This window comes from Sorex araneus, chromosome 10 (assembly GCF_027595985.1).
Source record: "Sorex araneus isolate mSorAra2 chromosome 10, mSorAra2.pri, whole genome shotgun sequence".
Classification (NCBI taxonomy): domain Eukaryota; kingdom Metazoa; phylum Chordata; class Mammalia; order Eulipotyphla; family Soricidae; genus Sorex; species Sorex araneus.
The window spans coordinates 37898958-38142750 of record NC_073311.1 but is presented as its reverse complement, the minus strand read 5'-3'; the positions used below and the strand labels follow the sequence as shown (position 1 = coordinate 38142750).

The 243793-nt window shown below is 43.9% G+C and overlaps 2 protein-coding genes across 3 annotated transcripts; one reads left to right on the top strand and one right to left on the bottom strand.

Annotated features, from left to right (window-relative positions):
- Positions 1–9197: 9197 nt before the first annotated feature.
- Positions 9198–106309, top strand: CDK17 (cyclin dependent kinase 17). 2 transcript variants are annotated; one of them, XM_055118633.1, is made up of 17 exons: positions 9198–9601; positions 62063–62208; positions 66513–66677; positions 75119–75252; positions 75990–76115; positions 82618–82674; positions 84435–84549; positions 85245–85339; positions 85595–85657; positions 88487–88610; positions 92333–92453; positions 94762–94859; positions 95717–95822; positions 98802–98844; positions 101975–102065; positions 103963–104040; positions 104569–106309. In XM_055118633.1, the coding sequence occupies exons 2-17, from the start codon at positions 62091–62093 to the stop codon at positions 104604–104606; spliced, it is 1572 nt and encodes a 523-aa protein (XP_054974608.1). In that variant the 5' UTR covers positions 9198–9601; positions 62063–62090; the 3' UTR covers positions 104607–106309. The 2 variants fall into 2 exon arrangements, with proteins under 2 accessions (XP_054974608.1, XP_054974609.1); XM_055118634.1 differs by lacking the exon at positions 9198–9601 and adding an exon at positions 9732–9814.
- Positions 106310–109282: 2973 nt separating this feature from the next.
- On the bottom strand, positions 109283–185688 carry ELK3 (ETS transcription factor ELK3). Its single transcript, XM_055118635.1, has 5 exons — positions 185269–185688; positions 153058–153266; positions 127904–128686; positions 117593–117715; positions 109283–110796 (listed from the first exon to the last, which is right to left on the bottom strand). Exons 2-5 carry the CDS (start codon positions 153262–153264, stop codon positions 110698–110700), a joined length of 1212 nt encoding a protein of 403 aa, XP_054974610.1. The 5' UTR covers positions 153265–153266; positions 185269–185688; the 3' UTR covers positions 109283–110697.
- Between the last annotated feature and the right edge of the window lie 58105 nt (positions 185689–243793).

Genomic DNA, 243793 nt, shown 5'->3' with positions numbered 1-243793 from the left:
GTGCCTGCTTGAGCAAATCGATGAACAACGGGATGACAGTGATACAGTGATTGTTTCAGGACTTGAACCCTGGTCGTTCTATTGCATCAAGTTTAATTTTGTCAGCATTTGTGGCTTCCTTATTGCTGAAATAAAATTACATTTCTGAGAATCAAGTCCTCTCTGCCTCTGCTCCCTTCTTTCTCATAATATTTTAACTTTATATTATTTACAAATATTTCCCCGTTGTTCCAATATTAAATACCAAGTTTTAGTCTTTTTTACACAGGACTTCTCCACTCTAGAATGATTCCTGGGTCATGTTGACTTGGGCAAAGCTATACTGAAAAACTTTCCCTTCTGAACTGATAGCTCAAGATGTTGATTACATCTACTAATCTGTCTGATTAACTCCCCTAGAAGCAAATCACTGGAGCAAAATTCAAAAGCCTAGAGCACTTGCTGCTACTCCCTCCCTCCTCTCATTCTTTGAAAGGATGAAAAAGGCCAATGATCATTCCAACAAGCCCTTGGGAAAATGATTAATTTCCACATCCTCCTTCTCAATAAGCTCTAGTGGGAAAGACCTTTACTTCCCAGTCCCTGTTTTCCCATAATTTCCTTTAAGGAAGGAATTTGTTAAATCTTTTTCAAGTAGCAAAAATAAGTTTAAAAAAATTAAATATACCAATATCTGCGTCTTCCTTCCTTCCTTCCTTCCTTCCTTCCTTCCTTCCTTCCTTCCTTCCTTCCTTCCTTCCTTCCTTCCTTCCTTCCTTCCTTCCTTCTTTCCTTCCTTCCTTCCTTTCTTTCTTCCTTTCTTTCTTTCCTCCTTCCTTCCTTCCTTTATTTCTTTCTTTCTTTTTCTTTCTTTCTTTCTTTCTTTCTTTCTTTCTTTCTTTCTTTCTTTCTTTCTTTCTTTCTTTCTTTCTTTCTTTCTTTCTTTCTTTCTTTCTTTCTTTCTTTCTTTCTTTCTTTCTTTCTTTCTTTCTTCCCTATCAATTTACTTAAGAGTAGTTAATATCACAAGGTTTTAAAAAGAAAAGAAAAGAGAAAAAATTTCCCTGAGTCTTTTAATAAAGCCTTGTGGAATACTGGAACCAGGAGACTAATGTTCCTGAAACATTTTGTCAGCAACTGGAGGACAACTTCATTTTAAAACAAAAATTTAAACCAACATTTAAAACATTTTGTTTTAAAATCATCTTTTCCTTAACTGCCAAGACTGAATATATCTCTTGGATTCATTTCCCTTGTAAGTAACCATGACATCACTTTCCTGAAAGCTTTTTATAGTACTCCTTGGACTTGTGCAAACTTACAAGACATTTAACTCTAGCTGTATCGCTCCATTCAAAATTTTGAACTTCCTGGAGCAACATCTCAAACTCTATATCACTGATAAACCACGAGTTTTACTTAAACAAATGTCTTGGATGTTATCAACAATTTAGTGTTAAATTCATTACTGCAAAATAAATAGTGAAGAAATTTCTCTTCCCAGATATGTAGTTTGTATGTCTGTGGAGAGATTCTGATGATGAATTTAAATACACATGGCTCTGTGAAATCATTCTAGTAAGCATTTAAAGTGATGACCTACAACCATATTAGATGGACTTGTATAAAGCTATTTTTTTAAATCTTGGGAAAATACATAATATTAATAAAAATAAAAAATTAGGTTGAAAATAACTGCTTCATTTTCAAAACATATTTTTAAAAGAAGGCCTTTCAACAATGTTCTTTCCTCAGTTTCATTTTTACCAAATGTAAAATTATTTTGCTCAAGCAATATTAAAGGGAAGATAGTTGATTATTGCTCTTAGCTTGATTTGTTTCATTCTTGTTTTGCATGGTAGGGAAAATACATGTTTCAGCCTAGTAAAATAGGACACAGAGCCAGATAAAAAGAGTTTCCCAAAGTTAACTAAATTCTTTGAGAATTTTGAACAATTATTTATAATTAGAAGTGACCCAGATATTTAGACTTGTGGAAAATTGTTTTGTAAATGGATAAAGCTATGTACTGATGTTGTATAATAGAGCACTGGCTTCAAACATTATTACGTAACAGAAACAAAGAGGGTTTGATAAAACTGTTTGCTGGTTTCTATGCTAAAGTTTAAGATAGGACCTAAGAATTTTCATTTCTAAGAAATTTCTGGGTGACATATTGCTATTTCTTTTTCAGGAACTGTCATTTGACAACCACTGATGTAGAACAATTTAAAACCAGTTTAAGTGTCTATTTTCCATATCTTGCCTGGATTTGTTTAACATTTATTTCCCAGGCTGCCAAAGTGTGAATGACAGCAAAATTCTTCTGGTTCCATCCCCTTCTACTCTCTCTATTCAAAGTTCAATGACCTTCAAATTCTAGCCTCCAAGGACTCCTTTTTCCAAGATTGAAGAATAAATGTCTAATACTCTAAGAGAACAGGTTGGAAAATTGTTCTCATTAACACCAGTTTCCTTCAATAATTTTGTGTATGTCCTGTGATAAACTCCTAGTCAGAAACATTTTGGGATATATTAACTGAACAGGAAAGAGTATTACTTTTGATCCAAGAACTTCTCAGCTATTTTATTTTATTTATTTTGGGGGTGTTTTATTTATTCATTAGTATAACTGTTTTATTTATTTTTTCATGATTATCTATTAAACATTCAATATTCCAACACCAATTCCACAACTATTGCACCTTCCCACCACCATTATTTCCAATTTTCCCAACCATCCCTTAAGCCTATCCCTATAGAAGGCCCTCAATAATTTATATTACTTGTTATAAAGAAATTGCTAAAAATGATGAAAGAAGAAAATCTGTTTCCTTAGAAGAAAGTTAGTGAAGATTGTTGTATCTCGCCATGGAGCCATTAAGTCCTTGTACAAGAGATTACTAACATGTTGTTACAGATTAAGCCTTGTGTATTTATATTTTGTTAATCGAGAGTGGCTGCTTTCTACTTTGCATCCCATCCAATGTAGTTTGCTACTCCTGCTTTATCAGTGATGTAGAGTTTGAGATGTTGCTCCAGGAAGTCAGAATTTTGAATGGGATGGTACAGTTGGAGTTAAATTTTTAATGGAGATGGGGAGGAAGTAGTCCATCCCCAAATCTGTGAAAGTCTAGAGATTTCAGTCACAAAACCTGCATATCTGATTTTTCCAACAGATTAATTTCTGGATGAGGCTAATTATGGAGTTGAGGATGAGCTATCTCCCCACATCTCCCTGTACTACCGGAAGCTTTGGCAGTCTCACCAGTCACACCCATCTGGTGCCAAGTAAGCTCATTAACTGGCCATGATCCAAAGACTTATAAATAAATCTCAATGAGATTAACAAATTGCAGAGATGCTTCTGGACCCCTTGCCAAGTTATCATCTGGGGCACCCCAGAAGGGGGCAGGTAAGCGAAGCACCCACCCACACACAGCTCTGGCAGCTTGAAACCTCCATACTTCAGAACCACTGCCATGCTCGTGGCTGGACTTGACTGCTTGAAATGAGCCTTGCCCAGAAATTAATCAGCTCTTTTAATATGTATCTATGTGGTATGAATTTCTAAAAGAGAGATAAAGTGTAAGTCATCTTAGAATGAGTGGATTTGATCTGGGGGATACTTCTTCATCCCTTCTCCGGACCAAGTGCTCTTGAGTATCAGCTAAACTTGTATCACTTGTCACTTGTCATCCCGTTGATCTTCGATTTGCTTGAGCGGGCACCAGTAATGTCTCCATTTGTCCCTATTGCATACGAGTGTAGCCCAATGATATCTGCTTGCTCCAGGAACAGGAAGAGCTTCAAATCGTTCATTCAGGATTTTGACGAAGAAGTCTGACCATCTCATTGGTGGGCGGCCACATGGTCTTTTGACGTCCCATGAAATCCAGTTAAACAGTATCAGCTAAACAGTATCAGAAATGTCTTTGGAATTTTATAATTTCACTTGCTTCATTTATTATTTAAGTACCAGAAATAAAACTCAGGACTTCATAGATTGGAGGCATTATAAACATGAATGATACTACTGGGCTACATACTGGTATTCTTTAACATTGTTGAACAAACACTGTCATCCCATTGCTCACCGATTTGCTCCAGTGGGCACCAATAACATCTCCATTGTGAGACTTGTTCTTACTGTTTTTGGCATATCAAATATGCCACGGGTAGCTTGCCAGGCTCCACCGTGCAGGCAAGATACTCTCGGTAGCTTGCTGGGCTCTCTGAGAGGGACAGAGGAATCGAACCCGGGTCAGCTGTGCGCAAGGCAAACGCCCTACCAGTGCTATAGCTCCAGCCAAACACATAAGGTTAAATATGTAAGGATATGTAAGGTTAAAATACATATCTATAAAGTTGTTGATATGGCTCACATACCTCTCATGTGGGAGGCCCTGGGTTCTATACCCCCCGCCCAGAACTTAAAAAGTCTCAAGAAAAACCTAGAAACAACAAATGGGCCAAAAATATTCATGATTATAAATTTCGAAAAAATTTAGAATTAAAGTATCACTGTATCACTGTCATCCCTTTGTTCATCGATTTGCTCAAGCAGGCACCAGTAACGTCTCCATTTGTCCCTGTCGCATGCTAATGTAGTCCAATGGCGTATTTGGGGACTCTGTCAGGGTCAGGGGAATGAGAACAATTGTTACTGTTTTTGGCATATCGAATACGCCACAGGTAGCTTGCCAGGCTCTGCCATGCGGGTGGGACACTCTGGGTAGTTTGCCGGGCTCTCCAAGAGGGATGGAAACTTTTGGGGCGGCCTCTAATAGCCGTTACAGGTGTTCCCAGTCTACCAAATGTAAGATTTTGATAGACTGGCATGTTGTAACAATCTGCACACTGACAAACACGCACCTGCCTATGTCTCTGGGCAGCACCTGGGACATCTGCAGCCTCAGGTTGATCTCCTTGAGGTTGATGGAGTGCGCCAGAGGTTGTAGAGCAGTTGGCAGAGCAGGACCCTATCACGGAGGATCTGTGCCAGGTCGAACACCTGTGCTGAGTCCCAGGTCACCTGGTGGTTGGCTGACAGCACCCCACAGTGGATGAGTCACTGCCGCCATGGCTCTATGTCCGTCGGCGCTGCGACTCGGCCAGACTGAATTAGAATTAAAATAATAAAATAAATACTCAGCCACTGTTTTTGTTTTTTTTTTTTAATTTATTTATTTTTAATTAGAGAATCACCGTGAGAGTACAGTTACAGATTTATACACTTTTGTGCTTATACTTCCCTCATACAAAGTTTGGAACCCATCCCTTCACCAGTGCCCATTCTCCACCACCCGTAAACCCAGTGTCCCTCCCACCCTCCCCAATCCCATCTCCCCCCCACCCCACCCTGCCACTGTGGCAAGGCATTCCCTTCTGTTTTCTCTCTCTAATTAGCTGTTGTGGTTTGCAATAAAGGTGTTGAGTGGCCGCTGTGCTCAGTCTCTAGCCCTCATTCAGCCCGCAACTCCCTTCCCCCACATGGCCTTCGACTACAATGTAGTTGGTGATCGCTTCTCTGAGTTGACCTTTCCCCGGAACGTGAGGCCAGCCTCGAAGCCATGGAGTCAACCTCCTGGTACTTATTTCTACAGTTCTTGGGTGTTAGTCTCCCACTCTGTTATTCTATATACCATAGATGAGTGCAATCTTTCTATGTCTGTCTCTCTCTTTCTGACTCATTTCACTCAGCATGAAACTTTTCATGCCCATCCACTTGACTACAAAATTCTTGACCTCCTTTTTTCTAACAGCTGCATAGTATTCCATTGTATAGATGTACCAAAGTTTCCTCAACCAACAGCCACTGTTTTTGTTGTGACTTTTTCCTTTTTACTGTGACAAGAACAGATTACATGAGATTTTTTTTCTTTTTGGGTCACACCCAGCAATGCACAGAGGTCACGCCTGGCTCTGCACTCAAGAACCACCCCTGGCGGTGCTCAGGTGACCATATGGGATGCTGGGAATCGAACTCGGGTTGGCTGCGTGCAAGGCAAACGCCCTACCCGCTGTGCTATCACTCTAGCCCCAGAGATCTCAATAAATTCTCAATAAATTCTTAAATCTACTGTGTAGTATTAACTCTTACATTCTAGTAGGCATAACCCTACAAACTATTCATCTTATATATCTAATCCTCACTGAATAGCGACTATTTCTCCTGCTATCATCCTAAGCAATTACTTCCTTACTACCTGTTTCTGAGTTTGACTTATTAGGATATATTAATAGAAGTGGAATAAAGCAGTATTTGCCCTTCTGTGTTTGATTCACTTTAACGTGACATAATGTTCTCTAGATTTTAGAGAATGATGTGATGCATTAGTTATTCCTTTACTTTATGGCCAATTGATTTCTGTTTTGTTTTGATTTTTTGGCTACACCTGGTGGTATTCAGGTCTTATTCCTGGCAGTATGATCAGGGATCACTATTGGAAGGGATCAGGGAACCATATATGGTACAGGGGATCAAACTCTTGTTGGCCACATACAATGCAAACACCTTACCTATGTCACAATCACTTCAGCACCCATCTTCTTCTTTTATATGACCTTTTCTTGATCAACTAATTAATCCAGGAATAGAAAAAAAGAAGCATGCCTCTAGCCCCTGCTAGTCACCAGGCTTTTTCATGACTCCTCCTCCCAAAATGCTCCTGCTCTTGCTCCCTTTTTTTCATTACTATATCATTCTCATCATTATGCTTCTCACAATTGTACTACTCTATTAGCTACTTGAGTGATTTACATGTGATTTACATGTTTATTACTTGCCTCTGCCATTAGAATACAGTTCCACAAAGGCAATGCTTTGTCTGTCTTGTTCATATCTGAATCTTCAGTGCTTAGAACAGGACCTGGCATATCCTGTACTACCAATAAATATCAGTAAATATCTTCTGAGGGAAACAATAAATAGTTCAGTAAAATTCTCCTCTAAGATCTGTGATATTTTATTATGGTAATAAAAGACATAGGAAGAGAAAAAGGTGCTCTGCATTAGCTTTAAGTGAAGCAATTAAAACAATCTTTTGATTTGTAATGGAGTAAAAGAAGAGGTATTATTGATATGGCATTCATGATGCTTTTTCATAGGCTCCTCATGATTTTTAATGTTTACTAAGAGATCACACAGAAAACAATTTTGTTTTGGGGAAACCATTATTTTTTAAATAAGGCAACTATGTTCAAAATTCTGGGCATATAAGCAGACCTTATATGAACATTTTTCTCTTGGATTTTGAAGACCTCTGAACACCATGATACTTCTCGCTATGTTTTACATTTTTAGGTTTGAACAACTCTAAGGAGCATCATTTGTATTTGTAGCAGTAGGGTTCACACTCTTAGTTTTAGCTGGACCACTCTACTCTGATGCAGTGCTCCAGCATCAGAGTGGTCCAGCTGGGGCTGCTGGGGAGACCACTCCGGGTAGACACGGCCCTGGGGTCAAACTGGTGTTCTCATGCAAGAAAGGCAGATATACTTCTGCTGAGCCACATCATTAACCATGCATTTTTTAGGAAAGCATGCTTATAAGAAGGGAAAGCTTTGCTATTTGTATTGTATTTAAGTGTGTAATCATAAACACTACTAATTTATGGATCCTGGTAATTTTGGAGACTTGGAAGAAGTTTGATTAAAACATCTGATTACTAGGTATCACAAAAAGTACTTTTAGGTGTGCTCAACAAAATAAATTAGCAAGTTTTCAGGGGGAAAGGCTTCATCCAGGAATCTTAAAAAGATAATTGTCAGAAGTCTTTAGGAGATAATGTGATTTGAAATTGCATTAAAAATTAATTAAGTCTACTTCTGGGCATTAAAGTAAAACTAAAAATTGTATTTCACTTCACCAGGCCTTTCATGTGGTTTTAAAATTTTTTCTTGTTTAGGTTGCTTACATCCGGTCCCCATTCTTTTCTTTTTAATCCTCTCATCATCTCCCTCTAGGGGTTTATGTTTGTTTTTATTTTATGCTTTTATCCTCATTAATGTGGGAAAAAAGTGGGTCAGTATTACTTCAGTTTGTCTCCACTTTCACTCTGGGGTTCTTTCCTAAACTGGCTTTTGCCTCTGGGAAAACCAAAAGTAAAAACTTTGACAGAAACTGGGCCAAGCTCTCACCAGCCCCCTTCTTCCAAGAAAACAAAACCCAACCCATTTCAAGCAAGAACAGCTCTCTGTGCGCATAGCGCCTCGTGTTTAGTTCCTCACAAAGCTCAGGGATTAAAAAAAAAAATTATCATTATTACAATTGCTTATTGGATCTTTCATCTCCCAGGTAGACAGACTCCCGGTCCTTTGAGGAACCTAATATATTGCCAAGAATAAAATTCTAAATTCTTATAGTTTCAGTGAGTAGATGCAGCAGCCCTGGACCCCTCCTCTCCTCCAAACACACCATACATTTAGGTGAGACGTTGCAGTAATCAATATGCTTAAGAGTGTTGGGGCTGGAGCGATATAGCACAGCGGGTAGGGCGTTTGCCTTGCACGCGGCTGACCCGAGTTCGATTCCCAGCATCCCATATTGTTCCTTGAGCATCGCCAGGGGTAATTCCTGAGTGCAGAGCCAGGAATAACCCCTGTGCGTTGCAGGGTGTGACCCAAAAAGCCAAAAAAAAAAAAAAAAGAGTGCCTGAAAGCTCCAGAAAACCAGTACAGAACGTTTGACACTGATCGCTTAATGACAGAGTTCCTGGGGAAATTTAAGCAAGAGTTCTTGTTGGGTCGGTGGGGGCAGTGGGAAGAAGACGAACTCAGATAACTTCTTCCCCTACGCAGACATTGCTTCACCATCTCGTTCCAGAGTGGGGTCTCCCGGGCCGCTCGCACCGGGCTCCCGCAGCCCCTGGAAGCCCTGGTCCGCGGTGCCCCAGGCCCTCGGGCCCCGGGGCCGGGGGTTTCCCGGGGATACCCCGCCCCGCCCTCTAGAACCCGCCCCCGGCCCGCTGGCCCCGCCCCCCGCGCCGCCGCCGCCGGCAGGGGTCGCGCTGCCCCCGGCTGTCGCTCAGGCCGGGGTGGGGGAAGCTCCCGCGGCTGGTCGCCTTTCTTCGCCGCCGCTGGTTGGATCGTTTCAATAAAAGTCTTTTTTTTTTTTTCCGCTCGCTCGCTCGCTCGCTCGCTCGCTCGCTCGCTCTCCTCCGGGGAACTGGCGGAGGCGTCCATCCGCCGCCGCCGAGCGAAAAAAGAAGCGACGCACACGCAGAGCAGAGCGCCGGCGGCCGCTGCCCGCGGTCTCTCCCCTCCGCGGCTGCAGGCTCGGGCCCGGGGCGGGCCGCCTTCCTGGCCGGCGTGAGGGCGCCTCCCTGCCCGCCCGCCTCGCTCGCCGCTGCCCGGAGCTCCTCGTCGTGGGGGGGGGACATCCGCGGGCCGGCCGCGCGCCTCGGCGGCCCGGGAGCCATGTTGACCGGGGGGCTTGGCCACGCGTGAGGGAGACTCGCGGCCCCTCGCGAACCCCCCGTTTTGGACGCGCGCGGCGGCGGCCTGCGCCTCGGCTCGGACCCGGACCTGCATCCGCTCTCCGCGGGCGTCGGCGGAGCCGCTCTCCCCGGCCGTCGCCTCGCCGCCGCCTCGCCTCGGGACGCGGCCCCCGCACTTGCTGGTGAGTTGGCGGCGGGCGACGGCGCGCGCGCGGCGGCTCCCCTCACCCCCGCCGGCAGCTGTCCGGCCGGGCCGACCCCCGGGGGGCGGGAGAGCGTGGGTGCCCCCGGGAGCGCCCGGGAGACTGAGAGAGTCAGAGAGAGACAGAGAGAGACAGAGAGAGGGGCTCGGGCCCGGCCGGGAAGTTGGCGAGAGAGAAGCGCGGCTGGCCGGGGTGAGGGGGTGGGTGGTCGCGCGGGGGCGGGAGGCGGGTGTCGCGGGTGCCCCTCGGGTCCAGCGCGGGAGCCCGGGTGGCCGGCCCGGCTTTTCCCGGGGCTGTGGGGGTGCGGGGCCGCGTGGGAGGCGGAGGGAGGTGGAGCGTGGGTGTCTGTGGGTCGGGGCTGAGGCGCCTCCAGCCGCCGCGGGGGATTCTGCTGTCGCTCGGGTCTCTCGAGGGGGGGGGTGTCGGGAGTTGGGGGGGGGCAGGCCCGTCTCCCCAGGAGGCCGAGGAGAAGGGGTGGGGGAAGAGACCGAAAGTCCCCCGAGACACAAAGGTCCTCCCTCCCCACACGCCTCGGGCGGGGGTGGAGCTGCGGGCGCGGGCGGCGCGGCCCGGAGGGGGAAGGAAAGGGGCGCAGGTCGGCGGGAGGTGGGCGAGCAGGCGGCGGCGGCGGCCGCGGCGATCCCAGCTCCTTGGAAACGCCGGGGGTGTGCGCGGGTGGGGTGCGCCCGGGAGGAGGAGGAGCAGGAGCAGGAGCCCTTCGCGTGGGGGAACCGGCCGAGACAAAGATCTCGGCCGGCTCCCGCGGGCGGGTCACGCTCCCGAGTGTCGGTCGCGCGCCGAGGTGGAGGGAATGTGGGGAACCCCGGAGAACTAGGGGGCGGGGGGGGATCAGAGGAGGCTGCCCTGGATGGTCGCCGTCGCAGTTGCTTTTCTCAGCATTTGTCGTCGTCCGCCCCCCTCCCACCACCATCTCCCAGCCCTCCCCACTCTTCGAGCTTTTTTGCTCCCCTACTCGGCTGGGCGCTTCCCTCCCGCCCCATCAACCCGCTCCCTGCCACATTGACTCTGGTTTCCCCCTCCCGCTCCCCGCCTGCTTTTCGCCCCCTCCTTTTTTTTTTTTTTTTTTCGGGTAAGCAGTATATTTTTTTTTTTTTTGCCTTCAGCTTGGGGGAATGTTTGCTAATGACAGGATGCCTGAGCTGGTTCTGACCCTGAACTGCCTTGAACTCCCCTCTCTCTTCCTCCCACCCTTTCCTTTCTGGGATCTCATCATGTCACATGGCCAATAACAATTCGCTTTTCTTCTGCAAAAAAAAAAAAAAAAAAAAAGCAAAAAAAAAAAAAAAAAGCAAAGGCAGTTTAGCTGGAATCCCGCGCAGCTCCCGTCGCGATAGACTAGGAAACGTGCATCCTCAGATGGGTCGCTCGGTCAACCTCTAGCCTCCCTCCACTTAGCGAAATAGATTTCCTAAAGATACAAAAGTAGCACCCTTCGGTTTCGAGCCCAGGCTATGCTTAAGTGTCCGCAGAGTGTGTTGCTGGCAGCCTGTCCTCCGTCACTTATCAGGAAATGCCTGACTTGCAGACAAGACAATTCTTTCCTCAAACTTTGCTGATTCTTTCTTTAGAGTCTTTGTTGAAGGATTTTGTTTAAAAGGGCCCAGTTAGTTCCAAGTAACAAATCTGAGTTCCTCTGTTATAGATTTTGCGTTGTATTTCTTTGGGTAGAGGAAATGAATGAGATTTGAAATTTCTTCAGCAGAGGAAAGCATCCGTGAAGCTAGGAATAAAAGGTTCAACCAAATTTCAAGGAAAAAAATTCGACTGCTCTCTGTACCTCGTTTCTTTTTTTCTTTTTTAATTCCTTTTACCGGAGTATTTGTGTTTGGAACAAAATTTAAAAATGCGAGTATATGTAATGTTATTTTTTTATGGTATGGTATGAGAAAGAATATTGGAATACATCAAGTGTTATCCTTTTGTATTTAGTAAAAGTGTCTCATAGGCCAGGAACACTGGTAGTTTGAATGCGGGGTTTCGAAGGAAAAATTGAGTCTTTGAAATGAATGGGTTTAAATTAATATAGAAGTATAATTATTATTTTTACAGTGAAAGTTTAAAACATTGGAATGAATGGAAAGGTCATAGAAATAAAGTCCGTTGTGGGGCATTATTGTTGCTACCTCCGTAAGAATGGTCATATTGTGCTGTTTTCTGTCATTAAAATGCTGACTCTATAAAAATTATGTAAGGGATTTCAGTTTAGAGATGAGTCTCAGAATCGTGGAAGCCACTATCCTTTGCTCATAACACAAATTTAGATATCTTTATGAAATTAACAGATTATGTCTTTAAAAATGGATTTGCATCAAGTATTAAATTGCTCCTCCACCCTTTATATTTATTAATGTTGACATAAGCAATTAGATTCTCACCGGGTGAAAAAAATATGAGAAGTTAACAAAGGTTTCTGGGTGGTGCAATTTATGGGTGAATAAAAATAACATTTTCCAGATTTTCATGTTTTTTTGCAGTCAAAGAAGTGCATGCAGAATTGAAGTCTTGTTAACAAAAGAAGCATCTGTAAAATGTCTGATTAATCTCATCCTTCGATTTCGCCCCTAACTTTTAGTGTTAGATAAAGCAGTCTGCCAAATATACTTTGGCTACCTAAGGCAAAAGAAAAACGCTTAGTAAGGAAAGATAACATTGAAAGAATTGTTAAAATGTCTTATGTTATATCATAGACAGTCAGTGTTTGGGGAGGTAGCTTTGTGTACTACTAATCAGGTTCTAGAAAGTCACTGGTTTTACAAAAATAGGAACACTGTATTTTTTAATTGTTTTGTTGCCAGAATGCCATTGCTAGCTAGATTTGAATAATTTTGTAGATGTGTTTGTTTTAATCATATAGTGATCATATAAAAGGATTTTTAATAAAAAATGCTATTTATTAAGTGTTAATGCTTTTTTTTTCCCTTTAACAATATTTTCCTCCCTTTTCTTCTTTGGTGAAATGATACTAATCAAAAATGCCATTTTATTGTAAACAATGGAATCTATAGTGGCAACTGAGGGTATTTAAAAGTGAAGAGGATAATGGCCCTGTTTGTTTACAAAAATTATCTGTGAACACACAAAAATTTTGTCCTGGTATTTTCTCCTTAATTGTTCAATTATCTAGTAGCACTGAAGGAAACTGTATGCTGAAGATTGTATGCTGAATGTTTATTACAGTTCCTAGTCTTTATAAAAATTATAGCTTTATGGCATTCTTTTATATAGCATTACTTTCATGGTAGATAATTACACAATGAATGTAATGCATAAATTCAAATAAAATATGTAAAATCCATCTTATAAAGTTAATCTTTATGTATTTTAAAATTGACTCCTTTTATACATATGTTGAAAACATAATTAAAATTTAGTCAGTCACACCAAATCTTGTTAGTTTTATTTTGCTGGTTGTCAGTGTTTGAGTACACATGCCAGGAAAAGAGGGATAGGGCAGATTCATACTATGCATTTTTTCAGTATTGTTTAAAAATTTTGTCTTAAGGGAAATCTTGTATTTGTATGTATATACATATTTTTGTCAGTTGGTTTTTGGTTTGGGTGTTGCGTGCTTTAATTAAGTGGTTTTTGTCACATGTGGCTGTATACCACTGAAAAAATGGAGATAGCAGACTAGATTGTGCAATTTTTTGGTAATAAATTTTTAGATTGAAAACAGAACCTTATGGTATAAGAATAACAAGTTAGTACTACTAATAAGTATCTTACTCTATTTAGATTTAAAGACTAGGAAATAGTGATTTTCTTATTTTTATGTATTAATCTATTGAACTGGAAAAACATAAAGCTTTATTGTTACTCCTTTGGCTACCATAAAAAATGTTATGTTGGCTTTTTAATACACATATTTCCTTTTACACACTTGTAAGTGTATATACTTCAAAAAGTGTTCCACATTTTATAAGAATACTTATATGTAATCAGAGAAGGACCCATGAATACTATTTTTCCAGTGTATTCTAAGTTGGCATATCCAATATGCACGGGTAGCTTGCCAGGCTCTGCTGTGGGGGCTCAATACTCTCAGTAGCTTGTCGGGCTCTCTGAGAGGGGCGCAGGAATCGAACACAGGTCAGCCACGTGAAAGGTGAAAGCCCAACCGCTGTGCTATCGATCCAGCCAAAAACAGTAACAATAAGTCTCTCAATGAGAGACGTTACTGGTGCCCCCTTGAACAAATTGATTCTAAGTTAGAGAAGACTTACTCACCTGGGTCTTATCAATTCCTACGTTTTCTGCTATTCACAAATGTGTTAATACTTTTTTGTTTTAATGTTCAATAATGTAGCACTATAGCACTGTCATCCCATTGTTCATTGATTTGCTCAAGTGGGCACCAGTAATGTCTCTATTGTGAGACTTGTTACTGTTTTTGGCATATCCAATACGCCACGGGTAGCTTGCCAGGCTCTGCAGTGCGGGCAGGATACTCTCGGTAGCTTGCTGGGCTCTCCGAGAGGGACAGATGAATCAATTTGGGTCCATGGTGTGCAAGGCAAACTCCCTACCTGCTGTGCTATCACTCTAGTCACTTCTTGGCCTTTTGGCTACGATCAAGCGTAGTGTATTGTAGTTTAATTATAAAAGCTGATAAAATTGAGGTTAGTATTTGTGAAAAGTTATCAGGTAACAATGTCAAACTTATTAGTCTCCAAATTAGAGACACTGTCCTTTTAAATAGATAAGATGTTTTGTTTTTTTTTAAAAAAATTTTATTAATGAATCATCGTGAGGAACAGTTACAGACTTAGAAACTTTCGTGCTTGCATTCCAGGCATACGATGGTGAAGTACCCATCCCTCAACCAGTGCTGATTTCACACCACAAGTGGTACCAGTATCCCTCCCACCACCCCTACTCCATCCCCTCCAAGATCAGATGTTTTTTAAAGTACTCACTGTCACTGTCATCACTGTCATCCCATTGCTCATTGATTTGCTCAAGTGGGCACCAGTAACGTGTCCATTATGAGATTTGTTACTGTTTTTGGCATATCGAATACACATGGTGAGCTTGCCAGGTTCTGCTGTTCGGTCAAGATACTCGGTAGCTTGCTTGGCTCTCCGAGAGGGGCAAAGGAATCGAACCTGGGTTGGCCAGTGTGCAAGGCAAACACCCTACCTGCTGTTATTTTTTTAAAAAACTCGAAGTATAGCCAACTCCAGATTAAAATTTTTAGTTCCTGTTTTATAGCGCCATTTCCAAGGAAAGAAATTTTTCATTGATTTGACTTAAAAAAATTTAAATTAATATTATTGTTATAGTTAGGGTGACATGTTTATAACAGTATGTTAGCAATTGCGGTCTTGATGTATAATTACTACATGTAACCACCGCTAGAGTACCCAATACTCTCCATCAGTATCATATTGTGTATCTTCAATTCTGCCTCATTTTTTTCTCCCTGACCTTCAGTCAGTTGTACAGAGCCCATTTTATTGAATTCTTTTTAAAAAATGCTTTATTTTCTGTAACATCTTATTTTTCCAGTTGATTCAGTGGTATTCAGTAAGTTAATGTTAAAGCTTTTGTGTTAATCATTATATGTACCATAAAAATATAATTTAAGGTGGCAGTATTATAATGTGAAATAACAGTAATGTTTGTCTGGAATGCCCAGTCTGAGGCCCTCTTCTCAAGTTTAACATTCTTTTAACTTTCTCATCCATATTGCGTGTTTTGTTCTTAACACCTATCTGCTAATGATGTCTGCATCTTTATTTCTATTCTAGGCTCTTTCTCTGAGTTTCTTTTTGAGTTTACGTCCCTTCTAGATAGAGCCTTTCAGTGTTTCCTTAAGTGAACGCTCTTCTTTTTTCTTTACCTTTTTCTTTTTCTCTTCCATTTTCTTTCTTTACTCCCAGATGCAGTGGGTGCACCCCATCTGTCTAGTCACTTAAACCAACAACTCGAGTAGTTTTCTGTGTGCTCCCCTTCCTCTGGTTCAGTCACACCAAATCTGGTTAATTCGGTCACTAAATATCTTTTGTATTTATCATTTCCTGTTGCCACTTTCATATGTCAGAGTTTTGGAATGCCTCATCTCAATGACTCCAGTTTCCCCCCACACACACCCCTTTTGATCTAACAGTTAATCATCTTTGTTATTCATGTGACTGTCTTTTTTTATTCCATCCCTTTTCTTACTCCCTCCCATTCCTTTTCCCTTTTCTTCCTCCCACCCATCCATACTTGAAGTGCCTTCCTACTCTGTACTCAAGCACTCTGATAGGTGCTAGCATACAAGATGAGGAAACTGGTGTAATGATACAGTGGGGGCAGTCACTTCCTCTGAAGTCTGATCTGTTCAGGCAAGGTTATGGTGATTCTGCTATAGCACTCATATGTCTATGTAGTACAATTATTATAATGAATTTTTGTGGTGAATTATTATTGTAATATAATTATTGTAAATAATTATAAATACCAAATAAATTTTGTAAATAATTATTATAGTAAATTATTTACAAACCTCATTTTCCCCCTTTGATTAGCTTTCTGCTCCAGAGGGACCACATTTGATTAACTTTGATGTTCCCCCATTCCCTGAAATTCTGTATTGTTTCATTTAGAAGGAACTATACTGAATTAGTAAATTAGGGTTAGGTTATTCATGGTGCAAAAAAAGTCAAGAATTGTGATATAGTTGAAAGTAAAAAGTCATTGAAAGTTTTGAATACTGTAGTTACATATGAGAGGCATTTATATGAGAGTTTTCTGGAAGTAGTTTGCAGGCCAAGAAGCCAGTTGGAGAAGCAGTAAATTGGCATTATGGGCCTTTTGTGTACTGTGCTAAATTGTTGGTGAATATCCTTGAGAGAAAAGAGATGTAACCTTCGTATATTGTCAGGTGTTTTTTGATTATTGGAAATACAGGAGCGATAGTGCAGCGGGTAGGGCATTCGCCTTGAACCCTTGAATGAGGCCGACCTGGGTTCAATTCCTCCTCCCCTCTCGAGAGCCCGGCAAGCTACTGAGAGTATCTCACCCACACGACAGAGCTTGGCAAGCTACCTGTGGCGTATTGGATATGCCAAAAAGAGTAACAAGTCTCACAATGGAGATGTTACTGGTGCCCACTCGAGCAAATCGGTGAACAACGGGACAACGGTGCTACAGTACAGTGCTAGATTATTAAACTATACAGGCCTTCTGAATTTTCTAACTCCTATCTGATTTGAGAATTGACTGTGTTCCAAAGGACTGTCTATTGCATCCTTTAGGGATATTGAGGGAGATATCCACTATTTCACTATTTCATGCTATCTGATGACCATTAGAAAAAAGTTGTCATAATCTTCCCAATGGACATATTGATAAGCTTTTTCTCAGGGCCAGTCAAATCTTTCTTAAAACCGTTTTCTCTGTTATTCCTTCCCCTTCCTTAGGCTCATGTACCACTTGTCTGACATATTAATGGTAAACCAGAGCTTCTTAAACTTTTTCCCCCTGCAAATTCCTTCTTGCCTAATAAATTATTACTTGATCTTGGTTATGTACCTGTATAAAATAGGTGTACAGGTCTAGAGAGATAGTGCAGGGTATAAGGCGCTTGCATTGCACACACATCCTGTTTTGATCCCTAACATGGACTGATTCCTCAGCACAGAGCCTGGAGAAAGCTCTGAGCACAACGGGGTGTGCCCCAAACCTTCTACCCTCAAATAGGTATACAAATTAAACATTTGCTGATAATAAATCATGAAAAAGTTATTTTGTGACAAAGCTTTAGAAAGCTGCATGATCCTTTTATGGAGTCATAACCCTCAATTAAAAAATCTAAACTAAATAGTATCATACTTGTTACTTGTTAACAACTCAGTGTGTTCATACACTGTGCAGTATTCATAGGTGTTAACAACTCAGTGTGTGACTGAGGTTTTTTAGCATCAAAATAGAGTAACTGGTAGTGTAACTATCCAACAAAAGAAAAAAACTGGTTTTGATTGAATTTTATCCTTTGTCATGAAATGTGTTTGAATGATTACTTACTGACTGTTTTGTTAATCTTAGGTTCTAAGTCACTGGTCTTGATCTGAACTTCAGAAGGAAAATTAAAAGCTAGAGATGGGATTGTACCTAAAATCTCAAACTCTATCCCAGAACAACTATATTGGACTCTCTAGGGTTGAGCTTTCCCCCTAAGCCTCCAGTGGCAGGCATATAGCTTTTGGCCTCACCTAGTGCTCTGTATTTGGACTTCATTCTTTGCCCTTGGGTTTTGGTTTATTTTATGTTCCAGTCAATTCTTGATGGCTTCTGGAATTTTAGAAGCACTAGTGTTTAACACAGTGTAAAAGGAGGAGTCACTTACACAAAACTACATTTAGGGAGCTGGAGGTACTTGCATGCATGAGTACTTCCATGAGCCTGGCCAGGTTTGATTCCCCAGCTTTCCTGGTCCTCTGAGCACTAAGCATCGCCAGGAGTAATTCCTGGGTGCAGAGCTAGAAGTAACCCCTGAGCATTGACAAGTGTAGTGTGCCTCCACCCCCCACATACTTTTAAAAAAAATTATTATTATTATTATTATAAGACAAACTAAGGCACATTAAACATTTTCAGGTTGGAGCATATATCCATTTGAATTGAACTGTGCTAAGCCAAAGGTGGTTTTCTTTTTGTTTTGAATTTTTTTATTGAGTCACCTTGTGGAAAGTTACAAAGTCTCAGTTATACAATGCTCGAACACCCATCCCTTCACCAGTACACATATTCCACCACCAAGAATCACAGTATAGCTCCACCCCGCACCCCCACACCCCTAGCCCCCCCCCCACGCCCCTAGCCCCCAAAGGTGGTTTTCATAGAGAAAACATGGAAGTGAAGCAAGGTGATTACTTGATGGGCTGTTGCTTAAGCTTTTGTTTTCTTAGAGAAACTTAGAAGGTTGTGATAGGTCCTTCTTAAAGTTTCATTTTCTTATATTCAAGTGCATTACTCTGGGTTTAAGTTTTGTTTTGCCTTTTTAGACATTATAGCTTCCTCATTCTAATGACCTTCTTTAAATATTTTAACTTTTCATACTGTTCTACTGTTTCCTATGTGTTTGGTTTCAGTTATGTTTCTTTGTTCATGTTTTAAATTTTAGTCACTGTGGATTACAAAGTTACACATGATTGGGTTTCAGGCATAAGGTGTTCCCAACATTTTTTATGTGTTCAAAATTATTCTTTAGGTATTAGAATCTATAATGTTGAAAATAGACCATAATCTAAATCCCATAGGATTGTTTATCATCTTTAATTTTTTTTTATTTCAAGTACAGAATTTAATACTTATAAACTTTTGGGGTAAATAATAAGCACTTTTTTGAGTACCAAATAATTATTACAGCTGTCATTTCCAGTGGCAATACCAGTCTGTCACAGGAAGTTTAACCGTTTCAAAGTGGTGAAATACTGCTATTCATATTTTATTATTTTTAATTTTGTTATTTTAACGGTGCTGTGACAAACTCTAGCCTGTGACACACCTTCATCCCAACTCCCATTTTATGCTTCTTCAGGTTAAGCGGAATATTTAGAAGTAGAATTTCCAAATCAAAGCCTATGAACATTTTTTGGTAATGTGTTTAACTCTGTCAGTGCCACCATTAATGTAGCATACCTATTTTTAATGATATTAATACTTAGAATATTTGCTTTTCATAATTTTCTGAAAGATGTCATTGTATTCAAATGTATTTTGGGGCAAGGATTTTTTTCTCCCTTCAAAGTGCTAAGTATTATTTTTCCCTTTATCCTGACTACTTTGTTTTAATTATTTTGTGTCTTTTTTTGGGTTTTATATAAAATTGCTATATATGATGGTTTTTAAAAATAAAAATAAAAAATTTGTGGTGGTGATCCATCTAATACTAACTTAAGTGTATTTTAATGATCTCAGCTTATATCTTGATAAATGACAAGAGACTCATTTTATCTCCTAGAATTTTTTACATTACATATGTATTTTTATTTTCCTTATATAAATAGCGCCTGGAGGTCAGTAAAAACTGTAGAAATGCCTGTTTACATTTTCCTTTCAACCCTTGTTATGGTAGTTGAACCTTACATATGTCAGCATATATTGTACCATGTAAAGAGTACCTTACCAAAAAAAAAAAATTAGGTAAACTGTGAAACATTTTATCTATTCATCTATCATCAAAGGTGACTTAATGGCTGTCCTGGAGAGAAGAATGTAGTGACATAACCAAGGGTATTAGTTACATTTCTGAGAGAAGGTGTTCTAGAAGTAGATAAGAGGAAAGGGAAACACTTCTCTAGATTAAAAAAAAGAAAGTATAAACATACATGGAGAACGACTGAGTTATTTAAAAATAATTGTTGTATTTCACCAACCTATTAAGTATGATTACATAATGGAGATGAGATCAAAGAGGCAGATATACTGTTAAGGATTTTGGGTTTTATTTATATACAGAATTATCAATTGAATATTTTTAGGCATTGTACCATGCAGTAACTGCAAATGAGTTACTTCTGAATGTTGGACAGTCTGTCGTATGTTGATGTTTCAGAAGTGGCTGCAAAGAATTGCTTTCCTACTTTGGGAATGCTGAAAGTGCTACTTGTACCTTTTTTTCCCCTCATTTGGTTCACTTCAGATACATGAAACTAGTTTTGTCTCTTGGAAGCATTTAGAAATTTGCTTTAATATGTGTTTTTCCTTTGATATTTTAATCTCATAATGTTTACATATCTTAGAAATTGATATAATCATCTGTTGGGAGAAATAAGAGATAAAAGTAGTAATTTTAGGACATGTAGAAATAAAAGGGTGTTTTTTGGGGGGCACATGGTGGTGGGTTGGCCACACCCAGCAGTGCATAGGGGTTACTATCAACATTCCATGTGTTGCTGGGATCTAAGCAGCCTCAGTTGCATGCAAGGCAAGCACTTTAACTGTTATACTTTCTCTCCAGCGTGGTAATTGATGATTTAACTGTGAGAATCAATCAGTGTTCAGTCAGGAATACACATATTTGGGGGCTAGAGAGATAGTACAGTCGGGAAGGTGCTTAACTTGTATGTGGCCAATTTGGGTTTCACCTCTCAAAACCCATGTGGTCTTATAAGCCTTATAATGACCAAGCTCTGAGCCGCCCTGGGTGTGGACCTCCCCCTAAATTCCCTCTCACCCCCCCACCCCTGCCTAAAAAAACCCCCGCACACATATTAATTATACTTATAATTTTGCACATTGCTAAACTTTGCCTCTGTACTAATGTAAGTGATCATACAGCTTTCACTTACTAATGATTAATTTAGTTGTGTGTATTTTATAAGATTTGGCTAACTTCAGCACTTTTGATATGTATTTCAGCACTTTAAGTTTGACTTTAAAATACTTACATTTTATTAAAGCTTGAAAAGAATTTTTGGTAAATAATTGTCTCTATGATGGAGCTATCTTATTTCATAGTAGTTTCTCTTTGAGAATGTTTATCGCCCCCCCACAACTCCCCATTCTCAGTACTTAAATATTTCAAGGCCTTTCACTTCTGTAAGCATTTTAAATTCTTAAAAATTAAACTTAAGCTTTGGATAGATGATACTAAAAATTCAGAAGTATGTAGAAATTTAGTGAAGTTTTATTTCCTGCATTACTCTCCTTAATTTTTTCTTGCTTAATTCTTGAAGGTAATTTTTTTTTCAGTGTAGCATTTTTCCTATTCCACTATTTCTTTTTGCAAATATAAGTAAATGTATATTTTATTTGGGGTGGTGGTGACATTGGGGCCACACCTGGCAATGCTCAGGAATTACTCCTGGGTCTGCACTCAGGAATTACTCCTGGTGGTCCATGGTGGACAATATGGTATGCTAGACCTGGGTTGGCTACATTCAAGGGAAATTCCCTACTCATACTATTGCTCTGACCCCTGTAGAGGTATCTTTATATCTAGATAAAGATCCCTTATTATAGCTGAGTAGAACTTCACTTTATGGATATATCACACTAAAATTGTTTTCTATTTTCTATTACAATGCCAAATGAATAACATGTATATTATATTTTGTACTTGCACAAACAGATATGCGATTAGGTTATAAAAACAGGGATCTCTGGGCCAAATAATACGTGCCCTCTACAGATAGGTGATTCCTTGCTCTGTCCACTGAGTGGGCTTAGGAAAAATGATGCCCTTGTACCTATGAGTATTCCTAGTGCATCTTGGTTTCTGATATCATTGTCTCATAAATGGAACCAGTGCTTCTTGGAATTAGGACCAATGCCAGTATTGGGTCAGGAAATAAATACACAGATAAACCTGGAGTATCTCAGTGCTGAAAAGTAACTCAGATGAAAAACAATGAATGTGGTATGTTGAAGAAGAGCCTACAGAAAGTGTTCCCAGTGTCTAATAGAAAAACAATTTGAGCAACAAAAGATTTGAGATGAGTAGGGTGCTTGCCTCACATGTGCCAACCAGACTTCAATCCCTGGCACCCCGTGTGGTCCTCTATCTCCTCCCAGGAGTGTTCCCTGAGCACAGAGCACAGGAGTAAGCCCTGAGCACCCCGGATATCGCCCCAAAACAAGGAGAACATTTTATAATTGAATTATGAAAATAAAATATCCTTGAATCTCCTATATAAAAGAATTCCAGATACTTTATGTAGATACTCCCAATGCTCAAGTAGGTATAACAAATACAGGATTTGGAAATGGGGGGAAAGGATTACTTGACAAAAGTGTAACCTGGCAAATAGTACTTCAGATATGTAGTCAAGATTTAATACCATAATACATACTTATATTTAATACCATAACATGCATATGTTTCAATACATTTTAAAATATGTCTATCTTAAAGCTTTATTTACATATGAATAATATGTAATAATGAATATATGAATAATAATATATGGGATTAATACTATATACTGAATTTATCCCTCCAGAATTGATATTGAATTCTAATCCCTAATGTAATAACCTTTGAGTTATACTTAAATCATGAGGCTGGGGCTTCATAATGGGATCAGTGACCTATAAGGGGACCGTAGAGGGCCATCTTGCTCTTTTCACTTTGTGAAGACATACCAAGAGTACAGCAGTCTTTAAACCTAGAAATTGCCTTCTCTTAGACACCAAATCTGTAGGCATCTTGAACCCGATTTCTTTGTGTCCAGAGCTGGGAAAAATGTTTCTTTTGTTTATAAGCCACCTGGTCTAAGTTCTGTTTTTTTACCATCCTGAACTAGACAGTAAATATCAATAGTCCTAAATGAAAGTGATAATATAGTGTGGTAAGAGGTCACTTCATCTCTTAGTCTTCTTTCCCCAAAACCATAATGTCAGTGGAACACAAGACCAGTTAAGGCATCACGAATCACGAAAGTTAAGGCATATTCTACAAAATACCTGTGTGGTGTTCTCAAAACTATCTAGGTCATATAAAGTAGAAGCAATCTGAGAATCTTGTCAGAACCAAGAGGAGCCTAAGGAGACATGACAGTTATAAAGTGATATCACAGCTAGATCCAGAAATGTGTGTAAGTGCATTAGGTAAGAACCTACAGAATCTAAAGAATATACTTTTAGTTATTTTGTTATTTTTGGTAAATTATGACAAATTTAGTACCAAAATAATATATAATCTTAATAGTAGAAATTAGGTGTATGGTGTAGGGGAACCCTGTGTATACCCTTTCACAGGTTTTTGTATAAATCTAAAACTCACAAAACATTTAAAAGATTTTCTATAATTCTGTTAGGTATATGCAGTGGCCATGTTTGCAGTACTGACTGTATGAGGTTTGTTTTCCCATAGCCTCATTAGCTGAGTGTGTTGTCAAGTGTGTTATTTTGAAACTGTTAAGTAGTATGTTTTCATATTTTTGAGTAGAATTTCCCCTTCGTTTAAACTCATGCTCATTGTTTATATTTCTTTTAAAGTTTGTTGGTCTTTTTCTTGATTTCCTTCAGAAAATTTTAATTGAGAAAGTCACCCTTTATTTAGTACATATTTAATTATGTACATATTTAATTTTTTTAACTCAGATTTTACCTTTGTGTGGTAGTAGTTGGACTGGAGCCATAGCGCAGCGGGTAGGGCGTTTGCCTTGCATGCGGCCGATCTGGGTTTGATTCCTCCGCCCCTCTTGGAGAGCCTGGCAAGCTACCTGTGGCGTATTTGATATGCCAAAAACAGTAACAAGTCTCACAGTGGACACGTTACCGGTGCCCGCTCAAGCAAATTGATGAGCAACGGACGACAGTGCTGTAGTGCAGTGCTTGTGTGGTAGTATTTTTTTTCTATTATTTTTATTCCTTTCTGGATCTTAAAATATAGTTAGGCATGCTTTTACCACTTCCAAGATTTATAACAATTTATTTATAGTTCTTTCCTATACCTGTAGTTTCCTCTTTTACATTTAGATTTTAAAATCTGAATTTTTTTATTTCTCCCAATTATCAAGGCATTTTTATGCCAAACCTTTACTTTCATGTTACTCAAAATAAAAGATCTCTGTACCCTTATAAGTAAATATCTTCAGGGATGTGCAGTAAATGGCTATACAATTATTTTTGTATTTTAGTAGCCTTAACTTTACTTGACAATTTATTTTAATAAGTGTGACTTGAAAATATACTAATAAAATTATTTAAAGCTTCTTTTCACTGTTAAACCCTAGCATATTTGGCAGTACTTTTTCTTTTAGATGATCCATATTGTAGATTTTTCACTTATTAACTCCCTCCTCCCCCCCCCTTTCTATTTCTCCTCAGAATCCTACTTTAATTGTTGACCCACCTGTGATTAATCATTCCTCTTCTTTAGGACTTCTCTATAGTTTTATGTTCCTTCTAATATTAGTAATCTTTTTAAGTTGACATTATTTAGAATAATGGACTAATGAGCTCTTTTTAACTCATAAAGAAAACTGGCAGTCTATGATATGTTGGCTCTTTGAAGATACCTAACAAATGTGATAAGTTTATGGAGAGTACAACCTTTACAGATTTGCCAAAGAAGGAGTTGTTATGTGTGTGTTGTTGAAAGTAGCAGAATAGGAAGTGGGAACAAAATTGGATTATTTGTTGAGGATTTTGAGGCTTGATGGCAGATACTTTATGTAGGAGTCTGATTAGAATTAATAATGCTCTTGACAGAGTAGTTTAAGATTGATAAATAGTAAAACAAGGGTTTTGAAGGAGATTTTCAGAGTTTGGAATGTGAACAATCATTTGCTATTTATTGAAAAGTTTAATAGTCTGATGTTGGTTTATATGAAGTGGTTTTTTTGGGAAGTTCCTGAAATGAACAATGAAGTATTTGGAACTCTTATCTGCCTGGGCAACAGTTTCCTGGAATAGTAAGGACACTTTGTTGAAGAGTTGTATAGGGATGTTAATGTAGACTGCAAAGTGTGGCTGCAGATGGTTTTAGTTCTTAGTGTTCATTCACAATCACAATAAATTTAAAAATGCATTTATAAGAAGTCTTAATTGTTAGGTCTATTTACAAAGATAGTGCATTCTTTTGGTGAGTGGTTGGGTAGTGAAACTTTTTTCCCTTTGAGAAATGAGGCCTAACTAACAAGGTGCCTGGGGCTTAGAAAAAAAGAGTAAAAGGGGTGAGAGACTCAGAATTGGGAGTTACTCATTAATGTTATTGAACATATATTCGTAAATGAGTTTGCCTAAGTAGGAAGCATAGAATGGGGAGAAAAGTACTTGAGATTAGAGTTCTGCAGTGCTTAAGATTTAGTCATGATTGATTTACTCATTGGTTATTGAACTCAACCTATAGCTGCTCTTTCTCTTCCCTGGAGGTATGGAGAGAAAAAAAGGAAGTTCATCTTTTGCCTTTTGTTTTTTTTGACAACTAGCCTAGATGTTTCTCATAAGTTACACAGTGAAAGACAACTTTGTTATCCTCAACACTTAAGAAATTCCTAGGGGAGTTAGTTGTGAGACAGGAACTACAGAGGAACACCATAGATGCAATGAAAAATGTAGTTCCTGAAATCTTGATTTCTTCTAAACCAAGAGGAATTCCTGCATGCTTTAAACTTTTCATCAACTAGTGCCAAAGTTGTGTGCAGTTAATTAGATGTGGGAATATATCATTGTGCAGATTCTGAGAATCAAGACAGAACTATATAGTAAGCTGCAGTGAAACACAGAAAGGAGGATCGAGGTTGATACGTTTAATCTTTGATTACTAGACTGATTAATAACAATCCATTTAATTCTACTTAAGGGAGTTACTCAAATAATAGAACAGTAACTTGTATGGAAGAATTCTGATTAATTCAGGTATTACTGTTTTTAAGTTTTAATTTATTTTGAATTTTGGGCTACACCTGACCTTGCTGACCAGGAGGATGTGGGTGCCTCCAACAAGTGTCAGGGATTAAATTCTCGTCTCCACATGTACTACAGCCCTTTGAGTTCTCTCCAACCCATTAGACATTACTATTCTTAAATGTCCTCCTGTAATGTATCATAAGAAATGTTTGTATTTTTTTTTAAAGTTTGATTTGTAGTGCATATGGAAGCCTTCTTTTCATTTTGTGTTAAGTACTTTAAATGCCTTATTTGTGATGTGCTTAGGGTTTCTAAATAAATACTTTATCAGTCAAATCCTTGAAATGAAAATGAAAACCTTTGGGGGGGGGTGGAAATCAAGGTTGCACCATTTGGATTTAGTGTGATACTTTTTGTTTGTTTGGGGGCCACTCTCAGCAATGCTCAGGGCTCTGCTCCTGCCAGTGCTTACCACTTTAATAAGAGTGACTCTCCCCCCAACCCCAACCCCCCACCTTAAACAGACCTTTTCTGCCTCAAGAAAAACTACCAGAAGGTTGAAGAGTACTGTCATTTTAAAACTTTGTGTTTGGGGGCATATCTGATGGTGCTGTGGGGTTACTTCTAGCTTCATACTTATGAGTTACTCCTGGAGGTACTCTGAAGACTAAATGAGATACCTCAACTAGGTCATTGTTACTTAAGACTAGGCTAAGTTTTAGGAATTGGGAAAGAACTTGGATTAGAATTAGGTTTGAGTTCTTTTGATTTGGTTTGGTAGCCACATTCAGTGATGCTCAGGGGTACTCCTGCTCGTACAGTAAAACTTCCGTTCTTCACATGCAAGACAAAGTTTCTATCCGCTTTATTATTGCTCTTCACCAGTATTGTCATTTTAAATGTTAAGTTCATAACTGTTGCTAAGGAAAGTTGGCCACTAACTAGTCTTATGAAACTTTAATGAAGTGTGAATTTAAAAAAATTGTCAGGCCAGAGATAGCACTCAAGGAGTTTAGTGCCTGCTGTGCATTCAGTTAGGTCGGAATTCATTCTCTGGTGCTACGTGGTCCTCCATTACTGCCAGGAGTAACCCCAAGTACAGAGCTGGGCTTATTGAGCACCACTGGGAGTGGTCCAAAACCAAAATAAAATAAATTTGATAATTATTAATGTGTCATAAACATTAAATGACAAAATAGCACATTTAGTTTCTCTAGTTCAAATATTTGTGAGAGAAAGACTAGAAAGTTGATTATATACATTCTGATTTTATTAAACATGAAGAGTAAATTCATCTAAAGCTTCTTCCAGGTGTTCTAAGAACATTCTCAATATGACTGACACAGGTCTTTAGAAAGTTGGAGATTTAGTGAGATTCTGCTTCAAATATAGATTAAAGAATCTTAATCTTTTGCTTTGTAATTGAGAAAATATGAGAGAAATTATTTTCAAAGTAACAAAGATTCATTCTTTGTGACCATAAGGATAACATTTTTTAAAAAATTGTATTTATTGAATCACCCTGAGAGCAGTTACAAAGCTTTCGGGTGTAAGATTCGGTCATACAATGAGGAAACACCCATCCCTTCACCAGTGCACATTTTCCATCACCAAAAGTCCCAGTATATTCCTCATTCCACACCCTCCCCCTACCTGTGTGGCAGATGATGTCCACATTACTCTCTCTCTACTTTGATTACATTCATTATTTCAACACAGGCTCAAGCATTGTTATTTGAGATTTTTCCCCCAACACTTACATCTGCTGAAAAGGCCACATTTGGCACTTTGTTTTCTGTTGCTGATTAGGAATAGCATATATTGTCGCATGTGCAATTTTGGAATTCTGGAATTTTAATAATTAAATCTGGAGGGATTTCTACCAAAAGCCGCTGGGTTCTGAGGTTTGTTTCTAAGTCTCTGGGATCATGGTGGCCATTCAGCAACTCGGTCAGGAGTCAGAGAGGCTGTTCAGGGGCGGCGACTTGGGGTCTCGTTTGGGCGAGGGAATGAAGGGCCAGCCTCACCCCATCCCATGAGGTCCCGAGCCTCCTCACTGTGGGCTCAAACCTGTCTGTCCATTGGCTGCTGGAAGATGGCAGGCCCCGAGCCTCCAGGGGGTGGCCCTCCTGGGGTGGCCCGGGACCAAAAACCTAATTCGGAGTCTGGATGCATTTCTGCCAAAAGCCGCTGGGTTCCGAGATTTGTTTCTGAGTTTCTGGGATCATGGCAGTTAAGCAACTCGATCAGGAGTCAGACAGAAGAATAACATTTTAGATAAAATGTTTTTGTTTCATAAAATGCTTTTTATTTTTGCAATCATTGATGTTTAAGAGAAGACAGCTGGATCCTAACATCTACTTTTGCATTTAGTTTATGAAAAAACTTTCCACTGGTGAGAGAAAAGAAGAGCAAACGATTTATTACATTTTTTAAATAGCTTTTGTTGGATAACACTGAGTTATTCTTGCTCCTCCTGCAAGGAGCTTAAGGTTTATTGAGCCACTCCCACAATAGTGTAACTGAGGCACACCCAGTTCCATCAAGCACTTAATACTCCTATATTGCTTTTCTCTCTTTTTTTTTAATGTCATTTAGCAATGTCCTTTTTCTAAAGACACAAGAAGATGGTTCATGCTATGCTTTGTAACATGGGAGTTAATTAACTCCAAGATAATATTTACTCCTTGACATCTATATTTATTTTACTTAAGCCTCAGTTGCCCTTAGTTCCTAGCACTCCAAGAGCAGAGTCTCGACGAGGGGCTGTGAGCTACCCTGGCATCAAGATGGGCCAGACCAAGCACTATAATACTTAACTATACGTTAAGAACACAGTCATGGACAAACTGTCATGGCCCAAAAAGAAGTAACTAAATAAGGACCCTGTTGGGGTTAACCTGGCCTAAGGACTGTAGTCTGGAATATATAGCGAGATGTCCCCAGGAAGAGTCGACCTTTAAGCTTAATATATCTTTTACTGTGTTTATACAAAATGACATTGCTAGAAATATTATGAAAAGTAAATTTAATATGAATGTTTAAATGGATTACTAGTTGAGGAAAGGAGAAAGCAATACACCTTGGATGGGATCTCACCCTTGAGCAGATCTAGTAATCTGGAGTGCTGAATCCTTAGAAGAGATTTTGTCCTTGAGTTAATCCCCTGTAGGAGTGGCTTGACCTCTCTTTGCTATTATGATAATGTTCAATCCCCCCCCCTGCTTTGTATCCCCACCTTCATGATTTCTGTATAACTATGATGTAAGGGATAGGAACGAGATGAAGACTACACGTTGGGGGAGGAGATGTTGAAAATGAGATATTGAAGGAGATGAAGACTGTGTATTAGAGATGAGAAAGTCAAGACTAGACGCTAAAGACTAGATGTTGAGGACGAGAAGGTCGATGACTAGATGTTGAAGATGAGGAAGGAACTGACTTAGGAGACTTTGGGACTAGAAGGAGAATATGATGATACCGATGGCTGGAAGTAGAAGACTATGAGACTACATCGAGATGAGGAAGAGTATATAGTAAAAGAGGACTTTGAGGTCTATGAGGAGACTAAGATGATGAAACTATGATGACAACGGCCAAAACTACGACTACAACTGTGTCGTAAAGGGAGAGGTCAAACTAAGCTGGGGAAGAGAGAAATAGACCGACAACCGACCAGCCTGGGGCCTGGTTCCTGTTTCTCAGTTCCCCTGGTCTTTTGCCCATGTGTCCACTGCTGCCGTGGACCGGCCTGGGGAGGCGGCTCTTGGCCACTGAATGCTTGAGTCCCCCACACGTGCCCACCGCATCCCTTCTCTTTTGAAATTTATAAGCTTTGACTTCAGGATCCCCTGAAACAATTCAACAGACCACACTTGGAGAACTGATGGTTGCAAAGTGAAATTGAACCCTAATCTTGCCTTTGATCTAGTTATCTTAATCAGACATTCTTAGAGATTATTTCCATCAATTTGTAGTAAACTCATTGAAGTCCATTTGTTAAATCTGCTCTTCTGTGACTTCTGCTATGAATAGTTTTATGAGCTGTAGGTTTTGATTTTTCTGTTCCTGACTTTTTTTTTCTTGAGTTCACTTAGACACCACTAAGTGACAATGGCAAGATCTATATCACTTAAAGCAAATTCATTAAATATTTTCATTGTAAAATTTTTTTCATTGTAAAATCATGGAAAAATTAAGTTTTTTCATTGTAAAATCAACAGAAATATCTGTTTTATAAAGCTTAGTGGGAATTGAGGTGGAACCAGTTTATGGGACCTTCTCTGAAATGGGGCAGTAAGATTCCCTACCTTAGCTCTTGCCCACACCTGACATCTTCCTATATAGAAAAAACTCAGTTCCACAATTAATCCTGAAAAGAACATGATGCTGCTGCTGAATCTTCTCAAACCAGGTCAATGCCACTGAATCTTCCCTGGTAGACAGACCGTCTATGCTGAAAACTGTGGAGCCTTCTGGAAAAAGGGGCAGTCAGATCCCCCTTTCTGCCTGAAGACACAGCAGCCCCCAGCCATAGCTGACAACCTCCAGCATGGAAAGAGTATGATCTAGCCCCACAACTGAACCTCATCAAACCTCAGCCACCAAATTGTTCCAGCTCTAGCTCCTGGAATGTGTGGCCTTATGTGGCTATGTGACACCTCCAAATTTCATATTATTGTCAGTACAGTAGAACCACAGTAAACTTGATGGGAAAGTTGCATAGAAAACCACTGAGCTCAGTGAGTAAAAACAACACACATGGTTCAACCAGGACCAACCTGCCCAGTGACAATGCCTCAGACAATGACTTTAGTAATACCATTGTGATATACAATAGTTATCTCACAGTTGACAGTTATTACCAGTTTACTTTTATTGATCTAGTTTTTGATAATTCCATTTGCTTTTTTGTGTTGTAACAAGCAGTATGAAATAACATTAATTTGTGCCTGCTAAGAGGGCAGGCTTGGGTGATGGTGGTAGACCTGGGAAATTGGTGGAGGGAAGGTCACATGGGATTGGTGTTGGAACATTGAATGCCTGAAACAGCTATTATCAACAGCTTTGTAAATCACGGTGTTGTAAAATTCTTAAAAAATGTAAAAAATTTCCTGGGAGTCAAATAAGATAATTAAAATTACTAATAAAATCTGCTAATGTGGTTTACAAAATCCATTAGCTATTTTGTTGCACATACATTTTGTACTTTTTGATTGAGTTTGCAAAATATCCTAAATTCAGTAAGATTGGTCTCTTGTTAATTTTAATTTTTTAGTTCTTAGTTTGGGGTCCATTCCTGCCTGTGTTTTACTTCTGACTCTGTGCTTAGGTATCACTCCTGGCTGGTTCAGGGGACCATATAGGTGCCAGGACTGAATCCAGATGCCTTGGCTGTGTGTAAGGACAGTACCTTACCTGCTGTATAGGCTCTTTAGCCCCCATCTCTTGTTTATAAGTTAGTCTCAAGCAACCTTTTTTGACCCATATGGGATCAATGACTGAATGGGCTGGGAGTGGGGGAACGTATCTTTCATAATAAATTTTTTTTTATGATTTATTATCAGTAAGGACTGGAGCGATAGCACAGCGGGTAGGGCATTTGCTTTGGCACAAGGCCGACCGGGGTTTGATTCTTCCGTCCCTTTTGGAGAGCCCGGCAAGCTACTGAGAGTATCCCACCTGCACAGCAGAGCCTGGCAAGCTATTTGTGGCATATTCGATATGCCAAAAACAGTAACAATAAGTCTCACAATGGAGACGTTACTGGTGCCTGCTTGAGCAAATTGATGGACAATGGGACAACAGTGCAACATATCAGTAAATAATTTTTAGTCTATTTTATATACTATCTATCCAGAATCGTGTAAAAATTCTCTGGCAAAAAGGATTTTGTTTCACTTGGAAATGGGGCTTTAAAACACATAACAAAGCAATCTAATGATAAAGTAATAAAGTATAAACTCAAACAGGTAAAAAGATTGTATGTGTGAAAGATGATGTTGTCAGGCTCAGAGCATAACCCAGCATGTTTTTCTAGATAGAGAATAAAAGTATTAGCTTCAAACCAATTTATATTTATTGGTTTGTTATCCAATTCTGGATAATTAGCAGTTAGGAGGCTGGACTAGATGTATGTAGAGACTTACACTTCTTAAATTCAATTACTTTCACTTGCTGCTGTAAACTAAAGAGAATCTTAGACTCTAAAATTAAGTTTCTTTAGATATGTAAAATTGCAATAGTTTATAGGTTCATTGTGATGCTTAAAAGAGTTAATATAAAGTAATTGAACCAATTTTACCTACTGTAAGACTACTTTTTCTATTACATAAAGGGAAAAAACATTTCTTGATAATATTAACTTTTTGTAATTTCACAGAGATATCTCATATTTCAAAGTAATTTCTAAAAAGTATAATGTAAAGATTAGTTTTTAACATTTTTTATTCCTTTATTATTATTTGAAGCGTTTTATTCCTGACTTAAAGAAGAAAAAATTGATAGGATTCTAGATCTCTCCGTAATTAAAATATATTTTGCATAAAATCACATTGATGATTTTTGCAAAATACTTGCCCCTGTAAATGTATTATAGATATCTCCTTATATAATGTTACTAGAGTAATTAATGGATAGAGAAATACCTGAACTTCAGTCACACTTATTGAAAAATTGCTCATTGAAACTGCTAGTCATTTTCAGTGCATTTCAAACCATTTTTTAAAGGTATATGTATAGCTAGGGAAGTAAACTTTTGAATTTTAAATTTTACTTTTCAAACAAAAGATTATTTGTTCTTTAATGTTGAGACTGATATATTGGGAAAAGTATTTTCGTTGTCTTTGGTAAATTAAATTTTGGATTAGAAAGAAATGAATGTCAGGTTTTCTATTAAGTCAAATATTGCATTGTAAGGTAGTAATTGTTGAGACATGAAGTTTTAGAACACGAAATAAAATTTGTTATTCTGCTTACAGAAAAAAGAAACAGAAAACTTTCTCTGTCCTTTTGTCACTGAAGATATCACTGCCAAGTGAAATATGTACATAGGTTACTGTGTGTGTGTGTGTGTGTGTGTGTGTGTGTGTATACACACTTGTTTTTTTCTTTTTGGGTCACACCCAGCAATGCACAGGGGTTACTACTCCTGGCTCTGCACTCAGGAATTACTCCTGGCAGTGCTTGGGGGACCATATGGGATGCTGGGAATCGAACCCGGGTTGGCTGTGTGCAAGACAGACGCCCTATCTGCTGTGCTATCACTCCAGCCCATAAAGATATATTTTGGAGGGAGCAGTTGAAAATAGTAAAAAGTCTCATTTTTTGAGAAGCATTTTCATACTTCGTGCACTTTTTGTTTATTTCATTTTGGGGGGGGGGGCATACCTGACTTGATGTTAAGAGGTTGCTCTTCAGTCCTGTGTGGGGGACCATATACTGCGGAGGGACGAATCCTAGGCCTCCCTTGTTCGAAGCATGTACTCTGGCCCTTAGAGCATTTTTCCCTGGCCCTCCAGACACTATTGAAAATGTATTTTATTGAGCCTTTTTGTTGTTTTTAGGTCACTCTGGTGATTCTGGGCTATTCATGACTTGGTGATTGTGGGTCAATCCTGACAGTGCTTGGAGACTATATGGGATCAGGGATCAAACTTGTGGTTACCACATGCAACACATTTATTTGGTCTGTTTATTTGCACTGACTTCCCAGCCCTAACTTGAACCTTTTCTTTGCTACAATTAAATAAAAATTGTTTCTCTCCCCAATGTTTAAATAAAGTTATTAGAGATACATCCTGGAGCATGTGATAGATAATAAGTTCATAGAAATCTTATTGTCTCCTAATTTTTTTCCCCCACTAGATGTTGGATATTGAATCAGGGACTTAAACATGCAAGGCAAGGTCTCTTCACTGAGCAGCATCCCCAGGTCCCTATCTTTTAGTCATGAGTTGTCATTAGATTTTCTTTCTTATTACTTACATTCCTAGTGACTTAGATTTTAATAAAATCCTTAGCCTGCTGTTAAGAAATTAGGCAAATAAATAACTGAACATGTACTCAAGTGTCTTAAGAACTCACTCTAAGTCTTCAGAGTATGATTAAAATGAATTGTTTTTCTGGCATGAAGGCATCAGGGCAAATTATCTAATACACATTATGTTTTGGGGGGGAGTGGTAAATGCCTGGTATTAAACTTAAGGCCTTCCATACAAGAGATTTGCTTTACCACTGAAAGGGAAGTTTCTCACTATGAACTGTGACCCTTTTTGGGGGAGGTTGAGGGTAGGAGTGGCTTGGGCCATTCCTGTGGTGACTCTCTCCTTCTGAATTGGCATGATACTCTTCATCTCCATCCATTTATAAGCAAATTTCATGACTTCAGTTTTCCTGGTGACAGCATGATATTCCACTGTGTAAATGTATCATTGTTTTCTTTATCCAGTCGTCTGTTCTTGGATACTTGGATTGTTTCCAGATTCTGGCATCATGAATAGTGTTGCAGTGAACATAGGAGTGCAGATGGCTTTTTCTGCTGTGTGTTTTTTGGGCCCTCAGTATATTCCCAGAAGTGGTGTTGTTGGACTGTATGGAAGCTCAGTTTCTAATTTTTTAAGGAATGCCCATGTTGTTTTCCCAAAAGGCAGGACCAGTCCACGTTCTCAGCAGCAATGAGAGACCCTTTCTCCCCTCATCTGCACCAGCACTTGTTGTTGCTGTTCTTTTTGATGTGTGCTAGTCTCTGTGGTATGAGATGATATCTCATTGTTGCTTTGATTTGCAACTCCCTGATGTAGTGCATTCTTTCATGTGCCTTCTGGCCATTTGAATGTCTTCTTTAAGGAATTTTCTGTTCATTTCTTCTCCAGTTCTTTCCTTTAAAAAATAATTCTTTTCAAAAAGTTAAAGGATGTTATTTAAAACAAATTTTAATATTGCAGTTCATCAGTATTTCATTTAGAATAGAACATTTAATTCCTTCACTTATAATGCAGTTAAATAAGTTGTTACAGTTTAAAATATATTGGATGGCACTAATACTTGCTGGTTTACAGAGATCTCTATGTACAGCATTTAAGAAGGCAAGTGCTGCTATAGTAAAAGCTCTGATTAATGTGTGGTCTTGCTTCTCTCTGTAAGCCTAGTGTAAGACTGTGAGACTGATGGCCATGAAGTGTTCAGTAGTAACTGGTTATTAGTAGACTTTTCTTGAGTTTGACTTTATGTCCTTTGCCTATGAATCTTCACCAGCTTTGTTGAGTTTGGTTTAGGATTGTTGAGGGAGGCCTTGGATTACATTACATAACTTAGTCAAATTTTACCCTCAGCAATGAAGTGCATAGTAAGATTATTTCTGTGCAGTGCTAAAGGAGACTTAATCTAAGGTTAGTTCCTAAAAGTTTTTGTAGAATTAGATGTGTGAAAGACAACTAAAAGTCTGGAGAGGTTGTGCAAATCTCCACAAGTTTGGTATTTGTTGTTTTACAGGTGTTTTTCAACATTTCATTTTAAGGAAATTGGATAGAAATTATAGATTCTGTGTTGGTATTTGGTTTATTTAAGGTACTCCATCATGTTCTTTGTCTCACAGCCAGAGATTGGTAAACACAGTGGAAGGTATAAAGTTAAACTCCTGGACCCAAAGGAAGATCATAAGGCTGGAGTGCATATTTTGCATGCAGGAGCCTGGGCTTGATCTCTAGCACTGCATAATCCCCCAGGAGTGACCCTGAGCACAGAACTGGTATTAGTTCCTGAGAACCACTGGGTGTGGCCTCAAAAAAAAAAAAAACAAAAAAAAATCAACATCTTTATAGTGGAAAACTTTTAAGTTTTTTCATTTTTGTGATTTCCTAAATTAAAAATGTGATAGTGGACTGGTTCTCAGCTGATTCACCAGTTACTTTTAGTGAGTGGCGTTTTCTAATATGATGTTTTTTGAACTATGAAAGAAAATGAATTTTAGACTCACGGATTTTTTCAAACTTAAGGGTATATTTTGTAGTTGAACAATGCTATGATACTGTAGTACCACTTGTAATTGTAACATCAGCCACAAAATTTTGTATTCAGGCTATTTCACCTAAGACTGTGTAGTTATCTAACCTGTGAGAACCTCTTAAGCTACCTTCTAACCTTGTTTGTTATTCCCCCACCCTGCCTTAAACTACTTCCTTTTCAAATTTATGAGGAATCAGTTCTTCCTTCCACATCAAACTCATGAATCAGTACAATAATATCATGTAGAGGTTTCAAAATATCTCTTTTTCTTTTCCTTATCTTTTCCTTTTTTTGTTTTTGTTTTTGGGCCACACCTGGAAGTGCTCACAGGGAATATATAGGGTGCCAGGGATCAAACCCAGGTGAGCTGTGTGCAAGGCAAATACAGCACCCATTATACTACCACTGCTGCCTCAATACCTCACTTTCTAGTTAATATTAGACTAAAATATTGATGACATTCCAATTATAGCTTACTTGGGAAATTTAAAGGAGGATGCTTTCTATTACTTTGCTTTCTTGGGAAGCTGAAAATACCTTTTAAAGTTTAGTTAATAGCAACAAGGATGAGCCTGCACTAGACTTGTAGGAGATTCAGTGCCCAGAGAGGCCGAATGCTATTCTGCTGGCTGCCTCTACTGGAGCAGCTGACTAACCAGCTGCAGAGCACATTGATCTAGTCATAATTGCTTTCATCCTGGAGCTGAGCAAGTTAACACAATTTAAATAAAGAGCCACATTAGAAGATATAACCTCATGATGACCTCTCATTTCCTACCTTTGAAAGAGGGAACACTTGCTGTCACTTCCTAAATACTAACCACAAAATTACTTGGGAAAAGAGACTACATCTAGAGATTGTGACCTCATGACTTGAAGGATTCAGAATAGGATCTTTGTAGGCTTCCTTTAAAAAATAGCAGCAACAACAAAGCTCACGTTTTACTCTTTTTGTCCAATAGAGAAATAATCTCCCTTCTCTATTGCTCTTTTTTTCCTAATTGAAATCTTCCTAGACCATTCCTATAGAAAAAGTAGACCTGAGACTATAATATAAGCTCATCTTTTATGAAAAAGTACTATTAGAGGGTAATAGCTCTTGTGTCTGTTTACATCCACCAGTGTTTTTTAATATGTACATTTTAATTTTGTTTTTTTATTTTTTCATGGCTCTGGGATCAGAACCCAAGGTCTCAAAAATGCAAGGCATGTGCTTTGACTTTCAGCTAGACCCCTAGCTTTAATAATAAATTTTTAGACCATTACTTTTATTTGATATATCTAGATCTCTTATTATTCATAGAATACTACTACCAATCACTATAAATGTTTTTATCACACTCTTTTCACCAGAGATTTCAAGTTTGTTTCTGCTGTGACTTACATGACTTCAGAATTTCATATTTCGTGGATAAGATCGTCTGAGAAATGTAAACAGTTTCTAATTCATAAGGTTTAGCTATAAAGTCACTCTTCTCTCCCATTCATATACATTTCAAACTGTTGGTACGAAATTTCAGATGTTCACAATATGAACAACAATATATTAATTGAAAGACTTAGCCAGATAATTGAACTTCTGTTTTACTTGTTTTGGGGTATGAACAGAACTGTCACTATGATTGAAGACTTCTCTGCTTGATTCTTGGAGGGCTAATTGAGTTAGAGAAGTAGTAGAAAGTAGAAATCATCAAAAATGTCATGAAATGGGTGCTTGGGAGATAGTACAGTGGTTGGGACGCATGTCTCATACAGTCCCCGGAGCATTGCAGTGTGTAGCTGTGGAGCCTCCTCTGCCTCCCTGGCAATCAGCAGGACATTGTCAGTCAGCACTTGCATTGAGTCACTGCCCCTCTCACTGTGGGGAGGCCCATGAGCCCCCTGGGCAACTCTTGGAATAACACCCTCCCTTCCCATCACATACATATACACACATACACACAGAGTTATAAAATAAGGTAAAGCATGTTTAGAAATTTCATAGATATAAAATTTTTTGATGTTTTTACTGTAAAGAAAAGTTATATTTATATCTTTCTGTGCTGGAGCAATAGCACAGTGAGTAGGACATTTGCCATGCATGCAAGCTGACCCGGGTTCGATTCCTCCGCTCCTCTCAGAGAGCCCGGCAAGCTACCGAGAGTATCATGCCCGCATGGCAGAGCCTGGCAAGCTACCTGTGGCATATTCGATATGCCAAAAACAGTAACAACAAGTCTCACAATGGAGATGTTACTGGTGCCTGCTTGAGCAAATCAATGAACAACGGGATGACAGTGCTACAGTGCAACTGTGCTAGTGCTATCTCAATATACCAGATATAGCATATCAGATATACTATATAGTTACTAAATTGTATCAGATAGTGGCTGTGGTTTTATTTTACTTAATTTATGGTGGAATTTTGAGTCACAACTGGTGGTGCTTGGAAATCACTCTTAGCTTTGTGTTTGGTGCAAGGATTAAGTTCAGGATGCCTGCAATGAAAGCATGCCTTCTAAACTTTTGAGTTATCTTTCTGACTCTGTGACTATGGTTTATTATATGTAGAAAGAACTAAGGGGAGCTTTTTCAAAGGGATTTTACTTGGCTTATTAGCAAGGGCTGGTTTGTACTACTCATACAAGCTAAAAAAATAAAATAACTTGCTATATAAAAGGGATGACTTGGGTGCATATTTAATTCTGGTTGTGGCACGTTTCTCTGGTAGATAGCCCAGCACTACATAGTACTGTGCTCAAAATTGCATATTAATAACTTTAACTTGATTTAAAAATAATGTGTCAGAAAGATTATTCAGGTGGTAAAGTATGTGACTAGTATGCATGAGACTCTGAGTTTGACCTCTGGAGCTCCAATCCCACCACCCCTGAGCATTACTCTGGTGTTCCCATGAGCACTGCTGGATTCAAACAGCACTGCATTGTGACCAAACTACCAGCACTGCTGAGCCGAGCACCATTGGGTGGCCCCTATAAAAAAGTTAACATACATTGGGTAGTGTAGCACAGCTAGATTCAGCGGTGCAAGGGTTACTAGATGCTTATTCTTCTTTTGACTGAAATTTCTTTTCAGAAGTATTAAAATATAATCCAGAGAGTTTTAGTTTTTCTGTTTTTGGTATGGAATTTGAATTTATGTTTTATGATTCTGCCCCGGGAGGAACATTTATTGAAGGGGTTTTGTTTATAATATTTACTTTGTATAAGCAAAGTTTTCAAAACACAAATGTCAGATAATTAGAAAACAAGTTTTAACTGCATAATAAAATTTGTTGACTTTCAAATTGCAAAAATTAAGGTACTTTTGAAAAAAATTCTTTGACTTATGTTACTTAAGAAAATTAATTAGAAGGAAAAGTCGTTTGTTTCACTCTTGATCTGCACATGTAACAACTTATGGGTTTTTAGCAGAAAAAGTACATAAGGTTTGATTTTGCCATTATCGAGATTTACTTGCTAACTTAATGACTAATTGGTAAATTATTTAAGTTTTTAGCTTTTGTTTTCTCTTTTGTATAATTAGTGGTAAGTAATGATACATTTTACATTACAGAACTGGTGTAAGAACCAAGATAATGGACATGACAAGTAAACACCATAGTTCTGGTACATAGCAGTTTTATGTTAGTGATAAATTGACAACTGAGTTATCATTTTTGTGGCTACTAATACATATTTTTGAGGAAAAAATTACTTTCATTTAATGTTGAATGGTATACTTAAGAATAAGTTCAAGGTGTTTTAGTCCTTACGGATGTAAAGCATTAAAAGTCTATATTCAAAAAATTATTAAATTAGCAAAAGTATTTGTGCTAGAGAGACAAGGTTTGGTGTTTAAAAAAAAGTTTTACCATAATCAAGTGATCATTTTCGCAAATTTACACCTTATATGCCTTGTTCTCTCTCATACCTACAGTGATTTCATAAGTCCTGAACATTGTTAGTTTTTTTCCATGAATGAGATTGAAATTGTGCCATATACCCAACCCTCTCCTCAAAAGAGAAGAATATTTATTAACCTAATTATTCTTTTTCTCAAGTAGCTTTTGAAGCTATTTGTGAAGGAAGCAATATTTTAATTTCCCTATTTTAAGGACAGTGCAGAAGTAGAATACCAAACATTAAAGTGATTTTTCTATAACATTTGCTGTCTTTCTTGGTCATACCCTTTTGAGAGAATTATTATGAGACTACTAAAGCAGAGAGGGGAAAATGTACTTCAAAGCAACTATAAAAGAATAAGGGGAGGGGGCAACCATATACTTTAACATAAGTGTTATTTAAGTTTATTGATTAAGTTTGAATAGTGTTCCTCAAGTTAACATTCTTATGCCCAATATGATGTCGAAGTGTTTGTGAGATACTTAGGTGATGAAGGTAGAACCTCATCGTGGAATTATTGCTTGCTCCTATGAAAGAGAACCCTCTCTTGACCTCGCCATAGGAAATCTTTTGCCCATTCCACCATGTGATGATATAGAAATGTACTACCCAGAAGATACTCACACAGCCAAGTTGGCACATTGTTCTGTTAGATTAGAAGCTATCTAACATGTATTTTGTTTCAACAGACTGAACAGATTTAGACATTGATGAAATGGATAGGAGAAAGAGGAGGCAGAAATAGTATTTGAAGAAATAAAGACTGTGTTTAAAAATTATTAACATAATTACCACTGAGCAGTGACTCTCAGTGAATCCAAAATAGAATAAGTAACAAAGAAAGCCATACTTACCCTTATTGTCTCAGAACCAGTCACAGCACCACAGAGGAGCCAAAAGGAATTCCGAGCTATTTTATTAAGTAGTTAGGTCCAAACAACTTAATACTAGCAGTTAGTATAGTGTCAGACAGCACACAGTTTGGGAGGAGAGTGCTTACAATTTGCATATAAAGAGAAAAGTTATAGAAGCAGTCAGGATGGATGGGGTTTAGACATAGTCACTGTCACTTTCATCCTGTTGCTCATCATTGATTTGCTTGAGTGGGCACCAGTAACGTCTTCATCGTGAGACTTGTTACTGGTTTTTTTTTTGACATATCAAATATGCCATGGGTAGCTTGCCACGCGCCGACCCGGGTTCAGTTTCTCTGACCCTCTCGGAGAGCCCAGCAAGCTACCGAGTGTATCTTGCCTGCACAGCAGAGTAGACATAGTACTTAAAGGAAAATAATAAGAATTTTGAAATTTGACTTTTCAATAGACCATAGAAGTAAAAAGGTAGTGTAATGATATTTTAAATTTTATATTCAGTGAAAATATCCTTCAGAAAGCAAAATAAAATAGATATTTTTAGATAAATAAGAACTAAGAAATTCACTGGTATATTTGTACTGCAGGAAGTAGTAAGGAACTTCATCAGGTTAAAGAAGAAAATTGTCTTCTTTCCTTTTTGAAGCATGAGGGAATGAAGAGTACCGAAAAGGCTAAATATTAGGTGGGCAGGACTGTTGACTGCTTAAACCAACATTATTAATTAATAGTGTGCAATATATATTTTAAAACAACTGGATTTAACATCTGTAGAAGTAATTATATGACAAAAATCACAAAAAAGGAAAGTTAATGGAGTTACAAAAATTTCATTGTTTGGAACATGGTAAAAGTGTCCTAATTTGAGAAATAGATAGATGCAGTTTTATATCTTTTGTAGTAGCCACTGAAAGAAAGATGCTAAACAGGAATATTTCTGGAGTAAATGAAACTGGAAAAAAAATACTCAACTAAAAGGATGGGGAGAAAGAATGTACATAACAATGGGACAAATGAAAAAATAGATGGTAGACTGAAATTCAACTATAATTTAGAGCAGTTGGACTAAATGCTTTTATTAAAAGAGATTATATAGCCCAGTTTAATAGACATATGCTGCTTCCAAAGCAGAGATTCTTAGTAAATGTTATGCAAATGCTAACCAAGACAAGACTGGTGTGCCTACTAATACGAAAGATGGCGACTTTAAAAAAATATTTCTAGGGGCTGGAGCGATAGCACAGCGGGTAGGGCGTTTGCCTTGCACGCGGCCAACCCTGGTTCGAATCCCAGCATCCCATATGGTCCCCTGAGCACCGCCAGGGGAGATTCCTGAGTGCAGAGCCAGGAGTGACCCCTGTGCATCGCCGGGTGTGACCCAAAAAGCAAAAAAAAAAAAAAAAAATTTCTAGATATAAAAAGTGATAATATTTAAAAGTCGGTTCATTATGAATGTAAAAAATTTAGTTTGTATGTACCTAATCACACTTCAGAGTACTGTAGCACTGTTGTCCCATTGTTCACCAACACATATACATACATACATACACATTTCGTTGCTCATCGATTTGCTTGAGCAGGCAGGCACCGATAACATCTCCATTGTGAGACTTGTTACTGTTTTTGGCATATCGAATATACTACAGGTAGCTTGCCAGGCTCTGCTGTGGTACTCTCAGTACTTGCCAGGCTCTCCGAGAGGGACGAAGGAATTGAACCCGGGTCGGCTGTGTGCAAGGCAAATGCCCTACCTGCTGTGCTATCTATTGCTCCAGTCCACAAGGCAAAAACTGACAACAAAAAGCCAGTAAGTCTACAGTTCTAGTTGTGGGCTTAAAACTCCTTATTGATCTCACCGATACTACAAGCAGACCTGCCATGCAAAAAAAAAAAACATTTAATACCAAATACATAAAGTAGTTAAAAATAGTCAATAGGGCCTAGAGAGATAATATAGCAGATATGGTGCTTGTCTTGCTGCACCTGACCCAGGTTCAATCCCTGGATCCCTGGCACTACCTGTTTCTCTAAGCCCACCAATAAAGAGAAGTCATACATGAAACAGAATATATTCTTTATTTGATTCTGTTCAATGAAAATTTAAAGTATATATTATTTAAAGGACTGATGGGAAGCCGCTATTGGAGCTGCTTGATTACCTTACACAGTGCTCTCAGTTTGCAGTTTTAGCTCTCTTTGTGCAAAAACAGTGCTTATTTTATAAGTGACTGTATTTTTTTTAATAATTTATTTATTTTTAATTAGAGAATCACCGTGAGGGTACAATTACAGATTTATACACTTTTGTGCTTATACTTCCCTCATACAAAGTTCGGGAACCCATCCCTTCACCAGTGCCCATTCTCCACCACCCGTAAACCCAGTGTCCCTCCCACCCTCCCCAATCCCATCTCCCCCCCACCCCACCCTGCCACTGTGGCAGGGCATTCCCTTCTGTTCTCTCTCTCTAATTAGCTCTTGTGGTTTGCAATAAAGGTGTTGAGTGGCCGCTGTGCTCAGTCTCTAGCCCTCATTCAGCCCGCAACTCCCTTCCCCCACATGGCCTTCAACTACAATGTAGTTGGTGATCGCTTCTCTGAGTTGCCCTTTCCTCGGAACGTGAGGCCAGCAGCGAAGCCATGGGGTCAACCTCCTGGTACTTATTTCTACAGTTCTTGGGTATTAGTCTCCCACTCTGATATTCTATATACCATAGATGAGTGCAGTCTTTCTATGTCTGTCTCTCTCTTTCTGACTCATTTCACTCAGCATGAAACTTTTCATGCCCATCCACTTAACTACAAAATTCTTGACTTCCTTTCTTCTAACAGCTGCATAGTATTCCATTGTATAGATGTACCAAAGTTTCCTCAACCAGTCATCCGTTTTGGGGCATTCGGGTTTTTTCCAGATTCTGGCTATTGTAAACAGTGCTGCGATGAACATACATGTGCAGATGTTGTTTCGATTGTACTTTTTTGCCTCTCTGGGATATATTCCCAGCAGTGGTATTGCTGGGTCAAATGGGAGCTCAACCTCTAGTTTTCTGAGAATCGTCCATACTGTTTTCCAAAAGGGCTGAACTAGCCGGCATTCCCACCAGCAGTGTAGAAGGGTCCCTTTAAGTGACTGTATTTTGAATGAATATTTTTTGAGGCCCAAGTTTAATCCCTGGCAAGGCATGGTTCCCAGCCACTAGTGGCCCAGAAACAATACAAAAAAATTGTAGGGGCTACTTTTGACTAAATACTTTCTGAAACAGAAAATGAAGTATTTGATTAAACCAGTCTAGAATTTTTTTTTTTTGGGTCACACCTGGCAATGCACAAGGGTTACCTCCTGGCTTTGCACTCAGGAGTTACTCCTGGCAGTGCTCAGGGGACCATACGGGATGCTGGGAATGGAACCCGGGTCGGCCGCGTGCAAGGCAAAAACGCCCTACCCGCTGTGCTATTGCTCCAGCCCCAACCAGTCTAGAATTCTATTGAACCACAGTTGAAAAACTCTGTACTTATGTTCTAATTATAAAATGCTAATTAATAACATACTTTCAAAATCGTAGATGATGTGTATTTTGATTAGGTATATATGGTGTTAGTGAATCATTTCTCTACTTGTCTTTGTTCCCTTATATATTCTTTGGAGATGTATAGCACATGAGTTACTAATCATAAATGTCAGAGACTCACTTTTTTTTTTTTTTATTGAATCACCGTGAGATAGTTACAAGCAAGCTTTCATGTTTGGGTTACAATTACACAATGATCAAACACCCATCCCTTCACCAGTGCACATTCCCCACCACCAATATCCTCGGTAAAACCCCCCGTTTCCCACCCTCCCCCTGCCTCCATGGCAGACAATATTCCCTATACTCTCTCTTTACTTTTGGGCATTATGGTTTGCAACACAGACACTGAGAGGTCATCATGTTTGGTCCATTATCTACTTTCGGCATGCATCTCCCATCCCAACTGATTCCTCCAGCCATCATTTTCTTAGTGATCCCTTCTCTATTCCATCTGCCTTCTCTCCTTCGCTCATGAAGCAGGCTTCCAGCTATGGGGCAATCTTCCTGGCCCTTGTATCTACTGTCCTTGGGTGTCAGCCTCATGTGATGTTATTCTATACTCCACAAATGAGTATAGAAGAAGGACTCTTCTATGTCTGTCCCTCTCTTTCTGACTCATTTCACTTAGCATGATACTCTCCATGTCTATGTATTTATAAGCAAATTTAATGACTTCATCTCTCCTAAAAGCTGCATAGTATTCCATTGTGTAGATGTACCAAAGTTTCTTTAACAGTCATCTGTTCTAGGGCACTCGAGTTGTTTCCAGATTTGGACTATTGTGAACAGTGCTGCAATGAATATATAGGTACAGATGTCATTTCTACTATGCTTTTTTGCATCCTAGGGATATATTCCCAGAAGTGGTATTGCGGGGTCATTTGGAAGTTCAGTTTCTAGTATTTGAAGGACTGTCCATTTTGTTTTCCAGAAAGGCTGGACCAGTCGGCATTCTCACCAACAGTGAAAGAGCGTCCCTTTTTCCCCACATCCACGCCAGCACTGGTTGCTTTTGTTCTCGAGGGACTCAATTCTATTAATGTACCTTGATGCTGAGATATTATATCTAGACCAAATATTTACAAATTTATTTGCCTATGACCATCTCTTCAGAAACATCACCCAATGCTTTGCTGGAAATTTTCTTTAATAAACAGAAAAGTTTATTATTTATTTATTTATTTATTTATTTATTTATTTATTTATTTATTTATTTATTTATTATTTATCCTTAGTTGCACAGACGACCTTCCCATTTACAGCCCCTCACCGCATTGTGGTGTCACCTGTAGAACATCTGATTTGGGGCAGGTATACCAGCAATGCTCAGAGCTAACCCTGATGGTGCTTGAGGGACCATATGGTGCTGGAGATTGATACGTGGGTTCACTCATGCAAAGCATGTGCTCTGGTCCTATAAGCTATCTTCCTGACTCTAGGAAAAAAAAAACATGCTTTTTATGATGTGGAGATAATATTTTTCAAACACATGTATGGGTTTCAAACACATGGGTTAATACAGTGGTTTCTGTGTTTTGTTTATTTTGGGTGCTCAGGGCTTACTCCTGGCAGTGCTGGGGGGCCATATTGTGTATGAGCTTGCTCAGAGGGCTAGTGTGTGTTCCTTGAATTGCTGAAGGTGGAGGCCCAGGTTTTTTTGTTTATTTTTTTTTTGAGGTCCAAGTTTGATCCCTGGCAAGGCATGGTTCCCAACCACCAGGGGCCCAAAAACAATTCATAAAAAGTTTAAAAAAATTTGTAGGGCTATATTTGACTAAATACTTTCTGATATTAAAAAAAGTATTTGATTAAAACAGGTTAATAAGCTATAGCCTCTTAGCTAAGATTAATTTTATTTTTAAAGATCATTTTAATAATCTGTTTATAATAAGTTTCTATAATTCACAAAGCCTAAAATACTTGTTGAAAAAATTATAGATGAAGTTTGCTGACATTTGAACTTGTGAATTTTGGCATCAAGACTTTATCAAAACTGAATGTGAGATCAGTAAGGTATAAGGGGTTAATGTCCTTACCTTGCATGTGGCTTCTCCCAGTTTTATCCCCATCCTGGTTCCATTTCTGGTACTTCATATCATTCCTCCAAGTACTGCCAGGAGAGATTTTTGAGTCCAGAGCCAGGAGTGAGCCCTGAGCACCACTGATGTGGCCCTAGCTCCCCCATCCCCAATTAAATGTGTACTATAAATGGTTCAGGTCCAATTCTTTGATGTGAGAAAGTAGAAAGTATTGCAATCATTATTTAAAAATTTGTTAAAGTATATTAGTAATGCCAGACTAGCACTATAGCACTGTTGTCCCGTTGTTCATTGATTTGCTCACGTGGGCACCAGTAACATCTCCATTGTGAGACGTTTTGTTACTGTTTTTGATATATTGAATATGCCATGGGTAACTTGCCAGGCTCTGCCGTGGGAGCTGGATACTCTCGGTAGTTTGCCGGGCTCTCTGAGAGGGACAGAAGAATCGAACCCAGGTCGGCCGCATGCAAGGCAAACGCCCTACTGGCCGCATGCAAGGCAAACGCCTTACCCGCTGTGCTATCTATTTAAAATATACCTATCAGTGTTTTTATTTTTTTTCTTTTTGGGTCACACCTGGCGATACACGGAGGTTACTCCTGGCTCTGCACTCCGGAATTGTTCCTGGAGGTGCTCTGGTGACCATATGGGATGCTAGGAATTGAACCCGGGTTGGCTGCGTGCAAGCCAAACGCCTTAACTGTTGTGCTATCGCTCCAGCCCCAATGTCAGTGTTTTTTAATACAATTGTACAGTCAACAACAAAATTATTTTGATTGTTTTTCAGCCCTTTTAAGGATTGTTCCTATTCATTATTCTCTTTAAGTCTCTGCCTTAGTCCCATAAATGTTAAATGAAATTTAGTTCACCAGTTTGAAATAAACGAAAATGATCTTCAAAAGAGATTTGCTGAATAAAAAAAAAAAAGTAAGATTAAAGGTGCACGAGTACTGAAAGATAGAAGTTTTTTTTTTTTTTTTTGCTTTTTGGGTCACACCCAGAGACGCACAGGGGTTACTCCTGGCTCTGCACTCAGGAATTACCCCTGGCGGTGCTCAGGGGACCATATGGGATGCTGGGATTTGAACCCGGGTCGACCGCGTGCAAGGCAAACGCCCTACCCGCTGTGCTATCTCTCCAGCCCCTGAAAGATAGAAGTTTAAGAAACCAAAACACATCACATCTAGAAATTACAACAATAGTTGGCAGTAAAAAGGTTTTTAGTATAAGAATTTATAAGATTTCTTAACAGCACTTTACTTTTTTTTTTTTTCACTCTGATCACCATGAGATACAGTTACAAAGCTGTTCATGATTGGGTTTCAGTCATACAATGTTCCAATACCTATCCGTCCACCGGTGTACATTTCCCACCACTAATGCCCCCGGTTTCCCTCCCACAACTCCCCCTACCAACCTCCAGCCTGCTTTGATGGCAGGCACTTTTCTTCTGTCTGTTTTTTTGGGCATTTGGTTTGCAATACAAAGATGTCATCTTTGTTTCCTTGACCTACTTTCAGAAAAGTAGTTCTTATCCAGAGTGATCATTTTCAACTATCATTGTCATTGTGGTCCTTTTTTGTCCCAACTTTCTTCTCCCCCTAGCACTTAAGACAAGCTTCCAACTGTAGACCAGTCCTGGCCCTTGTTTCTACTGTCCTTAGGTGTTAGCCTCCTACTGTGTTCTTTTAAATATCCCAATCAGTCTAGCTCTTTCCCTCTCATGACTTGTTTCACTCAGCATGTCCTATTTTATATGTGGGTTTCATCACTTCAGTTTTTCTGGTGACTGCATAGTATTCCATTGTGTAGTTGTACCATAGTTTCTTTATCCAGTCTGTTCTCGGGTACTGGGTTGTTTCCAGATTCTGGCATCGTTAATAGTGTTGCAATGAACATAGGAGTGTACATGACTTTTCTGCTGGGTATTTTTTGAGCTCTCATTGTCTATTTCTAGAAGTGGTATTGCTGGATTGTATGGAAGCTCAATTTCTAGTTTTTTAAGGAATGCCCATGTTGTTTTTCAAAAAGGCAGGACAGTCTGTGTTCTCACCAGCAATGAAAGTCCCTTTCTCCCCTCATTGGTGTCAGCACTTGTTCCTGTTCTTTTTGATGTGTACTAGTCTCTGTGGTATGAGATGGTATCTTATTGTTGTTTTGATTTGCACCTCCCTGATGTAGTCATTTTTTCATGTGCCTTTGGCCATTTGAATTTCTTCTTTGAGAAATTTTTTGTTCACTTCTTCCATTTTTTGATGGTTTGGATTTTTTTTTCTTGTAAAAGTGCCCTGTATGTTTTGTACCTTATATATTTTGGTTATTAACCCCTTATCAGATGGGTATCAGGTAAATAATTTTTTTCATTCTGTAGGCTGTGTTTGTATCTTGGTCACAATTTCTTTTGAGGTGCAGAACATTCTTAGCTTAATGTAGTCCCATTTGTTTATCTTTATGTCCACTTGTTTGGTCAGTGGTTTCATTTTTGAAGATGCCTTTGGCTTCAATGTCATGGAGGGTTCTGCCTATGGTTTCCTCCATGTACCTTATGGATTCAGGTCTGATAATGAGGTCTTTAAATCCATTTTGATCTGACTTTTGTATCTGGTTTTAGAAAGACGTCTGAGTTCTTTTTTTTTTTTTTTTTTGGCATGTAACTGTCAAGTTTTCCCAGTACCGTTTGTTGAAGAGGCTTTCCTTTTCTCCACTTCATATTTCTTGCTCCTTTATCAAAGACTAAGTGACCATATATTTGAGGGTCTGTGCCAAGGTATTCAACTTTATTCCAGTGGTCTGTGAGTCTGTCTTTATTCCAATACCATGCTCTTTTAATTACTGCCACTTTGTAGTATGGTTTGAAGTTTGAGAAGATGATGCCTCCAATCTTATTTTTCCCTCGGATTGCTTTACTTTTTTTATTTTTTTGCTTTAGCTACTTTTGGGGGGTTATTGTTCCATATGAATTTCAGGAGTGTTTTACCAATTTCTTTGAAAAATATGGGTTTTTATGGTATGGGTCTCATAGGGAATGCATTGAACTTTATAATGCTTTGGGGAATATTGCCATTTTGACAGCACATTACATTTTTTAATGTAGATGTTAAAAGCATGAGCTCATAAAATTATAGGTTAGCTTATAACTTTTTTTTCTCATTAGCTTATTTAATAATATATTTTATAATTGATGACATTTTAGATTTGGTGAAGTATTGTAAATTTGGACGTAGTGTATTAGTAAGTCAGCTATTATAGACAGTCAGGCAATAACATGTTAGGCAATAAAAACAGTAAAAGTAATCACCAGAAAAACTTTTGATTTAAGGGAGAAGGCTTAATGAAAGTATAAGGAAATAGCATTCATCTAAGATTTTAGCAATTCAGGTCTTTCGTCATTCCTGAGATGATTTTCAAACAGATGAGTGTTGGAGTTTTTCTTATAGATGCTAGATTTTAGCCTTAAGATTTTATTTCTAATTCTGAGCTTCTGATTTTATTTTTTTAAGATACATACATTGCCTATTTTATAGGGTACAGAGAGGGTTAGTCTTTCAAAACTTGAGGTATTAAAATAGGTGTGTTTACTTTGGTATGTATACTAAAAAATCATGAGAAGAATCAAATGGCATTCGGCTTAATTACAGTTTTGTATATCTGCAGATTATTAAGTATCTAGAATTATAAAGGTGCATTAAGCTTAATGCAGGCCATTAAGCTCCTCAGATTTTGAGGGGATTTTGTCTGTTTTTTCATTTTTTGGGCCACATTGCAGGTGTTCAGGGGCTATTCCCAGATATTTGAGGGGTGCTCTCAGCCATGCTTGAGGAACCATATGATGCAGGATGAACCAGGTATCAAATCCGGATTTTCCACATGCAAAGCACGCCACCTATCCACTGACTTATCTCTTTAGCCCAGATATTGAAGTTTTTCAAACAAATGTGAATATGACATTAAGGATTACATGATGATCTCTCCAAAAGTCATTTACCCACTTATCTGAGGCTTGATAGGGCCTTCTGAGTTCAATTGTTTGTGAGATTAAATATGCATCATTCTGACCAGCCCATCTTCGTCAGCTCCTGTGTTGTAGGACAGATCTCTGTTCTGCATCCATCATATTATGTTCTGTAGTATCTATGAGGCCTTAGACACTTTTGTTGTCTAACTTTCTTTACCCTTCCACCTCTGTATTTGCTTATATAGACTCTTTTTTTTAAGTTCTTTAAAATATGTGCTTGATACCAAAGTATCCAGAAGGTTTCCAAGGCATCATAACATAATACAAAGCTCAGAATAATCTGCAATTTACTATAACCTTCTTATAGTTATACTTTGAGAAATACAGATTTAGGAGCTTTCATCACTTAACTGAGATAACAGAATGACAATTGATTGCCTTCTTTGTTTTTAAATTATAGATGTATTTTTTTAATATTTCACTAACCAGCAGAAATGATTGATTTTCAACATTAGGAGATCATCAAACAAATGTTTTTAAAACAGCTCTTTGGTTAGGGGCCAAAGCATAGTACAGCAGGTAGGGACTTGCTGTGCATGTGGCTGACCCAACTTTGATCCTGGCCACCCTGTCTGGTCCTCTATGAGTGCTGTCAATGATCCCTGACTATAGAGCCAGAAGTGAGCCCTGAGCACTGCTGGGTGTGGTCCTCAAATAAAAAACAAAACAAAAACCCAGCTCCTTATTCATATCTTTCAGTATACTTCTGATTTTACAATGTAATGCTTTCTTTTTCCAGAGTTTGGTAAAGTGCATTTATATAGGAAAAAAAGAGAATTTATCACAGAGGAATATAAATCAATAAAAGATTACAATTTTATATACTATTTTGTATTTATTTTTATTGCTCCTTTTTCAGAGTCCCTTTTCGTTTTGTATGTAGTCATTTGTGTGTCAAAATAAGACACTACTTCAAGTGATTACAATTGCTGTCTTGGTTCTGCTCTGAGTAAGACCATTATTATCAGAAGCATCAGATGACATTTTTAATAGATGACTCTGAATTTGCTGAAACTGAACAGCTGTTTCAAACAATGCCCTTTCTGTTGGGACTTACAGTCTGCAAATCAATTGATGATTATTCATGATTGTTCAAGTATCTGTTCTTTCATTTTGAATTTTAACTTGCTAAACACTGTATACAAAAATACAGGATTAAAGAAAATAATTAAAATAAGTTTTTGTGAAAAAGTAAAATCCAGGAGGGCTTGGGGTATTACTTATACCAGTGAATTTATTAACATGAATAAGTTGTTATAAACTTACCAGTGGCTAGTTTAGGTTTTGTCATACAGTTATTGAAATTAAACTCAGAAACTAATGATTGGGGATGCCATCTCATCTACCTGTGTGGGTTTTCACAATCTATTGAACTGTATATCTTGGTCTTTACAACTTACATCAGCTATGCAAAATGATTGAGTTGTCACTGTTTTCATGGAAAGTGCAATTTGAATATTTTGTTGAATGAGTTTCTTGACTTTTGTAACAGTTATAAACTCACTTGCAATACTATAGAGTCACTCTGGAAATGATAAACTTTCTTAAGACCATGTTTCTGGTGGGCAGAGTTCATTTTTATCTTTTTGCTGTCATTGTCATCTCCAGTATTGCCTGAGATGTGGTGTGGGTGTCTGAGTAGTTGTCAAATGAATATAACTTATTAACAAAGTTGAAAGCTAATCAAAGACAACAGAATGAGGTAGTGATCTGAAACTTTGTCAGTTAATATTTAGATAAGGAGGATGACCTTAGATTATAAAAGATGACTGATCTCTGGTATTTGCGCTCATTAATTTAATTTGACAGGTGCTTATGAGTTTTTAGTAAATGCCAACCTTTGTGCTTAAGCACTGGATAGTTCTAAATGCAGTAGTGAAGAAAACATTGTCCCTGCTCATGAAGATTGACTATTAGTAGAAGGAAACTTCAATATGCTAGTATTTAGAATGGCAAGCTGTAAGGAAATGGAGGAAATTGAAACAGGTCAGGAGGATGGAGTGTAACTTGGATTTGGAACTGACACCTTTTCATTCAGGATGAGTGACCAGAGAAGTGATGTTTGGTTAGGACCTCTCCCCTCCCAACCTCCCCATATGTGTGCCATAAATATCCGGGAGAATATTCCAAACAGGAAGAGCAAGTATTATGAGCAAAGAGACTGGTTGCTCTGGTTGCTATGCAACTGGAGTAGATTAGATGGAAACAGAATGATTTTAGATGAGGTCTGAAAGAATGGCAGCCAGAGGCCATGCCAGAGAGAAAGCTCTTGCAAGCTCAATGGACTGGGCATATGCTTTGCATGCAGAAAGCCTGGGTTTGATACTCTGCACCACATGATCCCCCACAGAGCTGGAAGTAGCCCTTGAGCGCACAAAAACCTAGATGTAGCTCAAAAACAAAAAGTCCAGGCAAAGAGGTGAAGATGCTTAACAGGATTTTAACAACTGAGGTAAGAAGGGGTCATATATTTTGTATTAGGACCCTACAGGGTTTAGTCATTCATGCATTGACGGTCAGGTATGGCTTCTAGTCAGTCTGGAGTGTGGCATTTTAAACATTTTCCACTTATGACCCCATTTACATGAGAAATTTTTACATGAGTGCAATCTACATGTTTGATCCTCAGCACTGCATTTGGTTCCCTGAGCTTCACCAGGAGTGACCCCTGAGCACAGGAGTCTGGAGTAAGCCCTAAGCATTGTTGAATATGATCCAAAAGCTGCTGAAAAAGATTAAAGTTGTACCATTCTCCCCTTTCAATAGCTGGTTTGCTCCTCTTTCCACCATGACCCAGCCATGTTTTCATTCCTTGAAAGTACTTGTTCCCTCTAAAATTTTTATGTTTCTAGGTAAAAAAATGCTATAAATTTCTTGTTCTTTTTGCAGAGATGGTGACCCAGATACTCGATTTCTCGAGGTTTTACATCCATACTATAAGCAGTAATCCTAACATTTACTCTGTTATTTCCAAGTAATTGGTATAGCTCGACTGTTCACAGTGAAGTTACTTAGCCAGTGCTGTTAATAAAATTATACTAAAATTAAATTGGTTTTATTTAGTCTTGATGAAAAGCTGATATTAATACTGTTGTCACCGTTAAAATTTACATTTTATTGTGATAAGAAATAAACAATTTACCATTAAAATGACAGAGGAACCCAGGTCGACAGAGGAACTCAGGTATGCAGGACCTGTGGCTGAGAACTCCAAGCCTGCTCCGATTGGGACTGGGCCGGGCCTCCTCCACCCACATCCCCTGTTTTCCAGTAGCTTGGCAGTCACACCCCCTTACCCCCCTCCTGCACCATGTAATCTCATCAACAGCTAAGATCCAGAGACTATATTAAACAAAGAAAATAAAGCTCCCGGAAGAGAGCAGTGCAGTTTTTCCTGGAGCGCTCAGGCCGCGTGACCTCTTTTTTTTCCTTTTTTTTTCTCTTTTTTTTTTCATTTTTTTCCCCCCATGGCAGAGCCTGGCAAGTTAACCATGACATATTTGATATGCCAAAATCAGTAACAACAATGTGCTCTTTGTGTTCCTGGAACAAGCAGACGCCATCAAGCTACACTAGCTCGCAATAGGGACAAATGATGACGTGACTCACACCCGCTTGAGCAAATAGATGAACAACAGGATGACAGTGATAGTGACAATTAAAAAATATTTTTAAGTTTACGATTTAGTGACATCAATTATACTCAGAATGTTGTTCAACTATCTCCACTATCTTCAAATTATATGCTTCATCTTCAGAGAAAAACTCTACTTTATGATTTCAATTTCTTCTTACTATACACAATGGAGATGTTCTAAGTGCCTGCTCGAGCAAATTGATGAATAACGGGACAACAGTGCTACAGTGCTATATTCCTCCATGTAACCTCTCTTCTAGCATGAATTTTCCTATTCTCAGTGTTTCTTTTTTTTTTTTTTTTTTGCTTTTTGGGTCACACCTGGCGATGCACAGGGGTTACTCCTGGCTCTGCACTCAGGAATTACCCCTGGCCGTGCTCAGGGGACCATATGGAATGCTGGGATTTGAACCCGGGTCGGCCGCGTGCAAGGCAAACGCCCTACCCGCTGTGCTATCTCTCTAGCCCCCTCTCAGTATTTCTTATAACTGGAATCATGCAGTATTGGAGCGATAGCACACCAGAGGGACGATTCCTCTGTCCCTCTTGGAGAGCCCGGCAAGCTATCGAGAGTATCCCACCCACACAGCAGAGTCTGGCAAGCTACCTGTGGCGTGTTTGATATGCTCGAGCGGGCACCAGTAAACGTCTCCATTGTGAGACTTGCAATTACTGTTTTTGGCATATCAAATACACCACTGGTAGCTTGCCAGGCTTTGCCATGTGGGCGAGATACTCTCAGTAGCTTGCTGGGCTCTCCGAGAGGGGCGGAGGAATCAAACCCTGGTCGGCAGCGTGCAGGGCAAACGCCCTACCTGCTGTGCATTTCTCTAGTGATTAATAATGTTGATCATTGTTTCATGCATTGCTTGGCCATTTTGTTTTGCTTTTATTTTTCAATTTAATTTAATTTTGGGGTCACAACCAGTAATGCTGAGGGCATACTTCTGACTTTGCACTCAAGTATCATTCTTGGCAGACTTCAGGGGACTATATGGAGTGCAGGGATTGAACTTGGGACAGCTACATTTAATGCAAGCTCCCTTCCTGCTGTCTCATTGTTCCAGCCCCACTTCTTGGCCACTTTGTACAAAGCAACTCAGTTCCTTTCCTCATTAAAAGACTTTTTTCTGTGTTCTTTGTGTATTGTAGATATTAAACTCATCAGATAAATGATTTGCAAATGGTTTCTTGTCTTCCATTCTGTGGATTGTATTTACTTTTGAATTGGTCTTAGGTGAAAAAGTTTTTTTTTTTTAATTCCTTTTGCTTTTGCTGTGAAATTAAGAAATCATCAAGTCTAGTATTATTATTTCCCTTATGCTTCCTTGTAAGAGAGTTGGGGTTTTAGCTTTTTGATTTAGTTTCTTGATATGTTTTGGGCTGGTTCTTGTATATGGCATTAGTATCCTAACTTCCAACTTCATTTTTTTTTATATATGATTATATGGGTTAGAGTGATAGCAGAGCGGTAGGATGTTGGCCTTTCACGTGGCCAATCTGTGTTCGATTCCTCTGCCCCTCTCAGAGAGCCGGCAAGCTACCGAGAGTATCGCGCCCGCACGGCAGAGCTTGGCAAGCTACCCGTGGTGTATTCGATATGCCAAAAACAGTAAGGTTAAGTCTCACAATGTGAGATGTCACTGGTACCCACTCGAACAAATCGATGAGCAACGGGGTGACAGTGACAGTGACAGTGATTATATTCCAGCACCATTTGTTGAAAAGTCTACTATTGTCTTGTTGAATGATCATAGCACTCTTGTCAGAAATCAGTTACCATAGATATAAAAGTTTATTTCTGACTTCTTATTTCTAGTCTACTGCTCTTTGTCTCTCATCATGCCAATACCCACTATATTTGTTTGCTGTAACATTGTAAGTTGTTTTCCCTCTGGCAGTGCTCAGGGGTAGTTAGGGAACCACATGGTACCAGGGATTGAACCTGTGCTCCATGCATGTGAAAGATACACTCAGCCATTGAGCTATCTTTCTGATCCCTTAATAAGTTCTGAAATCAAGAGCTTTCTCTTTCTTCTGCTCAAGATTGTTTATTAAACATACCTTGGAATTCCATATAAATTTCACAACATAATTTTTGTATTTGTTTCAAAAGTTGGGATATTGATAAGAATTGAATTTGTAGATAACTTGAGGTAATTTTGTCATGTAATTACTGTTTTCTGTTGCATGAATTTCCAAAGTTTTTTCATGATTAGGCCCTCAGTTTCAGCAATCTTGTAGTTTTCAGTGTATAAGCCTTGTGCTTCCTTTCCTTTCCTTGTAAGCATGGTTAAAGCTCCAAACATCTGGTCCCTCTAGCACCAACAGAGATAAACTCTAAACACCACCACTGGTGATCCCAAAACAAAACAAAAATGAATATGAAATAATAGGTAACAAATGGTGTCTAAGATTCTGAAGTGTAAAAGTCACCATAGTTGAACAGACAACGATGGGGATACTGGGGCTGTATTTGAGAAAATGGAGTGGAAAAGTTGGTAGTTGTGAGTTACCTCAGGACTTTTTATTTGGGCATGTTTCTTTTTTCTTTTCTCTCTCTCTCTTTTTTTTTTTTTTTTTTTGCTTTTTGGGTCACACCTGATAATCCTCAGGGGTTATTCCTGGCTCTCCACTCAGCAATCACTCTTGATGGTGCTCGGGGGACCATATGGGATGCCAGGGACTGAACCCAGATCTGCCGTGTGCAAGGCAAAATCTTCTACCCACTGTCTATCGCTCCAGCCCCCATGGATATTTCTTTAATGGAGTTTCAGTTGGGAGTTCTTCAGACCATCCTGTAACTTGATGATTTAGTCAAAGGACACAGAAATCATAAAAGACATTAAATTTAAGATTGTTATTTATTACAGTGAAAGGATACAGTAAGTGAAGGAAAAATGTATAAAAGTACAGTCCAAGAGAAAGTAGCCATGTTTTTTAAACTATCTTCTTCTACCAGGGTGGCAGAGTGTATCCTTTATTCTTTTTCCACCTTATATGATAATATGTACCTTTTGCCTAAAATTGAGTACCTGAGTGTTGGTGTCTGGATTTTCATTGAGGTTTAGTTCTGTAGTGCTCATAGAACTGTCTTTAACTACTCTGTCTTCAGTCTTCTCAACCTCTCCTCTCCCCAGAGATCAAACTGATACAATGTAGCCAAAAGTCCTAATTATGGAAAACAAGGCATCTATCTTCATTCACATGTTAACATTAATTATGTGATGTGCAGGATGTCTTATATTTACAAAGAAACTTATTAGGCAGGATATTCCCAGAATTAGAGCTTACATCCTAAGAACTTTTGGCAAGATTTTTTTTCAGAAGGTAAAATCCTGATCCAGGTTTGCAGTTAGCAATTTACTGTCCAGGGTGATTCCGGAGCTTTACAAATGATCTGTCTCTAGCATAGATTCTTAGTGAAACAAAAGGGTAGATGATATAGTAGCACATTTCATCTAATATACTAAATATCTTAAACAAATCACAGGTACTACAAATTAGAACTATATATAGAGCCTATGATAACTAAAAAGTCTTGTATTTAGCATCACACCATAGTTCATGAATTTCGTAGTTGGAATCAAATCTTAGGTTGTTTGCGTTTTATAAATTCATCTTGATGAAACATTTTTTAATATTTTAACTACAGTTTTAGCAATCAGGTTATGGTAGTGTTTTAGTTTATAGTATTGTACAAAGTTACTGTGCACTCCCACCACTGTCCATCATCTCTGGTTAGATCTTCCTTTCCCCATCTCCCCCCCACTGTTTGTTGAATGACAGGTATGGTTTTGGTGCATGCAGTTACCTCCCTCTAATAGTACTACGATGCCCTAGACCCTCTGCAGTGTCCTTGAGTTACTTCTGGTTTACACTATCTCGCCCCCTAACATCCCATCCCCCCAAAAAATGAAAACCACATACATCCTCCCAATCTGGAATTTTTTTTTTGCTTTTGGGTCACACCTGGCATTGTACAGGGGTTACTCCTGTCTCATGCACTCAAGAATTACTCCTGGCAGTGCTCGGGGAACCATATGGGATGCTGGGAATCTAGTCCAGGTCGGCTGCATGCAAGGCAAACATCCTACCCGCTGTGCTCTTGCTCTGGCTCCCAATCTGGAATTCTTGGGTCTGTAATTTGGTGCCCAGGATTTTTTATCAATTAATAATGTCCTGATTTGTTTTCTCTATATACCATAAATGAGATCATCTGATATTTGTTCTCCTTCTGGCTTATTTCACTCAACGTGCTACCCTCCCAGTTCCACCCATGTTGCCACAAACTACATAATTTTATTTTATTTTTCTTCTGGAAATGCATTTATTTCATTATGCATATATCCCACAACTGGTTTTTCAATCTCATCATCTTCTGACATTTGAGTTGTTTTTGTATCCTGGTTATTTAGAATTAAATGCTATGATGAGCATAAGTGTGCATATATCTTTCTGAGTGAGTTTTTTGGTTTTTATTTTTTGAGGGTGAATGCCCAAAATTGGTCCATTCTTGCTTTTTTGGCAAAAATTTCTGTATTTTCCAAAGAGACAGGACCAGACAACATTCCTACCATTAGTGAAGGAGAGGTCCTCTTTAGCCAAATTACCAGCTCTGGTTGTTTCTTATTTTCTTCTTCTTCATATGAAGCATTGCCATTGGTTATAAAAGTGAAGATTCTTGCTCTTTGTTCCATTTTGATATGTGTCTTCCTGGTACTAAGTAATGTGATATGCTCTTACTTGTGACTATTACTATCCATATATCCTCTTCGTGAAAGTGTCTGTTAAGTCTTCTCCCATTTCTGGATGGAGTTATTGGGGTTTTGTTGCTGAGCTTTGTTGGTGCACTTGTGTCTAATTTATTGTATGCACATATCTTCTTTGGATGGATAGCATGTCTTTATTTTAAATCATTTATTTTGTCATGCAGAACTTTTTGAACTTCATATAGTAAATGCATTTCTTTTTGGTATACATCCAAACCTACTTTTCTTCCTATAATAGATTAATTTTTATCAGCTTCTGTTTCTGCTATGATTACATGAACATTGAAGGAAAAATTAATTTGTAGGCATTGTATAACTTTTGAGTCAGTCAAGATTTGAGGAATTAAATTTGGGAGTGAAAAGGATGTAAGCATATTCTGTGCAGGGGTCCTTTAAAGGCATTTTCCAGCTCTTTATATTGTTTTCTATAGGAGAATAGAGAGGAAGGGGAGGTGTGGGGGGGACAGCTCAAGAAATTGAGTGGAACTTTTGGTGTTTTAGTGTTTTATTGTTCTGGTCTTGTGTTTGTAACTGGAATCCTTTGTAGGGCCACATTATAAAAGTGAGACTAGACAAGTCTTTACAGCTTCTAAAACTCAAAGTCTCAAGCCAGCTTGTTTCCTGATGTAATTGACATAACCTGTTACTCTGACTGCTTGCTAGAGGGAAAAAAAAATCCTCTCTGGAAGAAGGTAATATCCCCAGCCTTTACAATTTTGTATATACTTTTTCTTCAGTCTTTATTATAATTTAAGAAGTTAAAATCATGTTAAGATTATGCCATTGATATGCTAGCAAAATTACTACCCCTACCACCACCAGAGTGCCCATGAACCCTCACCATAAAAGACGCACTAAATGTTGCCTACCTTTCTTCTAGTCTGATCTTCTTTGGCCCCCATTCTTTCCCCAACTGTATTACAGTGTCATGGATTTGCCATTGTTCAGTACTGTCAATGCTCTTAATTTGATGCAGTCTATGTATTTTTTTCATAAAGCTACTTGCATACAGTGTTTAATATTTAATGAAAAACTACCAGGCATACTATCAGCACTAACAGAAAAATTAGCAATAGATAATGGTTATGTAGGCTATCTAGAGGTTATACAGATTCTAAAGTAATAGATAAGAGCGTAAATTTTTTTGGTTTTTTGTTTTTTTCTTTTTGGGTTACACCCGGCGATGCACAGGGGTTACTCCTGGCTCTGCACTCAGGAATTACTCCTGGCACTGCTCAGGGGACCATATGGGATGCTGGGAATTGAACCCGGGTTGGCCGAGTGCAAGGCAAACTCCCTACCCACCGCACCGTGCTATCACACCAGCCCCAAGAGCTTAAAATTTTATAATCTGTTCATGAAATAAGATTTCAAGGATGAGAATTTTTGTGGAAAACTGGTATCTGTAAAAAAAAAAAAGAAAAAGTAGAATTTTTTTAAAGAATATATAGTAATTTATATTTAGCTACAGATTGAATACAGTTGAAAAGAGTCATGTGGAAATTAAATATTCCAGAAAATATTCAGGTACATGGATTTGTCTTTTTGATATTATGACCAGACTGAACTAAAGAAATAGGAACTTGAAACATCTCTTCAAAGTACACCTTTTGTTTTAGAATTTATGGATGAATAGTTTATTAAATTATGCTTTATTTCAATTTTTGCTATTTTAATGTAATTAAAATTTGGGCGTTTGTTTTTGGTTTGCAGGGGGGCTTGTTTTGTAGGTAGAGGACTTAAGCCACACTGTTGCTGCCCAGGGCCTGTTCCTGGCCCTGCCAATACTTGGGGAATCATATAAATTCCGTGACCCCTATACTATCTCCCTGGCCCAGTTAAACTTTTATTTAAAAAATACAATACCTGCACTCTGTCTCTGAATTATAGTCCTAGCCCCCATCTCTTTCTTTCTCTCTCTCTCTCTATATATTATATATATGTGTATTTTAAGTATGTAGTATAAAGTTTGTAAAATGTTGTTACTTACAAATTTGTAAAATCCTCAGCCTTTGAGCAAGTAAAAATTATTCAAAAGCAATACTATAGGCTGAGCTGATTTATTCAGCACAAATAAGAGCCGAGCCTTAGAATGAGAAAGAAAATCAACATGCTCAGAGATTAACATCCTGAGCTGACTGATAAACTATGTATTTAGGCATAGGGAAGTACTATACCCTTATTTTGAGATGGGTTGCTGATTATAGTATACTTGGTAATCTGGTGAAATAATTTGCCACAGTTGGGAATAATAAAGTAGAAAAGTTTTCAGTGGATTATTGAGAAATTATTTGCGGAATCAAGCATGTTTGTATCTTTTTTTGATCATATCAAAGCCTCCACTGTGAATTGTACCATTGCTTTATATACCACTAAGAAAAAGGAAGCTGGCAGTTAAATTTTGACATCCCATTGTGAGATTAATGATATCTGTGGAAAAGTTTTACTCTACATTACTCTAATTTTAAGTCTCAGTTCTGTTATTTGTTATTTGTGTTATTTATTGCTTTGGGTTAGGGGGCTTCCAAACAATATGCAGACAGCTCAGTGATCTTGTGATACTTGGTCAAGTCATTGTTGGCTCTGCTCAGCCGTGCTGTGCAGTGCTGGGGCCACTAGAGCTACATCTGGCTGTACTTAGGGACTCCCAGGGCTACCGACCGTGGTGCTCAGTGAATCCTGTTGTGCTGGGATTCAAACTTAGGTCTCGACACATTGCCAGCCTCTAACTGAGCTATTTCTCTAGCCCATAATAAAGGTTTTAAAGAAAATACCCAGGGGCCGGAGCGATAGCACAGCGGGTAGGGCGTTTGCCTTGCACACGGCTGACCCGGGTTCGATCCCCGGCATCCCATATGGTCCCCCAAGCACCGCCAGGAGTAATTCCTGAGTGCAAAGCCAGGAGTAACCCCTGAGCATCGCTGGGTGTGACCCAAAAAGCAAAAAAATAAAAAATAAAAAAATAAAACCTTTAAAAAAAAATAAAGAAAATACCCAGTTCTAAAATTACGTATTTTGTCTGGGTTTTTTTTTTTTTACCCCGTGTAAAATTCTATTCTGTGATGATGCTATAATAAAAATAGAATTAATCAGTGCCCGTGATTGAACCCAAGTCCTTATACAGGCAAGGTATGTATTCTATGACAGAGCTACATCCCTATCCCCCACTGAGTGGATCTTTATTAGAGGAGTAGGATTTTGTGGTTGTTGATGGAAGGGAGAATTCATTATATTGTCATTTTTGAATCCCTCTAATACAGAATAACATTTTTCTCGAGTTGTGAAACTTTCAGAGCTTTAATTTTGTTTATTATGTTCTGTTTTTCCTCCCCAGGATTTTTTAGTCACGTTCAATTGGTAGGATGAAAAAATTTAAGAGAAGATTATCCCTCACACTTCGAGGAAGTCAGACTATTGATGAATCATTGTCTGAGTTGGCTGAACAAATGACTATTGAAGAAAACAGCAGCAAGGATAACGGTAAATATTTGGGGGATAAGGAAAAGATGGATAGATGCCTTGTCCTTTTTAGTAGAATGTGGATGTATTTTCCTGATTAGTTCCTAATAGCTTTCTTTTGTTTCTCTGTCATATTTTATGAGTTTCAGGATACCAAAGACTATAACTTTTGCGTGCTTACATATTAATGGTATATAACCCATTCCACAGAGTTACTGTATCTGTCTAATCCTCATGAATTATCCTATTGATTTCATCTTTCCATTGGTTCTTAAAAATGTCATATATATGTGTATCCTAGTTGCTAGGTGACTTTCTAAATTACTATTTAAATATATTTGTTATTCTTATAACTTGGATTATAGTATTTGTACTGTAACTTACAGTAGTTCTTTAAAATGCAGAGTAAATTTCTGAAATTCCTATTTGAGATTTCATCATTGTTTTGTAATATTTTATGTGCACATTGACTGGCCATTTAGATGACAAGGTTCATCACTTGAATAAATCTCACTTTTTCAAAAATTTATTTACTAGAGATTTTTTTTTCTTCTTGGGTCACACCTGGAGATGCACAGTGGTTACTCCTGGCTCTGCACTCAGGAATTACTCCTGGTGGTGCTCAGAGGACCATGTGGGATGCTGGGACTCGAACCCGGGTCGGCCATATGCAAGGCAAACACCCTACCCCTTGTGCGATCACTCCAGCCCCCCTAATTCTTTTGTTGTGTGTGTGTTTTTTGGGTCACACACAGCATTGCACAGGGGTTACTCCTGGCTCATGCACTCAGGAATTATTCCTGGTGTGCTTGGTGGACCATATGAAATGCTGGGAATCGAACCCGGGTCGACTGTGTGCAAGGCAAACACCCTACCCTTTGTGCTATTACTCCAACCCCTAGAGAAATATTATTAAGGGATAATAGAAAGGGTTTTAATGTTGTACTTGTTTTGACAGGGTTTTTTTGCATTGAAGTGAGAAGAGCTTGTTAGATTGTTAAATAATTTATATAATATATTGTGAAAAAAATAAATGAGCCTAGGAGTTGAACATGTCTTTTGGAGAACAATTTTAGAGTAACTACTTATTTTCTCGAATAATTTTATTATTTCAAATTAATATTGTCTTAATAATTATGTTACTGTCACAGTCATCCCATTGCTCATCAGTTTGCTCATCAATTTGCTCAAACAGGAACCAGTAACGTCTCAATTGTGAGACTTGTTACTGTTTTTGGCATATTGAATACACCACAGGTAGCTTGCCAGGCTCTGCCATGTAGGTGAGATACTCTCAGTAGCTTGCTGGGCTACTGAGGACGGAGGAATCGAACTCGGGCCGGCCACGTGCAAGGCAAAAGCCCTAACCACTGTGCTATCACTCCAGCAATAAATTAATACTGTTTTAATATTGTCTTAAAATGCTTAAATGTATTCAAAATAGATAATTAAAACATGGTTAAATGTTGAGAAAATTAAGTTCAATTAGTACATACTGTATGAGATTAAAATTTTCTTTGATTATATTAAATTTAATATATAGTAAAAAAGAAATTAGGAATTTGAGGTTTTTCTTAATTTGGATTACTTAAAATAATATTTGAAATTGCCATAACAAACATTGATTCCTCTTTATTTTTGAACAATGCTGGTAATATAGACTGTCTCTGATCTATATTACTTTCTACATGTAGCAACACGTGGGTTTTCCAACATCTTGATAAGGATTTTATGCCTTTTGAGCTGCCCATTGGTGCCTATTATCAGTTTCCAGCTTACTGGCGCCTTATGAAATTTATTTAGAGCAATAAAACTTCTGAGAGAGGTAATTTACTGTCTACATCTGGCTATAGTTTAATGAATGGGAATCAGACTTTACTATTGAAGTTATCTTTTCACATGATGTATCCAGTTTGAGAAACAAGTGATCTGTATTTAATAGCTATGTATTGAAAAATATTAGCTCAAGGAGGAGGAAGAATACAGTTTATAATTTCCCTAAGTAAATGCATCTAATTTCCTCATAAGTTAAACAGGATTACCATATTACACAGCAATTCCATTTTTTTTTTCTTTCACTTTTGGGCTACACCTACTGGCTTACTTTTGTCTCTGTACTCAGAGATCACTCCTGACAGTGCTTTAGGGGACCCATATGTGGACTGAGTATAGAACTGGAGTCAGCTGTGTGCAAAGCACCTTAACCCCTATACTGTCTTTCCAGTCCTAAGATTTTATCTTTACTTATCTGTTATCTTTACTTTTCTCTATTTTGGCTTCTTGAGTCATACCCGCGGATCCTCAGTGGTTACTCCTGGTTCTGTACTCAGGAATCACTCCTGGCAGTGCTTTGGGAACCATACAGGATCCTGGGACCGAAGCTGGGTTGACCGCGTGCCCTACCCACTATACAATTGCTCTGGCCCCAAGATTTTATCCTAAAAGTAGCCTTGAACTTTTCTTTTTTTTTCAATTTTTAAGGTAAATTTTTCTATTTTAATAAAAACATTGAAATTAGGGGCCAGAGTGTTAGTACAGTGGGTAGGGCATTTGCCTTGCTGTACTATTGAAGTTACTCACTTTCAGTTGAAGTTATTGGATTTCAGTGTTGAAATTATTGAATTTTATGAAAATAGATGACACTTTAAATTTGAAGAAGAGAATCGATCATAGTTTATAATGAAAAGGCAAAAAATATTTCATTATGCATATAATTTGAAGCTTCCAAATGCAGCCATATCAAATTACTTTCTTTGACACACTGCTGATTCGTGTCCATGTTCCCTGTCACCTGATAATTTTCTTATTCTTTTCTCATTTCATATTTTCTTATTCTCTTTGACAATTTGATTTTATAGTTTAAACAATCGTTTTGCTCACCTCATCATTCCTAGGACCTGAAATAGTGTTTGTCAAATGGTAGACACTTAATAACTATTCCTTCAATAATTGGATGATTTTATGAACTCCATTCACAGATGTGTGTGCACGTGTGCGCACAGACACACAGACACACACATGTAGTTATATGGATTATTTTTCAAATTAACACACAAATGCAAGTTATAAGCACTGAGTGGTCAAGATGCTGTAAGATTTTATCAAACATGTATAGGCAGGTGAGAGAATAAGGTGTGCATTATTGGGAGGTCCAGCATGCATCCGTAGTAATATATCTAGATTCGTGACAAAATGTATTAAAATACATGCAAATAGTTGTTGTACTGAAGCAATATAATTTTCTTTATATATGATTCATGATCAGTGATATGTGTATGTTTACAATATGATATATAAATAGGCAATATGTATGGAATCTAAGTTAGATTGTTTCTGATTCATATTTGATACCTTCTGCCTTTATGTCATGAATCATGTATAAAGCAAAGTGTACTGAGTACAACCACATGTGAGTATTTTAATACATTTTCTTATGTATCTGCCATATGTTTGATGGTGCTTCAGCAATGATAGCAGTGATAGGGCATTACAAGAGTTTTCATGTATATGTCATTCATTGTCAATATTTAGTTACCAAAACTCTGAATGAATGCTTATGTAAGTCATCACATGTTATTAAAGCAAGCAGCGATATCAAAAGCAGTTTATGGAATAATAGATAAATAAAAAGAATGCAAATTTGGTGCTGCATCTTTGTTTCCTCTTAAAAGGTTTCCAGGGGAGTATGAAATAATTTTTTGTTTCTCTCTTTCTTGAAAGGGACACTAGGCCAAATAAGCTTTGGAACTTTGGCTTGTTCTTCAAGCCTGTGAACATGTTCTCTTTCTTGAACATGTATCTTGCTTGCTTGTCTGTTTCTTTGCTTGCCTTGCCACTCCGGAGACGCCTTTCACTCTTGAACGTGTACTTCCCCCTTATTCTCTTATCTTTCTAAATAAAGTTTCAATAAAAACTTTCTTGCTTTATCAAAAAAAGAAGTTTGAGAACCTCTTTTCTAAAGCATACCTAATTAATACAGCATTTTATGAGGATGTAACTGTGGGGGAAGAAAGGAATAATTTTGAGTTACATCAAAATAAAGGAATAAGAAGATCTGCTGTATTGTAAGTTTTATAATTGCTAATTAATTTACTTATGTAAAAATGACCAGATAGCTGGCTCATTTTAAGTAAATATTTTCTGTTTTTAAATAGGAATTATTTAAGGTCTAGAGCTTTGTAGAAATAGCTAAGGAAATGAGGGTCAATATACATATCTCTGTATAACCTTTTGTTCTGTTTTCTTTTTTGCTTTCTCGATTCTTCCCATGTGAACCTCGATCTTGGGCTGTTAATGGAATGATTTTTGGATATTCTGAACCACAGAGCCCATTGTGAAGAATGGCAGGCCTCCGACCTCTCACAGTATGCATTCCTTCCTCCATCAGTACACAGGGTCCTTCAAGAAGCCACCTCTGCGGAGACCACATAGCGTTATTGGAGGAAGCCTTGGCTCCTTCATGGCAATGCCCAGAAATGGAAGCAGATTAGGTAATTATTTGCGGTCATCTTGTTTTTCAACTCTCTGTATATAGGTAGTACAGATAACTTCTTTTAGCTTTATGAAAGACAGTCACCTACCTTAATTTACTTTTTCTCATAAGATAAAATTCAAATTGAGAATTGGCAGAAAGATGGAACTTTTTAGAGAGATAGCAGTACAGAGGAATGACATTAGAATCCTTTCTACCAGGAAGAAAGCAAAATCATTTTTTAAAAAGAATACAAAGTTTCAAGATAAATGACAAATTGAAGTGGTGCTGAATTAAGGATCAAACTTTACTAATTTTAGATTATCTCCAATGCAATAATTAACATATATGATTGTCACCTGAGTTGTTACTCTTTTTTTTTTTTCTTTTTGGGTCACACCCGGCGATGCACTCAGGAATTACTCCTGGCAGTGCCCAGGGGACTATATGGGATACTGGGAATCGAACCCGGGTTGGCTGTGTGCAAAGCGCCTTACCCACTGTGCTATCACTCCAGCCCCAATGAGTTGTTACTCTTAACGTCATTATAAATATCCAGGAAAAAAGATATGAGTTTTCATTTCTATGGTCCTTTTTGGTGGTACTTATTTATTATGTTTTGAATTTCAAAATCAAGTATGGTTACAGTTACAGTCTCATGTCTTATTTTTATTTACTAAAGTTTCTGAGGGTTTTATTCCATTGTTGACTTTATCTGCTTCTCTTGCCATTGTAGATTGTTTCTTTGTTTTTTGTTAATTTCAGGAGTATGTGCTTATTTATAGTGTGAGCTTATAAACCATGAATTTATTCTCATATAAATAATAACCCTAAGGAATGATGTGTTGGAGTTGTCTTACACTGGTTTATGAGAAATGACACCTCAGAGTTTTAGGAATTTTGCCAGCTGGTTGTATGCCATTATTAAAATTCAAATCATGTAAACTTAAAATTAAAGCTAAGTTAAAAACAAAGGTAATGCAAAGATAATGAATACTCAAGTCATTATTTCATTTTACTATACTATTCTGTCACTTTTAGTCAAAATATTTCATGCACTTTTCTTCCTAAGGTTATATTCAGTGTTGTCCTGATGCTAGTTTGAAATTGGCCATGGAGGGACTAATCTATTGGAAGTGAAAAGCACTCAGTACTTGACTTTCCATTCTGTTGATTGTCTGTGTAGGCCAGCGTTCCACAAATTTCTCTGTAAAGGGCCAGAGGGTAAATGTTTCAGCTATTGTGTGTCATAGAATATGTTATTTTTCTAAAAAGAATATTTCAAAGGTGCAAGAACTTTCATTGATCAGGGGCTATACATAGAACAGTTTACATTTGCTAACCCTTTTTCTAATTTAAAACAGTGAAAATATTTGTACCTCAGATTAAGATTATTTCCTTTGGTTTGTTTGGGTTACACCTGAGGGTGCTTAGGGCTTACTCCTGACACTGTGCTCAGTGATCACTCCTGGAACGGCTTGTGGGACCATATAGGTTTCCTGGGATTGAACCTGAGTCAGCCCTGTGCAAGACAACTGCCCTACCAGCTGTACCCATGATATATCCAGCCCCAGATGAAAATTAAAATGTATGGCATAGGACTAGGGATGTACTTCAGCAGTAGATCACTTGTGTACATGTGTGAAGCCCTTGGTTTCAATATCTGTTCCCCTCCCCCAAGAAAAAAAGTGAGTGGCATAAAAATTGAGTACTCATAAACTTTTACCTGGTTCAGCAAAGTTGTTCATGCAGTGAAAGGTGATTGAAAGTTTGATAGGTGCCTTTTTTGTTTCATTTTTGTCTTATTAACAGAAATTACTCACCAATACCTGCGTAACTATATTTGTTCATGACTTGTACTCAAGAATTATACTTAAGTATTATTCTTGGTTATAGATTAATTCTCATTTGCTCATTTTTGGTTCTAATGCAATAGATTAATTTTTTACGTTTGCCATTGACTGAAGCTGTACTGTTTGTTCAGTCTTGTGTGTTCTCTGTATAGCTCATACTTGTAAGCTGAGCAAAGACCCAACCTGGCAGCTAAACCGAAGCACCTTTGCAAAATCATCAACTGCTCCCAGGAAAGTAACTGATAATTTATGTCTAACAGTTTTTTTGGTTTTTGCTTTTTCTTCAACTTTGGACAAAGGTGGTTTTTCTTTCTCTAAGTGTTACACATACATTCTTACAAATGCAGACACTTAATTTAATTTTTCCTTTACCATTTTTATTGAAGTACTTTGATTTACAATACTTTAAATTGTATACTTTTTATGTATACGCTGTTCCAGCTCCACACCTTCATTCAAGTGCCCACTCCCCTTCACCAGTAAAGGGTCCTTTCTTATAAGCTCAGTTCAATAAACAAAATTTTGCACTTCTGATAACTTCAGCTATTGCTATCCCCTTACTGTGTTTCTTTATATCCCACATATGCCAGTGATCTTTTCTGTATTGTGGAGATGGTGATACCTACGCATATATAGGAGAATAAACCTAAACTCCTAAAATCCCACAAAATTGTAAATAAGTGCTTAGTTGATAAAATAAAATTTTTAATACTACACAGAACTTTTTACAGCTATATAAACTTTAAAAATCAATAGTGTGACTAATTCTATGTAATACATTTTAAAGTTTATGTGAACTACATAAATCCTACAAGATACAATCTAGTAAGGAGAGGACAATTAAGAATATTTTAAAGGAAAATGTGAATAGGCCTATAAAGGTATAAAGGTGTGTTTTGTTCCGGAAAGGGGAATATTGGCTGTATGTTAGAAAATAGTTTATTATAGATAATGCTTCAGTGTTTCCATTAATAAAATTAAATATATATGTAAAAAAATCAGCTGTATAGATTTAGAACATTCAATGTAACTAAAACATTATTGTAGAAGTATGAAATCCCTTCCCAAGCTAAGAATAAACAGAACTTTCTTTATCTAGTAGAGAGCAACCATAAGTGTCATGAGTGAATGCCATACTTGTGGTAAAATGCTAGAAGTTTGTCTTCTCTTTTAAAGCAGCCTTTAACACTTCTTGCAAAACTGGTTTCAAAGCTGTGAACTTCCTAAGCTGTTGCCTGTCCATGAAGCTCTGTTTTTTTCTTTCAAATTTAAATGATAATTTAGCTGGATAGAGTATTCTTTGTTCATTTCATTGAGTTGTTGTATAATTGTTGTTTTATTAAACTATAGCCCACCATTCTCTTCTGGCTTATAGAGTCTCATTTGATAGATTTACCGTGGATCTTACGGACATTCCTTTGTATGTGAGCTCCTTTTTTAAACCTTGCTACTTACATTATTCTGTCTCTGTCTTTGGCTTTAATATTATAATTTAAATTAATTAAAGAGAGTCTCTTACCTGCACGCCTGGCTGTCTTCCCCGGGGCCCCTCAGAAGGGATGGGCTCCAGCTTCCCTCCCTGCCCTGAATAGAGCTCCCAGCGGCTGAAGACCACCGGAACCTAGCCACAGCCGTGCTCGAGTCCCCTCTCCACACGTTCAGACAGGCCTTAGGCATGAAGGTACCTGCAGAGGAACCCAGGTGTGTGTAATCCCATCAATGGCCAACATCCAGAGACTTAAAAGCAAGCTCCTAGGCGAGGCCGAGAGGCCGAGAATCGGCCACGCATACCTTGTAACCTACTTCTCCCTCTGGGAGAAACTAGCAAGCTTCTGAGAGTTTCCTGCCCACGTGGGACAGCCTTGCAAGCTTCCCATGGTGTATTCATATGCTAAAGCCAGTAACAAGCTAGATCTCATTTCTCTGACCCTGAAAGAGCCTGTAATGCAACATTGATATCTTTGGGAGAGAGGCTTCTAAAATCTCAGGGATAGGACGAATGGAGAGGTTACTGAGCCCGCTCAAGAAATCGATGATCAATGGGATATCGTGATTGTGATTGTGAATTTAATATAATTATGGGTCATGGAGTTTTCCTGTTTGGGTCAGTTTTTGCTGGGACCCTTTGCACCTCTTGAATGCTGGTGCCTGTAATAATATTCAACTCTGGGAAATTTTTATATGTGATTTCTTTAGTGGTTCTTCAGAGAATTTGCTTTCATGTATTTCAGAAACTCCAATGATTTTGTATTATTTCTTTTGAACTCATCCCATAGCTCTTTGGTGTGCTGTTTATTTTTTCCACTCCTTACTCTCCCTCTCCCCCCGCAACCCCACCCATTTTCCAGAGGTTATCTGCATCTCATCTTGGAGTTCATTGATCATTTCTCATTTCCTGCTGTTAATCCGGCTGCTCAGATCTCCTATTGAGCTTTTAATATCACCTACCATACTCCTCATTTTTCTTGCTTCTGATTGTAGCTTTCTCATTTCCTCTCCCATACTTCTCTTGTGCTTGACTGACTACATGGTGCCATCATTTCTTTTAGTTGATTAAACATTCTCAACATGGCATCACTGAAAGTTGACAAAGCTGATTGGTACTGGTAGAATCTCCGGTGTTAATATTTCCACTGATTGAGCTGGTGGACTTGCTGAGCTCATTTCTAGAAGGGTGGAGGAACAAGCAAAGGATCTGAGATATGGTTCAAGTATTATTACATTTTCAGTACAGTAAGATTTTCAGTTTGTTGTAAATGGGAGGCATGATTTATCTTTAACCGTTTAAAGTATTACAAGAATATAGTAGTAGGACTCAAATGTTAGATACTCTCATATCTGGAATCAGTCATTCATATACTAATATTCAAGGCCAAGTTATTTTTTATTTGGATATTAGTATAAAGTCTATAAATTTAAGTATATTCTTAAATTACATGTTAAACTATTAAGAGCCATTATAATTTGCAACTGCTTGTCAGTATTTTCTCGGTATATAAGAATTTTCTCGGTTTATATGTTAATAAAATATGAAATGTACAAATTTTAAAACTGAATTAGATTCTTAGGGAATTTTAAATAGTTCTCATATTAGAAGTAAATAATTATCATTAAAAGTCTAAGCTTTTAGTTTTAAAATGCCTTTTTAAAACGTATCTATTTTATACTATAACATTTAATGTAGAAATAATGATCTCACATTTTTAGTAAATTATTCATGGCAAGCAATAAAGAAATTATTTAGGACCTGCTTTAGGGCAGGTTTGGATGGTCACTGGGAAAATTGGAAATAATGGTGTGGGAAGGTGTAATGGTGGTGGGATTAGTGTGGGAATATTGAATAATAAGTTATCATGAACAACTTTATAAAAATAAAATTTTTTAAAAGACAGCTAAATAATGATTCCAGTAATCACACTTTTTGACAATTATCCCCCAAACAAAAACACTGATTTTGCAAAGAACAAAGAAAAAACCCCAAATATCCAAGGAGAGACCACTGGATAAAGTTGTGGCATAGAATGGAGTACGGTGCAGTTATATGGGTGAAATTTCGTGGTTCTGTGCAACTTGGGTATCTTATTAAGTAAGTCAGAAGGAGAAGGACAAATACCAATAACCTCATTTCTGTGTAGTACAATGAGAAACAAAACAGTGTAATAGACAATATTGAATGATGACAAACCCTTAAATTGAGATTACCAAGTCTCGGAGCAATGGGCAGTAAAGAGATAGACTAGAAATAACATAAGGACAGTGGTAAAGGCTCTTGGACACTTCGGTGGTAATGAGATGAAAAGGTGGACATCCAAACAACAAATGTTAACACTATGGTAGCCGTGTTATCTAAACTATAATAGCAAAAGCAGTGGGGACAGAGAGCATCAACAGCACTAGCCTTGTATGTCACTCAGTCTTTGGCAGCGCTGATGATCTCCTGAGCACTTCTAAGAATAGTCTTTGAGCACCACCAGTGTGATGACCCTCACTTCCCCCCATATAAAAGAAATAAAGGGCCAGATATCTGGTCAATTCTTTGGTTTTTTTTTTTTTAATTACTAGTCACCGAACTGGAACATTTGTTGAGAGTCTTCTTTTTAAAAAAAAAAAATTCTTTTATTGATTCACCATGTGGAAAGTTACAAAGCTTTCAGGTTTAAGTCTCAGTTATACAGTGCTCAAACACCCATCCCTTCACCAGTGCACATATTCCACCACCAAGAATCACGATATACCTCCCCTCTTCCCCCCACCTCCCCAGCCCCCGACCCCGCATGTGTAACTGGTAAATTTCACTTTACTTTCACTTTACTTTGATTACATTCAATATTTCAACAAAAAAAATTCACTATTATTGATTTGGAGTTTCTCCCCCCCTAAAGTCGATCTACTGAAAAGAAAGCATTTGGTAATTTGTTTTCCATTGCTGAGAATGAAGAGATATGAGGTCAGGAGGCCGCACTAGCAGCAGCATAGTTTTGGATTTCTGTATTTCAGTATTTTAGTAACTTAAGTCCAGAGAAATGTCTGCCAGGAATCGCAACATTGTAAGCTTGTACCTCTCAGCTACTTTATATTCCACATATGAGTGCGATCTTTCTATATCTGGCAAGTTGAGAGTCTTCTTAAGTTCTGGAATGGGAGAGTGAATCTGCTGAACTCTACTCAGGGATCCTGTTGTAAAATCACATAAATGAAAAAATGTTCTACCACGAGGATGTGCATACATAAGAATCATATATATCTGAAGTTAGAAAAAAACTTTGCTGAGTGACGACACATGAGGATAGTTTTGAATAATTGTATGAGCTTACCAGACTGATAAAATTGAGAAAGCAGCCCTCAGAAATGAAAAAAAAAAAGTGAGAGATTAGAAAAGAGAAGATGGTTAGTGGTAAGAGTTATATTTGAGACCTAGCACTTTTTTCTGACAGACTCCTTTCAACCCACTACCACAAACAGCCCTCTTTTTATTGACATATACAAATACTAAGCGCTATACAAGTATACAAGTTTGTTTTTAATATACCCAGGTGGAATTAAATCTCCCTCTTCTCTCATGTAACTGAAAAATAACATAGTCCACCTTGTAGTCTAATTTGATTGTGTTCCCAGTAGATTTTAGATGTTCATAGTTCTGGCACAAACTGGATATTGAGTAATTTTTGAACTGTTGCTTATTTTTTACACTCCAGGAAGAGAAGCTGTTATCAGTTTTAAACAAAAATTTAAAAATACTCAGAGAAGTCACTTATTATTTGAATGTAGAACCAATGAGAAATGATTCAATGGAAAAATAATAAACTAAAAAGGAAGCAGAATACCAAGTTTCTGTTTTAGCTATGCCTGTAATATGCTTGACCTTTGAAAGTCATTTCATCTTTCAAGGTCTCATTTCTCAGATCTGGAAAATGAGAAATGATTAATTATCAATTTTCAAATGTTATTTTCATCTGTAATTTTATTATTCAGGTCTTTTTCATTTTATTTTCCAGCTCAGCTTTTTTATTTTCAAAAATAACTTAAATGCTAGTTTTGAAAATAACCTGGGGAATCTAAAAGTTTTCTTACTGTTTTAAATATTTCAGTTATATTTTTCTTCTGTTAACTCATATCTGTGACATCTAGAACGCAAATACTTTTTTATACTATGATTTTTTATATTTTATTTTTTTAATAAGTGAGTCATCATGAAGGTACAGTTACAATTTTACCCATCTTCGTCCTTGTGTTTCCCTCATACAATGTTCGAGAACCCATCCCTCCACCAGTGTCCATTTTCCACCACCAATGAACCCAGAATCCCTCCCACCTTCCATTTCCGTCCCCCACCCCCACCCCACCCTGCCTCTGTGGCAGGGCATTCCATTTTGTTCTCTCTCCTTTTGGGTGTTGTGGTTTGCGATAGGGGTATTGAGCGGCCATCGTGTTCAATCTCTAGTCTACTTTCAGTATGCTTCTCTCTTCTCGAGAGGGGTCCCCAACCACCGTTTACTTGGTGTTCCCTCCTCTATCCGGGCTGCCTTTCCCCCAGCATGTGAGGCCAGCTTCCAAGCCATGGAGCCAACCTTTTTGTATTATATACTGCTATTCTTGGGTGTTAGTCTCCTACTCTGGTATTTTATATTCCACAGATGAGTGCAATCTTTCTATGTCTGTCCCTCTCTTTATGACTCATTTCACTTAGTGTGATTCCATGTTGATCCACTTATATGCAAAGTTCATGACTTCATCTTTTCTTACAGCTGCATAATATTCCATTGTATAGATGTACCAAGTTTCTTTAACCAGTCATCTGTTCTCGGGCACTCGGGTTTTTTCCAGATTCCGGCTATTGTAAACAGTGCCGTGATGAACATATAAGTGCAGATGTCATTTCAACTATACCTTTTTGTTTCTCTGGGATATATTCCCGGAAGTGGTATTGCTGGATCAAATAGAAGCTCAGTTTCTAATTTTTTGAGAAGCGTCCATATTGTTTTCCAAAAGGTTTATGCTATGATTTATCTTTTAGCTCTCTACGTCTAATACAGAATGAGAATCAACTATGTGACAAAGTCACACTTTTTTTTTTTAGGTAATGATAATGTATCATTTTTTCATATAGATATTGTTCATGAAAACCTCAAAATGGGGTCAGATGGTGAGAGTGACCAGGCTTCTGGGACATCATCTGATGAAGTCCAGTCACCTACAGGTGTTTGTCTTAGAAATCGCATACATAGGCGGATCTCAATGGAGGTAACTATTTAAAAGATATGTGTGTATAGTTATGTGTTTGTGTGCATTTATACACTTGTGTGCATACTTATTAAGCATAAATGCATGTTTAAAGATGACATTTGTAAGAAAGCAATTTCTTTGCCTTCGTGAAGAATAAACTTAGAAATACATTTTTCTTATCTACTATCCTAATAGGATATGTAGTAGCAAAGGTACATTAATATATATAAAATATAGTAGCAAAGGCACATTAATTGTATTAATAGTTCTCTAAAACTCTTTGTAGGAAATTTATTGTAGGGGAAATGTGAATTTTTAAAAAAAAATTCCAGAAACCTGTAATGATACGTTGACAAAGTCCTCTTTTTAGAAAATAATGATTTTATTTATATTTGAGATTTACCTGGACATATTTTATAAATACTTTAGTTTCCAGAAATACATAGCTTGTGCCATGTTTTTTCTCTTCATATTTTAATAAATGGTGTCATTTCTACCTTTGTTCACCATACATTTTAAATGTAAAAAAGTTATTGTAAAAGCTCCTTTTCTTTTTCTTAGTCAATATTTTAAATGTACATATTAAATTGATATAATTTGTACTCAGGTCTTACTCCTGCTTCTTCGCAGTTACAACAGAACTTTATATTGCTTGTCACTAAGAAATTATGTAGAGTCCATGAATCTAAAATTCTTTTGTCCTTGTCTTTTTTGTAGTTACCTCCAAATAATTTTTCTTCTCATTTTTCAAAAAGGATTTAAATAAGCGGCTATCACTACCTGCAGATATCAGAATACCTGATGGGTATCTTGAAAAATTGCAGATAAACAGTCCACCATTTGATCAGCCAATGAGTCGAAGGTCCCGTAGAGCTTCCTTAGTAAGTTTTGCATATTTTATACCTATATTATCAGATCTGCTTTGTTTGATTTTTCTAAGTATAGACATTTTCTATAAATATTTATATTTAATTTTTGAAAAATTCTTTTGCCTTCTGGATTTTTTAATTTTCCATATGTGTTTAAAAATATTGGAACAGGATTTAAGCTATTCTATTTTATTTGGGGTAAATTTCATTGATACTAGTGCAGAAATATACACTATGTATATCAAAGTCCATAAGCAATTTTGTACCTCTATATTTTTTACAGCTGATCAATACCTAATATCATTTTCCTTGCTTTCTAATACCAAAGATGCTACCTACTATTTTGATATTATTTATAGTTTGTTTTACTATTTAGAAGTCTTTTTTCAGTTCTTGCTTATCTACATATTTAAAATGCTTTTTATTTTTGTATATTAAATTTTTGAATTTGATATAATTACAAATGAATTATTTTAAAATATATCAAAAATATAAGAACTTATCTATGCAAGTTTATGTAATATGATACAAAACCTCATGTGTGAAAGTATACAACATATATTCTTTTTGTAGTTGGCTACTTTTCCTTATTGTTACACTTGTTCTAGGGTTTCTTTTGTTTATGTTTTGGTTTTGGACCACACCTGGTGTTGCTCAGGCCTTTCTCCTGGCTCTGACCTCATGGATCACTCTGTGCTGAGGGGACCGTGATCCTAAGGATGCTCAGCACCAAACTCTGGTCAGCCATGTGCAAGGCAAGCACCCTACCTCCTATATTGTTGTTCCGGTCCTAAAAGTTACTTTTCAGGACCTTAGGTTTTTATGTATGATAGGGAAGGTTTGGGAAATGTATGGAAAAGAAAAAATATATTTCATGTCTGTTACAACACATGTTTCCATTGATGATATAATCTTTATATGAGAAAATATATTTCCAAGATAAAAATGCTAGCTTTGACTTCCTGTATCATTGTATCACTGTCATCCCATTGTTCGTGGATTTATTCAAGCGGGCACCAGAAATGTCTCTATTCCTCCCAGCCCTGAGATTTTAGCAGCCTTTCCTTACTCATCTTTCCCAACGATTGGAGGCTCTTTCAGGGTCAGGGGAGATTGGAGGCTCTTTCAGGGAATGAGACCTATCGTTACTGTTTTTGGCATATCAAATATGCCACGGGTAGCTTGCCAGGCTCTGCCCGTGCAGGCAGGATACTCTCGGTAGCTTGTCAGGCTCTCTGAGAGGGGTATATATGTATTACTCTCTGATTTGTTGCCTACTGTCTGAACTCCATCAAATATGGTGTGGTAATTATGGAAAATGTGTAGGAAGTATCTTATAATGTCCAGAAAGCGTCCTGGAGTGTGGCAGCAGTTGGGTAGTAGAAGTTGGCTGCCGGGGCTGGGTCCCTTGGGAAGGGGAGGGACTTTTGACTTCCTAAAAGTATAAAATTTTCATGTATCAATGCAATGTACTATAAATGTAGTAAAAACAATATCATTTGAATACATTTGAGTAGGAATTAGATGATCCACAGAATTATTTCTAATGGAGAAAAACCAAATTTTGGACTGATTGAGTCTTCTATTAATTTGTGTTAATCTACCTTAAATAAATTCTTACTGTTACTTAACTGTTCTGTCTTTCTGTAAATATCTTTTCAACCTCTAACTTTAAGCAGATGGTCTCTCCTTCTACAAGATAAATTCAAATAACCAGAAACCACCCATATTTCATAGTAGCAAATATATAAATTTACCTAATCTACAGTCATTGTTTTACTCTTTCCTTCTTATAAATTGACCTTCCTATTACATCGTCTCTGAATGCTTAAATTTGTTATACCTAACATATTCATGTATATTTTGTCTCACTCTCTTGACAGAACCCTTCTAATTGACTTTATATTTACATATTTCATTTTAGAATTTTTTAGGTATTCTAAAAGTAAAGAAAACATGGATAGCTCTCAATACGATACCCAATTATTCCCATTGTTAGTATTTTATATTTCTTAAATTTATTTGTTACAACTAAGGACTAGCATTTTACAAACTCCATGCTTCATTCAGATTTCCCTAGTTTTTCACTGATATTCTATTTTGTTCTAGGATGCCCCCAAGATACCTCATTATTGTCATGTCTCATCTTTTGTTTTGGGACCACACCCATCAGTGCTCAGGGTTTACTCCTGACTCTGACCTCAGGGATCACTTCTGGTGGGTTTGTGGGGGCTCATGTAGGGGTGCTGGGGATCAAATCTGGGTTGGCTGTGTGCAAGGTAAACACTCTACCTGCTATACTATTGCACTGGCCTCAGTCATATCTCATCTGAAGGATGATTGTTATTGGATTTGTACAGTGCTATTTAATATTTATTTTTAGTTAATAAGAAATAGAATATTCTTTCTCAGTTTTCAATTTTTTGTTTTTGAGCCACACCCCTGGGGATGCTCAGTGCTTACTCTGTGTTCGGGCAATCACATGTGCTCAGGCAACTGTATGTATGTTGAGGATCCAACTTGGGTACTCTGTCTGTCTGGCCTTCAATATGTTTAATCAAACATTAGACTCATGGAAAAGATCATATACCAATGGTTAAGATTCATTGTTGCACTTACAACAATGACATACCCAGTGAAAGTTTTGTGAAACTATCACTGATTATAACTTTACTAGATTGAAGGTCTGTCTGTAAAAAAGTATCTTATTGGATCAAAATTATAGGATAATCATATTTTAAAAATCTGTTGATTCCTATATAATGAGTATTGAATTTCTTATTCCTGATTTTTACCAATAATGATCATGTAGGTAGTCCTTTCTTATTTCTGATTGATAAGAAAATAAAGTATTTCTTACAAGTTATACTGGATGATAAGATGACTATTATAAATTATAATTATCTGGGGTCTTTTTCTTTGATTTTCATGTACTTATACTGTAAGAGGCATCTGAATGGGAATTTTCTGGAAGCTGCCAAAAGCCAGGGAGGCAGGAGTAAGCATGGAGCACGGCAGGGTGTGTCCCTTGGAGCAGGGAAACCATGAGCACCTCTAAGTCTGACCCAGGGGTGGGGAGAAGAAAGCCAAATCAAGGGGGTTTAATATTATACTAAAATAATCTTTGTGTTCCATGCCTTAAGCTATTTTTTTGGATTATCCTTAACAAATTTTAAAATATAAAATGATCTAAGATGAGACTCAGTCTAGATGTGAATTCAAGAAAACAGAAATCATATCTGTCTTTACTATATTCCCAATACTTTGTGCTTGGTAAATGTTGAATAAATGAGCTTTGTCCTCTGGTCTCTGAATAATTTCTGTAGGATAGCATATCAGTAAGCCAGTCATTATATTGTTAATCTTGTCATGTTCAGCATATTAGCATTTCTAGAAAAGTTGCTTACATTTTGAATATTAGTACATTCTCCAGATTGGAAATTTTTTAATGGATAGTGAGGTGAATACCCTTTATTCTGAATTAGATTCTAGCAGACGATTCACTAATGCAACTTTGTCTTTTTTCTGCATTCTCTGCTTGTTTGGCCAGGGTGGGGCAGAGGGCCAGGGAGTTGATTTTTTTCAGTAATGCTGTTGATTTCATTTATCAAATATTTAAATTTAAAATTAGCCTCATAATTAGGGTGCAATATTTACTTTTTTCAAAATAGATTTTCAAAGTATTTTAATGGCCTCACTACTATTCTTTTCACTGAATAATAACCTCTTGTATTAACTTTTGATGCATCTTTACAGTACATTTCTTATGTACTTTATATGTTATAATATTTGTAACATCTTTTTGCAACTTTGAGCATGTAATTGACCTATATGCTCAGTATAGTGGAGCTATGTTTATTTGTCATATTCGTGTTATTTTAAGAGTGAGCTAATGTTTGTGATATTTTAAGGATATTTGTTCTTTTAAGATAATAAGAAAATTTATTGGTTTCTGACAGGAAAAAGTTCCTAGATTGTGATATTTTTCTGTTTGTATTATCATAAATGATGACTTTTTAAATTATCTATAAAGGGATACTAGAAAGCCATATAAGAAAATTATTTTTCTGAGAACAGAGAGCAAAGGGAGGGATGGCTGGCAGTAAAATGCTTCCCTTGCATGTATCTGGCCCAGGTTCAGTTCTGGTCAGTATGGTCCCCTCCGGTCACCAGGAGTGGTCCTTGAGCAGGGAGGCAGGAGTAAGCATGGAGCACGGCAGGGTGTAGAATAGAAAACTATTTTTCTCTTCTGTTAACTTTTTTTTTTCTATTTCTGGTCTCTCAATGTTTAAATTTCCATCTCTTTTTTCCTTTTCTTCTCTCTGTAGAGGGAATTTTTGTTTAATTGTAAGGTCAGGGCCTTATCTGCTGTACTATTTCAGTGGCCCTTCAGTTTTAGATTTTAAATGTTTACGTTTAGGCATGTTCCCATTCACCCGAAAATGCTCAAGTTTTTAAAGAACTTGTTTTGAGAACTTGTAAAAATCCTTTTGGGTAAGGTGAGCAGATATAGTCTTACAGCTTCTTCCATGTTAGCTGTTTGCCATTTCTTAATAGAGTATGACTTGCAGTTGTCTTTTTCATTATATTTTGGTTTAAAAAAAACTGGAACCACAAAAATTCTGTTTCAGGTTTAGGATGGAACTCAGAAGATTTATGAGCAAAATGTATAGTAAAATTAATTAGTTTGAATCCTGATTAATAAGAAACATCACGTAGGTTTTGTTTCGTTTTGCCACACCAGACTATACTCAGGGCTTATTCCTGGCTCTGCTTAAGAATGAACTCCTGGTTGTACTAGGCAACCACATATAGTGCCAGGGATCGAACCAAGGTCAGCAGTGTGCTAGTGAAGCACCTCTCTCACTGTACTATTTCCCTGGCCCTGACATTAAAAAAAATAATAACAATTTAAAATTTGTTTGGTATTTAAATTTTTCTTAAGGTTTTTAAATGATAGTTTACAGCAGTATAAGTGATCTACATAAAAAAGTGGTTTGACATTTTTGTGAATTTTGATTTATTTGGGGTCCATACCTGGCTATACTCAGGAATTACTCCCGGTTTTGTGATGATCAGTGATCATTTCTGCTGGGGTTTGAACTCTAGTCAGCTACATAACAAGTCAGGCCCCTTGCCTGCTATCTCTCCAGCCCAACTTTGATGTTTTTTAGCTTTGGATTTTAAAACTCAACCGTTGTTCAGCAGTTTATTTATTGACTGTTTAGTCATTTAGATTTTCCTATATTCTAAGATACTTTTTAAAAGTAGAGAGTTTCAAAAAATAAATAAATAAATAAAAAATATAAGTAGAGAGTTTCACATTTGTGGAATAGAAAGCAACAGAATGGGAGACTTAACGCCCTAGGATAGTAGAGATAAGGACAAGGAAGATTGCTCCACGGCTTGGAAGTTAGCCTCACATGGGAAACAAGTGGCCTCACAGGGGGAAGAGGCAGCTCAGATAGAGAAGTGGCCACCAAGTAAAGGATGTTTGGAGGGCCTGCTCTGAAGGAGAAATGTGTGCTGAAAGTAGACTATAGACCAAGCATGATGACCACTTAATACCTGTATTGCAAACCACAACATCCAAAAGGAGAGAGAGAGTAAAAGGGAATACACCTGCCACAGAGGCGAGGTGGGGGGAGGTGGGGGGTGGTGGAAGGGATACTAGGAACATTGGTGGTAGAGAATGGGCACTGGTGGAGGGATGGTTACTCAATTATTGTATGACTGAAACATAAGCAGAAAAGTTTGTAAGTCTGTAGCTGTACCCATGGTGATTCACTAAAAAAAATTAAAAATATATAAAAAAAAGACTCAAAAATTGATGAAAAGATGAATTTTAAAAAAATTTAAGTATATTTTTAAAAAATTTCATTACTGTGAAATTCTGAGCTGGAGCGATAGCACAACAGTAGGGCGTTTGCCTTGCACACAGCCGGCCCGGGTTTGGTTCCTCCACCGCTCTCGGAGAGCCCATGAACTACCGAGTGTATCTCCCTGCAGGGCAGAGCCTGGCAAGCTCCCCGTGGCATATTCTATATGCCAAAAACAGTAACAAGTCTCACAATGGAGATATTACTGGTGGCCGCTCGAGCAAATTGATGGGATGACAGTGACAGTGACTGAAATTCTAAAGTTGTATTGGGTTTCAGACATGCGGTGTTTCAAGATGGAGCCCTTCGCCAGTGTCTGCTTCCCTCGACCACTGATCGTTCCCCTACCCTCATTTGCCTCACACCCACCAGTCAGCTTCTACCAGAAGTGCTTTTTAAAAATGATAATGATAATAATAATAAGGTTTTTTTCCACTGTCATTTGCAGTATTGTTGCTGATAGGGTTTTATGCATAATACTTTACCACCTTTTAGCACCACCTCCTCCTCCTGATTGAACACTTCCCTTCCTGTCCTTTTTTCCCCAGCCCTCTCAAGTGGCGTGATTCCTAGTGAATATTAGTTCTCGTGTCCTTTGTTTTAAGAGTAGTAATTCTATAATTGTTTCTTTTCAGTCAGAAATTGGGTTTGGGAAAATGGAAACATACATCAAATTGGAAAAGCTTGGAGAGGTAAGTAAATACTTTAAATGTAGGACATTTTTTTCTTGTTTAGTTTCTGAACTTCTCTACTAGGCCCTAATTTTTGTCAGCCTGGAATGAAGCAATGTAAGAAGTATGGATTTCAAAGATTCTATATTGTTCCCAAAAGGCAGTATGTTAGAAGGAGGCAAAAATCCTTCATTTCTTGATATTATCCTATCTGAGAAGAAATTGCTATTTTTCATAACTTCATAATCCTGTCTAAAACACAAAGTATTATGTTTTCTTGGTAACCAAAGAGATAATATTTATTAGTCTCTTGGCACTCTTACTGTTTGCACAGTCATGGCATTTTCATGACTTCAGAACTGGGAAAAATCAAATTACTCTCTTTAGAGATTGTAAAGGAAATTCTTGCCTATAAATGTTTTGTTTGTTTTAAACTTACTGCTACTCCTGATTGATTTTGAAATGGTCTACCTCTCAAGATAAGAAAGGGGCAAAAACATAACTTTAAAACACCATTACACCTTCCCACCACCAAATTTGGGATGTTTCCATCCAAGCCCCAATCCCTGTCCCAGAGCACAACCAAAATAAAATATTTTGTGTTGTCTGTTATGAAAAACTGCTGAAAAGGTCACAAAAAAGTATCCATAGAGGAAACATCGTGAAGATTGTTCTATTTTGGCAGGGGCCATTAAGACTTTTTTTTTTTTTTTGGTTTTTGGGTCACACCTGGCAATGCTCAGGGGTTACTCTTGGCTCATGCACCCAGGAATTACTCCTGGCGGTGCTCGGGGGACCATATGGGATGCTGGGATTCGAACCCGGGTCGGCCGCGTGCAAGGCAAACGCCCTACCTGCTGTGCTCCAGCCCCCATTAAGACATTCTTTAGGATATCACTAACATGTTGTTAAAGGTTGTGATGTGAGCTTTCGTATATATTTATGAAAATATGTATATATGCATATGTGTACACACACACATATATATATATATATTTATATATATTTCCCTCCATGATTTGTTGGCTACTATTTGAACCCCATCAAATGTGGTATGGTAGTTATGGAGAATGGGTAGAGAGTGTCTTCGTGGCCTTGCAGTGCAGGAATACGTTCACTCGTACGTAAGTGAACTTTTTTTTAATTTCTGTCTTGACAGACTCCTCTAGGACAGTTTTGCTTGTTTGTTTATTTCTGGGCCACACCTGTGGTGCTCAGGGCTTCCTCTGCACTCAGAAATCACTGGTGGTTTGGCTCAGAGAGAACCATGGCCCTTGTCAGGAAGTTTCTGAGGTACAAATCAAGTGTACCAATGTACTATCTCTCCTGCCCCTCCTATAAGAACATGTTTTTTTTTAAAGAGAGTTAATGTTAAAAATTTCTGAAACAAATTTTTTATAATGTATAACTTACATTAAATTTCATTTAATTTTCTGTTCTTATAATCTGCAGAGAGCATTACAGATAAAATCTGTTTTCTAGAACTAGGGATTTAGTGTGTTTCCAATACAATGTTTAAAGAACTAAATTGAATAAACTCCCTCTGTTTTTATACTTTTGAGATATTCTGTAGGGTTATATTAATGTATGAAAGTTTGCAAGTGAGATGGGAAGCTCTCTTAGGTAAGTGAAAAGTGAATAATGGTTGTGGCATTTTCCTTGAAAGATAGAATTTAACATGTGTTCTAAAAATCAGAAATTCGTTAGGACTATTTATTGTATAAATAGTATAGACTTTTGTGATGTGCTTAATGTATGTCTTTCAAAAATATATTTTATAGGGAACATATGCAACAGTATATAAAGGAAGAAGTAAATTGACAGAGAATTTGGTGGCATTAAAAGAGATCCGGTTGGAACATGAAGAAGGTGCACCCTGCACAGCTATAAGAGAAGGTATAATTTGATGTTTCAAGAACAATATTAACATTTTAAACCAAAGCTGCATAATAAGAATTCTCTTTTAGGAAGTAAAAAGAGTTAGATATAGAATTCATTAATGACAAAAAGATATATTTAGACTTTAAGAAAGCTAATATTTAAAGCCCAAAGTGTTCAACAAAAAGGAATTAGTTTTTTATATAGCTTACAATGAAATACTACTAGTCTTTGTTATGAACAATTGTTTGACACTGAGAAGTATTGTATGTTGCTGTATGATGGGAAACTTACCATAAATTAAATTTATTTGATTGAAAATATCAGTTTTTAAAAAGAGAAGATTATCCAGAAAATGGGTTTGAGGCAACTGAGAAGCAGTTTGGTGGTAGGTAGTGGTTTTTTTTTTGGAGGGGGGGCATCAAGGGGAAATACCTAGGAGGAAAGGTTCTGCACATTTTATCAAAATGAATCTCAGAGGATTCCATAAGTTAACATTTGAGGAAAAGTCAGAAGATGAAATGGAGAATATGGGGATGATTTAAAGTTTCTACTACAAATTCCTTTGTTGAATTATTGTTTTAAACTTAGGAGAATCTTACACTCACTTGGTTCTTGTGTTCTTTGGGTTTTGTTTTGTTTTTTCAGGTTTTTTTGAAGGCTGACTACCACTGACTAAGTAACTGGACTTTTTTTTTTCTTCTGTTTTGCAGTTTCGCTATTAAAGGATCTAAAACATGCAAATATAGTAACCTTACATGACATTGTTCATACAGATAAATCTTTGACTTTGGTCTTTGAGTATCTGGTAAGCATTTAATCAAAATTTAATATTTGTTACTTATAGAAAATTGGATTTCTTAAATAGCTCCAGGGACATAAATATTTAGTACTTAATATTTAATTATATGTAGTTCATTTAATATCTTTCTTTACAAATTTTTATTTAAAGCCATAATAAATCAGTGTTACCATCTGAAAATCATGTCACTTGTTAAAAGTGGTGTGTGTGTGTGTGTGTCTGTGTTTGTGTGTGTGTGTGTGTCTGTGTTTTTTTTTTCAGGATAAAGACCTAAAGCAGTATATGGATGACTGTGGAAATATCATGAGCATGCACAATGTAAAGGTATGTTTTAATATCTCATTTTAAGTTGGTAAAGGATGGGATTGGGTTTTTAGTGACTAATTTACTGTTTATACAAATAGAAATGTTTTATAATAATGCACACATGAGTGACGCTTGTATAGTGTTAAAATGCAATATAATTCAACAAAAAATAAAGTTAAATACTCAGCATCGATGAGTATGTAACTACATTACACAATGAGTAAAGTAAGTGCCAGCCTAATAACTGTTCTGCTTCTGAATTTTCTATTTGGCATTTTTACTTTATTTTGTAGGCACCATAGCCAGCTGTGCTGGAGACATGCTATATGGGAAGAGCAGGGAGTAAGGGAGGTGATAGCACATCATTTAACGGTGTTGGGATTATATTCCTGGTTTTTCACATGCTAGAAAGGTCCTCTACTACTTGGGCTAGATCCTGGCCCTTTCATCATTTTAAATTTTCAATAGGTTCTTAAAATCAGATCTTTGTAAAAGTGCCTCAGATTGTCTTAAACATTACTCATAGGGCTGGAGTGATAGTACTGCGAGTAGGGCGTTTGTTTCCCTTGCACGCGGCCAACCCAACTTCAATCCCTGGCATCCCATATGGTCCCCCAACTACTGCAAGGAGTAATTCCTGAGTGCAGAACCAGGAGTAACCCCTGAGCATCGCTGGGTATGACACAAAAAGCAAAAAAAAAAAAATTACTCGTGATGATTTATTTTACATTTTAACACTGATTCTCTTCAGTTATAGAATATAGTTAAAGATATATTCTGATGTTTTTAAAAGGCTATTCAAAGTACAGATATTTAGAAAAAGTACACATGATTCGCATAAAATCTCCTTTAAGTGGCGTGCTGCCTAACATATTTAATGATTATTATAAAACAGCTTTCTCAAGGTACAGATATAATGACTAAAGCCAAAAAACTTAATAGGTGTTATGAATACTTGTTGGAAAATGTTAGAAAGTACTGATCTGTTCGTTAAGAGGAAAAGTCAAAAAATGTTTATGTATAACATATATATTGTACATATAACACCTATATATATAAAGACAAATAATGTTAGAAAAGTTTCACATAAAAATCAGTACCAGATGAAACCCACGCTCGAAGGTAAAATAAAGAACATTTGATACTGTTTTGTTCCTATAACTTTTCTTTTTAACCTGAGTGGTATATCACAAATTTGATGTTTATCCATATTTAACTCTTAGTGAGAAGCTGTTCTGGAAATAGAATTTTCCCAGCTGTGTATAACTTTAAAGTTAAATCTAAAAAGGGCCATTGGGAGAGAAAGGATGCAGCCGGTAAGGCACTTGCCTTGTATACAGCTGACCCATGTTCAATCCCTACACTGCTTGCATTCCCCTGAGTACCACCAGGAGTAATTCCTGACCATAGAAGCAGGAGTAAGTAAGTTGAGCTCCCTTGAGTATAGGCCAAACCTCTCCCACCAAAAAAGAAAAAGACTTAAGTTTGGTGGATGTTCATAAAACTCAGAATTGCATCTTAATTTACGTAGAACATGGGCGGAGTAATAGCACAGCATGTAGGGCATTTGCCTTGCACCGCAGCTGACCCGGGTTTGATTCCTCTGTCCATCTCAGAGAGCCCAGCAAGCTACCAAGAATATCCTGCCTGCATGGCAGAGCCTGGCAAGCTACCCGTGGCATATTGGATATGTCAAAACCAGTAACAAGTCTCACAATGGAGACATTACTGGTGCCCACTAGAGCAAACCGATGAGCAACAGGATATGTATGTATGTATATGTATATATAAAGCATAAGAACTATGCTGCTTACAATTTCTTAGGCTTTGTTGTTCATTCACATCTTGTTTTTGTTTATTCTCAGTGTTCTGATGCATATATTCTTGAATCCTATGTTCTTGACATTCTATTTTGTTAACCCCAAAGTATTCAACATTCCTTTTTAATTTTTTTTTTTTTAACCAGAATCACAACCAAAACTCTACGATTGACCTTTTAGGAATCACTTTTTTCAGAGAGTCATTCAGAGCTCTACAGTACTAATTCCCTTTTCTGAATCACAGCAGATTTTGAAGGCTGAGTAGGAGGTGCTGAAAGTAAAGTACCCAGGAGGTGATGATAGAGGCTGGTTTAGGTTATTTTTATAGCATATAATTTACCATAGCAGCACCAATCTCATTGGCACTTTTAGAGTTTTCTAAACCCTACTGAAGCCTGTGTCCTATACCGTGTTTTTATTAGGGTAGAGAGATAGGGAGGTGAATGGATAGAGATTAATTGATTTCCCCCAAATTTCCTATCAAACAGTGAGCCTTAATATAGACCTGTAAGCTTATAAGAATCACTGTCACTGTCATCCTATTGCTCATCAATTTGCTCGAGCGGGCACCAGTGACATTTCCATTGTGAGACTAGTTGTTACTGTTTTTGGCATATCGAATATGCCACGGGTAGCTTGCCAGGCTCTGCTGTGCGGGTGAGATACTCTCGGTAGCTTGCTGGGCTCTTCGAGAGGGGCGGAGAAATCGAACCCGGGTCAGTCGCGTGCAAGGTAAACACTCTATCTGTTGCACTATTACTCCAGCCCAAGTTTATAAGAATATTTAAAATATTTTCTATGACAAATACTACTAAGACAGTTTGACTTTTCAAGATTTTGATAGATATTATACATAGTACTTCAAAGAGAACAGTAAGTTGCAAACTTTAAAATACTATGTGGAAAAGTTTGCATTTAAAGATAATGTATTTTTTTCTTTACTACTCTCTGCCAGTTGCTTTTATACTTACACTAAAGTATATCTGTCTAATCTGCAAGACTAATATCTGTTTATTTATTTCTGTAGCTGTTTTTATACCAAATTCTTCGTGGTTTGGCTTACTGCCATAGAAGAAAGGTGTTGCACCGAGATTTGAAACCACAGAACCTTCTCATTAACGAAAAAGGAGAATTAAAGCTTGCAGATTTTGGTATGGAATGTAAAAAAACATTTGTAAATAGTTACAGGTGGTTCAGTTTGAAAGAATAATTGTTGGACCTGAGCGATAGTACAGTGGTACAGCTTGTCTTGCATATGGCAGACCCATCCATGGAGTTCCTTGAGATCTGTTGGGAGTGATCTCTGAGCACAGATCTGGGAATAAGCCATGAACACGGCGGGGTGTGGCCCACTTAAAAAAATTATTTTTAAAGGGGCTGGAGAGATAGTACAATGAGTAGGATGCTTGTCTTGTACACAGCCTATCTAGATTCAATCCCTTGTACCTCTTGGCTCCTGGAGCACTACCAGGAGTGATTTCTGAGTATAGAGCCAGGAGTAACTCCTGAGCATTCCCAGGTGTGGCTCAGAATCCAAAGCACAATAAAAGAATAACTTTTGAAGTTGTGTGATTGCTTTCATTTGTACTTGGAAATTTGCTCTGGAGCCAGCATAGGTAAGGTATTTTACAGAACTTTGGTAGGTGACTTAGATTAGTGAAATTTGAAAGATACTTGTTTCTCAGATATATATTCCCTGTACTACTAAGTATCGTGAGTTCATTTCAGGGGTTCTAGTGTATATATAATTTTGTTGGGCATATTATCAAAGATTTAATATATTACCAAGATTATACTAAATATTTTAAGCATAACTAAGCATCAGACTTAACACTACAGCACATGTCTTGCATGCATGAAGCCCAGGTTTGCTCGCTGGTACCACAAACACACATGCATACACACATGCATACACACAAACAGTCCTCTAATTATTATAGACATAACTCAGATTATGTTATAGTTTCAACAGTCATAAAGCAAATCTCACAATAGTAAAATAGGAGATTTTAAGCAAAAACTACATTTTGGTCTGTTGCCACTTACACTTAAGCTTCGGATCTTACCAATATGTAAATGCTTTTTAGATAATATTGTTGTTGCTATTTAAAACGGGATGAAGAGAAGAGTCTGCCATAGAGGTGTGGGGGTGGGGGTGGGGCAGGGAGGGAAGGATATTGCTGCGGACATTGGTGGTGGGAAATGTACACTGGTGAAAGGATGGGTGTTGGAACTTTATATGACTGAAACCCACTCATGAACAACTTTGTTATTTGTAACTGTGTATCTCACTGTGATTCAATTTGGAAAAAAAAAAAGTGAAACTCCTCCCCACCCACACACACAAAAATAGAATAGGATTTGCAGGGTAGGAGGATGCTCTGCAATAGTGCTTGGACTTTTTCCAGTGGTCTTTGACCTGGATGTTGGGCCAGTTGGGTGCTTGGGCACAGTGATGTCATGCAGCTCAGGCTCAGTAGCTCCGGGAGCCAGCAGGGCTACACCCTGAATTACCTTTGGGATGCTGGGGTAATGGAACTTGGTTCCTTGAACACAAATGTTCCACCCCTTTGAGCTATATCTGTCACTGTCGCTTTCATCCCGTTGCTCATCGATTTGCTCGAGCGGACACCAGTAACATCTCCATTGTGAGACTTGTTGTTACTGTTTTTTGGCATATTGAATACGCCACAAGGAGCTTGCCAGGCTCTGCCGTGCAGGTGAGATACTCTCGGTAGCTTGCTGGGCTCTCTGAGAGGGGCAGAAGAATCGAACACGGATCGGCCAGTGTGCAAGGCAGACGCCCTACCCACTGTGCTATATCCCTAGTCACAAATACATTTTGATACGCTAAAAATGAAACACTCAAAATAGCTATATGGCTCAGAAACTAATATTTTTGGAATGACCAATATATGTGAGATTATAGAATCATGCATGAGTAAAAGATCCATCCAAAGTGTAGAATTAGGATCGTTTGTTTTCAGGATTTGTTTATAGGCCACACCCAGTGATACTCTTGCTTCTCCCAGCTAAATGCTTTTTGTTTGTTTTGGGGCTACAGCCAACAGTGCTCAGGGCTTATTCCTGGCCCTGCACTCAGGAATGACTCCTGGAGGGGCTCTGGGAATTATATGGGGTACCAGGAACCCAGGTATACTGAGTGCAAGGCAGTCACCCTACTCACTGTACTGTCGTTCTAGCTCTATCCCAGCTAAATGCTTGATGATCGTTCCTGGCAGTATTCAGGCATCATGAAGTACCCAGGGATCGAATCCAAGACTACTAAATGCAAAGCTTATGCTCCAGCTGCTTGAATTAGCTTCTCACCCTTGTCTAATGGATTTTATATAAGAGCACAAGTTTAGTTGATGTCATTTCAATTACAGATCAAAGCTCAATGATCTTCTAAACATTTTCTAATTTTGATATAATGTCAGAGAAAAATATGCATAATGTATCAAGAAAAAAAGCTGCTTGTTATAATAGTTTTCCTCTTTTCAGTTCCTATCTGTGTAAGATCTGATTCTTATAACATATTTTATGGGACCAGAAAAGCTAGCTCAGGTAGTAGAGCCCATGTCCTGGGTACTGTATGACTCATATTACCACAGGGTGTGGCCCTGCTAAAAAGGAAAAAAAAGATGACAAAAACCTCCATGTAGGTAAATTGTTGATCTCAATGACATTGCCCATTCTTGTGTTGGTTTGGTTTTGGTTTTGGGCCATACCCAAGGTGCTCAGGACTTATTCCTGGCTCTATACTCGGGGATCACTCTCGGCATTGCTCAGAGTACATTATGGGGTGCCAGGAATTAAACCCGGTGACCGAACCTGGGTAGGCCTAGTGCATGGCAGATGCCTTATTCACTGTACTATAGCTCCGGTCCCAACATTGTTCTTTAAAAAAAAATAATTAAGTTCAGCTAGGAAATAATTTTGGCTTAATGATTGATTCATAGATAGTAAATATCCTTATTTAGGTTAACCCAGGAGTAGAATGATAGCACAGCAGATAGGGTGTTTGCTTTGCACATGGCTGACCCAGGTTCAATTCCTCCACCCCTCTTGGAGAGCCCAGCAAGCTACCAAGAGAATCCCACGCGCATGGCAAAGCCTGGCAAGCTACCCGTGCGTATTCGATATGCTGAAAACAGTAACAAGTCTCACAATGGACACGTTACTGGTGCCCGATCGAGCAAATTGTTGAACAACGGGATGACAGTGCTACAGGGCAGGTTAACCCAGAGACTGTCACAGTGTATTCACATGTGTAGAATTAAGCTGTGTCTATGTCTCTGGTTACGTAATAATCTACATAACCATTTACTGACCTCAGACCACATGCACTCAAAAAAAAGTTTTAAGTGCATTTTGTCACTTTAAGAAGACAGAGGCTCAGGGCTGAATAATACCACAGCAGGTAGGGCATATGCCTTGCACACGGCCGACCTGGGTTTGATTCCCAGCATCCCATATGGTCCCTTGAGCACTGCCGGGAGTAATTCCTGAGCACAAACCACCAGAAGTAATTCCTGAGTGCAGAGCGCCAGGAGTAACCCCTGAGCATCGCTGGGTGTGACCCAAAACCAAAAAAAGATACAGGCTTGGGGCTGGAGCACAGCCGGTAGGGCGTTTGCCTTGCACTTGGCCAGCCCGGGTTCGATTCCCAGCATCCCATATGGTCTCCTAAGCACCACTAGGGGTAATTCCTGAGTGCAGAGCCAGGAGTGACCCCTGTGTATTATCGGGTGTGACCAAAAAAGCAAAAAAAAAAAGATACAGGCTTGCATCCCAGGCATTCTTGTGATTGTGTTCATGGGTGGGCATGAGCAGCAGTTTTTTAATTGCTTTCTTTTCCCTGTGTGTGAAGGACTTGCCAGAGCCAAATCAGTTCCCACAAAGACCTATTCCAATGAAGTTGTCACGCTGTGGTACCGACCACCTGATGTGCTTCTTGGTTCCTCCGAGTACTCGACCCAGATTGACATGTGGTAAATATATGTTAATGTTATTGCTCTTTATAATTTTGAAAGAGCAGAGCCATTTGTATAGGGCATACTGAGGTTAACAAGGGATATACTGTTTTCAGGAACCACAATACAAACAGTAATCAAGAGTTCTGACACAAGAAAATAACCTACGTTTAAATATCAATTCTGCCATTTACTACTGAGTAACAATTTTATTCAAATTATTAAGTCATCATTTAATATTCATCAAAATGCATTTCTTCCTGATACTTAATGACCTCAATAAAATTTCCCTAAATTATTTTCTTTAACTTTTAGATTATTGGTATAGACAAGCATTCCTTTTAGGCAAATGGGCTACACACATATCTAAAAAGTAACCTGCACTTCCTACCTTTGTTCCTTAATTCATACCAGTCAACATATTGTAATAATATCTGTTATTTCCTTGAGACATGTGCCCAGGCAGTTTCAATTAGAAACAGCTTTTCTAATTCCTATGAGATAGCTTGGAAGCTGGCCTCACACGCTGGGGGAAAGTCATCCCAGATAGAGAAGGGAACACCAAGTAATATGTAATTGGAGATCCTGCGTGGGAGGGGAGATGCGTGCTGAAAGTAGACTAGAGACTGAAGAGGATGACCACTCAATACCCCTGTTGCAAACCACAACACCCAAAAGGAGAGAGAGAGAGAGAACAAATCGGAATGCCCCACCACAGAGGCAGGGTGGGGTGGGGGGGGATGAGATTGAGTGGGGGTGGGAGGGATACTGGGTTCACTGGTGGTGGAGAATGGACACTGGTGGAGGGATGGGCTCTCAAACATAAAAAGAAAAAAAAAAAACAAACAGCTTTTCTAATCTTTTTCCTGGATTCTTGAGAGTTTCTTTTGAACTCTGGTTCCATTCTTTGCTTTCCTCTTCATAAATAATGATAATACTAATAAATCATATATTTTCTTCTGAACTTGCCAGTTAGACATTTATAATTTTGATTCATAATACCATTTTTTAAACTTATTTTTAAATTGTGGTAAATTTTACATTAAATTTACCATTTTAATCTAATTTAAGTATGTATTTCCATTGAAAACGTTAAGAAAATTCATATTGTGGTACAACCATTACTCCAATCCATTTCCAGAACCTTTTTCATTTTACAGAACCAAAACTCCCACCCACTCAGTAAAACTTTCCCATTTTCCTTTTCCCTTAACCCCTGACTATCACCATTCTACTTCTCTGTGTCTATGATTTTGACGTAGAATATACATTACGAGTGGACTTATTCAGTATTTATCTATCCTTCTGTGGCTGCATTTTTCACTTAAATGTTTTTAAAATAGCATTATTTAGAAGTTCTTCCATTTTTAAGGTTGAATAATATATATGCATATAAATGTGCTGACATTTTATTTATCCATATTTTTGAGACCCTAATTTGAATTCTTTATCCGCTTTGGGGATGTGATTCAGTGGTCGAACACTTGCCATGCTTGTGGGAGAACCTGATTTCCATCCCTGGCACTGCAGGGGAAACATACGCAAACCTGTCAGTTCTTTATTTGGCATAAACGGAGAAGTTTAATTGTTAGATTACATGACAGTTATGTTCCTAAAATTTTTTGAGAAACCTCCATCCTTTCTTCATAGTGGTATCATCATTTTACTTTCTAGTTAACATTTTAATATGTAAAGACAGTATCCATTCACTTGGCTTCCATCCATTCATTATAATTTCTTTACCCCTTTTCTTTCCTTTCTTCTCTTTTTCTCCCCCTTTTTCTCTCTCCCACACATTTACATACTTTCTCCTCTGCTTCTTGTGTAAAAATACCTAAAATCATCTGTTCCTGCTTTCACACATTAAATCGCTATTAACTGTTGTTATTGTAATTCTTCAGCAGTCATGCAGAAGAATGCTAGACATTTTAACTGGAAAACAAAATGGATGTGGAAGTTGAGACTGTATCACTATCATCCTGTTGTTTGTTCATGTACTTGAGCGGTCACCAGTAATGTCTCTATTACACTCAGACCTGAGATTTTAGCAGCCTCTCCTTTATTGTCTTTCCCAACGATTGGAGGCTCTTTCAGGGTCAGGGGAATGAAACCTATCATTACTGTTTGAGATAATTAGGGTAAATATTAAGAAATAAGTTTATTTGGATCTGAAAAAAAAATATTTTTAAGAGGTTTTGTAGCAAGCCTAGTACAACATTCTCCAGAGAGGCAGTATTTAAGAAATCAAAATTTTAAGTTTCTTGTATTTCATAATAAGCTAGGCAATCACTCATGTTATTTTTTTTTATATAATTATATTTTAAAGGGGTGTTGGTTGTATTTTCTTTGAAATGGCTTCTGGAAGACCTCTGTTTCCAGGATCAACTGTGGAAGATGAACTGCATTTAATTTTCCGACTGCTAGGTAACAAAAGAAATCTTCTGTGGGTGATTGTCATTTAAAGTTGATTAGCTATGTAGGACAATATATGTTTTAAAAATATTTGAAATTTGATACTGTGACTAATAATAATTCTTATTACATTTCATTGGTATAATTTTGACAGATCCTAGATAAGGTTTTTATTTACTAACTCCCACCTGGCAATAAAGATTTTATGGAATAAAAGGCCCAGAAGATGGTTCAATGGTTTAGGAAGCCCCTAGGGAAAAAGTGATGTCCTGAGCTTAATCCCTGAGGCCATGCATGGACTGAAAAGATCCTCACCTCTTTACAGTCTAGGGACCCAGGGGAAGGAACAGGGGAAAACAGAAAAGTTTTTTTAAAAAATGGAATAACAGATGAGAAATATTATTTAAAAAAAAATAGAATTATTTCTGCATAGGTGTCAGTAAGACACCATCTTTTCTATAGCAATCATTAAGTCCTCCCCAAACCTGTATATTTTTTTCTGTCATTTTAGTTATGATGGAAAGTCAGAAGTTGAAATAATTAAATTATCTACAAAATAATAATTATTCTTGGGCCGGAGCGATAGCACAGCGGGTAGGGTATTTGCCTTGCATGCGGTTGACCCGGATTCAATTCCCAGCATCCCATATGGTCCCCTGAGCACCGCCAGGAGTGATTCCTGAGTGCAGAGCCAGGAGTAACCCCTGTGCATTGCCAGGTGTGACCCAAAAAGCAAAAAAAAATAAAAATAAATAAAAATAATTATTCTTTTAAGAGTCTTTGTTAGTTCTGCCTATTTATACAATATATATCATTATATACATGTGTATTTTTTGTATATTTATAAATATGTATCTCTTAAAATTCAGGAACTCCATCTCAGGAAACTTGGCCTGGTGTTTCTTCAAATGATGAGTTCAAGAACTACAGTTTTCCAAAATATAAACCACAGCCTCTAATCAATCATGCACCCAGGTACTTTCTTTTTTTCCCTATAAGTAAAAATGGGAAACCCACGTGCTTATTTTTTCAGTCTCTTAAAAGCATTAGGCAAACATGAATTCAGAAAAAAAGCATGTGTACACATAGACAGTTGTAAATCTTTTAGGATTTCATTTTATTGAACTTCTTTATTTACATGTCATTGATTTTTTTTAAGTCAGTAACTAAAAATCACCAGTCTCTAAATCACAGAATTGAACTGTAAATAAAATGAGTGTGGAGCATCTATGAATTTGAAGGTTCTAGATTGTTCCTTTCTCTTAAAGGAAACATTGGTTGATACCTTATTCAGTACCACAATGTTCTTACGATGAAATTTGTCCTTGCTCTCTGCAAATTTAATCAGTATTATAGAAACCTAACAAAGCAATGAGAGTAAAAATTTTTTTATTGTTCCTGGGTTTGGGGGTTTTATTTGTTTGGGGGCCACATCTAGCAATACTTAGTGCTCACTTCTGATTATTTTTTGTTTGAAAAATACAATCGTCTTATTCAAGATGTGTATAATACATAATTAGGTTTATATGGTTATATATTAATCTATAATCATATAAGAATATAAGCCTTCCCTTTGTTTTAACTGTCATTTAAAGTTTCTTTTGATACTTATCCCAGATCCATGGTAGATATAGTTAACATAGAGTAACCAACCCTATTAATGGTTCTTTTCTATCTTAAGCTTATTTGTATAAGTAAGATCAATGTCTCTAAATTACCTTTAATGATTCTTTTCTTTAAAAAAACAAAAACGACACCAAGATGCCAAATAATGTCTGATAAATTCCAAATTCATTTCACGTTGCTAACAACCTAGCACTATGATTCTGTGTAAAACCAAATATTTTAAAGTTACCTTCTTTGTGAATTAATGTTTTTATTACTACTGTAGCAATGAATAACTCTGTATACAACTTCCTTAAGAAGAGGAGGAATATGGGGCTGGAGAGATAGCACAGTGGGTAGGGCGTTTGCCTTGCATGCAGCCGACTCGGGTTCAAATCCCAGCATCCCATATGGTCCCCTGAGCATGGCCAGGGGTAATTCCTGAGTGCAGAGCCAGGAGTAACCCCTGTGCATCGCCAGGTGTGACCCAAAAAGAAAAAAAAAATAATAAAAAAAAAAGAAGAAGAGGAAGAATATGTGCTAGGATTTATTTGTGTTTTTCCCAAGTAACACAAGTGCTATTTTTATTTATGTAATGCATTTATTGTTATATCCGTTGTAAAGATTAATCCTGTTCTTTAATGTAGATCCTTCATAACTTTAGTACTTTGTCTGTACCCAAAGAACTCTGTAGCTGTCTGTCAAAATGGCAAAAATAACAAAGGATTAGAGGAGTGTAGAGCAGTGGTTCCCAAAGTGGGCAATACTGCCCCCTTTGCAGGACTCAAACCATGTTGGGTGGTGGTGGCTAGGATATAACTTGGGGCACTTTCTCTTTGTTAACTTTAAATTTCTGGGGCACTAACAAGCATGTTTTCTAAATCTTTAAAGGGCATGGTAGTGTGGGAACTTCTACCTAGCACAGGACTTCTTAAGCTTTTTTTTCTATTCATTGTCCCTTTTTGCCTGAGAAGTGCAACATAGATGAACTACTGCTAGAAATACCTCAGATTCACTACAAGGTTGATTTTGATCGTTGTATATTCAGAAATCTTTTGTTGTTGCTGGAGTTTTCATGACCCCCCCCCAACATTGAAAACTTAAATCCACAGTTTAAGAAACTGGGGTTTAGCTAAAGCACATTTTCTCAACTAGGGGCCATAAGGTTCTTGTGGACCCCAGGATATTCCAAGGGGCTGCAGGTGAAAATTGAGCAAATGTGTGCCCTTGCCAGTAACAGATTGTGTGTGTGTGTGTGTGTGTGTATGTGTGTGTGTGTGTGTGTGTGTGTGTGTTTTGGGCGGGGGGAGGGGGGATGTATATAAAGGGAGGTGTATATAAAGGAAACAAGGTCAGAAGGAAGCCATGATCCCCAAAAACTGAGAAACACTGGTCCAGACAGTGTCTAGAACATAGCGTCCACAGCTCCCACTAAGAGCGGTTGGCTCAGGTAGGTGGGGAGGTATTTCTGTTCCCTGTTTCTAATTATGGTGTTGTCTCTGAGAGGCACTGCAAAAAAGAACCTGTCAGTTCTGGGTTTGGAGTTTTTGTTTGTTTTTGTTTGGGGGCTACACCTGGCCATACTTTGGCTTACTCCTGGCTCTGAACTGAGGGATCACTCCAGCCTGGGTTCAAGGGACAACATGGGGTATGGGGGATTGAATCTTGGTTATATGCAAGGCAAATACCTTACCTGTTGTATACTATCACTCTGGCCCCAGAATCTGTCATTTTTGATCAAGAGATTATCTGTTCCATTAAGATAATTGCAGAACCCTCTACTCCTTATTATATTGATTACGGTATTTATTTATTGACTATATTTGGATTTAGCCCTTTTAGATTAGCTTTATTAATCTACTTGAAGTTAATGATGTGTATTTAAATTTGTAATTTCTGGTGCTCAGCACAGCAAACTACACTGTAAACGTTTCTTGAGTGATTTTTTTTGCATTTATCTTGAACCACTGTGCTAGATTTTGGGATTCCATTTTTCGATTTCACCTACATGATAGGAAGAAGATGCTTTTCTACTCTTGCCTTCAGAACACTAAGGAAATTCATATTCCTGAGTTTTCTCAATAATATGCTTGAAGACACAATGACAACTTTTATTCTTTGATTTCAATGATCTGATTTGTTCTTGCATATTGAAATTTTAAATTGAAACAATTATTTCTAGTCTCTTCTTAAACAAGTGTCAAAATAAGTCTTGAGGATAAAATAACTTTGGGTTTATTGGGAATTTGAATTTAGTAGATTGAAATATTTGGAAAATAGTTGTCTATGAAAAGTATTTATTAGCCAAGATGAATAGCCACTCTTTTGTTGTTGTTTTTATTTTTTTAGGTTAGATTCTGAAGGGATTGAGTTGATAACAAAATTTCTTCAGGTGAGTCGCACCTTATTTTGTAATTAAGTGGGTAGTTAACTTCTCTTAGCCTCAGATTTTTTCATCTGTAGAGTGGGATCAGTAATAACCTCCCTCAAATGTTTGACAATTAAGATTATATACAGTGCTATCTAGTGTACTTAAGGCACATGCTTAAATGAAAAAAAAAAAGTTTACTTTAAAGTACTTGGTTCTCTCATGATGGAGAACCGAACAAGCTTGAGGTATTCAACTGCTGGTGTTCAGCTATAATCAAGGACGTGTTCTGTAATTCATGTTCTCTTGTATTCCTTCTTTTCTTCTTACTACCTTTCAGGATATTCACCCTCCGATACAGGATATTCACCCTCCGATATGACTCAGATTTTTATTTAAAGCAAGAAGAAGTGAGGATAAGGGCAGTGCAGCCACATTAGTCCTGTAGTATCGATAGGAAATCTTAGAAAGCAGAGGCTTCTTCCTAAGGCTCCTTGGCCAGAACTTTAATTTAAGAGGCTGGAATTGTGGAACAAGATTGTTGTAATTAGTTTAAACTTAAAACAGTTAGTGATTCATGATCAGAATTGGAAGAGTTATGACTCACGATTAGAGATGGAAGCATGGAGACAATTTCTTTTTTGGCCATACCTCACAGTTCTTAGGCGTGGTGCTGGACTTCACTCATGACAATGCTAAGGGAACTTTCCTATGCACACTTGCCCTTTCACCTAGATCCCCTTAAATCTAGTTGCTCTCATCAAGGGATGAATCAATGAATTTTTGGGTTTTGTTTGTTTGTTTGGGGGCCACACCCAGCAATATGTGTGGCTTACTCCTGACATTGAGCTCAGGGAAATGAATATCTCTCTCTCTCTCTCTCTCTCTCCCCCCCCCCCTATTTTTTTAAGTCCTATTCCTAACTTTGCACTTACTGCTTTTTTTAAGTTTAATATTTTATTGAATCACTGTGAGATAGACCATTACAAAGCTGTTTATGATTGGGTTTCAGTCATACAGTGATCCAACACCCACCCTGTGGTGACTGTACTTTTCCCACCACCAATGTTCCAGTTTTCCTGCCACTATCCCCTGACCCTCAACGCCCCCCCCCCCAGCCTGCCTTTGTGGCAGTCATTTTTCTTCTTTCTCTCTCTACTTTTGTGCATTATGGTTTGCAGTTGTTATATTTGTTCAGTATTTTTTATCATTCTGTATTTTATATAATTTCTAATATCGATGAATTTAGTAATCATCAATAAGAAGTCATCGTATTTGTTCAGTATTTTTATCAGAAAGTACAGCTGGCGTAGCTTTTTTATTAACCGAGTGGTGGCTTTGGGGTCTGAATGTGACTGCCAGGGCTTCTAGAAGTACAGGGAGGTGGGGAGGTAGCCCATCCCAACTGCAAGAGAAGCCTGGAGATTTCAGTCACAAAACCCGCATACCCGAATTTTCAGCAGGTTAATATCTGGTGAGGTCCATCTGGAGATGTAGTCCAGCCAGGAACATGGCAGCAATTTTGGATTGTGGGGGCAGGGAGCTGCCAGGGGCTCTGTTTAGGTGGCACTGGGCTGACCCACTCCCCTTGTCTGATGTGTCCCAAATTACTTAGCCATGCACACATCCGAGAAGATGTACTGCATCTTTTTTTTTTTTCAATCTCTTTCAAAATTTATTTGAGTCTATGGAGCAAGGCTGATAGATGAGTTTGTATGGCAGAGCCAGAGGTAGTTTGTGGGCGTGGCTCCTGCATACCTAAATTTTGGTGGCTTAATTTCTCAGAAAACTTGTTCCCAAGTTATTGGAGATTGGCCTGAGGCATAGCCGCAACTTTGGGGTGTCTGGAAGCCTGAGGGCATCAGCAGGCTGCTGATGCTCTTGCCCATAGGGCCAGGTTGACCAGCTGGAGGCATGGTGCACTCTGGGTCCTAGCGGTAACTGCAGTAGCAGCCCAGGACTGGGGCCAGGGTGACCTCCGTATGCAGCTCAGGCACTCTGGCAGTTCAGTAGAACCTGACCAGGGAGCACACACCTGGTCCTCTGGTCTAGCCTCCAGCCAGTTGGTGTTCAGGGAGATTTTCCTCAAAAATCTACTGCAGGCGGCACTCCTGAAATGTGCTTGGGGCACAGCTAGTGCTCTGAGCCACAGGAGCAGTGGTGAAGGTTTTAATCTTGGGGCTGCTTTTGGCGCACGAGGGTACCTGGGGTTCGGCAGCTGCTGCCCATTCTCTGAGCTGTTGGAACAGCGGTGCTTTTTTAGTCTTGGCACAGTTTCAGTGTGGTCGTCCAGCTGGCAATGAGTTTCCCGGCTCACTCTGCCACCCAAGCAGGCTGCTCGTGGCTGGTACTTGGGGTGCTGCTACAGCCTCGCGGCTTGTGCCCTGAGCCCCAGGAGTCCCAGCAGAGGTCTTTTGCTCTTGGTGTGGCTTCTGGGCCCAGCGTGCACACCCAGCCTCCAAGCTGGTGGCTCCTGGCCGAAACCTGGGGCACCACAGCAGTTCCAGGGCCCAGGCTGGCCTTGAAAAGTGCCTTTTTAAGGAAATGACACTTGCATTCATTTCTGTGAAATCCTGCAGTTTCTGTGCTATGAGCCGCCACCACTCAACCAGTCCACACCGCTGCTGCCTTGGCTCTCCCCAGAGAAATGAACCTTCACTAGATCATTTAATAATACCTGTCATAAAGGTGCTGGTTATATTTCCAGTGATCTCTTATTGGATATTTTTAGGCTTTGGGCTTCTTGTTTTTGTTTTAGGGTGCTTGTTCTAGTTAGGTGCTTGGGGACCTTGCAGTTCTGAGGAGCACTAACTTCCCACACACTTTGGTCTCCCTGGGCCAATGATCCTGTATTGTTTACAAAGAAAAGTAATAACCAAAGGTCAAATATTTACATTTAATATCACTTCAGAAATTAAAAAGAATAAAAAATTTTAGTTAAGATTCTGCTTCATTTTGGAAATTGGATGTAAGATATAATTGTAGCAATGTAATCTCAATAGTAACTCAAATTTGAGTATATCTGGAGGACTCCAAGTTGATTTTTATAGCCTTTATATTAATTGATCAGGATAACAGTAACTCTTCCATTTTACAACCCTCCTCCTATTTTAGCATTTAGAAAAAAGGTTAAAAACTATTTAACTTTTCACAGTATGAATCTAAGAAAAGAGTTTCAGCAGAAGAAGCCATGAAACATGTATACTTTCGAAGTCTGGGACCAAGAATACATGCTTTACCTGAAAGTAAGAGAAATTCTAAAATGTTTTCTTATCCTGTCCCCTCCTCTCCCTTATTTTTATTTATTCAGATCTGGAAACAGGTGAATTAGCGGGTCAGAATTTAGGAGGTAAATCAAGGTTATTACTGATATATTTGAATCCTAAAATATCTTTTCGTAATTATATCAGAATTCTTTAAAGGGATCTCTCTCTATATTTCTTTTCAATTTATTTTCGTTTTTATTTCTCTTTAACACTGAGCATATTGGCATTTCTGTAAAGAAATTATTAATGGGCCAGGAAAACTAACTCGGAGGTAGTGCACTCACATTTCATATATGACAGAACCCTGGGTTCAGTCCCTAGCACCACAAAGAAATCAGTTGGTACTTTGACACTGGCACATTGGCTGTTAATCTTATTAGGCTGAGCACACTGGCTATTAATCTTACTGGCTGAAGTTAGAAATTGTCATTTGATGATAAACATTGTCATTAAGTTCAACTTTGATTCAGCATTGTTAATAATGAAACTAGGCAAAGAGTAATGAAGAGCAATCAAAAATAAAGATTATAGGACTGGTGAGATAGTACAGCTGGTAGGGCACTTGCCTGGCATGCAACCAACCCAGGTTTGATCTCTGGCATCCCATATGGTCCTACAAGCACCACCAGACTTCCCGAGTATAAAGCCAGGAGTAACTTATCCCTGAGCATTGCCAGTTGTGTCCCAAAAGTGAAAAGGAAAAAAAAAACAAACTCATGTATTTATATAAGATCATTTCCTCGTGAAGGTTGATTCCATTTCAAGGAAATGAAGATGATTTTCCTTCACCACAATTCCTGTGACTTTGATTAGAGATTAACATATTTTCAGTAACTAGAACAACTGATTCTCATGCCTGAGGTAACTAGATTTTATTCATAACATTTTTAATTGCCCCAATATTTTACTTCAAAATATTTTAATTTAAAAAAAAGTAAAATTTAAGTTTCACTTATAAATTTAAGTTGGGGCCTAAGGGATAGTACAGTGGGTAAGCACCTGCCTTGCATGCAGGTGACCGGGTTCCACCCTCAACACAAAACAATGGTCTCTTGAGTAACACCAGAAGTGACCCCTGAGCACTATCAGGTGTAGCCCAATAAAAGACGAATAAACAAATATATTGAGTAAGGTGAATGGGAAATTAGGACAATATTTAGAAACTGAGAGTCTCAAAAACACTCATTAACTTTCTGAATTTTTTTAAATGAAAACCTGCCTCTTAGATTAGAAATGAGAAAGATGAATTTCAGATATTTGCATTTAATTAATACCAAATTTAATTGATTATATATAGTTGTTATGCAAACAACTAATTCTAGTTTTCTTTAAATTTTTTTTGTTTGTCTTCTTTTGGGGCCATCTCACAGTTCTCAGGGCTTACTCCTGCCTCTGCACTCAAAGATCACCCTACAGTGCTCAGGCAACCATACGGAGTGTGAGGGATTGAACCCAGGTCAGACACGCAAGGCAAGCTCCTTGCCCACTGTGCTCACTCTTTGGCCCCTGTTCTCTAAATTCTTGACGATCATATGAGGATTTCATATCTTTGCCCTCTCATAAAAAAGGGAGATAAAGACAAAATAAATTTGAGTTAATATATTATATTCTGATTAGGTCTTCCAATCCAGTACATTTTAGAAAGACACTGTGTATTCTCAGAACATTTTGAGGCCTGACTTAAAGTTCTCAAAACTTTGGGGATCAAAAGTTTTTGAAGGAAGAGTATTTTGCTTGGTTTTCTTAGAATGTTGAGAGAAAGGAGAGAATATTTTCAGCAGGACTCTTCTCTGTAAATGTTGTAAATATTATTTTGTCTGTAGTTGGTTTATATTTGTTATAATAAACCAGATAACTTTTTGTCTGTGCCTTATAGGTATATCAATATTCAGTTTGAAAGAGATTCAGTTGCAAAAGGACCCCGGTTTTCGAAATTCTTCTTATCCAGAGACAGGTGTGTTTGTCATAAACCATTTCACGTGTCGATCATGAAATTTTGCGTGGAAACAAGTCTTGGGTTTATAAATTGATCAGTAAAATTAACAATGTAAAAAAACATGTACAGTGCATTCCACAACTGTGTATGTTTAGCATTGCACGTACTCACTTTTCTGTATGATGTGGGCAGCTCAGTAATTCTTCAGAGAGAAATCTGACTCAGTCAAGTCAGGGATCCTGAAAGCTGCAGATGCACAAAGACCTTTTACAAGTGGCCTGGCTTGATCACTGCACACGCCATCCCTGGTACCTGAGGCAGAAGACACATCTTGTGCTTCCCTAGTCTTCAGGTTCATCACTTCGAAGCATAGAAGCTATAGACTGACCCCATCAACAAAAGGGTTATATAAGACAGTGCTGATCACTCTTACCGTGGAATTTTAGCTTTTGCTGGTGGGAACATTAGCTTCCTAGAGTCACCAAATACTGTATGTGGGATAAAACTGAACTTTGAACTGCCTCATAAGATGACTTTATATTTTAGGACATGGGAAGAACAGAAGACAGAGCATGCTCTTTTAAGTCTGATAACATGGTTTCAAGCCCAGCTCCCCCAGCCTTTCTTATCAATCAAGGACTCAGATCTGAAGGCAATTATTTCTTTTGGTGGACTTGGAATCTTCATTTGTCTACACTGTCCTCTTCACAGTGGAGTCTTTTTATTTCAGACCTACAGATTGTTTTTATATTTGTTGTCACAGTGTGACAATTTTTTGTACAGTTGGTTTTAAGGTCTTCTCTGCCATTAGAGCCAGTAGGTTACAGCTGTTGATGTAACTGTAGCTGCAATTTTTGTGCAGGACTGAGAAACACAGTGCATTATTTATTGCGGAATCATTGCTGCTAAATAACTACTGTCTGTTTATTTAACACAACAATTGAATGCCTGAAGAAGTTGCAGTGGCTTTATTATATGTGAATGCATCTGTTTCTCCTCACGAATTGTTATACTGCTGCATTTTTTGTTTGTTTTTAAAATTAAACTGCAGTGTTTCCTGGAATGTAAATTTAGCTTTGCTTCAACAGTAAAATAAGTGAGCCATCTTGAACACTCTTTAAGTTCATGCTATGTAATTTTTTTTATTGAACATTGACAAATAGATAGCTAAGAAATTGATAAGCACATTATGTTTATGAAAGCATGTGATGCAAAAGTTGATTTCAAGCAAGTGATACCTGATATTTTGGGGATCTCATATTAGATACCAATAAATTAAAGCACCAAAATTATTTATTCTTACCTTTCCTCATTTTTAGAAATATTTACTGCATATTGTTGGATATTTGTATACTAATACACTTACCTACTTTACATTGTGCTTTAATTTAGTTAAAACTAAATTGTACAAGTCCAGTCAAACATGAGCAGTCTTGTTTTTGTTTGTTTTAAATACACTTCTTTTAGAAAGGATGATACTTTATTAAGATGCAATTTCTTTCATTTGGGGGCTGTGTGTGTTTGTTTTAATAACATTCACATGGAGTCAGCTGAAAGCTGTAATAAGTCTTTGATATGAGCCATGATAAATATAGATGAAAGAAATGAGAGCCTAGGGGATTTTTTTAAGCATTGTGTAGGTATTATCTGTTTACCAGAGATAATAAATACTACAGTTTTAATTATGCACCTCTTTGAACATCTTAAATACACCTTGGTGTTGGTAACAGTGTTTTAAGCATTTGTGTTCACTTTAAGGGACTGCTTAGTGCATCTTACAGACTACAAATTTTAATTGGTATATTTTGAAATGATCATGTAAATTTTTGGCTTATATATCATGAAAATAGTCATAACTTAATTTTTTTCCTGACATTCACTGTAAAACATTCAGGGGTCCTACCATTTCTCTTCAGGAAATCTCGTAGTTTATTGTTATTTAACAGTATTAAGTGAATTTTTGTATATTTCATTTTAACTTTATTTGTGAATAGTGATTGTGGCATGTTTGGGGTATTATTTTAATATTTCATGATACTGAGATTTTAGTTTTTTTAAAAAATTTTCTGAAAGAAACAAGATTCATGTGTAATGGTGAATATTGGACCACTACTGTTTTCACATTTGTAAATTGGTTTTATGTTAAATCCTGTAACCTAACTGCTGTTGTTTCTAACTGACAGACATGTATTAATATTGTACTTTGAAGGTTATAAATATTATGTGGAAATTCCTCCATTTTGTTTTGAAATTTATAATAACAAAATCTTCATGTTGTTAAAGTGTGGTTTTGTCGTCATAGTTCTTTCTGGGGAAGAAGGCTGTGCAGAATGGGATTTATAAATGTGCATCATCCATTTAGCAATTCATACTATAGTTTCATAGGGTGCTACTCTCAATTGTGAAGTGTCGTTGAGGCTACATATTTGATTTGTTGCAAATTTGATAAAGTTCCCATTAGTGTGTTTGATTTGGAGCATGTAAAAAGTAGAGAAATAATATGGAGTACTTACATAAAATTCTTCTAGAACATCAAAAAATTTTCTTTATTAAGAAATTGGTGTTTTTTTTTTGATAATCGAGCACCATTCAGATACTGACAACTCGACCATGAAGATCACTGAAACTCAGAAGATTTGAACCTAGAAACTTTCAATTCATCTTAAAATAATAAGGTTCTTAAAGGTAAGAGGGAATTTTTTTTAGTTATTTATTCCCAGGTAATGTTAACACACATTGGTTATGTCACTAGGATTATGGTTGTATTTTATTTGGTACTTCATCAGCTTATGGTTGAAAGACTACCTTTGGGACTCAAGGCAGTTGTTCATTCGGGTTTTTTTATTGTATCATTCTCTTTTTAAGTTTAATTTGGCCCTCTCCAGGTTTTGTACTCAGGGTTCATTCCTGGCAGGGTTCAGGGTACCATATATTGTACCATGGATTGAACCTAAGTCAGCCATGTCCCTCCTGTGGATACCTTGGATATCACCTCTATTGTCTTTCTCTCCTTCTCTTTCCTTTAAATACTGGCATCAATGATAGTCTAATCCTCCCCCTTTTACTACATTTCTTCATCCAGTATTCTGTATATCATAGATAAGTGAGGTCATCCTGTATTTGCCTTTCTTCTTCTGGCTTATTTCATTCATAACATCATTCTTTTACATGTGAACACTCAGTTTTCTTAACACTGTTGAAAATACTTTTCTCCCTTCAATATTCTTGGCAACATTGTTAAAAAAAAATTTCACTGACTGTAGATGTGCAAGTTCGAGTTTATTAAGTTCTTTGTCTTTCTACCAGTACTTTAATGTTTGATTACTGATAGCTTTGTAACATTTGTAAGTTTTGAAATGAAATAATGAGTTCTTCAGCTAGGTAGCTTGCCAGGCTCTCCAAGAGGAGCAGAGGAATCAAACCCAGGTAGGCTGCGTGCAAGGCAAACGCCCTACCCGCTGTGCTATCGTTCTAGCCCTTAGTGTATAGAAATACAGATAATTTTGTGTCAATTTTGTAACCCTCAACTTTTGCTGATTTAGTTGTAATAGTTTTTTGGTGGGTTCTTTAGTTTTTAGGGTTTTCTACATTTAATTGTCATCTGTGAAGAGTTACACTTTCAAATTTTGGTGTATTTTATTTTATTTTTCCTACCCAAGCACTCTGGCTAAGATTTTCAGTACTATCTGAATAGAAAATAGTAGTAAACCAGTGTCCTTAAAATTATTCCTGCTCTTAGGGGAAAGCTTTATATTTTCTACAAGGACTATGATATTATCTGGTACTGAGAGAATGAGTTATAAATTGTTTTTTCTCTTTACCCATGTCACTTCAGAATAATAGCTGGAATTTAGAATTTTAAAAATTAGGGACCACATTATTATTTGGGGGCCACACCCAGCTGTGCTCAGTGGTTACTTCTGACTCTGCACTCAGAGATCACTCCCAGTGATCCTCAGGGGAACATGTGGGAGTAGGAGTTGGAGCAGGGGGGCAAGAGGATTGTTAGACCTGGGCTGGTAGAACCACTTTTGAAACCCATTCCTCCCCCCCCCCCCCAATTTAACCTTATTACCTATATTTGTTTCCTTAACTATGTTTTAAGCAATTTATATGCCTAGCATTTTTATTTGTGCCATAATTAATTGTTGGCTAAGATGCATTTTTCAGCCTTTACCCATAAGAAAAAGTGAAACTTGGATTATCCCAAGTAAATCAGCTCACTTGTCTTTTCACACCTTTTATCACAAAGTATTTATTGAACAAAAATAATATAACAGTAAAAATGATACATACAAGAAAGTGAATGAAAATTTACAGTCATAGAAAAGATGTATACAAAAACGATCGTTTGTAATTCTGTAAAACTTTAGCCATAGGAGTTTAACACTGATCAAGCAGACATATATATTTTTTAAATTTTAATATATTCTTGAAATCTGTATTCGTTGTTAAAAGTTATTAAAACCACACACATAGAATGAGGCAGTTATGTTATACTTCAAAGCCTCCAGTTCTCTGTTACAGTGACTTTTTCATCCATCAGAAATATTTTTTCGGCGTCTGATAGAGCTAGAGAATACATACATTAGTCATATGGTATTTTGGTGGAAAGGAATACAAGACTCAGATTTAAAATCATTTCAGTATTTTCTATCAGCAGTTACATTGATGTATTTTTGGGTGAGATATTTGCACATTAATTAACTTCCTTTAGTTAATCTTGTATTTCTGATGCTTTCTTCTCTTAATCTGACCTGGTTTTTAATGCTCTATTTTCCCTAACAGTTTTGGATCAGTAGTTACTTTTAGCTAAGCGTGGGGAAACAGAACTGGATTGAGCACCAAGCAATGTTTTACTTTCAGTGAGCTGTGTGGCCTAAGGCAAGTCCCAGCTTCTGTACACTTGTCCTTAATTGGAAATAGTGATGGCGGCAGTGGGGTGGGGGTGAGGGGCATATGTGTTATTAACGGATCCTTTTAGCTCAGATATCTTATTTGCTCACTTCCCTTTCAGTAAAGAATATCCATAATCTGAGAGGGAGCAGCAAGTGATGCCTATTTGTGGATTTTGGAGTCAGCCCCCAATTATTTTGTAGTCAAAAATGCATAGCAGTGCTTGGTTTCCCTGTCCCCACCCCCCCTCAGCCCCATAGGTGCATATATCCCTACACAGAGAATGTTCAGATGTTCAGTTCCTACTTCAAAATTTGTAGGTTGTTGTAAGAACATTATATATATATATATATATTTAATTCCTGTGTTTAAATTACTTTATTTTTACCCCCAAAACAACCTCTGCCATTTAATACCTGGTTTAGATTAATACCTGGTTTCTAGCCACATTCAAATTGGGTTTTGTTACTTGTGTTAAAAATAATGACTAGCCTAATCTTGAAAGCACAGGACTCTTTATTAATTCTGTTATGTACAAAATAATGCCTTTGAATGGTGCCTATTTTTATTTTGAAGTTACAGATTACGTTTCTGTGAAATTCCACTGCTCTAAACTAAACTACAGAGAATTTACTTATGAGTGTTCCACATTACTGTAAGATCAGTTGTTTTACATTGATGAAGTGCTTGAAGTTCTTTATACATTTTATAGATTTCCTTCATTCTTACCACAAATTCAGTAATACATAAAGTAGTGTACCCTGCCTTATAGTACTACCCTGAAGATACATGGGTTACACTTTCAGTTTCTTTGCTGTTGCTAATCATCACCAATTTGGAACTTCTTCCAAAGTATGCATTTTTGGTGTTAATTACAATTTCAAGTGTTTATTGAGACACTCTACATAATAGTGCATTAAATGAGCCAGAGGGGTGATTCTGTATGGAAATTTGGGAGACCTGGAGCTAATTCCTTGAAAGATGATGTTAACCGCAGAAACAGTTCTCCAGAAGCATAGGGCAGATTCACTGTAACGTAGCCTTTCCCAAGTTTCTGTTCTGGCAAAGCCTAAATGGTCACTAAGACTAGAAGGCCGGCCATTCAGGGTTCTACTCTTTTGTAAAAAATGCACTTTAAAACAGTTTCTTTTGTGTTTATTGTCTATGGCTTAGTTTATTCTTATAAAAATATTATGCGGACATTACATTTACTGAATTTCAGTTCTAAGGCAGTTCTTATACAATTGAAAGCAAAAAAGCAAACGTAATATGACTGCTTTCATATTGCCTACTTGTGAAAAATAACAAAATTCTACAAGAGAGCTGTTTGATGCTATTTTGCTCTCAAACATTTTCTCTTAATACTAAAAACATATAGGTCATTTACATAAAACTAAATGCAAGGAAGGCACAGCTGGTTATAGTGTATAGAAGCACAGTTCAGCATATGCAGGATTAAAGAGGAAACTTCACATCCTTATTAGTTAGACTGAAAATTATTAAGAAAAGTTCTTCACTGTCAACAGTGTTCAACACTTAAGAGCTAAGGATATAAAAAAAATTAAAATTCATTTAATGCAAAACAGATTTCATATATACTTGAATATAAAAAAATGTTTTTAAAATGCTAACATAAATCTAGACCATCCAAGTTATGAAAAGTGCAAACCAAATTAACAGAGGGTTTCACAATGTCCTTCTCATGACACAGGTAAACCAGCCCATGGGGACAACTTTTGTTTCATCAGCGAATGAGTCTTTCATTGTGGCCAGATGTCATCAGGATTTCTGAGAACTGGAAGAAAGCAGGACTGGAGAAGCAGCTCTGTCCAGACTGGGGATCGGCACTGGCATATGGCCGTTGAGCAGGGTTGGGAACTGTAGGGAACAAAAGATGTTTTTTAATAAGCATTGCAAATCTACTGGGAGGAGCTGGAAATGTTTACATTAGTAGATCCTAGTGGAACTTTTTCTTCCCTATGATAGAGGTCAGCTGTCAGTTATTTCACTGATGGAGTAACTTAGTGAAAATGATTAGGAACAGGATCCAAATTCCAATCAGTGTCTTCCTTTTGTTAATGTTAACAGACGCGACGGGGCTGGTATTCCTTAATATTAATCACTGTTATTAATCGATTTTCCAATGTAAGAAAAGAAATGAAACTTTTTTGAGGTCATTCTCAGCAGTGTTCAGGGCTTACTCTTGGCAGGACTTGGGACCATGTGGAGTGCCAAGGATAGAGCCTGAGTCCACCATGTGCATGGCAAGCTCCTTACCGGGTACACTGTACGATCTCTATAGCCCCAGATTTTGCAGCCCTAATAACTTTGTAATCTCTGTGTCTTCAGGACCTCCATACTCAGAGCTGCCTTCTCTGTTTTCTAGATAATCTCTGGAATGTCTTCTAAGTATAGTCCTTTGTCCACTGTTCTAGTCTGAATTACTATTTTGTTTTAGTTTCATTCATCTGTATATGTCAAAATAAATTTTTATTTTCAAAATAGTGGGCTTTGCAACTAGCAGTAGCAAGGTTTGCTCATTACTGCCGATAAAATCAACATAGCACAGTAGCTATTCAGTTTTACATACAAAGAATAACTTGAATACAAAACACTCAGGGGCATGTATTTTTTACTGCAGGTTACTCCCCACTGATTATCTGAATCTTTTATATCTATATCAGGCCATGAAAATTTTCTATATTCAAGCCATATCAATATAACAAAAAGCTCAACTATCCTTGTACATTTAAAATCAAGATAGAAGATTTAAATCCTATTTCTAAAACCCCCTTCCCAATTCCAAAGTAACAGAAAATAGGAGAACATAGTGACCTTTTAAAATGAAAGAGATACATATCAAATTTAATATAATAGACAATACAATCTACGACTATAAGCTTTGTAATGTACAATTTATACAGAGAGCTGAACTATGCAGTGGTTGAAGAGTTATGGGCCCCCTCCCCCCATGTTATGCTTTTGTTTGTTTTAATGAAAATATAAAAGCCAACATTTGTCCAAATAAAAGTCATCAAAAGATAATTCTTTGAGGAACTGGAGCCATAGTACAGTGAGTGGGGTGCTTGTCTTGTACATGGCCAAAGCAGGTTGAATCCCCCAACCCATGCAGTCCCTTGAGCCCACCAGGATAGTGACCCCTGAATACAGATCCAGGAGTAAACCCTGAGCATCGCTGGGTGTGGCCCAAAAACCAAACCAAAAAAAGACAATTCTTTTTCAATCAGTATTGGAGTAGTATAAATTTCCTCACATATTCTGACCCTTAACACCATTATTGGTGAGATCTTGGGGCCAGAGCCATAGTACAGCGGGTAGGGTGTTTGCCTTGCACAGGGTGATTAGATATCCCCAGCGCCGCATATAGTCCCCAAGCCTGCCAGGAGTTTTGGGCCACCTGGTGTGGCCCAAAAACCAAAACAATAAATGAAAGAGGGATCTTGTTACCTTATTTTTATCACTTAAGAGATTAGGGTAGAAACTCCTGTATATATAATTAAAAGCCCATCCTTGCTTTTCCAACCCAATCTCCTGTCACCCAGTCCCTCCCCAAACAGACTGTTCACTTTCACATCTAAATCATGTGTATCATTTAACCCCAAATGTGCCAAACTTCTCTCTGCTGCAATTTTGTCCCTTCCCTTCCTCCATTCTGATGCCACTGTTTTCTGTAGCATTCTACCAGTTCTCTGCTGGAGAGAGCTATTCAAGTTGGATTCTGGGAGTGTCTTGTTTATTTGTCTGTTATTTACATATCATATATCCCCTACAGTCTCTGCCTCAGAGTGGACTGCAAATATTTGCTGGGTTAGCCTCACTGAATTACACAAAAGTTACACAAAATATTCTCAATAAAACTTAATTAGCTCCATATCATTCCAACTACAACTGTACCTGCCAAACATATTCTACATTTGATCAAAATCGACTTAAAAAGTCAACAAACTTCTTGTAGACAAGCTCGAGCTACAAAACTGTCCACTTGAAAGTCACTTCATTTCATTGGTAAATCAAGGTTTTATAAGCCGATTTAGCGTACTATGTTTCTCCTCTCTCCACTAAATTATGTGTAAATTACAGAGGCTCTATCTACATACAGATCTATATTATGCATCCAGGAAATCTAATATCTCCTCTTTCCCTGACATCCTGCTATATCTTCTATTTCCTGCTATAGTAGTTGTATTGGCATCTTCTATGCAAAAACTCCCTAGCTCTGCCAATAGCTCTGTCAGATACCCTGAGGGGTCTGGTCTACTTTTCCAGGAATTTCCAACCATAAGGAACTTTACTTAAATTGATTCGAGGCCAAGTCATTTTTTTTCTTTTTAATCCTCCATGACACTGCATACAATCAGTCCTCCAGCAATTTATAGTGTATTTGTTAATTAAAAAGAAAATGATTTTCATTACTTTTAAAGGGGCCTTATTAATAGTAACTTGAATTTTGAAAATTATAATTTTAGATGAATGATTTTATCTTTTTTGCTATATTTTATTATTTGCCATTTTCAGAACACTTTTAACACACTCGACTGCTCCTAACTTTCAAAAAAAAAAAAAAGGCAAGGGGCGGGGGGGGGGGGGGGGGAATGTACCACATTTAGCAGTGCTCAGAGTATCGTTAAACGCAAAGACCAAAAAGTGCTCAGAGCCTGTAGTGTATTTCACTGGGGGCTTACCCACAGTCCCACAGATTGACCCTGTTCCAGGCACCACTCTGACTTCCACTCTGTTCCTGGGCACTGTTCTGAGCAGTATCACCCTTTATACCAGAGAGCTGGCAGACAGGAGGGAGAAGAAACCAAAGTGAAGAAGGTGCTAGAGGAGGCACAGGAAATACAGGGTGAAAAGAATTCTTGACCACTGAGAGGCAAAGCACCAAGTGGAGTTCCTCCCCTGAAGCTAAAGCCACAGGAGCCCAAGAGAAGCTGGACTGCTCCACCCTCACCGCCAAAGTACAGTCAGGACTGATAAATCAGAGGGAGCCAAGTGTGACGCTGCAGCTTCTGATTCTGAAGATACGGGAGAGGAAAGCAAGTCACTGAAGAAAGAGTCAGAAAACCCACAGGACCTTGCCCCTGGGAATTTGGAACCACAGTGGAGCTCCAGGCTCCAACGGAGGGCTCATGTTCCTGATGAAATGGAAAAACACTCCGGTGAGGCTGACCTGGTCCCGGCCAGGGAAGCCAGCATCCACCCGGAGCTGTTTAGCTCTCTGAGGACAGGCTAACAGGGCCTTCTTAGCCCTGGGAGGACAGAGACACTCAGACTAGAGCCAATACAGGGGTGAGGCACTAGCAAGCATCTGACCCGAGTTTGATCCTCAGCACCGCATAGGGTGCCCTGAACCCTGCCAGGAATGAGTCCTGAGCACAGCTGGTGTGGGGGCCCAAAACAAAAAAGAATGAACTCTCAGGAGCATCCACTGTCACATCTGTTGGGTTTCAAGTTGGGACAGAGGCTCTGACAGACACCACAGAGGCACAGTGAGAAGATGCCATCTGAAGGGCAGAATAGTTTCTGCACTCTCCAGTGGCTCGGGTGCTCAGGAGTCACCCCTTCCGTACAGGGTGCACACCCACCCCGGTGCAGGGGAAGGACAGGAAGGGTTTGCTGGCAACCAACCCATTCTGCACTGATGATAAAAAAACTAGTGGCCTTCTGTGAAGGACAAAACTTAGCAGAACAGAACAGCAAAAGAGAACACTGATGCTCCTCAGAAAGCCCCAAGGCATCCATAGCTTTTCCCAAAGTGTCCATCTGGGACAGTGTAGCATGTGTGTAATTTGGGGCTGTCACCATTGCCCAATATTATTTTGCGTTTTAGGAGTATGAGGTGGGGAAGAAGGGAGAGGGATGGGATCACTTTTGTAAAGATCTGGCGCCTGCGTAGGGCAGTGGCAAAGTAGTGTAAAGTACAGGCAACTAACGATTTGTTTCTATGTCCAGGATATTTTTTCATTTCATAAAATATCACTGGCAACATGCATGTGTACTAGAGACTGCTGGAAACTGGAAATGCCTGAGCCCTATCACCCAAGGTGTCCCCAGCAAAGAACTGAGTCAGTTACCAACTCACCAGAGTGACCATTTGGAGTCTGAACAGTGATTTGGGTCAGGGGAGAGGGTCTTTTCTTGAGCATACACAGAAGATCCCTCTATTTTCAAAGGAGCTAATTCTTAAAGTTGACACACAGACCCTCCTTTTTCAACCAAGAAAATACAAATACCAGCCTATCCATCTGTCTGCTGGTTGGTCTTTGGAGAGAGGAAGAGGGTGACAAGGTAAGAGCGAGGGCGCAGTCAAGGCCCACCCTTGGAGCCTGCCATTTTCTGAACTCCAACACGGGGCACGCAGTTCAGCCACGGACAGCACAAGTTTCACTGAGTCACTCAGGAATTGAAGTGATTAACAGTCAAAACCCTGTTAGCAGGAGGTACAAACTTTGATATGGAGCGGTGGTGCACTTTAAAACAAAACAAAAAGTTGCTTTTTCACAGGGGCCACACTCAGTGCGGGGGTGGCAGGCACTGCTGTGATGTATGAGCCAGGTAGTGGGGTGTTGGGGCCTTGTGGCACCAGGGATTAAACTCATGACCTTGTACACATTGGGCATGTGCTTTACCACTGGAACTATATCCTTAGCACCACAAATTTTATTTCAGCCCTAACAATATCTAAAGTGCTACAGTGAACTCTGGCATCCATCACTTCTTGGTACCAAGACCTGTAATTAGAACTCTACTGTAAATAATCTTAGGCATATGTTAGGTTTCTGTGATCCCTGTTTACATGTAAACTAGGTATCACACTATTTGTCTTAATCTTAGTTAAAATTCTGAGCTTTAAATGTGCTTCTGCAAAAGGTTAAATGTAAACTAGGAACCAGTCGTCTGCAGCATCATGAGGAACGTGAAAGGATGTTATTACCAGTCCCATCCCAGACCTTCTGAATCCAGAACTCTGGTGGTGAGGTCCAATGATCTGTATTTTTAAAAAACACTTCTGTGGCCCAGGCCTCTTGCCTTGCCACATAACCAATCCCAGTTTGATCCCCGGTACCATATAGGGTCCCCCCAAAGTCCCTGAGTGATCCCTGAGCAGAGTCTACCTCGGAACCTCCAAGCCTCTGGATATACTGATAACATATTGAGTGGCCACAGACCACTGTCCCTGCTGGGAATGGAAAGATCAGATAAGAGATCCCAGATACCCCTAGCCAATAACCCATGACTTCCTGAGAAGTCACCAATCGGGTGGCAGGATTCCCAGTAAGAAGGAGGAGTGAGAGATGATGCATTATTCACAAGAGTCCTCTGAACCTACGCTGGGTGCCAGGGTAGGGAGTCCTGCAGGGGCCTCCCGTACAGACACGTCCCACGGCTCTCCTTCAGAGCTCTAACGCCAGAACGTAAGCCAAGACTCTCCAAAGTCAGGTGTTTTACCTCCCTGCTGAAAGTGTAATCACTTCAAACGCTGGAGTGGTGTACTTGCAGGCTCTTTCTAGTCTGTGTCCCCTGGCCCGAGTTAAAAATGGCTGATTTAACATTTTGGCTGTGCATAACCGAGCTTTCCATTCTCAGGATGGGAAGAGGGCCAAGGAAGAGAAACCTGATTACTCCAGGGATGTATTATGACACTGCCCCAATCCTCCTAGGAAAGCAGAGAAGCAAGATAGTAATCGAAACCCTCATGAGCCCCACCTCTTCTCCCAGCAGGACCCCCTAAATCCCAGCAAGTGCTGTCCTGGCACAGAGGAGGTACTTGGCAAATATTAACCTTGACAAGCAAAGAATGACACATTCTAGAAAGTGTTTTTTCCAGCATGTGCTTTCTTAGACATGTCCTGACTACATCCATTCTGTGAGCCAACAGTAATTACTGGATATCATCTGTACACCAAGCAGAGAGCTGGATGCCAGGGGTGCAACACCGTGAACAAGATGCAATTCTAGTCTCTTAAGGCCCACTGTCACAAGGGGAGATTGCCAGATGAACAGGCAATTATAATACCCAAGTTGTAAAGCTAGATTCAGCAGGAACAAAAGAATTGCAGCTACTCTGGGGTGGGTGAGACATAATGGGTAATTTCTGTCCCTACTATCTTTCCTGCTTACACTCAGATATTCAGATAGTGCCATCTTGGTCAGTAACAACCTTTGGGTATCAGTGAGGAAATACAGATTTCCACGCTCTAGCAAGCAATGCTATGCAAAATCCCAGGATGCCAATTAGTAGTGAACCTGCACACCCATTCCGATATGCAAGGTAGAGCAACTGAGACTTAAAATTTTTAAGGAGCTTTGATAACAATGATGTTCAGTTTTGGTTTTCCTTAGTGCCCAGATTTCACAGTCAATGAAAAGAATTCAAAGCACTTTAAGGACTGCCCCCTTTCAAGCACAAATAGATTTACGTGTCAGATTCACGAATATCTGACACGCGTCCACCATTTCCGTCTCAGAAAAACATCTGCCTTTAAAGACCACCTTTGGTTAGCCTAATAACACTGTCTTTGAAAAATGTAACATTGCAACAAGCCAAGTACAACTCCCTTTTCAAGGGGCGGGGAGGGGTGGGTGCTCTTATATAAGGAAGCGCATCCCGAAGCTGTTTGGCATTTGAGCCAGTTCCCTTCCGGACACTTACCTGGAACAGCGTGTTTGGCCCTTGCAGCCTGGCAGGGCTGAGAGGAGCAACTGGACTGAGGCTGCTCCAGAAGTGTATGCTGGACAGCAGCGGGCTCGGGGTCAGGAGCAATCCGTTGGGTGTCTGGGGAGGAAGCACAGGGCCGGGCTCTGAGACGCGCATCTCGGGACACAGCCGCCATCAGCAGTACCGCGAACCCAGAAACCACCTCCCCAGCTCAGGGGGAATCTGAGCGCTCTGCTGCTTCTATAAAACTGCTGTTGGCCTTTCTGCCGTGGAACTGCATTACCAATTTTACAAAGGAGAAAGGTGCAGGCGTATTAGCATCCCTGAACACTGCAAGGGACTAGCAATTTTTGTCCAGGTGCCTTCAACCAATTTGTTCCCATCATACCAGCAAGGGGCTTTTTGCTTTTTTTTTTTTTTTTTTAAATTTTTTAACCTGTATTTACTTTCCTATCGCAGCCTCCTATTATATACATACATGCGCTTTTTTTTAAAGTGAAAGAAAGAGCTTTATTTAGGAAAAGAGGGTGGGGGGGGTAGAGGGATGCAGGGTTGATGGGAAGGAGAGAAAAAGCACAGTGGGTAGCTGACTCCACAATGTGTGGACCACACGCATTTGCGAGGGGCCTCCCACCCTTCCCTTCGCTCTCAACAGCCCTTTAATACTTTAAGATCTGCTGTCAAACTGCTCTGGAGCAGCTCCTTCAAAAGTGCTTAACTAGGTTTTCCAGATTTCAGTCCGGATGTGGGGCTCGGGAGAATTCATCTTCCTGGCCATGGACTAGAGAAAGAAGGAGAAAAAAAAAAAAAACAAAACAAAACCTCCTTTCCTTTCTTGTCAGATTGGGTATAAAGCCAGAACTCGGGGTTTCCTGGGAGAGCACCGTGATCTGCCTCTGCTGGCACACACAGCGGGAGGCCTGGAGCCAGCCAGCCGGAAGGCAGAAGCAGCAGCCGGCCCCCCTGGAAGCCTGCACACCCTACGCCACCACCACTGATTCTGGTCCAAGCCAAACACCCCACCCCCACTCCGCACCCTCGGGGCTGTGAGGAAGCCCTTAGGGGCTCTGTCAGCGGAACCACAGCTAAGGTTGCCCATATGTTTACATCGAGCTGGATGCTGAAAATGGTATCCTGCCCCCCACCCCCACAGGCCCCAGAACTGGCACCAGCTGCTTCATGGATCATCGAGGACATTTGGCTTGAACCTGAGTTGAAAGGTTTGCGTTGGTCCGTGGAATGGAGACAAACGCCCAAGTGTTCTCACACTAGGAGCTGCTGAAAGGTAAACGAATTGATAGCAAGTTATTTGAATCTCTAGTTCTTTGGTTTCCCAGCACTGCCTACATATTACATGACCTAGAGGGTGACTGGGATAAATACACATTGGAAGTAGGCTATCCATTTGTTCTAATCTGAAGCTCTGGAACAAATGGAACAAATGCCCATCTGGCCTGTGGTGCAGACTCAACACCCCTCCCCCGCCCCCAGCCTCTGAGACTCCACTGCTTCCAAATGAGGCAAGCCCGAGAAGGCAGCCTGGTCACTCTGCCTCAGTTTATAGATCTGTCAAACGGGGCATGAAAGTGGTTTTATCACACAATCATTAGAAAAATGAGATCCGTGAAAAGCTCTGACCATGTAGCAAATACTTGATGGAGTTTAAACACTGATCCCGACAAAGCAGGCAATAAAAGGCCACCTGACATAGTAATGGATTTCATCTAGTTGTGGGTTGAAAGTCTCCAGTGAATACAGAAAACGTTTGGAAGCAGACAGGCCAATCCAAGTCAGGAGGGACTTTATGGTTCCTTTCAGTTCTGTTAGCTCCATTCTACAAGCCTAAGGGACTGAGGGCTTGATAATTGTATGTGATCCTGCCAGGTTCCAAGTGTAGTATGCCGTGTCAAGAGCTAACACCCTATATTAACACCTAATATACCCCACGTGCCCGGAGCAATAGCCCAGCCAGTTGGGCGTTTGCCTTGCATGCAGCCAACCTGGGTTCAATTTCTCTGCCCCTCTCGGAGAGCCCGGCAAGCTACCGAGAGTATCTCACCCACATGGCAGAGCCTGGCAAGCTACCTGTGGCATATTCGATATGCCAAAAACTAACAACAAATCTCACAATGGAGATGTTACTGGTGCCCGCTCAAGCAAATTGATGAGCAATGGGATGACAGTGATAACAGTGATACCCCATGTGCCCAGAGCCATTCTGTTTATCCACCAATGGTCTCTAATGAGAGTAGGAGTCTTCTAAACCAGAGTTTCTACAACTCTGGATAGAGACTCCATATGGGATTACAGAACTATGGGGGTCTCTTCAAAATAAACGTATGATGTATCATCAGTTTATGTTTGCTTTTGTATACCTCTGTCTCTGTGGTCACAGAAACATTTCTCAGATGAGGGCTGGAGAGATGGAAAAGGGTTAAGGCACTTGCCTTGCTTGTGGTCACAATCCCAATTTGGTCCCCAGCACTGCACATGGTGTCCCGAGCACTACCAGGAGTTATTCCCAAGTGCAGAGTCAACGAGCTAGCCCTGAGCATCACTGCGTGTAGCCCCAAAACAAATCTCGGTGAAAAGGGGTTACAAATGAAAAAAGTTTAAAGAGGTTTGTTCTAAACCGTAAAACACAGCTCTCTTTCTCAGTTAAGCTCATATATACACACATATATATATATATATGTGTATATATATATATATGTACATATGTATCTGTGTTCCTCTTTATACTTATTTATAACCCAGGAACCAAATCCAATGCTATTTTTAGGGTTTTTGTTATGCTGTCATTGTTATTAAATGGAAATACAAAATATACATACGTATGTATATCTTTGTAGCCTAAGACCATGGTGAACTGTTAGTCCTAGAAAACTGCATTTTTAGTTCTTCCTTTCCAAACAATACAACTTTTATTTCCTTTTCTAGACTTACTGCGCTGACTAAAAATTCCACTGCATTAACTAAGCATGATGACAAGACATCCTCGTCTTGTCCTGTCTTAGGAGAAAGGATCTGTTTTCATCATTGAGCATAATGTTACCTAAAAATTGCCAGTAGTTGCTTTTCATTAAGACAGACTTCTTCAGAAAAGAATGAGTTTCAGTTCTTTATCACTGTTTTTTTTTTTGAGAACTTTTAATCATGAATAGGTGTTGAACTGTTTTTTTTTCTACATTAGTTTATATGCTTCTGTGTTATTTTAAATTAAATTTGTTTGCTTGGTGGATTACATTGGTTTCTTTTTTAATACTAAAACAGTCTTCTTGGATAACCATGAATTCATTATTGTTAAATATAGTTAATAGTGCTAATATTTTGTTAAGGATGTTTTAGTTGCTAAAAGATGCTAGTCTGAGTTTTCTTCGTTTGGTTCTGACACTGGAATAATACTAGCTTTATAAATTGAGTTGAAAAGTCTTCTCTTTCTTGCAAAGGTTAATTTCATCTACCTGACTAGACTGGTACCCAGGAATTCAGTCAAGTGTGATTCTATATGTTTCTGTGAAATATATTTTTTTAAATAGGGGTCACCTCCAGCAGTGCTTGGTGTGTGTGTGTGTGGGGGGGGGGGGTGCTGGATGTCACTTCTGACAATGCTTGGTCTGGTGGTCCGGGTCTGGTGCTATAGTGTGTGGGGACACCAGTTACACCAGAAGTGCCAGAGAACCCTGTGGGGCCAGGGATCAAGCTCTGGGCCTCTCACATGCTAGGCATTAGACGTTGGGTTTACATAGTCTGAAGTATACCCACGTCTGGCTTTGCGGTGTTTGCCCATGGGTGTCTAAGGGATTCCGGGCAGACACGAGGCACAGTAGCCTTCTGTGGGCCCTGCTGGCTGTGTCTGGAATGTCTCCTCTAATATATGCAAATAAATATTATGAAATGACTTCATCTGCTTCCCTCTCCTGATCCCTGTTTTCCCTGAAGGTTCCGTAGCCTTAAAGCAGTTTGGTGGTTTTCTGATGGGAAGTTTCTCTCCAGCCCGTCCATGCTGCGCTGTGTGGGACACTGGGCACTTTCAGAGCCTGATGCTCGCAGTCCTAGATGCTCGGTCAGGCCCGGGCGGGCTGAGCTGCAAGCCAAATGCTGCTTCCTCCTCCTTATTACAGAATGTCACACTGACTAAATAACACATGAATGTCACAGGGCACCTGGGGCTTCTGATCACACCGGCTGCCAGGCAAGGGCAGACCCAAGGTCCCCTGGGCGTGGGTATTACCCAGACGGAAGACTATCCTCCCAGGCACTCTGGTGCCCCCACTAACACAGAGCGAGGCTGGACAGCCGAGATGCCCAAACGTGGCCTTGTGTCGTGCCCTCTGACCTCCTCCACCTCTCCCATCATCAACACGCCACCTCCCAGCAAGCCTCTCCCAGTGGCGCTGCCCTGTGATCGGAATCCTCCCAGCACTTTGCAAACACCCTGCCCTTAACACCGGCCTCGTTCAGTGTCACACTGTGCAGATGGGCCTATTTCTAGCACACCCCACCCAGCCCCTCACGGGTCTGTCGAGCTGCTCATTTTTATTGCTCCCGTAGTGCTCCACCTGGGATGCCCCCCCACGTTCACCCTTCATTCCAAAGCCAGCGTTCCTCACAGCTCCTCCGCTTCTGCCCGGGCACGGGTGAGCCCTGCCTCACAGACTGAGTGCAGAACAGGTCTCACAGCTGCAGAGAAAACAAGACTGAACCCCGCGCTCTGACCCACTCGATGAGATGCAAGAGGCCTCCCCCCACTAGCCACTGCCACAGACAGAGGGTCCTACCTCCTCCTTGGAAAGGCCCACTTAGCCCAGGCCCGGAACCTCACAGCCGGCACTGCACACAGAACCCCTCCTGGCGGTGTCTCCCTCCCGGCCACCTCCCGGCGCCTCCACCCTCGCCCGCAGATCCTGTGTCCACGGGGAACCCTGGCACTGTTTGGAGGATGGCATGGGGCAAGAGCTCAACCTCTTTCAACTGCAGTTTCTAGGCTCCCCATACCCGGTCTCTAGTTTCCTTCCATGAGCCCCCTCCCCTGCACGCTGGGTCCTGAGGCCAGCGCCTCCCAGCCCTTCAGCTGGGATTCCAGAACTCCCCGGCCGGCCGGCCCACGAAGCGGGGATGGAATCTGCCCCGCGGGCCGCCTCTTTCATTTTCCTGGCTGCATCCACATCTTTAGCAGGTTCTGCACTCCCAAAGCTCCTCCCCGGCTCTGTCAGGACCCCCCGCCCCCAGCCCCCACCCCAGCAGCTGCTGGCCCCTCACATTTGCACCCTCGTCCCATGAATGAACTCTTCCTCCCAGCACCACAAGCAGCTTCTGACTGCCCGCACCCACCCCCCCTACCCTGGTCTCCTCTGAACCCATGTGGGCTCCATGGGGGCGGCATTTCCTTGAGGCTTAGCTCATGCCTGGCCAGCCCTCTCCGTCTCCAGCCAGTCCCGGGGCTTCCAGAAGCCCCATCAGCTTCTTCCCCCTCCCCAGCTCAGCGAATGCCTCCTTCCGTGGGCTAAATATTTCTGTGCTGCTGCTGGCTACTATAGTAACCGCCTTCCTGACGCTCGGGGACGACGGACGAGCTCATTCATTTGTGTTTGTGTCCTGAGTTCTAGCACCATGTGTGCGAGTCAGGTGCTCAGTTCCTGTTTACTGAACGAAATTCAGGAACCTTCCTGTTTCCATTCGGAAGGTGCTTTTCCGCCCCAGTATGTGACTCCCACCACATGTGGTCACCTCCCCGTAGTCATGGTGAAGTCCTAAAAATAGGCGCTGGTACATGCCCCACGTCCTTTCCCACAAAGAATGCTCAGTAATTGCTGGTCAATTCTGAGGCGGACTTAGGCTTCCCTTGACGCCTATCTCTAGCAGCTGTTACTTGCCTGACAAAACAAGTGGAATTCCTCAGCCGGGTTTTAAGATTGCAGGCAGGTTTCACGCAGCTTGAAGTAACCCGTGGCCCAGAGGCCTTCCTGAGAGCAGGGCCTGTCGTTCGCCTGCTCGGGGGTCCCCGGGGATGGTGGTGGAACAGCAGGTGTTTCACACAATTATCTCCCAAATGAATTCATTAGCAAGTGGCAACCATTTGTTACCTGGCTGGCTAAAAAGGATGTGTGCGAGCTGCTCAACCAGACATTTTTTTTGTGGATCATCAGATCTGGTGTTCTGAGAGGAGAGGCAGTCACCATGGCTTTAAGAAACAGCAGATGAAGAGGACTCAGCATCTCTCAGCTTCCTCCCCCAAGGGAGGCCCACCAACTTTCCAGGACAGTGTCATCTTGGGAATGAAAAAAATACCCCCTCCCTCCCCTCCCCCTCAAAAGGGCCAAAGAGATAGCACAATGGGTAAGGCACTTGCCTTGCCTGTGGCTGCCCTGGGTTCAATCCTTGGCGCTCCATGTGCCCCCTCCCCGCCCATCCCTGCTCCAAGAGATCCCCGAGTACAGTAAGCACGGCTGGGTGTGGCCTCAAAACAAACAAAAAGATCTTCCAACAAAAGTGGACAAAGCATCTCGGAAATCTCCTAACTAGGCCTGATTCAAATAAAAATCAATGACTTTATAGGCTTTGGGAAAATGGAGGGCCGGAGAGATAGCACAGCGGGTAGCTGTCCCTCTCGGAGAGCCCAGCAAGCTACCGAGAGCATCCCGCCCGCACGGCAGAGCCTGGCAAGCTACCCGTGGCATATCCGACATGCCCAAAACAGTTAACAATAACAGATCTCACAATGGAGACGTTACTGGTGCCCGCTCAAACAAATCAATGAACAACAGGACGACAGTGCTACAGTGGAAGAACGGAATTGCCTGAGAAAGCATTGAATGGGCTGGTCCTAAGAGAGGGAGGAATGAAATAGAAATTTCCATGTAGGCCCAGGGTAGGTACAGAGAGGTGGAAGAGGAGAGTAAAGACAGGAAGGCCAGAACTGGGTGGAGGTGGTGGAACCATAAAGTTTCAACAGAGACGAGAGATGGGGAGACGAGGACTCCAGAAGAGGGAGGGAAACGACACACCAGGGTGTGTTCAGCTGGGCCAGCCCAGAGCTGAGCAAAACTAGACATCTGAGCTGGCGCGGCGCGTTCTGCAAACTGCCAGTGACTTCTTCCGGGGCAGACAGCTTCTTGGACATCTGCCCCCGAGGGCAGCGTGGAGGAAGCTGCAGGCCAATGCGAGCGAGGAAGACGTCCAAGCGTGTAATGCAGGAAGATGTCAATCTTTCTGGGGCTGGGGTAGCAGTTTGAGTTGGCAGAGACATACCTGGCAGGGACAAGGGCCTGAGTCTGACTCCCAGTACCACATGGCCCCCAGCACTGCCCTATTAAAAAAAAAAAGTGCCAACTTAAGCTGGAGAGGTAGTATAGCAGGTAAGGCGCTTGTCCTGAGCACTGCTAGGTGCTGTGGTCCAGACGACCCCCCAAATAGGCGAATATTCCTTCCTGTGATCATGGTAAGAGTCAAATGAGATGGAGCAGAGATGGGGTGCAACAGACCCTGACCACTCCCACACCTGACAATTCTGCCCCCAAGCTGTCACAGCCGGCATCGGGGGGCTGCAAGGATGGAGGTGCAACCAGCACTAATCCAAGTCCGAGACAGCCTGGGTGGGGAGGGGGGCTTGCAGGTTCCCGCCCCAGCGCCCGCCTGCATCTGAGTCCTCGGCATGTTCGACCACACTAGGCGACACCACGCCTGGGCCAGGCTCTGACACTCCAGACCCACTGAACACGGTTCAGAGCTCAGGCGACAGTGGGAACGGAAGAGGCCCACAGGAGGGAGAGGGGCAGGTGGCCTGCGGTGCAGACGCCGGGGAGCTGGTTCCAGCTGGCGCCAGCGCGGCTTCCAGGGCGCCCAGCCAGGAGCCAGGAGGGCCGCGCGTCTCGGCTCCTCCGATCTGTTTCTGGAGCGTCTGCCTTTAGAGATAACAGCCTGGCGCTCCCAGCAGCATCTGAGATGACCTCAGTGGGCTGGGCTCCAGCTACAGTGCTCCTGGGGGCCCAGCTGCCTCATCTGCTTCTCTAGTCTCCTCACTCAGGACCTTGTCGTACGTACTTTAAGGGTCTCTGGGGGCTTGTCCCGTCTGCCTATGTCCATCGTCTTTCTTAGGAACAAGGACAGTTTCGGCAGCACTCCAGACAGGCGCCATAGGACAGCAGTGCCAGCCCAGGGCCACCCAGTGCCGAGGACCGAAAGCACGGCCTCATGCATGCTGGGCAATGCTCCGCCCCTGGGACCTCTCCTGGGTCACCATGGGAACGGCAGAACACTGACGATTTTTCATGCTCCTCAGGTCCTACCTCTAACCTTTGCATCTGGGCCCAGCCAGGGCTGAGGAGGTTCCCCTGGGGGTTGCAGCCGTGACTGTAACCTGCTCGTGCCCAGGCCGTCTCCATCCTCTCCTTCCTTCTTCCCTGTTTCTAGCTGACCAGGACGGGGGCAAGTCTTGGAATATGACAGCACGTAAAGAAATAACCCTTAGAATACATTACGTGTACATGGTCGAGGGCGGGGGGAGGGGCGGAGGAATTTTTTATTGTCAGGACACCATGTGACGGCACACTCATTTTACCTCCTCTGAAGCCACCAGTTAAGAACCTCCAGAAGGGGCCACGGGGCCTGTGGTAACAGTTGATCCTGACTGTCACTCACTGTCCTGTCCCAATCCCATTAACCTCAAACGTGCCCATGATAGGGCCAGGAAGAAGGCTCCAAGGGCCGGGCCTGGGCTTTGCATGCAGGAGGCCCCGTTCCCTCCCAGGCACCTCCTGCCCCCCTGAGCACCACCAGGAGTGACCCCTAGACTCAGAGCCAGAGCAGCCTCAGTGGCTGAGCAAACAACCCCTCCCGCCCCATGCATCCACCTGCCCTGAAATGCCAGCTGGAGAAGGACACGCAGCTCCGAGTGCCCTGGAAGGCAAAGGGCCAGACCCCGGGGGGCTTGACTCTGCTCACCCCTGCTCCTGGGTCTCCTCACAGTGGCAACTTCCGGGGTTTGCTGTGGCTCTCACGTCCTCCAGATGACCTTCCCCATATTGGCCTCCATGGACACTATTCTGGGGTGACTTGAGGACCTCAAGCAGTGCTCAGGGGTCCCGGAGGCCACCCCCAGTGAAGCTGACCAACAGGGCCAGAGGGTTCACCGAGGTGATGCTACTTAGGCCTGCTCCGACCCCAGGTCTATGTCCAGCGCCTGGGCAGTGCCAGGGATGGGACTCGGCATGTGCATCCCGTCCCCAAGCCCCAGCCCCAGCCTAGCACCCATCCTCAAATCAGCACACGAGAGGCGGACTAGCTGTCAAGTGCCCACGGGGTGGACCATCAGGAAGCCCAGCTGCCTTTGAGAACGTCACCTGCCTGCTCAGCCGCCCTGGCGACATTCCTGCACTCGTCACAGCAGGGGCCAGTGGCACCCGTCCTGTTCTCAGGGTCCAAGTGTTTTTCCCCGTGGATCCCAGGGGTTTGAGGTGACTGCCCTTCACACACACACACACACACACACACACACACACACACACACACACACACACACACACACACACACACGGGGGCTTCCAGGCACAGGTCTGTAGTGACTTCCTTCCCTTTTTTTTTTTTTTTTTAGGCACCATAAACGTTTCTTGCAAAACCACTGTAACAGCCAGCTCCAGCCTGTCAGCTCCCCGGCGCCATGCCCCAGTGTCCCCCCACCTCTGTTCCTACCCCCTTCCCCAGGCCCCCTGCAGCTAAACATCCTTCCCATTAAAGACAAGTTCTCAGTCTCTGCTGCCCTTGAGTATTGGTTGTTTCTCTGCCATGTTCCTTTTCTAGGCTGCATGGTTTGATGGTTTGAGGACCAAACCCGGTGGTGCCCAGGGGCTAGTCCCGTCTGTGCTGGGTGCTCCTGCCGGAGTGATGAGCCTGGGTCTCCCCGAGCAAAGCAAGCGCTCCAGCCCTTGAAGACATCAATCTGCCTCTCCCCTGCTTTCTAATCTCTGTGTCTGGGAGCCCACTCAGCAGTGCTCAGGACTTACTCCTGACTGCACTCAGGGTTCAGAGAACCATGTGGGGTGGCAGGGATCAGGTGGAGTTGGTCGCATGCAAAATAAGTGCCTGACCCCATGTCCCTAGCACAGTGCCCCCTCCCCATTTATTGTGGTAACAGTCCCCCTCTGTGTTGCCGGGTAAGGAACGCGCGGTGCCAGATGCTGAACCCAGGCTCTCACACATCCCACCCCGAGGGTCTTAACTTCGGAAAGACAGAAGCTCCCCAAGTGGCTCCTCCTTCCCATGTGCCACCTTGCCTGGGCGCGGCCAGGTGCCAGGGAGGACTCTTACCTGGGCAGTGAAGAAGGCTGGGGTGAGGGAGCCGGAGGGCAGGGCTGGGCTGTTGAGGGCGATGGAGCCAATGTCGGTGCCCGAAAGCACCAGCGGGGGCGCCGAGATTTCCAAGCCCTTGGGTTTTTTGGCCTTGGGAGGCAGAGATGGAGACCTGGTCTTGGAGCCCGCAGAGAGGTTCAAGGGCTCTAGGGAATCCGAGTCCTGGCAGGCGGCCTCCAGGAAGAGGCTCCGGTGTTCGGGCGGGAGGGGCGAGTGGGGGGACAGGGACGGGGAGCGGGAGGATGCGGGCGAGGTGGAGGACGAGATGCTGGCGGCGTTTGGCAACATGAGCGAGGAGATCTTGGCCGAGACGGACGAGGCCAGGAAGGCCTCCGAGGTGGAGGGCAGGGACACCACGGGCCTGCTGGTGTGCTTGTCGGTTTTATTGGTCACAAACCGAATGACAGTCCTGACTTCCTCCACGGGCGGCCCGTCCTCGGGCTGCTCCTCCAGCTTCTCCGTCTTGATGGCCTTGAAGGGCTCGGGCGGGTTCTGCAGGGAGTTGATGGTGAAGGACGAGTAGAGGCCCGAGTGGATGTACTCGTTGCGGCTGGCGCTCTTGAGGGCCGACAAGCTGTGCCTGTGCGCGTCGCGGGCCTCGGGGGACACCTTGCAGTCGCTGTCCTGCAGCAAGAGACCCTCGCGGCTGAGCTCCACCGAGTGGGGGTCCATTTTCAGGATCTCGGGGAAGGAGACGAATTTGTACACGAACTTCTGCCCAATCACCTTCTTGATGATGTTCTGAGAAAACAAAAGGGGGTGGAAAGAGAGGGGGAGGAAAAGGTAAGTGCACCACATCTGATGGACATGTGTCGGCTCAGAGCCAGGGGTCAGAGGACACGCACCAGAGGCAGGAGAATCAGAATGGCACTCCACAGTGTCATCTTTGGCAGAGTGGGTGCCTTTCTCCGTTTCTCCATCTGCAAAGTGAGGCTTTTCAGACCTAATAATATCCAGACGGTTGTCAGAAAGTGCTCACCCCATTGCAGGCATTGTCCGTGCACTGCTGCCTGTCAGCTTCATAGCAATCCTAAGAGGAAGTAGCATTGCTCCCAGGTGAAAACGTAGGGAGACACGCTTAGAGCACTTAGCCCAGGTGGCCACTTGGCAGGTGAGCGGTGGCAGCCTCAATCCCTTAATCGGGATATGACAGGGCCTTACCTGCCTCGGGGACCTGCCTCGGTCAGTGAAATGGGAGTGTACTCTGGGAAGCTGAGAAGCACGACACAAACTCTAAGTGACTACCACCGAGGGCCACAGTGTCTTGTTCAGTCATATTGCCATGTCTCCACCTTTTAGATTTTTTGCCAAAAAAAACCTCTGGAGGGAAAAAAACAAAAACAAAAACTGCTTGGTGGCATCCAGACACTAGGGTTCTGCTTCTGGCCTCCCGGCAATAGGATGAGATGGAAAGGAAACATTATTGCAGCAAGTTGTCACACCTCTTTGGGAGAAAGGGCTTTATGTTATACGGCAGCCTGCACCATCCTTGAGGTTCCTTCCATGGATCGATGTGATGCTATCAAATGCTTGTGAGGATTATGGAGAGACCAAAAACGGTCTCTTTCAAGCAGTTAGCACCATCCTGAGAGAGAAAGACCAGTCTGGCTCACTAGGAACTACTGCACCTAAATCTTGCCCGTCCCCAAGTCATCTGGGGGGAGAAGGGCTTCAGAAGAGGCTGCCAGTGAGCGCCTACTCTGACCTGGAGGTTGTGTCAGATCCTTGCTGTGGGATGCCAGGCATCAACCTGCCTTGGGGCATAAGCGATCTCCAGGAAGAGCTACAGTCTGCCACCAAGGACCGTCAAGATGAAATTCTAAAGCCTAAGTTTTTGTCCTCACAGACGTTGCAAGAGAGAATGAAGGTATATGAAACATGTCTTCTCTGAGCTCTCACCGACATTCCCCATTGGTTTCAGACACGCCATCATGCTTGGCTCTCTACCTATGGCAGGACGGTGGCCAAGATAAGGCGGGTTTCCATCCATCTCAACACTGTCACCAGTGGGCCTTCCACATGTGGCAAGAACCTTCAAGACCCACGCTGTTAGCAACCCTCAGACACAAGAGCTGGAATTTCGCTAAAAGGTGGTGCTCCTCATGTGATCAGTTTGGCTGAGAGTCGAGTTTGCCTTCCCTCTCTTGCTTCATGGCTGTAGCCTGTGGACATGTCCTTTCCCTCCTTCCCCAGATCACTGTCCCACAGATGGATTTACTTAGGCATCAGGAGGGAATAGCACGTTTACCACATTGTGGAGATTATCAAGGGGAGGGAGTCCTTAGGGGAGGCATCTAGGGGAGGGACCCACCAGGTCCCCGCTGAGCAAAGGAAATCCCAGCCCCACTAACCATGGCCGACAGCGCTCTGCAGTGGCCCAGGGCACGCTCCCAACCTGGCATCCTCGGTGCAACTGTACCCACTGCTCCTCCACCCGCCTCGTTCTCACACTGAACAACAGCAAAGCAGCAACCACTTGCAAAGCATCAGGACATGCCAGGAAGCTCAGCCTGGGCCCCACCGGTTGCATCTCTGCCAAGAACCACCCCGCTGTGGGGTGAAGGGCACCCTGGGATGGAATCCTGGCCAGAAAGGGTGTCTGTCCCGGGACAGCCCAGACCTAGAGCTGGGTCCTAGACAAAGCAATTTGCTTGGCTGGGGTGGGAGGTGGGGGTGGGAGGGTGGGGGGATCTTCTGCTGAATTCCAAAGGTATTTTAATTTTTTCACTCACAGTACTTTCATTGCTAGGGAACACTTTACTTGGCCCTCAGTTTGAACACTCAAGCCATGTGAATTATTAACACCTAAATAATGACACAGAGGGAAAAAAAGAGAAAACAAGAAACTGTGTGGTCTGACTCACTGCTGGCAGGTTAAGAAAATGAAGGAGGAAAAAAATAAAAGCGATCTTTTGTGCTGTGATGTGTATCCAGAACATAATGGCTGGGCAGGGATTCCTCGTAGAAGCAACCCAAGAATGATCCGGGGCCGAGATAAAAATTAAAATGCCAGGGGCTGGAGCAACAGTATAGCAGATAGGGCATTTGCCTTGCAGGCAGCCAACCGGGTTCAATCCCTGGCATCCCATACAGTCTCCTGAGCACCGCCAAGAATAATTCCTGAATGCAGGGCGAGGAGTAACCCCTGTGCATCGTTGGGTGTGAGGCCCTCCCCCGCCCCGGCAAAAAAAAACCCAAAAATAAACAAATTGGTGATGACTAATTTAAAAAAAGGTCTTTCATCCTCAAAAAAAAAAAAAAAGCTGGAACTCAAGCGGGGATGGTGGCTCATGGTCAGAACTATGGGAAAGGTCGGGGCAGCCTGGACACCCCCTCAAAAGAGACACTGGGGAGTGGGGAGATGGTACAGGGAGGGGTGTGGCATACAGGTCAATCCCTGGTGCCACCTGCCCTCTCCCAGCATCGACTGCAGCTTCGGACACCCTCAGGCACTGGTGGGGGTAGTAGTCCTGGTTGTCCCCTGGAACTGTGGGACCAGCCGGCTGAGAATCACCAGAAAGGTGTCCAGGTGCCCTAAGCAACCCCCCACCGCCCCAAACAAGTTGGAAGCTGAAGACAACTGTGCATAGGTAGCTGAGCCCTGACGTCTCCAAAGCATGGGAAACAACACGCATGCTCACAGACAAGTGAAGCTGAGCGGAGTCCTGCCCTAGAACAGTACCCATGGCCGGAGGAGCCACGTGCCACGGAGACACAGCACACAGCCAGCCATGCACCTGGGGCCTTGAGCTCCTGATTGTATGAGAAACATCCAGAATATTCTAGAGAAACAACAGATTAGGCATTTCCTGGGGGTTCGAAAATTGCGGGGAGATAGTTCAAAGGCAAGGGATTTGGGGATGGAAAAAGAGAAACAGTGAAAATATTTCTAAGAAAGCCTTAAAGCCGGGGAGCCGCACCCCTTATATGGGTGCCATCCACGGGGTGCAAATTACGCGTCCCCTGAACAGCTGCAAGAGAGATCACGGGCAACAGTCTCCCATCCCCACCCCCGCAGCCCTGAGACAGAAACAGCCGCCCCGAACCGTGAGAGCTGAGGGTACGCAACAGCAGATGTGACCCCGGGGAAGAGCTGGCCGCGAGCAGCCTGGACACTGGCCATGGCGGTGCTAGTCTCGGCCAAGGCCCTGACACCGCGCCCAAACAGCGGGGGAGCGGGGAGCCAGCGCGCCGCCGCGCCTCGGATGCCAGAACTGAGTCATCGCATCATGGGAGTATGTTGCTCTGCTTAGTTCTGTGCTTGGCTGGAGGCACAAGGATGCCCCAGTGTTGGCTATTGCCCAGGCAGGTTCCCAGGGGGGTCTGGGCGCCGCAGCCGTGATTCCTGGCCACGGGGGCTGCCATTCAGGGCAGGGACCTAGGGTGCAGACGCCCAGCACTACCGGGATCCTGGTCCATCCCAGCCGTGCGCAGGGGCCATGTGGTCAGGCCAGGAATGGGCCCGGGGTGGCACATACAGTGCACTCACCGGACTCTCGGTCTATCCCTGGGCCCTTTGGCCAATCTTGACCCTTTCCCCCTACGCTGAGGCCCCTGGGGGCCTCTGATCCACTCTGTTTTACAAGTCTGACTTTTGATAGGTTCTGCGTAACAGAGGAGATGACTCAGAACCTATCTTCTCTAACTAGTTTCAGGGAAGGCTTCCCCGGGCCCGTCTAGAACCAAGAAATGGGGAAAACCTGACAGGTTCTGATAGCGACACCGGGCAGGTCCCTGGCTGGACTTTCACTGGCCCAACGCCTGCTCAACTCGACTGAACTGTCCTAAGAGCCAGGCCCTGGCTCTTAGGGGAAACTGCGCCATTGCCGAGGCACTGCGCTCAGCTGGACACACAACACCCGCGCGAGCAGAGCCGTCTGGGCACCCAGAGAGCCTCCGACTTACTCACTTGGTTTTATGTTCTTTTTTCAAGATTTTTTTTTTATAGAATCACTGTGAGATACACCATATCAAAGCTGTTCATGATTAGGTTTCAGTCATACAGTGTTCCAACACCCATCCCTCCGCCAGTGTACATTTCCCAGCACCCGTGTGTTTTTTGATGGGATCTATGGAAAAGATATTGGATGGATTGTCTGGACTCCTGTTAGAGTGCTCTTAGATAATTGAATTCTTCAAAAGTTGCGGGAAATCAAGGGTTTTTTCTAATGGGATTAAATGAATTAGACATGTTTAACTGTACACTGGACTCCCAGTACAGTGCTCTTATTAATGGGAAGTCAACGTTTTCAACATGGGATTGAATGGGTTAAATATGATGTTAAATTGTACACTTTCTCTACAGATTTTAGATTCTTTGACTAGGACCCACAACAAATGGGTGTGTTGTATCTCACTGTGAGTAAAGTGAAATGTTTTTCTCTTCTTTGTACCTTTGGTATGTTTTTGATGCTTCGTGGCACTATGTTGGTTTGCATAAATCCAGACAAAAGTCTTTTCTCTCTGTAATAGGGTCTACCCCTCATGCAGACAGGAAAATCAATTATGGGACCCCAAAGCCCTCTTTCAGGGAAAGAGTCAAGGGATTGGTCTAAATGACAGGAGCAGGTATTTAACAGGTACTGTTTCAAGTACCCTACAGACCTCAGGGAGACCCTAGAGGCCAGTTGGCTTAAGGAAAGAATGGAAATCATCACTGCTATGGAAAATGAGAAATCTGGGAATCTGTGTGACTGACACAATCTGGGCCTACTCAGCATCAAGAAAAACCCTGGAAACCAGGATCTCTCTCAGCCCTGAAAAAGGGAGGGGATGGACTCCTTTCTGCCAGGATGCATCTACGGAAAAGGCCACCTCCAGTTCAACCTGAAAGCTCGAGACCATCCAGTTCATCGTGGGACATTTATGGCCAGGCCTGGGTAACTCTCACGTGCCACATAAGATTAATGCCGTTATTGGTGTGCCTCCTGTCTTTAGCCTAACCCCCAGGACTTCTCAGTAAATAATGGGGTACCCCAAAATGGAGAGTTCTCCAATCTTGCTGTGTTTATGCAAAAGAACAAGTCAGATTTGTTAAGCCATCAGGCAAATTTTAAAATGAAGGTGGAGAGAAAACCATGTTTCTGTAACTTGCCTTTTAAAGAATCAGATTCAAATTCTACAGAGTGATCTAGTAAATGTATTCTAATCTTGATCTAAAAGGTATTCCTTCTGGGTAATTCAGGTAAAATGTGTTTTGCTGACTGTAAAGTAAGCAGCCTAGTCGTTGGGATTCAATGTTGAACTTGCTATCACTAGTCTGAAAGCCATCTTTCATGGGAAGGAACTCAGTACTGTGCTTTCTGTTTCATTAATGAACCTAGTGGAAATTCTGGGCTTCCTTTCCTAACACTTATTCAGCATCAAGGAATTCACCAAGGAAAGGATTGGCAGCTTGACATGCAAATGATCAAACACTCATTCAAGGTATAAATATCTATTGGTTACAATTGACAGCTTCAGTGGATGGGTAGCTTTTCCAACCTGAGAAGTGGCTTGGTGCTTCTAGGCCACTAGAAAAATCTGGACATAGGAAGTCATTTTCTATCAACCAATGGGTGGAGCAGTTATTCTTTTCCATTGTTTTTATGACAGAAATGGGTATGGCATTATGTTGCTTTGGTTTCTGTTGCTTTAACTCTTAATGTTTCCTAAGACAGCAAACTATTTTGTTCTTACTAGGTCAGAAAGGACCTTCCACATCTCCAGAGTCTAATCATTTCAAAGTGCCATCCCTCAGTCTAATTGATCTGATCTTTTCTTTCAGATAACTTCAGGAACCCACCAGTTCATTGCCTGGGGCCCACTAAAAACTAAGGTAGCTTGAGGTTTCACCCCTTGTGCAGGCAGGGTCTGCGCCCCTCTGTCAGCATGAAGCAGCTTCAGAAGATGGGTCACCGACCATTTTCCCCTTAAAGATCAAGGTGGTGAAATCTCTAGGGGGGAATATGATGTAGGCAGGTAGATAGGGAAAGGCCCTTGGCAATGAAACTCAGATTAATAAAGTCTCTGGGAAGGAGAATCCTGAGACTGACCCACCCTGTGGATACAGAAAACAGACCTGATAAGACCTTCTAAAAAAGACCATCACCACTCCCAACCTCCCTGGTAACCTCCTTAGCAACGGACTTTTACCGGAGAAGAAGCCCCCACGTGGGGGCAGGTTGAAGAGACCCTATAAAAGACACCTTGAACAAAGGAAGTGTGCGCATATGCTGCCTGAGCCCATGTGCTGCTTGTGCCTTGTGGCCGAGCACATGTGTCGCCCACATCTCCCCCCTTGAGATGTGTACTTTCATGCTTTCGTGTTTGTGTCATAAGGGATACCGGACAATGCCTCCCCTGACCACATTTAATTTAAAACAAAACAGGGGGAGATGTAGGGAGCCATTTTACAAGCCCGGCTCTTATCCTAGTCAAGTGGAGGCTTACTTGGGATTTCTGTAACAAGGTCACCACTGCTGACCTTACTGATCTTATCAGTTCGCCATTCCTCACTAGCCAACGCCCATGCCTGATCTGCCCAACGCCCATGCCTGATCTGCATTGTTCCTATGGGGGTCCAAGCATGCATACCGCCCCCTCCCACCAAGAGGTATAAGTATTGTAACTGCTGTGAATAAACTCTCTCTCCTCCTCCTCCTTCTGGCTCTGCGTCTGTTCATTCGGTTACGTCCCCTCCTTAGCCCCACGAAGGGTCCTCCCTGCGGGACAGGATGGGACCCCACACCCTCCCATCACCCTCCACTCTCCCTCCAGCCTGTCTCTATGAACACGGGAAAAGTCTCCCATCCCTAAGCCCTGTCCCTGTCCCTGTTCCTGTCCTTCTCCGTCCTTATGGCCTTGGAGTCACACCCAGCAGTGCTCAGAGAACGAGGTGGTTCCAGGAATGGAACCTTAGCTCTCTGACCCCAATACATGTATATTTGAAGGTTGCTCTGTCCTCTCTGAGAGGAAAATGCATGAAGCAGGGGAGTGAGAAGAGGTGATGCCGACCATGCCGGCCAAGAACGTGTGATCTTTCAGTCACTGTATGAGCAGCCTGGCCATCTGGAGCTCATGAGTCCTGTGAGGGAGAGAAAGGGATTATGGGCCCACTGAAGAGATGGGCAAATCAAGGACTCCAAGGAAATTACCCACGGGGCCAAGCTAGTCTTGACTGACGCGGCTAACTCTGAGGATCACCCGGTCCTGATGACAGTGGACACTCGAAGTGAGTCAATGAGGGGGGGAGGGGGCACAAGAGCAACGGGGCCTGGCTCTTAGGAAAAGTGGTGAAGATGCCGAGAAAAATAAAAGTCTGGGTTTCGCCCCTTCCTCCCAGACACACAAGTATTTGTTGCTCATTGTTGCCTGGTAACAGGGATAGACGCGAGTGGGTCAGTGTCCGGCTAAGCTAAGGGGCTCTCAGGCGTGGTCTGAGGCACGGTGGCTCCCAGCTGCTCCCCCGCCCACAGGGGACCAGCCTCTGGCTCCGAAATTTCCCATGAAAGACGCAGTCTGTAGTCTTGCAGAGCCGTCGGTAGACGTGAAAGTTGGGGGTCTGTGGGTGTGTTTCTGCCCTGCCCCCAATGCAGAGAAAGTGTGACTGAGGACTCAGTCCTGTGGGGAGAGGGCTCATTATGCCCCCACTGAGCAGTTCTGAGAGAGAACACGGAGTAAGTCTCCCATCTCTACACCCCGCGGCCCTGTGACAGAAACAAGCCCCCGAGAGCGCGCATACACATACACACACACACACACACACACACACACACACACACACACACACACACACACACACACACACACACACACAGACACTACACCCTGCGGCCCTGTGACAGAAACAAGCCCCCGAGCGCGTGCATACACACACACACACACACACACACACACACTGTGTGACCTGACAGTGCACACTAGATGTGACCCCGGGGAAGAGCTGGCCTCGAGCAGCCTGGACACGGGCCGAGGTGGCAACAGTCTCGGCCAAGGCACACACACCGCACCAAACCAGCGCGGTTCGCCATTGCGGTTCCTCTTCCCAGGAGGTGCCAGGAGTCTGAAGCCAGTCGCAGAAATCATCAGCCCTGAGGAAGCCTAGTGGTCTATGGACCGGCCCAGATGGGCTGGGGGCCACCAGGACGCCATGGCAGCACCCCTGGCCACCATGCAGGGCTGATGTATTGGAGGGTCTTGCACAGGCCAGGCCTGTGTGCCAGTCCTTCGGGCCATCCCCGGGCCTCTGCTTTCTTTTTCAAATGACTTCCTGTGAGGGAAAAGAAATGCTCATGCAGCTGAATTTACCCCTTGACTCTGATGCCATCCATCGGGGTGAGAGTAACTCCGTAGTGACTGGACAGATAACTAGCGAGAGAAAACGGTTTCCCTGCGGACCCAGGCACTTCCCTCCGAGAGACAGGCACGTTCCAGGGGCTAGAGCCTGGCAGGGTGGGCACCCATTTGTGTGCATGCACCCTTGGGCTACGGGGCTGGCATTTCTATGATGATTATTAGTAATGCTGGTTTGGGTGGCAGCAACACTCAGGGCGGACCACGCGGTGCTGGGATGAAGCCAGACCGCCCCGGTGAAGAGCTCCCCAGCTCTCTCGCAGCCCCTGACCTTTGATTGTCTTGTTTGTTTTATTTTGGGGCCACACCCAGTGATGCTCAGAGGTTAATCCTGGCTATGGACTCAGGAATCACAAGGAACCTTAAGCAGTGCCAGGGATAGATAGCATACTGGGCGCCCTACCCACTATACTATCTCTCCAGCACCCTGGCCCTGGGCCTGGAAACTGAAAACCCCCAGGCAGATCCTGGCGGTCACAGGCAAAGCATTTCTTTCTTTTTTTTTTTTGCTTTCTTGAGTCACACCTGGCAATGCACAGGGGTTACTCCTGGCTTTGCACTCAGGAACTACTTCTGGCGATGCTCAGGGGACCATATGGGATGCTGGGACTTGAACCTGGGTCGGCCACGTGCAAGGCAAACGCCCTACCCACTGTGCTATCACTCCAGCTCCCACAGGCAAAGCCTTTCAACCCCCACCTCTGGTGGTCTCTGGGGCAGGACCACAAGAGATCCTGAGCACAGACACAGCGTGGCCCCAGAAATTAAAAGGCCATCTCACTTAACCCTTCACTTGTCTGCAAACATCTGCTGTTCTTATGGGATCTGGTCTCGTACTCCCTCTTCCCCCATAACATCCCAGACCGTGCTCAAAGATCTACTCCAACTGGGCAGGGAACGGAGGTGGGTGGGTGGGTGGGTAGGGAGGGTCGTGTTGGTGCTGGGGAACCATGCGGCCAGGAACTGAATCAGGCTGCTGCAGGCACAGCCTGTGCACCAGCCCATTGAGTCATTTCTGCAAACCCTATTTTGACACCAGGTCATGTGACAGGCTTCCCTGTGCCCCATTCTCCCCCGGACCCACCTCGGCATGCCTCCGGCTCCCTGGGCCTCCACGGGAGAGTTTTCAGCAGCTGCCCCCGGCTCTGCAATTTCCCTGTCCTGTCCTCAAGCTGGGAGCTGTGGGCAGCTTGCTAGGAAGCCCGGGAGGCTGTGTGGGCGGTTCTTGCTAATAAACAGCCTTATTGTAAGCCAGGAACAGCAGCGCCGACCCGCAACACGGAGCAACCTTCTGGAACACCTGCTGGAGCCTGCGCTAAGGGCTACCACCGGGCCCCAGGAGTCGAGGGCACTGCCTGAATTCAAATGCCGCCACCTCTCCGTGGGGGCCGGGGCTGTGGGCTCCGTCGCCTCCTCATCTATAAGGTGAGCGCTGCCCTTGACCAAAAAAAAAAAAAAAAAAAAAAGCCACATTCCATCAGCCCCCGTGACCGGCAAATGGGCCAATGGAACCTAGGGAAGCTGAGCATGCTCCCTGCCCATGCACCTGACCCCCCCTCACGCCACCCAGCCCCCGACCCCCGTGCCATGCTTCAGCTACAGTTCTGGGCCACAGGCAGACAGAATCGCATGTGGCTTACACGCCTCCAACACAGGGCCAAGCATGATGCTTTATTAAGGTGGGTCCAGACAAGAAACAGACACAGGCTTTCCACACGTGCTGTGGCCAGCACCCCGAGAGAACCTCACACGTGCCACTTCATTCCAAGGAGGGCAGCGGGGGGCAGTGGATGCAGCGGGCACAGACCCCCAGGGTCCCACTAAACACTGCCTGGAGAGCAGTGTCCACACGGCAGAGCCCCACCGACCGGACAGGAGGGGACAACTGGCTTCCGTGGTGTCTGAGCTCGGGCCCCAGGGAGGGCCATGCCGGCTGCGACCCCCGGGGAGGGGGACAGGCATCGAGAGACCCAAGCACTGGGAACTCCTTGCTCTGGGATAGGCAGGGGGCAAGAGCAGACACCCCGTTCAAAGGAACCACAGGCAGAACGTCATGGGACAGAGGCGGGGGCACCTGGGGGCTGCACAGGCTGTGCGCATACAAGTATGGCCTGGCCTGGCACTGGGATCCTCTTAGAGCGGGCACGGGTCTCGGCTGGCAGAGGGGCCACGTCTAATTTCCTAGCCCGCCAGCATGAGGGAGGCCTCGGGGAGAGCAAACTATGGAACGCCATCAAGCTACTTCAGAACTTCAATTTTCAACCTCTTTCCACGTAGGTACCAGGGGAAAGAGAATTATTTTATGCGCCACTAGGGCAGAAACAAACCACGCTGACAATAATAATTTATATATCAGCCTTTGATAACTGTACCACTGCTTGCCTCGGGCTTACTATGTTCCAGTGACAATGACTTTTCCTTTTATTTAGGGGTCACACTCGGTGATGCTCAGGGGCTACACCTCGCTGTGTACTCTAGGGACCCCCTGGCTGTGTGAAGGGCCACAGGGTGCTGGGATGGAACCCAGGCCGCCTCCCAGCAGCGTCTGTCTCCAGCCCACTGAATTCTCTGAATTCTCTCCCGCTCAGCATTGACTTCTGCAGGGCGGCAGAAAATCTCTGTGCACTGGCACCAGCCCGCGGGCTGGCGGTTGAAACCAACAGAGACCAAGATATTGTTCGCCATTCCCTGTGCCTTTAAAGACACTTAAAATTTTCCACACGAAGTGGTAAATGCAGCAAGCGTAGAATGACATCATAATCTCAGTAACTGTATGCATTCAATAAAAGAAAGGTCTGAGCAGGGCGCCTGCCTGCAGCCATCAACCGGGGTTCTGTGCTCAGCACCACATCTGGTCCCTGAGCACCACCACGAGTGATCCCTGAGCACCACATATGCCCCCCCGCCCCCCCCCCCCGCTGCCCTGGGTCAGGGTCTTTGCCTTGCATGCTGCTGACCCGGTTTGATCCCCTGCACTGTATATGGTCCCCACACATTGCCAGGAGTGACTACTGAGCAGGACTAAGCCCTAAGCACTGTTGGATGTGGACACCAAACCAAAAAAAAAATTTTTTTTTTTTATATATATAGATAAAAACACCGAGAGCATCCCGCCTGCACGGCAGAGCCTGGCAAGTCCCCGTGGCGTATTCGATATGCCAAAAACGGTAACAATGATGGGTCTCGTTCACCTGACCCTGAAAGAGCCTCCAATGTGGCACCGTTGGGAAAGACGAGTAAAGAGAGGCTGCTAAAATCTCAGGGCTAGGACGAATGGAGACGTTAATGGCACCTGCTTCAGCAAATCGATGAACAATGGGATGACAGTGATAGTGATACATAAAAATAAGACTAGGGGGTGGAGAGTGCTAGAGTGATAGAACAGTGGGTAAAGTGCTTGTCTTGAATGCAGCCACCCCGGGTTCAAGCCCCACCACCACGCATGTCCTGAGAGTCTGCCAGGAGTGACCCCTGACCAGAAGGAAGCCCTGAGCATTGCTGGGTGTGGCCCCCCAAAAGCAGCTGGTAAGGTCTGTCCTGAGCCTTGCCTGAGGGAAGCCATCACTCCCCCGGGAGGCGCCCCTTCCCAGCCAGCAGCTGCCACATCCGTCCGTCTGTCCGACTCTGCCAGTTCATCTGTCACCGAGGGGGGAGGGGGCTTCACATTCCCAGGGAGCACAGGGTTAACGGGGTGTGCCCAGGGTGTGCCGCCTGGCGCTGAGAGGAGACTCGGCCCTGCTCAGCTATTCCCAGCCCTGGGGAGGGCGGCCTGGCTTCCGGGCCTGTTCTGTTTAGGTTGGGTTCGGGTGTGGGGACCTTGCAGTGCTGGGGACGGCACACCAAGCCTCCCTCAGCCCTGTACGCCGCGCCCGGCACACCCACGGGCTCTGCCCTAGAAATACTGCTGCTCCTGCCCGCCCCACGCGGGGCTGCCTGCTTCCACGGGGCCGGGACAGCCCCAGAGCCCCAGCACGGTACTGACTGGGCACATCAGGAGCCCACCCGTGTCCAAAAGACGAGGGTCTGACCGACCATGCAGGCCAGGCCCTGGGGCGGCAGCTGTGCTGAGTGTGGGCCTGCGGGGGGTCTGGGGTGGCCCCTCCGGGCTGAGCTGTTGGTCTACACACATGGAGGCCGAGGCTGGCTGGATCTCGGTCCTGTGGGGAAGGAAGCAGGGGTTTGCTTCCAGCATCTCCTCTAGACCTCAGGTACTAGGGTAGCACTTAGTAACCTCCAGCTGGCTTTCCTCTCAGGGGGGATCAAAGGGGTCTCATGCAGTATTTCTTTAAAAACATTATTATTATTATTATTAATTATTACTTTGGCTTTGGGAAATGCACCAACAGTGCTCAGAGTGCCATGTGTAATGTCAAGGATCAAATCAGCGTCAGCTGCGTGAAAGGCAATTACCTGAATTCCTGCTCTCTGTCATGCCCATAAATTATCATATTTTTCTGCATTTTCGAGTGATAGTACAGCAGGTAGGGCATTTGCCTTGCACACGGCCGACCCGGGTTCAATTCTCCCGCCCCTCTCGGAGGGCCCGGCAAGCTACCAAGAGTATCCCGCCCACATGGCAAGGCCTGGCAAGCTCCCAATGGTGTATTCGATGTGCCAAAAAACAGTAACAAGTCTCACAATGGAGACATTACTGGTGCTCGCTCGAGCAAATCGATGAACAACAGGATGACAGTGCTACAGTGCTACAGGCCACATCTGGGGTCTACTCCCAGCTCTGTGCTCAAGGGTCAATCTCAGCAGTGCTTGGAAGACCACAGGGTACCAGGGCCCGAACCCAGACTCCTACATGCAGAGCACACACTGCATGTTTTTTTATTTCAGCTATGCCAGCACTCCACTCCTTCAGTTCAATGCTCCCCGTAGAACTATACTTAGCAAGCAGTGATCTAACCGGCCGGACATCCTTTTGTTTTGTTTTGTTTTGTTTTGTTTTGTTTTGTTTTGCTTTGCTTTGTTTTGTTTTGTTTTTCGGCCACACCTGGAGGTGCTCAGGGCTAACTCCTGGCTCTGTGCTTAAGGATCACTCCTGGTGGGCTCAGGAGAACATATGTGATGCCAGGGATCGAACCCAGGTCAGCAACATGCAAGGCACATGCACTACCCGCTGGACTATCTCTCCGGTACCCCGCATCCTGGTTTAGGTCACTCAGTTCATCTCCTTCCTTGGGGCACCTGAGTCCCTCACACGGGGCCTCACTTCACAGGCTCCACGGGCCCTGGCACTGTCCCCCGTGAGTGTCCTAAGGACCAAGGACCTTCTCAATGAGGGCCAGGCTGAGCTCGCCGAGCTGCAGCCTCTGCCATGGGGGCAGCTAAGAAGGTTCCAGGAGACCCTGCAGACCCTTCTCCCAGCAGCAGTTTCCATCCTTCATGGGAAGTTGAATGCTGGCCACACACACACACACACATACACACTCACACTCTCTCTGTCTCTCTCTCTCTCACTCATACCTCCGCCCCACTCGAAACTTAAAATCCTTCAAGTAAAATTGAACGCTGGCCACACACACACACACACACACACACACACACACACACACACACACACACACATACACACTCACTCACTCATACCCCTGCCCCACTCGAAACTTAAAATGCAGCCTCATAGAGAGCTGGGGTCTTCGCACGTCACAAATCACAGCTGTGGAGACACAGACGCCAGAATCAATGGGAGACAGCTCTGGGGCAGGCGCGTGAGCAGTGTCCTGGGTTCAATTCCCGGGGCTGCCGGACCTCGAGCACTGCGGATGGCCCTACTGTCCATGCACCCGGCATCCATGCAACACCACAAGGTCAGGGCAAGCCCTGAAGCACACGGTCCAGCTGGGCAGCTGTCTCCGAGTGGTTTCAGGGCCCCCCTGCACACTGCTGGGGAGACACCCCCAAGGAGAGGGGATCAAAGAGCCGGTGCAGGGGACAGTCAAGACACTCGCCATGCATGACTGACCACATGTGGTCCCCCGAGAGATCCCTGAGCACAGAGCCCTGAATACCAGGTAAGTCCTGAGCACCTGAGTGTTGGCCCAATACCACCACCACCACCACACCCCCAAAAGAAAGAAAAGGAGGGGAAGGGAAGGGGGAGAGAGAGGAAGGAGAAGAAGGGAAGAATGAGCAGAGGAGAAGGAATAAAGCAGAAGAGGGAGACTGCGGGGAGGCGAAGGGAGGAGTGAAGGGAAGAGACAGGGAGGAGGGCAGGAGGGCAGGGATGCACCAGGAAGCAATCCCTGAGAAGACAGGCTGAGACTGGAGCAGCGCAGGTGCAACCCAGGGGACACCAGTGACGGTTGGGGCCACAGGAGCTGGCGGGGCCCCGAGGCTCCTCCCGAGGACACTCCTGTTGCTCTGAGCCACGGAGCTTGTGGCTCCTGGTTACGGCAGCCCGGCCGAATGTCCCCGTTCCTAAAGTCCACCCAGCTGTGCAGCCCACCGCCCCGATGCTCTAGACCTGCACACCTGGACCCGGAGCATGGCCCCGGCCGGCTTCAGAGAGGAAAGAGCGCGGCCAGCTCGGGCTCCAGCTCGGGCTGGGAACGGGCGCCTGGCAGAGAGGCTTCCCTTCGAGCTGTGATTTCCTTATTCAAGACACGGCTCCGTGGCAGGCAGCGTGCTCCGCCTCTCCCCGGCCAGCAGGGTGAAGATGGAGGCTCGGGGTGAGACACGGGCTGGACCCCCGGGTATCCCCCAGCCACCCGGGGGTGGGGTCGGGGGGACTGTGGCTTCTGCTGCCACCAAGTCACCACCCGCCCCCCCCCCCCCCCCCGCTGGCTTATCTCGCATGCAGAAGCCTATTTCCCACTCCAGACTTCTGAAATGTCAGCCAAAGGCCAGGGAAAGTCCTCCCCAGCCTGCCTCCGGCTCTCCCTGCTGGAGGGGAGGCGGTGGACAGGGACTGTCTTGAGGCGGCGGCAGAAGGTTCCAGAAAAGGGAGGCAGGAGTGCGAGTGGACAGTCCCAATCCTGCCCGGCCTCCAGCCGCCTCATCTCCCTCCATCCTCTTCAGAGCTGGCTGGGGAAGATATTTTGCGGGCTTGTGGCTCCCTCCCTCCATTTTCACTGTCCATCGTAACAGGACGAGAAAGGCTGCCTCCGGGGGGTGCCCCCATCCCGCCTCCACTCAGGGTCCACGGGGCCCCGCTGTAGAGACCGAGGAGCGCCAGCCCTGGCCAGGGCAGAGAAGTCGGCTCAGAAGCATCGCCCAGGCCAGAGACTGCTGGACAGAGAAGAGGAGGAGCGAGGCGCAAAGGCCACTCCCAGGGGACAGTGTCGGGAGCAAGGGGGTGTGATCGGCAGGGGCGGGCGGGCTGGGAACAGACGGGAAGAGTCTGGGGTCTTTTTGGGGGCCGGGAGCCCAGCCAAGGAGGCTCTACTCTGGGGAAGAGAGGGGCATGCTCAGCCCCTTTTCCCTTCAGCCCACAAACACGGGGCTGGGCTCTGCCCCGCTGGGAGCGACCCGCAGGCAGGCAGGGAGCACAGGACAGGCCTGGGCCCAGTGTCTCAGGGCAGACAGTCCCCCCGCCTCAAGCCCCAGGCCCGAGGTCACGGGGATGGCCAGCCTCGGCCCGGCTGCTGCCCTGGGATCCAGCTCACCCGCTCGCACCGCCCCCCTCAAGGCGCCCAAAAGACACCGTGACGAACAGGCATTTGTCGCGCTGGAAAACAAGTCGGTGCAAGGAACCGGGGCTAGACGGAGGCTCAGCAGAAACACTCGCCTCCCCCATCCTCCGCCTGCCGCAGAGCTGAGGTGGGAAGGGGAGAGCAGGCTGCAGGCGGGAGCAGCTGGCCCGGCGGGTGGGTGGTGGGTGGTGTGATGTACACGCTAGGGGTTTTGTCATGCTGTCTACACAGCCGCTCGGTGTTCCTACAGCCAGAAGCCCCAAAATAGGGAAACCGTGCTGGGAAACCAGGGTGGAGGGGTGGGGGGGCCGGGAGCTCGGCCACCATGTGACGTCAGTGGCTGGAGGTTCTCCTGCCCCCCCCACCCCGGGGTTTCCTAGCAACTGCCCTATTTTGGGGAACACCAAGTGTCACAGGAGGCTGCCTCGGAGTCACATGGAAGAGGGGCAGAACCCCCCATCCACACCCGCTGCCTCCCCCCCTCGGTCTGGTCTTCTCCAAGCCAGCTGCAAGGTGGCCAGCCCCAGAGGGCTTCCGGCGGCCACCAGCTATCCCACAGGTGTCCGGGCGGCCTCCAGGACCACCAGAAGCTGGCAGAGACCCCCTGCTCGTCCCCTTGCACATATACCCTAGTCCCCCCCCTCCGCCCCAGCCCTCCACCAGGAAGAGCCCAGTTGCCATCTGTTGTACCTCAAACGAAGCAATCCGCCTGAAAGGCAGCTGAGAAAGGAGCCACACCAGCCCTCGGCACTCGGCCCCGTAGCTGGGCCCGGAGGGCACCTCCAAGATGCCAAACTCCCCCCGCCACCAACAGAGTCCAGGCCAGACATATGTTCTGGGGCATTTCACAGCCCAGGAGAGGTGTTCTAGAAAGTTCCAGGGCACATTCTAAATACTTACTAGACTTTTTCTATTTTTTTTTTCTCCGCTCCAACAGTCTTATCATTTTCTCTCCGCCACATTTATTCTGGGAGAATTAAAGAATTCCGCCAGGGCCGGGCATTTTGGCAGCGGCTAATGGCAGATCCGCATGATGAATACGAACATTTTCCTGCGGTGATTGCACACCCAATTTGCAATGAATGATCCGATTAAGTTTAAAAGGTGACGTGTTGGACTTCCAGGAATACGCTGCCGGCCGACTGTGTCTGCACCGCTCCGCCCGGGCCCTCCGGGTTCAGCAGGGGAGACCGGAGGGTCCGTCCGTCACCCTCTCACCTTCTCCATGTCCCGATGAGACGGTTCTGGCCAAGCCTCCCACTGCCCCCACCCCTACCCCCCGCCCCCCAGGAGGGCTGCTCGCGCCAAGAAGCACCAAGACAAACGCTGGGCTGGGCAGGAGGTGCTGGGCGTGAACCCAGCTCCCTCTCCACAGCAGCTGAGAGGTGGCCTCGGCTCCCCTTGTGTCTACACAGGGCGACCACTCCCCCTGGCTCCTTCTCCACCCCTAGGCAGCTCTGGCGAGCACCCGCTGGACTGAGTGCTAAGGATGGCCTCTTTGGTCAGCAGAGAAAAATCATGTGCAGAAACAAGTCCTCGTGGGCAGGGCTGTGGGGACAACTGTCCGGCAGAAGAAGAGACAAGGGTTCATTTCCACACTGTGGCTCTGCCCCCCTTGCCTCCCGCCTTCCTGGCTCTGAAACTCCAACTCCGGAGCCTGATTCACTCCCAGCCTCCCCTCTCCCTCCTTGCCTAAGTACTCCCACTAGGCAACTGGGCCTCTGGGCCTTTGCACATGCAGTTTCCCTGTCTTTCCAATGGTCCTGCTGTCCTCTTCCAGCCGGGACTCATCCTCAGTGCCGTGGACCAGGTCTGGGCCCTGACCCATAGATGGCCTTCTCTCTTGGAGATGCTAGGAGTGTGTCCATGGACGCTTTCCATGCTGGCTGTCCTGTTTTCGGAGTCACCCCAGAAGAAGGATGTTGTTTTTGAAGGAAAGGTTGAACAGAAGAAAAAGGCAGGGGGAGAAGAGAGTGGCCAGGCCAACCAGAACCGGTATGTAAACCAAGGCACCCGACATATCCAAGAAGCTAACGTGTGTCGGGCATCCAGGGGCTTCCCAGGCCTCGGGCATGGACAGGGGTACAGCAAGGCAGTTGCAAGTCTGCTCTGGGCCTCCTCCCTCTGCGTCCCAAGATTTAAAAACCAGACCAGGGGCTGGAGAAATGGTAGAGTGAGCAGGGTACCAGCCTTGCACGAGGCCAAACTGGGTTCAATCCCTGGCACTCCGCATGGTCCGGAGGGACCCCTGAGCTCAGAGCCAGGAATCAATCCTGGGCACCACTGGGTATGGCTCACAAACCACAACAAACAAGTCTGTCATTGTTAGTGGAAGAAACAAAATAAAAGCCTGAAGCCTGTTCACAATCCAGAAGAGAGAGCAGCGTGTTAGAAGAGCACTCGAGGAAGAGTATTTTGAAACCAAGACCCAACCAATCCCTGCAGCCAGAAGATCAGAGTATGCAGGAACAAGCCTGCCCAGGGCTGAACGGCTGGTTCCTGTCTCCATGTACCTCAGGTTCTGCTCTGGGGACTCAGAACCAGGGGTCTTCTAGCCTCTGCCAGCCCCCAACCCCAACAGGGGCCTCCAGGCTACACCTAGAGAATCCAACATGCTGCATCTGAACTGGGGTGGCCCTGGGCCTTTGCACCTGTCATTTCCCCATCTTTCCATGAGAGAGTGCTCAGAGGGCTGGAGCACGTGCTTTGCAAGCTGACGGTTCAGTGTCAGCCTCCAACACCATGTAGTCCCCGGAGCAGGGCCTGAACACAGAGCAGCACGCAGCCCTGAGCACTAGCTGGTGTGGTGCCCAAACAAAGCCAACAGAAAAACCAAACTGGGTTGGCTCTCCTGCACCGTCTTTAGCAAGGAAGGAGGCTCTTGGCAATACCCAGCTGCAAAGCCTTGTCCCCACAGCACTTTTTGGCTCATGAATCCCAAGCTGGATGAATCTCCCCAAGGGGGACTGGCCTCCCTCCTCTCCGTTTCCAGCCGGAGCACCCAGCCGTGAGGTCAGTCAGTCCAGGCCACCAGGTGGCCACAAGACCAACATGTGAGAGCACCTAGCGGCGACAGCTACGGGATCCAGATACCGTACTCACGGGGGGAGCAGAACCAAAGCACCATCTCCAAGGCTCTCCCTCCGTGGCTCATCCTGAGGGTCAGGAAAGCCACAAGAGTCTGGACACACTGTCGACGCGGGCAGACGTGTGCTCCCCACTTAGGACTGTGCGGAATCCATTTCCCATCTGGTCCCCAAGCCAATAAAACTGAAGTCCTTGCGGAAGAGACATCTGGATGCAGAGACATAGAGGGTGGATGCGCAGTGCTGATGGGGCAGAGGCCGGGGCAGTGGGGGGGGGGGGGGTGGGGGCGGGGGGGGAACAGGCAGCATGTCCATGGTAAGTCCCTAGACTTAAGATGCCAGCAGGGGTCCTGCCCTGAGCAGCAGGCCGAGCAGGGCCCTGACAATACCCAGGCTCTCTGAGGTCATGCCCGAAGACTGTCAACAGTCGGTCCCTATGCATCTCTAGGCATGCACTTTGCTGCACTTAATGAAATGGAGCAGTACGACAGCCAAGGGGTGTAACTTTCTCAAGTCTAGCACTTCATCATCATCATAATTATTGATGTTATTGTTATGATTATGGGTTTTCTGACCATACTCAGCAGTGCTCAGGGGATACTCCTGGCTATGTGCTCAGGGATTTCTCCTGGTGCTGCTGAAGGGGCCACATGGGGCCAGGACTCTCTTACTGAACAGCAGCTGTCACTAAGCCAGTGGCTTTGCTTAGGAAGGTCACCTAAGTCACGTTCTGGTGGAATCCCTTTGCTCAGTCGCCAGCCACTTACTGAGCAACAACTACATGCCAGAGCCTGGCCAAGAAAGTGGAGCAGCAAGCACAGGTGGGCCCGGCCAGGGGTGAGTGTGCTGGGGGTCAGCTGGGCGGGAGATGGCTTGGGTGCAGAATGCTGTCGTGGCCACACGGTGGGCTTCATGAATTCGGGTGACGAAAGACAAGCATGATCGCAGGGTCTCCCCACCCCCTGCCGACGTCTATCCTGTCCCCGCCAGGGAAAGATGCACTCAGGAACCTCAGCCTCAGTCTCACCTGGACGGTTCTCAGTGCGGAGCCTATGCAGGCCGCTGAAGGAGTCTGAGGGCGCATGCGGGGTGCGGAGAGCGGGGCAGGCCTTCACTCAGAGCGCCAGGAAGTGGCGTCTGCCCACCCACACACCTGGGCTGTTCCACAGAACAGGCACCGGGAAGCAGATGTGGCTGGCAACCTCCAGGGACCAAAAACTCCCAACCAGGTGTCCCGGGAGCTCACGAGTGGACAGAGCCATTAGTTCCCGCACGTGGCACCCTGAGTCTAAATGCAGAGCCAGGACCTCCCTGGGGAAAGGTGAGGTGTGGGAAAACTAAGGCCCTCCCCAGCTCTGCACCATCTCAACGGCTCTGAGAGCATGAGGGGAAAGAGTATGTGGAGTTATTACTCCGGCTAATACTTTCTGGCACGGAACTCTTGAGGCCAGCCTCCCCGCCTCCAAACCCCAGATCACAGCATGACCCAGACTCTCCTGTCAGGCCCATTTTACAGATCAAGAAACTGAGACACCCCCCACCCCCAACCAGGTACTGAGGACACCCAAAGCTCCCACAGGCATGAGCTGGACTCAAATCCAGACCCTCTGGCCTGCATGTCATGCAACCACCAAGGGCCTGCTCTGGGGGGAGCAATGACCCCAAAGACCCCCCAGCCCACCCCCACCCCCACAACACTGACCCCTCTGGTCGCTCCTCAGAGCCTTCACCAACATTTTACAGACATTCCCCACTTTCTTCTCTCTGCCCGTTTCTAATATTCTGGAATGAGCTAAAAATACGACCTATAACCTATAAAAATAATGATATTCTCATGCCTGTCTCCTCTGGCAGGAAAAACTTCCCTATTAGGACAAATCAAGGGATGTGCAGTTCCAGCCAAGAGTGAAGAGATGATGGCAAAGGCGAGAAAGGGTGCAGCCTGAGTTACGCCTGTGCAGACAGACAGGGCTGGGGGTGGACGAAGGAGAAAGGGGACAGCCGAGGAAGGAGGAGGGGGGAGGAGCAAGAGAGAGGAGGGAGGGAGAGAGGAAGGCAAAGGAAAGGAAGAGGAAGGGAAGGCAGGGAGGCAGCGTAGGGGCAGCAGACCGGGGGCTGGGACAGTCACAGAGCCGTGACGGGTGCGGAATTTCCTGGGGGCTGGGGTGGCACATTCACAAAGACCTCCCGTCCCACACGGGAGCCGAGCACCGGAGACTGCACTACAGCTGGAGGCCCCGGGACAGCAAGGACAAGGGTCCGGAGAGGGCGGGTCTCTGGGTGACACCAGAAACGCTCCAGCGGCTGCGGCCGCGAGGCCACCGTGGCCTCAGGGCTCAGCCGCTGCTCCTTCCCGGCTGCACCGCTTGACGTGTTCACGGGCCGAGGCCCTGTTTAAACGCGCCCCCAGCGACGATGAGACGACGGTGACGAGCCTCCACGGGGGCGCCTGGTCTCGGGGGGCTCAGGGACAAGCACGCACACGGGGCGCTTTTCCAAACCCATTTCGTTATTGGAAGAACCGCCGACTGCTTCTGGAGTTATCAGCATAACTGAAACATCACAGAACTTGCGTGATGTCAGAGGTCCACGGGAGGTCTTGGGACCCTCCCCCATAAAGGGGACTACTGCGTTTATTTGGGGGGGGTGGTGGAAGGCGCACCCCGTGTTGCTCAGGGCTTACTCCTGTTCTGTACTCTCGGGACACTTGTGGCCGAGCTCAGAGGAACATATATGGGGTGCCAGGAATCGAACCCCAGTCAGCAGTGCGCAAGGCAAGCGCCCTACCCGCTGTATATCGCTCCAGTTCCATAGTATCAATTTATAACGGGTCAAAGTGAGATGTGCACCGCATCTACAGGCGAAGACGGTGCATAAGCGCGTGTGCGTTACTAATGCGCATGTGCGTGGTGTAGAGAGCGCATGTCCGGCACGGGTAGGTGACCAGCCAGGTGGTCCAGCCAGCATGACAATTGGGCCAGGCTGCTCCGGCCCTCCCTGGCAGTGCCAGATGGCTGCTCTGTGGTCACATGGTCCTCGTCACGCTCCATCCCACTAGATGCACAAAGGGACAACTGCTAATGGGTAGGGGGCACCCGCTGGCCCTCCACTTGGGTTCTAAAAGATGCCCCCGCTGTATGACGGTTTCTTCGGGCACTGAGGTGCTGGAGAGTAACGAACAACCTCTAAGGCTGCAGTCACTTTCGTGCCGCCCCATGACCCGGGCGGAAGTCAGACGTGCACAGGCAAAGGGAGCCAGTGATGTGGAAAGGGAAGGGCGTCGCCTTTGGGCTGGGAACACCCGCGGAGGAGCCTGAGCCTGGTTCAAGCCCCGGCTCTGCGGCTTCCCGGTGGCAGGAACCCGGGCAGGTTTCCCGGCAGAGCCTCCAGGTTCCTCCCGGGTCCCCAAAGAGGAAGAGGCTGCCAGCTGGAGCGGCGCGGCTCCCCAGATGATGTCACTGAGAGAGGAGGAAGGGTGGGAAGGCAGGGCAAGCCACCAAACAGACCGGCTGACGGGGCTGGCAAACTGCTTTCTCCAGCGATTTCGAAAGGCTGCCCAAGGGAAATCAGGTCGAGTCTAAACGGCTCTGGGAGGACTCATTCCCGCTCACGGCACCCCTGGTGGGGAAGAGGCGTGATCCTGAGGACACACGGAGGGGAAGGGACGGGGGCAATGCTTGGAGGTGAAACTGAGTCCCCAGCATCCTCTTTGACACCTTGATGGATATAAAACAATGAGATTCCTTTGTTTTACAGTCTACAGCCAGGCTTTCGGGCAAACTGCCAGCAGGCAAGAAAGACTGTTTTTCCTGCGAGGGTCCTAATTCCCATTGTGTGGCTTAGAACCTGGGGGAAAATGCAAAACAATAAACCATCTGCAGGCTTTCAGACAGTGCAATTTGCAAGAAGTGCTTTTACAATCTTCACAGGGCTCTGCATTAAGCCAGGATTAATTAATTGCTACATTAAAGGAAAGCACCTTTAACATTTCAATGACATAATCATAGGCAATTACCATCATATAAAGGAACACTTTATAATTAATGATGCCTCCACTTCCTGAAATGTGTACTCCTTCAGCCTTGAATTCCAAAGGGGTTGGCAGACAGAAGGCACTAAATATAGATCAGGAACTAATATTTAAATCAGATTTTAATTCACCTTTCAATATGAACAGTAAGACCAGAACAAAAGGAATCTGCTTATCAGGAGTTTAAGTGCCACGTCCAGGTCTTCTTTAAGTCGAAGAGGTTAAAGAAATATCCAGCAAGGACGGATTCGAACAGAAATGGCCAATAACTACAGGCTGGAATGACGGCCCCTAAATAGCAACCATTTTGCCCTAGCCAGCACTTTAACTGCTTCCAGAGAGGCATTAAAACTCCCCCACCCCCCGACCCCAAGTGTCCTGGTGTTGGCAGCTATGCTGAGTTATCACTCTCGAAAGCACTGACTCATCTCTGGGATTTCAAAATGAAAAATGGGTTTTCCTTTCATTAGGGAAGTTTGCCACAAAGCTGCAAACCCCAGTTACCAAACATTGGTCTAAGTGTTTCACACGGACGGACTTGGTTAGCTTTCTGGTACTGGTAGATACGGTCCCCATGTCACATATGAGGACACCAAGACGATTACGGGACTGACCCAAGTGACCAGTCCCCCAGCAAAGGCCTAACTGAGGCAACTGCCAATCAGGCAGGATAAACACTTTCTTAGATAGTGACATTCACTGTCATGACTCAAGCTGGGGTTTACGGTAGCTAGAAAACCATTTGGAGTCTCCAAAACTCCCCTACACCTAGTTCCTTACAGAGGAAGCAAAATTTGATTCACGGTCACTTCTGGAAGTTTTTAAAAGGTTCTACAGAATTTCTAGAAGTTAAAAAAAAAATCTCCAAAGAGGCTTTTCTGCCCTAAAAAGTCTATATATTGCTATTTCACTTCCAGTGTGACCCCTAGCACACCATTACCACCATTACCGGCTTGTGTCTATAAAATCAGAGGGTGCCACACCCACCTCCCCAAGGCAGCTGCGCACCAAGTCAAGGTTTACCTTGTCATAATAGTATCGCAGGGCTCTGCTCAACTTATCATAGTTCATGTTTGTTTTGTTTTTTCGGAGTCCCCACAGTTTGGCCACTTCTTCTGCTTTGAGGAGCTTGAATTCACCATCGTTGGAGGTCCAGCAGATCAGATGCTCATGTTTCTGGTCCAGCAGTAACTGCAACAGGAACTGCCACAGCGTGATTGCACTCTCCATGCCTGGGGAGAAGGCGCAGGTCAGAGCCTCAGTGGGGAGCCCCCCGCCCCCGGCCAGCGCTGCCCTCCCCGCGCCCTCCCAGTGCCCTCCCGCCCCACACCGCCCACGGAAGCACAAGGATGCTGGGATGCATGCTCAGCCACACCCGCAGGGGGCTCCTGGCTGTTCTGGAAAGCTGGTATGATTACCAGATGTCCTCAAGTCTAGGAGAGCCCTCAGCACCCTCACATCTGCGCCACACCTGTCCCCACAGAGGACAGTGGGGCCCCAGAGCCCCGCGGGGAAGCCGGGATGGACAGCTGCCTTCTAGCACGGAGAGAAGCTTCAAAGGCAAGTTGTGGGAGTGGGGAGAGCCCTGCAAGAATGGGGGGCTAATCCCTGACGCGGTAAGGAGGAGACACTGGAGTTCTGGGGGTTTGGGGGTGGGGGCAGGCACAGCAGGTACGTAAGAATGACACGGGATTCTGGCCATGGGAGACTTCAGTCCCTGCGCTGTCACCCCACAGGCATTTTTCTGAACAGGCAGCTTCCACTCTGACTTTCTTCCCCCTTTCCCCACAGAAGAAAGAGCCCAGTCAGGCCACATGCAGGCACTTCCCTATTTCCTCCCTGGGCTAGCCGAAGGGGCATCAAGGGAGGAGGGTTTCTCAGAGTAGGGTATGGGGTATGATCAGGAATGTTCTCCCAAATACCCATGGGGCATTTTACAAAGTCTCTGTAACAGAGATTTTTTTTTTTTACAAACGTGAATCTTTACAACCCACTCCGAGAGGCAGTGAATGCTCTCGCAGTGAGATCAAACCAGCCTTGCACCTCAGGAGTTTCCCGAGGGCACTGCCACAAGACACAGAGGCAGCTGCTGCTCCCATATCCAATACACCCCACCCTTCCGCCCTTCCTCCCTTCCACATTCCTGCCTTCTGCCCTTCCTCCCTCCCTTCCACCTATTTCCCTCCCTTCCTCCCTGCCACATCCCCACCCTTCCTTTTACCCCTTCATCACTTATCCCCTTCCTCCCTTCCCCTTTCCTGCCTTCCTCCCTCTATCCTTTCTCCCTTCTGCCTTCCCCCTTCCCTTCCCCCCTCCACCCCTTTCCTTACCCCCTTCCTCCCTATTCTCCTTCCCCCTTTCTCCCTTTCCCCATTCCCCGTCTCCCTCCCTGCCTTCCCTCTTCCTCCCTTTTCCCCCTTCCACCCTTTGGCCATTCCCAGGAGCAGAGAGTGAGTCTCAGTCTTCCTGCCCATCATGGCACTCAGAACTGCTACCACTTGTCTCAGACTCTCCATTTCTTGGTGGCAAACCCTTGGCTGTAAATCTTAAACTATCTCTGACACTTCAAGTGGCTGCTCAGAGGAAGCTGCTCCCAGCCCCAGGCCCCAGATGTCCTGCAGCTGGGAGGGATGGAAGGCAAGTGGCTTCCTGAGGCTCCCCTCAGCACCCGGATGACAGATGGGATGAAGGGCCTAGATCCTGGGCTAGGGAGATAGTGCAGGGGCTGATGCATGTCTTGTGTGTGGTCAACCCTGGTTTGATCCCTGGCACGACACTGAGCCTGAGGGTCCCAAGCACCATGTGTGTGGTCCAGGTGGTACCCGGCATCACTGAACTACCAGCCAAGTTGGCCAAGAACCACCAGGAGGTTTGAGAACACAGGGACTCACCGGTCCCCCCAAAAAAGCTTTTCCCTGCCTCAAGTGCTGGGGGAGAAGGCAGCTGGGATAGAGAAGGGGTCACTAAGTCAGTGATGGTTGGAAGGGGTCACTCGGGATAGGGGGATGTGTACTGAAAGTTGACAAAGGACCAAGCATGATGGCTTGCAGTATCTGTATTGCAAACCATAATGTCCAAAAGTAGAGAATAAGAAAGAAACTGCCTGCAACAGAGGCAGAGGGAAGGATGGGGTGGGAGTGGCGGGAGGGATACTGGGGACACTGGTGGTGAATTTCATTCAATCATGAAAGCTGTGCAACTGCTTTTATTGAATCTCACAATGATTCAATAAAAAACGAAAGGAAGGAAGGAAGGAAGGACAGAAAGAAAGAAAGAAAGAAAGAGAGGGTGGGGCTGGAGCAATAGCACAGCAGTTAGGGCGTTTGCCTTGAAGAAAGAAAGAAAGAAAGAAAGAAAGAAAGAAAGAAAGAAAGAAAGAAAGAAAGAAAGAAAGAAAGAAAGAAAGAAAGAAAGAAAGAAAGAAAGAAAGAAAGAAAGAAAGAAAGAAAGAAAGAAAGAAAGAAAGAGAGGGTGGGGCTGGAGCAATAGCACAGCAGTTAGGGCGTTTGCCTTGCACTGCGGCCGACCCGGGTTCGATTCCCAGCATCCCATATGGTCCCCTGAGCACCGCCAGGGGTCATTCCTGAGTGCAGAACCAGGAATGACCCCTGTGCATCGCCAGGTGTGACCCAAAAAAGCAAAAAAAAAAAAAAAGAAAAGAAAGAAAGAGAGGGAGAGGGAAAGGGAAAGGGAAAGAGAAAGGGAAAGGGAAAGGGAAAGGGAAAGGGAAAGGGAAAGGGAAAGGGAAGGAAAGGGAAGGAAGAAACCCTTCTCAACCCGTCCCTCCATCAAGTGCCTCAATGCACTAGTGGGCTGGGTGCGCTTTTATGTTGTTTAAAGTAAGTCACCCCGTAGGGCTGTGACTCACTTGCCCTCCTGAGTCACCCCCACTCCCACCTCCCATCCCCAGCTGTAGCCCAGGACTGAGGCCCTTTATTCCCGAGCACCTCTGGTGTGACCCCAAACCCCAAACCCAACCTAGGAGCCGGGCCCAGCTGGAGTCTGTGCCCAGAAGGATGAGTGGAGGGAGATCTGGAGGTCTCATCATCACATGGGCTCTGGCGATGCTCAGGGTATATCCTAGCTCTGCACTTAGGAATCATTCCTGGCAGTGCTGGGGGATTGGTGTGTGTGGGGGGGAGGGGGGATTGTATGGGATTCGGGGAATTGAACCCTCGTCAGCCACCTGTAAGGCAAGCGGCCTACCCACTGTACTATCACTCTGGTCCCTTGGGTACTTTTAAAATGAATCCTTTGACTATAATTGGGGCTAGGGTTCCTCTGCCGGTACACCTGGGTTCCTCCATGAAGGTACCGGCAGAGGAACCCAGGTGTGTGGGACCCGGGGCTGAGACCGCCAAGCCTGCTTGGATCGGGACTGGACCTCTTTCGCCCAGATTTCCTATTTCCCAGTAGCTAGGCAATCACACCCAGGGACTGGCCCCGGCGCCATGTAATCCCACCAACGGCCAACATCCAGACTTAAAACCATGCTCCCAGAAGTGCGAGGCCACAAAGCGGCCGTGTGACATCTTATAGCCTAGTTCTCCCTCTGGGAGAACCTGGCTAGCTATGGAGAGCTTACTAACCACATGGGAGAGCCTCACAAATTCCCCAAGGTGTATTCATATGCCAAAACCAATAACAATTCCGGGTCTCATTCCCCTGACCCTGAAAGAGCCCCCAATGCAGCATAGTTGGGATGGACGAGTAGAGAGAGGCTTCTAAAATCTCAGGTCTAGGAAAAATGGAGACGTTACTGAGACCGCTCGAGAAATTTGACGATCAAAGGGATAATGATGATGATGATGATGATGATAATTGGGGCTGTGGGAGTTGCTTTGGCCCAGGATTACTGTGGCATGCCACAGGCCTCTTCTGAGCCCAGGGTTCCGGGGCGGCAGGGCACCACGCTGCCTCATGCACAGCCGTCAGGGAGATGCAGTCACTGCCCCTGGCTTGGGACCCCACAAACAGCCCGAGCCCAGCACCCACAGCCTCCTCCGAGACGAGAGAGGCCGACAGGAGGGGGGTGTCTGGCTCTGGGGGCACCTTGTCGCTGGCCACCGGGCCTCCCCCCGACTCCCTGGGCACAGCACTGTCCCTGGAGCAGGCGTGTGTGGATGATGGCACCACCTCACAGATGCACCACGGGGCTCCTCTGCAGGGGGCCCCAAGAGGCGCTCTCAGGGAGCAGACCTTGGGGACAGAGGAGCGTGACCCGGGGGAGGGGAGGAGGCCCTGAGCAACTGGGGCGGCAGCACAGCAGGGACACGACTGGCAAAGGTTCCCTTCCTCCCCCTCATACCTCCCACTCCAGGCAGCACTCAGGGCTACAGCTGGGGAATGGGGGACGGGGGGAGGGCGGGGGGAGGGCGGGGTGACTCAGGAGGGGCAGGTGAGTCACAGCCGCACGGGGTGACTAAGACGCCAGGTCCCCATGCATGGAATCTCGGGCCACTCCTTTCCCACCTGCAGGCTAACATCTCCCGCATCTCCCATCCGTGCAGGCCAGGGGCTCTGAACCCTCTCACCCCTGGGTCTGAATGGTGCTGGGGGGCGGGGGGGGGTGGCTGACAGGACTCCCTACATGGCACCCTCTGGGTTCCCTTGCTTGTGATTTCCACCTTCTAATATCTAACTCTTCTATGGGCCTATCTGACTCCGAACCCTACCAGCATCTAACCTCAGGTCTCATGCAGTGGAAGGCAAGGGCTTGACCACTGGGCCACATTCCTGGCCCCCAGCTTTTTTTGTGTGGGGAAGCACAGCCTGCAGTGCTCAGGGCTTACTCCCAGCAGTGTGCTCAGGAATCACTCCTGGTGGGCTTAGGGGACTATATGGGGTGCCGAGGATTGAACCCTGATTGGCCAAGTACAAGGCAAGCACCCTCCCCGCTATAACGACCTCCCCGGCCCCATCCCTGACCCCCATCAAGGTTTGTCTTTCTCAGGGTGGTTTCCGCATACACGCAGGTTTCTGATTCTGTCCCCTCTGGGACACCGGAAGCAAAAAAAAGGACGAAGCCCTGACAGGGGGTCTACCTGAGTCCCATCTACCGCAGCCCCAGCACAGGAACACCAGCCAGTGCATCCGAATGGGGCCGTGGAAACATGCAAGTGATTCTTCCCCCCCGCCCAGTAAAAATTCCTTCATGCCTAGAATCCTTAATGAAGTCCGCTATCTGTACCCAACACGCACCGCTGAGTCCTATTTAGCCGCTCCCTATGCAAGGAGTGTAACCTAGACAGCACTGGGTGGGTGGGGGGGGGCTGGGGGGGCTCTTATTAAAGACAATGTGCAGGAGAGTGCTACCCCCACCGCAGGCTTATGTTGCTACGTTATCTTGCCAAAGGCGATGGGGCGGGAGTGCCTGCTGAAAATGTGTCATCAGCCGCAAAGTCAAAATGTACCGGAGACAGTCTAAATCTCCCAACCTCATTCCCCCCAACTCTCTGCTTAACTCCCACAGAACCCAGGAGGGAAATGCCATCCGCCTATAAAATTACTCCCTGCGCCAGATGGTGCCCAAGTCGGGAAAGGCAGCATCGCCGTCCCCTGCCCACACCTGACTTCCAATGTCTAAGGCCGTGTCGGGTACTGACCGACACCATTCTTGGGGGAAAATCAAAACTTCTGTTTTCAAAGGCATCACAGAGCTGACCGGAAGGGATGTCCCCTCTCCCCCCACCCCCTGAGACTCTCCCTCAGTACCCCCCTGCCCCCCACCCCCTCCCTCCCCACCCACACCCCACACCCCCTCCCTCACAGGGTCTTTCAGCTTTCAGCTATCTGCGATCTCCATCTCTCCGTTTGCACAGGACCGTGTGCCCCATTCGGGCCTCTCTGGACAGCTGAGGGAGCTGCCCAGGGCCCCACAGCAGGTGGCCAGGCGTAGACTAGTACGTGGCCTTGGAAGAATGCACCCGGCACAGCGCACCCCCTTTTACAGGGACAGAGGCAGGCAGGAAAAGGCTGTCAGTGTCGGCCCCTTGTTATTTATTAAGATTCACCTTCCCCCCTTTTCCCCACGGAACTGTCACCAGCTTTTTCTTTATTTTTCTTCCCTCTTTTAAAGTCAAATTTGAAACAAACAAACAAAAGTCTTTTTTTGTTTTTAATTACATTCTCCCTTAAGTATAAAAAAAAAAAACCCTGCATGTAGGCGCAGGGCTCAGTGGCAGAGTAATGATCTGCCTTGTGTGTCTGAGTTCCCGCCCCCCCGCCACACAAACAACAACAAACCGGGAACCTGGATATAATCCTCTCAAGCCTGAGCCTTCTTTTAAGTCATTTCTTTGCATACTTTTAAAATTTTGTGTTGTTTTTGTTTTTGGGTCACACCTGGCGATGCACAGGGGTCACTCCTGGCTCTGCACTCAGGAATCACTCCTGGCGGTGCTCAGGGGACCATATGGGATGCTGGGAATCTAACCCAGGTCGACCGCGTGCAAGGCAAACACCGCCCTACCCCCTGTGCTATCGCTCCAGCCCACAAAACTTGTACTTTTTGAAGCGGCTCGACACCATTTCCCTGACCCTTTCCACCACCCTCAGCTCTGCCTGCCCGTCCCCCTGCCTTATTTTTCCTACATGCGCTCCAACTCACCCATTTCATGTTTCAGACAGAGTGAAAAGAATAAGATTTACAAGTAGGATGCATCCCGCGCCCTTACTGAAACAAAACAATTTTGCATGGGGTAGTTTGGTGAAACACACATCCACTACTGGAAGGTTCTAGCACTGACTGACCCGGTGTTGCCTGTTGGTCCTCCCTCCTAACAAGGTAAGATCTGTTCAGTCACCTATACTCAATCCTCTTCTCACTTCTTCCCGTCTTGCTGGGGGGTCCTCGGATGCCAAGACACCCCCTGGGTATGGGGGACACTCTTCCGCACACAGCCCTGAGGACAACCCCTGCCCTGACCCTCCAGAGGGCGAAATCAGAGGACCAGTAACACACAACAGATGAAAACAACAACCCAACAACAGAATCCCCATCTGTCGGGTGAACCGGGCTATGAAATATGACACCCGGCGCACTGGGTGAAGGAGGGGGGGTCCAGCGGGCGTGTGGAGAAGGGAAGCCTTTGAGGAATGCCTTTGTGAGAAAATAAGGTTCAAAACGGGTAAAATGATGGCTCTCACACAGATACAAAAAACAAAGCCAGGTTAAAGATTTTTCGTTTCCCTCTGCTAATCAAGGCGGGAACCAGGCCGTCAGGATGACAGGCTCGAAAAAAAATAATCGGAATAATCGAGACACATATAGATTAAAGAACGCGGCGAAGAAGGCGCCAAGGGAGGCAGGGGTGGGGAGGTGCCAATCACGCGCTGGAAGCCAGGGCGCATTTGCATGTCTATAGACAGGAGCGCTAGTGCCGGGGCTGATGTGTAGTTAACAAGGTTGTAAAATAGCGTCCGGGTAAAATCGAGTCACATCAGGCAGAGGGGTTTTCTCCAGAGTCTAGACTGCAGCTGTTTCTTGCCGAAGCACAGTCGTTTCCTCGACGTGCTGCTGCAGGTCAGAGAGGGGGCTGCTTTGCTCTCTTTGGAAGCCCGGAGCTGGGGGAAGAGCAGAGGCGAGAGCCGGCAAGCGCTGCTGGCCGGAGAGATAGATAGTGCAGGGGGCAAGGCCAAGCCGGGTTCAATCCCTGGCATCCCACAGGGTCCCCCAGAGCTCCAGCTGGAGCGAGCAGAGCCAGGGATAAGCCCTCTGAGCATCACTGAGTCTGGCCCGCAAACAAAAATAAACGCAAGGGGCTGGAGAGATAGCACAGCGGGTAGGGCGTTTGCCTTGCACGCGGCCGACCCGGGTTCGAATCCCAGCATCCCATATGGTCCCCTGAGCACAGCCAGGGGTAATTCCTGAGTGCAGAGCCAGGAGTAACCCCTGTGCATCGCCAGGTGTGACCCAAAAAAGCAAAAAAAAAATAATAATAATAAAAATTAAAAAAATAAAAATAAAAATAAACGCAAATGCAAGCAGCGGGCCTGCCTGGCTCTGGGGTTGTGGGGGAAGGAACTGACCTCTCTGGACCTCAACAGAATCCCAGATCAAAGGGGGGAGAATGTGATCAAATGAGTCTGACAGGGAGCTAGATGTCAGCTCTGTGCACTTGAAGGGTTTGTGCCATCTGAGTTCTTACACACACTTCATTTTCTTGCTGAGGCTGGGACACACCCTGAGGTGCTTGGGTGACCACCACGTAGTGTCAGGTATCAAACTGGGTCTTGTCCTCTGTCCTCTTTCCAGTCCCTACTTTTTTTTTTTCTTTTTTGGGTCACACCTGGAGATGCACAGGGGAAAGTTACTCCTGGCTCTGCACTCAGGAATTATTCCTGGTGGGATGCTGGGACTCGAACCCTGGCCACATGCAAGGCAAACACCCTACCCGCTGTGCGATAGCTCCAGCCCCCACCCCCAATACTTTTGTTGTGTGTGTGCTTTTTGGGTCACACCGGCGTTGCACAAGGGTTACTCCTGGCTCATGCACTCAGGAATTACTCCTGGCGGTGCTCAGGGGATCATATGGGATGCTGGGAAGCGAACCCAGGTCTGCCCGTGCAAGGCAAATGCCCTACCTGCTGTGCTATCACTCCAGCCAGCCCCCCTAATACCTTTAGGGCAGCTGGAAACTCCCTCCAAGGAGGGCAGGGTGAGGTCACTGAGCTTCCGCTGACTCAGAGGCATCGTTGAGACTCTGCCCACATGGGTGCTTGGTGCGTTGGGCAGGGCCTCTGCCCTGGGAACCCGGGATCCAGGGAGAACCCTCAGCTCTGCAGTAGCTGCCGTTATTCTGGTGACTTGGAACAAGCTGTCCAAAAAAAGACTACCACCAAAAAAAGTATTTTTCCTTTTTGTTGTTTTGGGGCCACACCCAGGAATGCTCAGGGTTTATTCTTGGCTCTGTGTTCCAGGATCGCTCCTAGCAGGCTCAGGGGACCATATGGGATGCCAGGGATTAAACCTGAGTCAGTCATAGGCAAGGCAAACGCCCTACACCCCAGGTACTCTCGCTCTGGTCCCAGGAACCATTTTTCTTTACTAAGTGATGGCAGAAAACTCAGACCCCTGAGCGCGCGCGCACGCACACACACACACACACACACACACATTCACTGATTCCAGCTGAAGATACACTGGTCTGGGGCTGGAGGGATAGGCCAGGAGTTAAGGCCCTTGCCCTGCCTGTGGCCATCCCCGGCTCCACGCCAACACCACCAAGCATCACAGGGTGTGGTCATGGAGGGCCCTAGACACTGCTGGATGTGGCTTCCGAGGTACCTGAGCGCTGCCGGGATGGCCCACGCCAACCCCAGCACTGCAGGGCCCAGGGATCTCTGAACCCACAGGTCCTGCCATTGAACCATCTGCCAGGTTGGCTGAGCCACCAGCAGCCACGCCACCTTCCCTAATACCCCAGTACTACTTTACAAGCTTGGGTGGGGGCAGATGGGAGTGGGGGAACTTAGCATACTTTGCATTCACACTGTGAAATACACTCACCCCAGGGCCTTCTAGCACTTATAGAGAATCTTCTAGCATTCTTCAGAGTTGAGTTCATTTTTTAAATTATAAAAGCCCCGTCTTTGTCTTCTCTGTACCCACTGGGTATTGTTAAACCTTCACATCTACCAAGCACTGTCTCTGCTTTATCTCATTCCATTTCCACCACAGCCACGAGAGTTAAAGACACTCAGTGTCTCCACCTGGCACAAGATGAAACTGAGGATCACTTGCAGAAGAGCAGGGGGGTCTTCTGGAACAGTCTTTGGAATGAGTGAGCAACATCCCACCACTCCCTATTGTTCGCCTGATCACCGTGGTAAGGATCAAAAGCGAGACTAAGTGCACGGTGAGTTCTGTGGCAGTTTGTTAGGGTCACCACAACCTCGAGGGGCACCGGGGGCTCTTGCTGGCCTAGGACTTTGCAGACATGTGCAGCAGGAAGATGCTAAAACCTAGGGTGATGCCAGAGGTTAAGTTTTTCCAAGGTTAAAGTGTGTAAAAACTCAGAATCTGCTTATTTCTCTAAAAGACAACTTCCCCCTTTGTAGAGGAGATTATTGAAGCTGTCATCTACTAAAAGGCTTGACTGTGAATTTTAAATACTGTGATCCTCATTTCATTTTGGAGGGAGAGACAGACATGCCCCATATTAGGCAGGAAAACGGGGGCGGGGGGATGAGGGGGTAGCACTGCAGTGACAAAGGCTAAAAATAAAGCAGGAGTCAGGGTAGGATAATGGAATAAGGGGCACCCGCAGCTTCCCCAAAGAACCACCAACTTGCGCCTGAGAACCACAGCATCATCTGGTCATCCAGGACCCTCGCTTTGCAAATGATGCTGGAGTCCCCGTGATTTATGCCTCTCTAATTCTGGTTTCACTTTGTGCAAAAAGAGTTCGTCCAAAGTGTTCATGTTCCAGCCCCCACAAAAGTCGGGATTCCCCAGTGGAGAATCTTGTAGCATCACTTTCTTCCCAAAATGACTTTTCTCTTCCTGGAAGCGGGCATTCTTCATCTCGGCCACAAGGTGGCACCAGACGTCCTAATGTGAGTGGGGGTTGCAGAGACTGCGAAAACAAGAGGGTTTTGCTTCCATTCTTAGAAGTCAAAATACCCCTTTATTTTATTCTCTCCCCCACCCCCACCTATGATAGCAACTGAAAACTTTTCTTTGCGAGTTACCGGTTTCATTTTATAAAATTACACCCAGATGGGAGTTCCAGGGGACAAAATTTTTATCTTTGATATTCTGTAGTATATATAAAAAAATGAAAGAAATTATCCTATTTAAAAAAAAAAGACCTAATGTAAGAGCTCAAGAGAAGAAAAATTCCTGTGCAATAAATTAAACAGTTTTTCAATTAGTACATGTGGTCTTGCCTGTTCAAATCTGCAAGGTGGGAAAAAATAAACAAAGATGGAGCTAAACACTCGATCCCAGAGATTCTCGTGATTCTGTCAAGGTAGGAGAGCACTGCGGGTAGGGCACTTGCCTTGCACGAAGGTAGGAGAGTACTGCGGGTAGGGCACTTGCCTTGCACGCAGCCAATTTTGGATTCAATCCCCAGCATCCCATATGGTCCCCTGAGCCTACCAGAAGTGATCCCTGAATACTGCCGGGTGTGACCCAAACCCAGAAACAACAAAAGATTCTGTCTACAGCAGCTTCTGTCAGTGTTCCCACCCCACTGTACTGGCAGGGCTGGGCACAAGGGCTGGAAACACTATAGTATACGACGCCTGTCCTCAACTCGAGGAACCAAGCTAAGCCAGCATGGGCACTGGCGTGGGGTCTGAAGCAACTCAGCACAGGATCATTTTAAGCCATTAAATCAATACAGTTAGCGTGTGGGAACACGGGGACCCACACCAATGCTGGAATCTTTTGTATTATGTTTGTGAGATGGAACTAAGATTATTAAAATTCTCAAAAGATTTTTACTATTTCAGTGATTGTCAGCCAAGCACAACATGTTAAAAAGGAAAAAAGCTAATCTCTGGGGCCAACTCCATGTCCCTCAAAACTCCTTTCAGTGAGAAATGTCTGTACTCCAGTTCAGTCCGGGAGTATCTAGACTATTTCTTCTTGAAAGGAGCAAAGCAACAGGAAGAGAAAGGGAAAACCATGCCTAGTCACCCCCCTTTATGTTGCGTGATGTTCAGATCGCTCTAACCCCCTCAGGAAAGAGAGCGTTAGTGGGGGTGTCGACGTAAGCAGCTTAACGGGGGTAGGCCTTGAGTGGTGTCCAGTCCCCCCTCTTTCCTTCTGAAGCCCCGTGTTGTCGCTGGGTAAATCTGAAGCCATTCCATCGGGTCGTGGCTGACTTTCATGTGGGCGGGTTTCCTTTGGAAAAGTAAATGGACGGCTACACGGACTCCAGCTGGGAAAGTGTCCCTGGACCCTTCTACTTCCTCCCACATCCGGATATTCAAGCCATTTCCCACCCCACCCACTGCACCACCCAGCCCTATCTTATCCCACATTGTCGGACTAGTTCCACATGGGATGAGGACAGACCTGTCCCCACTCGAGGCTGCCTCGTGCAGCTCACAAGCTCTTTGATCCCTCATCTGACCAAGCCCTCCAGTACTTCCCAATATTCCCGGTACAGAATATGCTCTTCCTGTACAGTAACAAATTCCAGGGGTAAATAAACAACCAGGCGGGTCTCGATGGTGCTCCGTGGCAGAGCGATTGCCTGTGTGTGTGAGGCCCTGGGTTCGACCCCCGACACCGAAACAACAAAAACATGAATAGCTGCCCTAGAAGACCTACTTCTCCGCACTGCAAAGCAGCAAGGACCTTGAAGGGAACAACAGTGGTGACTCCACTGACATCAGACCTCAGAGACCCTTCTCCAGTGCTCTCCGGAGTCCAGAGAGAGCCCACAGGCGCTCCTTTGGGAGAGCGATGTGCTGGCCCACTGTCTCTGCCCCGGACCCCCACCCCGGCACCTGGCACCCCACATGTGGCACGAGTGAGCCACAGTCCTCATCACACACAGCCCCGTGGAGTCTCTTCTTGGAAAACATCAGACAAAATTTTATTGGGCAGTTAAAAAAACACAAGCCTGTTAGATCAAAGCGGCCAACGGGCTGCCCAGCCTCCTCCCCGCGAGGCTGCAGTTCATTATAGCCCCTCGGTTAACCACATCCACCGCCCTCGCCCGCATAGATCAACATGCCCAGGAGCCGGGACCGGAGTTCTGGGCACTGCAGGGAAAGGCCTTTCAGGTGGCCCCCGGGATTCCAGAAGTAGATGGCGTCTTGGACCCATGAAAGGCAGCGGCTCCCACAGCCCAGGGCAGGGTCCCGCTCTGGATGCGCCCCTCACCCTCACCCCCACCCCCGGCCCCAGGCTCCTGGAATTAGGCTCTGCTGACCCCTGATTTTCCTTGAAACAGACGGTTGTTCCTGCCAAGACATTTTCTGCGCCCAGATGCTCACTTTCTTTCGGGGCGGCCGGTGCTGCCTTGCGTGTGTCTGAGTACTGGCACGCAGCACGGCCCCCTCCGGTTCTCAGACTCACTAACGTTCAGCTTCCTCTTCTGCAGGTTGCAGGCAGGAAACTGGAAAATGGGCCACAGGAAGCCTGGCCTCCTACATCTGTCCCACTTTGTAATTGCAGCTCTGGTTTCATTGTGCCTGTGTGTCAGCTCTGGTTAACCCCACGCCAGCCGGGCTTCTTTCTGAAAGCAGGCTCCTGGGGCTGCCTGGCCTCGCCGGGGTGGCTGACCCTCCAACATTCAACACGGAAGAGTCGCTAAGCAGGTCCTGCTCTCGGGAGTCACTTGGCTCCAAAGCCTGGGAAGCCAGAAAAGGGATTTATTTGACACGACAGAGCTGCCACCAAGCCCCCAGTGAAAATTCAAGCCTGTTTCCTACGATCACAGCCCAAGTTATTTCAGATAAACATCACCACCAGTGCTCCACTGACGAATTGTAACTGGCAGGGCTTTGATAAAGAACCTATGGAGGGCCACAGAGGTAGTACAGTGGGTAGGGCGCTTGCCTTGCACACAGCTCACCCCACCCCCACCCCCAGATTGACCCACGGGATCAATCATGGCATCTCTTACGTTCCCCCAAGCTCCACCTGCAGGAATTCCTGAGTGCAGAGCCAAGAGTATCCCTGATAATTGCCAGGGATGCCCCCTCACACCCCCCCCCATAAAGAGCCTACGAAAGTCAGCTGTGATCCTACATAATCTCTTCCATGCTTCCAACCTGGTTTCTGAGTATCATCAACTCTTTTTGTTTTGGTCTGGTTGGGTTGGAGGCCACACCCAGCGGTGCTCAGGAGTTATTTATCCCTGGCTCTGCACTCAGGAGCCACTTCTGCCAGTGCTCCAGGGACCCTATGGGATGCCCGGGACCAGACCCAGGTCAGCCATGAGCAAGACAAGCTTGCTTCCCACTGTTTTCTCTCTCTCTCTCTCTCTCTCTCTCTCTCTCTCTCTCTCTCTCTCTCTCTCTCTCTCTCTCTCTTTCTCTGTCTCTCTGTCTCTCTGTCTCTCTGTCTCTCTGTCTCTCTCTCTCAATATCATCAACTGTTTTTTTGGTTTTTTGTTTGTTTGTTTCTTTGCTTTTTAAGTCACACCTTTCAACTCTCAGGGGTTACTCCTGGCCTCTGCACTCAGGAATTACTCCTGGTGGTGCTCGGGGGACCATATGGTATGGGATGCTGGGAATCGAACCCAGGTCAGGCATGTGCTAGACAAATGCCCTTCCCGCCGTACTGTCACTCTGGCCCCCAATATCATCAACTCTGAAGATGAATCAAATGCATCTATCAGCCTCCATAGTCTATCAAATACCAGCAATCTCAGATAGTTAATCCAAAGCATTGGGGGCTGGAGTGATAGCACAGCAGGTAGGGCCTTTGCCTTGCACGGGGAGGACCCGGGTTCTATTCCCAGCATCCCATATGGTCCCCTGAGCACCGCCAGGGGTGATTCCTGAGTGCAGAGCCAGGAGTGACCCCTGTGCATCGCCGGGTGTGACCCAAAATGAAAAAACAAAAACAACAACAACAACAACAACAACAAAAAGCATAGCCTCACACAAAACACACAAATACACACACACACAACCGAACACATATACGACCACACCCCCAGCTCATTACCTTCTTCAAGTGTCTGTTCTTAAACCCTTTAGAAAATCTAAAATTCTCAAGGGGAGAGGAGATGAATTCATAGGAAATACACCTAATTACACCTAATTTGGAAAGCCCTATAGATAACTTGTAAATCCCAGCGAAAATGCCCCATTTGAGTGGGAAAGTCAGCTATCCCCACCCCTCTCAGCAACACTAAGATTCCACAGAATTTTCAAACACAGGGCTGAGACCCCCAAGTCCCCAAATCTCTATTGCTCCTTTCAGCAGGAGCTTTCCCTTCTCTATACTAATAAGTGGACTGGAGCGATAGCACAGCAGGTAGGGCGTTTGCCTTGCACTTGGCCAACCCAGGTTTGATTCCTCCGTCCCTCTCAGAGAGCTTGGCAAGCTACCAAGAGTATCTCGCCCGCACGGCAGAGCCTGGCAAGCTACCCGTGGCGTATTCGATATGCCAAAAACAGTAACAAGTCTCACAATGGAGAGCTTACTGGTGACCGCTCGAGCAAATCGGTAAGCAACAGGATGACAGTGATACAGTGATACAGTGATGCTAACAGGCACTGGGCATTGACTATAATGCTCCTAATATTACTCCCAGGTACAGTATGCGGTGTGCTCTGGGTAACTGTCTACATGGAATACTCAAGGGGACATTGTGGCATTATTAAAAAGTCATGGGAGTAACGGAGGCAGCGACTCCGATCTGGGCACCTGGGTCCAGGTTCTCAGTGGCACACACGTTTCCGGCAGAGACTCCGTTCCCACGTGTGCCCATGCTGCTATGAACTGTGGGCCACACAGCAGTCCCACCCGAAATCAAGCCGGAAGTGGCCTCAGCCAGGCAGCGGGCACTACCATGCCCCCAGCCTTACAGCTGAATTCTGCTTTTTTTTTTTTTTTTTTTTTTTTTTGTTTTTTGGGTGACTCTTGGCAATGCACCAGGGTTAGTTACTCCTGGCTTTGCACTCAGAAATTATTCCTGACGATGCCCCGGGGTTACTCCTGGCTTTGCACTCAGGAATTATTCCTGGCGGTGCTCATGGGACCATATGAGATGGTGGGAATCGAACCCGTGTCGACCACGTGCAAGGCAAACACCCTACCCGCTGTGCTATGGCTCCAGCCCTGAATTCTGCTTTAAGATACAGTTCAGGGGCTGGAGTGATAGCACAGTGGGTAGGGCGTTAGCCTTGCACGCGGCCGACCTGGGTTCAAATCCCAGCATCCCATATGGTCCCCTGAGCACCGCCAGGGGTAATTCCTGAGTGAAGAGCCAGGAGTAACCCCGGTGCATAGCCGGGTGTGACCCCCCCCCCCCAAAAAAAAGATGCAGTTCAGGGGCCACAGCCATAGCACCGCGGGTAGGACGTTTGCCTTGCACACAGTCAACCTGGGTTCAATCCCCAGCATCTCGTAAGGTCCCCTGCCCAGGAGTGATTCCGGAGTGCAGGCCTCGGAGTAACCCCCGAGCATCACGAGGTATGTCCCCCAAGCAAACAAAAAACTTCAGTGCTTGATCCTTAATCATGTGAGATCATGGAGGCCCAATCAGTCCTCCAGGAGGGCCCAGGGGTCTCTCCTGGGAATGCTCAGGCAGGTTCTCCAGAGCTGCTCGGGGGTCTGAGCTGCTGGGAGGGGGCAGGGGTGGGCTCCAGGGCCACCCCAGCAGGGCTGAGCCATGAGGACGGATCTCAGGGCTAATCAAGCCCCACCCTCATATTTTCAAAACTAACTTTTCTTCCTAAAAAGACTCACGTTATATTCTTTGCAGGTTCATAAAACACTCAGGGAAGTTGAAGACGAGTGAGAAGCTGAACCTTCTAGAACTCAGGACTCCTTGGCAGGAGAAGCTAGAAGCTAGAACCTCTCTCTCTCTCTCACTCTCTCTGTCTCTCTCTTCCTCTCTCTCTCTGTCTCTGTCTCTCTCTGTCTCTCTGTATCTCTCTTCCTCTCTCTCTCTGTCTCTCTGTCTCTCTCTCTTCCTCTCTGTCTTTCTCTGTCTCTGTCTCTCTGTCTCTGTCTGTCTCTGTCTCTGTCTCTCTGTCTCTTTCTGTCTTTCTCTCTCTCTCTCTCTGTCTCTCTCCCTCTCTCCTCCTCTCTCCCTCTCCCCCCTTTCTCTTTCTGTGTGTTCACAGGATGGGGGTGGGGCGAGGGGGAAGTAGATGAAAGTCAGAAACGACAGTGAGTGATCTAGCCTGGCCCCGGGAGGCCCACGTTTCCGGTACCAGCGATAGGGACCCCGAGCTAAGCTGTGCCAGAGCAAGGCCCCAGGAAATGCGGGGCTCCTCGCCTGCAAGTAAAGCCCCTGGGAAGCGCAGTCTCAGGTCTGGAAAGGGAACACTTGGGAATTCACACAGGGTCAGTTCACCCCACGCGCGTGCAAGAACAATGCTGTTTGCAGTCAGTACAGCTCATTTACAATAGCGTCCTCGGTCCTTACTCTGGACTTCGATCCCACGAAGCTTCCCACGGGTAGTTTTTCTCCCATTCTATCCCTGGTTCTTAAACTTTAAAGACCTCTGAGTGAATGGGCCCAAGAGATAGCACAGGTGATCAGGCACTTGCCTTGCACGCACTCAACCCGAGTTAAATTTCTGGCACCCCATAGGGTGCCCGGAGCCTTGCCAGGGGTGATCCCTGAGCACAGAGCCAGGAGTAAGCCCTGATCACTGCAAGGTGAGCTCCTGCACCCCCTCCAAAAAAGACCTTTGAATGGAGTATCTTTTTTTTTTCTATTTGGGTCACACCCGGCAATGCACAGGGGTTACTCCTGGCTCTGCACTCAGGAATTACCCCTGGCTGTGCTCGAGGGACCATATGGGATGCTGGGAATCGAAACCAGGTCGGCCACATGCAAGGCAAACGCCCTACCCGATGTGCTATCCGTCCAGCCCCTAAGAGGAGTATCTTTTACCTGCATGTTTGTACTAGTGTTATAAACCCAACACAATTCCAGAGAAAATCTTGGGAGTCAGAACATGAATTCTTCCTGTAGCCAGTCTCAAGAAACGCCTGTCACCGGGCAGAGATGAATGCTTCTGGGTCTCCATAAAAAAGAAGTAAGGTCAGCCCAGCTCTATCACACATGAGCGTTATCTCAGTCTTCTAAAAAGTAAAAGTACTTTGGAAGTATGGGAGGGAAAGAAGGAAGGAAGGAAGGAAGGAAGGAAGGAAGGAAGGAAGGAAGGAAGGAAGGAAGGAAGCAAGGAAGGAAGGAAGGAAGGAAGGAAGGAAGGAAGGAAGGAAGGAAGGAAGGAAGGAAGGAAGGCAGGCCAACCTACTATCTGTTTGATCAATATTCTGAATAATAATCTTCTAAAATAAGAATAAAATAATGGGAGCCAGAGAAATAGTATAGCAGGTAGGGTGTTAGCCTTGCATGCTGCCAACCAGGTGGATCCCCGGCACCCCAAATGGTCCCCCGAGCACCATCAGGAGTGATTCCTGAGTGCAAAGCCAGGAGTAACCCCCTTGAGCATCACCCGGTGTGATCCCCCCCAAAAAATAAACTTGAAAAAAAAAAAGAATAAAATAATGCCTTGAGCTTCGAATAGAGCCTTACCAGTGACATTTTAACTTTGATAGTTGTTCTCATAATTTGGGGCTACACCCAACAGGGTCCCATATGGCACTATGCGTCAAACCCGGGGTTCTCACACACTCCAGACCTTTGAGTCACTCCAATCTCTGTCTCTGGATAACCTGAAAACATTGCTCAGATATTTTTAGAAAGTTTCACAAAAAGCAGAGGTAAAAGTTTCATGAACATGAAACCATTATCTTGCTGATAAACTCCAAAGCTTGTCCTTGCTGAATAACAAGCGGGTGGATGCCAATCGCTCAGACCCAGCGCAGCGAGGATTCATGCACGCTACCCAGTGATGGCGGTTTTTCCACATCCAGAAACTGAAACATTTCCTGCCAGAGCATCCTCCAAACTCGTCTATTGTGTTGAAACCGTAAAATCTTTCTAAATCAGGACTTCCTCCTATTATGCTTTAGAGGCGTCTTTCTGGGAAGGGTAGATCCAAGGCAAAAGGTAGGAATTCCTGCAGCACCACCCAGTGGAAACAGCCGATGGGGGGGGGGGAGCAAGAGAAAATAGGTTTAATACGAGAAAAAGCATGTCTGAACTCCCCTATTTCAGACACTCAACCCTTTGCCCTTTTGCCTGTTCCAAGAAGCCTCAGCTGCCTCAGGTCTACACGGTGCCCACCCTGTCTCTCTCAGACCCCCCGGCAGGGCCGAGCAGGGTCAGGGAGGAAGGAGAGCCTGGCGGGTCAGGTGTGGACAGAGACACCAGCCCTTCCTCTCTGAAGGCTCCCCAGGGGACACTGGGGACCAGGAAATGTGCACAGCTGGTGGGAGCATGCCAGATGTGCGGAGGCTTGCTAGGCACTTGCCCGGAGAAAAGTGACCATCTGCACACCAGCCCCTTCCCGAGCCTGGCCACCCCCAACATCTGCGATTCCACCTCCCTATTGCCACCCAGGAAATTTCCCCCCTCTTCTTGCCCTCATCTGTGATTCTCCCTGTCCCCCATGCATATGCACATGTGCACCCCCCCCCACACACACACACACACAAAACACCTCCCTCTAGCAAGCAAGGATTCTGGTCCCCTGTCCCACCAAAGCCACAAAGTCCCACCAAACCACTGTGGGTCTCACAACCACCCAAGGGTGAGTTCAGTGGGTCTGTCCTTCATTTACTGCCCCTGGCTCACGTCACCAGGGGCTGCCTGCACGTCGGGGGGCTGGGCTGGCCTCTTGAGAACAGGACAGAGCAGGACGCCACTCTCCCACCTCCTGTCCAGCTTCCCTCAACCCAGAGCCCAGGCAGCAGTGAGTGGGCGGACACATGCGTGAGCATCCCAGAGTGCCCGGGCACCCGTACCTTTACCACTGAGCAGAATGAAGCGTCACTTTTCCCTCTGTTCCTGGACAGCTGGGGGCTCTAAAGGAAACTGCCCCACGGGTCAGCTCTCATGGGAAAGTCACCTTTGGCTCCTCCTGGGTCGATCACTGACACTTTTCAGGAGCTAGCCACAGAAACCGAGATGAGTGCATGGATGCTGGCATTGCTGAGGAGTATATGCAGGCTGCACTCAGGTTGCTAACAGAGCATTTAGGAGCTGCTGATAATTTTATAAATGGCCAATCACATTGTAAGCTCTTTCTTTCTTTCTTTCTTTCTTTCTTTCTTTCTTTCTTTCTTTCTTTCTTTCTTTCTTTCTTTCTTCCTTCCTTCCTTCCTTCCTTCCTTCCTTCCTTTCTTCCTTTCGAAATGCAACTCAACAAAATGCATGAGTTCCTGGCAGTATAAAGGCTCTGTCGGACCCTACTGACCTCAGTTCCTCTTACTACAGAGTGTTCCTGCAAAAACTGTTGAGAGTTACTGGTATTTGCGATGCCTTCTTTAGCGATTAGGAGGAGCATAAAGTGCCATCTCATCACAGTGGTCCAGTCTATGGTTCCATTGGCTTGTTCTGTTTTTCTGTTTTTTGTTTGGGGGCCACATCTAGTGGTGTGCAGGGCTTACTCCTGGCTCTGCTCTCAGGGATCACTTCCGGTGGTGCTCAGGGGACCATATGGGATGCTGGGGATAGAACCGCAGTCAGCCACGTGCAAGGTGAACACCCTACCTGCTATCCTATCTCTCGAGCCCCTGCTGTTTTTCTTGGGTGCTCTCCTTCGCAAAAGCCTTTCATGCAAATTCTGGGCTTAACAGTCCACACAAATCTGGTGTGATAATATATTCACTTTGGAAGGGATCTGTGAAAACCATGACTCCGCATCCTTCCCAACAGCATCACCTGCTCCTGTGGTGCCCATCTGGGGGCCGGAGGCAGGGAGGGGGGTGTCTGGATGCTTCTAAAGGCACAAAGGTTGCTTGACTCTCCCCACGCAGATGGCAGATGTTCTGTACGTGGGTACGAAGACAGGCTACAGAGCAGTTATAGAGCCAAGCACAGTTTCTTCTAAATGTTTTGTGTGTGTGTGTGTGTGTGTGTGTGTGTGTGAGAGAGAGAGAGAGAGAGAGAGAGAGAGAGAGAGAGAGAGAGAGAGAGAGAGAGAGAGAGAGACTGGAGATTGACTGGAAATTGAACCCAAGGTGTCAGTCAGGTGTCCAGGGCATGAGCTTTACTACTGAGTTATCCACCTGACCCAGGGGACAAACAATCTTAAGAAATGGAGGCCAGAGCAATACTACAGCAGGCAGGGCACTTGCTTTGCATACGGTCAACCCAGGTTCAATCCCCGACATCCATATGGCCCCCTGAGCACCACCTGGAGTAATTCCTGAATACAAAGCCAGGAGTAACCCTTAAGCATTACCAGGTGTGGCCCAGAAATCACACACAAACACACACACACACACACACACACACACACAATTACTGATTAATTAAAATATCTCAGTGTTCCCGCTGAATTGGGTTATTTCTAAGACAAGTTGTTGCAAGAAATAAGTAATTTCAAAACCTGTCTTCTCCTGGTGCTTGATACTCCACATCTACATCTAGACGAATCTTCAATATGCATTAGTAAAATACATACATAGAAGGCTCATGCCTCAAATGTCGGTTCATACCTGGTACTCCTCTTAGCCCTTTCCAGAACCTGCCACCCACCATCTCGCTTTGGCCCTGATGTCACACACAATGTGTGACTGACTCTTCCAGTAATTGCTCACCATGAGTGTGTTAGTGTCCACCAAAATGGCCAGTCCCTGCTCTCACTGATCTCTGCCCCTGAGACCAAAATGTCCCTTCCTTTCTCGATTTTAATCATCTGCTGCCTGTTCTAGGTCAACATCAAAGCTGCTAGTTTCCTAAAGACAAATTAGTAAACTAATAATTAGGTTAAAAAAAAAAAAAGGCAAAGGAAGTGTCGAAGGTTGGGTGAAGCCCAAACCTCACAGTTGGGCTCTGATTTAATCAAAGTTGGTGGGGGATACTGGGACACTTTCTTTGAACAAGATCTCCCCTCATATTTTTGTCATATGAACAAGTTCACTTTAGTTTTTAAGACAATGTTAACACCTTCAAAGGTGTTATCTTAAACAATATAAAATAAATGATCTAGAGCCCGCTAATGGCTTAAGGGGTGGTGGGAAAACTGGAAATAATGGTGGTGGAAAGGTGCAATTGGTGGTGGGACTGGTGCTGGAATACTGAGTATCTGTAACAAATTATCATGAACAGCTCTGTAAACCACAGTGTTTACATAAAGTGTAAGGGAAAATAAAATTTAATTTTTTTTTAAAGTGTTATTTTTGTCCAAGGATCGTCGACAGAGCAACGGAAGTGAGGGTTAAAGCCGCTCAAAATGCACGAAGCAAAGACAGGGCATGGGGAACAGCCCACTGAACCAGGCTTCTGTTTGGGCCTCAGTGAGCAAAGAACCAGAGCAGTAATAAGTGGGTCCGACTGTGCTCCCTAAGTCACCAGCACCCCAGTAGTTGCTCAACAGAGATGATCACCAATTTCTACCTGCCATCACTGCTAATCCTGACTGAGAAAGCCGCCTGGAGCATTTGTAGCTCTCTGCTCTAATAAGGCATGCGCACCTGCACGTGCAGAGACACACACCACATGCATGTGCATGTGCACACACACACATACACACCATATGCATGCGTGCACTTACACACACACACCCCCACATTCATGTGCGTGCTTGCACACATACATACACCCCACAAGCGCGCACATGCACATGTACACCACATGCATGCACACATAAAACACACAACACACACACACACACACACACGCACACACATACACAGATATGGAGTTCCCTAACAACTTCTGGTCTGAAGATGAGTACCCAGGGCTTGGAAAACATCAGGAGCATTCGCAAAAATCAAGCTCTCCAGAGACTTTACGAATTCTCAATTCCAGAGGATTTCAAAATGCAAGGCCACGCGAGAGGAGCGAGACGCTGCATCTCAGTCCTGCAAACAGTTGACGGTTCAGCCCCTCCTTGGCAGGAGCACCATGGGGCTGGCTGAAGTCATTAGGCATTGCCCCCTCAAGAAATTGCATTTTAAAAACCCCAGTTTTCTGATATATTCTCACAGGGAGCAGAGTAGGAATTCCTGGAAATGGAGCAACAAACCTGTTTGATGTCCCTCTATCCCCTCCTTTCCCCCCATACACACAGAAGTCCAGGAAGCAGCATCTTGCCTGCAAGGGATGGAGGAGGACAAGGGGATTATCTGAGGTCACATCTTGCTCGCTTGGACTCCACAGCCTCTAGAACCCTAGAACCCAGCTGGGAGGCAGGTACAGATACAAATGTGCATGCACGCACAAGTACGCGCACTCGAACACACACGCACACACACACACACACACACACTTACACAAACACACACTCCCCTCAGCCAACAGCTGAGGCCTGTGTTTAGCCTCAACAAGCAAACCTCTCAAACTCTGATATGGAGACCCTGGAAAAGATCAGGCGGACAGTCCAGTTCTCATTACCTCAATTAACCAGACAACAAAATCTATTGCTCCTTTTCTAACTTAAAGGGGCATTCCATTTTTTTTTTTTTGCCTTTTTTTTGGGTCACACCCGGTGATGCACAGGAGTTACTCCTGGCTCATGAACTCAAGAATCACTCCTGGCGGTGCTTGGGGGACCATATGGGATGCTGGGAATCGAACCCGGGTCAGCCATGTGCAAGGCAAACGCCCTACCCGCTGTGCTATCGCTCCAGCCCCTTAAAAGGGCATTCTTATCTTGATCCTTGGGTTCATCCTTCTGAAGGTCACAATGAACAGGTGCAGAGAGTGAAGAATTTCTGTTTCCTAGAGAGAATTCTCGCAGTTACCCAAGAGCCTATCTGGAAGGAATTCCAGGGCTTTTCTGTTATTCTTGTGGTGGTGGCTATTGTTTTCATCTATCTTCCCTGACAATTAAGTGCAGAAAGGAAAATCTGCTTCAACGTACGTTCTGGGAACTCAACGTTGGATGATTAACGAACTGCTCGTTGGCCAAACCCAGTTGAAATTAACAGAGGATCTTGCCCTCGATCTCTCCCCCCACCCCCAAACAACTTAAATATGCAATCAACTCCTCATAATCGCACACGGTCTCTTATTCTAAAACCCAACCAGAAATGTTACTCATTCTCTTATCAAAAGTTTAGAACAAAAAACTACCCCACATGCAGTGTGTGTGTGTGTGTGTGTGTGTGTGTGTGTGTAAATGAAGGACTATCATTTTTCTCTGGGAATACTACAGAATCCAATTTTAAGGGAACTATGAAATCTTGGTCAACTGAAGTCTTGATAAGGGACTATTAAAGAATTATTAGTTATTAGTATTAATTTTATACAGCAAGAACCTGACTTCGCCTTCCTTTCAAGAGGCACTATGCAATGACTTTCCTATTAATTGACCAGCCTCCACGCAACACTGATACCAGCAGTAGAGCCTGGGGTCTCAGTTATTAACAAAGCTGGTGTCTACGGATCTACTTTCTTGCAAGTCATAAAGCTGAAAGGTCTGGCAGAAGATACCTCCTTCAATACAGGCTCTTGCTGGCTTCCTTTAGGATCCAATCAAGAGTTTGCCTTTTATTAGCCTCAATAATTACCTAGGAAAATAGTTCCCACATAGCAACCCAGTGTTTTTATCAAGTCCAGTCGGCAAATAAGGGTGAGAGAGGACTGCACTGATAAGAGTTCCTCCTTCGTGGAACAACCAATGACGGCGGATAATGAGAGACACGGTGCTATCAAGCTACTTGATTCCTAAATCCTGGTTAAACTGCATAAATGAAGAAGGCAGCGTCCCAATCTCCAGAAATGTGAAAATCCCTCAAATTCACCTGCATTTGGAGAGTAAAACCTTGGCCATGGAGAATTCAGGTGATAATGAAATCTGTCAATAAAGCCTCAGGAGAGAAGTGTGAAAGCCCAAGAGGTAGAGGGGCACCAGCGGTCGGAGGGATGGAGGGAAGGAAGAAAGAAAGGAAGGGAGGGAGGGAGGAAGGGAGAGAGGAAAGCAGGGAGGGAGGGAGGGAGGGAGGGAGGGAGGGCAGGCTGAGCTGCAATGTGCATACACACTAGCAAAGAGGAGGAACCGTCCATGGGAAACAGGGCGAGGGGAGAGGATCCCAGGGGGAGAGAGCCATCAGAAGACCCCGTGGCTGAAGGGGCCATGAGCAATGGATTGGCTGGTCTGAGCCACAGCCCGCTGTACACCCTAAGGAGTTGGGTCTGAACGTCCCAGTGAAAACACACCCTTAGACCCTGAAAGCAGAAATGAGACTGTGAAGGTGGAGGGTGGACAGGAAGAAGTGCAGAGCCCATGGTGGTGGTGGTGGTGGTGGGCATGATGTGGTAACACTGTAGCCTTAATGTATAAACACAGCCGTGCAAACCGCTGTGACCTCAATAATCACAGATATAATAATAATTTTATCTACCCTAGCTGAAGCCACTGAGATCATTTTTGGTTTTTGTTTGGGGGCCATATCCAGCAGTGCTCAGGGTTTACTCCTGGCTCTGCATTCAGGGCTCACTCCAGGCAGGGCTCAGGGAACCAGCTGGGGTGGCAGGGCTAGGGCCTGGGTTAACTGCGGGCCATGCCAATGTCTAACTCATGGCGCTATCTCTCCAGCCCCCACTGAGGGATGGTGAGCCAAGGAGTCGGGTCCATATTTCAAAGGGCTGTTTCAGCAACTAGGTGGTGACGAATAGGATGGACGGGGGCTACTAGTACAGCAGGTAGGGTGCTTGCCTTCCACGAAGCTGACCCGGGTTTGAACCCCAGCACTGCAAGGGGAGATTCCTGAACACAGAACCAGCAGTAAACCCTGAGCACCACCAGGTGTGACCCCCAAATCAATCCCCCCCCCAAAAAAGTCTCCCAGAGACAGTCCCTGGTATCCCTAGGAAAAAGATAGCTGAGGGATCCTTATATACGAGTAGGGTTCATCATAAGTCTCAAAGGCAGAAGGAAAGGAATCCCCCCTGGAGATTTCTTATTCAGTAAGGGGACAACATGGGAACAAAGCGGCATGTATGGGAACAAACCACTTTTCTTAAGGCCAAAAAGACACTTGTCTAACTGCTATCCATAAAAGCTGGCAGGCAGACAGGCATGCAAAAATCCACTCTCTACTTTTCCCACTCTTAGAAAAAATCAAGTTCCTTACTCGCCCCTCAAAATGGTACAACAGGACTTCAGGGTTGAAAGAAATTGTTCCAGTCCTGTGACTTCACTTTATTACCATTAATTCAGGGAAACTGAGGCCTAAATGATTAAAGCGGTGTTTTCACAACAGAGTTGTTAAGAGAATATATATTTAAAACATTATACCTATTAATTTGGATTTATATGATATTAAGTAACAGAAATATTTCCTCTGTTGAGAAGGAAATTCTTAGTCTAGTGATATTTTTTTACCAAGCAGATTAAATAAATAGCAGTATTTTACCAGGTAACCATGGTAAAATTGTGAAACTGCCATAATGGAATTAAACAGTCAGAGAATGGGGGCGGGGGTGGCAGGGAGGGAAATATACATACAGTAACATTTAGATTCTGTGCAGTTACATGCAAGTGGATTACAACTTTTTTTTTTTTTTTTTAGGCCACCAATGGTCTTGAATTCTTACTCGGTTGCTTGGAGTTAAGAATCTAACCTACCAAGAGGTTGAATGTATCAGCAAGTGTATTCTATAATTACTCCAGCTGCCCATATTTATACTTAGTAAACTAAGAATTATTCTTCGATATGATAGCTTTAAAAATACTTCTACTGCTATGGATTCCAATATCTATTTTTAGAAAATAAGTGTAAAATATTTTAATACAAATTAGATGACATTAGTATAACCATCGTCGGTATAACGCACAGCGGTAGGGCGTTCGCCTTGCACTCGGCTGACCAGGGTTCAATTCCTCCATCCCTCTCACAGAGCACAGCAAGCTACCAAGAGTATCCCACCTGCAAGGCAGAGGCTGGCAAGCTACCCATGGCATATTCGATACAGTATATGCCAAAAACAGTAACAAGTCTCACAATGTAGATGTTACTGGTGCCCACCTAAGCAAATTGATGAACAACAAAACGACAGTGCTAATGTGCTAGTATAACCATCATTATAATTCTTTAAAAGGCCAGAGACATAGCTCAGAGGTAGGGCAATTGCCTTGCATGTATGAGACCACTAGGTTTGATATATATGCCATAATATATAGCTGTGTGTGTATATATCTATATATTATGGGTCTAACATATGTATATTAGACTTTCATCCAATCTCTAATATAATCCTATTTTATTCTTAGAATAATTTGATAATACTTTTCAGGAAATGTAAGTTAATATGCACATATAAAACAGTCAATGAATTCATACTTAGTGTTAATTCAAAACAAAATACAGTGTACTAAAATGACCAGTTCAAAGTTCAATTTTTGCATTTGTTTTGTTTTGGGCCCCTCAAATTTTATCTTAAAAATTTCTGGAATACATATAAAGTTTCCAATAATGAATAAAAGTTCATCTTTTATTTTGGTTGAGGTTAGGAGTCATGGTAAGTCATATTTCTGAGAGGAAGAAAACACTCAGAGATTAATTAACCACTCTGAAGGCTTTGGGGGGTTATTAAGATCGGCTAAACAGGGGCCAAAGAGATAGTGCAGGCTGCTCGCCTTGTATGCAGTCAACCCGGATTCACTCCCCAGCACCCCATAAGTTTCCCTAAGCACCACCAGGAGTGATCCCTGGTAGCCCAACTCAAACACAAAGGAAAAGAAAAAGAAAAAGGTTAAACATGTTAAACATACGCATACACATACACACACAGATAATTCTGTGTATTGGAGCCGTATTCTAAGTGACAAAACTCGTTTCCACAAGTCTCGCCACCCTGGTTTCTACCAAAAAAACTTGATCACAATTTCAAACTGCTCTGTAAACAGCAGTCTTGAATTAAAAGTCAACTTAAAACCCTGATTTTAAAGTCTGGAAACTCTGCTGATATAAAATGAAACTAATAAATTACAATTGGAGTAACAAATTTTCCCAGTGAGCAAGAGGCGCCCTCCTCTCTGTCATTAGGTATGTTCAAGGTGTAGTGTTGGCTTCACCCAGTTTCTCTCTTTTTCATCATGTCACATTCTATTTTGATGTGTAGTGCCCTGCACTTCCTGTTACTACATCTTGATATTCTACTGCAAATCATGACTCATTCTGAAATCATAGAGAAACTCATCAAAATCCCAGATTTCACAGCAGACATGAATTCAGGCTTTCAAGAGGACAGCATTCTTCGAACATTACTTGGCACCACAGAGACAAAAACACTGAACAAGTCCATGTAGAAATTATGCCAATCCGGTATGGGCTCAACACGTTTATTAGATTAATAAACACAAGCTCTGTGTGTGGCGAATTCGGTTGTCAGGACTAGTAATTAAAATGTGTCACAGGAGGCAGTAAAGGACAGTAAGTCACACACAGAAAAGACAGAGTATGACTCCAATTAAAAACGTTATGCGTGTGCATGGTGCATATGTGTGTGTGTGTGTATATATATAGATGTATATACATATATGTGTATATATATATGTACATACACGTGTGCATTTTTAAAAGACCAGAAAAATCCATACGGAGCCACTCAGGGGAGGATTATGAGAGATTTTTTTCTTTGTGATTTTTTTCAATCAGTCCTAAGAAAACGGACATTAATATCTTTGGTAATGAGGGGAAAACTTCGGAAAAATATTGTGATATTGGTGTGATTTCAAATATGTTATGAACCAATGTAAAAAGCAAAGAGGACTTCTGCATAAGGACTTTAAAAATTCTTTCCTGAAGTAAGGATCCTGGGCTCAAATGGTGATGTCACTGATGTGGAGATGTGGATACAAGCTTTCAGGAAGGGACCCCCAGCTGCCTGAGGTCAGGCCAGAGAACCCATTTATTTAAAAGTTTATTGAGGGGCTGGAGCAATGGCACAGTGGGTAGGGCGTTTGCCTTGCACAAGGCCAGCCCGGGTTCGATTCCCAGCATCCCCATATGGTCCTCTGAGCACCACCAGGGGTGATTCCTGAGTGCATGAGCCAGGAGCAACCCCTGTGCATTGCTGGGTGTGACCCGAAAAGCAAATAAAAAAAATGTTTATTGAGGAACCCCAGATTTGAAAAGGGAGCATAGGGGACTGACACAGTACCTCGGACTGGAAAGGAACAAAGCTATTTATTCGGAAGCAGTAACTCACCATTAGCAAAAAAAAAAAAAAAAACCTACTTACTCCAGGAAGTCCCATTCTTGAATAATTTTTGACTAAGTGTTTTGGGTTTATTAACAGGTAATGTTTTGAGTTGGTAAGGTATTGTCACTTACCACAGAACCATATTAGTTTTTTTAATCGGAGAGATGTAAATATAAGTGTGTGACACCAATCACAAAAGCCAATAACTGATAGCTAAGAGTATTTTCATTTATACGCTGCCTGGAAGTCTTTTAAAATCTATTTCAGGAAAAGATTCAAGTTCCCAAAAGTTAATATAAATATAAATTTCAATGCATGATCTGAGTCACATTTACTGGATATTGGTTTTGAATTATTAAATTTTTAAATAAGAAAAAGTTTTTTCATAAATGTCTCAGAAACTTTAAAACTCGAATGAGGCTGGAAAAAAATAAATATCATTGCTCTCCCATAAGCCGTTATGGTATTTAACAAAAACATCAGCAGTGTCAGAGCTATGGTTTAACTCAGCTCACAAAGGCTGTACCACGACAATATCATCATTTGCACGTCATTCTACTGCATCTGATTGGCCCTAGAGAAAGAAAATTCATGCATATTGTATTATACATGTGGCAGAAAATGTAGAGCTTTTGAAAGCCTTCTAAGTGCTGCATATAAAAGAACTATCATCGCCACTATTGATGTAATAAGTTCCTTGGTCTGGGCATTACAGACATTTTGAAAACTTTTTTATTTTTTTTGGAGGGGGGGTTGTTCTTGGAAGTTTAGGCAGCATCCCTAGCTGCTACCCTCCAGATGCCAACAGCGCCCCCTATAGTTATAACAAGAGCGTGTCAAAAAAGTCCTCGGGAAGGCAAGAAAGGATAGAAATGAAGCTGTGATTTAAACAGTAACTAAAGGATGGAGGAATTCTCATCACCTCCTTCCCAAGGTAATGCTGGTCTGAGAGGAGAAAGCGCCCAATCTCTGTCCTAAAGGTAGGCTAGTGGAGTCTGTGAACGCTGGAAAGCGTGCTCTTCCGTTTCCTATATGGTTCGCTCTCCTACTCATTGCTTCCATGGCAACAACTGACCGAGCATCAAGTCAGTGCCTCACAACGCCAGGGGCATCCTGTACTCGTGTCCACTGACTCACCCCCCCATCAGCTGTTTTTAGGACTTGCCTTGCCACCCTGTAAGATATGCTGGGACCCTTAAAAAAAAAAAAGGACAAAAAGCAGTGAGTCCTTGTCAACGAAGGCTCCCCAGTTTCAAGCCAGTCCCTTAAAACGCTGGACCCTTTAGAGCAATGCTACACATGTCCAACAGTTAGAGGTCGAAAAGGGAGGGGGAGGGGAGTTTGAAGGCCTCTGCTATATTTGGCACAGAGGAACCTGGAGGGATGTTTGCAGGCAGGATCCTTACTGGAAATCTACAATCACTTATGGACAGTCTGGCTGACCTGAGTGCTCTCCTAAAACAATTGGTGATTTTATAATTCCCATAAACCAAATCTCTAGCTGACCTATCCTCAAAAAATGTGTCCTGGAGTGGACAGAAGCATCTCAGGGTATTTTGTTGGGTGACAGCAGGGCTCAGAAATGCATTGGAGAACTCTAAGAGAACTGTGGGCCAGGCTTAGTCTCTCTGGACTCCCACCCACCTCTATGTCCCCCACCCCCACCCTAAGGCTCCCAACAGAGTCTGAAGCAGAGACACGTGGAGGTCGGATACCGTCTGGGTGGCTGGGGCCACGGAAATGTGTTACATGCTCGCTCCCGCGCGCGCGCGCGCACACACACACACACACACACACGCACAAACACACACTTGCTCTCACACTCCAGCGGCAAAGCAAAACCTGCAAACCCGAAATCCAAAATGGCAAAGTGACTTCAAGGTTTTTCAAGATGCTGCCACCGCTAGGACCGCAGGGCGGCTGCCCCTCTAAGTAAATAAAGCCGTAACTTGTCTCCCCCTCCTGCGCAGGGCTGCCGGGCTGACAGTGGCCGTACAAAACCCCTCCTGTGCAGAGCAGCGGAAACTCCTAATGAGATTAGTTGGTGTGTGTGCAGACATTACTTAGCAATGACTAAAGGGGCTCTCTCTTCCTGCAGCGGCCAGTGGAAAATTCAAGGAACTTTTTCCCCCTGCAGCAGCAGAATCCCTTTAACCCTCTCCCCAGCCAAATCCAAAAACAACTCAGCTTCCCCCTGCCCCTCCTCCCAGAGTTGGGGTGCAAGAAGGAGGGGGTAGTGTAGTTAAAGACCCCGAAAGGGCCCTTTGCAAAGGGAAGAGGGTGGGAGGGGGTCGGCGAGAAGGGGGCGGGAGGGGGGCAGGGGAACCCCTCGAACACTACAAAGGAAACTGTACAAGGCACAAATACATAAACCTGAGAAGGAGCGAACCACAGTTTCTTTGTGAGCTTCTCCAGTGAGTCATTTTCAAGATGCTGTCTGCTGCCAGTTTCAAAGCGGAAGCGCATGGCAATTAGTCTTGCCGTTTCCAGACAAGCCAGAAACTCTCCCGACACTCGTTTTTTTTTTTTCTTTCTAAAAAGCCCCTTTTGCAGTTTCTGAAATAACATTTTGCTCCCAGCGCCTAACTGCAGGTTGTCCTCGATGACTCGGTCCAGAAGGAAAAAAAAGACCAACCCCAAAGAGACCTTTTCTAAACCCCCCCCCGCTTTTTTTTTTCCTTCTTCTCTCCACCCTCCAAAACGTTCGCTCCCCCTTCCCCAAAAAGTTACGGCAGAAAAGCAGGCCCACAGTGAGGCAGCGCGGAGCGCCCTGCCCGCACCCGCCCGCCCCTTCCCCAAGCCACCGGCTCCTCGGGGACCCGCGGGTCGCGCGCCTGGGGCGGTGGTGACCCGGGCGGGGGTGGGGGTCACCTGCCCAGCGACCCCGCACATTCTCGGCCGCCCTCCCTCGCCCGGGGACTCCTCCCAGCCCCCGAGCGCCGGTGCCCACCGCCACCCGGAGGGCGCCCCAGCTGGACGGTCGGCGGGGCTCCAGCCTCCAGGCACGCCGTCCCTCCGACTTTCCCGACCCCCTCCCCCCCACCCGCCGCGTGCAGCCGCCCCCTCCTCCGGGCTGGCCCCAGGGTGAGCGGGGTTGCGGGGGTGCAGCCGGGGGCGCCGCCAGCCCCCCGGGCCCGGCGCGCGGACAGGCGCGGGCGCAGGAGCATCCCCGCGGCGCCCCCTCCCCCGCGGCCGCCCCGCAACCCCCGGGGCCCACCGCCCCACCCCCACCAGGCCCCCGAAGGGTGAAGGGGGGGCGGAAAAAAAGGCCAACGAACCCCCGGGCAAAAACACCCCCCGGCAAAGTTTGCAACTGCCCAAGCAACAGGCAGCCCAGCTCGCAACCTACCCAGATGTGGGGGAGCTCTCAAGATCCTTCTTCGGGGGAGGGGGTTTCTAGGAGGAACCGGGCGAAAGCCCCCGACTTTCCATGCTGACAGGCGTCTGCAGACGGTCTGTGGCTCTTGTAATGAGATCCTGATTTTTCCCCCCTGTTTTTTTTTTTTTCTTTCTCTCGCTCCTCTTTTTTTTTTTTTTTTTTTTTGCCTCCTGTGTGTGAGAGCAGGAAGTTGGAGCAGTCGGGCCGAGCCGGCTCACTTCCTTTACTGCATTATTCCCCAGGCGGTGTGCAGTCTGTGTAAACAGGCTTTTCCGCCCCGCGCCGCGCGCCCGGCCGCGGCTGTGCGCCGGGGCTGCCCGCCCGCCCAGGCCCGCGCATACCCGGCCCCGGCCCCGCGCTCGCCCGCACCGCGCCCCGCTTCCTGCCCGGCCACCCCGGGGAGGAGCCTGGGCTCCCGCGGCCCCTCCCCACCGGGGGGAGTAGCGGGGCGGGGGGGACTCCTGAGCCCGGGCGAGCGACGGAAACCGGGTGCCCGGTGAACCCCCCTCCCTCCACCCCGCCCAGTCCCTGTCTTGGTCACCGCGCCGGGCCCCCGCTAGGGGGGTCGCGTCCTGCCCCCTGGGCCTGGGCTGGGAGGCCCCGAAGTAGGAAGGTGACGGAACCGGCGGCGGCGGCGGCTTTTCAGCCAGCGGGGGATCGAGGAGTTGGGGGACACCCGGGGTGTCAGGGTGCGCCGGGCCAGGGGCTGCTTTCCTGGGGAGTGGGGGTGGTATGTGAGGGCTAGGGATGAGCAACGTTGGGTGCCCAGAGAGAGAGAATGCGCTTTCTGCTGGGATTCTTGTTGAAAGCCAGGCTCAGAGTAGGGGCCCACTTGGGGGAAGGGGATGAACAACCGGGGGTGTTTGGGGGGTGCAGAATTCTCCGAGGGAAACCTTGCTGTATCCAGCCAAGGGCCCAACCATAGCCCAGAAGCTAGAGGAAACGCGGCTGCAAACCGTGGGGCTAGTGACCCATGCTTGGAGCGCCCGAGGCTCGTGGCCTCCCCAAATCTCCCCTAGGATAGGCGCAGGCCACGCTGGAACCCCATGCCCTGTCCACTCCTTAAGGCTGAGCGGAGGGAGGTGGCCTGGAGAAGAGTGACCAGTTTCAGTCCCCCATCCCACCCTAACAGCTCACCTTCTAGAACCTTCCAGGTCCACGCTTCCTCCCCTAGAATTGGACAGACCAGACCTCAGACCGGAATTCCCGATTCTGGCCCCTGGGGTGGTTCTCAGTTGTGACTGAGGAGTATTTTGAAAACCATCTCTCTCCACACACACACAACACAAACCAATTACGCGGGATGCCCTGGGGCCAGGCATGCCATAGGGCTCTTCTGCTTGACCCTCCACTGCAGTTCTTTCTTCTGCAATCTTTCGGAAAGGTGGTTTCCTCATCTCCACTGGAACTCACAATAGCTTCCAAAGGGCAGGCTTGGAACTGTCCCGCCTCCTAGTAGCTGCCCCCCAACTCTGAGCTCCCCCAGAACTCCTGGCTCCAAGGAGAGCTCTTGCTTCCTGCAGGTGAGAATTGGTCACTTAGAAGACTAGCAAAGCCCCCCAGAAGAGCTGAGAGCACTAGAGACCACCCGGCATGGAGTGGGCCCTGGGGGGCTAAGGTGGACCAAGGAGGGCCACAGGAGGCTGTTGATCAACACCTGATTCCACAGCCAATTTTCCACTGTACAGAGTGTCATTTTAATCCCTCCATGGTTTCTCTTGTCACTCAGCAGAGCTCACAAAGTGTCCCAGTATGATATTGCTGGCTCTAGAAAGGCAGACTATAAACTCAGTATCCTCAGGGCAAGAGAATCATCTCACGACACTCAGTTGAGAACACTGTGTTGCTTTTTTTTTTTTTTTAAGAACACGTGTGCCCACATCCAACCTAAGTATGTTTGAATCCTCTGATTTTTGTGCTTTTTGTTTGTTTATTTTCACTACAAATCTTTGGAGGTCCTCCTATGTCAGGGAGGAAAGGTGTGTCTGCTTTCCCCAGACAGTTTGTCTGGAAGAAACGCCACGTTTGAGGGACCCCTGAAACTCTTGCCTGCCCAGTGTAGTGTTTTCCAGGCAGAACAGAGATCTCTGGAGTTTTTCTGGTGTTCTTTTTGGAGTTAGAATGTGGGCTGAACCACACCCAGCAGTGCTCAGCGCTTGCTTCTGGTTTTCTGCTCAGAGGGTCACTCGAGGTGGTGCTCAGAACCATATGTCATTCAAGGGATTGAACTGTGGGGTCAGCTGTGTGTAAGGCAAGCGCCATCCCCACCTGTCCTATCTCTAGCCTTTTTTGGGGTGTTTTTCTGGTGTTTCAAGTCATCCCTATCATTACTTCCAGTTCTCCGTTGGAATGAGTGATGAATGCAGAGTTGACGCTGCTCTTCCTTGAGGCCAGGGAATAACTTTGTATTTCCATTTCTGTCCTTCGTATTTTAAGGAAGCCCGCTCAGGAAAACTCAGCTGCTTTAACAACGGTGCTAGATTAGGTGGTTGAAGAAACAGACCCTCATCTCTCCATGCTCCAAAGGCTGAGAGATCCAATAGCAAGGTGCTGGCAGATCTGGGTCTTGGGGAGGATCCTTTACCAGGCAGTGCATGGCCACCTCCACTGTGTGCGCCCCGGCACCCTCTCCCCACCTTGCACACAGTCTGGTTCCGTCCGCAGCATCACATACAGTCCCCAGAGCTCTGCAGAGAGCACAAAGCCAGGACTATCCCTGAGCACCCTTAGATATGGCCCAAAAGATAATGCAAAGCAGCCAAGAGGCATGGATTCGACATTGCCTGGCACATGCTTCTTTTTAAATGACATTGAAAAATAAATAAATAAAAAATAAGACGGGAGCTGGGACTGGATGGGTTACCAAGATTTCTTTAGGATTCCTTCAGAGCAGATGCCAGGATCTAGGGTGAGTGAAGAGTAAAGGTTTCTTAGCACTGACAAGAATTGCTGAGATGGAACTGGAGATCGGAGATTAATGTACTAATACATGGCACTATTAATACATTAGGATGCTCAGGACATCTGGAGAAAGAATTCAGGTAACTGCTTTCTCCAAAGAAAAATCCTTGCTCCTGGAAGGGTGGGGGTTCATTGGTCAGCTTTTGCTGAGAGGGCTGTGTAACAAAGAGTTCCCACTCTCAGGAGTTTACAAATGGGGATGGTCTGGGACTACATCTGCCTCCAAGGTCTTTAATCTGGGCTGAAGGAATAGACACGGCTTGGGACCTGTGGTTCTCTAGAAGGGCAGGAGTTTGAGCAATGAGTGGAGACTCAGGATGCCTCTTCAAACCTCAGTGGAGGACTAGCATGCTCTCACATCAATTCACAGTTCATCTGGCAATGCAGGCAGTCCAGATGAGAGTCAGTCAGAGGGAAAAGGGCAGGGGAGGAAGGGAGAATTCTGAGCAAATAATTCAATCGCTGCAATAGAAAACAAATGGTGGATACACAAAAACAACAATCTTTTAGCACCCTCATTTTCAACATGTCACAATGTCCTGCAGAATGAGATTTTATGAAAGGTTTAAAATAGATGTTTATGGAAAGTATCATGTTAAGTGAAATGAGTCAGAAAGAGAGGGACCGACACACAAAACATGCACTCATTTGTGGAATATAAAGTAACAGAATGGGAGGCTAACACCCAAGATTATTAAAGATAAGTACTGGGAGGATTACTCCACAGCTTAGAAGTTGGCCTCACATATTGGGGGAAGAGGCAGTTAGAGAAGAAATGACCAAGTAAATGGTGCTAGGAGGATCTGCTCAGGATGAGAGACGCATCCTGAAAGCAGACTATAGACCGAACATGAAGGCCACTCAATACCTCTACTGCAAACCACAACACCCAAAAGGAGAGAGAGAGCAAAAGGGAATGCCCTGCCACAGAGGCGGGGTGGGGGGAGGGGGAACGGGGTGGGGGTGGTGGGAGGGATGCTGGGACCATTGGTGGTGGAAAATGGGCACTGGTGGAGGGATGGATACTTGACCATTGTATGACTGAAATGTAAGCACAGAAGTTTGTAAGTCTGTAACTGTACCTCACGGTGATTCACTAATATATATGTGTGTGTGTGTGTGTGTGTGTGTATATACATATATATGTTTAATTAGAAAACCAAGGAGAGGGGCTGGAGCGATAGCACAGCAGATAGGGCGTTTGCCTTGCACGAGGCCAACCCAGGTTCGAATCCCAGCATCCCATATGGTCCCCTGAGCACTGCCAGGGGTAATTCCTGAGTGCAGAGCCAGGAGTAACCCCTGTAATTCACCGGGTGTGACCCCAAAAGCAAAAAGTAAATAAATAAATAAATAATAAAAAGGTGCTCTAAGTACCTCTTCCAGAAAATCAAGGAGACAAAAATAAGTTTTTAGAATACACCAAATAAGAATTTTCTAGAATGCATAGTATTTGAAACTTATGAATTGGGGGTAGGAACTTAAAAGTGGCTTGTCATCACTACTTTGAAGATCGCATGGGACCATACGGGAGATGGGTCAGGGGTACAAGCAGGGGTTACTGATAAGAAAGACTTCTACAGGTCAAAACCTGATGGGAAAGGAGGCATTTGGATTTAGGAATTTAGGGATCCTGTCCATCACCTCGCTTGATCTCAACTAAGTGTTTCATCATCTCTGAATCTGAGCATCAATGTTGACTGTTTTTCACAGCCATTGCCAACTTTACATGAAAACAATTGAATGTGGATGGTGATTCCAAAAAGCCAGGAACTTCATTTCCAAACTTAAAAGACTTACAGGCAGACCCCTGTGGAGGCAATTCTCCCTTTTGTGCTGGCAGACTGTTGGGGTCGGGGCAAAGAGGGTGGAATGCTTGAGAAACATCAGTTTGGACCATCTTCCTCCCCGCTCAGACTGACCACCCATGGCCGGAGATTGGCAAACTGCAGTGCGCAGGGCCCCACTGCCTCTTTCCCTGGGACTTTCAAGTGAAGAGGAACTGGCATTTGCTTTTTTAAAATTTTTAATTGTGGTAAGAACACATAGCATAAAATTTACTATCCTCACCACTTTTAAGTAAACAGTACAATAGTGTTAAGTATATTCATATTGTTGTGCAACTCATCTCTGGAACGTTGTCATCTTGCAAAACTGAAACTCTATACCCGTTAAATGCTCCATTCCCTCTCACGCCAGCGACTGGCAGCTGTCATGCTTCTTTCTGTTTCTCTAAATACAACTGCCTCATATAAATGGAATCAGACAACACTTGTCTTGGGGTGACTGGTTTTGTCTCTCTTAGTATCACATATGTAAGGCATGTCTCTGTTACACCATGTGATAGGATTCCCTGCCTTTTTTGAAGCTAAATAATATTCCATCAGCTTGGCAGATTACATTGGTTTAAATCCATTCATCTGCGGATGTTCCTGTGGACTACAGCCACCTCTGGACTATTGTGCAGAATAAGAATTTACAGGTTTGGGGCTGGAGCGATAGCACAGAGGTTAGGGCATTTGCCTTGCACACGGCTGACCCAGGTTTGATTCCCAGCATCGCATATGGTCCCCTGAGCACCGCCAGGAGTAATTCCTGAGTGCAGAGCCAGGAGTAACTCCTGTGCATCGCCAGGTGTGACCCAAAAAGCAAAAAAAAAAAGAATTTACAGGTTTAAGTGGGTGAAAACAAACCAAAAGAAGATTTTGATAAGAGGTTCTACTGACTCAGCAGTAGAGCACAAGCTCCGAATTTGGTTCCTAGCATGGAAAAAAAAAATTATGACACATGAAAATGATCTGAAATTCCAATATCACTGTCTATAGATGATATGTTAGAACATAATTGGTTCCACCCATTTGTTTTCATATTGTCTAGTGCTGCTTCTGCACTATGATGCCAGGTTTGGGCAGAAGTAGATTCTCTAAAGCTGAAATATTTAGTGCTGTAGATACTTTTGACTCATTGCCAAAAAAGTTTATTTACCTCCTGGCCCAGACATCTGAGACCAGGAAGATTTGGTCGTATTTGGGGGTTTTAATTTGTTTACTATGTTAGGAATGGGGAGGCCACATCCAACAGTGCTCAGGAGTTACTCTGGACTCTGCACTCAGGGGTCAACCCTAGAAGTACTCAGGGGACCATATGCAGGGAAAGGGATAAAAGCTGTGGTTGGCAGCAGGTAAGGTAAAGCTTTATTCTCTACATGATCTCTCTGGCCCCACATTTATTTATTCATTTAACAGACTCGATTCTTTTATTGTTCTTGTATAACATTGATGACCTGATAGCCCCTACTTTGGCTGGGGAAGGGCCCCTAAGCAGTGCTCAAAGGCCCCACCAGCTATTCTTGGTCAACCGTGCGGGAGATTCAAGCAAGGGGACTAGGGTTACCCAGGCCACAGTGGGGCAGGAGCCTTCGGAGTCGCACAAGGCAATGCTTGGGGGACCGTGTGGTACTGAGAATTGGACTCGGTTGGATGCACATGAGGCATGTGCTTTAACCAAAGCTATAGTGTTTATTCAACCGTGACTCTTAGGCAAGACACTGGAACCTGGTCCTCTGCCTGGAGATTCCGGTGACCTTTATAAGATGAGTAGCAGTTACTGGCTGGAAGACGGGCTGACCCCAGTGTCTTTTGCAGAGTCCAGTGTTTACATGGCTGGAAGTTACTGATGGTACCTGAGGTGGCCTTGGAGAAGTGCCCAGTGGCAGTGCAGCCCGGGCTGGGGGTTCATCAGTACCAACCAGGAGCAGCAGTTTCTTGAACACAAGAGACCACCTCCCTCGGGGTCCAGACAAAACACACCAGCAAAGCTCCCATGTCCCCCATCTTACAGGGGACAATGAGGGGCTTGCCCGTCTTGTCACACCACCAAACTTAGCTGCAGGAGTTGGGATGATGACCAGCGCTGCACCCTTGAAGCACTCACATCCAGTCCCACACGTCCATTGTCATTTCCCATAATAACCAATGCTCCAGCCTGCCCAGCTAACTGAGCAGGGGTCTGCAGAGATGGATGGCCACGGGGACACCCCAGTGCCTTGGATTCCTTCATAGACACAGAAAAGAAAATAATATTCTCCAGGGACTTGATCTGACTAAGAGACCCAGCTTGGGGACAGAGATCAGTGAGCTCTGAGGCCAGGCCACAGACCCAGACTCTAGCGCCAATTCCAACCTTAGTATCTCCGCACGGACCTCTATAACTTCCCCACTCCTGGGTGATGTGGGGGTGGGAGACTCCCCGGGTACCAGGCTTTGGAACAATCCTTCAGCGTCACTTCGGAGAGGAAGCTTGGGTTTCCTCGTAACTGTGTTTTCTTCCTTGTTCCAGAGAGAAGGCTTGTCTGCACTAGGCAGGCCAAAATGTTCATGTCTTTAACAAATGTTTTATCTGGGAAATTCATCTTCAAAGGCAGCTAAACCCATGTGCCTCATTTAATTCCTCAGGTTTGCTCTTCTGCTGAAGTAGAGAATGCCTAGCCTTGTCTCAGCCCCCGAAATCATCTTTCCAGCTCTCCTTTGGTTTAGGAATAACCCTGAACCTTTGTTTGTGGTGGTTCCAAGCTGCGTAGGGATCAGACTGTGCAGGGCCTCACCAGTGAGAGTCTGAGGTGGAGGAGTCCAGGAATGTGCCTCCAAAACTCCCCCACATGCCTTCTCTTCACAGGAAACTGTTGTCAATGTCTTCTTCATCCTTTAGATTTGGCTCAAAACCTACTTCCTCCAAAATCCAGCAGACGAAGTTCATGGCCCATTTCTCCTACAACCCCAGTCTTCAAGTGTGAATTTAAGTTCTGTCATTTAGTTTACTGGCATCTCTGTGGGCCCAACATCTGCCCAGCCCCACCCCCATGCTTCCAGGTTTTGGCTGAATCCATAAGTGGATAGTGAAGGGAACATCACACAGCAATTTGCAAATGTTGGTACATAGAGCTGACAGACACATGGGGTCACCAAAAGGGAGGGAGAGAAAGGGATGACCTTGAGGACACATTAAAACTGAATCCGGCTTTGTCTTTTCTAATTCTAAATAGACTGAAATTTATGAAGACTTTATTTGCTTGCTCTTACCACAAATCCATATTGCACCATAAGAAGGGAAGGGGGATTGGGAGTGTTGCGACTCCAAAAATTGTGAGTCCCTGCTGTGATGTCCCAGGATAACTACAGTGGACAAGCTGTCCTGAGCATATGCTGGTTGTGCTTGCTCTTCCCGAAGAGAAATTTAATGCATCCAGAAAGATACAAATGGTCTTGGTCCATTTCCCTCTCTATGATGCTCACTGCGCAAACCTAAGCTTTAAATTTTAAATGAGTAGATCAAAAACCATTTTATCTCTTGTTTTGATCCAAGAAGGTGTTGGACAAGGCTTTGTAGGAAATTGCAGCCTTGCTTTATCAGGCACAATCAGACAGTTACAGGAAGCCTAGGAAATGTGTGATGGGCAGGATGTCATGCTGTGTATTATGGCAGACATGGGCAATAAGTAGTTGGGAGGGTTCAGGACCAACTAATTCAGGATGGAAGAAGCTAAGGGACTGCAGGTTGATTCAAAGAGTTTAAGAAGCTCCAAAAGGAAGTGAGAATAGTCAGCTGGGGCCAGGGTGACACAGGAGAGCAAGCTTGCGGATCTAATCCCTCTTATCAGGTTATTTGCATGGGTTGGTGGGTCATATTTATGGAAGCAGGAACCAAGGTGGGGGATTCTGGGCACCCTCAGAACAGAGGAAGTTGTGTCGTGCCTAACTTCAGGATCTAGGAGCTCAAGACTCTCCTTCCACAGGGGTCACCATCACAAAGATGGCATGCATGGAGCCTTATGGTCCTGCTGTTGTGAGGAAGTCCCTGGACATGTCAGACAAAGAATGAAGGTCAGGAACATGCCCCCCAAAGCTGGAAGTCCCCCCTCATTCTCTCATGCTAATTTGAGTCTGGAAGAACTCGGGTAGGAAAGGGCAGAGGGATGGTTTCTGACTGACAAGTTTAGGCAAAGAAACAGAAATCCTAAGCTCAGAGGCCATCTCCTCTTGGACTGGAGCCAACCTACCCCAGCAAGAGTGTCCCTGTTCTCCATGCTGGGCTACCAGCACCTTCAGCTCAGCCAAGGGAGTGGAGTTTCATCTGGGGCCCAAAAGACAGTCAGCCTACTGTGCCAAAGGGAAGGGGCATCTTCCAAGTCAGCTCTTGTCAGCTCGGAGACAATCACTTTAATCTCCATCTGTCTGTCTCCTGTGTCTCTCTCAGTAGACTCTAGATTGGTCTGGGAAGGTCATTGTTATTTGCTGGGCTGGATTCATGTGGAACATCACTTGGGAATCCTGAAAAGTAGAGAAGACTATGGTGCTGTATGTGTGTGTGTGTGTGTGTGTGTGTGTGTGTGTGTGTGTGTGTGTGATTGTATATGTGTTTGAATGTGTATGTGTGTATGTTGTGCATGTATATTATAGTTTGTGTGTGTTGTGAGTATATGTAATAGTGTGTGTATTGTATGTGTAACAGTGTGTGTATGTGTATTTGTTGTATGTTTTGAGTGTGTGTTGTGAGTGTGTGTGCTTGTACACTTGTGTGTGCTTGTACACTTGTGTGAACAACTTTAAACTGACTCATGAAATAGGTGCCGGTCAAACAATATCCTAAGTGTGGCACCAATACTAATAATTACACCTTATGGGAACCCACATGCTAATGAATCTATGAACATGACCCAGGATGGTGAAGGAGAGAAGCACAGCTCTATGGGAACCTGTTTATCAGGCACAGGTGAGGAATGGAGCTAGCGGGCAATTTAGGAATTCATGCTGTCAGTGATGGAGTTTGACAAAAACCCAGGATTTCTGACTGATGTACAAATCCTTGCAATTCTTCACCATCTTACCCTAGAACCAGGTTTCTTAAAGCTTTTCTATGCAGGACCCCTTTCACCAGAGAAGTTTTTATGTGCTCTTGGGTATATGAATATATAAATTGATATATCAAGTTGTTTTGGATCATACACTACAAGGAATTTCATTTTAAAGCACATTTAAAATTTTTGTGTGGGGTCTGGAGAGAGAGTACAGTGGCTAGGGCATTTGCCTGGCATGCAGCTGACTCAGATTCTATCCCCATCATCCCACATGGTCCCCCGAGCACCACTAGGTGTAATTCCTGAATGCAGATCCAAAAGTAACCCCTGAGCATCACCAAGTTGACCCAAAAAGGCCAAACAAAATTTTTTTTGTGACTCCCTACATTCAGTTACACCACCTCCTATGGAATGATAACCAAGCTTTCGGGAGCTAGGCATGGGGGGACAGGAAGAGGAATGAGGAGAATGAGGCTGGAAGGGGAAGGTGAGCGAAGGGCAGCTAGTGCAGGTTCTATGATCTCCTGTTACCTGAGATTCTGCCTTTGCCCCCCTAAAACTGTAAACTGAGGTTGTTGAACCAGAGAATCTAAGAGCCTGAAGAGCTGAGAGGGACTGGGACAGCCCCCAACATTAGCTGCTCTGCCTGCAGTTGTTCATACACTCCTCCCAGTGACGCCCATGGTCACAGAATCCTCTCGGTGGACTGAAACCATTTACTGCAACCCATGGTCGGAAATGAAGTTTACCCTGAAACCCAATACACACATATATGAAAATGAAGCAGTTTTCATAAAACCAGTCTTACTTCTTAAAAAAAAAAACCCAGCTTTACTATGTGTGATGTGCCTGATATTTTCTACCTTGTTTTATTGGCCTAGAAATTGTTGCTTGCAGCTCAATTAGTTGATCTCCTAACTTATGAGTGGTTTGAGATATACAAATTGGAAATTCAGAAATTGGGGATCATGGTGTGCACAGGGTACGGGAAGGGTGGGAGCACAAAAGCCAGGGAGAGGAGACCCACCAGGACAATTGACACGACCTAAAGTGGGGAGTATTTTGCGGTATCTGTGGGTGTCCCTGTTCTTCTGAACATCCCCTGACACTTTCACATTTTCTACCACCTCACCAAGCACATTCCCACCCCATCATGAAGCCCCTTCCCCATGAGGAATGTTGTAAAGGTACTCTCTTCTCCAGTGCCCTAGCTTTGTTTGTCAGTCGGTCACCCTGCGCCTTGGGGATGGCGGGGCGGGGGTGGGGGGCATTCATAGGCTATGGAACCAGTGTCCAACCTAACCATGATTGTGGCATGTGATGTTGTAAAGGAGAAGGTCAAGGTGCAGAGTCTACCAGGGAAGGGCTGATTTGGCTGTGGGATGTTGGGCCGGGGGCGGGGGTGGCATGATGGTTTGGAAAGGACACCTCCTTCTCCAACAGGAGTCCAAGACTGTTAGGAGCTTCACCACAAAAGACCTCGTGGGTTTTTTTTCTTTTTTTCTTTTTCTTTTTTTAAATTTAATCACCATGAGATACAGTTACACAGCTTTCATAATTGAGTTTCTGTCATTCAATGATTGAATACCCATCCCTCCACCAGTGTACCTTTTCCACCACCAATGTCCTCAGTATCCCTCCCGCCACCCCCTACCCTACCCCACCCCCTGCCTCTGTGGCAGACACTTTCCTTCTTACTCTCTCTCTCTACTTTGGGGCATTGTGGTTTTCAATACAGATACTGAGAGGCCATCATGTTTGGTCCTTTGTCTGCTTTCAGCACACATCCCCCATCCCGAGCCATCCTCCAACCATCTTAGTGATCTTTTCTCTATCCCAGCTGCCTTCTTCCCCAGCACATGAGGCAGGCTTCCAACCATGGACCAATCCTCCTGGCTCTTGTCTCTAACTGTCCTTGGGTGTTAGTCTCATACTATGATATTTTATACTCCACAAATGAGTATAATCATTCTATCTGTCCCTCTCTTTCTGACTCATTTCATTTACCATGATACTCCCCGTGTCCATCCACTTATAATAAAATTTCATGAATTCATCTTTCCTAACAGCTGCATAGTATTCCTTTGTGTAGATGTACCAAAATTTCTTTAACCAGTCATCTGTTCTCAGGCACTTGAATGATTTCCAGATTCTGACTATTGTGAACAGTGCTGCAATAAACATATAAGTGCAGAAGTCATTTCCATTGTGCTTTTTTACATTTCCAGGATATATTCCTAGAAGTGGTATTGTTGGGTCATATGGAAGCTTAATTTCTAGTTTTTTGAGGAATGTCCATATTGTTTTCCAAAAGGGCTGAAACAGTCGGCATTCCCACCAACAATGAATAAGAATCTCTTCCTCCCCACATCTTCACCGGCACTGGTTGTTCTCGTCCTTTATGATGTGGGCCAGTCTCCGTGGTGTAAGATGATATCTCATTGTTGTTTTGAGTTGCATCTCCCTGATAGTTAGCGTTATAGAGCATTTTTTTCATGTGCCTTTTGGCCATTTGTATTTCTTTTCTTGTTTTTATTTCTTGTTTTGAGGAAGTTTCTGTTCGTTTCTTCTCCCCATTTTTAGATGCAGTCGGAGGTCTTTTTCTTATAAAGTTATACCAGTTGTCTTGCATATCCTGGATATTAACCCCTTATCGGATGGGTATTGGGTAAATAATTTTTCCCAATTTTTGCTCTCTCTGTACTTTGGAAAAGAACTCATTTTTAACCTGGAGTGATCGTGTTCGTGCAGAGACAGAGACAGCTTGAGAGGCCTGGGAGTGGGAGCCGATGATCTATATTGACATTCCCACCCCGCCCTCCAGCCACCATGCTTGAAGTGTGCTAATATTTTGTAGCCCTTCATCTGTAGTGTCACCAGCACAATGCTCAAAATTGTGCGAGTTAAAAACACCAACTGGTTCAAGGCAGAAAGGAATACACCAGGGAGGGCTGGTTTCACTCGTTTTTTATTTTATTGGAATCCCTACAGCAGTGCTTCCTGAGGACTTGATGCTGGGACTGAGTGAGGCAGTACAGTGGCCTCAGAACCTCAGGGAGCCATCAGGCAACACCCCCGGTGTTGGTGCACAGGTCAAGGGAGCAAACTCAGGGTCTCGCCTCACACAGGTAAGCATAAGCTTGTTTTCTTTGAACTGTCTCTTTGGCACATGTGCCACAAGTCTGATGACTGTACTTTAGTATACAGTTTAGCACAGCAGGTAGGGCATTTGCCTTGCACGCAGCTGACCTGGGTTCGATTCCTCCATTCCTCTCGGAGGGCCTGGCAAGCTTCTGAGAGTATCCCACTCGCATAGCAGAGCCTGGTAAGCTCCCTGTGGTTACCACTGATATGCCAAAAACAGTAACAACAAGTCTCACAATGGAGACGTTACTGGTGCCCACTCAAGCAAATTGATGAACAACAAGATGAGAGTTCTACAACAGTGTTACAGTGCTACTTTAGTGTTTGTTCAACTTTTACTATAACCAGTACCTCCCCAAATGGCAGGAGCCAAACCGTCCTCAACTCTGAGACAACATAGCTCCCAGGAAACCCAGGTTCTTGGTACACAATCTTCTTGAAACAGCGGCATGTGAATTCATTTATAAGGAAGCACATTCTTTCTTCGATGATCCCGGAATGCTTGCCTCGCCTCTCCTATCCAGAGAATGCCCTTGGGTAGCCATACATCCAAATGGGCATGGAGAACCAATTGCTGGTCACCAGAGCCCTACGAGGTGACTATCTGATTATAGCGGGTCCTTTCTAGAAGCCGAAAGTACCCACAATGTCCCCCACTTTACATGCTGCTGAAAAACCAAACCAGAGTTTGTGCTTTAGGCTCCAGACAACACCCTGGACAGTCCGAACATTCTTTCTTTAGACATTAAACTCTAGGCAAGTAGCTGTTCCAGGAGGTCTGAAAGACATCTGCTTCCATCCGCCCCCTTCCCTCACCGCCCCCCCAACTCCATTACATGTGGATTTAATTTGCTTGGTTTAATTTCCCAAACGAAAATGTACTTCCAAGCCCCAGGTTAAACCTGCCTTTAGGCTCTGCATACTCCCAACACCATAAAACATAGAATAGACCCGGGGCCTGAGCCTAAGGACCGACCAGATGAGAAAGGGACTAAGACCAGGAAATCTGTCTCAAACATATAAGCTGGAGGTGTTGTGGTTTGGTAGAGAAGCCAACAGATTCAACTGCCTACACTCTTGTCCCAGACCTGTTGTCTGACTTTTGGAAGTCCTGTCTTGCAAATATTTGGTCTGAGACATGTGGGAGTGTTCAGAAAACCTCCATGGAAGTAGGGAGACAGTACAGGGGTTAAGGCACTTGCCCTGAATCCTGCCAAATCCTGTTTGAATCCCTAGCACCACATCTGGTTGCCCAAGTGCCACTAGGAGTCATTACTGAGCACAGGGCCAGTGTCCACATACCTGAACACCTCCAGGTATGACTTAAAATTTAAAAACAAAGAAGGGAAAAAAGAAATGAAGAAGGAAAGAAGGAAGGAAGGAAGGAAGGAAGGAAGGAAGGAAGGAAGGAAGGAAGGAAGGAAGGAAGGAAGGAAGGAAGGAAGGAAGGAAGGAAGGAAGGAAGGAAGGAAGGAAGAGAAAATCTCCTATGACTGGAACTCATCCACTCATTTATTCATCAGGTAAGTATCTGCACCTCCTAAGTGTCAGAGACTACTCCATGACAAAATGGTAAGATGAGTAAGACGAGTAAGATGAGTAAGAGCAGAGCCAGTGCATTAGTACAGCAGGTAAGGCGTTTGCCTTGCATGCAGCTGATCCCAGTTTGGTCCCCAGCATCCCATATGGTCCCATGAACCCCACGCAGAGTAATTCCTGAGTGCAGAGCCAGAAGTAACCTCCTGAGCATAGCTAGGTGTGGCCCCCGACTGCCAAAAATAAATAAGAGTTTCTGTCTCCAAGAAACTTCTAGTTTAGTACAGTTTCCAGGTTTACAATTTCATGATTCAAAATAATATACTAATAAGGAAAAAATATTGTACAGGGGAGGATCAAGATCTTTGTACAACTGTGTGCTACAGTGGGATGATTCCTTCTAAAAGTCCAGAGGGCTGTAGGTGTAAATTCAGTTCTGTCGGCTGGAGCTCATTCCTTTTCTTTAATTTTTTTCTTAAGTTTTTATTTTATTGAATCACTGTGAAAAAAAATTACAAAGCTTTCAGGTTTAAGTCTCAGTCATATGCTGATTAAACCCCCATGCCTTCACCAGTGCACATGTTCCACCACCAAGAACCCCAATATACCCCCCTCCCACCCCCCCACCTAAGTAGCTAATGATCTTCACTTTATTCTCTCTATACTTTGAATACATTCAATATTTTGATAGAGAACTCACTATTATTGTTTGGAATTTTCCCCCAACAATCAGTCCTGCTGAAAAGGCATCATTTAATAATTTCTTTTCATTGCTGAGAATGAAGACTCTATGAGCTCTATGAGCTGTCACGGCCGCACGGTTTTGGATTTCTGATATTTTAGCTCAGTTCACAGTCTAGATGCATTTCTGTAAGAAGCCACTCTGGGTGCCAAAATGGGTTATAAGACCTCTTGATCAAAGTCTTTAGGAGCAGAGGGTCCATTTCTCGAGCTGCAGCTTCGGATCATATCTGGGTGGCTCATTCCTTTTCTTCTTCCAGCCTGCTTCCTCCACAGAACGGGAAGAGCAGCACAATCTATCACACAGAGTTTGCACAGAAAGTTAAGTAAACCATCTTCCCCATATCACCTCTGACCCTCCATTCAGCTAGCCAGATTGCTCTTTGAAAAATGTGAGTCGTGGGGCTGGAGCGAGAGTACAGGGGTAAGGCACTTGCCTTGCATGCTGTCAATACCTGTTTGATCCTTGGCACCACATATGGTTCCCCAAGCACTACCAGGGGCCCACAGAGCTAGGAATAGCCCCTGCGCACTATATAGCCCAACACCCGCCCCTTACCCCAATTCAGTCAGGGCCTATCACCTAGACCCCTCCAAAAAGCACTCTGCAGTATGCCAATTACTTACTCCGTATCATAGTTTTACAAAGTCCTGGGTGATCAGGCCTTTACCTCCCTCCCTGGTCATCCTCTTCCTCTCTCCTCACTGCTCTCTCCAAGGCCTCCCATCTGGCTTCTTTAACTATCTGCCAACACTAGTTGTTTTCTCTTTTGATTTTTTTCAAGTGTCATTTATTCCTCATCTCATACATAAATAAGTCAAGGCTCAACTCAAACCTCAGAGAGGCCTGGGTTTGCACTCAGGAATTACTCCTAACAGTGCTCAGGGGAACGTATGGGATGCTGGGAATCAAACCTGGTTGGCCACATGCAAGGCTAATGCCCTACCCACTGTACTATAGCTCCAGCCCCTCAAAGAGGCTTTTCATGACCATCTATACCACCCCTACCAACCACCTATATCCCATTTTTCTGTCTTCTTTTCCAAGCACTGGTCTCTACTCTTATATTGGAGCATATTAGCTACCTCCATCCTTAGAGAATATAAATCCTCCAAACATTGATGCTTGGTTCCTCTTATCTACTCTCTCTCAAACCCAGGCTGTGCCTGGCACTACATAGCTGCTCAATAAACATTGTTTGAGGCTATCTAACTGCTGTTTTTTTTTACCACTATCATTTTGTGGTTGGAATTGATCTGAGAGAAGATTCTGGGGTAGTGTCTGAATCTTGAGGTCCAAGAGGTTATTATTTTCATAATCAACATACAGAGCTAAGGAGGACAAGTGTGTAACTCAGAAATCAGAAAGAGGTCTGTGAACCTCATCCCCAGTGATACTGGGGAGACCTGAGACACTCTTGGTGATGCAGACATGATGATGTCATATTTAGGGGCCATGGAGCCTGGGATCCAACTCAGAACCTCTTAGATGCTAGGTATGTGCTTTCTTCCTTCTCCCTGGCCCCTAGCTGGGTCTCTTAATATGGTAGAAAGAATTCTGCATTTGGAGCAAAGAGATATGAATTCTAGATGGAATTTTACCCAACGGTAACTCTGTTCCTTAACTTCTCAGACATTAGTTTCCTCATAAAAGCTTTTTTTTCCCCAAGGACTCTATTGACCAATTTCAGAGCCTACCAGCTCTCCTCATTGGCCCCCTTGAAATTCTATGTCTAGTACAGGCTATTTACAGAAGAGTCCAGAAATCTGTGCACAATACCACAGAAAGCTCCTTGGAAAGGAGCAATGGGTGTACTCTTCTCTCTTTTCTTTCCATGCAGAACCCTTCAGAGATTCATCACAGGTAGGTTCTCCTTCTTATATCACTTCCTGGGCAGAGCTGGCACACAGCAGCTTCCGAAAATTAAATGAAGGAATGAGTGGATGAATAGATGAATGAATGAATGAGTGAATGAATGAACGAACCAACAGCTTCTGGTACCACAGACTGGGGGGACTGGTAGCTCAGTGACTCAGAGGAAGTACTGCTGAGTCAGTGCTGAGCCACTTCCTATCTTGCCCAGTGTCCCCATGCCAAGTTCTAACAGAGTGGGAAGGAGGCAAAAAAGTTTAAGCTCTGAGGGGTCTGGGCTGCAAAGGGAGGAGCATCAGAGTCAAGAAGAAGGAGATGAGGGGGAGGATATGAAATAATTCCTTAGTCTGTGTGTAAGTTCTCTGCAGCACACCCTCCCACACAACTATCAGATTGTGTAGCTTGATTTCTTTTCCAGAACAATAAAATCATAGTATAATTCTTGGATGTCTTTAAATGGGGCTGTATTATCTACCCAGTCCTGTGTGGAAATGTACATTTTCATTGATTAAAGCAGCCATTATCTTAACTGCTCACAGTTCTGTGGGTCAGTAATTTGGGCTGAGCCCAGTGGAACAGTCTTCTGGTTTTGACTGGGATTAATCATGTGACTTTATCTGGCTATTTCACTGGAGTTAGATAATCCAAATGCCCTCACCTACTTGCCTGGTGGTTGATGCTGGGTACTGACTCCCTCTCTCCACACGATTCTTCCTCAAAGATCCTCCTAGGCTCATACACGTGGCCATAGCATCAAACCAAAAGAGTGAGAACTTTTGAGCTTAGATTTAAATCTAGTGTCACTTGTATTGCATTCTATTCAGCAAAGCAAGTTTCAGTGTGAGGCCAGATTCAAGGAGAGAGGAAACAGATTCTACCTCCTGAAAAAGGCAAAATTTCATTGCAAAGTAGATAAGCATGAGGGCATGGAAGAAATCACGACCATTTTTGCAACTAATTGACTGTCAGAGATCTTGGTGCACATGTAATCCTCGCTTTAGACAGATCAGAAGACTGAAAAGCACACAAGTGTGTTGATGGGTCAGGTTTAGAGATGGGAATGTCCAGAAAGTGCAGATGGGAACCCCGGTATCCTGCATCTCATCCAATGTTTCTACATCTCTGTGGGTCTCTTCTACCTGCAGCCTAATCTTCTATATCCAAATCTAGTGATAGAACTCATCCTTGAAGCCAACCCAATTCCCAGACAGCCTCCTTTGGATGACTAATCTCAGACTTAGTAATTCTGTGATTCATATACTCAGGGTTCTGCCCCCACGTGAGTTGACAGCAGCTGCCTTAGTTGTAAGAGTTGCCTTAGTAGGAAATGAGATTCCATCTCATCTTTTGCTACACGATTTCAATTGCAAAATCATGACTTTGATTGCAAAAGCTCATTTCATTGGGTTCCACTATAGATATTTAATAAAATAATTCTTTGTAGTTGTGACACTTTTATAGGCACTATACCTTTTTGTTTGTTTGGGATACATATTCTGTGGGGTCCTGGGGCTACTGCCAGCTTGATGGTCAGGGTGTTGCTCTTGAAAGTGCTTAGGAGACCATGTGGTGCTGGGTATCAAGCCCAGACTTCCTGCATGCAAAGAATGCACGCAGACACTGAGCTAAGCCTGTCTCAAGACACTATATCCTTTTTGAGAATTTCTTGGAGGAGTTGTCTGTTAGATACACTGTGACTATCAAAATTTATCTACCAGAGTAACTTTTGGAGGTGATGGTTAGAAATATTAATAATAATTATTGAGGGGCTGGAGAGATAGCACAGCGGGTAGGGCGTTTGCCTTGCACACGGCCGACCCGGGTTCAAATCCCAGCATCCCATATGGTCCCCTGAGCACGGCCAGGGGTAATTCCTGAGTGCAAAGCCAGGAGTAACCCCTGTGCATCGCCAGGTGTGACCCAAAAAGCAATAATAATAATAATAATAATAATAATAATAATAATTATTGAATATGTGTTGAGCTTTACTTTCACATAAATACTGCGTATATAATGCATGCATGCTGGACAGTAGGTTCACCTTTTATGCATATTGGCTTATTGAACTCTCACATGCATAGGTTTGCTATCCCCAGTCTTCACAGTGGTCTTTCAAATTGTATGTTTGCCTAATCCAAAGTCTCATTTATATAATACTTTATACTTTTTTGTTTGCTTGTTTTTGCCTTGGGTTGGGGGCACACTTGGTATTGCTCAGGTCTTACTCCTGGCTTTGCTTTTATTCCTGGCAAGCTCAGGTGTCAGGAATTGAACATGAGTTGGCCATGCATAAGGCAAGCTGCACTATTTCTCCACTGTGCTATTTCTCTGATCCCTACAAGCTTTCATCTTTTCAACTTTGCACAACTTGAAAATTGTCTACCCATGTGCATGCAAACCAAGAGCTTCAGCTTCTTTAGATATCTCTCAGGCCCAGTAACTTGTCTGTTCATATCCTCCTGAGTCTTCCTGTCCTGTGGGATGGGTACTTTGCATAAGTAGCACCTAATATGATGGGTGTTGTCTAAAAGGATGTGGGAACCTTTCTTAGGAAGAGACACTGCTGGATTCCAGGGGTCAAAACTCTCCAGACTTTAGTTCCAGTTTCTGTGACCACTTCTTTGCTGGTTCTTTTTTTCTTCCTAGGCTCTTTAAACCCTGACATTAAATTCACCCTGCATCTGTTCCCTGGCTATGTCTTTCTTTCTTTTCCCATCAGGTGAACTCATTGGTCCAGCTTACCCCTGCATCCCTGGCTCCACTCACCAGACTTTCCTCCATCCTCCTGGATTGATAAGACTCTTCTCTCCAGGTTCACATTTCCAGTCCCACCACAGGACTATGGAATCAACACTTCCAGAACCACACCTGCCATTGCTACCTGTTTGCGGAGTTTTAGTTTTACCCTCAGCAGCCCTGGCCTCTTCCACCAGTAAAATCTCACTCATCTTCAAAGATACAGCTCTCCTCCACCTCCAGTAAGTCTACCCACCTGACTCATGGTGGAGTTAGACCTCCTTCCTCTGAAATCTTCTCAAATATGCCCCTCTTACTAGTCCTGTACTCATCATCACCTTATAGATAAAGTCAGACATGACTTATGATAGCTGGACTTGATTTTACAGCTTATTGCTGGTGGTAAAGTGATACACATTCAGTAGAAACTATACTTAGCCTTCTCCAGTCGAGACATAAGCCATTGTGGTACTTCCTCCAGATGTCACAGGCAGAGTCATCGAACCCAGTTCCCAGTCAGTAACAGGATCCCCAGGGTAATCAATTACTATTCAGTAGACCTTTCCACTCGGAGTGCAGCATTCAATAAATGGCAAAAGCAGCATGGTCTAAGTTAGACTTTGTGTTAGATGTGTTGACCAACTTTAGGTAATGGACATGTTCAAAAGTGCCCATGATGGGGCTGGTGAGATAGCACAGCGAGTAGGGCATTTGCCTTGCACACAGCCGACCCAGGTTCGATTCCCAGTATCCCATATGGTCCCCCGAGCACCGCCAGGAGTTATTCCTGAGTGCCGAGCCAGGAGTAACCCCTGTGCATTGCCGGGTGTAACCCAAAGAGAAAAGAAAAAATAAATGCCCATGGTGGGTTAGGCTAAGCCATGATGTTAGGGGCATTGAAGGCATATTTTACCTGTGACACTTTGTTTTTGCCAAAGGTAGGATTGTCAGGTGTAAGCCATCCCAAGCTGAGAAAGGTGTGTTTCTCTTCTACTTTCTGATTTGTCTATTTCCTCTGCAAGATTATGTGTTCTGGAAGGCAGGGCAATGGTCTGCTCACCTCACTAGGTCCTGTGTTTTGCCTAGCAGTCAACAGCCACATACTATGTATTGAACTGTTGAACCCAGTCTGGGGCTCAAAAACCTTTTGAACCCCCCAGTTGGAAGCAGAGCTTTCTAATGAGACCACAACCCTTCTTGTTGCCTTTCCATGAGGAGTCATGAAGTATTCCCCTCTCCACTCTTAGAGCTCATGCAAATCAATCTCTCTGGTGAGAACCTCTCTCACATGTTCTTTGTCTTTTGTACACTAAACCTTCTGCACCAAACATATAATAAAAATGTTTGTGGTCCAATTCTTCCATTACATTGATTCATCCCGAGTCAAAGGCTTACTTATTCATCCAGTCATGGCTTCATGGACTCACTTCACAAGTACTAATTGGGGCCAGGCATCATTCGAGGCAAAGCCATGGTCCTCAAGGAATTTAAGTCCTAGAGAAAACCCAACCAGCCCCAAAATGAATAATGGAGAAAATACCAGGTTGGTAAGTACTATGAAAATAAACAGACAGGGTGTTTAGAAGGAATGCAGACCATGGCATCCTTAGAAGAGGGGCGCCAGGCACAAATAGTCCTGTGAGACTGCAGGAGAAGAACAGGAAGGACCCCAGCCCTGGAGCAGAAAACTAAGGGAGGGAGGGATGCTTCTCTGAAAAACCGGAAGGAGCGTAAAGTGCTCTGGCTGGAAGGCACACATGGACCAAGTCAGCCCGGGAGAGGGGAGCAGAGCCCTTTTATGTGGAGCCCTGCGGGCTTAGGAGGACTCCTGATTGCATTAGAGGCCAAGGGGACGGGGGAGGCATTCGATGAGCTTCTGCTGATGGGAGACACAATCTGATTTATTTGGTAAAAATAGCTCTCAGAAGAACGGCGACAGGGTGGAGTGAGCGTAAAGGTCAGAATGCGAGTGTAATGGTCTGAGCAGAGTTGCCGGGGGCCTAGGGCTGAGTATTTGACCCCAAACACCACCCTGAAACATAGTCTGCGTGTGGTCAGGAGAGATGCCCAGGTGAGACACACTAGCACTGGCCAGGAGTTTTTGTTCTCCCTGTCTCTTTGCCCCCTTTGGCGGGCAGAAGTCGCCTGCTTCTGAGCTCGCGCCTGCCAGGGTCTTGGGAATCACAGCAAAGAAGCCTCAGGGCTGCAGGCGCGGCCGTGGAGCTGGTAGCTGCCCACTCTTAGGAGGCCGGGGGCTTGCTTAGCTGCATAGGCCCACCCACTAAGGGACAGCCTCGCTCTTGTCTTTCTCTGTCCCTGGCTGTCCCCATCTGCTTCAGGCGACCCTGCAAGCTCAAACCCAATGGATTGACAATATGGGAGCATTTCCAATCAAATAAATTGCAGCTTGGGAGGCTGGAGAGATAGATAATACAGTGGGTAAAGCATTTGCATTGTTTGCTGCTGACTCGGTCCGATCCCCAGCATCCCATACAGTCCCGCAAGCTCTGGCAGAAGTGATTCCTGAGTGCAGAGCGTGGAGTAACCCCTGAGCACCGCTAGGTATAGCCCCAAGACCATAACTTGCAGCTCAGGAAGGAGCTGGTAAAAGTAAGAGGGATCAGGAGATGCCTGTGTTCTCCTGCTCCTACTCCTCCCTGCTCCCTGCTCTGAGAGCCTGCTTGCCTTTGGTCCTCGGCTCTCTTCCTTCTAGTGCTGGCCCAGGGCCGCCCTGCCAGTCTCTGCTGGGCACTGACTGTCAAGCTCTAGTCCTGCTGCATGCTAGGCCTGCGGGTAATTAGGATTTACGCCGGAGGGGAAATATACCTACAGGGCAGCTCCTGCCTTGCCAAAAGGTAGCGTCTGTTTTTTTATTTTTACATGGATCTCTTCCACTCCCCCTGTGACATCTCTGGATGTGTCGGGAGTAAGGACGGTGCTTGAGACCCTTTTATATTTCTTTTTCGGCCACTCGTGGGCCAAAAAGAAGCAGGGAGGCTGTCAGGTCTCTCTGCGTGGAAACCAGTTTCATATCCTGTGACTGCCTCATAGGCAGAACTTCTTCTAAGTTCCAAGAAGGAAGGAGAGGCGGATCTTGGACTAGTTCTCTCCCCCCCCCTTACCCTTATCCTGTTCTTATCTCTCCAAGATGTACCCCTTCACCCAGCTGCCTTTTCTGAGTCCTAGTAACATGTTTTCTGTCAACTGATGTCATGTCTTACACCATGAACAAACCCTACAATTCTGTTTTGCCTCTTGACATGAAAAACCAAGGGACACCTTCCCCCTGCCACACACACACACACACACACACACACACACTCCTCTATTCTTTCTTTCCCCACAAGGTCTGCCTTTTAGGATTATTGTCTAAAAGACATGAAAGTTGAATCCAACCCTCAATTTTAAGCAATGACTTCTTTCCCTCAGCAGACAGTCCATCTTCTCAGAAGCCAACCAGCTTTGGACAGGAGGTGCAGGAAAGAAGACACAGTTCCGCTTCAGGTTCAAGAGATGAACTTCCTACAAGAATCATTCGTCAGATTCTCTCTGAAGATCTCCTGCACCTAACTGGCTCACACAAGCTCTGTTTTCTTTGTGACTCACGTTCAAGTGACTAACACATATATTTTATCATGATCGAAACAAATGATTTATCTCTGCAATAAACACATCAAAAAGGCCAGGGCCCCCGAGAGCTCCTTCAGCACAATCCCTTCATTTTACAGACTCATTTTTGGGAGTCACATAAGTAATGGCAAATGCGTGTCCTCAACCTTTATCTTTCTGGCCCCGTTCCCTATCCCCACCCCCCACCCCCACACACACCCCCACACATGCTTTATTTGTTTTGTCTTTCCCCCAGCTATTATGCATGGAACTGCATTTATTGCTCCCAAGTCTAAAGTAGGCAGTGGTTTAGAGAATGGATTGCCTGAAAGGACTCTTCTTTTCTTCATCTGAGATATTTAAATATTTCATTTTTAGGATGGAAATTCAGTCACTGTCACTGTCATCCTGTTGCTCATCAATTTGTTCGAGTGGGCACCAGTAACGTCTCTCATTGAGAGACTTATTGTTACTGTTTTTGGCATATCCAATATGCACGGGTTGCTTGCCAGGCTCTGCCGTGCAAGCTCCATACTCTCAGTAGCTTGCTGGGCTCTCCAAGAGGGGCGGAGGAATCGAGCACGGGTTGACCATGTGAAAGGCAAACGCCCAACGGCTGTGCTATCGCTCCAGCCCAGGATGGAAATTGTTTGATTAAAAAAAATTTTTTTTTGTATATGTGAGGAGTTTGGACCACAGTCAATGGTGCTTGGAGTTTATTCAGGACTCTGTGCTCTGCTATCACTCCTGGCGGCACTCAAAGGAGATCGTGTGCAGTGCTGGGGATCAAATGAGTTCAGCCATGTTCTTGGTGGGTAAGACTTACCCACACAACCCAAGAACTGAATTATGGTTAGACAAATGTCAATGAAGAAAATAAAAGCCATACATTTGTGCTAGTGAGGTTTATTCAGTATGTATGCTATCTATTTATATCAATGTATATGCTACCTTTCCAGGTTGAATAAAGGATTCAGCATGATGGACCATATCCACACCGTGACCAAGCTCATTGAGGTTTTGTGAGAGTTCAAGAGGCCGCTCTGTCTAATGTTCATTGACTTAAAGAAGGCCTTTGATTCTGTTGAGACAGAAGCAGTCATCGAAGCTCTAGCCAAACAGGGCATTCAAACTCAGTACATCAAGATCCTCCGTGAGCTGTATTATGGATTCACCACCAGGATCTCACCATTCTACAAGGAAGTGGTCATCGGCATAAAGAGAGGGGTTCAGCAGGGCGACACCATTTCACCAAAACTCTTCAGTTCCACCCTCGAGAACGTCATGTGACGACTGGAATGGGAAGGAATGGGAGTGAAGATAGACAGTTGGCAACAACACCACCTGGACTTTGCTGATGACATCATTCTAATAACACCAAACATTAGCCAAGTGGCAACTTCGACCATGAGTGTGGAAAGGTTGAACTGCAGATGAATCTCACGAAGACAATGTTTATGAGAAACAGACTAGTCCCTGACGTTCCATTTGCTCTCAACAGAATGAACATCTCCACATGCAGCAGTTATGTGTACCTGGGTCGAGAACTCAACATGATGAACGACCTGGTACCTGAACTGCGCAGGAAGAAGAGAGTGGTGTGGAACACCTTCAAGAGTGTCGAATAAGCTGTTAAGAGGAGAACCTCCGGCTCTAGGCACACCTTTTTGATTATACCATTCTTCCTGCACTAACATACGCCTCAGAGACCTGGGCCCTACGAAAACAGGATAAGAATGCTATTCGGGTATCCCAAAGAGGAATCGAAAGAGCTATGCTTGGAGTACTGCGTTTCATCAAGTGAGAGAAGGAGTCTGGAGTTCTGACCTCCATCAATGATCGAGAATCAGGGATGCTGTCTCATTTGCCAAGGCATCAAAAACCAGATGGGCTGAACATGTAATGCAATTTGGAGACAACCACTGGACTAGAGCTGTTACCAACTGGATTCCACGGGACATCAAAAGAATACCTGGCTGACCACCTATGAGATGATCAGACTTCTTCATCAAGACCCTGAATGAACAGTTTGAGGCTCTTTGTGTTCCTGGAGCGAGCAGACACCATTGGGCTACACTAGCACGTGACAGGGATGAATGGAGACGATACTGGTGCCCGCTCAAGCAAATTGATGAGCAATGGGATGACAAATGATACAAGTGATCTGTTTGTACACATAGATACACATTAAAATATAATTAGAGGGGGCCAGAGAGATAACACAGTAAGGAACTTTCCTTGCATGCAGTTTACTGGGGTTTGATTCCTGGCACCCCATATGGTCCCCCAAGTCCACCAGAAGTGATCCCCAAGCACAGTCAGAAGTAAGCCCTGAGCACTAGTCGGTGTGACCCCCAAATAAACAAAAATGTATAATTAAATATTGATTTTTTTTTCACCAGACTCTTTAAACAAACACATGAAAATTATATTCAAATTAGCAGTGATCCCTTTCAGGAGAGGACCTTGGGAGGCAGATACCTATTTTGATGATGTCATAATACATTTACATAATTGCCTCCAATACTGCTGCCATTTGTTTTTGTATCTGTATAAGAAAATACTCATCCCTTGACAAATTTTACTTTGGAACCATCGCATGACTTTAATAACGCTGGAAAAGATAGGTGTCAAAATAAAGATACGAAGAACAGTAATGAAATTAACTTTTATTGTACGCTCATCATTGTTTGGAAGATTAGTCCCCGTGAAAATATACCACCCAAATTTTGCTGGTATGGACGACATGGAATAAGGTGCTTATATCACAAGGAGATCATTCAGAAGGTGGGAGACTATCATCATTCTGAGTCTGATTTTTATAAAATTTCAATAAAATTTTCAGTAGATGAACTTCAAAGAGTATATTCATGTTTTGCATCATATTAAACTATAAAAGAAGATTACTTGTTACTGTAGGAAATTAAGTTTGATAGATGATCTTAAGCAGAATTTTTAGATCTCATGATTTGGTTTTGAGAGACCAGGGTTTTTTTTTTTCCCCAATTGTTTCAAATTTTCACTGGACATTGCTTTGAATTCTTCTATCATTACGTTGTTTCTCTTTTCAGTGTTCTTCCTTTACCGGTACTTAGTAACAGTTAGCCCTTTATCTACTTCTTTTCTTTCTGCTAGGTGTATTATCAGTGTTAAAAATGGAAGCTATCCTTAAGAAGAGTTGATGGGTCACAGATAGCTGTGACCTATGGGTCACAGATACCTATGGTTGAGCGTGGAAAGGGCAGCCAGTGAGAGAAATGGGCTCTCTGAGCAAAGAGCAACCCGCTGGGGCTGAGTCAGTGACAGAACATTTGCTTTACACACGTGAGGCTCTGAGTTTAATCCCTTGCACCACATCAAGAAAAAGAAAAAATTATTCCAATCTGATGACAATGACTGTCAACACAGTATTTGGAAAGAAATGGGGAATGGTGGAGACTGGAAAAAGTAAAAAACAAAAAAAACAAAAAAAAACATGTTCTCATGTAAATGTGCTCGTTCTCATCACAAATGGCTGTAGGGTCAGGGTTATTGGAACTTTCTGGTCTTTCACTTTGACCAGCTGCAAATCTGGTCTTGTATTTCACTCCTCTTGACTTCTAGATGTCAGCAAATAATTCAAACATTCCAGAAAGGCAGAGGTGCATAACCGTCAAGAAGACCTATCAGAGTAGAAGCCAGGTCCCTTGCATTCAAATTCCATGTCTGCCATTTATTAACCCACTTGAGGCAACATACTTAACCACTCTGTGCCTTGGTTTCCTTATCTATAAAGCAAGGACAGTCATAATGGTCAAAATGGCATTGACTTTTTTAGGCAACTCTTTTTTCCTCACCCTGTCCTTTGAAATCAGTGTTCAGGGCTTGCACACTTGTTCATGCTTCTTGCCAGAGGTACCACCAGGAGGAATAATATTGGCAGTCGGTCGTCACACTCTATAGTGGTGTCAGGGATCCAATTCTCAGCTTGAGGCATGCAAGACAGGCATTCCACACTCAGTCACATCCTCAGGTCCTCCCTTTTAGGTCTGATATGAAAATTGAGTATGTGTGTGTATATATATATACATATATACATATATATGTATGTATAAAACATGCATGTATGGTCTATAGTACTATAAAAATGTTAACTTCTATTATTTTAAATGACACATCACTCATGGGCTACATCAAACACACCTGCAGGCTGAATCTGGCTGAGAAACAAACAATCTGGGTACTAGAATCAGGAATGAAAGCTTTTGATAAGACGGTTTGTATAATTTGTACTCACCATCTCGGGTTAGTCCAAAGCACAGAGATTTTGGAAGAGTTTGTGAAGGTCACTCTGATCTTTGCTCACTCTGACTTGCTGATGCACACAATTGTCCCCATAGTCCTTCAGTTGTCCCCTAGGTTGTATGTGGAGGGGTGCTCCAAGTCCACCTGGACAAGATTCCAGAGCTACAGCTTTCCACGTTATGCACACACTGAAATCCCTCTGGAATGCCCCCTAAATATAATGGTCCCAGCCAATCCCTTCCATAACTTTCTATCCAGTGGCCCCTAGCTCTCAGACTTGACAGCAGCTCATAATCTGATGTTTCCTCTCATTGGTTAATGCCCTAAAACACTCTTTTAATCACATCTGCACACAGTGTAGCAAAGTCAAATAAATTTCAGGTTCAACCCTTAATAACTTTGTTGTCTTAAAACGTTACCCACTCTAATTCATTTTTTTTTGTGGGGAAGGTAATCTTCCAAGTGGGTTTCAGGGGACCCATTCCAGTGATTCTCAGTCAATAAGTCTGGCAGCTCAGCATGAGGTCCCAAAGCTGCAGTGCTGGGGGCTATCAGACCCCTGTGACAGTGCTCAGATGCCTCCAGAGCTACACCAGGAGATGCTGACATCATTTGGTGTCAGGAACTGAATGTGACTTGCTACTTGCAAGACATGTGCCTTAACTCCTATACTATCTCTCCAGCTCTGGCTCATTTTCTTCTTTATAAAACAGAGCTAATGTTAGTATTATCTCTACAGTTTTTTGTGATGAGAGAATCCATGTAAAACACTTAGCTTGGTAGATAAAATATGGTGCCTCCTTCCCATAAATGTTACCAATATGATTGATTTAGCTTCTCTACCACTGGGTGAAGATCATGTCTCACAGTTTTTAACCTTAGGAAGATGTCATCTGGTTTTAGATGGGCTATCTGTTCAAGACCTGTGACTTATAACCGCCTCTGTCCAAAATATTTAATACAAGTAACCATAAAAAATAGTAATCAACTGCCCTTTGGATCCGGCTGCGGAGCGAGCATGATGGAAGAGCCCAAGGGAGCGCCCTTGGACTCCAGGCAGCCCACTGAACTAATTCCGGCATGGGACCAGAGACCCCACGGTGCGCTAATACAGTGGGAACCGGGCATCCCCCAATTCTTTTAACCTGTCTCTCTCTCTCAACTCCTCCCTCCTGAACACAGCGCAGGACTTCTCCATCTTATGAGCACCATAAAAGGGTAAAAGTTTGTAGTGATGTTATTTCTGGTTGTACTTTCCCTGGACTTTATACAGAAACCCAAAACCGCGTGGCCGCTGCCGCGGCCGAGCGACCTAATGTCATCTTAGCATCAGCAATATGTAATGGTTCGCTTTTAATGGGTCGGACTTTTGTGGGAGATCCTAACAAGAATAGTTAGTCTGTTGCTGAAATATTGAAGGCAATCAAAACGGTAGCCATCTCTCTAGACTAAACTAAGCTATATCCCCACGCCAGCTGAGAAGAAATTTTCTTCTTTCTCGGGAAGAAACGCGGCGTGTCGTCAACTACAGTGTGATGTCCATTAAGCAAACAGACCTGGTGGCGTGGGAATGGGATATAAGGGGAAAAATTATGTACATGGAACAGTGGGACGCTGGTGGAATCTCGAGCTGGAGCCGATACCAGCACAAGACCTTCGGTTCCAGAAACTGCTTGCAGACACTCTACTAGTCTATCAACTAAGCCAGAGCCCCACGTCTGCTGATGACGGGAAATAACCATCCTTTTCGTTTTTTTTTTTTCTTTCTCCCTTGTCAGGCAGCGTGGCGATTACTAAACAGGTGTGAACTCGGTGGCGCGGGGCAAGGGGGAAAAAGAAAAGTTATGTAACAAACAGCGGGACTTAATATCTCTATATTCTTAGCAGTGGAGAACTATCAAATGCCTCGTTGGCAATAGGACTGCTTTTCTTTTTTGGGGGAAACCCCAACAACGGTAGTGAGTTGTGTGTTGAAACATGGAATGTAATCGAGATAAGGCATAAACGAAGTGAAACTTATCAAGTACCAGGGTGGGGACTGGGGAGGTGGGAGGGGGCGGCAGGTATACTGGGGGGGTTGGTGATGGAGGATGGGCACTGGTGAAGGGAAGGGTGTTTGAGAATTGTATAACCGACATAATCCTGAGAACTATGTAACCCTCCACATGGTGATTCAATAAAATTAAAAAAAAAATAGTAATCAACTTATATTTTGTTCATGACAATAGCTTACAGATACATAGACACATACACACGTATATGTATATATACATATATATGTGTATATAATATATATACACATTACAACAAATGTGTGTATATATATGTATATATATATGCATATATATATATACATCATCATCATCATCATCCCATTGATCGTTGAATTTCTCAAGCGGTCTCAGTAATGTCTCCATTCATCCTAGCCCTGAGATTTAAATTTTTTTTTCTTTTTGGGTCACACCCAGCGATGCACAGGGGTTACTCCTGGCTCTTCACTCAGGAATCACCCCTGGCGGTGCTCAGGGGACCATACGGGATGCTGGGATTCGAACCTGGGTCGGCCGCGTGCAAGTCAAATGCCCTACCCGCTGTGCTATTGCTCCAGCCCCTAACCCTGAGATTTTAGAAGCCTCTTTTTGCTCATCCTTTACAATAGTGCTTCATTGGAGGCTCTTTCAGGGTCTGGGGAATGAGACCCATCATTGTTACTGGATTTGGCATATAAATACGCCATGGGGAGTTTGCGAGGCTCTCCTATGGGGGAAGGAAACTCGGTAGCTTGCCAGACTCTCCCAGAGGGAGAACTAGGCTATAAGATGTCGCTTCCGGGAGCTTAGTTTTATAGTCTCTGGATGTTGGCCATTAGTGGGATTACATGGTGCCGGGGGAAGTCCCTAGGTATGACTGCTTAGCTACTGGAACATGGGGATTCTGGGCAGAAGAGGCCCAGTCCCGATCAAAGCAGGCTTGGAAGTCTTAGTCCCAGGTCCCACACATCTGGGTTCCTCTGCTGGTTTCTTCAGGTGTAGGGCTCGTCCGAACATGTGGAGAGGGGCCTTGAGCATATATATCAGTCCTTCATATGGGTCCATAGATCAGCAGTTATAACCAAGGAGGTAGGCCAATGGCTTTCAACCTTTCTATAGTTGTAGGCCTGCACAAACCTGTGGACTTGTGGCTGAAGACCACTACTCAAGGTAACTTTCAATAACAAAGATGGGGAGAAAAATGAACATAGAACATCTCACCAACCTAGAGTACTAGATTATCAGTTTTTAAATAGCATAAATAGGAGTAATTAAGAAGAAATTGTTAAGAGACTCAAGTATTATTTTCCACTTGCCATTTAAACTGAGGGCAATTGGGGACAGGGTCATGTCCACCTTGGCAATTGCTGTATTCTGAGATCTACTGAGTGTCTGATCATACTGTTATAGACTACTTTCTAACAAATGCACTAATGTCAGATGAACACTGACAAGAGAGCAGGCACAAAATTTTAGAGCCAGGGAAGACACACTGGTTGTCCACTAATCAGAAACTGGTCAATGGGTATTGTGGGTTCCAAATTAAGTTTCTTGGAAGGTGAAATGGGGAAGAAAGGTTGAGAGTGAGGGCCTACAAACAGAACAAAACAAGATCTCAGGGTTAGAGGACAATTCCCAGCAGTGGAATAAAAGGTTGGAGTGGAATGGCTGGGCTGTTTGAGAGACCCCCATCAAGTACCTGGGGGGCTTACAGCACAGCAAGTCTGTTCCAGGTAGCTTTATCCCTAAAGATTAAAATAAAACAAAACAAAAAAACCTAGCATCAAGAGCATGGAAAGTTCATCATCCTCATGTCAAAGTTCTTCACCCCTTTTGCACCTATAGACCATGCCTCTCCTGCATATGGGTCCGCAGGATCAGCAGTTATAACCAAGGAGGTGGGCCCTTGGTTTTCAACCTTTCTATAGTTGTAGATTTGCATGGACCTGTGGACTGGTGGCTGAAGACCACTGCTCAAGATAGCTTCCTTCCTGGTGCCAACTCCTCCTCACCCCCAGCACCTTGGATGAGAAGGTCCTTCTGCACTCCTTTCTGTGCTCTCCAGGGGGAATTGCAAACCTGTTAGTGTCGATGCAGGACTTTAGGTGCAGATACACAAAAATCCTTAGAGCAATCAGGGCCAGAGAGATAGTATGAGAGTAAAGGTTCATGCATTGCATGTGGCCAACTGCAGTTTACTTCCTGGTGCCACATACAGTTCCTACCAGGAGCGATTCCTGAGCACTGCTGACTATGTCCCACAAACCAAACCAAAACAAAAAGCAACAACAATAGCTATGGATAGGTTCTGACTTAGAGTAGTAGGCACTAGACTGGCATCTTCTTGAGATGGAGACTAAGTACTGGACATTGCCCTATCAGCAGTTTCTGCAGCTGACATGCACTGCACAACTGTAATGGTTACTAAATGCCATAAGCCAGTCAAGGGTTAGTACCTGGCACAGGGGGGAGTATCACTGTCATCCCGTTGTTCATTGATTTATTCAAGCGGGCACCAGTAACATCTCCATTCGTCCCAGCTAATATTTACGTTACTAGAGCAGGCACTAGTAACGTCTCTATTCCTCCCAGCCTTAAGATTTTAACAGCCTCTTCTTACTCGCCTTTCCCAACTATTGGAGATCTTTCAGGGTCAGGGGAATGATACCTGTTATTGTTACTGTTTTTGGCACATCACATATGCTATGGCATATCACATATGCTATGGGGAGTATCCAGTAAGAACTCCAGGAACTAATGCCTTTTGTGAATGCATTGAAAAATGAAACAAAACAAAATCAGTCTCTCCCTGGTTGTCTTTAAAATGTAACCCAACACCTAGCAATTATTATGTAAATAAATGAGTAAGTGAATAAATGAAAAAAGGGGAGCACATAGGTAACACTTGTTCCATAGATTTGTGTTGCATGAGTTATTTGTTAACCGGGAATGTGGTATCCATTACTTGCGGCAGAATATTCCAAATCTTCAGCGCCACTGAGATTGATTTCAGAATACAAGGACACCCTCTTACTTGTACCCAGACTCTTACACAACCTGCTTCCATCACCCAGATGGACAATGTCAGTAAAGCTTTCTGCTGTTACACATCCAGAGCACAAGCTCTAGTTTGCTTTCAAACTGAAGTGAACAATGGCCTTTGGCTGAACATAATAGCAGTGATTTATTGAGGGGGGGGGAGGAAAACAATTTAGAATTTGATAGCACCTCAAAGGCTAGAGGATTCTCCTCAGAACCCTCGTCTCTGAGGGGCAGTGGAAGATACTTGGGCTTTAGAGCTATTGGTGGCAGTTGGAGTGTGTGTATGTCTGTGTCTGTGTCTGTGGCGGGGGGGGGGGGGGAAGAGGGCGAGGGGTGGTTCAATTTCCCATAAAGGCATCTTGTAGGAAGTCTGTCTATTCATTATAAACTTTTGCCTTTATGGTGTGTGATTGGCTCTGTCTGAGATATAACGAATGTTCCTTTTAGTCTTGGGCAGCCCACCAATTAGAGCCCGTGTTGAAGTGGCTTCCACAATTCCTAGCCTGATCTGGAGGCATTTCAACCAGTGGGAAAGACTCTATGTACTTCACAGATGGCTCTTGAGACACTTTTCCTCAAGCCCCTTGGTCTGAGCTCTGGCAGCATCGTCCACCCAGCGGAGGCCAAGGAGAGCCATTTTGGTTGAGTCCACAGAACTTGAGATGGGGGCAGGCATGCCCCGAAGCTGCTCTTGTTTTTCATCTGGGCCCCTTTTGGTCAGGCTGAACCATGGAAATTCCTTCTCCCTGTTATAGCTGTGGTTTTCATAACTCAGCCCTAAAACTAGAGAGTGGTGTGACCTCAGGGCCGGGCAGTGGGCATTCTTGTGGCAGCTTCTTCTGAGAGCTGGTGAGGAGAAGGACAGCGGGAGGGAGGGGTTCCCGTAGCCCTCCCTAGAGTGGGGAGACCGTCCTCCTTCCATCCCTTGCCAGTTTGTATCTCCAGGCGCGTCTCTGGCTGTGACAGGGGAGCCAAACCCCAGACGCACTTGCCTTGTTGTGGGAAGCAGTGATTTAGCTCCTTTCAGCTTTTGTTCAAAGTCTCCCGAATGGGAGCCGCCCTGTCCCATGCGGGACTTCAGGGAAGCTGTACCCTCCCCAGAAATGACAAATGGAAAAGACAGAGCAGACTCTGGCCAAGCCAGGATACAGTCTCTGGAAAGAGGTTGTTTTTGTCTCCCATGCCATAGAAAACACATCCTCTTAACTTATTAAGTAGGGAAACAGTACAATCACAAGCGCTGGGGGTTACCAAGGTGAACCGAGCCTGAGATTAAAATCTGCCAGCCCAGTGGAGCGTGGAAGCATGGAAGGCCCAGAGAGGAAGTCTAGTTCACTGTTGGTAAATTTTTTTGGATGCTGTTTATGTTTGAACTTTTCTCTGTTTTCCTGTCGAAACTTCCGTACCCTCTTCCTGTGTCCCTACAAAAGGTTGGGACAATGCAGTCCCCGCTTTGCTGTAGGACATGGGCAGGGCCCCACCTTCCTCCTTCCTGCAGGGATATCCTTTCCTATAGAGGAGGTAAGAATGTAAGGTTCATGTGAAAATGTTATTATACTCCTTATCTCAGTCATTTCGTGATTTGCTGCTTGGCGACAATAAGGCAGCCCCCGCCACGTTCACAATAGAAGTGGCCCCAGCTCTCCTAGTTATGGCTTGTGCTGTTTTCTCAGCTGAAGAGGGCAAATGGCTGTGAAAAATGCTGCTTGTTTTCCAGGATCTTATCAAGAGTTCATGTCTAAGGCCAGAAAGAGAAGGGAGGGCTCCATTTTTTTTTTCTCTCTCCTCATTGTTTCCAACTGAATCGGCAGGAAATGGGAGTCCTCTACCTGTCCCTCTTGGGAGCAAAATTGATTCGATTCCATTTTTCAGATGTATCCGCTGCCACCAGAAGTTGTGGACATTTCCGCTCACCCCAAAACTAGTGCATCCTGCATTTACAAAAATGACATCTTTCAACATTGGGAATGACTCAAACGTACACAGAGAGTTTAGAGATTGGGTATTCTATAAATCACCTCACAGAATTTTTTTTGAAGTAAAAAAGTATATATTTATTTTTCTGCTCTCCTCTACCCTCCTTTAATCTTTTTTTTTTTTTTTTTTTGCTTTTTTGGGTCACACCCGGCGATGCTCAGGGGTCACTCCTGGCTCATGCACTCAGGAATCACCCCTGGCGGTGCTCAGGGGACCATATGGGATGCTGGGATTTGAACCCGGGTCGGCCGCGTGCAAGGCAAACGCCCTACCCGCTGTGCTATCACTCCAGCCCCCCCCCCTTTAATCTTTTAAAAATTTTACATGTTTCTTGTCTTGATGCCTGGGAGTCACACACACACACACACACACACACACACATACACACACACACACGTTGTGCTACTGGTGTGCTACATAGCCAAACTCTCAGGGGCTCACATACTCAGTTTCATCGAATGTGCTTGGTCTTCTCATGTGTCTCCATGGAAAGAGCCTTTTAAGGCTGTGAACCTTGGCTACGGACTCATACACGTGTGTGTGTGTGTGTGTGTGTGTGTGTGTGTGTGTGTGTGAGAGAGAGAGAGAGAGAGAGAGAGAGAGAGAGAGAGAGAGAGAGAGAGAGAGAGAGGGAGAGAGGGAGAGAAAGAGACAGAGACAGAGACAGAGACAGACAGACAGATGGACAATCAGAGCTGCTGCTGAGTGTGTGGATGTGTGTGTAACTGATGGCATAGACACTCAGAACTGAGACACTTCATAAAGGAATCACATTGATTAGTAAAACAGTTGCCTTGAACACTTGTCTGAGGGCATATGATAGAAGCAGGTAATATAAAATCCAGACAGAAGGTAAGTCAGTTTCTTCAGAATCCTAGTTGGGTTTGTGGTCCACCAAATACTTTCCACTTCACCCAATTCAGCAGATTCAGTTATTTTGGACTAGAAACAAGGCCTATTTAGATGTTTCATCTTATATAAAATCAACCTCAAGTGATTATATTGTAAGGAATGTGGTTGTTTTACTGCATTAGATGAAGTTTACACATAGGAATTCTATAAACCATGGTATTCCATCAACAGAGGAAGCTTAGACAGAATCTAGATTATTACTGGGTAAAATCATGAAACAACCCATTTTCAACTACCCTCATGAGCACAAGAGGGTATGCTTTTATGAGGCAGAATTAAAACAGAAATTCTGGTGCAATTCTAGAGGGTCTTGATTTCCCCAAGTGGCATCGTGGCATCATTGACAATCCAGGGCTCTGTTCCCCTCTTCTCTTGGATTATTAGGGAACTCCCAGGTCCAAGATCCAATGCTCCCCACTGGCAAATGTTTACAGCTATTCTACTAGGTGAGAATATTTGAAGACTGGGAGATATCCCAGACTTCCTCTTCCTGTGGGTTTTAAGTGGCCCTGGGTTGCTGTCCCTGTATTCCTTGGCTGTGTTTGCTGAGAGCCACACTCATCTTCTATGTCCAACTTGGAGTACCTAACTGAGATTTCAGACACAGAAACCTATTACATCTGCCAAGAGTCACCCCAAGATAATTTCTTTTTATCCACCTAAGTGAAACAGCTAATTTCAGACCGGGTTCTAAGGAATTAGATTTGTGGAGGAAAATCATTACCACTCTTGTATTGTTTAACTTTCCCTTGATTTCAATATTTCCTTTCTCTCCTTGTTGCTTCCCTCATGTCCCTATTCCCTTTGAAGTCATTGGGTTCTTCTGTGCTGCCTGGTGCAGAGAAAGGATATTACAATGGAAAACAGCCGGGGAAAAAACTCTTCCTGACTTTTGAGTTTCAAAAGCACAGGCCATTAGGGAAATGGAAAAGACCCACAGAAAGCAGAAAACATTTGGCAGAAATGTCACAAATGAAAACAAAACAAAACCCTCACCAGCCCTATCCCATGAGCTTCATGAATTGGGGAGAATCAATGGGGAAAGTAGCCTTGCTGGAGTCTGGGGTCAAGTGAGCCCAATCAGAAAGGGAAGTAGGGCACGAGCAGAAACAGCCTGTATAGACCTCGCAGTATCTACTCACAGGGCTCCATTCCACTCTAGCTGACTTGTTTGGTGAGCATTGAGAACCTCACTAGCAGAAATTGCAACTGTCTGTGCTCCCAAATGTTGTCACCATTGAACTCACTCCATTGGATCTACCTGAGATATGTGATCTCAGGTCACTTCTAAGCATCCACTTCTAAGAAGGAGAATGGGAGATGGCAAGATAGTGCCATAAAAGCAATCCCTCCACTCCCATCCTCCTGTCCATAGCTAACAGTTGAATGGAACCAGCTAAAAAAAATCTCATATCTCAAACTAAACCAATGATTAAGTCCCACTTTCCCTCATAGCCCCCATTCTGACTCTGTCCTAAAAGGAGCCATCTGGCATTTCTCTGTTAGCCAAAGAGATGGTCCATTAGTTTATTTGCATCATTCTACTCTGCGCTGCTTTCCCAGCCTCTAACTTAACCTTGACCTTGACCTCAATTTGGGATAACTACCTGACTTTCCAGATTCTTATGGTCCTCTCAGTAGAAGCCTGCCTTTCCCAGCCCCCAGGCCAGGCTTGGTGGCAGGTGTCAGCAGTATCACTGGGGACCTGATTCCAACATTAGGGCTGCCTTCCTCCTCATGGACATCAAGCATACACCTGGAGTTTCTCTAAGACCCTCAACTCATATCCCCTGCCCCTTCCTTCGCTGGATGAATTGCAAATAAAATTAAGTCCTCGGAATCACTATGAATGTCAGCTTGTGGGTAGATTAGGACATTATGTAATTGAACCAGGTTTAGGTAAGTGGCTGACTCGGATTCCTTCTGATCAGGAAAGAGAGAACCTTAACCTTGCTTCATGCTCTGTCTTCACATGCAACTGGTACGCTAGATCATTCTGAAGATCACCACCTTCCTGTCACTCTTATAGTTTAGTTACAGGCCCTACGGAAATATCTCTCCTGTGACCTACATACAAGACCCAGTGGGCTATGGAATGCTCCTGAAAGACAAGTGCCAGTGCTTGGAGGTTTATTTTTCGTTGGTTTGAAGTGTCAGGGATTGAACACTTGAAAAAGGCTTGAGATTCACTGTTAGGTCACATGCCCAGCCTCAATGATTAAGGTTTTAAACTAGAGAAAAATGTTGGGAAGCCAGAGAAGTCTTTATGCTCAAGGACTCTGAAGGTAGCCCTCCTGAAAAGATGGACACAAGAAACATAAAGTGGAGGAATCCCTTCAGCCTTACATCATATAGATGGCATACTATTTGTTTTCATCTTTGCACATTCCCCTGACACTTCCCTGACTTACTGAGGTGCTATGAGGCTTCATTAATATACGTGAAGTGTTCCACAGGCTTCAGACGGAAGCGATTATAAAGCACAGGATATGATCACCATCCCTGACCCTAATCAGCCTGAAGTCAAGTGAGTGGAAACGCAATTTATAGGTGTAGGAATGTTGGTGTGTGTTTCAAAGGCTCCCACCGTGGGAGGAGAAGAAATTCACCATGAAAGGGAATTTTTCAGGGTGAAATGATAAAAGTAGTCAGTTTAAAAAAAAAAAACAACAGAAAGAAGCAACTCAAGGGATTATGAGTGACCATGAAAGCAGATACTTTAACACAAAGCAAGAAGATCCTCAAGGAGGAGGACGATATGGTTGATTTTTGCATAAAGTTTACAGATTGGTCAGGTCTGTATGCTTTCTTTAGCACAATTTCTCTGAATTGAATACTAACTGACAATAATAGGGCATGGGTTGGGTCTGGGATACATTTTTGTTAACATACAGAATTTTTAAAAAGTTGAATCACTGTGAGATACAGAGTTACAAAACTGTTCATGATTAGGTTTAAGCCATAGAGTGTTACAACACCCATCCCTCCACCAGTGTACATTTCCCACCAGCAGTGTCCTCAGTTTCCCTCCCACCATCCTTCCCCAGCCTCCCTTTGTGGCAGGCACTTTCTTTTCTCTCTCTCTCTCTCTCTCTCTCTCTCTCTCTCTCTCTCTCTCTCTCTCTCTCTCTCTCTCTCACTCCCCTCCTCCACTTTTCACTACCCCCCTCCTTTTGGGCATTATGATTTGCAATACACGACAGAGCCTGGCAAGCTACCTGTGGTGTAGTCAATATGCCAAAAACAGTAACAACAAGTCTCACAATGGAGACATTACTGGTGCCTGTTCGAGCAATTTGATGAACAACGGAATGACAGTGTGACAGTGCTACAGATTTGCAATATAGATAGTGAGAGGTTATCATGTTTGTTTCTCTACCTAATGCAGCATGCAGTTGTTATTCAGAGTTTCCAACTGTCTTTGTCATAGTGCTCCCTTCTCTATTCCAACTGCCTTCTCTCCCAGCACTTGAGGCAGGCTCTCAGCCCTGAACCAATCCTCCTGACTCTTGTTTCTACTGTCCTTGGGTATTAGTCTCATAGAGCATAATGAATTTTTGTGTGCGTGTAAATTGTGGTAGCTAGAGAAGTTGTAGTTGAGGGATGGAAAAGTTCTAGCACATATTTCCTACCAGTTGCCTTAGCAATCTCATTGCATAGCTTCTAATCCTTTGGGGACTTGGTGTAGTTGAACCATTTGGTGCTTCTGTTTCCTCATTTATAAAATGAAGAGATAGTTGTGAAAATGCCTTCCTTGAAGGGTAGGTGAGAGGATAAATGAGTTATTATGTAAAAAGCAGTAGCACATTGTAAATACCACTATAATGTTCAGTATCATAATTATAGTGGCATAGTCAGCAGCCGATCTCCACTACCCAACCGCTGCCATGCTCCAGGCTGCTTTCCAATGCTTGGGCCAAGCCTCACGCATGAGTGAACATATTCCTGGACCGCACGGCAGAAAAGCGGCTGCGTGATACATCATAAGACACTCCCTACCCATTTTCCATAAAAATCACAGGTGGGGGGGTTGGAGCAATAGCACAGCGGGTAGGGTGTTTGCCTTGCATGCGACCGACCAGGGTTTGATTACTAGCATCCCATATGGTCCCCTGGGCACCGCCAAGGGTGATTCCTGAGTGCAGAGCCAGGAGTGACCCCAAAACAAAACAAAACAAAAAAATCATAGAGGGAAATAAGGTATATATATATATATATATATATGTATATATATATGTGTGTGTGTGTGTGTATATATATATATATATACCTCTCGGAGAGCCTGGCAAGCTACCGAGAGTATCCTGCCAGCACAGCAGAGCCTGGCAAGCTCCCTATGGCGTATTCGATATGCCAAAAACAGTAGCAATAACAGGTCTCATTCCCCTGACCCTGAAAGAGCCTCCAATCCTTGGGAAAGACGAGTAAGGAATGGCTGCTAAAATCGCAGGGCTGGGACAAATGAAGACGTTCCTGGCTCCCGCTCGAATAAATCGATGAACAAAGGGATGACAGTGATACAGTGATCATAATTATGGTTACCATTACTATTATTCTACTCTGCCCTAGGCAAAATCTTGAACAGGTTGTTGATTAGAGTATGTACTGCCCCATAAATGTCCTGAGCAAGTTCTAAGGACTTGGGGGAGAAGACATTGAGAAGAGGGAGGGAATGAAAGCAGATAATGGATTTGCTATGAAGATTTTCTTCAGTGGATTCCACCTCTTCCAGAAAATTTTCCATCCTGGGGAGCAGAGAGATACTGCAGGCAGTGTGCTTACCCTGTACACAGCTGACAAGGGTTTGATTCCCAGTACCTCATGCATACCCCTGAATCCCAGTGGGAGTGATCCCTAAGTGCTGAGCCAGGTGTAAGCGCTGAACTCTGCCAGTGTGTGTGGAAAATAAATAAATAAATAGATAGATAGATAGATAGATAAACAAATAAATGCTTTTCCATCTTATTCCTCTTCCTCTGAAGCCGTATTACAAGATTTAAATGATAGAATTAGATTCTCTAAGCAGATTCAAATCCTTTCTTTAGTGAATATTTTGAAGTAGTGTTGGATACAACAGCATCATATGGATGTTCTCTATAGTTCTCACAGGATCTTCTGAGAAGGATAGTTTAGATAACAAAGAGGAGATGCTGATAGTGATGTTTTTCCAAGATTCCCAACTTTCCTCCTGCTGGGTGATTAATGATATTACACTTGTGTACTCAAACTCTCCCAAACAATAGAAGTTTATATTTTGCCTACTTACCCCCATGCTTTATGTGTTATTATTACTCTCTTTCCAAAGAGCTATTAGAACACCAAGAAATGATGTTGAAATATCAGAACATGGATACTATGTGCACTATATACCCAACCTTTATCAGTAAAAAAAATAGGAGAGGGCCCTGCAAGAACCAATGATTGACGTGTGAGTTGGACTAAGGATTAGGCCACTGAGGACCCGGCACATCAGTGTGGATAGTTTCTATGGCCACAGCATCATGTCTAGGACTTTATCCTGCAGCTGCCCTGGCAACATGTACAAAGTTGCACATCTGAGAAACTCACTGCTCAGGGTTTATAATGGGAGAAATTGAAAACAATAGCAACACCTCAGTAGTCACCAATATGGTTCAGACTAAATTAATCATAGGTCCATAAGCTGGCATCCTAGGCAGTTGTTAAAAGAGATGAAATATGGTAATATGTATTGGCATAGATTAGCATGTCATAGTTGCATGGAAAACAACTTGCAGAGAGTATGTGTGATATGATTTTGCATATGTTGCTAAATATACTTTATATTTTTAACTTCCGTGAGGATAGTCACCAAACCACTGGCAATGGCTATATCTGTGGAATTACATTGTTGAAGTGAGAAGTTTTTTTACTTTATTGCTAGAACTCTTATATAACAAATATACAAATTTATTATAAAGAATTAATTTTAATACAAATAAATGTTATGGGGATTTTTTACCTTTATTGTAATGGTAATAAGGGGCTATCATTAATTCACATTTATTCACATTCACATTAACTCACATTCAACGGGCTATCATTAATTCACATTTACTAAATGTTAGGGACACCACTAAGTTCATATGAAAATTATGATAATGTCATATCAGGAAGAAACTATTTTTATGATCCTTATATTGTGCATGGGCTGGAGCGATAGTACAGTGGGTAAGGCATTTGCCTTGCATGCGGCTGACCTGGGTTTGATTCCTCCATCCCCCTCGGAGAGCCCGGCAAGCTACCGAGAGTATCCCGCCCGCACAGCAGAGCCTGGCAAGCTCCCTGTGGCTTCGATATGCCAAAAACAGTAACAAGTCTCACAATGGAGACATTACTGGTGCCCACTTGAGCTAATCAATGAACTGTGGGATGACAGTGCTACAGTGCTTTATTGTGCATGAAGAAACCAAGAGAGAGAAATGTGTAATAATTCACCCAAATTTAATAAAATTTAAAAAATCTGGATTTGAACCCAGTTTACTATGTTATATATGTCATTTAGTCACTGTCCTACTGTCAAAAAAAAAGAGCAACATTAAAAATAACCCTTTCTCACCTCTAGATATAGGTGCTATCTCAGACCATATCAGGTCATTTATTCAACAAACATCTGCTAAACATCTAGGACGACGAAAGGGCCTATTTGGGATATTGCAAAGTATGCAACTCAAGTCATAGTCCTTGCCATCTGAAAATCTAGTAGAAGATAACTGGCCTTGAATACCAGAAGAGGTGGTGCTGTGAGACAGACACAAGATTCTGCAAGTGCTCAGAGAAAAGTGAAGGAATTTTCTAGAGAGAGTCAAGGTCTGAAGACAAGAGAAGTACATGATTGTGTGTTGCCTGAGTGAAGGGGAATCAGACAAAGCAGCTAAGGTGGGGGTACGGGTGGGAGTGGGGATGGACTTGGAGAATTGCCTACACACATGGCTTCAATTGGGTAGAAAATGAGATCCCATGAGAAATATGTGAGTAGGGCAGAGATAGGGCCAGAAAAAACCCTAATGACAACAGTCAATATTTGTCAAGTGGCAGTTAGGATGCTAAGTGCTTTAAAAATATTCACTAATTTAATCTTCAAAAGAATCCTGATAGGTCAAAGCTGACACCCTCCCAATTTACAGAGACCTGGTCTCAACTGGCTTATGAAGTGGCACAGCAGTGAGGTGAACTCAATCCATAAGAGTCCAAAGCCATAGCCTTTACAATTCACTTGCAGAAATACACTTGGTCCCACTCCATAGGGCACTGTAGGTGCATGGGAAGGGGAAAATAGCAGGTCATGAAGCTAATACAATCCTCCAGGCAGGACACCATTCCAAACACCGATATACCTCTGGGCAAATTGTTCATGTGAACCTCCATTCTAGGGTCCATTGTACATGCATTACCAACCTCTTCTCGAAGGAAGAGAAACAGACAAGTATCATTTCTACAACCCATGTAGCATACAAACACACATATATAGGGGCCAGAGTGATAACACAATGATTAAGGTGCTTGCTTTGTATGTGGCTGACTGTAGCTCAATTTCCCTGTATGCACCAATTATGTTCCCCTGAGTCCCATCTAAAGTGATCCCTGAATAGAGTGCCAGGAGTAATCCCTGTGTAGAGCTGGGTGTGGCACAAAACCCCCAAATTAAACACACACACACACACACACACACACACACACACACACACACACTCATACACACAGAGATCACACCAAAGGGTTAGAGCAAACAATTTCCAATATTCTGTCATTCATCCGGAGCCAAAGACCTCTGGAGCCCAGTCAAAACTATGCTCAAGGCCCCTCTCCACATGTTCAGATGAGCCTCACATGTGAAGAAACCAGCAGAGGAACCCAGGTGTGTGGGACCCAGGGCTGAGATCTCCAAGCCTGCTTGGATCAGGACTGGGCCTTTTCCGCCCAGATCTCCCCTTTTCCAGTAGCTAGGCAATCACACCCAGGGACTGCCCCCCCCCCCCCCGCCCCCCAGCCCCTGGTGCCGTGCAATTCCACCAATGGCCACTATCCAGAGACTGTAAGACCAAGCTCCCGGAACATCTTATAGCCTAGTTCTCCCTCTGGGAGAACCTGGCAAGCTACCGAGAGTTTCCTGCCTGCATGAGAGAGCCTCACAAGCTCCCCATGGCGTATTCATATGCCAACACCAGTAACAATAATGGGTCTCATTCCCCTGACCCTGAAAGAGCCTCCAATGCGGCACCATTGGAAAGGATGAGTAAAGAGAGGCTTCTGAAATCTCAGGGCTAAGATAAATGGAGATGTTACTGAGACCGCTTGAGAAATTCGACAATCAATGGGATGATGATGATGATGATGATTGATGATGATGATGATGATGATGATGATGATGATGATGATGGTGATGTCATTCTCTGACTTCACAGAGAACTGGATAGTAAGTTGAGTGATAAGCTATATGCACAACACAGTTTCACAGTGACCTACAGAATCATTTTCATTCTGATCTTTAGAACAACCTTCTGAAGTGGCTAGAATAAGCATCACTTCTTACAGACAGGGCACAGACCAGAGGACAGTAAGTGACCAAAGCAGGCCTTAAGAGCTAATATATATCTGGTCCAGCAATTCCTAGGGCTACTCCAAGCTCTTAGCTTAGGGGTTGCTTTTGTCAGTACTTGGGGAACCACATGGTACTGAAGAACAAGTTGGAACTGGTGTCATGCTAAGCATGTACTTTTGTGTTGTCTCTCTGGTCCCCTGGTGCCTTTTTAAAAAGCTGAATAAAAGTCCATGCTTCCCCATGACTGTTTTCTCTTCTGCTCTGGAAGTGGACTGATAGTTTAGCGGGTAGGGACAACCCGGGTTAGATCCCTGGCATCCCATATGGTCCCCTCTAGATCACCAGGAGTGATTCCTGAGTGCATAGCCAAGAGTAACTAACCCTTGAGCACCAATGGGTGTGGCCCAAAGCAAAAAACAAACAAACAAAATTCCCCCAAAACAACAACAAAAAGTATAAAACCTAATCTTCTTGAGCTTTGGTTCTGAGAAACTCAGTGTTTTGGAAAGCTCACCCACCTTTCCAGAATTTAAAGATCTAAAGGGGCTGGAGGGTAGAGCTAAATCTGACCTGAAAGTGGGTAAACATCAGATTACTTCTCTGGTGCAGGAGGGCTGGAGTGATCAGGGCAGGGTGGGAGCAGCCTTCCATCTCCCTCCCTCTCCACCCCCACAGGTGCTGTCCCCTCCCACCTCATCACCTTGGATTGCAGCTTCCTGAGCATTCCACTCCCAGCCCCATTCATTTTGCTGCCCTTGCATTCATCCATGAACACTTTGATGTGAGGGACTCTCCAACTCACTTCCACTTCAAAGAAACTAATGATGAATGAACTGACTCCAAGTAGAGCAAAGTATTGGAAGTCACTGACATGGCCCTGCTAATTTTTACAAGAAACCCTCCTGGTCAGAATGACTGGAAATGCTATTACATGATAGGCCTGACATAGTGCCCATCTTTCAAAAACTAGTCATTTCTGTGTGCTGGCTGAATTTGGTTCTGCTGTATGAGCAAATAATAAAGTGGAAAGGAAACAAGACAGATTTCCTGTCCTCAAGAAACCTACTGGGAAAGCAGAGAATAAAGAAAGAAATAGCCAAGAAGGTATATCATATCTGGTGATGTGCGAGGAAGAAAATGATTCAGGTGGTATGATGCAGGCAGACTTTGGAATGACTCCTCTAGATAGGAGAATCAGCACAGGGCTTGATAATAAGATGTCTTTATGTTAAGGGTTAGTCATTCAAATACCTACAGAAACATCATTTGGGCAGTAGCACATGTAGGTTTAACCTGGGGGATGAAGGCATCAAAAGAAATCATTGTGGCTGGAATGTGAGCAAAAGGGAGAAGGCTAAGATAAAATTCTGGGAAGAAGCTAGTATATATAGTTATATCAAAAAGCATCATAGATGTTCATTGAGACTGGAGAAAGGAAAGTGGGTTATACTCAAGTGTGGCTGGAAGTGAATGTAGTGGTTGAGGCAGAATGACATCATCTGAGTTGAACTGGTACAAGTTGACTATAGCAGGTGGGTAGAAAATGGGGTGTCAAGAACATGTCTTGGTTCACTCAGGCTGCTCCCATCAAACTTCATAGCCCTGCATTTATAACAGTTCTGGTATCTGGAAAGCTCAAGATCAAATGCTTGGGTAGGGCCCAGATTTATGGGTACTTCAGGCTCCTTGCTATGTCGTCATATGAAGAGAGGGAGAGCCCTGGTCTCTTCTCTTTCCAGTCTGAGCACTAATTCCCATCCTAGGGTGTCCTGCTCTCATAACTTAAGTTAACTCAGATCTGTTCCAAAGGCCCTACCTCCTCAAGCCGTGACATTGAGGATTAGGGCTTCAGCATATGATGGGATGGGGTGGGGAACCAGCACCCAGTTCAACACAGGGAAGGTGCAGAGTTTGGATGAGAGACATTTGGGGCTGGACCAGTAATGGGGAGTCAAGGAGGTGAGGTGGTATTTCCCATGGTATTTCCCAAGGTGGTGGCACTGTGCATAGTTGGGTGGAGATATGTAGGCAGATTCCAGTTGTCCTTTGGAGCCCTTGGGACTGACCTGAATAAATGTTTCCACACATGCTTGCTTTTCTTTTCTCCTTTCCTGCTTTGTTCTCTCCTTCCTTCCTTCCCTTTATTGAGCTTGGCATATGGTATTTCATGGCTAACTTGCACTGAAAAGTGCAGATCATAATTGTTTCAAAGCCAAATAGATTCCAGTCAAGGAATCGTCATTGAGGATAGAAGACCTTCTCACGCCCAAGGTTCTTCCGCCTTGCTTCACCTCAGCTATGGGCTGTGATTAGCCGTGATAAGCTAGGCACAAAGCATGGTTCTGGGAATTCAGATGGAAATTCACACATGATAAAGATGGGGCAAGGAAACAAAATACATTGCAGGGAGACCAGAGACATAAGGAACACAAGGGAGCTAGGACCTGGAAAAGTACAGAGGAGAGAGTCACTCCATGACAGGAAGAGGATAGAGCATCCTGGAAGATCAGGAACGTTTTTTGAAGGACAGAAGGGAGAGACCGTGGAGGCAAATCTGTGGGAGAGTGAAATAGTAGCTTGTTTAATGAACCATAGGTCACTTGGTTTTACTGGATCAAATATAAAAAGAGGGATATGAAGCAAGCAGGACATCGATTATAGCAGGCCTCCCTTCTTATCCCTTCTTATATTGAATGGGCTTGTCCTGTGTTCAGTAAGTCATGGGAAGTCAAGGGGGTGAGGTGGTATTTCCCCCAGGGGTGGCACTGTCAGATTTCATCTCTGTGCATCTGCCAAGCACACCTTTAAGACCCCCACACAGACCCACACATGAGGGTTGAGGCTATCTGCAAAAGTGTGTGAATGATAGGCTTTTAAAAGCACTGGAAATTATATAATCTGGAAAGGGTAGAGAATGAGGAGAGGAAAAATTCCAGCGGCTGGAGGAGAGGCCCCCGGCCCCCTTCCAGCCCCTGGGACAAGTCTGCTGCCGGAAAAGCAGCCTGTCTGTTATGTCTGCAGGCGCCCGAGCAGCCCGGCTCCTTCAACAAAACGGGGCGATTCATCCGAACGTACAGATGAGAGGTGCCCATTTTCCAGGGGCTGCAATGCCAGCTCCTGCTGCAGTTAGAAGGTGACAGGAGCCTAGAGGCTGGCTTGTGCCAAGGTACACATTTCCAGTGGGCACACCATTAAGGCCTCTAGTAAAAACTCCTAATTGTGCGCTGAGGATTTTCACTGAGCTTGGCAGCTTGGACCCGGCATGGAATGTGGAGCTCTTGGTCTGGGAGCAGCAAGCCAGCCCTTGGTGGGTCTGAGAAGTGGGGTGAAAGTCTATCTGATGCACAAAATCAAGGTCTATAGAATTCCACTTTGGGGGGATGATGCATAAAACTTGGGAAGGAGAACTGCAAATGGATGCATCAACTCCAGAGATGCATCATTTGATGACATTTTTGCAGTGTGGAATGAAAAAGGGAAATGTCAAGATTTCAACATGAGAGGCCAGAGCGATAGTACAGCGGGTAGGGTGTTTGCTTCATATATGTTCATCACAGGGTCCGTCCTTGGCATCCCACATAGTCCGTAAAGCACTGCCAGGAGTTATCCCTGAGCACTGTCTGGTATGCCCACCTCCAACCCCCAATAGGAAAGGATTTCAACATGGAAAAATCTTTTCCTACTGCACTTCTCATTCACCCCCCCCCCTTTTTGGCTTGCTTATAAAAAACATAAGGGTTGCAACCTTGCCTGTGTAGTGGTTAGAGAAGTAAAATTAAATTTAGGGCATGACTATATAGGCATTGTTATGTTCTTTAGGCTGAAAAGGTTCAAATATCCCTATTGTTGTTGCCTAAAAATCTTATAAACCTGTTATGCCCATGGCAATAGCTACTTATAACTTGAGTTTCACCTCGCATCAGCAGCATTTAAGCTAACTAGCTAAATAGCTAAACTGGGCTAATGGCTGTCCTGTGGATGGTGTGGTTAGAAAATATTCTGTCAATTCAACTTCCAGGAAGTTCTTCTGGACAATGTTGCTTTCAACACCAGCTTCTTGATGCTTTTTGCTCTGACCAGACACACTACTCCTTCCTCTATTGTTTCAAGGAGATTAATAATTACATTAACAATAATGATGATAATTCACATCATTGAGCTCTTGCTTTGCCAGGACCTGTGCAGAAGTCTTTCCATGTCTGTCAGATTCATTCATCAAGATGTTTTGTTTTTCTTCTGCCCACTCCCAGCCCCCAAATTCTGAGCACAAAGCCAGGAGCTTCTTGTCGGGGAGGGGAGTTTTGTTTCTGCTCCCCAAAGGGCTTCCTGATCTTTGTCCTCTTTGCAGTCTGGGGGAGTCTATTGTCCTCCTCTCGCCTACTTTTTCTTCTCTTCTCTCTCCCCTTCCAGGACACCCAGCGTGATCTCTTCCTGAGCAAAGCACTGGTGCTCAAGACAAGCAGATTAACGTGTCTCCATCAACTTTGACTTATTGTGGGGTGGGGAGACTCACGCAGTGCCCAGAGGCACGAGAGGTCACTCCTGATGACCCTCAGCTCAGTTGTACGGGCCTGATGGCTCAGCGAAGAGGCGCTGTAGAGCCCCAGTGAGAGTGGGTGTCAACAGGACCATGTTCAGTGGGGCTGGACCACGGAACCCAGGACCTTCCCATGTGCTTCAGCCCTTCTAATTTCAGTTTTGGGACCACACCCAGTGCCCTGAGGACAGTGCCACCACCACTAAAGCCAAAAACAGTAGAAAAGGGGGCACTCTCTTGGTCATATAGAATAGTTTATGGTCAAGCGGCCGTATTATCAATAAGGGCTGAATCATGCTTTCCACCCCCCAGCTTCAGAGCCTGAAACCTTCAGCTCGTATGTAGGAATGGGGCATCCAGAAACGGGGCCTTCTAAAAGAGAGTTAAAGTGAGGCCCAGGGAGCAGAGCTTCCGCTCAACCTGACTGGTGTCCTGACAGGAAGAGAAATCAGGATGCGAGACCCTCCCAGCCCGGCACAGAGAGGCCTTGGGAAGGGGCAGTCGAGGGGCAGCTACTCGCAGGCCTGGGAGAGAGAATGCAGCGGAAGCCGCCTGCACTTCCACAGCAGACTTCCTGCCCCCAGAAATTTGAGAAGATAAATTCTGTGTTCTCTGTGGCCCAGGCTGTGGGGGCTGATGATGGTGCCTACCCGCTGAGCCTCGGGAAGGCGGGTACCAGGGGCCTTCCCAGAGCCCCTGTGAACATCAGCCCCGACTCAGCTCACACCCAGGCCCACTGACTCACTCCACCTGACACCAGGACAGGCGTCTATCAGGGTGCAGGAAGCGTTGCAGGCCTGCAAAAGCCTAAGGACTGGCGTGGATGGAGTAGGGCTTGTCTTTCTTTATGTTTTCCTTTTAAGTTTTTTAAAAATTGAATCACTGTGAGATAAAGTTACAAAGCTTTCTGAGTTTCCGTCATACAATGATTGAACACCCATCCCTCCACCATAGTCTCTCTCTACTTTTGGGCATTATGGTTTGCAATATAGATATTGAGAGGCTATCACATTTGGTCCTTTATCTACTTTCAGTTGCTCTCTTCCGGGAACTCCCGGAAGAGAGCAATGCAGAATCTCACGTGGCAGAGCCTGGCAAGCTACCTGTGGCATATTCAATATGCCAAAAACAGTAACAATAATGGGCTTTATTGACCTGACCCTGAATGCAACAGGGACGAATGGAGTCATTACTGGCGCCCGCTCAAGCAAATTGATGAGCCATGGGACTACAGTGATACAGTGATCTACTTTCAAGGGCTTATCTTTCATGCCTATGTGCATGCCTGGGTGTATGCCTGTGTGCCTCTGTGTGCACCTGTGTGTATGCCAGTATGTGTCTTTATGTGACTCTGTGTGCATCTGTATGTGCCTTTGTGTATCTCTGTGTTGCCTCTGTGTGTGTGTGTGCACGTGCAATTTTCTGAATGTGTGCGCTGCTGTGCATGGCTGTGCTTCAATGCCACAGGGCCTTTATTGTTTTGCACCCAGTTTTATCCTCAGTGTCCAGAAGAGTACCTGAGATGTAGCTGATGCTCACGACACATCTTGGTTGAATGACTAAATGAGAGAATGCTTTCAAGATCACCTAAGAACCATGGGATCCTGCGGGATTTGAACCCAGGTGAATGGTAATACTCACAGGCCTACGGGACCCCACAAGGTCTGTGGATCCCTGTCAGTCAAAGAGTTTGTGAGGTAATCATAAGTTTGTGATTTCGTACATTTATTTCAATGGAAGCCTTCACACAGCATATCATGGATGCCCAGGCAAACATCTGTTCCATAAACAGGGACCATTGAGAGATTTTTGTGCCTGTTTTTGTGTTTAGTTATATTGGCACAAAGTGGTGTCACTGAGATTATCTGGCTAATGAGAAAGAATCATGGGAGTACTTAGTTCTTAAGTAGTTCATAAATGATGCTTATGAGAACCAAGTGACCTTACCGTACACTGCACAAATGAGAAAAATGGAGAGTCACTTTTGTGAAAGAACTGACCCCAAAGGTCAGAACCATCCTCTCCTTTAGTAACAGGTAATGTAAATTTGTTTACATCTCTCACACGGCTATTGTTATTCTGATTATACTGAACACGCTGTGGGTTTTGTTCTTAGTTCAGGGTGACTCAATAGTGGCCTAGGAGTTGGGATATAATTTTATACTCATAAATCTTTGGGGAACTGTAGCTTAAATAAATTCTTAAACATTTTTTTCTCTTTAAAATATTCCCAAATATTCAAGTGCTTAGATAAGGCACTATGGTGGTAGTAGGAATTGCTTTACAGGTGAATCCCAGACCTAACTAGAGATCAGATAGAAAAAGGAAAAAAAATCTTAATGTTTTTCTCTGAAGCTGGAAATAGTTATTTATTGAGCACTGATCAGTTGCTGTAGTAAGTTCTTTCCTTCCATATGCCATGGACTGAATTGTGTCCCTTCCTTGGAATCATATGTTGAAGTCCAGGCCTCCAAAATGAAGGTATTTGGAAATGACTTTGGAAAGCTTTACCGGGGGTCATATGGGTGGGGCTGCCATGATGTGATCAGTAGCCCTGTAAGAGAAGATACTAGAGTTTGTTTCCTCTTGGCCAAGTGAGCACACAGTAAGGAGGTAGCCATCTGCAAGCCAGGAACAGAATATGCTGGGCCCTTGGTCTTGAACTTCCCAGTTCCCAGAACTATGAGAGATTCACGTCTATTGTTCAAGAATCCCACCCCTCACGTCTATGGTATTTTGTTTGAGGGCATGAGCTAACTGATGACACATGTTTATCTTAAAACACGCTACCAATTCTGTAGTGTCAATTATTATTTCCCCATCTCACAGATGAGGAAGCTGACACTCTGAGACCTGGGGGACTTCCCCAAGTCACACACAACTAGAATGTAGAGAACAGAGATTCATCTATAAGGTTTATGAGTCAAGGTTTACAGATTTTTTAAACAACTCCCTTCTAAGTTGTTAGGTCTAGGTGACAAAGGACAATGATTTCTACCATCTCTGGTGGAGATTATAAAGTTAATACCAATAGAAACTCTTCCTACTTCTACACAGATACTGTCTAAACATGTTCTCCACCTTTGTTCTGATCTGTAGACCATTTGTTACTTGTCCAGGGGTTAATCTGGAGAAGCTGATGATTCACTACAATTATTCAGTTTTTTAGCCCCACTGAATCTAATTTCTTTTCTCACTAAAATCATCCAGTATGGACAGGATATTTTATCTGCTGGGAGTGCTGTATAATCGCACGGCTAATGCTTAGGTACAGGAGGACCACAGGAGTTTAGCCTGGCATTATTCAAGTCTGCAGCTGCTCTTTCTATTCCAACTCCCTTTCACTGAGTTTCAGAATCGACAACAGCCTGTCCAGTCTGGTAGAACAGAATCATGGGTCAACCTCATGACAAAAGCAAAGACGTGATACTTCATAGAGTCCACAGAACAATTCACAGTTGTTGGCTTACCAGAATTTCCCATTAGAATGATGAAATTATTCCCAATTTGCAGGTGAGAAAATTGAGTCCCAAAAAGAAAATAATTCCTGTTTGGGGGCAGGGTGAGAAGAGCTCCCCAGTAGTTCTTGGGGATCGAAGGTACTACTACCATCACAATACTAGGCCTCACCGGGTAAGCCTGACTTGACATTTAAGCCTGTGCTTATCTTCATTTGGTTGTCTCCTCCCATCCTAGAGCACAGACCCCTGGGATATGTTGAGTTACTGGGAATGTAAATTCTATATGGACGAGAGTGGATAAGAAACAGGACTCTGCACCCTGACTGCTGAACTTAAATCTTAGTTCCCCAGCTAGCTGTGTGACTTGGGGCAAGTACATGAACCTCTCAGTCAGTGCCCTACCTTCCTCATTAAAAATAATTGTATTAAAATGTAACATGTAATGAATAATATTAATAGCATTTATACTACAGTGTTTTTGGAATATGTTGATCATAAAGCCTCTAACAAAATGCTTAACATGGTAGGTACACAGAAAATGCTCAATATCTACTAACTATAGATATTGTTTACCAATGTATAAAATATTATTTTCTATTTATTCAGCATTCGGATATCTCCTACATAGTACACCTTTCAAATACTTGTTGGTTGAGTGAAATAAATAAATGTGTTTCCCCCTCCCTTTCCCTTTCTTGCTATTGCTGCTGCCATGTCTGGGGGTTTGCACACTTGGTCGTGGCATGTAGGAGACTAGACACATGGGTGGTGCTGGGGTCTCATGGACAGTGCTCTGGAATCATACCTGACCATGGGGGCTAGTACCAGGGATCTAACTCAAGGCCTCATGCCTGCAAGGAAGGTGATCCACCACTGAGCCACATTCCAGGCCTTACAAAAAGGATTCAAAACTTAAAAATGCAGAGAGAGAATCCCTTTAACAATTTTTTTTGTTTGTTTTTTGGGTCACACCCGGCGATGCACAGGGGTTTCTCCTGGCTCTGCACTCAGGAATCACCCCTGGCAGTGCTCAGGGGACTATATGGGATGCTGGGAATTGAACCCAGGTCGGCTGCGTGCAAGGCAAACGCCCTACCTGCTGTGCTATCACTCCAGTCTCCCTTTAACAATTTTTAATAAAAGTATTTATCATATTATAAAGTATCACACCTGAAGAACATGTCTCCCGGCGACTGTATGACAGACAGCTGACCATGAATTTACATTTCTAGACAACTTTAAGTATCTGGAAGAAACCCATTTCAGGCCTCAATTAAGGTAGCACATATGCTAAAACTGGAATGAGTCAGAGGAGGTTACCTTGGTTCCAGTGCCAGAATGACATGCAAATTAGACAAGTGTTCCATACTTTTCAAAACGAGGGAATCGACAATGTCCAGAGAAAACAAACTCTTAGACTCTGGCCAGAAAGTTGAGTCAAGAAGAGGGCAGGAGCAGACAGAAAGAGTCTTATGGACAGTGGTGCAGGGATATTGATTGGCGTATTGGTGTGGGTGTGATGTGGAAACATTGTACTCATAAAACAAACATTTACACTCCTGAAAATCATTTTCACCTCAATTAAAAATTAATTTGGGAGTCAGAGAGATAGCACAGCAAGTAAGGTGCTTGCATTGCACACAGCAGACCCGGATTTGATACCTGGCACCACATACGGTCCCCAGGGTACCAGGAGGAGTGACCCTGAGCACAGAGTCAGGACTAAATCCACACACTTCGGAGTATGGCCCCAAAACAAAGCAAAGCAAAACAAAACAAACCAATATGTATGAAACTAATGCCAACACAATCAGATGGCATTCAAAACACGCACTAAATGTGAGTTGTTGGGAATAAATGCAGTATCTTATACCTGTGGGGCAAGGACAAAGAAGATCACATTTTCTGTAACATCATCACTGCAGAGGCTCTAGAAAGGAGCAAGGAGGGCTGTGTCTGTTCCAACCTTTCTTGCCGCACCCAAGATGAGTCGCGCTAAACGCTCAGATGAGTAGAGGTAAACGCTTTTCTGCAAATGGAGTTTCAAGCGACTTTTTAATGCTCCTTTTCTGAAAACCTTTGCTTTTTTTCTACAGTAATTTGAGAATCAGGACGGGGCACTGCAGGTGGTTTTGCACCCCGGCGAGAGGCACACAGCTGGACACACAGCCCATCTGCCAGAGCTGCCCGCCCATTTACCCTGGAAATGCTCTTAACCCGCCGCTCTCCCCAGGAGCCTCTCGCCCTGGCCAGCCCGATTGACAGTTTGCAGTGGGGAATGTCCCTGGACCCGGAGCGCCTCTCCCAGGACGCGGCCGGCCCTCCCCCGCAACTGGGAATTCGCCCCAAGACAGGTTTGCGGAAAAAGCACCCGCGGGTCTTTTCAACACACGGGACTGTTCACAAGGCTCAATTGTTTGTCTTCCACTTGGAATTCGTGGCCATTGAACCAGGAACAAAAAAAAAAAAGAAAAAAAAATCAAGGCGACAGAGGCTTTCGCATTCAGACAGGAAGTTCTGCCCTTTTGGCCCAGGAAACCAAGAGGAAGGTGAGGAGGAAGATGATAAAGAAAAATACCCGGAGCTCTGACATCTGCCTCTGCAGAGCCGGCAGCGACCGACCCTGCGCGTCCCCCCCGCCCCCCCCCGCCAGCATTATTGAGGTCGAAGTGGACTTTTTCAAGGCTTCGGAGGGACTTCAAGGGACCCCCTGAGGCACCCCTGAAGCCCATCACGCTGTTATAAATCCTCCCTCCCTCCCCAAACATCACTAAGGCAGATCTCTCTCGTGGGAGCAGGGAGGAATGGAAAAGCAGAGTCCTGTGACCCATCCCTCGGAGACTCTTCCCACACGCAGACCCACCCTTTCTCCCCTCCAACGACCCCCACTTGCTTTCCCCTCTTGCTCCTTCTGTCCTTGTCTGTTTCTTCCTGGCTCTAACCCAGTTCTGGCTGCAACTCTTCTTGCAGCCCTCCAAATGCTTTTCTCCTCCAGGCCCCCCCAAGCCCAACTGATTTTTCTTCCTCTAAACCACTTTTGTTCCACTTCTTTCACTTCCGCCCTTTGTTCTCAGTAGGATTTTGAGAGACAGCACATCTCTTTGTGTAGAATCTGACTCCACAAGTTGTGACATAGTATGCAAGGGTGCTACACAGCCAGATAAAGGTAGTGTAGCAGTCTAGGATTAGTCTAAGTTAAAGTGGGGGGCTGGAGAGATGTTACTGCGGGTAAGAGGTTTACCTGGCATGGAACTGACTGGAGCTCAATCCCCGGTACCACATCCGATCCTCCCAAAAAATGGCCAAGAGTGATTCCCTGAACATAGAACCAGGAAGCCCTGAGCACAGCCAGGTTTGCCCACAAAATCAATAAAATGAAATAAAACCAAATCTATCACTTCCCTCCTCAACAACTTAGATTCCCACTCCAGTTTCTCCGGTCCTCCACCTCTTCATCTGCCTCCTGGACACCCCCAAATTAAGAAACCCTCTCTCCATCCTCTAAGGCCAAGGCTTTTATTGATTTTTGTTTGCTTTTGTTTTGGGGCCACATCCAGTAGTGCTCAGGGCTTAATCCTGGTTCTGTTCTGTGCTCAGGAATCACTTCAGGTGGGCTTGGCAGAACCATATGGGGGCTGGGGATTGAATCCAGGTAGGCTGTGTGTAAGGCAAGTACCCTACCTGCTGTACTATCACTCCAGTCCCAATTTTTAAATATTTGTCCTCCTTTTCTTCCTGTGGCCTCAGTTTAAGCCTTCTTCATCGCTCACCTGACCTGTTTTCATACCTCCTAATCCTGTTCTGATACCTTTAGTCCTCTTTTCGCCCTCCCCCATCTGACTCAGCTCTCCACTTTTTCCACTAGTGACCTCTTCCTGAATCCCATGATGAAACATGTCCTGCACTACCCAAACATGTAGATTCATGATGATTTAATTTTAATTAATTTTTTGGCTATTGTGTATGTAGAAATTGTTTATTATTGTCAACTGTTTTGTGACCCCTATGGTCAGTGATGGGGGGGGGTCATGATCCCTCAGTGCAGAAGCTTTGCCTTTAAGCACATATCTGAGCATCCATTGCTTAAACATCTCCCGTGGCTCAGCCCCTATGGGACTGACCCCTCATCCTTTGGCTCAAATTTGTGTTCCCACACCTTTGGTTTCTTCTTGATTACTCTTCAGCTACCACCCAAGAGCACTTCTGGTGCATGTGTGAGGCCCTGGGTTCAATTCCTGGCACTGAAAACAAACAGTTTTGCCTTAAGATATTTTGTTTCATGCTTATAGTAATCAGAGTTCAGTGGCAAGGCAGCAAAATGAAACACAGCAGTTCCTGAAGCAGATACAATATATTGGCCTCAGTTGTCATTCTAGGACCTATGCATGCCTCTAAGCTTAACAGGGTGATTCCGGCTCAGCCCTCAGTGCTCTGAGCCTGTGTTTCCTCATTAGTCCCATGAGGTGTATGGGACTTCAAATGACACTTCTGTGGCCACTGTGGACATGGGAGACACATATTGGCACTCTGGTGGCAGACATGGTGTGGTTAACACTGCACCCACAAAGCATTGATTCATACCCTTCTAAGTCAATGATATCTCAATTAATTAAAATATATTTTAAAAACAGGAGAAATTAAAGGTGATAGCACTAAAGATGATGTAGATAAGACAGATAGACCGTCCGGGTCAGAGTTCCAGGGCAGTGTCACTGAGACTCTGAGGCCAGCTCTGGTCCCTAGGCTCTCTCCATCCAAAGCCATCTGCTCCTTCAGAGATGAGATCAGAGCCTGGTCTCATCTGATGAGAACTGACTCATCCTGCCCAGACAGACAAATTGGATTTTTACCAGAAGGTTCTTATGAATATGCAGTGGCCAGGAAACCTCCATCTGTTATCCAGAACACTTTTCCCAAAGACTGATGATTTATGTGTATTCATAAAATAGCTAAAGATTTTTCTTGGTAAGTTAGTTATAAGGAGATGAGTTGAAGATTTAGTTTCAGACCATGACCTGGAGCAATGCTTCTCAAACTGCTGTCTGCCACTCCCTTTGCCCAAGAAATTTTCATGTGATCCCAGGTATATAGGGATACAAATAAGCATAAAAAACAAATGTTTGCTGATTAGAAAATCATAAATTAATTAAAAAATGATCCCCCATTTAGTTCTGACACATACGATTTAAAAGCTAGAAGCTAGAGACATGTTTTCAGGAAATTTTAGGGCTTGATGAATGTCCTATGTCTGTGTATCTGCTAGAAGCATTTGATTGCAACAAAGATTCAGCTACATCAAAGTATGAATGACTTTCCCTGAATACACTTTCTCCTCTCCTCAGCTCATGTCTGCCACTACCCTATTCATTCCTTTTCTGTTATTGTTTGTTCTTGTTTTGTTTGGGAACCACACTCAGCAATAGCCAGGGGTTACTCCTGGTTTTGCACTCAGGAATTACTCCTGGTGATGCTTGGAGAACCATATGGGATACTGGAGATTGAATCTGGGTCAATAGCATGGAAGGCAAATGCCTTCACTAGTTGTCCTATTGCTCTGCACCCTCTTCCACCCTTCACTCATTTCTTTCACATCATTTATCAAGTAAGTGGTTATTTTATTTACCTGCTTTTCTCATTAGACTTATGTCTGCATGAGGGCAGAGACACTGCCATAATTGTTGTTCTTTCTCTGGAACCTACTGTCCAGTATGTTCAGTATGTTCAGTAATACTTGTGGTATAAATACACGAGTGAAAGGGGAGGTGAAAAATAAAGCGTTAGGAAGGACTAGAGATAGGGATGACATGTGCCCTAAACTTTCCTTGTAGGCATTGCCATGCAATAGCAACCCCATCTCCGTTGTCCCTCTGTGCTGTAAGTCCACATGCTGAGATTCGAGAGTTTAGTTGGCCCCTCTTGACTTGTGGTTGTTGGAGTCTTGGAGAAGCTGATCTGAGGGTAGAGTCTCAGATGGGTGACATCAACTGCATGTTACCATAGTGATTTCTTAGGTCAATTGGTTATAGCACACCTGCTATCTAGATCATTGATCTATCTGAAGAAAAGCTTGTTTACCAATTGTCCCTCAACCCCCAAGAATTACATCTAAGTAGGTCTAAACCACTCTAAAGTTTTACCTGTATAAGGCATCAGAGACTATTAGGGCCTGCAGATGTGATTTATGTCCTTTCTGCCTAATGTGTCCCAGTATTTCTTTTTGAACATTTGCTTCTTATTTT

Excerpts from the sequence above, each read along its gene's own strand:
- ELK3 (XM_055118635.1), bottom strand. The coding sequence starts at position 153,264 with ATGGAGAGTGCAATCACGCTGTGGCAGTTCCTGTTGCAGTTACTGCTG. Across the intron at positions 128,687-153,057 it reads TGCGATACTATTATGACAAG|AACATCATCAAGAAGGTGAT; the intron begins GTAAACCTTGAC and ends TTGTTTTCTCAG. Across the intron at positions 110,797-117,592 it reads GGCCAAACACGCTGTTCCAG|TTCCCAACCCTGCTCAACGG; the intron begins GTAAGTGTCCGG and ends TGTTCCCTACAG.
- CDK17 (XM_055118633.1), top strand. The coding sequence starts at position 62,091 with ATGAAAAAATTTAAGAGAAGATTATCCCTCACACTTCGAGGAAGTCAG. Across the intron at positions 62,209-66,512 it reads AAACAGCAGCAAGGATAACG|AGCCCATTGTGAAGAATGGC; the intron begins GTAAATATTTGG and ends TCTGAACCACAG. Across the intron at positions 75,253-75,989 it reads ATAGGCGGATCTCAATGGAG|GATTTAAATAAGCGGCTATC; the intron begins GTAACTATTTAA and ends TTTTTCAAAAAG.